At 35.6% G+C, this 288,358-nt stretch overlaps 1 long non-coding RNA gene across 3 annotated transcripts; it reads right to left on the reverse strand.

The window, feature by feature from the left end:
* Nucleotides 1–17,784: 17,784 nt before the first annotated feature.
* Nucleotides 17,785–161,296, reverse strand: LOC117063627. Of its 3 annotated transcripts, XR_004429020.1 has the most exons (4): nt 161,032–161,296; nt 159,841–160,204; nt 26,832–26,996; nt 17,785–17,841 (listed from the first exon to the last, which is right to left on the reverse strand). It is a non-coding gene; the product is annotated as an uncharacterized LOC117063627 (long non-coding RNA). The 3 variants fall into 3 exon arrangements; XR_004429019.1 differs by lacking the exon at nt 161,032–161,296 and having other exon boundaries at nt 159,841–160,296; XR_004429021.1 differs by lacking the exon at nt 161,032–161,296 and having other exon boundaries at nt 26,832–27,013; nt 159,841–160,296.
* Between the last annotated feature and the right edge of the window lie 127,062 nt (nt 161,297–288,358).

Consider the following 288,358-nt stretch of genomic DNA (forward strand, 5'->3'; position numbering starts at 1 on the left):
AGTAAAAACAATACAAGGATAATCAACATAGAGATGGTGACTGAAGAAATGCATATGACCATCAGTTATGAAGGATGTTCCGAGAAGAGGTCTAAGGGCTAAAAACAGGAAAATCTGCAGAAAAACAGAAAAGTCTGCAGGAAAAAAAATGCACACACAAGAGAAATAATATTATAATATAGTTGAAATGTCAAGAGAGGAAACATGGAAAATATCCAGAAAGGAAGAGTGTATGGCATTACCACCATAGAATAATGAAACGTACATAAAACTAAAAAAAAATAGATGAAGAAAAATATTCATTCGGTTAGAATTTGTTAAAGTTTTCTGGTGAATTTGTTTAAATTTGGTAAATGTGTTTACATTTTTAAAGGTCTTTGGTTAAAGTAGAATTTGTTAAAGTTCTTTGGGTAACTCTGTCAATACCAGTTTTAGTAAAATCATGGGGGTGGACACCAGATGTAATAACAACTCTGTTATTGTGACAAACAATTATGAAGAAAGAAATTTGAGGGTAAATTTTAAATTCTATTCACATGAAGTTTGTAGAAGGGAGGAAATAGATAACAATAAGTGGAGTTGTCATGAAGTCAAGAAATATTTTCTAAGATGTAAGATGACAACTTAAGTTTAAATAAACATGTAAAAATAAAGGAGGAACAAAAAAGTTAAAGATAACGAAAAAAGCGTGCTTAACATGGTAAAATATGTTATATTCATTTTACATAAAACATGTCCTATGAGCCAGAAGCATTAGCATCCTCCCAAAACTCATTAGAAATACAAAATTTCAGGTCTTATCCTAAATCAGTATGCTAGGCAAAATCCACCAGTATTTTGTATGGTAATTAAAGTTTCGTAAGGATTATTATCAGTTGTTCTTTAAAACCTGATTGAGGTCACTCATGGAGGCACTGGTTTTGATTAGGAGAAAAGATACTTTTATTTTGCAAGAGGAAAGAAAATGTAGATGTGAATGCTAGTACAAATGCAGATGTGATCAAATATGAAAGAGTTTCCTAGTTAATGGTTTAATTCACCTTGGTCATTTGCTGATGTGAAAAAGCCATACTGGGGGTGTAGTTTTGATAGTGGAGAAACTTTCTAATGCCTGATGGAGTAAATGTGAAAAGATAATAGTGAAACCTCGAGATTTTAGAACAGCTTTGTGGGGTCAGTTAAAATTGGACACTGTGTTTACTAGGAATATTCTGTATGAGTTATTTTCTCTAATAGCACTCAGAGACTTTGCCTTAAGACAAAATTAGTAAAACAAATACAGTGAGTCAGAGGTGGTATTTCTTTATATATAATAGATATAAAAGTTGGACATCTTGACATAAATGTAGTCAAAGATCATAAAAATACTTTAGGGAAAGAAATGAAGATAGATACAGAGATTGAATTGAGATTAATGACTGAGCAGAGGGCTAGAGTTTGAAGAACAGTCTAAGAAACAAAATTAGACTGCTGTAACAATCAGAAATTATAATACAAGGATGAAGAATTTGAAGCTACTGTTTCAAAGTAGAGCATTTCTAAATAAATGCAAGGTATAGGTTAAGACTGTGGGAGTGAGTGCCTGAAGTACCTTGACATTGAATATGACTGGTGTTGAAAATTTCAAGCAAATGACTGGATCAGGCTGCTGAAACTTCATCCACTTGACTACAGAAATCATCATAAATAATGAAGTGTCTCTGATATAAAGGAAGACAGTGAATCAAGTACAAAGTTTACAATCATAAATAAGAACAACAGGTTAGTATGAAATTGCATTATGGCTTTTGTGGGCCCTGAGCATTTTTGTCTTTATGATTTCCTTTCTCCTTTAAAAAAACAAATTATATATATATATATATTTTACAACTGCACCGATGTAAAGACAAGAATATGCACATTATATATTGAGACTTATTTTCACCTAAAAGCTTATTTATTTGTTTTTCTGATTTTAATAGAAATTAAAACATTCATATGGGTATCTAAAATTATTGGAGGCCATAGGCACTGTGCTTAATAGGTAAGTTGTCCCTGAAGATGTAGGTATCTATGAAGTTAATTATTTTATCTGCTAATTTAAAACAATAAGAAGTCAATTTTTTTAGTTATCACAGTTTTACTATTCTTTGTGTTATGATATATGTGTTCATTAGATTTCTTATCAAAAATTAATTGAATCCGAAAGATAATCTAAGGAATTTCTTCCTCCTTCTGAATATATGCTAAAAATTGACAAAATAAATAAAATAATAATTTTCCAAACACGAATGGACAGAAGCAAAAACTGACAACGATCCCTACAAGTTGAGAACACATAGGCTGAGTCATGTGTTTGTTACAGCTAAATACCTTGACAGAGTTTCCAGTTCATCGTTCAGGTTGGAGGAATCCATGCAATGCTGGCAGACTCCTCAAGATGAGAAGTGAAAGCTGAGAGTTTAGGGAGACCAAAAGAGTAAGGAGGGGTATCAAGATGAAAACTTAAGCATACATGCCTGTGTGCACACAACCTACACACACAGACACTAGTGCTAACAGTGACTTGTGCTCACACACTGCCAGAAATAAACTCTGATTCATAGAATGGTAGACAGAGTAGTGGACAGAGAACTGTCTTACCTCAGGAGTAAAAAATACCCCCAAACTGAGCATGGTTTCAGCCATAACTATCAAATAGTAAAAGCAAGAACAGAAATATAAAAATGTTTCCAAGTTACTTTATTAAATTTCAGAAAAATTTTCAAGAATATGCATAAGAATAAGAACTATCCTTCATATAGGAAGGTAATAGTCACAAAGTTTGGCATCCAAAAACAAACAAACAAATAATCAAGAATGCAAAGAAGTAGGAAAAACAACATATAATAGGAGAAATGTGAATCAATTAAATATGATTCCAAACTTAAATTAACAGATGAGGATGACAAACCACTTCTCATAGCTATATCTCATATGCCAAAATATTTCATCAAAATATAGAAGATATATGAAAGAGCTAAATCAAACTTCTCATAATGAAATCTATGGTATGTAAGACTAAACATTCACTCAATGAGCATGACTTCCAGAATGTCAGCATATCCTCTCCCTGAAAAGCGAAATTAAACTGGAGAAAACTGTCAAAAGCAACCACTCCATCACTCTAGAAATTGAATAAAGGCATACAAAGAATTTGCTAATATTAATTTAAGGAACACTACTGAACCTCAATCAGAACAGTTGAATAAAGGCATACAAAGAATTTGTTAATTTTAATGTAAGGAACATTACTGAACCTCAATCAGAACAGTGAGATTACATGACACTTTAGCTAAAATCTGCTGCCTTCCTCCCACTGAGTTTCATGGCAGAGTAGTGATTCCAGAGCTGTGCAGGCCATGACTACCTGCAGTTCTGCTGTTCAAGTGGCTGACCTGATTAAGAGAAGAAGAGAAAATCACCGTGCCCATCGGAATTGTCAAAAATAAGAGATCGTAGTGTAAACATGAGGAAAGACTAACATCCCAGGTGCCTGAAGTTGTGATACTCATTAGGTAAAAATGTTAAAGCATACATTTAGGCAAGCCAGAAAGAGAACAAGGGAATCTAGATAATGAGACAGACACAGCGGGGCCTTGATAAGCCCCCAAAGAGAGATCTATATTGCTTCAAAATTCTGAGCACATGTGTAAAGTAGCGCGCACAAGTTCAGGAGAAATACGAAAGGGATCCAAGTCACTGAACATGGGGCCTTGCATGAGCAGAAAGTAAAAGGACAGGCAGACTGTAAAGTGCCTGAACTGGAATGTATTCCCCAAACCACAGACACAGCCATTACAAAGAATGGAAGTCTTAACTGGCTCAACAGGCTTAAGCACAACTTCTGAACAATCATCAGCCAATCACTGAATTATGCTATTCCAGGATTGACCCTTAGGAAGCCAAGTTTTAAAGTAAAAACAATAATTAAAAAAAAAAAAAAAGACAAGCATTTACATCACTGGCCACAGACTACAGGAAAGAGACTATTGAATTAGTCCATGAAAGCCACTGGAAAAATTAACAGTCAGACAAACAGCAGCACCATCAACAACTTTCAGTGCCATCATCATTCTGGATTGCTTCAACATATTATCTAAAATGTCCAGTTTTCAACAACAACAGAAAAATTATAAGATAGGCAAAGAAACAGGCAAGTGACCCATACAGAGTGATAAAAAGCAATCAGTAAAACTGTCTCTGTAAGTCTAAGATGTTAAACTTAGCTAACAAAGACTTCAAAATAGCTACCATAAATATATTCATACAGCTAAAAAAGTGCTTAGAAAATCAAGTTATAATATTACAACGATAATCAACTAGTATAGATTAGTGTAGACTATCAATAGAGAGGCAGAGATTTTTTAAAAGCATCAAATAGAAATTATAGTTTTTAAATTACAATAGAAGAAATAGGGAAAAAAATCACTAAAAGAGCTCAACACAAGATTTGAGCTGGCAGAAGAAATATGGAACTAATTTGATGATATTTTAATAGAAATATCCAATCTGAAGAACAGAAAGGAAAAGAGAATCAAGAAAAATGCATAAATAAAAAATATGGCAAAAATGTACTAAAGATTTTTTTAAAAGAAGGGATAATTATTTTTTAAGACCTCCCCTCCATATCTTCTATTTGATAGTGTCAATTCCAGTGTGGTACAGGGAACAACCTCACATTTCAGAAAAGCATGCAGCAAATAATTGAAGAATGTTGTTTAATTCATATAAGCAGAAACCTGGGTAAATATCATATAAATGGACTCTCAAAATGTTAGTCCAAGAATAATTTACTATATTGTAGAATGAGTTGACTTTATTTATCTGGGTCTATTTAAATGATTGTGGATTTTAAAAGCTAGCTTACATAGTTGGCAATGACTCTTACCAGTTTAAAACATTAATTGAAACTTGAACTTAAATTGTGTTAGCTTAGATTCAATTAGGTTGAGATACTAAAAATGTCCCAGAGTAATGGAGAGGAGAAAACTCAAAAGGTTTAGGGAAATAGGAATGCTGGGGTATATTTTTCATGTGCTGCTGGCACAACCACCTGCTTGATATATGCTCTTGCAGGTCAAAAGCATACTCACTTCACTTAAGCTTAAGCTGCATTAATGAGACGAGCAACATTATCCTCATAAACTCTGCTGTGGTGAGTGTGTAGACCATAAATTATGTTGGGAAAGACATCCCTAAAATGAATAAAGTGATTTCCATGAGTGTGATTACATCCAGAGCAGCAGAACCAAGATATTAGTACTTAGCAATTAGAGATAAAGTAAGCTTAAATACAATTATAGAAAGCAAGAATAAGATAGTAACTGAAATGCTTTGATCTACAGCTTCTTTGCAGTGATCAGTGAATGATAGATTACTAGCAATAAAATATGGGGTCAATGTACTAAGGTACTATTTCCCATATATTTTAGAAAATGATCTTTAGGTTTACTAAAACCATTATCTGTATTGCCACATGGAGAGTAATAACCTTGCAATGAACTATGGACCTTAGTTAATTCAAAGTTCTGTAATCACTTGATTCAATGTAAAGCTAGATTTCTTCATAGAAAGACCCTTATCACTGACAAATATATGCTATAATTATGTCTCCAATGCTATTCGTAAAGGAACTGAGGTCATTTACAAAGGCGACACAATGCTAGAAATGGATACTATTCAAAACATTTGAGGCTTAATAGATATAATTTTGATTTAATGCTATTTTCCAAGGATCAAAAGCAATACTCTGCCTATAGTCACCTGAAGATGAATGGAGTTTTGGTACAAGTTCATCTCACAATGGTATAAGGGGCTTGTAAGGACACCCTATAATTATTTTGGAAATTCTTAGATGAATAATTGAAATAAGCATAATCTATGGCTTTTAGAATCCTAACAAACATTAGCTCCTGAACCTATGGATTGAGAAATACTTGTATTTACTCTACATTTTTGCCAAACCCAGTTCTCATCTTCTTGTCCAAATAGAATAACTGCATTCCCTTTCACTCAGAAAAGTATTTGGGTATGCATAATAAATTAAATGTTCACCCCAGCTATTATAGTATGAAAAATACTATAAATTACTCTTATCAGGATAATGAAAATATATAATAGCACATATCTTGAGGAAATGCAAAAATTAGTGCCACAATTAAGACTTGGAAGATACAGAGATGAGGATTCTTATTCACATCCTCATGTAACTTGACTGTTTTTCTTTGTGCAAAAGTCAATGAATCTTAACAATAATGTGTGGATGATAATCTTACTCAGAAGCAAATACTTCTCCAGGCATGTTATATCACCTACAGCAATTTTTACCTGACACTTGGTTTAGAGCTATTGATTTGACAAATGCCTCTTCTCCTGTACAACGAATTACATGCAACACCTTGAGTTGTTTGCTATCATCTGACTAGGACAACGGGACAATTTTATGGTCTTGCCTCAGGGCTATGCCAGCTCTCATATTCTTATCCATAATCTCCTCCAGTGCTATCTGACATCTAGTCTCTGGACTTATGTCAGTCTGTAATGAGATAAGTGAAAGTTTACATTAAATGTGTACTTCTCTCATTGTAGGCCAATAAATATGCAGTTTTTGAATCAGTGCCAGACCACAGATCATACTTTGAGTACCACTGATGAAGTTCATCAAGATATTAATTGCTAGCCACAGACAATCACAGTGGTCAATTGAATTCATGACGTTATGCTGATTGGACTGAATAAGAAAAAAAAGTAGCAAGCCTATGAGATGCCTTGGTGTGTTACATATATCCCGGTTAATAGGAAACAAAGCTATTCATCTTAGTAAAATTTATGTTCAGTGGTCTGGCCTTGGAAAAAACAGACCCTTCAAAGTCAAAGACAGTTTATTACATCAGGCATTGACTATGAATGAAAAAGTGGGACACAGTTTTTTGTTGTTTTTTTGAGATGGAGTGTTGCTCTGTCACCCAGGCTGGAGTGCAGTGGTGCGATCTCAGCTCACTGCACCCTCCGCCTTCCAGGTGCAAGCAACTCTCCTGCCTCAGCCTCCCAACTAGCTGGGACTACAGGCGCACACCACCACACCTGACTAATTTTTGTATCTTTAGTAGAGACGGGGTTTCACTATGCTGGTCTTGAACTCCTGACCTTGTGATCCACCTGCCTCAGTCTCCTTTTAATGAAACTTTTTTTTTAACTTGAGGGAATAAAAATTATATATGTATGTTTCTGTGGCTCATTAATGAGTTAACCACAAAGTTGTGGTTTCAAGTTGGGCTCAGAGCAAGAGAAGACCTTGCAGCAATTTTAGGCTACTATAAAAGCTATTCTGATATTTTTGTTTAATAGCCAAGCAGATCTAAATATCTCAGTATCCTTGATGAACAGAATACTGTACAGATCTACCGTAATGCCTTAAATGGAGAATCACTAAAGGAACTTCCAGAGTATTGGAGAAAGGCCAGACTCTTTTTCTCCATTTTTGTGAAACAATTTCTGTCTTATTACCAGAATGTGTCAGAAAATAAATATTGATCATAGAACCAGCAAACTTGTTTATAAATTGGTTTCCATTTGATTCAACATGTTATAAAATTTGTCATGCACAAGTATAAATGATCATCAAGTAGAAATAGCATATACATGACCACACTTGAATATGTCTTTCTGATAAAAATAAATTACAGAGGCATGTGGCTCAGTGTCCCACTGCACTTGAACTTTCTACGTTACCTCTTTTGCTTCATTCCACAGCAATGGACCTGTGGGAAGTTTCTCAACACCAGTGGTTTGAAGAAGAAGAAGAAAAAATAAAGTTTGGTTACAGATAAATTTGCTGGCATCAATGAAAACATTTGGTGTAGCATTAACATTCTAATTGAAAGTGTTCCTGACACACTGGTGAAAGGAATCGTCTCTTTTAAGTTGAACTTTGAGTACTACACCTGGTTTTCTTGTTTTAACTGAAATAACACAGAATCACAAGGGCAATAGCGGTCAAAATTTTGACCAGATGAGCAGAATCTTGGAAACAATGGGATTGGAAGATTTGTGACTAAGAGGTTCGTAAAAGAAATGTGTGGATGAACTTCTCAGAAGGGGTGCAGTGATGAAGATACTTGTATTATGTTTTTATGTTTACAGAATAATAACAACAGCAGGGCCATGTCTTAGTAATCAGGCAGACAAGGTTATATATTCTATGTATTCCATACATTCTCTTTACTATCTTGCTTTCATAATTGCCTATGTACAAAGTTGTCATGACACCAAGGATGGAGGCTGAGTTAAACAATGTGGATATTTGTTTAAGGCTGGTGTGAAGACTATAATTTCTAACAGACAAACCTGCGAAAACTGAGACCATTTCTGAGCCCCTAGTATATTATCCTTCCTCCAGGTGAAAAAGCCACTCACCTGATAGCAGTATATAGCATTGGCTCCTTTTCTCAAGAGGAAAATCATCTACTCTCACTGCAATTTGCCCGTATTCTGGATATGGATTTCCCTTCCTGTTAACACCATCATCTGTAGGTTTCCAGCATGCCTTATCCAGCACCATGGTACCCAAATCCAACATTTTTCTGAAGGAACATTATTTCACAACAAAAGATGTGCAGCAGTATTCTCACGCCCATGTATTACATTGGTTTCATCACACAGCCCACGGCCCAGAAGCATTTGGTCTTTTTGTATGGTAGAATAACCTACCGTAAAGTTGAAGTGCTGTATGTTGAAGAGATGTTTCTAATATTTATGATAAAACAATCGTTCTTGGACTAACAATCGCGTGCCATAATAATTCCGTGTAGCATCTCTCACTATTAAACTATAGTTCTTCTGAAGAATGTTTACCTCCTGTCTTTGCAATTCTGGGCTCTGTTGATATAGAATTCTCAATTCCCAATAGGAAGAATGCCTCCATCAGTTGATACCAAAATAATTACAATACACAAGAAGTTATTTTTAAAAAAAATCTTATTGTGATATTTTACAAATGCTATACTATAGTTAGCATTTAAGTCTTTTCTGTGAACTAGAACCTTGTTTATGCATGTAACATCAAATAATTTTTTACCGAAAATGTTTACATATATGTTCAGTTACCAAAGATGTTCGTTAATAGCATACTAGTACCAGGGGTTCAAACTGATTTGCTTTCCAAAGTGTAAGGTAGTAACTATTTTGTAACACAAGCTTCCATTACACATGTGGTCCCCCTGTGCTTTTTTCTTTTAACTTATCCAGAAGATGACAAGCCCTCTCATGGTAATTAACATTTATTTTACATCTCCTCAATATGTTACACTTGTTACACATGATAAATGTATACTTACCGAATCAGTACATCTAGTTATTAAAAAAAAGTTTTAAGTTTTAATCTTATTGTTTTCACATAGTTGTGTTATCCTCTTACCTAATACTCACTTGTAAGGTCTATTTAGTTTCATTTCATGTGACTTTATATAATACTGATGACAACAAAAACTAACTCCAAGATGAAAAGTATAGTATATATTTAAGAGAAAGTTAAAATCCAACAAAAAATAAGTACATTTGAAATAGTGGTATAAGTTCCAGGTGATATTCCAAAACAAAGATAAATATCTAGATAATTTAAAAGTAGGTATTAAGAAATACCAGGTTTTTATTGTATGTAACATGAATAACATATGCTATACAGAAAAATAAATCCCAAGAGGATTTAAAATATAAAATATTTTAAAATATCAAAAACTGGCCAAGTGCGGTGACTCACACCTGTAATCGCAGCACTTTGGGAAGCCAAGGTGGGCAGATCATCTGAGGTCAGGAGTTTGAGACCAGCCTGTCCAACATGGTTAAACCCTGTCTCTACTAAAAATACAAAAATTTACCAGGCTCGGTGTCAGGCACCTGTAATCCCAGCTACTCGGGAGGGTGAGGCAGGTAGAATTGCTTAAACCAGGGAGATGGAGATTGCAATGAGCTGAGGTAGTGCCACTGCACTCCAAACTGGGCAACAGAGCAAAACTCCATCTGGAAAAAAAAAAAAAAAGAAAAAAAGTCAAATACATCAAAGCTCTTGCAAACATGTTTGTATGACAATATCTTTATGACTTTGGGATGTGGAAATGAAAAGCGTTCTTTTTTTTTTTTTTTTTTTTTGAGACGGAGTCTCGCTCTGTCGCCCAGTCTGGAGTGCAGTGGTGCAATCTCGGCTCACTGCAAGCTCCGCCTCCCGGGTTCACGCCATTCTCCTGCCTCAGCCTCCTGAGTAGCTGGGACTACAGGCGCCTGCCACCGCGCCCGGCTAATTTTTTGTATTTTTAGTAGAGACGGGGTTTCACCATGGTCTCGATCTCCTGACCTTGTGATCCGCCCGTCTCGGCCTCCCAAAGTGCTGGGATTACAGGCGTGAGCCAACACGCCCGGCCGAAAAGCGTTCTTTTTTTTTTTTTTTGAGACGGAGTCTGGGTCTGTCGCCCAGGCTGGAGTGCAGTGGCCGGATCTCAGCTCACTGCAAACTGCGCCTCCCAGGTTCACGCCATTCTCCTGCCTCCGCCTCCCAAGTAGCTGGGACTACAGGCGCCCGCCTCGTCGCCCGGCTAGTTTTTTGTATTCTTTAGTAGAGACGGGGTTTCACCGTATTAGCCAGGATGGTCTCGATCTCCTGACCTTGTGATCCGCCCGTCTCGGCCTCCCAAAGTGCTGGGATTACAGGCTTGAGCCACCGTGCCCGGCCGAAAAGCGTTCTTAAACAACAAACACACACATATATATCAGATAAAAATGTACAAGCACATCATATGGACATGCACACACACATTCATATCCAAATAAATAAATAAAATGAACAAAGTGACAAACTGTGGGATGACATGTGAATTATATATAGCAAGTTATGTCTTTTCAGACTACAATTTCAAAAAGTCAGAACAGGACAAAATATTCAATGAATAAAATCACTTGTATTTTTAAAAGTTCACAAAATGGGAAATACAAATGACCAATGAATATTTTTAAAACATTGTCAATCTCCTTAATAATCAGGATAATGCTAATTAAAGCAATAAGGTGTAATTAGTTACTTGTAAGCTTGGGAAAAATTTAAAGTAATCTAACAAAATCAACTGTTGGTAAGAATGTGAGAAAATGTGCAAGTTTATACCCTGCAGTGGAAATGTAAGTCAATTTTCACAAACTTACTGACTTAAGACCACACATTTATTGTCTCATGGTTTCAGTGGTTTTAGAGTCCAAGCATACCAACACTCAATTGAGTCTTCTGCTCAGGGTCTCACATGGCTGAAATCAAGATGGTAGCTGGGCTGCATTTTCAACTGGATGTATAATTAGGGATAGGTTATTGGCAACATTTTATGTGTGTGTGTGACTGTAGAATATACAGTAAGTTGCTTCCTCAAGGCTAGCAATGAACAGAGTCTCTGCTGGTTCAATTTTCTACCCTTCAGAATCTCAGTTTATCTACAGAAGTTAATGTTTAGGTCAGTTCCAGATACAATTATTTCCTTTTTGATTAAATTCAAGTCAAGTGTTTGGGTGCCTAATTACATCTACAAAATACCCTCATCTTTGCCAAATAACCTTATATCTTGGCAGTGATATTCTAGCACATTTGCCATAATCTTAGGTTAGAAGTTTCAGGTTGTGATCACACCCAAGCAAAGGGAAATAACACAAAGCCTGGATAGCAGGAGGCATGACTCTCTTGGGTCGTCATAGGATTCTGCTTATATAAATGTGAAGGCATTTATGAGAATAATTTTTAGTGCCTAATTAAAGGTATGTGTATACTGCATTTCTGTAACACCATTTCACAGATACATAGCCATGAGTAACTTTCCCACATATGTGCAAGGAATTATGTCAAAGGATAAATGTTTCAGCATTCTATGTGACAGAGAAAAATAGAAATCAATCAATTATTCTGTTAGACTCAATGGCTGGAATACTGTCTGCCAATTAAACAGAATGATTTAAATCTAAGTAGATTTTGATAAAAAATATATTAATTAAAAAACTTCAAAGTAATTAATAATGTACATATTTCATTTTTTTCTTTTCTTTTTTCTTTATTTATTTTTCCTTTTGAGACAGAGTCTAGCTTTGTCTCGCAGGCTGAAGTGTAGTGGTATGATTGTGGCTCACTGCAACCTCCGCCTCCCGGGTTCAAGCAATTCTCCCACTTCAGCCTCCCGAGTAGCTGGGACTACAGGCATCCACCACCACATCCGGCTAATTTTTGTATTTTTAGTAGAGACAGGGTTTCACCATGTTGGCAAGGCTGGTCTCGAACTCCTGACCTTGTGATCCGCCCGCCTCGGCCTCCCAAAGTGCTGGGATTACAGGAGTGAGCCACTGTGCCCAGCCTAGAGCACGTATTTCATGACAATGAAAATATACCTACACAAAGACAATATTACAGATTATTCATGCAGATATATATATAACCGAGTTAAAATGACTTGAAGTATAAATCAGACTGATGTTCATGGCTCCTTTGGGAGACAGCTGTATGAAACTAAGAATGTGACTTACAGGTGACTAATATTTTAATGTTTTAATTATATTTATATATCAAAATATAAAACAAATAATGCAAAAAGGACTCATTATATTGTTGTTAGTATATAAACTTTGAAGCCGAACTGTTTAAAATGCTGATCCAGCCATTTACTAGCTTTGTAAATTTGAGTAAGTTCATTTCTAAAGAGAGATACTAAAGGGGTAATCATACTGGAGATTAAAGCAGCTATTACATGGTTGGAATAAACTTAACTTTTTTTTTTTTATAAAACAAAAAATGGGAAAACTGATTGGATATATTGTAATATAAAGGAACTATGCTAATCGAGTGGTAAGAATTGTTTAAGTTGGTGTTTGATACAAAATAAGGTGGGGAACTAAATAAAATAAAACTGACTTTTGTTGAACCTTAGAGCTAGATAACTCAAAGTCATATTATTTCTTCTAATTGTGAATGTGTGTAAAATTTTTTATAATGAAAAGTTTTTAAAGAATAAAAAGTTAAGTTTTTTGTTACCCAACCATCCCTCAATCATTGTGTTTATTGATATTTTATAACATTCTAATTTGCCATTTTGTTTTAAATTTTAAAAAATTAAAAGGACAAAAAATCAGAATTTCTTTACCAATACTGGGTTAATTAACCCTACTAAACTTAGAACAAAAATAATTTACAAATGTAGTGTTAAATTATTAAAGATTATTTTTAAAAACTTGGCAATGCATGTGGCTTTATGATATTCTTGGTCTTGCAGTTTTGCCGTTATTAACCATATATGCCGCACTGTAAACACAACAATTCAAAAATATCCCCTTATTGTTCTGAATATTCCCCTATCTTGCATCTTGCATGGATAGGAATATATTTAGTGGCAGTGGGAAAAAATCTTGAAAGTATCTCAAACCATGGTGCTTTTATGACTGCCTAATCCATTGGTGCTAAATGATTGAACTTAGAATCAATAAAATATTTCTGACATGTTATGATATCTGAATGATATCAGGTAGTAGATGCGAGCTGTTTTCTTTTTCTTCTGTTTATTTTCAGATGTTTAAAATTGTAGGCAGAGTTGGTGGTACTCAACCTCTTTTCTCCTCTCCTTTCTATCAGTGATAATATATCTTTTCTACAGTGATTCATAAATATTCTGAAAATATTCTTATTACCTGCTAATGTTGTGTGTGTGAGGGAAGGAACATCTATCTCCCTGGGAGACATCTAAAAACATGGCATCCCTAAAACTATTTCTTCTATTATCAAATGTAGCAAGGAATAAAAAGAAATGTAGTGACAACCTACAACTTAAGAGACAATCAAATACAGTGAAATGGGCCTTATTTGAATCCTAAATCTAAACGTGGAAACTGACAAAATATATGATAATATAAAGGAACTATGCTAATAGAGTGGTAATAATTTTTTAAGTTGGTATTTGACACAAAATAGTAATAGAACAAGGAAACAAAATAAATTGACCTTTGTTGATGCTTAAGTCTAGAGGGATCAAAGTCATATTATTTTTCTACCTTTGAATATGTTTGAAGTTTTTCATAATGAAAAGTTTTTAAAGAACAAAAAATTAAGTTTCTTTGTTACCCATCTTACACTAGAAATTTATCATTCTGAATTTCTGATTGACCTTGGAAAAAATATTTTCTGACATCCTTTTAAAACCCGTTATCAGTTTATGTATGTTTTAGAATTGTCAGAGGATATCGTTGCTTTAATATCCGACTCAAAACTTAAGTTTAGACATATTTAAAACCAACTTAAATAAAATAAGGCAGAAAAACTGTTAGAACGTACTAACAGTAATTCTGTCTGGACAGTAACAAGAAAAACCAGAATATTTCCTGCTAACGCTTGAGGGTTTTTCTATCATATACTCTAAGTAATAGTCATTCCATAGAAAAGGCCCCACTCGTTTATTGTTTAAACAAATTATGTTACATTGTTTATAGATGGTATCAGAATTACTGTAAAGGGTTATGAGTGGATTTGCCAGAATGGCACATTAAATACGGCATGATTGATTCTTTGGTTCATTCTCCCAAACATTTTTATCATTGACAGAGCTTCTCGGAATATACTAAATGTTACAGTTAGATCATGACATAAAACACACGTATGCATGCATTTACAATTTTCTGAATGCATTATTGCATACAAAAACTTTATGAACCTAAGCAGGGTTATTGAAATGTTTGTTTTAAAATAATGAAAATATTTCATATTTATATTTTTTTAAAAAAGAAATGGGACACTTCATCATACCATAATCTTCTTTGTAATGACTTCCCTGATATCATTTTAAAAATGACTTTCTTAATTGACTTACAGTAAAAATGTTTACAAAATCATTTTCTCATATCTTTATAAAGATGAGAGTAGTCATCTTGTGTTTCTTCTTTACCTGGACATATTTCTCATTCTGGAAAAGAAAGACATAGCTTATATTTTCTCTTCTTATATAGTACATTAGTCCATTTTCAAACGGCTGTAAAGAAGTACCTGAGACTGGGTAATTTCTAAAGGAAAGAGATTTAATTGACTCACAGTTCCATGTGGCTGGGGAGGCATCAAGAATCTTACAATCATGACACAAGAGGAAGCAAACACGTCCTTCTTCACCAGGTGACAGGAGAGAAAAGTGCAGAGCGAAGGGAGAAGTGCCCATTATAAAACCAACAGATCATGTGAGAACTCACTCACTATCACAAGAACAGCATGGGGTAACCGTCGCCATAATACAATCACCTCCCACGAGGTCCCACCTTCAACGAGAGGGAATTACAATTTGGATTACAATTCAAGATGAGATTTGGGTGGGAACACTGAGCCAGACCGTATCACATAGTTTCTAAAATTCCGATGACATTTGAAATTAAGAATAGTATACTTTCAGGCCGGGCGCGGTGGCTCAAGCCTGTAATCCCAGCACTTTGGGAGGCCGAGACGGGCGGATCACGAGGTCAGGAGATCGAGACCATCCTGGCTAGCACGGTGAAACCCCGCCTCTACTAAAAAAAATACAAAAAATTAGCCGGGCGAGATGGCGGGCGCCTGTAGTCCCAGCTACTCGGGAGGCTGAGGCAGGAGAATGGCGTAAACCCGGAGGCGGAGCTTGCAGTGAGCTGAGATCCGGCCACTGCACTCCAGCCTGGGCGACAGAGCGAGACTCCGTCTCAAAAAAAAAAAAAAAAAAAAAGAATAGTATACTTTCAGCAGGATAACTTTACATAAGCTATAGCTTTTCTTCTTTAAATTAATTTCTATTGATTTCTGGCTCATGCACTTTTTTCTAATAATAAGCAAGATTCTTAGACCAAATTTAGTTGGTTTAAACATGCTTAGGAGACCATCCATGATTTGTGGATATGAATATTTGGCTAAATTTTTCATGAGATCACACCTGTTAAAAAGACCTTGATAATTTTGTGTTAGAAAAATTATTTCATTTTATCTGAACCATAAAAATAAGTAAATTAAAATTTCACCTTTGTCTTGAGCCTTCAAATATGATTTTTATTTCCTTTACCAGTTCTCCTTTGGAACCAGTTGTACCTTTGATAATTCAGGAGCAGGTCTAAGAAAACATGACTGTGATAAAACATAACAATAAATAATTGGATTTGATTAAACAATCAGCATAGTAACATAATAATTTTGTTTATTTCAAATCATGAAGTCAAAATGATTGCTCTGGCAGCCTCTTGCTCATGTAACCCATATATGATCCCCATTCTGCACTTCTTACAATGACTTTTTCCTTAGCGGGCATCGCTTCACCTGTTGGGAATCTCACCTCAGGTTTAATCAAATTCTTTTGTAGTTTTGATTCACATTGCCTTTTTAACATTCTGAGATAAACTGAAATTCTAAGCGTTATTGAAAGTCAAAACTCTTTTAACACTTCACAGGGAGCTGGTTTCTGAGAACTTTATTTAATATGGAGTTCTCCAGCATCTGTTCAACATACACCTTGAAATTTCTGAGTTAAAGCAAATAGATAAATGGTGCATGACCTCTATAAAAAATGTTCCCAGTGGTCTCTTCTTTCTATTTGAATTCATATCAGCTTTTATTTTCCCAGAGTTATCATATGCTGAAATATTTTAGTGTAAAACACAAAATATTAAATTATAAGATATATTCAATAAAATAAAATTCAGTTTACTCTAAGATCTTATAACAAATAAGTATTATGCTTCAGAATCTAAGGCCAAAGGTTTTGTTTTGTTCTGAGAAGCTACAAGATTAGATCACATATGTTGTTTGTATCTTTCAGCTTCTACACAGAATAATCAAAATGTATGTGAATAGCCCTGTCATAAATAATGTTTTCAGGACTTTTGTGCATTCTGATTTATCAAAGCATTTGTGCAACATTAATTTCAAAGCATGATCTCTTTGAGAAACTCCTTAAAACATAACTTCTTTAGTGTCATTTAAGTCTTGTCAATATTATGAAGTACATTACACCTATATTCATAACATTTTAAAAAATGAACAAAAACATAAAATAGGAAATATAGTAAAATTTTAAAGAAATATATGGTAAGTTTTTTACATTCATAATGATTCCATAAAGTCCCTTTGGAGCTATTTTATTAATATGAAAAACATGTTTTCCTTAAATTGAAAGTTGTTTTAACAATAAGAGATATGTTCACAATGTCAGGTTTATTAAAAAAGAAACAAAAGGAAAAGAAAAAGAAAAAGAATTGGAAATTTTATTTGCTGGGTCATAAGCTGAATGTAGAAAATGAGATTTTTGTCATTTCTTGAGTGTTAATGGATAGGGAAAAATCAGTTGAGAACAAAAATAACAATTCTGAGATGCAGAATGTAGGCTGCACAGCTGGGCTGAGCAAAATGCCAAATCATTGGCTTTAACTTACGTAGCATCTTTGACGGTCCATAACACAAATTCATGACCAAGTAATAACAGGTCACTTTGTATCATGAGGTTCAAATCACTTACAAAACTTTTAAACTAAGAATATTAAACTTTTTGGCTGGGCGCAATGACTCATGCCTGTAATCCCAGCACTTCGGGAGCCTAAGGAGGGCAGATCACCTGAGATCAAGAGTTCGAGACCAGACTGGCCAGCATGGTGAATCCTCGTCTCTGTTAAAAATACAGAAACTAGCCAGGCAAGGTGGCAGGCACCTGTAGTCCCAGTTATCCAGGAGGCTGAGGTAGAAGAATCATTTGAACTCAGGAGGCAGAGGTTGCAGTGAGCCAAGATCATGCTGCTGCACTCCAGTCTGGGTGACAGAACCAGACTCTGTCTCAAAAACAAACAAACAAACAACAACAACAAAAAGAACAGTAAACTTGAAAATTCCCAATCATTTGCTATACTTTTGCACTTCAAATTAATTTTAAAAATGGGTAAAACATGAGTTGTCTGATACTTTTCATTGTTTAGAGTGGTATTACCAAACATATCAATAAATATAATCAGTAAAAATATCAATAAAATATATAATCAATAAAAGTAAATCTCTTAGAGGCTTAACACTGCAGAACATTTTTCTTCATTAATTTAATCTAAAATGATTTTCCCTATTTGGAAGAGGGTGATTCAGAGATATAAGATACTTCTATCTCCTGGCTGTGTAGAAGGGAATGTTTATAGGGAAAACTGAGCAGGACTCAAAAGGGTATATAGACCCAACCACATCCTTTTCCCTAATCATATGGCCTCACAGACAAGTAAGTGAGACTGGGGGATTTAATCCAACACTGTAACTAGGACGAAGGGCAAACCAATTTAATTGTCATCCAGAAATCTCTCACACCCAACCTGCAGTACTTTCTGGTTCCGTAAAAATGTGTGGTGGGCCTGTGCAGAGTTGGAGGAGCAATTTTACTGAACAGATCAAGAGTTGGAGACCAGCCTGACCAACATGGTGAAACCCCGTCTCTATTAAAAATACAAAAACTAGCCAGGTAAGGTGACTGAATTTTGACCTAACCTGGTTTGTATTCTTATAAAATCAAATGGCAATAAGATTTAATTAAAAACTTTTAAAACTTGACATTTAACATTTTCAAATAAATGATTCTAAATCAGTAACATCTGCTGTTCTGGAATATATTTCCATCTTGTTTTCTTGTCACATGTCGGAATCTCAAAGATAGGAATGTGTAATAAAATTAGTGAGAATAAGATATATTATACGTGTGTGTGTGTATAGATATATATATGTATTTTCCAACTCCCCACATCAGTAGCTGAATATTCAGTGCTTTGCTCTGTTAATTTGTTAATCTGTGTATTTATATATATATATATACACACACACACACACATATATAGAGAGAGACAGAGAGCATATTATCAAGGGTAATAGATCCTTTACCTCTTAGTCTGTTTTACATAAATAAAGGCTGTAGCTGTGCTTACAGTAACAGTTTCTAGTATCTTCTTAATAAGTGTGTATGCCACCTGTGTTCCCCTTGCTTTCATAGATGGAAACCTATATGTTTGGTTTATTGCTTGTTGTAATTTAAGGGCTACTCAAATTCCAGATTAAATACTCATTTCATCCTGATTAGTTTTAAATTATAAAATTATGCTTAAAGATGACAAAATTGAAAAGGGTGAATATTTGTGAATCAGTATTAAATTACGCTGTAAATCTGACCACCAGTCTCAGTTAAAGACAATGTCTGTGAAGCTAAGAAACTAATAGCACTGAAGAATACATATTGCAAATTCAAGTAACCTTTTAAAGGAAAGCCTTTTCTTTTGGGGGATATTAATTTCCCATCAGATTTAGCATATCTGTATTTCCAACTAAATCTGACCCAGGTTTTTTACAGTTACTAAATAAAAATTGTAAGAATTAATATTGAGGCATGGATCTCCTGATAAGCTAGGCAGGGCAGCTGAAGATGAGCTTAACTCAAAGTTGCTTCTCATGTCATGTCGGTGCATGTGCAAAGCAGGAAAACAGCAAGGATATGTGGTCACTAGTTAATAAGTCTTAACTAAAGTTACATACCATTAATGGCTAGGTATTCTTATCATTATTGTTTTCACCATGTTTAGAGCAAAAATAAAAACAGAAAGCAGTCTAGATGTTTCAATTGAGGGTATGGAAACAGCATATCTGTTGCAAAATCATTAGAAAAAATCTATAGGGCAGGGAAAGAAAGAAACTCTTGCAGGAGGCAGGGCCAAGAGAAATAGAAAGGAGATACCTGTGGGCTAGAGTATGTAAGTCATCACCCACTTTGCAGCTGAAGATAATGTTGCATTTAATTCCTTTTCTGACAAACATGCACCACCTCAAATTAGCCTAGAGTCACAGAAATTGTGCTGACTCTGTCCTACCCACTGAGGACCAGAAGAAAAACTGACTTCTGCCATGAAAGCAACAACTATTGGAATCAGGGCCAGAAGCTTTTCCATATCTTGAAGCCATCTTATTTTTTTTTTTGCTGACCTAGCAGTTTCAGCAACATTGTGACAAATTTCCCACACAGAAGTCTATCCCTCTGAAATAAGGAGAATAGAAACTGTTTTCTTTTTGGTCAGGAGTGTGGGTTTTTTCTCTGTCAATGCATAAGTCTCACAAAGGCATCTAGGATACTTGCTGCATCCAGATCACCAGTTCTAATTAGCATGCCAGCAGCAAAGTGGATGGGCATGATGTTCTATGGGCTGTTGAAAAAATCAAGGCCCATGAGTGATAATTAGGGAAGACAGTCAGAATATTGACAGACTTTGATTTAAGATACTGCATGTGAACTGCTGTTCTGGACATTTGAAAGTGCCTACTTCTGGTGGTCTTTGCTTGTTGATATAAAGAGGGAAAAGAAGGCACAAAGTATTTTTCCAGCTCTCCACATCAGTAGCTGAATATTCAATGCTTTGCTCTGTTAATTTGTTCCAATAGAGAGATCACAGCTTGAATAGCAGCTACAACTGGAGTCACTAACAAATTATTCTCTGTAATGGATCATTCTCTATAATGGATGCCTGTGATGAGCACTCATAGTAGATACTAATGTCATTATATTTATCTTTCTCAACTTCCTTTTGAATAAGCTTCTAAGCATGTTCTTTTTTATTATCCTACATAGCTATTTGGTTCTATTCTATTAAATTGTTCATGAATCAGCATCAACCTGTTCCTCTTACTATATCTCTATTGAGGCACAGTCAACAACCAAATGTACTTCTTGATGTTTTGCCTATTGGCAGAATTTTTCCTCCCTACAATCCTAGGGTGGAGCCCTTTAGGGGACTGTGATGTTTCAGCCGTATACTTCTGGTTCATGAGAACTCACTGCAAAAAATATTTGAAACTCTATACTTTTTTTTTTTTTTTTTTTTTTTTTTTTAGTAACTGGTTCTAGGGAGCATTAAATGCATCATCAGATATGTAAGGAAGGAAATAGAGCAAGATACTGAAGTGCATGTCTCGGGAACCTGAGCCACATATTCTCTTAAGACCAGCCTAGGAAATATAGTGAGACCCTGTGTATTAGTCTGTTTTCACACTACTGATAAAGACATACCTGAGACTGGGAAAAAAAAGAAAGAAAGAAAAAAAGGTTTAATTGGACCTACAGTTCCACATGACTGGGGAGGCCTCAGAATCATGGTGGGAGGCAAAAGGCACTTCTTACATGGTGGCAGCAAAAGAAAATGAGGAAGAAGAATAAGCAGAAATCCCTGATAAACCCATCAGATCTTGTGAGACTTATTCACTATCATGAGAATAGCAGGGGAAAGAGCATCCCCCATGATTCAATTACTTCCCCCTGGGTCCCTCCCACAAGATGTAGGAATTCTGGGGGATACAATTCAAGTTGAGATGTGAGTGGGGACACAGCCGAACAATGTCACCTTGTCTCCACAAAAAAAATTCAAAAATTAGCTGGATGTGGTGGCATGTGCCAACAGTCTTAGTTACTTAGGAGGCTTGGGCAGGAGGATCCCTTAAGCCCAGGAGTCGTAGACTGTTATGAACTATGCTCATGCCACTATACTTCAGCCTAGACTCAAGGATTCCTCCTGCCTCAGCCTCCCTAGTAGCTGGGACTACAGGCATGTGCTACAACTCTGGGCTATATTTTCAGATTTCTTTTAGAAATGGGATCTTGCTATGTTGCCGAGGCTGGTCTTGAATTCCTACTCTCAAGCTATCCTCCTGCCTCAAACTTCCAAATAGCTGGGATTGTAGGTGTGAGCCGCAGGCCTGGTGGCTTTTTAAAAAATCGTCATAAACTGTTTAAATGAAATGTTTTCTGTAGTGTCCTGCTATAAGACTGTCTTATGGACATTAAAGCAAACACAAATACCATTCAGTGAAAGAAATTGTTAATTACATCTTGGATTATGTTAATTGAGTTAACTGAATCAGATGGATTTATATTTCATTATTTATTATACTTTACCTGAATATATTTAAGAAACTGTATACATATGGATTCCCAATTAATACTCTTTAATCTTAGGCTTTTAATAATCAATGTTTGAACTTTTGAAATATATGTGTTTACTTGATTCATGAAAACTATTGTAGACATATATAACTTTAAAAAGTTAATTGTCATATGTGAAATACATGAAAACATAGGTAGGTATAAATGTTTCTAACACCTGTTTTTTTAAAGGGTTGTTAGAAAGATATGGAAGTTAAGCAAAACCATCCTCTGTGCTATTGAAATTGACATTAAATTATTGCTTATTAAAAAATAAGTAAGACTAAGATGTTAGACACATGTGTTTCTTATAGTTCAAACATTCATCTATGGTAATGTCTAACATAATAATTATAATTGTAGTGATTTAAGATATATCTATCAATATATTATTTATAACAATTTCCTTCCATAAATTTGATTGGAGCACAATAGATTTATCTGTTTTTAAATGTTGATCTTTTTGGAAAAATCATATGATTTCTTGAGGAATATCCTTAAGCATCTTAAACAATAACTTTTTTCTTGGACAATCTATGAATGAGAATGTGAAATTTGGCAAAATAAAAAAATTTAAATGTTCATTTAAAATATCTACTTATGAGATTAATAAAACGTCAGAGGTTTTTAAAAATAGGCTGCAAGAGTTAACAGGGTATATTTAAAAGGTAAATTTGAAAACAGACTGTTTCTCAAAGATGTTGATTTAAACAGTCACATTCAAATAATAATGGTTAGTAGTTTTCAAATTAATTTAGTAGTTATACAAAAAAGGTTATTCTTAGATTCTGTTGCTGTTTCTCTAGGTTGACATAGGCCTGAAGTTTTGACCTTAAATAAAATCCTCCTTGTAACACTAGATCAAGAAATGTATAAGTTTATACTACTAGATCCAAGAAAAATGACATCCTGGCCATATTGTTTGATCCCATGTACCAGATCAAACAACTCTACTTCCTGTTGAGGTTATTTATTGAATAATGAATAATGAGATGCAGCTGCACCAGAAAATGGGCATTAGGCATGTAACCTTGAGGATGCTTTTTAATTAGCAAGAGAACACTCAGAAGAGATTCTGAGGGTTTCTCTGAACTGGAAACATCCAAACCCACACAGTCTTATCACTTGTGAATACCCAGAATCCCAGTGTAGAGAAACTGTGAAGTTGTAATGTGTGCCTGTGAGTGCAGTGATCTCTACTTTACTATTGCCATACATGCCATGACTTTGACTCATGTTTCTTCACTCCTCAGGCTAAAGAAACTTGGTATTGGGTGAAGCCCATTTTGTCTAATAAATTGATTTTTAATTCAAACCTCAGGCCACTGCTCCTGGTCAAGTAGAGTGCACACTGTAGTTGTAAATGCAGTCAATTATCCATTGATCATAAAAGTTGTGAGTATTTCCTAAATGATGTGAGACAAGACTAGGCTCTATAAAAACAATGAAGAAACATGACTAATGCTTCAGATAATCACATTCCATCCATTTGATGTGAGACACAATGTAAGACATTTTATAAATTTGATTAGGTAAGTGATATATTAGAACTGGAAAAAGATGTTGAAGGAAAAATGATGGAAAACGGTATTATGAAAAAATACAAAGTGCAGGAAATCTGACAATCGTGAGCAAAATATGTGTCCCTTGCTTTATGGAGCACAAGGCAAATATCACTGAATATAGGATAAATCTGGGGGGATATTTGCAGTTTCTGAAGCTACAACTGCATCCAAGAGGAATCTCTTGACTATGCTAAGGGAGACAAGTTTTATTTAGTCTTCCCATGTTTTTGCTTAACTTCCATATTTTTATTAAAAAAAAAATTTGGTAGAAACTGGGGTTCCATTATGTTGCCCAGGCTGGACTCAAACTCCTGGACTCAAGTGATCCTCCTGCCTCTACCTCCCAAACTGCTGAGATTCCAGATGTGAGCCAACATGGTGGCCTTTGTTTAACATTTATTCATTTATTTATTTTATTTATTTATTTTTGAGACAGAGCCTCCCTCTCTCTCTCAGGCTGGAGTCCAGTGGCATGATCTTGGCTCACTGCAACCTCCACCTCCCAGATTCTAAGCAATTCTCTTGCCTCAGCCTCCAGAGTAGCTGAGATTACAGGCACACACCACCACATTTGACTAATTTTTTTATTTTTAGTAGAGATGGGGTTTCACTATGTTGGCCAGGCTGGTCTCCAACTCCTGACCTCAGGTGATCCACTCAACTCGGCCTCCCAAAGTGCTGAGATTACAGGCATGAGGCACCACGCCTGGGCTGTTTAACTTTCAAAGTGTCACTTAACTGACTCCCCATATACTCATCTGTCTAGAATTTCTAATTACATTTTTATATTATTTTGCTGAATGATAAATAGTATCACTGATACATAAATTTACATTCCTTCTATTACAATTCAGAAAATAATAAGTCGTTTTCTCAAAAGCCACTGCATCATAAATAATCTGATTTCTATATGGCAAAGACTGTGCTAAGTATTAGGAAAATAAAGATGGCTGGGTAATATCTGTTCTTCTCAAATCATTCAGCCTAGAATTCAAATTAGAGTAAATAAGAACCCTGGCCCTTTTCTATTCTCTAATTATTACATTATTTTATTCCACATAATTTAGAGTGGTTTTCCTCTGAATTGATCTGAAAATAGTAAGTTGCATAAGCTCTGGCCTCAGTAATATTTAGTACTTAAGATACTAAATGCATTAAAAACAAAGGGCAGTTAAAAATGTTATGTTAAATGTCATAGTCCCCATCAAATAACCTAAAACAAAATCTTGTTATCACATACATGTGAAAATTATTTGGTTATCTTAAATACAAAAAACTGTATACAATATACATAAAAAAATTATACATGTGAACAAGGACGGCAAAGCAAAATTTCTCAAGCATAAAAACAATATATAAAGTAATATTTCAATTTTTCTACATAATTATATATGGTTTTAATGAAAGAAAATTCATTTTCAAAAGTTAATTCCTGAACCTCTGCCCATGTCTACTTCATAACTAGAGTTAATATTAATTTAACATTAAAAGCAATTAATTATAAATGTAAAAGTATGTTAACATATGAAAGTTTATGGAACCATAGAGTGAATTTTTCAGATGCAAAGGTAATTATAACATTAGCATCAATTTGAACATATAGAGTGGTCTAAAATTTCATATACAGTTCAATATATTTTATAAGAAAATTTATGTCATTGAAATAAATAAATGTATATTATTTTAGAATTGATTTTTAAGCATTCTATGAAGCCATCTGCTTGCTAAGAAAGTAATAAAAGTCAAATGCAAAAGATACCCATAATATATTCATGTCCTTCAGCCCTCAGTAGATAAATCATTTTTATTCAAATGAAATCCTTGAGTTATTTTTTTTTCCTGCTCCTATGTTCAAGAGATATGCTATGGGTATACAATTTTTCAGAGAACACTCTGTCGCTCCATTTTTTTTCCCCCTCTGAGGAAGAAGAATGAAACTAATGGGAAGAATGCAACCTAAAATGAAGCCTCAAAGGGTAATTCATTGAAAAATGATGCAGGACATGGACTATTTGGCAGAGAATTTGCACATATCTTGTTATTTCTAGCCACAAAGTCCTGTGAGATTTTTCTCTTTATCATACAGAATGTTCAATGTACTAACGGTAAACTTAAGGAGGATTGAGACATTTTATAACTCTCCTATTACTGCAGCAATGTTATTTTCCTCTAAATTGGCTTAACGGTGATTGCCCAGGGACCAGTTTGAAGTATCAGAAAAAAAATTAACTAGGGCTGGTATCACCTACAGTATATGGCTAAGGCAGAATTATTCACTGTAAACATGGTGACAAATTAAATGGAAGTCAGGTGAAAGGAGTCAAATGTGCCTTAGCATTATAATGTCAGTACTATTATGATTTTAGAAACAGTGACAAGATTCTTAATAATGAGAAGAATGTGCTTTTTGTGTGTATATATATAAAATGTTAGAATGGATTATCTCCAGAAAAGTAGTCATAAATGTAATTATAATAAAAAATTAGGTTAATCCTCACATTTGTAATGTATATTTGATTTCTAAATTAATAGCATGGAAATTAATAAAGTTCTTTTATTCATTAGAGACTGTAATGAATGGCATTATGACATAAAAGATGAGCCAAAGCAAACATCTTCCCTTTCAGTCTAGAAGCAGATACAAGAGAGGCTCCACTTGCACCTAGTCAATGTCTGAGAAAGCTGCCTTTGCAAGACAAAGGTATTAAAATATATAGATTTCGGCCAGGCGCGGTGGCTCAAGCCTGTAATCCCAGCACTTTGGGAGGCCGAGACGGGCGGATCACGAGGTCAGGAGATCGAGACCATCCTAGCTAACATGGTGAAACCCCGTCTCTACTAAAAAAAATACAAAAACTAGCCGGGCGAGGTGGCGGGCGCCTGTAGTCCCAGCTCCTCGGGAGGCTGAGGCAGGAGAATGGCGTAAACCCGGAAGGCGGAGCTTGCAGTGAGCTGAGATCCAGCCACTGCACTCCAGTCCGGGCGACAGAGCGAGACTCCGCCTCAAAAACAAACAAACAAACAAACAAAAAATATATATATTTCTTCCCCTTTCTATGAGAAGTAGCTGAAATCTCTAAAGAGAAGAAAAATCAGATTGAGGGTGTTCAAAGATGAGATTGCAAGAGGAAAGAAAAAGATTTAATGACATTAATACAATCTTTGACATGTGTCTTTTATATTTGCATTAAAGTCATAATTTTACCTTTTTAAAAATTATACTTCAACAGTTGTGTAACTTATCCCCAAGTCATACATGAGAACTCACCTGATAAAGGCAATAAACTGTGTGCTGGAGAAGTGTTCCTCATGGGCTGCTTAACTCGTACATGTCTTTTCTCAGCTTCTAAGAGTAAATACAAATCGGCTTCTTTTTTTTCTTTTTTCCTTTTTGTATATAAGGTTTCATATTTGAGTATGGTTCTTGTACAATCTGTTCTGACAAGGACACTATTATGGAACACAAACACTTGGTAGGTTAAACCAATGCCCAGACAACTCTCTCAAGGAAACCGGGTTGGCAGCTACTTGGAAGGGATCCTGTCTCTCTGGACAGGCAGGCCAAAGACCTTAGCAAATTTTTGAAACCTCAATAAGGAAAGTATTCACCTATATTCATAGAAACTAAAGGTAAAATTCCATGGCGGGAAGGACTTGAGCTTATTTTCTTTGTGTCAAAATAGAAGGGATAATTGTAGAATCTTTTAAAAGTTCAATCCAAGAGTCTGCGTGAAAATTTACAAATAGAAGTTAGTTATGTAGTCTTAGTTTTCTCAATAACATATGTTTAAAAATAGTCTCTATCGTAATTAATACGCTTGGTGAATCTATAGAAACAAATAGGCCAAACTTAATGAGAACAGCCCTTTTGCGAGTGTGAGTAATCTTTGGAGATTATTTATGACCACACATGGTTTGATTGTCAGGACAATTATCAGAACCTGGGAGTAGGTTAAAGAAACTGATGATTTTCCTTGCAATGATGTACTAGGCTTGCCTCTTTAATTGATTTTATATGTACTGATCCATCTTACTGTTCTGTAGAAAGAAAAGTTAACATAGTAGATATCTGTCTGTTACACATGTAGATAATTTCTGTCCAGCAGGAAAGATAATCCCAAAGGTCATCATTTATTGCACTGTTGTTATTTAAGCAGTTTGTAGTTATATAAAAGAATATTTAGCTAATATTCCTTTTCTAAGATATCTTTATTACATGGCCTATAAATACCTCTTTAAATGCACTTAAAACTAGTGTAGTATCTTGCTGATTCTTTTACCTTTGAAACGCAAAAAATACATTAGCATCCATTGCATAATACATATTTGAAAATAGATAACATAATTTTGAAAAATATACGGTGAAAAGTGTGAACTTCTAAACATAAAAATACATTGAAGGCAGTATAGTTCTGAAATAAAAATAAATGACTCAGAAAAATAGACGAAAATATCCTGAACAAAGTGTGTGAAGTTATTTTTTATTATCAATTTGGTTTTAATTATAAGATAATATATGCAGATTATTTTAGTAAAGATGAGAGGCAATTTTATTACATATTATATGCAAATAGGTACACAATGTATAAATGTTTAGTGTGAGAGAATGATATGTCACTGATAAAATTAAGAAATTTAGATATTTAAATTTCCCTGTATTAAAAGCAAAATTAAAAATATTAAATTACATCAAATATTAAAATCACATGAGAGAAAATATTTTCATTTTAAGAGATTAACTATAATTCAAATCATTACAGAGAAATAACCTACATGAAAAATTGGATAAAAATAAAATTATGAAATCACACAAATACTAAAGTTTTAGGCTCCCATTTAGCTAAATGAATGCAAAGTTAAACAAACATTTTGTAGGATTTTAAAAAATGATTTTTTTTCAAATTGTTGGCAAGAGGGTGGGTTGGATAGCAGTAATAGGCAATGTTGTCTCAACCACTTCTTTTATAAATGAAATGAATTCTGGCCGGGCGTCGTGGCTCACACCTGTATGTAATCCAACACTTTGGGAGGTCAAGGCGGGCGGATCACGATGTCAGGAGATCCAGACCATCCTGGCTAATACAGTGAAACCCCGTCTCTCCTAAAACCACAAAACAATTAGCCGGGCATGGTGGTGGGCACCTGTAGTCCCAGCTACTCTGGAGGCTGAGGCAGGAGAATGGCGTGAACCCGGGAGGAGGAGCTTGCAGTGAGCCGAGATTGCTCACTCTCTGGGCAACAGAGTGAGACTCTGTCTCAAAAAAATAAAACATGGAATGAATTCCAAAACTTCTGCAGAACAATTTGAAAAACCTGAAAAACTGTTTAAGTTATTGACCTATAATGTATTTGGAGAAAACAGAGATGCACATCAATATTAAAATATAAACATGATTTATCACAGCATTCTTTCATAAAAAGAATCAACGTAAAAAAGATTGATTAAACAGATTATGTGAATCATTAATAGTTATATTTATAATCTTACAAAACATTTTATTGTACAGGAATAGACAAATGTATAAATTGTAGAAAGAACAGCGATTATCAATTAGCAAGTGAAGTATTTCAATGTGTCAATATTTGTGTGTTGTATGAATTAGTTTATTCTATATCATACTAACAATTTTACTGGATTGTAATTTTTATTGGTAGAAGGATAAAATTTTCAAATATGTGTATAGAGATATAGATATATATGCAAGGGTAAAAATATCAAAGCTGGAAATCAACACTTTGAAACACTATTTTGTAGTTTCCTAATTCTGTAATTACCTAAGATACATTGTTTCACAATAAAATATGAAAACATCTGGGGAAAAGATTGGCATGTAACAACTTTTGGTTTTTAAAAAGTTATGATTTTGTACTTCAATTTACTTAAATTTAAAAATTGAACTAAATTAAATTAAACAATTTACTTAAATTTAAAAATTGAACTAAATTAAAAATTGAACTATAATTCAGGAACTATGAGGGTATATAATAGTGGACATTATTGTTGAATGTTAAGAGTCATTTTACCTAATACTCTTAACATAGTGGCAATGTAGCTGCTAGTATTTGATTCACAAGTATGATCGAATTATGGCTAAATATTAGCAAAAAGTATCATAAGAAATTAGCTGGAAGTCATGATGCTAATTGCTCCCAACTTCCATGTCAGATATGGGGAAACCTCCATCTTCCCCATCTCTCTCTTTCCTTCCTCCCTCTTTTTTCTTTCATAAAGCATTTAGCCTAATTTGTTTTTCTGCAGCCATCCTACAACCAAGAGATTATAGAACCTATAGAACTGATAAAACATTGTGGATTTCACATTGAGACCCAGAAATACCTGTGTGCTTTGATGACATCATTAAACTGTTGGATCAGCCTGAATACTCTTCCTATTCTGGACTTTATGATAAGTGAGAATATACTTTCTCACCATTTGTGCCACTTTGATTTCAGTGTTACTTTGTTACTGATAAAGATTTTGAGACCAGGAAGTAATGGTATTGCCGTGAACATACAATGGAATGGATTTGTCAAAGCAAAAAGAAATGCACAGTACAAAGTTAAACAGGCAAGGGAAATTTTATTCAAGGAGATCGTAATGGGGAATTGAGGACAGAATTTAGCCTGAACTCAACTCGGCTGAGATAAAAGGCTGGAGGATTTTAAGAGCTGGATGGGAGACTCATAGGCCATCTGTGTTTGCTAATTTGCCTTTATCCAAAGGAAAAGTAAACTTTTTAATACTTTCATAACAGGCAGTAGGTTTATAACTTGGAACAAGGTGGCCACAAAAGTTAAGTTCTTATTCTTTCACAGAAAATAAGAGATAAGGGAACTCTCTTTCTTGATGATAATAGATATAAGAAATGGCTGTCTGTCCTTGAGAAAGACTTTCCTGGATTGTAAAACTAGCAAAAAGACTTTTTAAAGATTTATATCACAAAGGATAGGAGAAATAATTTACAATGACAGTTGTTCCAAGAAAAGAGAGATGATGGACCTAGATTTAGGCTAAGGGGAACAGTAAGGCCTCTTGCTCAGGCTGAATGAAAAAAAGGGCAGAGGGAGGATAGTGAGGACCTCACTGTCCCAAGCCTAGGAGATGTCAGCACTTGTGCTGTTGGGGAAGTAGTATGTAATGTATGACCTGGTGCCTGTTTCTTATTGACTGATGGAGTGGCAATAATCCCTGTTGCTGGTTATCAATAAGCAAACAAGCAAGCAAACAAATAAATGAAAACATTACATTTGGTATTTCTCAGGGCATTTAGTTTGTCACTATGTGTAAGGGGCTTAAAGACAGAGAATAGAGGAAGCGTAGTTATTCCTAAAAAGACTGTTTCACAGAATACAATTAAAATGTGTTGTAAATATGATATCCGACACTCTATATGATTTAAAACTAGACGAATTTTCTTATCCAATAATGAATGTACCAGCATATACAGAGAAGTAAGAAAAATTTAAAAATTATATTAAGAGAAAAACTAAGCATCGTGGATCATCTAAGCATCCTGAGTCTCCTTATGTTACTCTCTTTACAGGAAAAGTAGAGCAAACATACTTATTATTCAGATGCTCCTAGAAGGTCAGTGGGGGCAGTTGCCTCCCGAGTAGTCAAGGGTATACTTTCAAATACCTGAATTAAAAGAACTTTATTAAAATCAGCACAAAAACATTAATAAAGTTGGAGAAACGGGAATTTCAAGAGTCGAAAACCCATTTCTAGAACATTTCTCAGACTCTAGTTTTTAATTTCCTAGAATGGATCTAAACAGCAGGCTCATGCAAATATGGTTCACAGAGTGGTGAGGCCTCCTAAAATGTTTTTAATCAATTTGCTTGTAAATAAATACAGAATGAGAATGACTAGATGACAATCTAGGCAATACCATTCAGGACATAGGCACAGACAAAAATTTCATAATGAAGATGCCAAAAGCAATTGCAACAAAAGCAAAAATTGACAAATGGGATCTAATTAAACTAAAGTGCTTCTGCTCAGCAAAAAAAAAACTATCAACAGAGTAAACAGACAACATACAGGATGGGAGAAAAGAATTGCAACCTATGCGCCTGACAAAGGTGTAATATCGAGCATCTATAAGGAACTTAATAAAATTACCAAGAAAAAACAACCCCATTCAAAAAGTGAGTAAATGACATGAACAGACATTTCTCAAAGGAAGAAATGCATGCAGCCAATAATCATATGAAAAAAAAGCTCAACATGACTGAACATTAGAGAAAAGCAAATCAGAACCACAATGAGATACCATCTCACACTAGTCAGAATGTCTATTATTTTTTTAAAAAGTAACAGGTGCTGGCGAGGTTGTGGAGAAAAAAAAGGAACACTTATACACTGTTGGGGAAAGTGTAAATTAGTTCAACCATTGGGGAAGACAGTGTGGCAATTCCTCAAAGACCTAGAACCAGAAATACCATTTGACTCAGCCATCCCATTATTGGATATATACTCAAAGGAATATAAATCATTCTATTATAATAACACATGCACGTGTATGTTCATTGTAGCACTATTCACAATAGCAAAGTCATGAAATCAACCTAAATGCCCATCAATGATAGATTGGATAAAGAAAATGTGGTGCATATACACTATTAAATACTATGCAGCTATAAAAAAGGATGAGATAATGTCCTTTGTAGGGATGTGGTTAGAGCTGGAGGTCATTATCCCCAGCAAACTAACTCAGAAACAAAAAACCAAATACCACATTTCTCGCTTATAAGTGAGAGCTAAATGATGAGAGCACGAGGACACTTAGAGGGGAACAACACACACACTGGGGTCTTTCAGAGGGTAGAGGGTGGAATGAGGGAGAGGATCAGGACAAATAAATAGTGGGTACTAGACTTAATACCTGGGTGATAAAATAATCTGTACCACAAGCTCCCATGACACAAGTTTACCTGTGTAACAAACCTGCACTTGTACCCCTGAAATTAAAATCAAACTTAAACAAGAAACTTCTGTAATATTGCCTCAGTATCTAATACTCTGTGTTTTTCTTTTCACTTTTCTAGCAATTCACTTTAAATTGAGTTTTTCAAAATTGTATTCTGTTTTGTTTTGTTTTGTTTTTGAGACAGGATCTCACTCCATCACCCAGGCTGGAGTGCTCTGGTGCATCACAGCTCATCACAGCCTTGACCTTCAGTTATCAAGCAATCTTTCCACTTCAGTTTCCACTTCAGCCACCTAAGTATGCCCACCATGCTCAGCTATTGATTGATTGATTAATTGATAGATATGGGGCCTCAAGCAATCCTTCTTCCTTAGCCTCCCAAAGTAAAAACTAAATTTCTATGAGAGATTGGAAAAAAAAAAAAAAAACCTTCACAGATACATTTAGATGCATGAATCTATAACAACTAAGTCATATACCTACTAAATATTTAAGAAAACTACATGGTCAAAGAAATTTCAAATTCCAAATTGATAATGTTAAAGACTTGATTCCTTTCTCAGGCTCCAGACTTACACCAACAGAAAGTTTTCTCATAAGGATGCACAAGAACAGTAGAAGTGGCGAACCCCCATCCCAAATAAAGCAAGAGATGACAATCTTCAAGGCAGAGTAACCCAGAAACTGTCACTAGGTCCTTGGGGTGTTGCTTTTCTGGCCCGAAACTTCTGTGATTGGTGGCATGTTTGCCCTAGTTTTGCCTTGGACTATTGGGTTTGTTCTGCCCACTTGGCCTGGAAGGCTGCCCTTGGCTCATGCTCCCGCCTGGATCCCATGCCTTCCAAGGGCAAGCCAGATGTGGAGGAGCATGAGGTGTGTGAGAGTGTGAGCGTGGGATCTGGCCACTGCCCACAGCCAGGCATGCCAGCTGTGGCAAGGCAGGCAGCTCCAGGCACTGGCACTGTGCACCGGCTCTCTGTGAGGCTGTGGCTGGAGCAGGCATACCACAAACAACTTTCATGGCTGGTACTGGGGAACCTGGTGGTACTTGGAAGCTTGGAGACACCAGGAACTGAAGAGCCCCAAAGAATGAGTCACAGCCCTGTCTCAGGGCGTTCCTAGGTCTAAGCTCCCCAAAGGACTGCAGCTCTTCTTTCCTTCTCCCCTCTCCCCTTCTTGTCACCTGCAACGTGGCAAGCAAGAGACATATTTCAGTCCTGCCATTTGGTGGATCCTGAGTTCTTGTCCTGCATCTTGTCCCACATGTGGACATGTGGAGGGTGAGCAAGGTGAAGAGGTGTTTATTGAGTGACAGAACATCTCAGAAGAGACCCACAGTGGGTAGCTCCTATCCACAGGCAAGTCATTCACATGACTGTCCAGCTCTCAGCAGAGAGGAGACTCACAGCAGGTAGCTCCTCTCTGCAGGCAGGTTGTCCCATCTGCTTAGCTCTCAGCAGAGAGGAGACCCACAGTAGGTAGCTCCTCTCCACAAACAGCTCATCCATTTGTCTGCCTGAGTCTGGCTGAGTCTGGGATTTTTATGAGCCTCAGAGGGGAGGAAATGGGTGCTGATTGGTCCGTGAGTGACCATGGGTGGACCTGGAAAAAGTACCATAAGTTTTCACTCCAGTCCACAGAACTGGCAGCCTGGGGCCAGGCCTCAGGATATCCCTGGCCTGAAGGTAGGGCTTCACCAGGGACTGCCCCTTTCTGTTTAGGAACCTGTCTGGCTCCTGCCTATATTAACCTGCCATCTATAATGCCCACAGTGCCCAGGGTGTTCATGCCAAGTGGTGCCTGCAGGCCTATGCTGAGCTGCCTTTAGCACCTCCTCAGCCTGTCTCCTGTGCTTGTTGGCACCCATATTCCAGAGGGACCCAACATGGCAGGGGGCTGGCATGGTGCTTCCCCAAGTGTATGCATACCTGGCCTAGTCATGACAGCACCTAGGCAAGGCCACAACTTTGCTACAAAATCAGAGTAGGTATCAGGAGTGGGGAGAGGCCAGGTGGTGGAAGTGGGCACTTCTGAGCTTACAGGGGCAGAGGCCTTCCCAGGCCCCTGAGAGTGCAGAGATGTCTGAGTTTGGTGGCTGCAGCTGCACCCAGGAAGGCAGAGCTGCACCCAGGAGGGCAGGGCTCCCACCCCTCAAACTTGGAAGAGGGAAGTGCTTATACCTGTTCCCAGGTCACGCCAGCTCCATGGAGTGTCCAGCCCCAGCTGCGCCTCCCCAACAGCCTCTGGCATCATGGCAGCAGCCACTCCAGATGAGCCACAGCTGCCATCAAAATCAGATCTTTGTGTATTAGTACATTTTCATGCCACTGATAAAGGGAAGAGACTGGGAAGGAAAATAGGTTTAATTGGACTTACATTTCCACATGGCTGGAGGCCCCAGAATCATGGCGGGAAGCAAAAGGTACTTCTCACATAGCAGCAGCAAGAGAAAATGAGGAAGATGCAAAAGCAGAATTCCCTGATAATACCATAAGATCTCGTGAGATTTATTCATTACCACAAGAACAGTATGTGGGAAACTGCCCTGATGATTCAAATGATCTCCCACCAGGTCCCTCCCACAACACATGGCAATTATGAGAGTACAATTTGAGATTTTGGTGGGGACACTGAGTCAGACCATATCATTCTGCCCCAGCCCCTCCAAATCTCATGTACTCACATTTCAAAATCAATAATGCCTTCCCAACAGTTTGGGAACCTCTGCCTACATTGCAATTGGAAAGTCTGGGAGTTTGAAAAGCTACACTTAGATTTCAGAAGATGTATGGAAATGCCTGGATGCTCAGGCAATGTTTACTGCAGGGCCAGGGCACTGGCAGGCTCAACACCATGTGGAAGCTGCCAAGGTTTGGGACTTGCACCCCCTGAGGCCCCAGCCCAAGCTCTACGTTGGCCCCTGTAAGCCAGAGCTGGAGCAGCTGGGGCACAGGGCACCAAGTCCCTAGGCTACACAAAGCACAGGGCCCTGGTCCTGGCTGATGAAACTATTTTCTCCTAGGCCTCTGGGCCTGTGATGGTAGGGGCTGCTGGGAAGACCTCTGCCATACCCTGAAGACATTTTTTTCCCCATTGTCATGGGGATTAACATTCAGCTCCTCATTACTTTGCAAATTTCTGCAGCTGGCTTGACATTCTCCTCAGAAAATGGGTTTTCCTGTTCTACCACATTATCAGGCTGCAAATTTTCCAAACTTTTATACTCTGCTTCACTTATAAAACTGAGTGCCTTTAAAGCAGCCAAGTCACCTCTTGAATGCTTTCTTGCTTATACATTTCTTCCACCAGATACCCTAAATCATCTATGTCAAGTTAAAATTTCCACAGATCTCTAGGGCAGGGGCAAAGTGTCACCAGTTTCTTTGCTAACATATAGCAAGAGTTACCTTTGCTCCAGTTCCCCAAAATTTCCTCATCTTCATATGAGACCACCTCAGCCTCGACCTTATCATCCATATAGCTATCAGCCTTCTGGTCAAAGCCATTCAGCAAGTCTCTAGGAAGTTCCAAACTTTCCCACATTTTCCTGTCTTCTTCTGAGCCCTTGAAACAGTTCCAGACCTCTGCCTATTACCCAGTTCCAAAGTCGCTTCCACATTTTCGGGTATTTTTTCAGCAATACCCCACTCTACGGGTACCAATTTACTATGTTGGTCTGTTTTCACACTGCTGATAGAAACATACCTGAGACTGGGAAGGAAAGGAGGTTTAATTGGACTTACATAAGTTCCACATAGCTGGGGAGGCCTCAGAATCATGGCGAGAGGTGAAAGGCACTTCTTACATGGCAGCGGCAAGAGAAGATGAGGGAGCTGCTAAAGCGGAAACCTCTGATAAAATCATGAGATCTCATGAGACTTATTCACTACCACAAGAACAGTATGGGGGAAACTGCCTTGATGATTCAAATAATCTCCCACCAGCTCTCTTCCACAACACGTGGGAATTAAGGGAGTACAATTCACAATGAGATTTGGGTGGGGACTCAGAACCAAACCATATCACTTGGGAATATCAAATTGTCCGACTGTGTTAATCCTGAACCTCTAAAGGGCAGATGCCTGATGGTATCAAATATGCAAAGATTTTATTAGGGAAAATACCTGCCTCAAAGAAAATGGTGATGTATCTGGAAAACACTGAGAGATCCAAGGACAGTGATACAAGTTTGACCATAAGTGAAGGAGAAAGAAAGACAAGGTTGGGTGGAAGCATGTAGACAGCTTCAAAGTCTAAGGAGGGTTTAACAAAAGCTCCAGGAGTCACTGAGCCTTCAATGGGCTGTTAAAGGACTCCCCAGTTTCCTAGGAACAGATCTTCTTTAGGTTCCCTTTGTGGTCTGTCACTGGCAGGCAGGAGCAAAGAAAACCTTGATGATCCAGGTGTGACTGGATCCCTCTAATTTATCCCGCCATCTTCACATGATCATCTTGTCTTTGTGTATCTCTGTATCTTAATTTCCTCCTTCCTGTAAAGGTACCATATATATCCAATTTACAGCCTACTCTTATCTAGTATGACTTTGTCTTAACTTGATTACATCTGCTAAAATTCTATTTATAAATAAGGTCTCATTCATAGGTTCCATGTGGACATAAATTTTGGGGAGACACTATTTAACCAAGAAAAATGATATTTGTATATACTTTTGAGCAATGAAGAACTAAAACGAAGATCTAAGATTATCAAAATGTCCTCTATATTTCCAAGAAAATAAAATAGCTGGATACTTGCCGAGGAATTTTTATTTTCATTTTAACTGTTTTGAATATTTATTTAGTTAACTTTATATTAGAATCTTGAACTTATGAAAAGATATTTTTAAGTATATGAGAAATATGTGATAAATATTCACTGTGAAGTTATGTAATAAAATATTTTCACTTAGTATTCTACCAAGTAGGCAAAACAGCCACCACGCAATTCCTCCTTAGCTAACTTTACCTGAAATTATATTTTTGCTATATTTATTTGCTTATATTTTTACCTTTTAAAAATTTTGTATGTGCTTGTCTATCTCTCCCACTGATATTTCAGTTCCATTAAGGTAGGAACTTTGCCTTATTAAATAAAGATGAATAAATTAGGGAATAAATCAGAGGATCCTTAAAAAATCATTATCACCTATTTTGAAAGAAAACTACTGAAAGACAAGCAAATGTCAATCAATTGCTCAAGAAGCTTTCAATGCTATAGAGCAATAAATCTCTTATGAGCAAATAAAGTAAATTAAATAAAAATATATATTAACTCCATATTTTATTATGAACTCTTAGTAATAAAATTTAAAAATCATACTTCCTTTCACTCTTTCAATGTAATAAATTGACTTATAAGTCATTTAAATAAATTAAGAAAGTGAAATAAACATTTTGAATCCATTAATGTCTGGCTAAATGAAAACTACCCATAGACATTACATAAAATTTCTTATTCCAGTATACCATGTATAGCATCTGTTGACATCTTAATCCTCACATTCATTTATATTTATTTATAAAAGCAATTTTTAAAGACATTTTGAATTTCTGTATACTACATTTTAAAGATCCCACAATCTCTTTAAGATTTGTTTAATTTTTGTATATTTTATGTAGAGCAGAACTTCTTGCTTAGTCTTAATCATTGAGTCTATATTTTATCTCTTTTTATACCTCTAACACTGTGCTAGGTTCATAATATATAGTATAAAATTTTGGCTGTGTGTGGTGGCTCACATCTATAATTCCAGCACCTTTGGAGGGGGAGACGAGAGGATCCCTTGAGGTCAGGAGTTCAAGATCAGCCTGAGCAACATTGTGAGAACCTGTCTCTATGAAAACAAAACAAAAACCACGTATGGTGGTGCATGCCTGTATTCCCAGATACTTGGTAAGCTGAGGCAGGAGGATCACTTGAGCCCAGGAAGTCGAGGTTATAATAAACTATAATCACACCACCACACTCTAGCAGGTGATAATGTAAGACCTTGTCTCCAAAAAAAGAAAAATAAATAAATTCTTGTAGTGTTGATTTATTCTCCACTTACAGATTTTTTTTCTTGCTCGTTCTTCTAGTGGTAACCAACCCTATTGCAATTCTAAAATTACAAATAATGCAGTCATACAGTCTCAAAATGAATTTATAAATTTGGATTAAACTCTATTAATATTTTCAAAGATATTTTAAAGTTTCATATTGTTATATGATATTAAAATTAAAACTACAGAGTATTAAAATTTTATAATATTAATACATTAAAATATTTATGTAAATTCAAACATACAATAAAATCATACCTAACAAACCTATAATACCTGCAATTTCATCACACATTTTTCTTTTTCCCACTATCAGAATGGAGGAAGTATCTCTCTTAATTTCTAAAGCTAATCATCTGTTCTGAAATCCATGTTTTCTTCCCTCCTCTGACCTCATTTTGTGCTGCTCCTTCACGTGCTGTTGTATAGCTTTGGGTCAGTGTTTTCTGGTTATTGGTATATGTGATCTGATCACTGAGTCCCTTTGTCATGTGCCCACTGCATCATCTGCTTTGCTAAAATGTATGTCTTCATTCTAATACAAGTAACCTGTTTTGGTGAATCAAACACTGTAACGCCGCATAATGCTTCTACATGAGGCTCCGATGAAAAGGCAACCATACTTGGATAACGTTTACAAACTAGTCGAGAAGAATCACTGCCCTTCCATGAATCAACTTGGTAACAATTGGATGGCTTATTTTCTCAAGGTATGGTGCATTATATGAGTGATGGACTTGTGGACTTATTGTGCCAATTCTGACGAAGTTGTGTTGACATCAACTTTTCAAGTTGTCTTATCTACTTCATTGTTAATGGTGGCTGCTTTCTGTTTGGTATTTATACAGGATTCAAAGATGTTCACACTAATGTATACTCCTAAAGTTTCCACTCTCTGCCTCTACACTAAACCTCTTTCTCTCTATCTACTAATCATTTTATTTCTAACCACCTAACCATCCAATCCAAACTAATGACTTCAAATATTCATATTTAGAGTCGTTTTTCTTTCTGGAACTAAAAAAAGGGAGGCATGACAACAGTACCAATGAAATTTCTGCCCATAAGCAGGTTTTCTTTTCTCATCTCTCTTCTGTATTTTAGGGTCATAACTGGATGGACTATAGGGTAATAACTGTTTATTTTGAATTGGTACTTACATGCTGAGCATACAAAGGCTGAGAGAAAGTAGGGATGACAGATTTACAAATGCATCTAGGCTGATGTTCTCACTGCCTTACCTTAAGATTTCACATTTTCCAAATATGAAATATTTGCATGGAAGACTACTCTTTGCGCCTCAACAGCATTCTATAATACTTTTATATGAGTCTGCTCTTTAACAAGTTATCTATTTTTGTCTGAAAATGACTTAATTAGGCTTCTTCATTAAATGATGTTTTAATTGGATAAAGACTTTTAGGATGGCACTTCTTAACTTTCAACATTTTAAAGATAAATATCTTTTGGATTCCATTACTTCTGTTACAAAGTCAACTATTAGTATTATTTTTAGTCCACTGAAGGAGGTACGTGTTTTTGTTTGTTTGTTTGTTTTTAATAAGCCCTCAGGCTGATTTTAAAAATTTTCACTTTGTCTTTCACTGGTTTTTATGTGATGGGCCTAAGTATAGTTTTATTTGAATTTATCCTGTTTGGGGTCTTCATATCTTCTTCAATCCTTATCTTCAGGTCTTTAGTTAGTTTTGGAAAATTCTCAGTTCTTAACATTTTAACTATTTCTTCCTTCTTACGATCTCTTTCCTATTTATCTGGGTTTTGAACTACACATATGTTAGAACTTTTATCACATCCTGTATTTTCTTATGCTTCTGCTACTTAAGAGAACATATAGTTCCTTCTATTTGAGCAGCTAGTAGATAACATGAATCCAATAAGAAATTGAGATAATTCACAGCTGGTTTTTCTTAGTTACCCTTTATTCCCATGGTTTGCCTTCATGTGACCCATTGAAAGTAATGGACTCCAGCTTTCCTCTCATTCCAATTTCTGCCAAAAGTTTTCTCCAACCTCCCAGCTGCCGTAGTTTTGATTCTGCACATACCTCAAAAGTCGAAGGGCCCAAAGTCCTTGGATGTTTTGGGTTTTCTTCTCTCCTGATATATGCCCTGTAATTTCCTGCTACCTTGGTGACATCCCAAAACATCTGAATAGATTTTAAAAATCATCCTGTTCATACTCTCTAGTGGAAGTGCTGGTCAAAATCAATCTAGTCACCATTACAGGAAGCAGATTGCTGGCAAAAAAACAAGCCAGCCCTTCCTATTTGCATGTTATGCAGATGTAGATTCAACCAACCCCTGATCAAGAATATTGGGAAAAAATATATAAAACAACACAAATTTGAAAAATACATTATAACAATTTTGACATAGCATTTACATTGTATTAAGTGTTATACGTAATAGAGAGATGTTTTGAATGAGAAAATGTGCCTAGATTATTTGCAAATACTAACACCATTTTATGTAAGGGACTTGATGGATTTTGGCATCCTAGTGGGGGGTGGCAGGTGGCGGGGGTGGGTTCTGAAACCAATCTTCTGTGAGTACCAAGGGACTGAAACTGAAACGGGAGAGTTGCTTGATTCTCCTTGAAGGACTTGTGACAGAGGTGTGGCTCACCAGTTCGGTTCCCATGCTGCTCAAACCCCTAGCAGGAGGGGGAGCATGCAGAGGGGCAAGCGCGGAGGCCAGGAGGAGCGCTGTGGGCTCCTGCCCCACCGAAGTGTCTAGGGGTCACGGTGCCTGCCACCCCCGTGTTACAAAGCTCTTTCAGCTTTGCTGTCTGCAGATGGCTTGAGTGTTAATCAGCTCAGTGGCCCCTCTGCCTTTTCTCAAGGACAGAGTCAGTGTGACAGCTTTCTGTATGCGGAACTCTTGCCCAGCGTCCTGGAAACATCGGGTCACACACGGGCTTGAAGGATGAATAGGAGGTTTTACTGAGTGGCGGAAGTGTCACTCAGCAGCCTGGATGGGGAGCCAGAAGCAGGGGATGAAGTGGGAAGGTGATCTACCCCTAGGGTCGGGCCATACAGTGACCGGGCTCCTCTCTAATCGCCTGGCGGAACTCCTCTCCGCGTTTAGCTGTCCCTCCTCTTTCGTTCTCTGCCGCATCGTTCTGCCGTACATCTGCTCATCTGCGGGCTTGCTGGTGGGCTTCTGAAGCCTGGGATTCGCGGTTTACGTGGGTGCAGGATAGGAGGCGTGGCGGGCCAAAAGGCAATTTTTTGGGTGTAAAAACAGGAATGCCTGTCCTCATTTAGGGCCGCGGGTCTTCAGGCTTAAGGCTTGAGAGGAGCGTTGGTGGGGTGGTTTCCTGGTAAACCACCCTCTTCTACCCAGTATTTCCCTGTCTCCTGTCGGTATCAGGACTACTATACAGTGCAACATTTAGAGAATGGGTTTGACAACGGGGAATCGTGAAATTGAGCCCTGGCTCTCTTACGTAGAAGCAGCTTTAGCGTTGTATTTAAGAGAATAAGCATTGAAGCCAGAGTGCTTTGGGATTGAATAGGGAGTCCCTTAGATACTTGATGTTTCTTTTTATTTTATATTTATTATTATTTTAATTTTTTGTGACACAAAGTCTCGCTCTGTTTCCCAGGCTGGAGTGCAGTGGCACAGTCATGGCTCACTGCAGCCTCAACCTCCTGGGCTCAAGCAATCTTCCCGCTTCAGCCTCCCAAGTAGCTGGGACTGCAGGTGTGTGCCACCACACCCAGATAACTTTTATTTTTCTGTAGAGAGGAGGTCTCCCTATGTTATGCAGGCTGGTCTTGAGCTCCTGGGTTCAAGCAGTCCTCCCACCTCAGCCTGGGCAAGTTTCCTAAAGTACCTCTGCCTCATACCTTCATCTGTAATAAGGGAATGCTGTTAGGTTCTACCTCTTCTATTATTGTAGGGATTGATATGTTTAAGTAATTATAACAACATCTGACACTAAATAAACAGTTGGTAAACATTAGGTTATTATTGCCCAATATGCTCATTGGTAAAAAGGGGATAATAATGACTTGCTAGTAAGACTGCTTTAAGAAATGGAGGTTTTAAATTGGGTGCAGTATGAATCTGTAATCTCAGCCACCAGGGAGGATGAGGCAGGAGGATCTCTTGAGCCTAAGAATTTTAGTCCAGACTAGGCAACACAGTAAGAACCTATCTCAAGAAAAGTAGAAGCTTTAATATAAAAAAAAAAAAAATCTTTTTTTCTGAAGCTTGGTAAACAGTATATACGATTATATAATATAGAGCATATAATAAATGAATGATGTCAGAAATTGTTTTCCCTTTCATAGTATCCCTGAATTCCTTTATGTTTCAGTAGATTATACCGTCAAATTGAGAGTTAAAGAAGGGCTGATTGATGCTCTGATCCTTATTTTTAAGATGATTACTTGTCATTAAAATCAAATTAGAAATTGGATAGTGTCTCATTGGAAAGCACTTTTTCATAACTGCATGACTGATCATGCACAAGCTAAAGAAAAATTGTATTTACTTTTCAAGTCAGAGGTCAGAGATCTGTAGGCAGTTATAATATTTTTAAAGAAAGTAACTTTAAAAATTTTATGCATTGATAAATTTATTATTTTATTAATAGTTGTAAATGTTCTTTGTAAGTAAAAAGTAGTAAAGTTTCTCATAATAATAGACATTATGAAACAAGAATTACATTATATATACTTTCGTCTAGCCTCATAATTACTATAACTATAGAATACTAAATTACAAATCAGTGTTACCATGAAAAATGATCTTTTCTTGACACTATGTTTTGCAAGAATTTTATTAGTCTTTGAAGAAGCTCATCAAATGTGCAAACAATTAACTTCTGAGAGGATAATAATAGATTTTGTATTAAAAAAACAACAACAAGAACAACAACAAAATGTATGTAATGATGTATTTGTAACTTCTGCATTTAAGGTCAGAGAAAAAACCACAGTAATTTATATATATTGTCCAATAATTAAAAATGCAAAACATAGACCAGAACAGTTGAATTCAGGATGTTAAACATAGAAATTAGAAGACAGGTAGTAGAAAACTGTATATAGATCTTACCTAAATTTATTTGATCTTAAATGTAACCTAAAAATAGAAGGCACAAAATAAGAGGTTAACAAATTATAATTTATTGTAAAATTTCAAAATATAAAAAGGAAAAGAGCAATATAACAACCACCCTATGCCATTACTTAGGTTAAGCAAATTACAAATATATGGATTAAGTATCCTTGTGTGCACCTAAACAAGCTCATTCCTCACTCAAACATCTACCTTTACAGAGCTAGCCAATCTCCTAAATTTGGTATTTTTCATTTACATGCATGTCTTTAAACATTTACTTCACATAATTATATACTTAAACACTACATAGTATTTTTGCATGTAACTTTAATAATGTGTTTTACATTTAATTTATATTTTACGTTCTGGGAAATAATGTTTTTTACATTATACAACTAACCTATTTCAGTCAATAACTATATGCCTTATCCATGCTGATATATGTGGTTTGAGGTAGTTTACTTTCACTGCTATATATTTCATTTTATAGATGTGCCATAATTAATTATTTATTTACTTGTTGATAGTATTTGCTTCCAATATTTTGCTTCCCAAACAGTAGACACCAGCCATGTGTAGTACTGCGTACTTGAACTGTACTCCTGTGGCTGAAGCACTGAATATTTACCTTTATTTAATTTTAATAAATACAAGTATAAATTTAAATAGTCACACATGCCTAGTGACTATGACATAGTACTAAGTACTACACTACAAAGGTACTATACTACTAGAAGTGGTACCACTGGAATAGATGTCTTTGTCACTTGGGCTGCTAAACAAATCACCATAGGTAGAGATTTAACATCAATTCATTTTTCACAGTTCTGGGGGCTGGAAATCAGAGATCATGATACCAGCATATTGAGTTCTGGTGAGAGCCCTCTTCAGGGCTGCAGACTGCTGACTTTTTGTATTCTCATGTGGTAGAAGAAGAGTGAACTAGCTCTACAGTTTCTTCTTATAAGGGCACTAATCCCATTCATGAGGGCTTAACCCTCATGATCTCTTTTTCGCACAAAGACTGCATCTCTAAATACTATTTTATTGGGGATTAGGGTTTCATCATATGGATTTGGAGGGGACACAATCATTCAGTCCACGATAATAGGTATATTTATCTTCAACTTTACTATTTTAAATTGCTTGAAAAGTGTTCAATTTAAATTTTCTCCAGCACATATAAGAATACCTGTTTTATTTTCATATCTTCACCAACTCTTGGTATTATCAGTCAAAATGATGAGTTCAAAATTGTTTACCTTTTAAAATAGATTTTTTTGAGGAGATGTAGCTTCTTTCTAGCAATAAAGTACTATTTCTTATGATTATTAGCTATTTGCTTTTCTTTCCCATAAATTTTCTATTTATATTATTTGCTAATTTTCTTCTTGGTTTATTTTTCTTATTGATTTATGAGAGCTTTAAAATACATTATTAAAATTAATCTCTTTAATTATATTTCAAAGCATGCCTTCACTTTTCTGGCCTGTCATTTTACTATTTCATTATATATTTAGGCTGAGAAGACTACAAATAAGTCATGTAGTTTAATTAATCAAAATTTCATAAGGTTTTGCTTTCAGGGTCTTTTTTAAGAAATATTTTTCTAATTCCGGGTCTTCAAAATCTATTCTCCTATATTTTCTTCTAAAATAATTATATATTATATTTTCTATTTCATGATTTAACTAAATTGGAATTGACTTATGCATACATTATGAAAGATAAATCTAATTTGATTTCAATTTATACAGAAAACATTTGTTTCAACACCTTTTAATTGAGCTTCTACTGTGTTCCCACTGATTTTGCAAAACCGTCTTTCTCATATATCAAATTTTCAGATATTCATTGATTTACTTCTCGTGCTCAGGTCTATTTTTCTCTTTGTGAACAAATATTGGATGGTATTACTTGTTCTACTTTTACAATTATTGATAAAAGGCAAAAAAAAATAGTGCCCTCCATCTTTTCCTTTTTTTTTTTTTTTTTTTTTTTTTTGGGAGGGAGTCTCGCTCTGTCACCCAGGCTGGAGTGCAGTGGCGCGATCTCGACTCACTGCAAGCTCCACCTCCATAGTTCACACCATTCTCCTGCCTCAGCCTCCCGTGTAGCTGGTACTACAGGCACCCGACACCGCACCCAGGTAATTTTTTGTATTTTTAGTAGAAACGGGATTTCACCGTGTTAACCAGGATGGTCTCGATCTCCTGACCTCGTGATCTGCCCGTCTCGGCCTCCTAAAGTGCTAGGATTATAGGTGTGAGCCACCGCGCCCAGCCTACCTTTTCCTTTTTAAAAAAATTGATTTGGCAAATAGGGTAGGACAATCTTAAGATTTATTTAAAACCATTTTGTATATTCCCTTACCCGTGGTGTGTTCTTGGTTCCAAGCATCTTAATGTTACTGGAACTCAGGGTCTATAAACAGGAAGACAGCAGCAGCCCCTAAACAATGACTGTGGAAACACAGATATATGAAAGACCAGAGTCACTGTCTTGAAAGGAAACAATTGTGAGCAGTTAGTTTACTCCAGAACTTTCCTGTGAAACCAGACTAGATCTGTTCGTTATGGTGATTTATCTGAAATCACAGCCTTGCTAAGTTCCCTTTTGTCCTTGCCACATTCCTCTCACCTTGGTAGGGAGTTTCTTCTTTTTTTTTTTTTTTTTTTTATTATACTTTAAGTTCTAGGGTACATGTGCATAACGTGCAGGTTTGTTACATATGTATACTTGTGCCATGTTGGTGTGCTGCACCCATCAACTTGTCAGCATCCATCAAGTCATCATTTATATCATGTATAACTCCCCAATGTAATCCCTCCCCCCTCCCCCCTCCCCATTATAGGCCCCAGTGTGTGATGTTCCCCTTCCCAAGTCCAAGTTTCCTCATTGTTCAGTTCCCATCTATGAGTGAGAACATGCGGTGTTTGGTTTTCTCTTCTTGTGTTAGTTTGCTCAGAATGATGGTTTCCAGCTGCATCCATGTCCCTACAAAGGACGCAAACTCATCCTTTTTATGGCTGCATAGTATTCCATGGTGTATATGTGCCACATTTTCTTAATCCAGTCTGTCACAGATGGACATTTGGGTTGATTCCAAGTCTTTGCTATTGTGAATAGTGCCGCAATAAACATACGTGTGCATGTGTCTTTGTAGTAGAATAATTTATAATCCTTTGGGTATATACCCAGTAGTGGGATGGCTGGGTCATATGGTACATCTAGTTCTAGATCCTTGAGGAATTGCCATACTGTTTTCCATAATGGTTGAAGTAGTTTACAATCCCACCAACAGTGTAAAAGTGTTCCTATTTCTCCACATCCTCTCCAACACCTGTTGTTTCCTGATTTTTTAATGATTGCCATTCTAACTGGTGTGAGATGGTATCTCATTGTGGTTTTGATTTGCATTTCTCTGATGGCCAGTGATGATGAGCATTTTTTCATGTGTCTGTTGGCTGTATGAATGTCTTCTTTTGAAAATGTCTGTTCATATCCTTTCCCCAGTTTTTGATGGGGTTGTTTGTTTTTTTCTTGTATAAAAACCCTAGAAGAAAATCTAGGTAGTACCATTCAGGACATAGGCATGGGCAAGGACTTCATGTCTAAAACACCAAAAGCAACGGCAGCAAAAGCCAAAATTGACAAATGGGATCTCATTAAACTAAAGAGCTTCTGCACAGCAAAAGAAACTACCATCAGAGTGAACAGGCAACCTACAGAATGGGAGAAAATTTTTGCAACCTACTCATCTGACAAAGGGCTAATATCCAGAATCTACAAAGAACTCAAACAAATATACGGGAGTTTCTTCTTGTCACGTTTTTGTTGAAAACACTAGCACAGGAATGCTTATTTTTCAGGCTGCTTCTGAAGAGCTGGATTAAAACAGCAGCTGCAAACCCTTTGTTCCTTAATATATCTACATTCCGCTTGTTTCTCACTCACATGCAAATATGAACCACACACACACCCCCCCCCCCACTAGTGCACACAGATAAATTATTTGGAATTTCTGATGAAAAAAACACTGAATTTATCAAATAATTAATCACATTGCTTCTTTTTCTCCAGGAACCTCTATCTCCACTTTTAATCAGTTCTATTTTAATCATTCAATTAAAAATATCTTTTTATATTAAAAGTCATGCATGTTTTATTGGATTTATTTGTAGGTGCCTTGGACTTTTGTTGCAATTACTGGTGGCATTTTGTTACCAATGTAAAAGAACTGAATTTGCACGAATCTAATATTTACTATCATTGCTAAACTCTCTTACTTGATATCTTTCTTTAGATTCTCTTTGTATTTCTAAGTAAATTAACATAAAATTTGAGAATGATAGTTCATTTTCTCTTAAATTATTGTATTCCTGTAACTTTTCTTACAGTGATAAGATATTAATGAAATTATTGAATAGATTTTGTGATACAAGGTTGAGCACTGTTTATAAGTTTGTGATTTTTAAAAATTTACTGTTTATATTAATCTTTTGTTAAATGTGATTTGTAATTTAACTTGTAGGTGGTGATTTTGCTTTACAGAAAGTCTAATTTTAAATTTATTAGCACTCATTTCTGTCATATATGTTCCATCTTTTTAAGAGATTCAGCCATACACTGATGTAATAAGCATAGTTTCTATAATTTCCTAATATGTTAAAGTTCAACTAAGTGAGGTATTAAGAAAACATAATTATTACACTTATAAAAATCTATTTTTAATTTTGTTTTATATAATGCAATTTATAATAGGTGAAAATAATTTAGAATCCTTGATATTCCTGGTAGATTAAAAACATTTTCATGTTACACACTCTTTATTTGCAGTATTAATTTGTACTCTAATTTTATTTTTTTAGTCACATTCATATGACTATGTAGGTTTCCTTTCTTTCATATTTGCATGAAATTTATTTTGTAATTTGATCTTACGTAAATAACTTATAGTGATTTAAAAAATATTTACTCTTTCAAGTTTGGTCTTTGTATTAGTTTGTTTTCACACTAGTATAAAGAAATACCACCCAAGACTGGGTAATTTACAAAGAAAAGAAGTTTAGTTGACTCACTGTTCCATATGGCTGGGGAGACCTCAAGAAACTTACAATAATGGTGGAAGGGGAAGCAGGCATGTCTTACATGGCAGCAGGTGAGAGAAAGAGAGAGAGAGACAGAAAGAGAGAAAGAAAGGGAAAGAGAAGAGCTCCTTATAAAACCATCAGCTCTCATTAGAACTCACTATCACAAAAACAGCATGGGGAAACCAACCCCATGATCCAGTCACCTCCCACCAGTGCCCTCCCTCAATATGTAGGGATTATGGGAATTACAAATCGAGATTAGAGTTGGGTGGGGACATAGAGTTAAACCATATCAGTCTTTTAACTGTAGAGCCTTTTAAAACTAGATTATTAAAATACTATGCTAATAATATAATTGAAAGTATTTTTAGTTTATTATGTACCCTCTATTTATTTGATTTTTTCTATGAATTTTTCTCTCAATCTCTTTTGTTCCAGTTAATTTTTAAACATACTTTTTCTGCATTACATCTTTAGAAATTATACATTCAACATTTATTTTATTTATTGCCCTTCAAAGCTATGCTTATTTAAAAGAATAAAATTTATTCATATTTTTACACTGCTTATAGATGTTTCAAAGATTTTTGGAGTCATCAACTTCAGTTGCCCATTTGAATTTTAAATGTAATTGATATCCAATAGTAGACTTACACGATTTCCCACTAAATTAATCATTAATATTATTGTTTGCATAGTTGATTAATATTTACATTTTCCACACTTATTCCTATACTTCCCATTGTCTTTCACACCTTAGATTTTAAGTCCAGGCTTAATTTCCTTATTTTAAGAAATGTTATTTAAAAGGACTTTGGATTTGAATGTTTTTCCTAGTTTGTCATTTCATTAAAGTTGAAACTTTTTAAAAGCCTTGGATTTAAAAAGCATCCCAGGTTGTGCTTTCCAGATAATGTGGCCACAGGGCCTTTTTTTCTATTCCTGTTTTAACTATTTACTAAAGCCTGTTTATTTTATAGGTGAGAAAAGCCTTATCTTTATTTTAAAGATAAGAAAACAACACATTCTTCGCTCCTTTTTTCCTCCCTTCCCTTCCCTCCCTCCCTCCCTCCTTCCCTCCCTCCCTCCCTCCCTTCCTTCCTTTCCTGTCTCTATTTCTCTCTCTCTCTCTCTCTCAATACTGAGTGTGTCTTACTTTCTTCTGAGTGTTTTCAGACAATTTTTGAAAATATATTTTATCAGTATTTGGAGGGTTTTTTTTTCAGGGTTTTCAGGATATTTAGTACATCATCTTATTAGAAACAGTAAGTTTTGTCTAACCTATTAGGATTATGTACTTCACACACCTCTGATTATTCATATGTAAATAAATACCTATTCAATTTCTTAATCTGAATGAAAGGTGAATGCTAGTGTTTTTTTCTTAATGTTTAAGGTATTCCAGCCATAAACATCTTTTTGTCACCTTCCTGATAATTTAGCTTCAACATATTCTTGTTCTTTGCATTTGTCATAAAATGAAATATTCTTCTTATAAAGCTACATTGTTTGCATTTAGAGTATTTGTGTTTAGATGGCATTACCGAAAGCCCCAAATCAGAGTTATAGCAAGTGCAATGCTAGTCAAATGGCTGAGGCTAATTGTTGATAGTAACAAGATTTCTTCCTATTGCATTTCTTTTAAAAACTGCATTTATTACTGGACATCAAGATAAAACTGACAACTATAATAAAGAGCTAATAAAAGAGATGTACTGAGGATGCCATTCTGTATCTCTCTGTACACATAATTCAATTCTAAAAATTGAATTGAAGTCTTCCCCTAGCTTTTTCTGAAGCGGAAAACCATACATAAAACCCCAATAATGTCCTTAAATTATAACATATTTTATAGTAATTTGAAGTTAAATTAGCACTTTTACTTCAATGATTTCATGTGATTTGATTCTGATTATCTTTGTAATGTAGACAAATGGAGGCATTATTGTTATTTGTATGATTGAGAGACATGAACTTCAGAAACGAAGATCAAATCCTCAGAGATTCTTACTTCTGTAAACACAATAAGGGAAGAGGTTTTGGGGTCTCTGTCTGCTGCATATTGCAGAACAGCAAATTTTTCAAGTCTACTGTGCTTTTAGGCACATTCTGCAGGGGTTTAATAAGGAGATCTTAATAGAATGTTTCTAACATGCCAAATGCATATTCTTTTAGCATAACGGGGCAACTAATCAATAAGGTAAATGTACTGTTATGCTATCAATTTGAATTTAGTAATCAAATTCAGGATGAGAAATCATGTTGAAAGCCACAATACTTTCTGGACGATCACAGTTAAATGTACCAACTCACAAAACTGAATTTTTAAAATACTTTTGCTTCTATTATGCATTTGAATAAACACTTTCTACTGAAAGTATCAATGTGGCTATTTTATATATAGAGTAACACTAACATTTTTAAAAAACTTTCCTCCATTCTTGATTCCTTGTCATTTTCTAATTTTTAAAAAATCAAACCACATGGCAACAGCAAATAAAATGACTAAAAATGAAATACAGTAACACTCTAATGGCAGTATCAAATTTTGTAAAAAATTTCAGGTATTTGAGAAAATGACAAAGGTATGTGTGAAATCTTGTTTTATTTTTTTATCTGAAGAAATAGTAAAATCATTTAAAATATTAACAAAGAGAAGAAAAGAACCACCGAAAATGTAGAGTTAAAAAAGGGAACAGGGTTAGGCGCAGTGGCTGCTGACCATAATCCCACTACTTTGAGAAGCCAAGGTGGGAGGATGGCTTGAGTACAGGAGTTCGAGAGCAGCCTGGGCAACAAAGTGAGACCTTGCCTCCATAAATAAATAAATAAATAAATAAAAAAAAATTAGTCAGGAGTAGTGGCATACACTTGTAGTCCAAATAATTCAGGAGGCTGAGGTGGGAGGAGGATCATTTGAGCCTGGGAGGCAGAGGTTGCAGTGAACCATGTTCACACTGTAGAACTCCAGCCTGGGTGACAGAGTGAGACCCTATCTCAAAACAAAACAAAAAAAGGAAAAGATTCTTTTATTGAGGATGTGAAATATACCTCCAGGTCTTACATTTTAAAACAAATAGTACCAAAAAATTATAGTTTCCTAGCCTTTCCCTTATTTACAAATATCTTCCCATTTTGCTCCCAGTAAATTAAGTTTTCCATCATTGAAGCCATGTTCTATTGAGAGGAACTAAATAGGTATGTTAATAAGGTGAACATAGTGACATCATAGTCCTTATTTTCACACATCATTAAACACTAAGCCATTGGTTATCATCATTTTTAAATGTGTATTAAATATCTGAATCTCAAATTATAAATCAACTATATATAAAACAGCATACTTTATCTTTCATTGCTTGATGAGATTACTCAATGAAAAATCCTGAAAGTAGATTATAATTATTTTCTCTTTGTTGACATGCAAATGTAAATAAACTGTATGCCAGTTTAGTAAAATCCATGTAAAATTTTATGTAGTATTAATTACAAAAACATATATATGTGTGTGTAGTATGTATGTGTATGACACATAAATGGAAAATACGTCAAATTAGTATTAGATTTCACTTTTTATATCTGTAAAAGTAAAAAATTTTACTGGGAATGTAAAACCCATAGACTGTGAGTGGAAATGCAGGTATCTGCTATATGATCCAGTCATTCCACTGGAACATAATTACCCAAGAGAAATGAATATACATACAAAGATTTTACATGAATATTCATGGCAGTGTTATATATAATAGTCCTACACTGGAAATTACCCAAATGGCTGTCAACAAGTGAATAAATAAGCTAAGTATACTAAATCCATGTGAAAGAATACTACTTACCAGTAAAAGTGAATAAACTATGGATATATGCAACAGCAGGATAAATTTCAAAATAATTTTGCCAAGTGAAAGAAGCAGAGAAAAAAAGAGCAGGTACTATATGTTTCTAAACATCTCAAACTCTGGAAATGTCAATCTAATCTATAATGACAGAAAGCAGATCAGTTGTTACTGGTACTAGAGTAGAAGAAAGAGAGTAAGACAGAGATGGACATGAGAAAGAAATTCCAAAGGAACATGAGATAGCTGTTGGGAAGCTTGGATATATTCATTATTTTGATCCTAGTGACGGTTTCGGTATGCATACTTACGCAAAAATTTACCAAAGTGTATTCTTTATGTATATGCAGTTTACTATGTCAATAACACTTTAATAAAGATGGTATTTAAAAATATATATAGAACAAAGTCAAAATGCCACAGCCTCCACCCACTTCTAAGCTTCTCAGATGGGATTCAAGAGAGCTTATTCAAGAAAGACAACACCTTTATTTAACTGATGTGTAGTCTCCTAACAGTGTAATCTCCTAACAGATGTTGGTGGAAATCTCTCTGACCCATCTCATAGGAGCCTAAAGAGTAAATCTGGTTAGTTACCCACACCGGCTTCTGCTGTTTGTCTTGAGTATTTTTGTTCTACTCCATGAGGACAGCTGCCCTAGTGGGTACTGTGCTGCTTTTGCATGGTAGTGCCCTTCCTCTTACTAGAACTTCCTTCCCCTGGTGACATCTATCACAGATGGGCTGTCTCAGGCAGGATGGGGCTACATGATGGAGAAACCACTTCAGCTATTTTAAGCAGAAAGAAATTTACTACTGAAAGATTAGATTATAATAACTTATTAGAAGGGCTAAAGAAGTAGATTCCAGACTAAATCTCCCAGAAATTAACCTTCAGGGGAAGTTCCTGATGAGGAAGTTGGAATTAGGAGGCTATCATTGGGACTCCTAACATCAATTTCATACTATCATTCAGTATGATCTGAGGATTAGGAAGACACTGCCTCTGTAACCTGAAATGACTCTGAGCATTGTCAAAGCCAGTGATTGTGGACTGGGGAGCTTCTGCAAATTCCTCAATAATCTTATTCCTGCAAATGAGCAGGGAGAACATGAAAGTGTAGCAAGACTGACTCTGTCTTATCTTTGGCCTTTCAGATATGATTGGGGGTATTTTTATTTGGTGGAACCTGATTTACCTTCAAATCTCTTGATATTTCCCAAAGTCTAGAAGTATAGACATATATATATATATATATATATATATTAGACAAATCTTAATGATAAACCCCATGCTGTGCTCTGAATTTTCCAACAATGCAGGCTTTGTCAGTAAGTCACGTTTGTCTCCCTAGCACTCAGCTATTCTAGGGTGAATTCTCATGTTCCATAGAAGTTGACTTGAAAGAGTTTGGCAGAATATGTTTCCTAAAATGGCACAACAATAACTCCCATTCCACATACCCTATTGCAGTGTGACCTTGACATTCCCCAATTAAGAGATGAAGTCTATTTCATCTCTTTTTGAAAATGTGCTGTCCCTGTGATTATTATGACCCATAGAACTCAAAGGAAATGGCATTCTGGGACTTCTAAAACCAAACATTAAGACAGCTTAATAGTGTCCAACTTTGTGTTCTGGGGTAATCATGGCAGCATGTAAGAAGTTGCAAAACCACCATGCTGTGAGAAACCCAAAGGTAGTCACATGGAGAGGTCATGCAGAGACAGAGAGAAAGAAAAGAGAGAGAGAGAGAGAGACAGAGAGGGAGAGAGGATGCCCAACCAGTTCTGAGCTATTCTAGTCATTTCAGCTGAGGCAGAGACATATGAGTAAAGAAGCCATCTTAAAAACTCTAGCCCCAGTGTCAGTCCATACAGGAGAGAAGCCATTCCTAATGAGCACCACCAAAATGTCAGAATAGGAGCAAATAAATGATTGTTGTTTTAAGCACCTTCAATTTTTAGTAAAATTTTTAGTATAATAAAATGTACGTGAAGACTAATCTCTGATTTTTTTTATCGTGCACAAATTCCTACCTAAGGGGTCTAGGGAGTCATGCCCTACAAGCCAAAAATTCTAATCAGATGGTAGTTTTATTTGACTGTATATATTGTGACTCACTTTTCGATCTGACTCTTGCATAACATTACGAGACAAGGAAAAATATTTAACCCCACAATATATTCCCTTGTCATACCTTGAAATTGCCCTGCAAAGTCTCTTGTGGGAAAAATCCACATCCTACAGAGAAGCCCCTTTCCCCCTTTGTTTTCCTTCCTTTCTTTCCAGATCCAGGAGATAATCAACTAAGAGTCAGGCACCCTTTTAGGCCTGATGATTAACATTTTACAACCTGCTCTCTCTCTGAAGTCTGCTATCTGAGAGATTCCTCTGCACAGTGAAACTTGGTCTCCACAATCCTTTATCTTAACCTGAACATTCCTTTCCATTGATCACAGGTCTTCAGATAAACTCAACCAACTGTCAATCAGAAAATGTTTAAATTTGCCAATAACCTTGAAGCCCCCACTTTGAGTTGTCCTGCCTTTCTGAATCAAACAATGTATTTCTTAAATGTATTTGATTGATGTCTCATGCCTCCCTAAAATATATAAAACCAAGCTGTACCCCAACGACCTTGGGCACATGTTCTCAGGACCCCCTGAGGACTGTGTCATGGGCCACGGTCACTCATATTTGGCGCAGCATAAATCTCTTATAATATTTTACAGATTTTGTCTCCTTTCATGGACATGATTATAACATGGTAAATAAGAAACTGATATTTTAAAAACAGTGAGTACATTTTTAGGTATTTTATAAGGTTAGATTAAAATATATTCTATAAGCATTGTATTATGAATTAAAGTATTTCCAACTTTTTTCTTAATGTTCCAGCCTATGATTGGAACTGATATTTCTTTTTTTTTTCTGAGACGGAGTCTCGCTCTGTCGCCCAGGCTGGAGTGCAGTGGCCAGATCTCAGCTCACTGCAAGCTCCGCCTCCCAGGTTTACGCCATTCTCCTGCCTCAGCCTCCCGAGTAGCTGGGACTACAGGCGCCCGCCACCTCGCCTGGCTAATTTTTATTTTTTATTTTTTATTTTTTTTAGTAGAGACGGGGTTTCACCGGGTTAGCCAGGATGGTCTCGATCTCCTGACCTCGTGATCCACCCGTCTCGGCCTCCCAAATTGCTGGGATTACAGGCTTGAGCCACCGCGCCCGGCCGGGACTGATATTTCGTATCCGAACTATTGATTCTTACAAATTCTTGACTTTATAAATTCAGTATCGAATTATATAATTAGGAGTAAAATTTTATTTGCAACTTCTATTACTGCCACTACATAGTTAAGAAAATAGATTATATTTTACCTCAGCTGTATTTTAAGATGAATAAAATTTGCAGTTGATAAGTAGTGTTGACTCCAGTTGCCTAAAATAAAAGAAGAGCTTTAAAAGCTTGATCAATACTAGCTTTCCTTCACCTAGCAGTTCTGAGCAAATGGGAAGTTATGGTCACATGCTTAAAATACAGTTCATGTCAGTGAAGATTCACTTAGTTCTTTGGAAGTGTAATTCATTCAAGGAACAACTGTTTTTAAAGTTAGAAAGTCTGTGCATATTTAAATATTTTAAATTCAATAGAGTAAAATGAATCAATTTTAAATAAATTTAACTGCAGTCCTTTACTGGTAAGAGGTCTATTGAGTCAAAGAAAATGACTGGATCAGTGTAATGACTGGTTCTCTTGAGGCTAATGCAAAAGCTGTAGCTTTCTCTTTTCTTAGGATCATTCACTAAGAAAGCCTGCTTAAGCACAAACTGACTTGTGTTGGCAGCGAATTTCTGAATCCTGACACGACAGGAATGAATATCTTCTTTTAAATCTTCTTTCTTCTGGCATGTCTGAAAAATCCAGCATTAGCCTGAGGAATAAAGTCACCAAACATTGCTGTATTCCCAACAGAAAGAAGCTGCTCTGGGAGAAGTCTGTACCATTTAATTGGAGCAAATTTGACAAGACTCGCTTCCTCTTGTCACAGGCTAATACTCTCACCATGCTCTGAGTGATCTTTGAAAAACATATTAGTGCTCCAGGCCACTCCCTGCCCCTCCCTATAGATAAGGCTGAATAGATTGGAAGTTATCTTTGAAGGACTGAGCTGACAACTTCAGATAAAAGTGTTTCTAATTTACAGGGCTGAACTGGGAGGGGACGGGCTGACTGTGAGGCCAGAAAAAAAAAGCAAAGGTTGAGGGAAATTAGCCAGAAGTTCTGCAGAGGAATTCTCCATTACATCTTTCTTATCTGGTTTCTTAAAAGTTTGTCTAACTCTAGCTAGCAGAATCTAAGAGAAATGTATTGTTAATGTAGCATTTAGAAAGCAACAATAATGAATACATGTGAAAAAGACCCTGTAGATCACAAATTCTGGGAAAATCAAGAAAACAGCTGATGATTGCTGGGACAACTATTGTCTTCCAAGTATTGCTAATTTTGCTGCAATGCAGTTAGGCAAATGCTCTATCTCCTTAATTCTAAAACAGCTCTCACTTTAAGAGACACTTCGTAATGGCTTTACAGGGGATTTGGGAAATCTAGAAATTTATTTATTTACTTATTTATTTTATTTTATTTTTTGAGATGGAGTCTCGCTCTGTCGCTCAGGCTGGAGTGCAGTGACCCCATCTCTGCTCACTGCAAGCTCCGCCTCCCGGGTTCAAGCCATTCTCCTGCCTCAGCCTCCCAATTAGCTGGGACTACAGGCGCCCACCACCACGCCCAGCTAATTTTTTGTAATTTTAGTAGAGATGGGGTTTCACTGCGTTAGCCAGGATGGTCTCGATCTCCTGACCTCGTGAACTGCCCACTTCGGCCTCCCAAGGTGCTGGGATTACAGGCGTGAGCCACTGCGTCCGGCCAGAAAGCTAGAATTCTACCTACAAAGCTTAATAAGCATTTTTCATCTTATTTCAGTTCTGCAGTTTTAAAAGGCATGCTATTGGGATGCATCCTAGTCGCACTGTAAGAGATATATTAAAGTTTTGGATCTTTCATTTAATTGAGCTTAAAACCCATTTCTTTCAGTGGAGAACATCAGCTGAGTCACTACACTTGTTCTGCATTCTTCTTCAGCATGTTTCTACCCCTCTTCCTAGCCAGTGAAGACTGTGCTTAACTCTGAGGATTTTAATTGATTTTTCATGATGTATGCTTAGTGATTTTTACTGATAGAGTCTATGTTTACTATATATGAGTAAAATTTAACACTACTTAAGATATTGTGTGCATTATTTATTTAAATCATTTGTACTAATTTTTTATTCAACACAGAATTCGTATGGGATAGAGTTATATATACACAAGCATAATACTAGCAACAAATTAATGATAATAATAAATGTTTAGAAAGATCTAAAATTCCTGCATAAAGTATAAAACAGAGACTAGCTCTTTATATTTAAAATAAACAATACACTCCATAGTTCCATGTGACCTACATATTACTGAATAGATAGCTTTCATTTAATTAGACCTGTGTATTTACATTGAGTGTAAAATACAGTTTTTTAAGTAGGATATATTAAGCACGCTACTTCTACAATTAAAAATGGAAATTATTTTAATAATAAAACCAGCAAAGATTGAAAGAAGGAACTATTTCAAGTGTTAAATTAAAACAAAATCACCAGAACCCTATCAACAATATAAGTGACAAAATATTGAGACGAAAATACGCATAATGTAGACTGAATCATACTTCGACTGGTTTTCCAAATGTGCCTCCCTTCAAGATCCAGCCCACTTTTTATTCTTTCATCATTGCAGATTAAACCATTAAAGACTTTATTCACCTGTGAGTCTGATAGAATATCTTATAAAAAACATGAACACATCCAGAGACATTTTCATTAAATAACACTTAAGTCAGAATTACTCAGCAGAGGTTTGATGACTTACTTTTCTCAAAGACATTTATGAAGAAACCAGCTCACACGTTTACATTTGTTTTCATAAAGTATATAATTACCTTGGCATCAGGAATTTTAAGTGGTACTTTAAAAATTTTGTGTTATTAACACTACTCTTTAGATAAGTTAGTGTCATACTGACTCTTAATACATAGCTTTACATGCTTAATTGAAAGCTGCTTTATACACTTTTTATTTTGGGGGGGGACGGAGTCTCGCTCTGTCGCCCAGGCTGGAGTGCAGTGGCCGGATCTCAGCTCACTGCAAGCTCCGCCTCCCTGGTTTACGCCATTTTCCTGCCTCAGCCTCCCGAGTAGCTGGGACTACAGGCGCCCGCCACCTCGCCCGGGAGATTTTGTATTTTTTAGTAGAGACGAGGTTTCACCGTGTTAGCCAGGATGGTCTCGATCTCCTGACCTCGTGATCCGCCTGTCTCGGCCTCCTAAAGTGCTGGGATTAGAGGTTTGAGCCACCGTGCCCAGCCTATATTGTTTATATATACCAAATGTAGCAAAAGTTAAATAATATTTAACTAGTTCTAAAAAAAAGTTAAATTGTTTATGTAACATTAATCTCAACAGGTAATCTAATTGGTATACTAACAAATAATAACCACACTCAAAAAGGTTTTTTTAAATATAAACAATCTTGATTTTTAAAAATTTGTCAATTTTTGTAGTGTAAATCCTCACATGATGGCCACTTCCAAGCTGCCATCCTGGCATTATTGAACATTGAGTATGGAAAAGATGAATACTGAGATGGTCTGAGTAGGCTTCAACACAATGCTGGGTAAGTCCTTAAACACAAACTTTGCAAGTAATTACAATCATTCCATACCTGACATGTCTGCTTCTACTGTTATAACTTTCTATAATTATTTATAATTTTATGGTATTTGTACTAATAAACTTTTAAGAGATCATATGAGATAACAATCACATATAAACTAATCAAATAAACTAACCATATAACTAACAAAGTATCAAACCAAATACCATCATCATTTTTAGGTTGCTCTTTATCTTTGCATCTATTTCTCTGCATTTTACTCTTACAAAAATATTTTTTCTGCCATTTATTTAGTTTACAGCAATTAAAATATATCATTTTTAATAACTTGAGAATGTATCTTGAGGCCATTGAAGATTCCTTGATGTGTCAAAGTACCAGATAGGGGTAATTATTCAATATGTAAAGGATTTGGAGCACAAGAACTTTAGTGAGTGACAATAACATTCCATTTGAGGAAAGTTATATTTTTGAAAAATGTAATAGTGGAAAAAACACCTTGAAACATAAATATTCATCATTTTCATAGTTTTACTCATTTGATCTTACAGTATTACCGAAATGTCACTTGAGAGGGAATAGAACAAAGTCTATTAACCTAATTTCATCATAACTAAAGAGTAATACAAATGTAAGTCCAAAAATAGATTAATAGCATTCTTACTTTAATACAACTGCTTTTTATATATTTAAAGTCAAGCCATAGAATAAACCTTTCAAAATTGCACTTTAAATAATATTTATTCCACATTCCATACACATATATTTGTATGTTTTGAGTCCTGTATCTCTCTGGCCTGAGAATAATTTGTGAATTATGCTTTCTTCCAAACTTGTCTCCTTATATCTTCAAATCCATAGTCTGGACTTCATTATAGCACCATCTCATACGTTGTTTTATAACTCTCCAGGTTCAGACATTTTGTAGAGGACTTGTCCTAGACTTAAGTTTTAAAGGTTTAAAATTTGATCTCAACCCAAATGCTTTGACTCATTTTCTATGTTGTAATTCCTTCTGGAGTTAATTCCACTAACTCCAAGACATGCTCAATTCTCTTTACTCCAGTTTTGTTTACTGGCATTATTGTCATTGCTAAACAAATTTAAGAGCAACAAAGTTAAGAAGCTCTGGGAAGTGGGGCCAGGTAGTGGACCTAACACCAATCTCTGGGTACTTATACTAAGGCTTGAAATCCTTCGGATTGGTTTTGTTTCATTGTTGGAAACAAGTATGTGACGTTCTACTGTAGAAAGAATATATATATTACCTATGTATATATGTATTTTATATGTATATATATATATAATGGAGTGACCTTTCTCAAGGTCACTCCATTGACCTTGAAAAAGCTGTACAACACCTATGAATTTCTATTCTACATGAAAAGAAATAGCACAAAAATGACAAGTGCCAAATATCCTCAAATAATAAAATGTGTTTAAAACACTTGAAGTTCTTGCTCCTTTCAGAGTTTGCCAAGATATGTGACTTCATTTTATTATTTGGCAGAAGGCTACCCTTCAGTAATATGCTGAGTGTTAGAAGATACTCCCTGAACAATTTTTTACATTCAAGAATGTCTAGCAGGAATGGAATTTTTTTGACGATTTATGATTTAATGCCCTATTTCTGAGGACTGAGTCAAATTCTTTTAGGGATACAAAAAATAAAACTCCATGTTTATTAAGACCAATTTCATATAAAAATACACAAAATAAAAGATAAATATAAAGATTACAAGAATAATAATTTTAAATCAGAATTTAAAAAAAAAATTTGAAACCTTTGCCTGAAAATTGACACATACATAGAATTATGTTTTCATTCAATAAGTTACTGACAGATTTTTATGAATATAAATAAAGATACTGAATAAAAACATTGTATATTATCATCAACACAATAATAGCAATGTGTTCTTGTTTTGGCATTCAAAATGAATATAAAAATAGAAAAACATACATTTTTATGATCTACAAACTTTATCAGAGACACATATTTATTAATTTCAAAGCCAATAGGTCAGTGAGGAAATTAAAGGAAAATTTAGAAGTTTTTTTAGCAAAGAATGGAAACATACCAAAACTTATGGGATATATTAAAACAATTCAAAGGTAAAAGTTTGTAACAATAAACAACCACATCAAAAGACAAGAAAAATCTCAAATAGAGAACTCAAATGATAGAACTAGAAAAACAAGAATAAATTAATTCCAAATTCAGTAGAAGGAAAGAAATAATAAACATCAGAGCAGAAATAAGTGAAATGGAGACAAGAAAAACAAGAGAAAAGATCAATAAAACTGAAAGCTGGTTTTCAAAAGATAAACAAAATTGGCAAAACTTTAGTTAATACTAAGAAAAAGAGAATATTCAAAATCAGATATGAAAAAGGAGACATTACAATTCAAACAACAGAAATACAAAGGATTATAAGAGATCATTGTGAACAATTATATACCAACAAATTGGGTTACCTAGATGAAATGGACAAATTACTAGACACATACAACCTACTCTGATTTACTTATGAAGAAAGAGAAAATATTAACAGAGCAATAAATGGTAATGAAATTGAATAAAATGTTTTCCATGAAAGAAAAGCCCAGGACCTGATGGCTTTACTACTGAGTTCTACCTGACAGTTCTCACTGCAAGCTCCGCCTCCCAGGTTCACGCCATTCTCCTGCTTCAGCCTCCAGAGTAGCTGGAATTACAGGCGCCCGCCATCACACCTGGCTTATTTTTTGTATTTGTAGTAGACACAGGGTTTCACCCTGTTAGCCAGGATGATTTTGATCTCCTGACCTCATTTTAAAGAGAACTAATGGCATTTCCCCCCAAACTCTTACAGAAAATTAAAGAGGTAGGAATTCTTCCAAACACATTTTATGGAGCCAGCATTATCCTGATACTAAAGAAAGATAAGGACACAGTAAAAAAGAGAACTACAGGCTACCTGATGATATCCTTGATGAAGCTAGATTCAAAAATTCTCAAGAAAATACTAGCAACCTGGGTTCAACAGCACACTAAAAGTATTCATCATGATCAAGTGGATTCATTCTATTGTTACAAGGATGGTTTAACATAAATAAATCAATAAATGTAATACATCACATTAACAAAATGAAGGACAAAACCATATAATAATTTCAGTAAAAGAAGAAAAAACATTTGGCAAAATTAAACATTCTTTGATGATTAAACAACTGAATAAATTAGGTACAGAAGGGATACACTGAACACAGGGCTATACGTGACAAACCCACAGCTAAAATAATGTTCAACTGGAAAAAGTTAAAAGCTTTTTCTCTAAGATCCAGATAAGACATTGATTCTACTCTTGTCACTTAAAAAATCAGGCAGTACATGTGCAGGTCTTTTACATGGACATATTGTGTAATGGTGGAGATTGAACTTCTAGTGTATCCATCATCCAAACAGGAAATATTACACCAATAGGTAATTTTTCAACCCTCATGTGCTTTCCACCCTCTGCCTTTTTGGAGTTCCTGGTGTCTGTTGTTTCCATCTTTATGTCCCTGTGTACCCCTTGTTTAGCTCTGACCTAAAAGAGAGAATATTACTCTTGCCACTTTCTGTTCAACATAGTACTAGAAGTCCTAGCAAGAGCAATTAGGCAAGAAAAAGAAGTAGAAGGCATCCAGGTTGGAAAACAGTAAGTTAAATTTTTCCTATTTGCAGACAGCAATATCATATTTATGAAAAAAAAAATCCTAAAGATACCCCTGAAAATGTACTCACCTAATAAACAAATTCAGTATAATTGTAAGACACAAAATCAACTTACAAAAATCAGTAATGTTTCTATGCACTAAGAGCAGACTATCTAAAATATAAATTAAGAAAATAATTTCATTTACATTAACAAAAAATTGAAATACTTAGAAATAAATTTAGTGAGATATCTCTGCAATAAAAATTATAAAATATTTTTTAAAAATTAAAGACAAAAATAAATGGAAAGATATCCTATATTCATAAGTTGGAGTAATTAACATTATTAAAATGTTTATACTACTCAGAATGATCTACAGATGCAATGTAATCGCTACCAAGTTACCAACAACAGTCTTCACAAAACTAGAAAAAAAATCCTAAAACTCATATGGAACCACAAAACCCAAATGACAAAAACAATCTTGAGAAAAAATAATACAAATAAAAACAAAGCTGCAGGCATCACACTATCTGACTCCTAAATATACTACAAAGGTACAGTAGACAAAAGAGCAAGGAACTGACATAAAAACAAAGGAAAAATATAGACTAATGAAACAGAATAGAAAGCCCAGAAATAAATTCATGTATCTTTAGCCAACTAATTCTTTGGAAGGATCTTAAGATCACACAATTGGAGAGAAAAAAAAAAAAAATGGAAAAGCATCTAATGCTCATGGATCTGAAGTATTAATATTGTGAAAATGATCATACTACGCCAACAAATCTACAAATTCAGTGCAATTCCTATCAAAATACTGATGTCATTTTTTCACAGATACAGAAAAAAAAACTCCTAATACTTATATGGCACCATAAAAAAGACTAAATAACCAAAGTTATCCTGAGCAAAAAGAAAAATGATGTGACATCACACTACCTGACTTCAAAATATATTAGCGGCTATAGTAATCAAACTGGCTTGTTATTGGTATAAGAACAGAAAAACAGAGCAATGGAACAGAATAGAGAACACATAAATAAATTCACTTATTTACAGCCAATTGTAAAATCTGATTTTTGACAAAGGCATTAAGAACATATATAAATAAATGAACCCTTTATAATAAATGGTGTGGGAAAACTGGTTATTCGTATGCCAAATAATAAAACTACACTCTTTATATAGATACAAAAATTAACTAAAATACCTAAACATAAGACCTGAAACTATAAAACGACTAGAAAGAAAACAATGGGGAAATATTATAGGATATTGGTCTAGGCAAAGTTTTTATCACTAAGACACCAGAAGCCAAAGCAAAATAAAAATAGACAAATGAGATTCTCTTCAACTAGAAAGCTTCTGCATAACAAAGAAAACAATCAACAGAGTGAAGAGACAACCTGTTAAGTGGAAGAAAATATTTACAAACTGTTCACATAGACAAGAGGCTAATGTCCAGATTGTATAAGGAACTCAAACAACTCAACAGCAAAATCACTAATAATCCCATTAAAAAGTGGGCAAAGGACATACATAGACATTTTTCAAAGGAACATGCAAATGGCCAACAAGTATATGAAAAAAATGCTCAATATCATAAATTATACAAGAATACAATGCACAATGAGATAACATTTTACCCCAGATAAAAAGGCTACTATGAAAAAGACAAACAATAACAATACTGGCAAGGAGGTGGAGAAAACAAAACTCTTATACGCTGTGGGTAAGAATATAAATTAGTACAGCCATTATGGAAAACAGTATGAAGATTTTTCAAAAAACTAAAAATTGCAACTATCATAAAATTTACTAAACCCACGGATATGATTTGACTGTGTCCCCATCAAAATCTTACCTTGAATTATATCTCCCACAGTTTCCACATGTTGTGTGAGGGACCTAGTAAAAGATAATTGAATCATGGGGGATGGTCTTGTCTGTGCTATTTTCCTAATAGTGAGTAAGTCTCACGAGATATGATGGTTTTAAAAAAGGAGTTTCCCTGCACAAACTCTCTTTGCCTGTTGCCATCCAAGACATGACTTGCTACTCCCTGCCTTCTGCCATGATTGTGAGGCTTCCCCAGCCATGTCGAGCAGTAAGTCCATTAAAACTCTTTTTCTTGTCAGTCTCAGGTATGTCTTTATCAGCAGCATGAAAAGAGACTAATACAGTGAATTGATACTAGTAGAGTGCGGTGTTGCTGAAACGTTACCCCAAAATGTGGAAGTGAATTTGGAACTGGGTAACAGGCAGAGGTTAGAACTTTTTGGACGGCTCAGAAGAAGACAGGGAAATGTAGGAAAGTTTGAAACTTCCTAGAGACTTGTTGAATGGCTTTGCCCAAAATGCTAATAGTGATATGGACAATAAAATCCAGGCTGAGGTGGTCTCAAATGGAAATGAGAAACTTCTTGGGAACTGGAGCCAAGGTGACTCTTGTTATGTTTTAGCAAAGAGACTAGCGTCATTTTGCCCCTACGCTACAGATTTGTGGAACTTTGAACCTGAGAGAGACAATTTAGGGCATCTGGCAGAAGAAACTTCTAAGCAACAAAGCTGCTTCAAAAGGTGACTGGGATGATGTTAAAGGCATTCAATTTTATAACAAAAGCAGAGCATAGAAGTTTGGAAAATGTGTAGCCTGACAATGTGATAAAAACGAAAATCCCATTTTCTGAGGAGAAATTCAATCCAGCTGCAGAAATTTGCATAAGTAACAAGAACCCAAATGTTAATCCCCAAGACGATGGGAAAAATGTCTCTAGGACATGTCAGAGTTCTTCATGGCAGCCCCTCTCATCACAGGCCCAGAGGCCTTGAGGGAAAAGACGGTTTCCTGGGCTGGATCCACAGCCCCCTTGCTGTGTGCAGCCTAGGGACTTGGTGCCCTGTGTCCTAACTGCTGCAACCATCACTAAAGGACTCCAAGGTACAGCTCAGGCTGTGGCTTCAAAGGGTGCAAGCCTCAAGCATTGGAAGCTTCCACATGGTGTTGAGCCTGTGGGTGCACAGGAGTCAAGAATTGCGGTTTGGGAACCTCCACCTAGATTTCAGGGGATGTATATAATGCCTGGATGTCCAGGCAGGAGTTTGCTGCAGGAAAAACCTGCAGTTTGCTCTCAGGGAGAACCTGCAGTTTGCTCTCAGGGAGAACCTCTGCTAAGGCAGTGCAGAAGAGAAATGTGTGCTCCCACATTGAGCCCTACTGGAGCACTGCCTAGTGGAGCTGTGAGAAGACCCCAGAATGGTACATCCACTACTTGCACCCTGCACCTGGAAAAGCCACAGACACTTAATGCCAGCTTGTGAAAGCAGCTGGGAAGGAGACTGTACCCTGCAAAACCACAGAAGTGGGGGTGCCCAAGACCGTGGGAACCCACCTCTTACATCACCATGACCTGGATGTGAAACATGGAGTCAAAGGAGATAATTTTGGAGTTTTAAGATTTGACTTTCTGCTGGATTTTGGACTTGCATGGGGCTTGTAGCCCCTTTATTTTGGCCAATTTCTCCGATTTGGAATGGCTGTATTAACCCAATGCCTGTATTCCCATTGTATCTAGTAAGTAACTAACTTGCTTATGACTTATGATTTTACAGGCTCATAGGTGGAAGGGACCTGCCTTGTCTCAGATGAGACATTGGACTGTGGACTTTTAAGTTAATGTTGAAATGAGTTAAGACTTTGGGGGACTGTTGGGAAGGCACGATTGGTTTTGAAATGTGAGGACATGAGATTTTGGAGGGGCAAGGGTGGAATGGTATGGTTCAGCTATATCCCCACCCAAATCTCATCTTGAATTCTATCTCCCAGAATTCCCATTGTTGTGAGAGGGACTCAGTGGGGGCCTATTTTATTCTGTGCTATTCTCATGATAGTTTATAAGTCTCACAAGCTATGATGGTTTTAAAAAGGAGAGTTTCCCTGTACAAGCTCTCTCTCTCTGCCTGCTTTTATCCATGTAAGATGTGACTTCCTCCTCCTTGCCTTCCACCATGATTGTGAGGCTTCCCTACCTATGTGGAACCATAAGTCCATTAAATCTCTTTTTTTCCCCAAGCTCTGTTATGTCTTTATCAGCAGTGTGAAAATGGACTAATATACTCACTATTAGGTATTTATCCAAAGGAGAGAAAATCAGTACAAAAAAGGAATGCATGCACTTGCTTGTTTATTGTAGCACTATTCATAACAGCAAAGATATGAGATCACCTAAGTTTCCATCAATGAAGGAATAGACTAAAAAAAATGTGGTGTGCATATATATATATATATTATATGTGTATATATATGTGTGCATGTATGTTTGTGTATATATTATACATATACATATCTATATATAGACACACACACACAATGGGATACTACTTAGCTATAAAAAAATGAAGTGCTCTCATTTGCAGCAGCATGGATGGAACTATACATCATTACATTAAGTGAAATGTATCGGGCACAGAAAGACAAATAGGTTTTCACTCATATGTGGGAGCTAAAATAATTGATCCTAATAGAAGGAGAGAATAGAATGATAATTACGAGATGCTAGGAAGGGTGTGTCTGTGTGCAGGATTTGAAGAGAATTAGGCTAAGGTAAACAAACATACCATTAGACAGAAAGTACAAGTTTCAATGTTTGATTGTGGAGTATGGTGACCTACAGTTAACAACAATAAACTGTACAAGTGAAAAACGAAAAGGAAATATGGGGACCCCCACAATTTTCATGCAAAGGGAAAACTTAAGCCTGTGAATTGAATCATGCAACACTGCCATTCTTATTCCCCAATCAGAGAGCTGTAATTTTACAACCCTGTGTCATAGCATTATACATATGCAAGATTTCCACAACAACAAAAGGCCTCCCTCAGAAATTGCTCACAAGGAAATTCCTTGTTACACCCTAACTCTTTCAGGATATACATCACCCTACAAAACAAGCATCTGCCAGATGCAATCTTCGGTCTGCAACCTAAGTTTAACTCCTAACACTAAGTTATTTTTAATATCACACTGACAATGCCAGTAACAGGATTATCTTCCCAGATACACAACAAGGATAAGATAAGATAAATCACTTTTCTGCTTATCCTTAGATGGCTGCATGATTGGCTCTTTCCTCTACTTCCTCTTTTTACAGTTTTACTTTATGTGATATGAATAATAGATTTACTAAGTGCTAATTAGAACCTCACAAGAATGTAATCATTTGCCTCATACCTTACACCCCTCACGTTTTTCTCTCCTGTGTGATATCTCCCCTTAAATACTGAGTTCCCAAAACCCTCTTTGGAAAGCACAGGTCACAGATGCTGCTGTGACTTATGTTTTTTGCTGGCACATTTTCAAACTTTGGCTCAATAAACCTCTACTGATTGAGACACTTGCCTCAGTCACCTCTTCTTTTTTTGTTAACATGTATTTCAAAATTACTAGTAGAGAGGACTTGAAATATTCCTAACAAATTGAAATAATAACTACTCAGGACGATGGATACCCCAAATACCCTGACTTGATCATTACACATTCTATGCATACAACAAATACTCAAAGGTACACCATAAATACATAAAAATGTTATGTATTAATACAACACTTTTTAAAAGAACATACAATGGAAAAGGATTGTCTCTTCAATAAATGATGCAGAGAAAATTGAATATCCATCTGCAGAAGAATGAAAACAGACATTTATCTCAAACCATATACAAAAATAAACTCAAAATGAATGCAAGACATGAAACTATAAAACTGCTAGAGGAAAACATTAGGGGAAAAGCTCCATAAAATTGGTCATGGAAATAATTTTTGATATGACATTAAAGGCACAGCCATCAAATGTAAAAAATAGACAAATGGGATTCTATCAAACAAAAATGCTCTGCACAGCAAAGAAAATAATCAAGAGTGAAGGGACAACTTGCAGAATGGGGGAAAGCATTTACATACTATTCATCTGATGAGGAAGTAATATCTAAAATATGTGAATAATTCAAACAGCTTAATAGGAAGAAAACAAATAACTGATTTAAAAATAAAGAATATGAATAGACATTTATCAAAAGAAGACATATAAATAGCTAGCAGGTATGTATGTATATATGCTAATCATCAATTTCATGAAACATCAGGGAAATGTAAATTAAAACCACACCGAGATACCACCTCACACCTGTTAGAATGGCTATTATCAAAAAGACAAAGATAACACATGGTATCACAGATGTGAAGAAAAGAGAAACCTTATACATCATTGATGAGAATGTAAATTAGCACAGCAATTATGGAAAACAGTATGACAATTCCTCAAAAAACTGATATTAAAACCACTGCACAATCTAGTAATCCCACTACTGGGTATATATCCAAAGACAACAAAATCATAATGTCAAAGAGATGTCTGCACTTCCATGTTTATTGCAGCATTACTCACAGTAGCCAAGATAATTAGTTAACCTAGTTAATCAATGGATGAACTAATAAAGAAATTGTTGCATATTACATAATAAAATACTATTCAGTCACAAAAAAGAACGATGTTCTGCCATTTATGACATCATGGATGAACCCAGAGGACAGTATATTAGGTAAAATAAGCCAGGCACAGAAGACAAATACTGCATGTTCTCACTTGTGTGGAATGTAAAAACTTGATTTAATAGAGCTAGAGAGCAGAATGGTGGGGACCAGGTGCTGGGGTATTTGGTGTGGGGGGACATGTTGGAGTGATGTTGGATAAATGATAAAAAATTTGAGTTAGATTGGAGAAATAAATTTAAGCGATATATTTTATAACATAACTATAGTTAATAACAGTATGTTGTATTCTTTAAAAATAGTAAGAGAGTGGATGTTAAGTGTTTTCATCCCCAAACTGACAATGATATCAAGTAATATGTTAATTAGCTAGATTCATTTATTCACAGTGTAGATATACTTCAAATTGTGTTGTACACAAATATATACAATTATATCTGTCAATTAAAAAATAATACTTTTTTAAAAGAAAAAGTGTAATGTCATAGTTTCTTTTTATATTGTCATAACAAAATACCTGAGACTGGGTAAATTCTAGAGGGAAGAAGATTATTTAACTCACCATTCTGAAGGCTGAGAAGCCCAAGATCAGGTGGCTGCATCAGGTCAGCTTCCGGCAAGAATTGTATGGTTCATTGTATTACGTTGGTGCAAAAGTAATTGCAGTTTTTTGCCATTGAAAGTAATAGCATGGTAGAAAAGCAGAAGGGGAAATGGGCCTATGCCAAGAGACCAAACATGAAGGGCAGTCTTTTTTTATAACTCACTCTAATTAATCCAGTCTCACAAGAGTGAAAACTCATTTCCATGAGTAAGGCACTAATTCCTTTTAATGACCCAATCATCTTATCTAAGTGACATAATCACCTGTTAAAGACCCCAGCTCCAAACACCACCACCTTGGGGAACAAGCCTCATCATGAGTTTTGGTGAGAATCAACCATATTTAAATCACAGCAATACAGAACACTACCATTAACAAAAGAAAAAATAGTGCTCATTTCCAAAGATATAAAATTTTATAAAAAAGATACAAGATAGGATTAGAAAAAGAAATCATCGTGTAAAAGTTTTCTGGCCACTGGAATTGTAATAGATGAAGATTATGGTTTGAAAGATAATAAGTGAGATAAACAAATAAATACATATATAGATAAATAGATCAATGATAGATGATTAATAGTTATGTAAAAATGATAAAATTAGCATGTTATTTCAAAGAATAGACTTAGGAAATAAGATGAAATAATATAAACTCACACAAATACGACATTAAAAAGGTGAACTCTCTTGCTCATTCTCTCTCTCCCCATCTCTAACCCGTAGCGTAGGTCAAAGAATAAATTTTCTATATCTAAATTATTAAAATAAAACTTATATAGCTATTTCTTAAATTTATATTATATACAAGAAATTTCTAAAATATGCAGCAATTTGTACTACATAATCTTTCAAGTTCTTTGTAAATCCAAAAGACTGTCAAATGCAACATGGTTACTACATGGGTATAAACATAAATCACTACACATTCTTTCATAATTATTCAACCCTTTAAAACCTTGAACAAAAGATTGTTCAGGAGGTTAATATTAGACAATAATGAAAAGCAAACCAGGACCTCAAGTTAGTTTTAGAAAAACATCTTCAAATTTGAAAAGTCAGGCAAGGTGTGGTGGCTGATGTATTCTGAGCACTTTGGGAGGCCAAGGCAGGCAGATCACTTGAGGTCAGGAGTTCAAGACCAGCCTGGCCAACATGGTGAAACACCATCTCTACTAAAATACAAAATTCGCTGGGCATGGTGGCACATGCCTGTAATCCCAGCTACTCTGGAGGCTGAGGCAGGTGAGTCCCTTGAACCCAGGAGGTGGAGGTTGCAGTGAGTTGATGCACTCCAGGCTAGGTGACAGAGCAAAAAAAAAAAAAAAAAAAAAATTCAATGCCAGGCAAGTGAAGATGAATTTTGTTTTCAGCAATTTATATAAAAAACCTAATATGAGGTGCATTGGTATAAATTAAATAAAATATGTATTCCATCTTGTAATTTTAGCTTGAATAAGAAAATGTATTCAAATAACAGATGAACTACATTAGAAGACTGTAATCACTAGTCACTGATTTCCTTTTTCCCTCATGAATGCCAGTAATTACCTAATATACTTCTTAGTGTGGCAGTTTTTGTTTTACATCTTTTAAAATTAATATATTTTATGATACAACTTCAGATATTTTGTGTTAATTTTGATCTCTGGCCAATTTTGCTCATACATTTTCTTCTTCTTTGCCTCCAAAATGTTCATCCAAATTAGAGACCTCATTTCTGGCATTAGCCATCACATTAATGTCAAGAAAAGAAACATTATAGAATAAAGCTTGGTTTATTTTCTATTTTCTGTAAATGTGGTGATTTTATTGTTCTCTACATTCTAAAATAATTTGATCATCACTAGACAAACAATTGAAACTCATGAAAATTTATAATGTTGGCTTGAAGATTAAAAAGTATGGATATTTTCAATGATCCTTTAGATTAGGAATCTGCATGGGACAAACCTGGCCAAGACTATTAGTTTATTTTCAGCCTAAGGCTGTTTACCATGCTACACTGGCTGATGTGAGTAGTTGTTGCAAAATAAACTGTATGATCCACAAAGCTGAAAAAATGTATTGAAATAGCTTGCTAACTATAATTTAGAAGGTAGCACTCAGAAAAACCTTTTAGACAATGGTGTCTACAGGGCTATTCTATTAACTTGCTGGATAGACTAGGGTAGACCTAGCCATATTTCCTGTTAACCAAGAATGACAACACTATTGGCATTATGTCCATCATATTTGGATATACATGTTAGTTATAGATGAACATTGGGGCTCCTCAACCTATATTTACATATCTTAGAAAGTGGGTCTTGCAGAAACTCACAGATAATCTCAAATTATATTTTGTAAGGATTTCACTGAATTATAAAAACTCCAAAATCACTATCCCAAGATACTTGTTCTAGGATGTGCAACTCTCCCTTCTACCTCTTCTCTCCCTCAATAGACACGCTCAATGTGCAAAATTAAATAGATGTTCACCAATGTCTAACAACCCTATGCTGTATTTCATTGTTCTATTTGTTAAAGTTCAATTAGGGAAACAGAACACTATGAGTTTCGTGAAATCGTAAATGGCATAAGATTTTATAAGTGGAAATTATACCTCCTGCAATTGAGAAAAGTGCTGGGGAGGTAAAGCTAAGACAGGTACTGAGGAAAGCCCTTATCAGCATGAAGCTTACAAGAGTGTATAGCTGCTGGAATAGAAATGGAAGAAGGACATGATTGAAGTTGTTGGCTCTTTGTTGCTACTCCCTCTGTGAGTTTGCTGCAAAACACTTGGTGATGGGCTTGAATCATCATTGGTCAGCAAGGCCAGCAATTGAGAATTAGAACAAGATGGAAAGAAGCTAAAAACAGAATGAACTGGAGTTCCCAGACTACTCTGCCCTGGTTCATCAAAGCCTCAAGCAAGAGTTAGTTAGTGGAGATTCATGGCTGCTGCTTTACCATGCAGATTTTTCTGATGAGCAAGCCTAACCTGGAATCACACATGCAAGAGAATACTGGAAAACATAGTTAAAATACAACTAAGTTGACACAGTCTTAAATCATTACACTGACTGAAAGAGGAATACAATTTACAAATATTTTTAGTTATATTTGTGTGTGTGTATAATGATTCAATCAAATACATGTTTCAGGCTAATTTAGAAAATCTACTGGTAACAAGATGAAAGGTTTTTATAGTATCCGATCAACTGAGGGGATGTCTAATATAATAAATAGATATTAGATATTTGCCCAAATGCTTGTTTTAATCACAAAAGAGTCAAGATATAGTAATACATAGTTCTAAAGTTCTGATTGCATGTTTTCAAGTCTTTAGGAAAATTGAAAGTACTATCATTAGCTTTCAAGGAGAGATAAAATATAACCAATCATTAGTAATGAAAAAGATATTTCTATGCAATAGTAAAATTTCTTATTTGGTCTAGACTCTTACTTAAAAAATGTGTTTCTCCTCTCCTCAGTGAATGACCAGTATAGTTGATTTCACATACAATATTTGTGTTTCAGAGTAATTGTGTTTCTTAATTTGAAAATAAACATAATTGAAAGAGAGAAAATTGTAGCCATTCTAACGTATGCTTGCATTATGAGTTCAACAAAATTATGGAGATTTTGGAAACAAAACATATTCTTGTACACATGACCTCACCTCTTAATAGACTGGCTGTTTATGCATTTAAGGAATACAGGGAAGACAGAAAACTCCTGATTCTATTATAATTTCTCACTGTATCTGATGACTGATATGCACAATTAGCCATTTATTTATTAACTTTAATATTTTTGCCCTTTGGAAATTTAAATATATTCAGAAATAGAATCAAATAGTATCCATATTCTCAAATGTATTATTCATGCCTTCCATTCATTCATTCATGCAGACATTTATCAAATATGAAAATATCTTAAAAGTGTAGGGGCCAGTTTATGAGGATGCATAGTGAAAAGTAAGGATCAGAAAAAAAGAAATGAAGATAAATTATAAACATTCTACTTTTCATAGCTTGCTTTACCCACAGTTGCTATCTATCAAGCACATCTATATAGAAGAAAATCTGTATGGTAAAAACTACAACTAAGGTGCCTTTATAGGAAACATCCTACTTTTTCTGAGAGTCTTTATGTGAGAAACTTGGCTAAAGAAAAATGATTTGCATAAAGAATGTAGAGTTCTTGTAAATATCTTTCAAATGGTCCACATTGAAATTGTTCACTTCAAGCCAGAACTAATATGTGGCTATATTTTAAATGCCAGAGCTATATGATAATTCTAAAATATTGATTCTATTTCCAGCCTGCAAATACGTGTAAAGTAAATTTACTCAAGGACACTCATTGAACAGAGTATTTGTGGATTTCAATTTTCTCTAACTGGATGTTATTCATTGATCTTTGTACCAGCTTTTCCCCCACTATGCTGCAATGTTGATTAAAGAGAATTGTGATTTGAGATGCAGTATTGCTATTTTCTAAGGAACAGAAAATATCATTGCTATTTATTTTGTAAAGGGACTAAAATGTGTGGAATGACAAAGAATCTGTCCAATTTTCTATTATGGTCAGCAGCTGCACATAAACATTATGTTAAGGGACTTTAACTATAATCAATTGTAATGATATTTCCAAAACAATTTCCAGTGTAGTGCATCACACTACATATCCATCCCTTATTTCTACTATGGACAGAGATGGACTAGGTAAAATAATATTTACAAAGCAGTGGTAAAACAATAGGATAAGTAGAAACATACAAATATATAAAACAAAAATGCAAAAATTAATCCTATGAATTTTAGACTGCTTTTTCAAATTGTTAAATGAAAAACATAAAGCAAATAAAAATTGATTCAATTAATCTTGACCAAATGCATTCTTTACAATAGTCTATTTTAAACTTTATGCTGTTTAATGTAATCTTCTGACTATTAATCTTATTTTTAAATTTACCTTTTATAGTATATATTCTGCTTCTATACTGATTCCCTATTAATGATCAACACATTTATGTAATACCTGCTAGGAAAATCTTCTTTTCTTTTTGTATATTTGCATCTGCATCCTTCATTGAGAATTGTGTTTGCCTATAGAAAAAGCTATCTCACTCAAAGTTACCAGGGGGGCAGCCTGTGGCACATGACTAATGGATAGAAGGATTTAAAGATCCAGCCCCTTTGCTTTAGTTTGAGAGACTTTCGTGGAGCATCCCAGCTATAACTCTTTATAAGACTGGCAGTTTCTAGAGTTGTAACTGTATTTCCAGCCAGCTGCTTCTGCCCAATCTTGCCTACCGTACTCCCTTACAGATTTCTTTCCCAAGTTCTTTCTACAATAAACTTTCTGAACAGAGTTCTGTTACAAGTGTGACGGTTAATTTTGTGTGTCAATATGACTATGCTACGGAGCTCAGTTGTATGGTTAAACATCAGTCTAGATATTGCTGTGGAGGTATTTTTAGATATGATTAATATTTGATCAGCAGCCTTTGAGTAAAACTGATTAACCTCTGTAATGATGGTGGGCTTCATTCAATCAGTTGTAAACCACAGAGAAAAGACTGGAATCACCTGAAAAGAGTTCTGCCTCTGGATTACATTTGGACTAAAAAAACTGCAATATTAACTCTTGCAGGAATTTTGTGACTGCTGACCTGCCTTATAGATTTTTGATTTGCTATTTTGCACAATTTCCTGAGCGAATTCTAAAATCTCTCTCTCTCTCTCTCTCTCTCACACACACACACACAGATACACACACACACACACACACACATGTCCTATTGATTTTGCCTCTAGGGAGAACCTTGACTGATACAAATTTTGGTACCAAGAAAGGTCCCACAGAACAGATTCTTAAGGATGAGGCTTTGTGAATTGTTTTGGGGGTTTCTAGAGTTGGTTTAATATTGCTAATAATTATACTATTAGATTAGAGTTAAAGTTACCAATAATTCTCTTTCAAGTAGTAAAGAGAGCACTTATAATCTATGGCATGATGTGGCAATGGAGATGCACTAAATGTCACCATTGGATGTCATTACTGGAGATGCAGTAAATGTCACCATTGGATGTCACCTTTGGATACTCCTAATCAAATGCTTTTAAGAAGCACAGTTCAGGTAACTAAGTGTTTGATAGCTTTTAACATTTCTGTCAAATTAACAAGTATAATGAGATTGGCTGGTTGTTCCTAATTGCACTAGACAAAGTGAGGAAAGAAAAGAATGAGCTCAGGGATTTAAATTCTCAATTCAAATACTGCATAAATGACTTGAAAATTTCTGTATCTTCCATGTAACAAATTTTTATCTCCTATAGCTACAGAGCTGAGATTGCTGAAGACCAAACCCAGACTTTCATCCTGCAAATGGTGGAATAACAGAATAAATTGTATTTCAAACTTGCAGAGTATTTACTGTTAAATCAAAGGCATTGCGTGGGAAAAATGGTGTTCTAAAAATGCTTTTCTGAAAAGCTTGAGTGGAGGCTCCTCACATATGAACCTCTGTATTTTACTGAATCTTCCCAGTAGAAGCAGCTGTATCATCTCTGTCTAAGGATAAATCATACTTTGTCCAAGGAATCTATAATGGCCTTTTCAGTTGTAGGTGCCTTGAAACACACTACTGATCTCCTCAGGAACCACCTTGACAACTTCTGTTTCCTTGTAGTCACATAACTAGATGTAAACACCAGTAGGTCCTTCAGGTGAGGTATACAATGTGGGCCATGAAGAGTCATACCAAAGTCCAAAACAACTATGTAACAATTTATACAGATTGAAATATGGAGCACATGTCTGGGAATGGATATTAAGGATGGAGGATAATTGTGAAATGGATATAAATTTGGCCACATATATTACTATTTGCTCCCTTAGAAAAAATTCTGAACTTAGTGTTATAGTTCAACACAAGCAGCATAGTGAGTTAGAAAGGACTCAGCAATATGTTTAGTGGATTGGCTAAAACATGGGCCAAAAGGTAGCCTATACAAAATGAAGTTTAAATTCCAGAACTGCCTTGGCATACTATAGAGGAGGAAATCAAAATGCTTAGGGAGAATGGAATTTTACAGTAGCCTTATCACACAAGACCTGCTCATTGATACCAGAAGGGTACAAGGACGCAACTTTCAGTATGACTGTAAGAAATACATTTGTGATGGTCTCGATCTCCTGACCTCGTGATCCGCCCGTCTCGGCCTCCCAAAGTGCTGGGATTACAGGCTTGAGCCACCGCGCCCGGCCATCCTGGCTAACACGGTGTAACTCCGTCTCTACTAAAAATAATACAAAAAACTAGCCGGGCGAGGTGGCGGCGCCTCTAGTCCCAGCTACTCGGGAGGCTGAGGCAGGAGAATGGCGGGAACCCAGGAGGCGGAGCTTGCATTGAGCTGAGATCCGGCCACTACACTCCAGCCTGGGCGACAGAGCGAGACTCCGTCTCAAAAAAAAAAAAAAAAAAAAAAAAAATATATATATATATATATATATATATTTGTGATGGTAGTGGTAGCATTGTTGAAGATTTCTGTAGTTGTTCTTCTTGTAGTCACATAACTAGATGTAAACACCAATAGGTCCTTCAGGTGAGGTATAAAATATGGCCCATGAAGAGTCATACCACAATCCCAAACAACTATGTAACAATTTATACAGAATGAAATATGGAGCACATGTCTGGGAATGGATATTAAGGATGGAGGATATCTTCTTGATATCCAGTGTGAACTTCTAACACTGAATTAAAACACCTAAATGCAATGGAAATAATTGAATCCCTGAGTAGGAGAGGGCAAATGGTGGCATATAATCACCAAAAGTAAGGTGTATTACTGTAATAGACAGCACAGTTAATACACTAATCAGAATAGTATGATGAAAAGAGACCTATGTTGCTTGTTGATGTTCCTAGAAGTGAAATAAGTGGGCATTCACTAAATTCTTATTTAATTTCTACATGCGAAAAGGTCTAGGTCAACTTTAACTTAAATAATATAAACAGTGATTCATGCCCCCTTCAATCAATTCTCGGACTTGAGCCAGTTTACAGATCCCAAACCACCTGAATGGAGAAGGACCAGGTATCTTTGAAGAAGCACGCTGCTATACTGCCAACAATTTATGCTGCTAATATTTCTCCCAGTCCTTCCCCAAAGGAATTTGTAACTTTTTGCCAGGTGATTGTGCATCAGGGAAAAGAAAATAATCAGACTTTGGGGAAATTACTTGACACTGGCTGTGAAATTACACTGACTCAAAAGATCTCAAAAGGTCTCTATAGCCCACTGTTCGGAGTAGGAGCTTATTAAAGTGAGATAATGAAGTTTTAACAGACCCACCTACTTGTAGGTCCAGTGGATGACTGAACGCATCCTGTGGTTATTTTTTCAGTTGTGGAAATCACAATTACGATAGATATACTAAAAACTGGTAGAATGTCCAAATTAGTTCCATGACCGGTTGTGTGAGGACTATCATGGTGAGAAAGGTCAAGTGAAACCTCTGGAACTCCCTCTACCTAAGAAAAAAAAAACAAAAGCAATACTACATTTTCTGGAGGGTTGTCAGTTATTAATACCACTATCGAGTACTTGAAGTATGTAGGGGTAGTGATTCCCACTACATTTATATTCAACATACATATTTGATCATGTTCTTAAAACAGATGGATCTTGGAACATGACAGCAGATTACTGAGATTATTGTAGGCTTAGTTAGGTGATGACTCCAATTTCAGCTGCTGTATCAGATATAGTTTGATTGCTTGAGCAAATTAACATATCTGTTTGTACTTAGTGTATAGTTATTGATCTAGAATATGCTTTTTTCTCAATACCACTTAGTAAAGACCACCGTGAGCAGTTTCCCTTCAGCTGGAAAGGCCAATAATACACATTTTGTTAACTTACCTCAAGGGTATAACAACTCTCCTGACTTAAGTCACAACTTAGTCCAAAGGATCTTTGTAACCTTTCCCTCCACAAGATATCACAATGGCCCATTATATTAGTGACATCATCCTGATTGGACCTGGTGAGTAAGAAGTAGCAACTACTCTACATATATTGGTGAGACTTTTGCATGTCAGAGTATGAGAAAGAAATCTCATAAAAATTTAGGGGTCTTCTAACTCAGTGAAATTTGGGGGGCACAGTAGTATGGGATATTTTGAGATATGCTTTCTAAGGTGAAGGATAAGTTGCTGAATTGAGCCCTTTCTTCTGCCAAAAAAAAAAAAAAAAAAAAGAAGAAGAAGAAAATCACAACTCTTAGTGAGCCTCTTTAGAGTTGAGAAGGCAATATATTTCTCATTCAGATATGCTACTCTGGCTTATTTACTAAGTGACCTAAAAAGTTGTAAATGTTGAGTGAAGTCCAGAACATGAGTAGGTTCTGCAACAGTTTCACACTGCTGTGCAAGCCACTATGCTAATTGGGCCATATGCTCCAGCATATCCAATGGTGCCTGAAGTGTCAATGGCAGATAGGAACGATGCTTGGAGCCTTTGGCTAATCTCTATAGGCAAATTACAGTGCAGGAACTTAGGATATTTGAACAATACCTGCTATCATCTGTACATAACTATTCTTTTTTGGATAAATATCTTTTGGTTTGCTATTGGGCCTTAGTAGAGATTGAATGCTTATTTATGGGATGTCAAGTTATCATGCAAACTTAGCTGCTCTTCATGAACTTGGTATTTTCTGCCCCATCAAGCCATAAAATTGGACATGTATGGCAGTACTCCATCATAAAATGGAAGTGGTTTATTTATAAGATTGGGCTCAAAAGGCCCTGAAGGGGCAAGTAAGTTGTTAATATATGAAGAATAGCCCTAATGCTCATGCTCCCGGCTCCTGCTGAATTACATTTTCTCAGAGTATACCTATGGCTTCATGGAGAGTTTCCTATGATCAACTGATAGAAGAGAACTTGGGCATATCTCACAGATGGTTCTGCATAATATGCAGGTACCATCCAACAGTCAACAGTTTCAGACTAAAGTTCCTGTCTTTATGGGGCATTTCTGAAAGACACTAGTGAAGAAAATTTATCCCAATAGACAGAACTTCAGACAGCTTACCTGGTTGTTACTTTTTCTTGGAAGGATAAATAGAAAACGATGAAAAACTGAAGATATTTGTAGCCTATCTAAATGCTCAATAAAGGGTGTAATCAGCAGGGGAGAATTTTAATCATTAAGTGTTTAGAACAAACCATTTGCGGATGCAACTCAGTCTTTTTCCTCAGCCACTTATGTATTTTTTTCTCAATGGGCTAATGAATAATGTTTATTGTAATGCTTAGGGCAACCACTTAAAAAACCTCAAAATATAAAGTAAAAGAAACAACCAAGCTTGGCTTTAAATTGCTGTGGTAGAAGGTATCTATTTTACACAAAAGAATCTATTAATGAAAAATGTTTTTAATGATAGAAGACATGTAAAATTCACATACCAATAGTAGGTTTAAGTCATTTTAAGCTATAGTTATATTAAAGACATTATGGATTAAACTCCCCAGGGTAAAAACATCAAGAAGATATAACAATATATGCAACTAATAATAGAACCCCAAAATAAATGAAGCAGACTGACAGAGTTGAAAGAAGATATATTCACACAGCAATCATAGTTGGAGGTTTCAACACCCCACTTGAAATAATATTTTCATCAACTAGAGAGAAGTTCCAAAAGACAATAGAAAGCTTGAAAAACAGTATAAACCAAATAGATCCAACAGATATATGTCAAACATTTAACCCCCACAAAAGAGCAGAACACACATTTTTCGAAAGGTAACATGAAACATTCTCCAGGATAGACTATATGTTAGGCTATAAAACAATTAACAATAAATTTAAAACAATTTAAATCATACAGAATATATCTTTAGACCATGATAGAGTGAAATCTAGAAATCAATAACAGAAAGATTAGAAAATTTGTGTGTATATTCAACAGCACACTCTGAAATAATCAATGGGCCATATAAGAAATTAAAAGGGATATTTAAAAATTGAAAACTACTCTGATATTACAAAAACAAAAATGCAACACAACAAAACTAATGGGAATTTTTGACCAACAGTGCTAAGAAGATTTATTGTTCTCAATTTCTAAATAAAAAATAAGGAATGCTCTTAAAACAATAAAATAAGTTTTTATTTTAATTACTACAAAGAAAGCAAACAAAACATAATGCAAGAAGGAAAGAAATAATAATGACTAGTTATAAATAAAATAAGTAATAAAAAATAGAATCAACAAAACCAAAAGTTAGTTCTTCAAAAATTTCAACCAATTGACACTTACATAGACTTATAAAGAATAAAAAAGAAAAAGTCAAATGACTAAAATATTAAATAAAAGACATTACTGATGACCTAAAGTAATAAAACTACTTTTAAAGAGGTACTATACACAATTATATAACAACAAATTATATGATCTAGATGAAATGTACCAATTTTTAGACTCTAACTACCAAAACTGACTCAAAAAGAAATAAAAAATCTGAATAGAACTGCAAGTAAAGAGACTTAATGAATACTCCAAAAAAATTATCCACTTAGAAAACTGAAGTCTCAGCTGAACTAATTGTTGAATTTTATGAAATCTTTAAAAAAGAATGAAAAGCAACCAGTCTTAAACTCCACCAAAAGATACTAAAAAAGAGAACACTTACTAATTTTATAATTTTATAAAGCCAAAATTACCCTGCTATCAATGGTAAACAAAGACTTCATGAGACAAAATAAAACAGAAAACAAGACCAATATCCATTATGAATACAGAGAACTTTTCAACAAAACTCAAATAAATTAAGTCCAATAGCTTATCAATATAATTATACATCATACCCAAGTAAAATTTCTCTGAGGAATGCAAGTCTTGTTCCACATATGAAGCTCTATTAATAAAATACCACATGACAGTAAAATAAAGAAAAACAAGATCATCTCAAATGTAGAAATACCTGATAAAATTCTAACACAATATTTTCATTACAAAAACTCACAACAAATTAGGAAGAGAAAAAACTCCCTGAATATGATAAAGAGCATTTCTGAAAAAAACAGAGGTTGCACAATATTAAAAAATGAAAGACTGAAAGTTTTTCCCCTAAGGTCAGGGAGAAGACAAATATGCTGACTTTGCCACCACTATTCAACACTGCAGTAGAAGTTCTAGCCAGAACTCTTAAGTACGAAAAAGAAATAAAAGCCATCCAAATTGAGAAGGAGGAAGTAAAACTTTTTCTATTTGAAGAGAACACGGTCATGGTATAAAAAACACGCTAAATAATCTACCTTAAAATCTATCAGAGTTAATACACAAGTTCAACAAAATTACAAGATATAAGATAAATACACAAAATTAGTTCTACTTTTTTTAAACTAACACTAAAAAATTCAAAAATTAATGCAACAAAATTTTAAATTTATAATGGCATCAAATATAATAAAATTCTTAGAAATAACCAAAGTAAATAAAAGGCTTGTACACTGAAACTACAAAATAGTGTTAAAATATATTAAGGGAAGAACTAAATGACTGTAAAGAGATTTTTTGTTAATGAATTGGAAGACTTAATGTTACTAAGGTGTCAGTGTTCCTCAAATTGATAGAGATTTGAAATGATCTCTATAAACATTTCAGTTGTCTTTTTTTTGCAAAAATGAACAAGATGCTCTGAAATTTATATGAAATTGCAAGGGACCCAACATGACCATCCTGAAAAAGAAGAACAACATTAGTGGACTCACCCTTTCCAATTTCAAAATGTAATACAAAGCCATAGTAATTAAAATATTGTACTGACATAAGAATCTACATATATATCAATGAAATGTAATTTAAAGTACAGAAGTAAAGACTTATTAAGGTAATGATTTTTTTTTCTTAACAAGGGTGTCATTCAGTGGGAGAAGAATGAGTCTTTTTAGCAAATGATGCTTGGATAACTGGAATTTCACGTGCAAAAGACTACAGTTAGATCCGTTTCTCACAAAATATACAACACAGGTTAAGTATCCCTTATTCAAAATATTTGAAACTAGAAGTGTTTTAGATTTTGGATTTTTGGGGGTATTTGGAATACTTGCATTATACTTAGTGGTTCAGCATTCCAAATCCAAAAATTCAAGACCTGAAATGTTCCAATGAGCATTTTCTTTAAGTTTATTTCTGTGCTCAAAGACTTTCAAATTTTGGAGCATCTGAAGACATTGGGATTCTAGATTTAGAATGTTCAAGCTGTAATTAATACAAAATTTATGAAAGACCCAAGGGTAACTGCAAAAACTACAGAATACTTACAAACGTAAGTGTAAATGTTCATGGTCACTGTTTAGACAACAGTTCTTTAAATATGACAACCAAAGCTCAAGCAACAAAGGAAAAATAAATAAATTGGGCTTGGTCAAAATTGAAAAAAGAAATAAACAGCAAGAAAAAAAGCTTTGATATTTTGAAAGACAGTAGCAAGAATTTGACATTTTTTTTTCTTGTTAAGAGAAAATGTCCCTAGAAATTTGAAAGAAAGTTGGTAGAAAATATTTGCAACTCATTGATATAATGTGGATCTTGTGCTTGGAATATATAAAGAACTCTTAACAACTCAGTAATATAAAGACAAGAGACCCAATGTAAAAAATGAATTTGAATAGATATTTCTCCAAAAAATAAGTACAACTGGCCAACAAGGGCATGAAAACATGCTCAAATTTATTGAACATAAGGGAATCCAAATCAAAACCGCAATGAGATATCACTTCACATTCACTAGCATGGCCACAGTAATAATAATAATATTGATAATAATGAAACAAATAACTAATAATGGTATTAATGTGAAGAGATAGAAACCATCATTTATTTCTGGTGGGAATGTGAAATAGTGCAATGACTTTGGAAAATGGTTTGGCAGTTCTTCAAAATTAAACAGAGTTTAATTAGTTCAATTATTTTTGCACCAACCTTGTGTGTGTTCACACAAACACTTGTACATGAACATTCATAGTGATATTATTCTTAATAGTGATAAAGTGGAAGCAATTCAAATTTTTACCAACTTGAGCATTCAATATGATAAATGCATAAACAAAATGTGGTAAATCTAAAAAATGAATATTATTTAAATAGCTACAAAGTAATTAAGTTCTGATTCAGGAGACAACATGAATGAACCGTGGAAACATTATGCTATGTGAAAAAAACATGACGCAAAGGCCATATGGCCTCTAATTCCACATAGATGAAAGGTCCAGAATGGGAACATGTAAATACAGGGAAAGTAGATTATGGTTCACCAAAGACTGGAGGGAGGAAGCAATGGACACTAATTGCTAATAGATATAGGGTTGCTTTATGGGGTGATAAAACGTTCTAAAACTAGATAATGGTGATGGTTGCACGATTTGTGAATAGACTAAAACTACTAAATTGTAACTTTAAAATAGTTGAAATGGTAATTTTTATTATATGTGAATTATCTGAATAAAGACCATCTCACTTTTATTAATATTTTATTCCATTGGTATTGCCAGTTAGAAGTCCACATTCTTAACATTCCTATGAGATTACTCTAATGTGTCCATATTGTCCATCTGCTATTTTTCCTTATAAAACAATATTACTCTCTGGTCCATGACTGTCTCTTGGCTAAGCAAATCAGTTCTATACTTCCATATTTGACTTTCAAATCCCATTAGCAATTGTCTGTCTCATAATTACTTGAGATTTTATGCACAACAATGAAATAAGGGTGGGCAAGTCATACTAATCTCTTCCCAGCCTATCTTAAGCAAGTTAATGCATATATCTCTGCAGCATATTTTCATTATTACTGAAAATGACTTTCATCCTCATTTGCTTACAGAAATCTGAAATTACAAAACATTTAATAACCTTCAGCTAGTTTTTAAAAACATAAATTAAACCCTCACGTTTGTCTTGTTTTTCTCACATTAAATAACTCATATTTTGCCAACTTATTATTTTCTCTAGTAAGTTAATAAATGACTTAGTACATGGAAAATATGTTTGCAGAAACAGTCATTATAAATCTCTGAGATACCCATAAACTGAGATAAATCTTTAAAAATAAAGATAATACATGTATATAGAGAATTGATATAGCTCTCATGTCAGAAGCTTCCACACATTAGCTACCAGTGCCCCAAATCTAGAATTTTAGTTTTTTAGATCCATACAGAAGACAAAGAACAAACCCATGAACCTGCACAATAATCGTTATTAAATTGCCTCTTCAAATAGCCAAGCATGATAAAATGACACCTTTTGTGTGAACTAGTAGTAGTAGTGATATTAGAAGATGATGATGAAGAAGAAGGAAATGAAGGAGGAGGAGAAGGAATAGATGAAGGAGAAGTAAGAGCCAGTGGCAGCAGCAGCAGCTTTTATGAGCTGAAAATTTTTGTTCTCCCAAAATTCATTAACATAATTAATAATGTGAATATATTAGGAGGTGTAGACTTTGGCATGTAATTAGGTCACAGGCCAGAGCTCTCAAAAATAAGCTTAAGACCCTTGTAAAAGGAATCCCAAACAGCTGCCTTGCCTCTTTTACCATGTGAGGACACAGGTAGAAGGAACTGATATGGTTTAGCTGTGTCCCCACCCAAATCTCCACTTGAATTTTATCTCCCAGAATTCCCATGTGTTGTGGGAGGGACCCAGGGGAAGGTAATTTAATCATGGGGGTCAGTCTTCCCATGCTATTCTCATGATAGTGAATAAGTTTCACATTATCTGATGGTTTTTTCAGGGCTTTGCATTTTTGGTTCTTCCTTTTTCTCTTGCCACTGCCATTTAAGAAGTACTTTTGCCTTCAGCCATGATACTGAGGCCTCCCCAGCCATGTGGAACTGTAAGTCCAAATAAACCTCTTTTTCTTCCCAGTCTCAGGTATATCTTTATCAGCAGCATGACAATGGACGATTACAGTAAATTGATACCAGGAGTGGGGTGTGGCGAAAAGATAACCAAAAATGTGGAAGCGACTTTGGAACTAGAAACAGAAAGAGGTTAGAACAGCTTGGAAGGCTCAACAAAAGACAGGAAAATGTGGGAAAGTTTGGAATTTCATAGAGACTTGAATGGCTTTGCCCAAAATGCTGATAGTGATATGGACAATAATGTCCAGGCTGAGGTGGTCTGAGATGGAGATGAGGAACTTGTTAGGAACTGGAGCAAAGGTGACTTTTGTTATGTTTTAGCAAAGAGACTGATGGCATTTTGCCCCAGCTCTAGAGATTTGTGGAACTTTGAACTTGAGAAAGATAATTTAGCAGAAGAAATTTCTAAACAGCAAATTATTCAAGAGGTGACTTGGATGCAGGTAAAGGCATTTGGTTTTATAAGGAAAGCAGAATATAAAAGTTTGGAAAATTTGCAGGCTGACTGTGAGATAGAAAAGAAAAACCCATTTTCTGGGGAGAAATTCAATCCAGCTGCAGAAATTTGTATAAGTACCAAGAAGCCTAATGTAAATTCCCAAGACCATGGGGAAAATGTCTCCAGGCCATGTCAGAGACCTTTATGGGAGGCCTCTCATCATAGGCTCAGATGCACAGGGAGACAAAATGGATTCATGGGCTAGACCAGGGTCCCTGTGCTGTGTGCAGCCTAGGAACTTGGTGTCCTGTGTCCCAACCACTCCAGCCATGACTGAAAGGGGCAAAAGTACAGCTTGAGCTGTGGTTTCAGATGGTGGAAGCCCTAAGCCTTGGCAGGTCCATGTGGTGTTGAGCCTGTGGGTTCACAGAAGTCAAAAATTGAGATTTGGGAACCTTGGCCTAGATTTCAGAAGATGTATGGAAATGCTGGATGTGCAGGAAGAAATTTGCTACAGGGGTGAGGCCCTCATGGAGAACTTTTGCTAGGGCAGTGCAGAAGAGAAATGTGGGGTTGGAGCACCCACACAGAGTCCCTACTGGGGCATTGCCCATTGAAGCTGTGAGAAGAGGGCCACTATCCTCCAGAACACAGAAAAGTGGATCCACTGACAGCTTGCACCGTGAGCCTGGAAAAGTCACAGACACTTAATGCCAACCTGTGAAAGCAGCCAGGAGGGAGGCTTTACCCTGCAAAGCCATAGGGGTAGAACTACCCAAGACCATGGGAATCTACCTCTCGCATCAGTCTGACCTAGATGTGACCTGGAGTCAAAGGAGATCATTTTGGAGGTTTAAGATTTTACTGACCTGTTGGATGTTGGACTTGCATGGGCCTTGTAATTCCTTTGTTTTGGCCAATTTCTCCCATTTGGAGTGGCTGTATTTACCCAATACCTGTACTCCCACTGTATTTAGGAAGTGACTGGCTTGCTTTTAATTTTGTAGGCTCATAGGTGGAAGGGACTTGCCTTGTCTCAGATGAGACTTTGGACTGTGGAATTTTGGCTTAATGCTGAAATGAGTTAAGACTTTGGGGGACTTTTGGGAAGGCATGATTAGTTTTGAAATGTGAGGCATGAGATTTGGGGAAGGCAAGGTCGCAATGATATGGTTTGGCTGTGTCCCCACCCAAATCTCAACTTGAATTCTATCTGCCAGAATTCCCATGTGTTGTGGGAGGGACCTAGAGGGAGGCAACTGAATCACCGGGGCCTGTCTTTTCTGTGCTAGTCCAGTGATAGTGAGTATGTTTCACAAGAACTGATGGTTTTATTAGGGATTTTTGCTTTTGCTCCTTCCTCAGTTTTCTCTCGCTGCCGCCATGTAAAAAGTGTCTTTTGTGCCCTGCCATGATTCTGAGGTCTTCCCAGCCATGTGAAATTGTAAGTCCAATTAAACATCTTTTTCTTCTTAGTCTTGGGTACGTTTAATCAGCAGCATGAAAATGGATTAATCCAGGAACTGTCTGTAAACTAAAAAGTAGACCTCCAGAACTGTGAGAAATACATTTCTGTTGTTTATAAGCCACCCGGTTTATGGTATTTTGTTATAACAGCCCACACGGACTAAGACAGAAGTTAAAGAATTGTTGGTGTCAGTCTTGGCTTTCGGTGGACAAAGAACAAAAAAAGCATTCTCCTCATCTTTTGACAAACTGCTAGCACAAACTGGTTTCCTATGTAAATCTAAATTCAGAATGTATCATAACTTGTAATCCTTAGAGCCATAGAGAGATAGTTTAGCCTAACCTCACCCAGGGATGCTCTTGTTTTCAGGCACCTAGTAAACATAATGCACAACCGCTCAGGAGAAACTCACATAAAGCTTAACTTATGAACATAATTATTATCATTATTATTTATTATTATTTTTATAGAGACAAGGTTTTGCTATGTTGCCAAAGCAGGTCTCAAACTCCTGGATTCAAGCAATCCTCCCACCTCAGCCTCCCAATTTACAGGGATTACAAGCATGAGCCACCCCACTGCACCTGTCCTTTAAGTATTTTTTTGAGGTCGTATTTGTACACAATAAAAAATAAATACAAGAAGTATAGAATACAAGTTATGTTTACGGAGTGAGAAATAAGAAGAATCTGACTGCATACAAATGAGATATTAAAGGTATAGATAACAGAAAATACGTTTTAAAAAATGTTTTAGTTATGTTAAGCTGTAAGAGCAGGCTAAGACACAAAAGTTGATTGTTCTGAAATTTAAGTGTGTGTGTGTGTGTTTGTGTGCGTATGTAAATATATACATTAAATTGTAATTTCATTTTTGCATAAAACAACAATGCTAATTTACATGTTTAGAAAATGACACTTTAAGCAAAGGAGTTTTCTCTTACTGGGTTATGAACAATGATTAATACCTGAGCTCATCTAAAAGAAGAAAGGCAATAATTCTAAGGAAAAATATAGTTTGATTGATTTGCTTAGAGGCAGTCTGGATTCCAGGAAATTATTGAAAAGAACCCTCTGAAAGTTTTTGATATGTAATTCATAATAACAATCCATAATAAGTACATTTAAAAACAGATGTACTAGATGATTACAGGAAAAAAAGAGGAAGACTAATCAAATATGACAATACCAGGAAAATGTATGTACAATATTTCTAGCATTATTGCATCAGTTACAAGGTGTCACAGTACTGTTAGATGTAGATATACTTATTTTCATGGTCCTCAGAGACCCCTCATAAAATATGTTACAGAATTATAGGAAGTAGGAGAAACACTAACATATAGAACACAGGACAAAAATAGGTTAAATCCTAGCCAGATAAAATAGGAAATGCACATTGTTAATTAAAAGAAGAAAAAAAAATCTCTAGACCAGGAAATAATGTGAAGGAATGATTAATACAGCTACTACATTTTAATCTAACAAACAAGGCAGAATAAAAATGTGACTAGTTTAAAAGAAAATAAATTTTTAAACTTAGTTATGCTTGTCTACAAAGAGCAGAGGAACATGGATCAAAATGGAATACAGAAAGTGTGTGCCACAGCCACAGAAAAAAATATGAGGCAGAAAGAAATCTTTCTACTCTTTCTGGATTAACAAAGATTGCTAAAGGCCCAAAATAGTATTTAAAAAAAATATGGAAAGTCCAAGTAGAAGGAAAGAGCTTTGGCAGAAACAGTGATTCCCACTAGGTTCTTGGGAACCCACGTTGTGTAGGCATCAGTTTTGACAGCAGCTTCATTTTGAGTGCACTAAGAATAAGCCTCATGCTGAATCAAATGTGAATTATCAAGGGAGAAATTTCCTATCATAAATATATTATATACCTGAGAAACTCCACTCAAAAAATACAAGGGAAAAGATACTGTAGCTAGTTAAAAATGCACGGGTCTCCAAAGAAGAAGAAAAACAGAGTCAAATGCAGGATTTGGGATATGTTACAAAGCCACTCTGTGAACAGAAACTTGGCTTCCAAAAATGCAATTTACTGTGCATGGTGGTCTGAGAAAATAATATGTCACCTGAAAGAATTCACACTCAATTTAGCATTGAAGTGACTGAAACAAAAGGCTAAGATTTCCGGAAAATTAGAAGCACTAAATATGCTTAGAGAATTAGAGAATATGGGAGCTACCAGTAATACCAGAGATTACCACTGCTCATCTCACACACACACATACACACACACACACACACACACACACACACACAAATAGCAAGGATTGCTATTCACACCAGTCTTAGGTTGCCAAATGTGATTAAGTGATCTTCCACACTTTCCATACTGATTTCATACTACTCCCAATAGTATTACATTTCCCAGGTCATGGTCTCTAGTAAATTGTCATAGACTATGGAAGCTAAAACTGATTTTTTTTTCGTGAGACAGTCTTGCTCTGTCGCCCAGGCTGCAGTGCAGTGGTGCGACCTCCACTCACTGCACGCTCCACTACCCAGGTTCACGGCATTCTCCTGCCTCAGCCTCCTGAGTAGCTGGGACTAGAGGCGCCCGCCACCACGCCCGGCTAATTTTTTGTATTTTTAGTAGAGATGGGGTTTCACCGTGTTAGCCAGGATGGTCTCGGTCTCCTGACCTCGTGATCCGCCCGCCTTGGCCTCCCAAAGTTCTGGGATTACAGGCGTGAGCCACCGTGCCTGGCCAAAACTGGTATTTTTTAGACTTTTCTGCTTGCTTTATCTATTGCTTATGCCATAGGCCTATGCCTGTGAGTCTCTGCTATCAAATTTTAAAAAGTAACATCTTTTAGGTGGGAGTGGTGGCTCATGCCTGTAATCCCAGCACTTTGGGAGGCCAAGGTGGGTGGATCACGAGGTCAGGAGTTCAAGACCAGCCTAGCTAAGATGGTGAAACCTTGTCTCTACTGAAAAATACAAAAACTAAATGGAAGCGGTGGCAGGTGCCTGAAATCCCAGCTACTTGGGAGGCTGAGGCCGGAAAATCACTTGAACTCGGGGGGCGGAGGTTGCAGTAAGCTGAGATTGTGCCACTGCACTCCAGCCTGGGCAACAGGGTGAGACTCCACCTCAAAAAAAAAAAAAATAGAGTAACGTATTTTTGTATTGTTGTATGCCTTGGTCTGAAACCATCATTTATTAGTGACAATGACCTTCTTTCCCGAGTTTTCTAAATATTGTAGTTGTGGTGTGAGGCAATATTTGATTGTCCTATAAATTCTTTGAAATGTAAAGTGTGAGCTTGTTAAGAGTCAGTATTTAACAACTCCAATTTTGGGTGTTCAATAAACTGCCTCATTCTCTTGGTAAACAATTCAGAATGCAACAACTGTGGACACAAAGCTGATTGAGGATTAAGGCCTTTGGATTTAATTCCTGTTTGCTTTACTTTATAAGTAGCGGAAGCTATAGTATTTGAACTTAATGATGGGGAATATGCTTTATGTTTCAATTTGTATCAATTTGGTCTCTTGCCTGCATATAAAAGAAACTAATGCTGTTAAACACAAGAGGAAAGATCTATTAAAAAAAAAAAAAATCAGGGATGCATGGAATCATGGGAGCAGGAGTCTGGAATCTGGACAGGAATCAGAAAAGAAGAATGAAATAAATGTAACCATCATTTTTTAAACAGATGTCTAGGTTGTATGCTGCTCTCACTACTAGTGGAAAGCATTGATCTGGAAAGCCTGAATGCCGTATCCTATTGCACCTGGCTCTCAATACTGTTTTAGTTACTTTGAATTAATTCATCATTTATTTCTATGTGCAATATCCTCTAGATTGAATTTTATACTCTCTAGAAGCATTCGATCATCTAAACCTAGGCCCTATGTTAGTGCCTTGTCTGTTGAGAGTTGGATGGGAAAAGAGAATGAGGACCTCTTCCCTTTTGATACCTGTTTTATAGAGATTTGTCCCTTCATCCTATGAATATTAAATACAATGAATACTTTTATTTTCACCAAAAGTTTGGGACTTTGATTTTTATCTCTCTATTTGTAATACACACATACACAGGCACACACCTGTACATTTTTAGTTCCTTCAGCTGTCCAGTAACCATACATACTCGCCTTCCAAATCTCAGACTTAAATAATTGTGCCAAATGTATTCTTAAGTACATGCTGAAATTGAGTAGGAGAAGCAAAGTATAAGGGAAGAGCATTTGTCAGAAGCAGTCTTTCTCACAACTTTTATGAAAACAGACAAAAGAGCAGGACTGGACAGGTGGATGCATTAGATCATGGTATCAAACGAAGAAACTCTGCCAGTGTGTTTGGGATCTCTAGAATAAATATTTCAAAGACTACCCCACTGAACAGACATGGCTAACCCCTTGCTTAACCTCCTTGTTAGTAATAACTGGGAGCTGCTTGGACCACTTTAAAGAAAACAGGTGGCTGGGCGCGGTGGCTCACGCCTGCAATCTCACCACTTTGGAAGGCCGAGTTGAGTGGATCATCTGAGGTCAGGAGTTTGAAACCAGCCTGGCCAACATGTCGAAACCCCATCTCTACTAGAAATACAAAAATTAGCTGGGCATAGTGGAGCATGCCTATAGTACCAGCTACTCAGGAGACTGAGGCGGGAAAATTGCGTGAACCCGGGTGGCAGAGGTTGTAGTGAGCTGAGATCGCACCACTGCACTCCAGCCTGGGCAACAGAGCGAGATTCCATCTCAGGAAAAAAAAAAAAAAGGAAAGAAAGAAAAAAGAAATAAAGAAATGCATCAAAAAGAAAGAAAACAGGCAACAGGCAAGAGAGGGGAATCTGTTTGAAAACTGGGGCAGGACCTGAAAAATCTAACAGCTGGAGTGTAAGCTGACTATACCCCTAGCAGATTGTTAGTGTAGCCTTCATTTCAAAGGGATTCTAAGTTTCACATCCCTGTGTGGTTAACAAGCTTCACAATAGCATCATACAATAATCCTCTATACTGGATATTAAATTTATCTTCAAATACAAATGAAAAATAGTTATGGTTGCTCCAAGTTACTTGTTATAAACACTAAGAAACCATGATGTTTTAAAGTATTAGAGTGAAAATAAAAATAATATTTATGAAAAAGAACAGCAAACTAAGACATCCTGAATTTATATTTTGAAATATATATTAATATAACAATATTTACATTAATATCTGGCAGTTTTTTTTCAAACAACAGAATTTTTATGTTCATTGTTAAAGTTTAGCACAGCTGGGTTTTGGAAGTACATGAAGTGAGATACACAAATCAAATTCCAGATGTAAAAAAAAAAATATAAAAAACAATGTAAAGTAAATAACTGATCATTGTGAACATATTCTGAAAGTAGGGAATGCTTTTCTTGTAAGTAGTGAATGTCAATAATCCATTAAAATAAAAGCATGTATTTAGCATGTACAATGTCAATATATCTCAGCCAGATACAAAATTATTATAAAGGACTGGTAAAAGATAGATTTTGGAAAAAAGTATTATGATTGACACAAAATGGTTAACATCGTTAGGAATGATAATGCCATTATAAATAATCAAAAAATCAATTTTTTTACAGTATTTTATATATTTGTTTACAATTTCAACTTTTATTTTAGACTCAGAGGATACATGTGCAGGTTTGTCCTATGGATATATTGTGTGATGCTGAGGTTTGAGGTACAAATGATTCCATCACTCAGATAGGGAGCACAGTATTCAATAGGCAGGTTTTCAGCACTTGCTAAGCTTCCTTTCTCCCCACTGTAGTAGTCCCCATTATCTATTCTTTCCATCTTTATGTCCATGTGTACCCAATGCTCAGCTCCCTCTTATAAGTGAGGCCATGCAGTATTTGGTTTTCTGTTTCTCTGTTAGTTTGCAGGAGGAGGAGAATGCCTCCACTTGCATCCATGTTGCACAAAGTAAATGAATGTATTCTTTTTCATGGCTGCATCATATTCTGTGGTGTATATGTACCACATTTTCTTTACTCAATCTACACATTTCTTAAAGATAATTTTACAAAAGAATAAATTCAAGTGACTAAAAGTACTTTTAAAAACTGTTTACATTTTTAAACTAATATTTTAAAGGAAATGTAACTTAAATTAAAAATAAGTATTTTTATAATCAGCTCTTTGGCAAAAATTGAAAATTGCTGACTTAATTCTAGACATTGGTTAATAATTTTATGAAATCTACCTACAGTATTTGTATGGATATCCATGGTATGTTTTCACACTAAAAATAATTGCAGAGTGCTTCCAGTCCAATAAAAATACATTAAAATGCACATTTATAGGTATTCTTATGTTTCTATGAATCAGTCGTGACTTGCTTCTAATAAATTGAATGTGGTAGAATAATATAGCTTGACTTCTGAGGCTAGGTTAAAAAGGTAATGCTACTTCCACTTTGCTCTCCCTTTTGAGATACTCTTAGGATGTAGCCACCCCTGTGAGAAAGTTCAGGTCACATGGAGAGACTACATGTAGGTTCTCCAGCTTACAACTCAGATATTTTCTCAGTGGATAGCCAGCAACAACTGATAGCCATGTGGGAGAGTGCGCCTTCAGGTAATTCCAGTTCCCAACCTTTGGGCTACTCCAGGTGCTTTTTTCTTTGTTTTTTTTTTTTAGTCTTGTTGTTGCCAGGCTGGAGTGTAGTGGTGTGATCTCAGCTCACTGCAACCTCCGCCTCCTGGGTTCAAGCCATTCCCCTGCGTCGGCCTCCCGAGTAGCTGGGACTACAGGAGTGCCACCATGCTCAGCTAATTTTTTGTATGTTAGTACAGACGGGGTTTAACCATGTTGGCCAGGATGGTCTCAATCTCTTGACCTCGTGATCTACCCGCCTGGGCCTCCCAACCCTTCACAATTGTCCACTGTTGACACTGCTTTACGTGTTTAAATTCTAGGACATTTATTTATTTTGAGACGTGGCTAACTAGAAAACATATGTCCCATAAATAAATGCTACATTGTAAGACATAAACATTTAATTATCCTAATCACTACTACCCTGACTTTCTGAATATGTGAATACATCTCCACACAAACGGTAGGGCAAAAAATGCCATTTCCTCACATTTTCATTAATACGTTTAGAAACAACTTTCTAATATTTTCCTACGTAATGTGGAACGTAATTATTTTAGTTTGCATTTCTCTGATTTCAAATGAAATTAACCATTTCTTTTTGCATATATTAGCTGTTCAATTTTGTAATGCTTTCATGCACAACATTTTTATTCTACTGATTTTCTTTTTCTTGTTTATTTATGGACATTCTTTGCTTTTCTAGTTATCCTGTGTCACATTTAGCTGCTACAGTTATCTTTCCCAGGTCCCTATTCAATGGTTATTTCCATAACTATCTCTTCATTAAGTAAAAATGCATTTGTATATTTTAATATTTCTGTTTCTCTCATTCTCTCTTTCTCTGTTTCTCTGTTTTTATATGATGCTTTTGCTTTGGGAGTACATGTTAAACATTTCTTTCTATTTCAAGTTCATACATGGCTATTCCCCACAATTTCCATTTGCTTTATCTTTTGTATTTATGTTTTCATTTTATGTGATTTCACATTTGTATATTTCATGGTTTTCAATAAGTACATGTATTACTTTAAAATAATTTTTTTAACATCTATAAATTTTAAAAATTAAAAATATATCTCCTATCTTCTCTTTTGATGTAGCTAGAATCACCAAACTCTTTCTTTGAGACATACATATTTGCAGACACGAAGTTCCAGTGGTATAGCTTGAAATAATATATTTATTTTACTTTTTTACACATTTTAAACATAACTTCATTTAATTTATTAAAGAGAGACAGAGAATGTGTTCCTTTGAACACATATTTTTATCCTTTTTGTATTTAATATTAAAGACTTTGATAAAAAGAGTCTTAGAATTACTAAAAATTCAAGTCTTGCTTATTTGGAGAGCACTGTTGCCGTGATCTTGAGTGATTTGATGACAATTCACTGTTGCAATTTGTGATTATAAGTAATATTCAATTTATAGGAATTAAATAAAATATTATACGAAAATTAATTCAAGATGGATTAGAGACTTAAATGTTAGACCTAATACCATAAAAACCTAGAAGAAAACCTAGGTAGTACCATTCAGGACATACGCATGGGCAAGGACTTCATGTCTAAAACACCAAAAGCAACGGCAGCAAAAGCCAAAACTGACAAATGGGATCTAATTAAACTAAAGAGCTTCTGCACAGCAAGAGAAACTACCATCAGAGTGAACAGGCAACCTACAGAATGGGAGAAAATTTTTGCAATCTACTCATCTGACAAGGGCTAATATCCAGAATCTACAAAGAACTCAAACAAATATACAAGAAAAAAACAAACAACCCCTTCAAAAAGTGGGCAAAGGATATGAACAGACATTTCTCAAAAGAAGACATTCATACAGCCAACAGACACATGAAAAAATGCTCATCATCACTGGCCATCAGAGAAATGCAAATCAAAACCACAATGAGATACCATCTCACACCAGTTAGAATGGCAATCATTAAGAAGTCAGGAAACAACAGGTGTTGGAGAGGATGTGGAGAAATAGGAACACTTTTACACTGTTGGTGGGATTGTAAACTAGTTCAACCATTATGGAAAACAGTATGGCGATTCCTCAAGGATCTAGAACTAGATGTACCATATGACCCAGCCATCCCACTACTGGGTATATACCCAAAGGAGTATAAATTACTCTACTACAAAGACACATGCACACGTATGTTTATTGCAGCACTATTCACAATAGCAAAGACTTGGAATCAACCCAAATGTCCATCTGTGACAGACTGGATTAAGAAAATGTGGCACATATACACCACGGAATATTATGCAGCCATAAAAAAGGATGAGTTTGCGTCCTTTGTAGGGACACGGATGCAGCTGGAAACCATCATTCTTAGCAAACTATCACAAGAAGAGAAAACCAAACACTGCATGTTCTCACTCATAGGTGGGAACTGAACAATGACATCATTTGGACTCAGGAAGGGGAACATCACACATCGGGGCCTATCATGGGGAGGGGGGAGGGGGGAGGGATTGCATTGGGAGTTATACCTGATATAAATGACGAATTGATGGGTGCTGACGAGTTGATGGGTGCAGCACACCAACATGGCACAAGTATACATATGTAACAAACCTGCACGTTATGCACATGTACCCTAGAACTTAAAGTATAATAAAAAATTAAATAAATAAATAAATATCTATAAAGTAATTTAAGAACTTTTTTTAGGTAATGTAATATTTGTAAGGAAGCCCTCATAAGTCGGTATTTTCTATTCATTGTTAATGTCCTTCATCATTGAATAAATTAGATTTTTGTTATTATTTTCAAAGTGCATTTATGACATTCACAAACATTTTACGGCTAAAGAAGAATGAGAAAGGAATCTGTGACTTTTCAGAACAAAGGAAAGATCACAATAACTCATAACTGTTTTTGTTTATAATTTACAGAGCATTTCCTAATATATTACGTCATTTTGTCCTCACAACCCTGGGATAAATTTTTATTGTAAATAATTTATTATCATCATTTTATAGCTGACCAAACCAAATTCCAAAAAAGTTGTATTGTTTGTCTACATAGCGAGTTGAAAGCCAAGATGAAAACCTCTGTCAATAGAATGTATATCATCCTGAAAAAGGTCAGGGAATGTAACATTTATGGGAGACTAACAAACAATAAAGATTGGAACAGGGAATGTAAGGTTAATAGACACTTTGAAAGCCAAGGCGGGAGGATGAACTAGGAATTGGCCCTGACCTGTGCAGGAAAAAAATATGTGGTGTTTGATAAAGCACTCACTATACAATGAATCAGAAAACTTTGGTTCATTTCCTAAATATTTCACTATGCTCTTGACCAATCGATATTTAGTTTATCTTGGAAAAGTTTTTATATCTACAAAATTCAAGGTTTTACCAATAAAAATTTCTAAATCATTCACCACTTTACGACTTCATTTTGGAATGGATATGTTGAATAATAAAGCCAATTTTTCAACAATGCAAGGAACATATTTATTCTTCTGTGACAATAGAGTCACCCAAAATACACAACCAAATTTGAGGACTATCAAAATCCATGAAGGTATTTATCTTTATTTCACAGATATGAACATCCATGCATTAGATGTACATATCACTTTAGATACCAAAATGTCTACTAACATACAAATATTTTCAGCATGTGACACTACATTTTGACATTACTATCTATAAACAACTAGTTGGAATAAACCATTTGTGACTCTCAGGCATTGATTTAGCAGGTTCAAGTAAGTTCCGGAAGCTGAGCAGCATTAACCCCCAGCATTCTAGAGATACAGAATGCAAAGTGCTCACCATCAAGTGTTAGACATCTAATTTTCTTAAGAGTCTCAACTTCATTAATTGCCTTTGAAAAATTCTTGGAACATAAAACCAATTACTTTAGTTTCTCTAATTCAAGATTCTAAAAGTTTTCATGCTCAGAGGTTATATATTCACTCTTGAGCCAACAGAAATTTGATTTTATCTTTTTTATTACATTAAAACTACTGTCATTTGATAGCAGATGATTCCCGTACTCTGATAAAGTGATAACACTTGAATTCCATTGTTTTTTGTCTTAACCCAGTATTGTTTTTATTTATTTTTTACTGTTAGTCCCCTGTAGCTTCTGTGATGTACCAGTATCATTGCTGACTAGTCTGTCTCAATTAGAAATGTGTTTCCTTTTCTCTGTTCATCGTCTGCATTTTTATCTTCCTAGGCATTCTTTCCTAGGCCTTCTATGTTTCTTACTTTCCAATAATGACTAAGTTCTACCAGACTCAAAGTCCCATATAAATTATGTATATTTTTATACCTCTTTACTCTCCTGAAATTAAACATGAAATTTTCAGAATGAACCAACCCATAGAAGCAGAAAGTAGATCAATGATTACTACAGAATGAAGTGAGGAGGGATCTGAAGGTGATGGAGATTATTTTTCAGTGATGGAAATATTCTGAAATTAGATACTTGTGTTGACATACAGCCTTGACAACTTCTAAAAACCACTGAATTGCATACTTTAAAATGATTAAAATAAAAAAGTTTATAGTAATTTCATCTAAAAAATCTAAAAAATTTAAACTGTCTCTATATTTAGATAGATAACAGATGTATCTATGTATCTATGTAAATATATAGACAGAGGAAGAGAGAGAGAGAAGTGGGCAATATACTGAGGCCTGAAGAACTTTGAGAATAAGGCTAACTGGAGGCAGAAGGTACAACAAAACAATTGTTATTAAAATTTGGGGGAAAAGTAACCTATACTTTTTGGAGGCAGACATTTCGTAACACTGTGGTCGGTAGCAAAATGGATAACAAAATGTGAGTATAATGAACTCATCATTGAGGCTGAAGATTTTCAGAGAGCCTGTTGAAGGTGCTGTTTGGCATCTTCTAGCGATCTAAAGCAGTATATGAAAAAAGACATAAAATAATTAGAAACTGTCGTTAGATGAATTTATAAATATTTATGGAACCCATATTCCCAGCCAACAAAAAATTTTTAAAAGAGGTATCTTTTAGAAAAAGATGAAAACCAGAGTGCTGCCTGTTATAAAGTGGTCTAAGTTTCAAGATGGCACGGCCTCTTTTTTTTTCTTCCCAATATCTCATCAAGATTTAAGGCATTACTTAATAGATAGTTTTGGTCAAAACAAAACAAAAAGAATAAAATAATCTGAGGGCATGCCTTTTTAATCTTCTTGTTAGAAATAAAATCTTGTAGACATTTTGGAGGGATTTCCTACATAAACATTAATCTCCCCTTTTTTATAGAAGGATGAGCCTATCCTGAAGAGTTATATGGGTGCAGCTTTTTGTCAAACTGAATAGATAATAGTTTGATTCATTCAAAATTTATACAATTTTTAAATAAATTGTGTCTGCTAAGAAATAGAGGCAATTAAAATAAAATGGGCTTCTCAACACCTAACTTCTCACAGGCAACTAGTGGGGTCAAGGACACCCAATGGCAAAAATGGAGCATTTTCATGGAAAAGAAAGAATGACTCAGAGGGCAGAGACGAAGGGAGAAAAACCACTATCAAGAAGCAGAACATTGATGACATATCTGTCTGAATATCAGAATTGCTATGAAATAGTATATCACCCGCTCCCAACCCTTTGAATGCAGGTATTTATTGCAGTTGTTCTGTTTCTTTCTCAACATTATGCTTCATATCTGTGAGTTCAAGGAAATGAACCTGAGACGCTAAGCTCAGTTAGCCCATCTATACCTCAAACTGATTTAAATGATGGATTTTTGAACTTCTAAATAATGGTATAATTGGAAGAGAGGAAAGGAGTGTGTGTAATTTCACAAATGAAAATGCATTATTGTGATGACAGGGTGAACTGTGGTATTTTAAAAAAATAATTAGTGCCCCCAAATTCCTCCCTTATTGAGCATCCCCCTAGATTTGGAATCTTCCTGTAACAATGTGATAAAGAGATAGCGGCAGAAGTGATGTTCAGAGACTTCTGATCCTAGGCCTCCTTAAGGTGATAGGAAGTATCTTTTAATTTTCATTTGGAAAACATTCTCTTGGTATGCTCTGACCACAACCTGTGAAGCAGAAGACTCAGTCAGGTGAGTCTATGCAGAGACTGTGAAAGATAATAAAATAGGTGTTGTTTTAAAGCACTAAGCTTTGGGTGGTTGTTGTGCATCAGTAAATCACTTACATACTTATACTCTACCATAGTGTAACATATAAATAAACCCTTAGTCATTCAATAAAATATGAGTGTGACTAAATGTAACCAAGTTCAACAATATGGAAGAGACTCACAACCATGATGTTAAACAAAAGAAGCCACAGACAAAAAAAAAATTCAGATTGCTTTGTTTCAATAATATATCATTCTGAAGTAGTCAAAAGTAACCTGATGTTAAAAGTTACAATATCAATTTCTTTTGGAAACAGACATGATTAGAAAGATGAACATAGGGGATTCTGGGGACCAAGCAATGTAGCAATGTTCTGTATTTAATTGAGATGCTGGCTACAATTCTGTTTTTAATAAAAATACATCAAGCGTGCACTACACTGTGTATGCTTTTATGTATATTTGATGTAGTTTAATAAACTATAATTGATTAAAACGTTTTGTGGTATACAATTTGATTTCTTACTAGCAACATCAAAAACTTGCTAATGCAAAATCTTAACAAATGTTGCAAAAATAAGAATTTTTGCATTGCTAGAATACATGCAAATTGTCACATTTTACAGAGAAATTTTACAGTACATAACATTTGAAAATGTGCAAAGTCTAGAGCTTCACAATGCTACCTGTACGAATGTGCCTTAGTAAAATCTGTGCATACGTACACCAGGAAACATGTACAATAACATTTACTGAAACATTTTTTAATGGAAGATATTTAGAAAAATGAAACAAATAGGTATTCATCCATAAATAAAAGTGATGACATAAATTGAGTTATAGTTGTAAAATGAATACTCTGTAACTATTAAAATGAAATTAGAACAAAATGTATAAACAGGAACATATCACAAAAACAGTTTAACTAAAAGAGAGGAATATAGGCTGATATAATTTCCAAAATAGTTAAAACGTACAATACTTTGTGTAGTTGTTATGGATTCAAATACATTTAGTAATCGTATGAAAATACTTCGGAGGGTAACTAAAAAAAAATTAAAAACAAAAAACACCACACATTGTTTGGGGAGAAAGGAACACAAGAGAAACGGAATTAAAGCGGGAAACATGTGGGTTTGAAATGACATTTGCAATATTTAATTCCTTAAAGGTATTCTAAAGAAGATATGACACATATTAACATGTGATTTAATTTATATTCCAATAAACAGATAAAAGTAAATTTATAAGCTATAGATTTTAGTATATAGGCTTTCTCACTGATGAACATATATACTTTAATTTAGGCATGTCATTATATATTTAACTTAGGAATCTCAGTTTACGTTTATTACATTATGATTTTGTCTATCTGCAATATTTGGCAATTATAAATCTGATTGACACAAATGAATTTGTGTCAAGATCTCAACTTAAGAAAATGTGAGCGTAAAGTGTTTATAGTCAACTTAAGGATTTTATTTGACACTCCTCTCACCGATTATTTGTTACAAATATTTTGAAGCCATGCCTTTAAGTTACGCTATCCGTACTCAAAAGTGTTTTGTTCCAATGAAATTGATTCTCTTTGGAGAATCCCAAAGGAGATATTTAAAAACTCACCGATACTAATGAAAATGCCATTTTGATTACCAAGTAGTATATAACACCTTTAGGATTGTTATCATGTCCAAAAGATTGTCTTTGAAATTCAGACAGAACACTGAACCCAGACAACACCAAAGTCCTTGCCCATTATTCCCAGTTGGGCGAAATGCCAAAGGAGATCAATGAGTTTTGTGATCTGAACGACCTCTCTGTAGTTTCTATGTTCAAGCAATTTGTTGTGACAGTAAGTATTATTTATTCTCTGCTGGTGGTATACATGCTTCAGTGTATACTCAGATACAGCTTTAATGCTGTATAATTGCTTTGTCTGTAACTGTAACTGCCAGTGGCCACCAATATTTGGTTGCAAAATGAAAATACATTAAAAAATCAGAATCACAAGATATTAAAACATAACTTGTTTTCTTACAGCACAATTTCTTCATCCTTCTGCTTAAATTATACACTAACATCAGTTTCTGAATAAACTTTTGGAGGAACTCTACCCCTAGGAGTTGGAAAACAGGAATTTGAGTATTCACGTAACAGTTTATTGAGTTCTTGTGATATGTTTTGAAGTGCTGTCCTTAAAAAACTTATGGTCTAGTGAAGCATGCAATCGAGTAACAGGTGCATTACTCTGAAGTTAGTGAAGCATAGGATTAGGTAATAAGTGCATTACTGTACAGTGTAATAAGTACTTCCAAACTGATAAGCAAGAGGTCAATGAGCAGTCATACGTAGAGATATTCACAGAAGACTTTAAAGGCTAGTGCTTTCATAAAAAAAGGACAGTAACTGCTCTTTAACTGGATATTTAAAAGAGGTATTTGTGTTAATCATGTTTGAGTTAAGAACTGAAGGAAAAGTGCCCTAGGAAGATAGCATAGTATCATCAAATGATAACAGATGCAACAGAGCAGACCGGGAAGCAGCATGGCGTCCAGCACCAAATGAACAGTCGGTGAATGTGTGAGGAGAACTAAAGGAAAGAGAGGAAAAATAAGGACTAGACCATCACACAATCTCTATGAGGGGTTAGAAATAAGTCATTAGAATTTAAAAATAGAATCAATAGGTCTTGATGATTGACTGAGTCTACTCAATTACCTATCAACCAGTTTTTCAGTAACTCCTCACCTTATGCCCAGATTCTTCAACATGTCATTTTGAAGATGATTGTAGGTGCCTGTCACCATTTAAAAAATAATTATAAACTGGGTGCCATGACTGACACCTGTAATCGCAGCATTTGGGGAGTCTGAGGAAAGAGTATCACTTGAGCCCAAGCATTTGAGACCAGCCTGGGAAACAGAGAGAGACCCTATCTCCAGAAAAAAAAACAGAAAAAATTATCCAGGCATGGTGGTACACACCTGTAGTCCCAGCTACTTGGATGGTTGGGGAGGGAAGATCACCTAAGCCCGCGAGATCATGAGTGCAGTGACCCATGTTCGTACACTGCTCTCCAGCCTGGGCGACAGAGTGAGATTCTGTCTCTAAATAAATAAATAAAAATCAGTCAAAGTTTTAAAAATACTTTGTAACAGAGACAGAAGGCGTTATATAAGAGAATTACGTGGGTGTAAATTCCACAGAAGTGTGTGTAAAGCAGTTTTGTTAAAGGGTCCAATCACTGAAAAAGGAAGTATTTTAGAAAACATTGTTGTATTCTACCTTATTCATTAGAAATGCTAATTGCCTGTAGTGGCTGACTGATATAGAGTGCCAGGGATGTTAGTGTGATCTGCAATGTGCAAATCACTGCAAAGAAATGAAGTGTTTTCTCTAACCTGGAAGAATAATGAAATATTCCGTTGCATATTCATGTAGATTTTAAAAAAGCTTATTTTTTCTAAACAACATTTAAATCTCTAGAGTAAAATTATTTTTGCAAGAGTTTAATATTTACACCAAATTCTACAAATGCAACTACTATGTCAGTTGAAGGAATAAGGCAGTTTGTTTTGTTCAAAATTAGACGAATTTTTATTATGTCAATAAAAGGTGTTTTCTTAATAATGCTATTTGTGAGGTTTAAATATATCACTTACCAATGCAATGATTTTCCAGTTATTCTACGTGTCGGTTTTAGTACAGAATGACTTTGCCATATCTTCTAAGTTAGTCAGGATGCAAATGTAAATAGTGGAATCCATATTATTTAACTACTAATTGCTTTCCTTTTATTTTGATTTTGTGATATATGTTGAAAACCAGAGAGACTATTGAAATTATTCTACTGTGGTTTTGATTAGCATTTTCAAAATAACTAATAATATTGATCACCTTTTCATGTACTAATTGGCCATTTGTACATCATCTTTGGAGAAAGTTCTATTATTTTGTCATTTTCAATTGGGTTATTTGCCATTTTATTGTTCAATTATATGAGTTATATCTGTGTTCTAGATACTAGGTTTTTTATCATATAAACAATTTGCAAACATTGTCTTCCACTTTATTGCTTACATTTTCTCTTTTTGCTGCTATTTGATGCACAAAAGTTTGCTATAACATAGTATGAAATCTTTTTTCACATACAAAATTAGGTTAATGCCTTTTCAAAAGTGAACAATATAGCAAAAACTTTATTGATTTAATCTTATCTGAAAATATGTGGTGGCAGGCGCCTGCAGTCACAGCTACTTGGGAGGCTGAGGCAGGATTATGGCATGAACCTGGGGAGGTGGAGCTTGCAGTGAGCGGCGATTGCGCCACTGCACTCCAGCCTGGGTGACAGAATGAGACTCTGTCTCAATAAATAAATAAATAAATAAATAAAATATCTGAAAATAAATCAATTTTCTCAAATTATAGCCATATTTGACTCTATAGGAAAAAAAGGTATTTGTCTAATTTTCCCCTTTAAAAGAAATGTGTTCCCCTTTAACAAATTAATAATTTTAGTTTTACATAATAGTATATATTTTATATATAGTATATTTTTATTTTATAAAAATGACTAAACAAGTTCTTTTATATTAAAATAAATATACATTTTAAGATAAAAGAAAAATTCCTTAATGGAAAGTAAGATCAATACAAACCAATCTTAATACTTACAGGCCAAGTTTGTAATTGTGAACATGTACTTCTATCCAGGGGCAGGAAGAAGGAAGAGTGGAGAACAAAAACAAAATACTATCCTCTCCATCAAAAGACCGTGCAAAGTCTTCAAAATAAGCCAGTGTGAGGACAAAATATTTCTACAGCTATATTCATCTAATCTTATACACTGCCATACTGGCAAGCCAACTTTATACCTACACTTCATATGGGCCATGCATTGTGTGAAATTATTTTTTCAAACTCATAATATTGGAAAAAAACTCCTCTCCCAGGTTTTTTTCCTTTTTTTTAGATTTGAAGGCTCTGTGTACTTTATTTTGCAGTAACAAAAAAAAAGACTTTGAAGATACATGCATTACTCCCAATATTATATAACTGTGCTATGTATTATGTGGCCATTAGCCACATTTGGCTATTTAAATTTATATTTTAATTAATTCAAATATAATTTTAATTAAAATAAAAATTTTAATTAATTAAAATATAATGAAATAAAAATATTCTCCCTCAGTCACAGTAGCCACATTTCAAATATTTACTAGCTACATGTGGCTGGTGAATACTGTAATGGACAGTGGAGTTAAGTTTTGCCATAACTGAAGAAAGTTCTGAATAGCACAGTCAAGGTCATCACAGTTTTTATATGCATTAGTTTAATGAACCTAAATTTTGCCTTTTTATATGAGGAATTAATTAGAAATTACTAAGAAATAGGCCGGGCACGGCGGCTCACGCCTGTATTCCCAGCACTTTCGGAGGCCGAGGCGGGCGGATCACAAGGTCAGGAGATCGAGACCACCCTGGCTAACACTGAAATCTCGTTTCTACTAAAAATACAAAAAATTAGCCAGGCGTGGTGGCAGGCGCCTATAGTCCCAGCTACTCTGGAGGCTGAGGCAGGAGAATGGCGTGAACCCAGGAGGCGGAGCTTGCAGTGAGCCGAGATCGCGCCACTGCACTCCAACCTGGGCGACAGAGCAAGACTCCGTCTCAAAAAAATGGGTAAATAAAATAAAACAAGAAATTACTAAGAAATTAAGTATATAAACATTTATTCATAGTCTTTACTGGGAAATATTTGAAAACACTGGAAAAATGTATCAGTTAAATTTTTTCACATGCATATATTCTCATGTACTCTATAGCCCACTCTTTTTAAAAGCATTGCACATGCAAGGCTGCTTTTTATATTCAATAAGATTGAATCTAATTAATGATATTTGAAATTACTTTTTTACTACTTGCCCAAAATTATACACACACATGCACCAGCACACACATTATATATATAAATATATATAACATTTCTCAAAATAAGTTAACTTACATACCATTTACTAATTCTGGAAAATGAAATGTAAATCTGAGTTTAGGCATAATTTTGTGAAAGAATCCACAATATCTAAATTTACTTGTCTCTTCCCAGCTGTTGCTTTTCAAATGTATCAGGGTTCAAATTGAAAGAAAAACAAAATCAAACAGAAAATAGAACATTAACATCTATTAACATCTCTCTTTTTTTATGGCACAAACCTTTCAGTGCATTTTAAAAATAGAAGATCTCATGGGATAGTTTTCAGGATCCAAATCTTGAATATATAACCAACTAACCATGAGAGAATTTGTTAAATTTGCATTAAATTGTTTAAGCCAGTAGGGTGCACACATTATGCATTCTAAAAGTACCTAAATATAGTTTTCAATAATGAATAATGTACTGCATTAATCATTTAATCTTATATAAAATGTATAGGCTGTATAGCTTTAAAGAAGGTACCTAGCTTAACACAGACACAGATACACACATACATTTAATATTTTCTGAATATACCCTTTGTCCACTAGTAGGAGGATTTCCATTTCATTTTCTAGAATTACTCATAGTAAGAAAAGTTCATTTTTGTTTTTACTTTATTTCCCTATATTTACAAGTAGTTTTGCTCATAATAAGTCTTGTAGAAAAATAACCATTGATCTATATAGTGGCTTGAGGACTGTCAGTTTGAGAAGTTTGTGACCTAATTGATCTGTGGAGTTAACTTTGCTGATTTGAGTTACTGAGTGGATTCTCCATTTTCTCTACTGGCTTATATCAGACAGACCCACAGGTGCATTTATTGCACAAGTTTGAGGAGCTCCTTAATGTATCTGAAAAATGTCTCACATTCTGCCTTTAAGGAATATATTTTTCAACTCCACTCCAGGATGAAATAGTTTGTGAGCTCTCTCCAACGAAACTAGGTTGCTGGGAGCAAGTATAGTTAGAAGCATAGACTAGAGAGATTAGTCTAAAACATGGAATATTGCCTTAGGAGGGCATGTCAGAAAAGGGTCAGAAAATAGGGAGCTCTGAGTAGTGAGATAGTAAACAGTAAAGAAAATAGAGGCAAAAGAAAAGTAGGACAAGATAACTGAAAAAGAAAAGTTAGCATTTTCTAACAAGTAGTATCACTAACTTTACGCTTTACTTTTTAGAATCAGATTACACATTTTTAATGATCTTATTTTGTATTTTAAATCTACGAAATTTAATAAAGTTAAATTTTTCTCTTATGACAATTTTTAGTGTATACATCTCTCATTTAGCATGTTACATTACATAAGACTTAATGAAGGTTATAAGTAATTTGAATTCTTTCTGATTCACTCTTTCCTCATATACACAATATAATTAATGTTATTATACATATCACCTGGTAAGAATTCTGTTTCAATTACAGCAATTAATTCTGGAATGTGTTTTAATAATTATTGCATCTTCCATCATTAATCATAAACTGTACATTTCCTAGTTCTTTGTACAGTGTATATAAAATACTCTTTCAAAATGATTATTCTTTTATTAATATTTGATAAGTATTTATTGAATGTTTAGGATGAGTTATGTGCTCGATGTACAAAGATGGGTATTAGTTCTGACCTCCAATGTTTCACATTCCATTTGGTTTTAACCAAAAGGAAGTATTTTAAATAATTTTACTTTTTGCAATGTGATTTTCTAGTAAAGAATCTCATTGGTCACAGAACAATGGCATCAATTTTTACATTTTCTGTTTTAAATAATCACATTGAACTTAACTGCCATACAGCTAACAGGGCTTCATGGATAATACTACACTCATGTTTATACTCACTGAAATGCTTTCAGATATACATAATATAAACACATGATACAAAGGAACTTTAAAAGTAAGAAAATTATTTTATTTCACATAAGAACTACTAAGGTGGGTGTTTCCAGGGCTCTTAACTCAGCTACTCAATGATGGCATCAAGCTTTACTTTCTTTCCATCTGCTCTGTCAACAGCTTTGTTGCTGTGATCTTCTAAAGATGGTTACTGTGGCTTCAGGCAAATGTTCATATGGAATAAAAAGGGAGAATAATCTTCCAAAGTGCTTGTACCTTGTTTTCAGTGAGAAGAAGCTTTTTGAAGTTTGTCAATAGTGTTTGTCCTATATTACAGGTGAGAATAATGTGATAGTTCCATTCTTTAATCAATTTGTGATGCAAGAAATGGATTATCATACTTGGCTGAAACAAAATATTTTTATTTCAAGGAGTGAGTCCTAGTTTGCTGGATGGTTGTAGCTACACAGAGGAGGTTCAATTATTCAGAAACAAACAAAAACAAATACGAATAAACAAAGACTCTGGTTTGCCTATGGTGAAGAAAGATGAGAGGAGATATTTTACACTGTAGGCAGGCAACAACAGCGTCTTGTACCCTCTAATCCCTCACACCTTCTCTATCTGGCAGGTGCTACTAAACCATTTCTTTTGTTCTTTTAAGGTGCTGAGAGGGTCCACTTACCTTGCCTAAAATTATAGATAAAAAATATCTACTCATTCTGTCACCAATAAGTTTATTTTTCTAGGTACCAGCATTTCAATCATATAGTCTTTCTAATAAAATAGTCCTAAAATATCTTTCCAAATCTCCCACAAATGTAGAGCAAAGATAAACATAGCCTTTCCCAATCTGCACAGATTGTAACAGAAATTACTGCTATTTTGTAATCTACTTTAAAGTTATAGTTAAAATTTAATTCTGATTCGTTGGTGAAGGTTTTTGAGACTCAGGCATTATAGTAATTTATCTAACAGATTTCTTCCTCTATTAAAATAATTTTTTTTGGTTTTGCTGTTTGCATGGCAAGGAAATATTTTAGGACAAATGATCTAGTAAATAACAAAAGCTGCAGTTACTGTGTTAAAGATGGTTATAATCATATCTAAAATTTGAACCCAGGATTTTGCTATCAAATTCTATGCTCCCCCAGAACATTATAGAGGAAAATCGTAACCTGAGATTCATGGGCTGATCATCTTTACTAACATTATCTTGAGTCAATTAGGAAATTTTTAGTTAACATATAGAAATCATAGGCTATAGACAGCTACAAGAGGCCATTACTTGCATCCTAAGTTTCATAAGCTACAAAAGCATTGCTTTTTCTTTTTCACTAGTGAGAAAGCTGAAGACATAAAAGAAGTCAAAAGGAACTAATTACTGGAAGTGAGAAGATCTGTATAAGAAAGACAAAGATGACTTACCTTACAAGAGCAGTGATAGAATCAATGAACTGAATATAATAAGAAACCAGAGAATGTTCTGTTATGCTTTTAATGGTTGCATGTGGTTCCAAAAAATACTAAGGTTCTCAGCCAAAGACTGAGTTACAACTTGGCAATAATTTCCTAGAATCTTCACTAAAGTAATTGGGGACAGTATGCCAAGAGATGGGGCTCAGGAGAAAATATCTCAGAGATCTTCTCTGAGGCAATTGCAGCGTCCTTAAGTGTGAAGTAGTCTCCCAGGAATGCAAGAGAGAAAGCGTGAGTAAAATCAATGCTAAGTCCTGTGGAATTACAGAAGACAAAAGGAAGCATAAGAAAGCAGAGTGTATTAGTTCATTTTCATACTACTATGAAGAAATACCGAGACTGGGTAATTTATGAAGAAAAATAGGTTCAACATACTCACAGTTCCACGTGGCTAGGGAGACCTCAAAACCATGGTAGAAGGTGGAGGAGGAGCAAGGGCACATTTTACATGACGGCAGGCAAGACAGCATGTTTGGGGGAACTGTCCTTTATAAAGCCATCAATGTTGTGAGACTTATTCACTCTCACCAAAACAGGATGGGAAAACCCATATCCATGATTCAATTACCTCCCAGTGTCCCTCCCATGACACATGGGGATTATGGGAGCTACAGTTCAAGATGAGATGTGAGTGGGAACACAGCCAAAGCACATGATTGTGACCCTGGGCCTCCCAAATCTGATGTCCTCACATGTCAAAACTATTATGCATTTCCAACAGTTCCCTAAAGTTTTAACTCATTTTAGCATTAACTCAAAAGTTCATGGTCCCAAGTCTCATCTGAGACAAGGCAAGTCCCCTATGCCTATGAGAGTGTAAAATCAAAAACAAGTTAATTACTTCATAGATACAATGGGGGTACAGGCATTGATTTGTTCCAAATGGGAGAAATTGGCCAAAACGAAGGGCCTAAAGGGCGCATGCAAGTTCAAAATCCAGCAGGATAGTCAAATCTTAAAGTTCCAAAATGATCTCCTTTGACTCCATGTCTCACATCTAGGTCATGCTGATGCATGAGGTAGGGTCCCATGGTCTTGGACAGCTCCACCTCAGTGGCTTTTCAGGAGATAGCTGCCCTCCTGATTGCTTTCATGAACTGGCATTGAGTGTCTGCAGCTTCTCCAGGTGCATGGTGCAAGCTGTCTGTGAATCTACCATTCTAGGGTCTGGAGGATGGTGGCCCTCTTCTCATAGACCTACTAGGAAGTGTCCAAGTGGGGACTCTGTGTGGGGGCGCTCATCCCACATTTCCATTCCGCACTGCCCTAGAAGAGGTTCTCCACGAGGGTTCCATATCCAGGCATTCTATATATCCTGTGAAATCTAGGTGGAATTCGCCCAACCTCAATTTTTGACTTCTGTGTACCTGCAGACCCAAAGCACATGCAAGCTGCCTTGGGGTTTGCATCTTCTGAAGCAACGGCTTGAGCTGTACATTGGCTCCTTTTAGTCACAGCTGGGATGCAGGGTACCAAGTCTCAAGACTGCAAAAAGCAGCCAGGTCTTGGGTCCAACCCACAAATCTATTCTTTCCTCCTACACCTCCTAGCTTGTGATGGGAGGGGCTGCTGTAAAGACCTCCAACATGCCCAGGAGGCATTTTTTCCCACTGTCTTGGTGATTACCAGTTGGCTCCTTATTACTTATGCAAATTTCTACAGATGGCTTGAATTTCTCCACAGAAGATGGGTTTCTCTTTTCTATGGCATCATCAGGCTACAAATTTTTCAAACTTTTATGCTCTGCTTTCCTTTGAAATATAATTTGTAATTTCAGACCATATCTTTGTGAATACATAAAACTGAATGCTTTCAACAGCACCCATATCACATCTTGAACTCTTTGCTGCTTAGAAATTTCTTCTGCCATATACCCTAAATTACCTCTCACAAGTTCAAAGTTCCACAGATCTCTAGGAGAGGGGAAAAATGCCACCAGTCTCTTTGCTAAAACATAGCAAGGGTCACCTTTTTTCCAGGTCCCAACAAGTTTCTCATCTCCATCTGAAACCACCTCAGTATGGACTTCATTATCTGTATCACTATCAGCATTTTGGGCAAAGCCATTCAACAAGTCTCTAGAAAGTTCCAAACTTTCCCCCAGCTTCCTGTCTTCTGAGCCCTCCAAGTCTCTAGGATGTTCCAAATTTTCCCAAATTTTCCTGTCTTCTTCTGAGCCCCCCAAACTGTTCCAACCTCTGCTTGTTATTCTGCTCCAAAGTCAGTTCTACATTTTGAGGTATCCTCATAGCAGTATTCCACTCTATGGGTACCAATTTATTGTATTAGTCGATTTTCATACTGCTATGATGAAATACCTGAGATGCGGTAATTTATAAAGAAAAAGAGGTTTAATGGAGTCACAGTTCCACATGACAGGGGAAGCCTTGCAATCATGGTAGAAGGTCAAGGAGGAGCAAAGGCAACACTTACATGGCAGCAGGCAAGAGAGCATTTGCAAACGAACAGCCCCTTTATAATACCATCAAATCTCATGAGACTTACTATCACAAAAACGGCATGGGATAATGGGCCCTCATGATTCAATTACCTCCCACTGGTCCCCTCCCATGAGATGCAGGCATTATGAGAACTACAATTCACGATGAGATTTGAGAGAGGACACAGTCAAACCATATCAAGGCATTCTAACCTGACATAGTGTTCCTAAGTGCAGAAATTTGAATGCTAGACTGGAAAGCAAAGATGGCTGCAGTCAGACTTGCAGAGAGAGAGATTTCCCAAGTTCAGAATACTGGCATTGGCAGCTTTGCTCTTGTATTTGTCATGGTTCTCAAGAAGAATAGAAACAAAAGGGAATGTACATGCGTGCACATACAGAAACACACATATATAAATAGCGGGGAATGTATTATGATTGCTTTATAGGAGTATAAAGACTGAGATGTCACACAATCTCTACAAGCTTGTAGTTCCAGGAATGTTAGTGATACAGTTCCAGCCTAAATCCAAAGGTTTGAGAATCAAGGGAGTCAATGGTGTAACTCTTGGTCCAGGACTGAGAGCCTGAGAACAAAGCGTGCTTATGTCTGAGAACAGGAGAAGACAGATGTTCCATTTCAAGTAGAGAGCAAATTCACCCCTCCTCCATCTTTTCTTCTTATTTTCTTCTGTTGCTTTTTTTTTATTAGACCCTTAATAGTTTGGATGAGATCTACCTTTATTGGAGAGGGTGATATCTTTTATTCAGTCCCCCAGTTCAAATGCTAATATATTTGGGAAACACATTCACAGATACATGAAAAAATATTTACCAGGTAACAATCTCTTAGTCCAGTCAAACTGACTTCTACAATTAACCATCATAGCTGTATAGAGCAAATATAGGAAATACAATTGCCTATATCAGGAATGAAAAAGGTAACTTCACTATAGATTCTACAGATAGTAAAGGATAGTTAAATACAACAATATAAATGACTTCATTGCAACGTATTTGACAACTTGGGTGAAATAGACAAAACTTGCTAAAAAGTGACACAAGAAGAAAAAAAATACTAACCTCCTATCTAGTGATTCAATAGAATGCCTATTCAAAAACTCACAGGAAAAGTTTCTAGACAAAAAGCCTTCATCAGTTAATTTCATCTATCGACAGAAATGATTTCAGAGAATAGATCAAGGTATAATTTCCAGCTCATTCAACAAGGCCAGCAAAACTCTGATATCAAAACTTAACAGAAACAGTATTAAGAAAAAAAATTAGGGATCAGTATCCCTCATGAAAATAAACATGAACTTGCTTCACAAACTATCGGCAAATTAATTCTTCAAAACACACACACAGAAGTAAATATATCATGATCATGGGTGTTTAACATTTAATAATCTACCAGTATAAACTATCACAATAAAAAAATGAATTACACATAATTCCAATACATGGCAAAAAATTTTTTACAAAATTCAACAGTTATTTATTATAAAATACATTGAATCCCCTCCCTTCAAAATTTGAAGCCTAATTTCCAATCACTTTAATATAGGTCAGATTCATTTTCATCTAAACAAATGGGAAAGGTGACCAATATGACTAATTAGAGGCAGCTGTAGTCCACAGCATTCATAGAGAGGAACAAAAGGGGCAAGTGAATACAGCACCTTCAGCTGAAATATTGAAACTGATTAGGGAAACAACTCAAACCATGGAGAACAAAGAAAAGCAGGGCAGGGCAATAGCCCACTGGGAGCAACACAAAGCCAAGAGAATCCCCTGCCAAGGGGAGCAGTGAGTGATTGTGCGACCCTAGAAACCCATGCTTCTCCCATGGATCTTTACAACTTGTGGATTAGGAGATCCCCTTGTAAGCCCAGGCCATAGGACCTTGGTTCTGTGATCAGCTCCATACTGAGCTGTGTGGAGTCTCGACAGAGCAGCTGCTTAGGCACACATAAAGACCCAGTAGCTTTACATACTCTGGCCCTGGCATCCCCAACAAATGTCTCTGAAACCCAGGCAATGTGGGAAGTCCATACATACCCCTAGGAAGGGGGCTGAATCCAGGAGTCAAGCAGCATCATTCTGTGGGTTCCACTTCCATGGCATCTTATAAGATAAGATCCACTGGCTTGAAATTCCAGTCAGTCACCAGCAACAGGGTGGAGCCTGCCTGAGACTAGACAGAACCCCTGGGGAGAGGGGTGGGCCACTATCTCTGCTGTTTGGTCAACCCAGGCATTGCAGCTTGGGGGCTTTGGACAGTCCAAATGGTCTGGACAAGGAAGTGTCCTCCCAGCAGTGCAACACAGTTGCTTTGCCAGGTAGAGGTCAGAGGGATTCTTTAAGTGGGACCCCTATCCATTCCTTCTGACTGGGCAGAACCTCCCAGTTAGGCCATCCAGACACCCCTGTGCACACATATTCTACAAACAGAGCTCAGCTCTCTCCCTAAGACAGAGTGGCCAGGGGAAGGGGAGGGCCACCACCTTCACTGTTTGGACAACTCAGACATTCCAACTGGGTTTTGGAGATTTTCAGATGACAGGGGCAGAGGTGGTTCACTAGCACCACATGGCTATCTTGTCAAGGTGCGGCCAGACTGCTTCTTTAAGCAGGACCCCAATCTACTCATCTTCATGGGGTAGGTCCTCCAAGCCAGGTCTTCCAGCCACCCCCACTAGCGTTCTGTAGCTGACAGAGCTCTAATTCCTCCCTGGGGAGGAGTGCTGGGGGTGGGGCAGGCTGCCACCTTAGCTGACGGGGCTTCTCAGCCAGTCCAGCCTATGGGCCATGGACAGCCCAAACTTATCAGGGGCTGAAAGGATTTCCAACACAACACAGCTGCTCTACCAAAAAGCAGCCAGACTGCTTCTTTAAGAGGGTCCTTGATCCCATTCCTCCTGACTAGGTGAGACCTCCTCACTGGGTTCTCCAGTGAGGAGAACTACAGGCAAGTTCAGGTCAGCAACAGGTCAGTACCCACCTGGGATAGAGCTTCCAGAAGAAGGGGCAGGCTGCCATCTTTGCTCTTTCATAGCCCAACCTTCACTGGTGATACTTCCATGTGTGGGAAAAACCAAGTCAATTAAGGTCTGACCACCAGCAAACCACAGACCATCAGACCACCAGCAAATCACACCAGCCCTATGCAAGAGTGGCCAGACTCTTAAAATAAAAACAAACAAACAAACAGAAGACCAAAACAGCAACTACATCAACAACAAAAGATAACTCACAGAAACCCCATTCCAGGATTAGCAAACTCAAAGATTAAAGGTAGATAAGCCTAAAAAGATGAGAAAGAATCAACACAACACTGAAAGCTCAACAAGCAAAAGTGCCCCTTTTCCTCCAAATGACCAGAACACCTCCCAGCAAGCGCTCAGGACTGGGCTTAGGCTGAGATGGCTGAAATGACAAAAATAGATTTCAGAATGTGGATTAAAAACAAACTTCCCTGAGCTAAAGAAGCATGTTGTAACACAATGCAAAGAAACTGAGAATCATGATGAAACAATGCAGGAGCTCACAGACAAAATTGCCAGTTTAGAGAGGGACATAACCGACCTGACAGAGCTGAAAAACACACTACAAGAACTTCACAGTGCAATCACTAGTATTAATACCAGAATAGAGAGAGCAGAGGAAAGAATCTCAGAACTTGAAGACTGTCGTTCTAAAATAGGACAGGCAGACAAGAATAGAAAAGAATGAAAAAGAATGAACAAAACCTTTGAGAAATATAGGATTATGTAAAGAGACCAAATCTACAACTGATTGGGATTCCTGAAAGAGATGGGGAGAATAGAACCAACTTGGAAAACATTCTTCAGTCCCTCTCCATGTATAGCCCTCCACAGAAATGCTTGCGTGCCCTTATAACATTGCTGTGGAATTTCCCTAAAACAATTTCCTAAAACAATGTTATCATCCAGGAGAACATTATCAACATAATAAGACAGGCCGACATTCAAATTCAGGAAACTCAGAAGCCCCAGTAAGATACTCCATGAGAAGATCACTCCCAAGACCCATAATCATCAGATTCTCCAAAGTCAAAATGAAAAAAAAAAAAAAAATGTTAAGTGCCACCAGAGCAAAGGGAAGTATATCAGACTAACAGCAGACCTCCCAGTGGAAACTGTACAAACCAGAAGAGATTCTTAAAACAAAGAATTTATAACCCAGAATTTCATATCTGGCCCAACTAAACTTTATAAGCAAAAGAGAAATAAGATTATTTTCAGAGAAGTAAATGCTGAAAGAATTTGTTACCACCAGACCTGCCTTACAAGAGCTCCTAAAGGAAGCACTAAATATGAAAAGGGAAAACCATTACCAGCCACTACAAACACACACTGAACTACACAGACAAGTGCTACTGAAAAGCAGCCACATAAACAAGTCTGCAAAATAACCAGCTAACATCATGATGACTGGATCAAATCCACACATAACAATATTAAGCGTAAATGTAAATGGGATACATGCCTCAGTTAAAAGATACAGAATGGAAAGCCACATTGGCTCAAAATAAAGGGGTGGAGGAAAATTTACCAAGCAAATGGAAAACAAAAAAAAGCAGAGATTGCAATCCTAGTTTCTGACAAAGCAAACATTAAACCAACAAAGATCAAAAAGGACAAAGAAGGGAATTACAAAATGGTAAAGGGTTCAACAAGAAGAGCTAACTATCCTAAATATATATACACCCCAAACAGAAGCACCCAGATTCATAAAGCAGTTTCTTAAACACCTTCAAAGAGGCTTAGACTCCCACACAATAATAGTGGGAGATTTTAACACCCCACTGACAATATTAGACAGATCATTGAGACAGAAAATTTAAAAAGATATTCAGGACCTGAACTTAGCTCTGGATTAAGTGGACCTGATAGATATCTACAGAACTCTCCACCCAAAAACAACAAAATATACATTCTTCTCATGGCCACACAGTTCTTACTCTAAAACTGATCACATAATCAAAAGTAAAACACTTCTCAGCAAGTGCAAAAGAACTGAAATCACAACAAACAGTCTCTCAGATCACAGCACAATCAAATTAGAACTCAAGATTAAGAGATTCACTGAAAGCCACACAACTATATGGAAATTTAACCTGCTCTTAAATGACTCTTGGGTAAATAATAAAATTAAGACAGTAATCCTGAAGTTCTTTGAAACTAATGAGAACAAATGTACAATGTACCAGAGCCTCTGGGATGCAGCTAAAGCAGTGTTAAGAGAACAATTTATAGCACTAAATATTCACATCAAAAATCTAGGAAGATCTCAAGTTAGCAACTTGAGCTTAACACCAAGGTGATGGAATGATCTGTGCAGCAAACTACTGTGGAACATGTTTACCTATTTAACAAACCTGTACATCCTGCAATGTACCCCTGAACTTACAATTTGGAAATAAGATAAAATAAACAAAAGGGATAGCTACAAGTTTACACTCTTAGTCTCTCTCTCTCTCCCCCCCCCCCCGCCATGACACCCCCCACCCACCTCTGTCTTCCTCTCTTTTTCTAATTGTTTTAGGGAAATTCCACAGCAATGTTATAAGGATGCTCAAGCATTTCTGTGGAGGGCTATACATGGAGAGGGACTGAGATTTCCTATTGATCACGTAAACGAACCACCTATAAAAGAGAATATAAGACTGGCTAATAAATGTACAGAAAGTACTTACTGTCATTAATAATGAAGACATGCAAATTAATACCTCCATAAGATAGCAATTAAACTCACTAGAATGTCTGAAATTTTAAAAAGCTGGCATGACAAATATTGGTGAGATGTAATAAAACTCAAAATTTCTTAAATGACTCTTCAACTACTTTTGAGAACTGCATGATATTTTTTAAAAGCTACACTTACAGTACTGAATGATCCAGCAATTACACTTGTAAATATTTACTGATAATAATTGAACACGAAGTCTTATGCAATAATGCTTGTAAAAATCATTCAAAATGAACTCTGAACTGCAAATAACCAAATTGCCATCAACAGTGAAATGTAGTTAACGACCTGTCCATATTGTCAAAGATCTGAAAAAATACATGATTGGAAAATTGGCAACAAAGGTATTTGGACAGATCTGCCTGATAAGCAACAGTATATAAAGATATTTATATCCTATGCCAATACTCACTGAAGAATTACCCTGCTAGAAAAGATTTTTAAAAATGAAGTGAAAAGAATGACAATTTTGTGAATGCTAGGCAGACACTTTTCCCAGGAATGTATGTTATGGCTGACCATTCTCCTGAATAAAGCGGCCATGATTATAGGAATTGAGGTTAATCAACATGGACTTCCACTCACTAAAGGTGATCTGGTTCTCACCACTGCTGAGTGTCAAATCTGCCAACCTCAGAAATCAAGAATTATTCCTCAGTATGGCAGAAATTAGACCTTCCAACATGGAAGAAGTAGTTTTGTTTGTAGTGTAATAGTTATGCACTCTAGGTATAAGTTTAAATCTGTCTCCTCTGTCTGCAATGCTTCTCCCACAATCCATGAACTTACATATTGCTTTATCTATTATCAGATTGGTGCAAAAGTAAATGTGGTTTTTGCCATTAAAAGTAATTGCAAATTTTGCCACTTTTGGTTTTTGCCATCAACAGTAATTGCCATTACATTTTAGTGGCAAAAACCATGATTACTTTTGCACCAATCTAGTATTACAAATGCCGTCACGCGTGATCAAGGCACTGTACAGAAAGACATTATAAAACATATTAAGTGGAGCAAGATGGCCGAATAGGAGCAGCTCCAGTCTCCAACTCCCAGCGCGAGCGACACAGAAGACCGGTGATTTCTGCGTTTTCAACTGAGGTACTGGGGTCATCTCGCTAGGGAGTGCCGGACAATCGGTGCTGGTCAGCTGCTGCAGCCTGACCAGCGTGAGCTGAAGCAGGGCGAGGCATCGCCTCACCTGGAAGTGCAAGGGGGAAGGAAATCCGTTTTCCTAGCCAGGGGAACTGAGACACACAACACCTGGAAAATCGGGTAACTCCCACCCCAATACTGCGCTTTAAGGAAATAGGCACACCAGGAGAATATATCCCACACCTGGCCGGGAGGGTCCCACGCCCACGGAGCCTCCCTCACTGCTAACACAGCCTCTGCAGCGATCTACCCGCAAGGCAGCAGCGAGGCTGGGGGAGGGGCGCCCGCCATTGCTGAGGCTTAAGTAGGTAAACAAACCGCTGGGAAGCTCGAACTGGGTGGAGCTCACAGCAGCTCAAGGAAGCCTGCCTGTCTCTGTAGACTCTACCTCTGCGGACAGCGCACAGCTGCAGTCCATTAGGGGAAAGAGCGGGGGCGGTGCAGACGCGAACGACTCTGTCTGACAGCTTTGGGGAGAGCCGTGGATCTCCTAACGCGGAGGTTGAGATCCGAGAACGGACAGACTGCCTGCTCAGGTGGGTCCCTGACCCCTGAGTAGCCCAGCTGGGAGACATCCCCCACTAGGGGCAGTCTGACACCCCACACCTCACAGGGTGGCGTCACCCCTGAGAGGAAACTTCCAAAGAAAGAATCAGACAGGTACACTCGCTGTTCAGCAATATTCTATCTTCGGCAACCTCTGCTGCTGATACCCAGGCAAACAGGGTCTGGAGTGGACCTCAAGCAATCTCCAACAGACCAACAGACAGTCCTTCTGACTGTCAGACGGAAAACTATCAAACAGGAAGGACACCTATACCAAAACCCCATCAGTACGTCACCATCATCAAAGTCCAGAGACAGATAAAACCACAAAGATGGGGAAGAAGCAGGGCAGAAAAGCTGGAAATTCAAAAAATAAGAGTGCATCTCCCCCTGCAAAGGAGCACAGCCCATCGCCAGCAACGGATCAAAGCTGGTCAGAGAATGACTTTGACGAGATGAGAGAAGAAGGCTTCAGTCCATCAAACCTCTCAGAGCTAAAGGAGGAATTACGTACCCAGCGCAAAGAAACTAAAAATCTTGAAAAAAAAGTGGAAGAATTGACAGCTAGATTAATTAATGCAGAGAAGATCATAAACGAAATGACAGAGATGAAAACCATGACACGAGAAATACGTGACAAATGCACAAGCTTCAGTAACCGACTCGATCAACTGGAAGAAAGAGTATCAGCGATTGAGGATCAAATGAATGAAATGAAGCGAGAAGAGAAACCAAAAGAAAAAAGAAGAAAAAGAAATGAACAAAGCCTGCAAGAAGTATGGGATTATGTAAAAAGACCAAATCTACGTCTGATTGGGGTGCCTGAAAGTGAGGGGGAAAATGGAACCAAGTTGGAAAACACTCTTCAGGATATCATCCAGGAGAACTTCCCCAACCTAGTAGGGCAGGCCAACATTCAAATTCAGGAAATACAGAGAACGCCACAAAGATACTCCTCCAGAAGAGCAACTCCAAGACACATAATTGCCAGATTCACCAAAGTTGAAATGAAGGAAAAAATCTTAAGGGCAGCCAGAGAGAAAGGTCGGGTTACCCACAAAGGGAAGCCCATCAGAATAACAGCAGACCTCTCGGCAGAAACTCTACAAGCCAGAAGAGAGTGGGGGCCAATATTCAACGTTCTTAAAGAAAAGAATTTCAACCCAGAATTTCATATCCAGCCAAACTAAGCTTCATCAGTGAAGGAGAAATAAAATCCTTTACAGATAAGCAAATGCTTAGAGATTTTGTCACCACCAGGCCTGCCTTACAAGAGACCCTGAAGGAAGCCCTAAACATGGAAAGGAACAAGCGGTACCAGCCATTGCAAAAACATGCCAAAATGTAAAGACCATCGAGGCTAGGAAGAAACTGCATCAACTAACGAGCAAAATAACCAGTTAATATCATAATGACAGGATCAAGTTCACACATAACAATATTAACCTTAAATGTCAATGGACTAAATGCTCCAATTAAAAGACACAGACTGGCAAACTGGATCAAGAGTCAAGACCCATCAGTCTGCTGTATTCAGGAGACCCATCTCACATGCAGAGACATACATAGGCTCAAAATAAAGGGATGGAGGAAGATCTACCAAGCAAATGGAGAACAAAAAAAGCAGGGGTTGCAATCCTAGTCTCTGATAAAACAGACTTTAACCATCAAAGATCAAAAGAGACAAAGAAGCCATTACATCATGGTAAAGGGATCAATTCAACAGGAAGAGCTAACTCTCCTAAATATCTATGCACCCAATACAGGAGCACCCAGATTCATAAAGCAAGTCCTTAGAGACCTACAAAGAGACTTAGACTCCCATACAATAATAATGGGAGACTTCAACACTCCACTGTCAACATTAGACAGATCAACGAGACAGAAAGTTAACAAGGATATCCAGGAATTGAACTCATCTCTGCACCAAGCGGACCTAATAGACATCTATAGAACTCTCCACCCCAAATCAACAGAATATACATTCTTCTCAGCACCACATCGCACTTATTCCAAAATTGACCACATAATTGGAAGTAAAGCACTCCTCAGCAAATGTACAAGAACAGAAATTATAACAAACTGTCTCTCAGACCACAGTGCAATCAAACTAGAACTCAGGACTAAGAAACTCAATCAAAACCACTCAACTACATGGAAACTGAACAACCTGCTCCTGAATGACTACTGGGTACATAACGAAATGAAAGCAGAAATAAAGATGTTCTTTGAAACCAATGAGAACAAAGATACAACATACCAGAATCTCTGGGACACATTTAAAGCAGTGTGTAGAGGGAAATTTATAGCACTAAATGCCCACAAGAGAAAGCAGGAGAGATCTAAAATTGACACTCTAACATCACAATTAAAAGAACTAGAGAGGCAAGAGCAAACACATTCAAAAGCTAGCAGAAGGCAAGAAATAACTAAGATCAGAGCAGAACTGAAGGAGATAGAGACACAAAAAACCCTCCAAAAAATCAATGAATCCAGGAGTTGGTTTTTTGAAAAGATCAACAAAATTGACAGACCGCTAGCTAGACTAATAAAGAAGAAAAGAGAGAGGAATCAAATAGACGCAATAAAAAATGATAAAGGGGATATCACCACCGACCCCACAGAAATACAAACAACCATCAGAGAATACTATAAATGCCTCTACGCAATCAACTAGAAAATCTAGAAGAAATGGATAATTTCCTGGACACTTACACTCTCCCAAGACTAAACCAGAAGAAGTTGAATCCCTGAATAGACCAATAGCAGGCTCTGAAATTGAGGCAACAATTAATAGCCTACCCACCAAAAAAAGTCCAGGACCAGATGGATTCACAGCTGAATTCTACCAGAGGTACAAGGAGGAGCTGGTACCATTCCTTCTGAAACTATTCCAATCAATAGAAAAAGAGGGAATCCTCCCTAACTCTTTTTATGAGGCCAACATCATCCTGATACCAAAGCCTGGCAGAGACACAACAAAAAGAGAATTTTAGACCAATATCCCTGATGAACATCGATGCAAAAATCCTCAATAAAATACTGGCAAACTGGATTCAGCAGCACATCAAAAAACTTATCCACCATGATCAAGTGGGCTTCATCCCTGGGATGCAAGGCTGGTTCAACATTCGCAAATCAATAAACGTAATCCAGCATATAAACAGAACCAAAGACAAGAACCACATGATTATCTCAATAGATGCAGAAAAGGCTTTTGACAAAATTCAACAGCCCTTTATGCTAAAAACGCTCAATAAATTGGTATTGATGGAACGTACCTCAAAATAATAAGAGCTATTTATGACAAACCCACAGCTAATATCATACTGAATGGGCAAAAACTGGAAAAATTCCCTTTGAAAACTGGCACAAGACAGGGATGCCCTCTCTCACCACTCCTATTCAACATAGTGTTGGAAGTTCTGGCTAGGGCAATCAGGCAAGAGAAAGAAATCAAGGGTATCCAGTTAGGAAAAGAAGAAGTCAAATTGTCCCTGTTTGCAGATGACATGATTGTATATTTAGAAAACCCCATTGTCTCAGCCCAAAATCTGCTTAAGCTGATAAGCAACTTCAGCAAAGTCTCAGGATACAAAATTAATGTGCAAAAATCACAAGCATTCTTATACACCAGTAACAGACAAGCAGAGAGCCAAATCAGAATCAACTTCCATTCACAATTGCTTCAAAGAGAATCAAATACCTAGGAATCCAGCTTACAAGGGATGTCAAGGACCTCTTCAGGAGAACTACAAACCACTGCTCAGTGAAATCAAAGAGGACACAAACAATGGAAGAACATACCATGCTCATGGATAGGAAGAATCAATATCGTGAAAATGGCCATACTGCCCAAGGTTATTTATAGATTCAATGCCATCCCCATCAAGCTACCAATGACTTTCTTCACAGAATTGGAAAAAACGGCTTTAAAGTTCATATGGAACCAAAAAAGAGCCCGCATTGCCAAGACAATCCTAAGTCAAAAGGACAAAGCTGGAGGTGTCACACTACCTGACTTCAAACTATACTACAAGGCTACAGTAACCAAAACAGCATGGTACTGGTACCACAACAGAGATATAGACCAATGGAACAGAACAGAGTCCTCAGAATAATACCACACATCTACAGCCATCTGATCTTTGACAAACCTGAGAGAAACAAGAAATGGGGAAAGGATTCCCTATTTAATAAATGGTGCTGGGAAAATTGGCTAGCCATAAGTAGAAAGCTGAAACTGGATCCTTTCCTTACCCCTTATACAAAGATTAATTCAAGATGGATTAGAGACTTAAATGTTAGACCTAATACCATAAAAACCCTAGAAGAAAATCTAGGTAGTACCATTCAGGACCTAGGCATGGGCAAGGACTTCATGTCTAAAACACCAAAAGCAACGGCAGCAAAAGCAAAAATTGACACATGGGATCTAATTAAACTAAAGAGCTTTTGCACAGCTAAAGAAACTACCATCAGAGTGAACAGGCAACCTACAGAATGGGAAAAAATTTTTGCAACCTACTCATCTGACAAAGGGCTAATATCCAGAATCTACAAAGAACTCAAACAAATATACAAGAAAAAAACAAACAACCCCATCAAAAAGTGGGGAAAGGATATGAACAGACATTTCTCAAAAGAAGATATCCATACAGCCAACAGACACATGAAAAAATGCTCATCATCACTGGCCATCAGAGAAATGCAAATCAAAACCACAATGAGATACCATCTCACACCAGTTAGAATGGCAATCATTAAGAAGTCAGGAAACAACAGGTGTTGGAGAGGATGTGGAGAAATAGGAACACTTTTACACTGTTGGTGGGATTGTAACTAGTTCAACCATTATGGAAAACAGTATGGCGATTCCTCAAGGATCTAGAACTAGATGTCCCATATGACCCAGCCATCCCACTACTGGGTATATACCCAAAGGATTATAAATTACTCTACTACAAAGACACATGCACACGTATGTTTATTGCGGCACTATTCACAATAGCAAAGACTTGGAATCAACCCAAATGTCCATCTGTGACAGACTGGATAAGAAAATGTGGCACATATACACCATGGAATACTATGCAGCCATAAAAAAGGATGAGTTTGCGTCCTTTGTAGGGACATGGATGCAGCTGGAAACCATCATTCTTAGCAAACTATCACAAGAACAGAAAACCAAACACCGCATGTTCTCACTCATAGGTGGGAACTGAACAATGAGATCACTTGGACTCGGGAAGGGGAACATCACACACTGGGGCCTATCATGGGAGGGGGGAGGAGGGAGGGATTGCATTGGGGAGTTATACATGATATAAACGTCATGCACATGTACCCTAGAACTTAAAGTATAATAAAAAAAAAAAAAAAAGAAAAAAAAAACATATTAAGTATTCCAAAGACCCACTCTCAGGAAATGTACTGGTTTTTGTCATATGCTCTGGTATTCTGAAGCCAATGACTTGACAGAGTAGCAGATAATCTTTTGAAGACTTAGACTCACATGCAGGCAAATGTCTTCTGGGGCACAGTAAGTGTTCTCAATTAGCAATGAATATATTGCCTTGTTTTACCCATAACCAGGATTTATTGGTGTGGTAATTAAGAGGTTGAGACAAGAGGAGCTCTATTCACTATCTTTCTTAATTATCTTCTAGCAAAATGTTGGCATCTTGTTCCCAGAATTTTAATCTCTACTGATCTAAAGGTCTTAGTTCCACAGTGAGGAATGCTTCCACAGGAGAATATAACAGATTTCATTGAACTGGAAGTTGAGACTGGCACATGGAGGTGATGGGCTTTCTATAGCAACAAATCAACAAGCAAAAAAATATTTCACTATGTGTTCTTTGTTATGGATTTTGACTATTAGGAGAAAATTTCATTCTTACTATACAAGGGAGGTAAAAAGGCATACGTCTATACTGCAAAATATCCTGTGCATATAATTTTTGTACTCACATACACTGTGATTAAAGTAGTTGGAAACCTAGACAAATCAACTTAGGCAGAACTAATCTCTCTGATTCTTCAGAAACTTACGTTAATATTATATTGAGATGTTACCTCACAATTGTTAGAATGACTGTTACAAAAAAAGAAGATAACAACTTTTGATGAGGATGTGGAGGAAAGTAGAATCCTTGTACACTGCTGGTGGGGATGCAAATTAGTACATTCATTATGGAAAACTGTGGCGATTCCTAAAAAAACCAACTAATCTCTTAATAAGCCTAAAGTACTTTAGTAAACAGGTATATTTGGAGAATGTGAGTTCAGAAGCATCTGCATTAACTCCAAAAATAGCTCCATTTCAGCTTGTATTAATCTGAAATGTTTACATATTAAAGTCATGTTACTGGTCAAACATTAAAAAAACCATATTATCTCATATAAGTTGACTCATTAAATAGTACACAACAAAGTGTTTTAATTAAATAGAACATCTTAGAACGATAGAAAATGAATACAATTTTGTTTAAAAGGAAGAAATAGTGAAACCATGAAGGAAACTGGTCTTCCAGGAGACACCAAAAAAGCCCTAAGCTCAATTGAGAAGGTAGTTCTTCAAACTTTAATGTGTATTAGCCACTAAGGTATTCAAAGCTTTAGAATCACTTTAAAATAATTTTCCATCTTCTAAATGTTGTTTTGAAACAACTGCTTACAATTTTTATTAATATTCTGTATTCGGTAACTCACATGAGAATGTGTACCTAAAGAAAGAAAGAAAGACTATTATTAATTTAAGTGTTGCGGGATGAAAGAGTGAGGGTCATGATCAACTCAGTATGCCAATGGAGGCTACATGAGTAAACAGCAAACTGTTCTCATGAAAGCAGGTTGTTGGCAAACAAACTGTGTCTGCCACCCAGAAGGAATGCTGAGGGCAGTCACACCCCAGGCGCAAGTGTTTCTTGTAATTAGACACATCTAAAGCCTGTGAGCAATAATGTGAACCTGTGCTCAATTAAGCAGCTGAACAATCATTACCTACTGCTTCCTGCTCTTTCTGCCCAATAAATACGAAGCTCTGTAGAGGCCAGGGGGCTGCCTTTGCTCATTAGAAACAGGGAGCCCTCTTCTTCTCCATGTTACCCTTCCTTTAAAATACCTACTTTTGTTTTCATTTCTGCATTTGCCCCCCTTCGTTCAATCCCATAGTAACCGTGGCAAACCATGGCACTTGTGTGTGTGTGTGTGTTTATATATAATTATTATTTTTGAGACAGAGCCTCCCTCTGTCACCCGGGCTGGAGTGGAGTGGCACGATCTTGGCTCACTGCAAGCTCTGCCTCCCGGGTTCACGCCATTCTCCTGCCTCAGCCTCTCGAGTAGCTGGGACTACAGGCGCCCGCCACCACGCCCAGCTAATTTTTTGTATTTTTAGTAGGGACGGGGTTTCACTGTGTTAGCCAGGATGGTCTCGATCCCCTGACCTCGTGATCTGCCCGCCTTGGCCTCCCTAAGTGCTGGGATTAGAAGCGTGAGCCAATGCTCCTGGCCGTATATGTTAATTTATACATTTATTTTATCCAAGCTAATGTTAAGTATAATCAGTTACCAAATATGTGCTATATGCCAGGTATTGTGTTACCTGGTTTACAAAAATTATATTATAAAACTGGTATAGTAATGACAATAATTCAACTAAGATTTATATTATGTAATCATAATGTAATATATTCTGTAAATATTATGTAAATCAGATTTATATCATGTAATTGTAATAAATCTTCATACAGGTTTCTTTTGAATGTGTGATCAGTGCTTTTCTATAAAGAATGGAACTGTATACCTTTAAATAAAACTGAAAGCATCTTGTTGCTTTTAGAAGCAGTATTTCCATTTTGATTTATTCAAATAGCAAAAGTGATTAAAATGTTAAAACACATGCTGGCAATATAAAGAGGCCACCGTAACAACTATTTGGTTCAGAATATTCACCTTCTTTTTTCCCTTTTCTTTTAAAAGTAAGCGATTACCATGCCATCAGTAGTTAAATTACTTCAGGAATTCTTGATGGTCTTAATCAATTTGATGCAGTAGGAATTAGAAATGCGATTAAACAAGTAGAACTAAAGTAAAGTAGAGATAGCAAGGATAAGAAAAATACAACTGAGGCCGGGCGCGGTGGCTCAAGCCTGTAATCCTAGCACTTTGGGAGGCCGAGACGGGCGGATCACGAGGTCAGGAGATCGAGACCATCCTGACTAACACGGTGAAACCCCGTCTCTACTAAAAACTACAAAAAACTAGCCGGGCGAGGTGGCGGCGCCTGTAGTCCCAGCTACTCGGGAGGCTGAGGCAGGAGAATGGCGTGAACCCGGGAGGCGGAGCTTGCAGTGAGCTGAGATCCGGCCACAGCACTCCAGCCTGGGTAACAGCGGGAGACTCCGTCTCAAAAAAAAAAAAAAAGAAAAATACAACGGAAAACTATTTTGTGTGTTATCACTTGCTTCTCGTAATTGTATAGTATGTGATACACTATTTCTTAAATTCATCACTCTACAATATAAGCTGCAAATGATATTCATGTTAGTGAAGGTTAATTCTTGGCTCATTAAAAAACTGAATTTAAAATGCCTTCAGCAAAAAAAAAAAAAAAAAAAAAATAGAAAGAACTAAAAAGAAGATAAATTTATTAAAACGATGTAAGTAAAGGATGCAACAGTATTTTATGCAACACAAGGGCAGACAGTACATTTAGGCCTCCTGAGGGCTGAGAAACAGGATGCAGAAACCCATCAAGGATCAAAGTTTCCAAATCATCAGTCTTTCCCTCTCCCCCTGCAGCCACATGACCTCTCATCTCTGCACTGCTTTGTATGTCTGTTTCATTCTTATCCCTGTAGACTGGCTTTCTCTCTTCCTCAGCAGATGAACATAGCTCTGCAATTTACATTACCTCAAGTCCTGACACAAATGGAAATATTCTAGAATCACTGAAATCACTTTTAAGTTCCTGAGACTATAATTGGCTTAATAAAGATGCAACACTACCATGCTTGATAAACAAGATATTATACTTTATACCCATTAATTTGGAAACAGGAAGTTAAGAAACAGCACTCTAATCATTAGACTAATAGATTCAAATGCATCCAAACATTTTTGACATATGTGCTTTAAGGAACAGTGTTAGCAAAACCTTCAGTGTTAAGTAAGCATTAGATACCATCAGTCCTTAACTTTACATACAGAGGTCTTTCTGAAAAATTTGTGAGAATAAAGAAATTGATGATACATAAAAATGAAAAGATTTTTGGATTTCAGAGGGCAAAGGTGTGACAGGTATAAAATACACACCTAAATCTATAAATCTAGAGTACTTCGTAAGTCTGTATTCTTGACTTCAGTGAAAAGAATTATCTTACTTACAGGACAGAAGCGAAGGAGAAATAAAATAGTAAGATAAATGAATTTCCTTGAGAAGAGTTTTTTGTGAGAAAATATCCTGAAGACTGAGCATCATAGAAAGTCATGTTAGAGAGATGATAATACCAAGACAAGCAGTGAATCATATGTCTCCCTTATGAAAGAAAAAAAAAGATTTAGCCAGTTTCTTCACAATCCTCAAATAAATAAATTGAGCAGAAGTTGAACCATGGTGTTCAGAATACTAAGAACTCTCTCTCTATATATAATATATATGAAGATACAAGATACCTGGGATAAAACTTTTCTTCATAATTTAAGACACTTGTCTCATTTAGACATTGGAAACAAAAATTGATTACAATTAAACCCAAAACCTTTTTTTAAGAAAAAGATACTCCTATAATTCAATAAAAAATGATGCATGATCAGAAGAATGTGTTCACCAAGCAAATTAAAAGAGTAAAATGATGATTTAAAGTTCTATAGAGAAATACCAAGCTTTGTAAAAAGACTGATCAGAATACAAACAAATTTTAATATTTTTAGCCAGACAGCAGGAGGACATAAAATGGGAACTAACAAATACTTAGAAAGCAATTAGAAAAACATATTCTTTTATTTTCAGAAGAAAAACTAAATTCAAAGAAAGCTAAGAACAAATACGTATCATCAAAGACAAAATACAAGCAAAGTAAAAACATTTGAAAATTGACATTTGGCAATTCTTCAGAAATAATTATTTCAGGAACAACAAGTAATAATTGAAATTTTTGAATGACTCCTTGATAGAAAATTAAAAAAAAAAAAAAGAAGCTCTTGTCTTCTGAACCACAATTGAATCTTAGCTTCTCTAAAAATGGGCAATAGGATATTTTGTTTCCTTATGTAAAACAATATGAATCTCAGAGAATATCTATAAAGTGTTCATTTCAAATTTGTTAAAATAAACTCCAGATGTACCTTCAATTTTCAACAAATGCAGGGAATATGGAAATTAACTAAGTGATTTTATAAGACAATTAACAAAAACAGCCAGAATGTGGGGCATTCCAAAAGAAAGTAGTTTTGCAAATAAAAACGAAATTAAAAAAAGAATTGTTCTGGCCTGGCTTAGGGCATATTGCAACTACATGCAGTATGTGAACTTTGCTTAAAATCTCATCCAAAAAATAAATTCTAAATAATTTGGAGAAAATCAGAAATATTCAGGAAAATAGTATAACAGAATAGCATCATAGTTACATGTGAAAATACCTGTACCATGAAAAACAAATATTGCAGTATATGTCAACAAAATACCTTCAGCCATGGAAAATTTGTTTGAACTTATTTAGAGAAAAAACGACAAGTAAATCAAATGAAGAAAATTGAAATATTTTGAACCTCAGTATCATGCACATACGGGGTTTAGTTTACTATTTTATTCTACTTCTATATTTGACCATTATTGTAGAAAACAATGAATATTAAATAAAAAATCTTGTGAGTTATAATCCAAGCAGTTCTCAAATACAATATTGTGTTTCAAAGTATAGTTCTTAAGAAAAAAGTAAAAAATAAATAAAACTTTAAATGAATCTGAGAAAATATAAAATAAAATAAAAAATAAAAAATTTTTAAAAATAAGATAATTTAGAAATGTAAACCAACTAAAATACTAGAGTTATTAATTAAAACGTAGATTGGCTTTTTGACAACACAAAAATGTATGCATAGCCTCAGTAATGTAAGAAAAATATTTAATATGTACACATAAATACATAATTTATAAGATGTATATTTTAAATTTGAGATAGGGTAATACTTGTACTCAAATACTTTTTTGCTATATATCATGTGGATTATTTTCTCCAAAGTTATAACTTGCAATAAGCTTAAACAAAATAAAGAGACAAAATAAAAATTAGATTAAGAAAAAGGAAAGGTAGCACAAGATCAAATCTAAAAATATGTGAGATCAATGTGGATTATTTATTAATTCATTTTGCAAAGTTAGACTAACATGAGAATTAAACAAAAGCCATATATTAAGAAAAAATTTAAAATGACACTTAGAAATGAGTGGATTTACAAAAGTAGTAAATTATGTACAAATACGAATAACTTCAAAATTTCAAGGGTTTTTTTTCATAAAATATTAATTTTAATTTAAAAATTGCAGGTTGACACCTCCACTAAAAGGAAGACAAAAAGCAAGAAAGGGAAGACCATAAAACAACTTGAAAACAAATTAACAAAATGGGAGAAGTAAGTTCTTACCAGTCAATAACAACACTGAATATAAACAGAATAGACTCTCCAACAAAAACCATAGAATGGGCAGGGTGCAGTGCCTCACTTCTGTAATCCCAGTGGCACTTTAGGAGGCCTAGGTGGGCAGATCACCTGAGGCTGGGAGTTCAAGAACAGCCTGGCCAACATGGCAAGATCCTGTCTCTACTAAAAATACAAAAAATTGGCCAGCATGGTAGCAGGAGCCAGTAATTCCAGCTACTTGGGAGGCTGAGGCAGGAGAATCACTTGAACCTGGGAGGCAGAGGCTGCAGTGTGCCATTGCACTCCAGCCTGAACAACAAGAGTAAAACTTCGTGTCGGAGAAAAAAAAAAATACACACACACATACACACACACACACACACACATATATATAACAAAACAAAAGCATGGAGTGGCTGAATGATAAGAAAACAAAACTCAATCATCGGATCATCAGTTACCTACAATTCACCTATGAAGATACACATAGACTGAAAATAGGAATGGAAAAAAAATATTCCATGACAAAGGAAACCAAAAAAAGAGCAAGAATAGCTATACATATATCAGATAAAATAGATTTCAAGACAAAAACTGTAAAATACAAAGTCCATTATGTAATGATAAAGCAGTCAATTCAGCAAGAATAATTTTAAATATATATACATCGAGTGCTGGAGTACCCAGATATATAAATAAAATATTATTGGAACTAAAAGAGAGACCTTGATATTGTTTGACTGTATCCCCACCCAAATGTCATCTCGAATTGTAGCTCCCATAATTCCCACATGTTGTGGGAAGGACCTGGTGGGTGATAATTGAATCATGGGAGTGGATCCCCCATACTGTTCTCATGGTAGTGAATAAATCTCATGAGATCTGATGGTTTTATAAGGGATTTTCCCTTTCACTTGGCTTTCATTGTCTCTTGCCTGTTGCCATGTAAGACATGACTTGCTTCCCCTTTGCTTTCCACCACAATTTTGAGGCCTCCCCAGCCACGTGGAATTGTGAGTCAACTAAACCTCATTCATTTATAAATTACCCAGTCTCAGGTATGTCTTTATTAGCAGCATGACAACAGACTAATACAGAACTCAGTATAATAATAGTTGGAGACTTCAACAGCCCACTTTCATCACTGGACAGATCTTCTGGCCAGAAAATCAACATAGAAATATCAGATTTAACCTGCACTGCAGAACAAATGGATCTAATAGATATTTACAGAGCATTTCATTCAACAGATGTAGAATACATATTCTTCTCCTCAGCACATGAATTATTCTTGAGGATACACCATATTTTAGGTCACAAAACAAGTCTTAAAACATTCAAAAAAACTGAAGTCAAATCAAGCATCTTCTCTGACCACAATGGAATAAAACTAGAAATCAATAAAGAGGAATTTTGGAAACTATGCAAACTCATGGAAATTAAACAATATGCTCTGAAATAACCAGTGGGTCAATGAATAAATTAAGCAGAAAATTGAAACATTTTTTGGAACACATGATAATGGAAAAAAAATATACCAAGGCCTATAGGATACACTGAAAACAGACTAAGAAGTAAATTTATAGCTAAAAATGTCCACAAAAAAGAAAAAAAATCTCAAATAGATAACCTAATGATGCATCTTAAAGAGCAAGAGCAGACCAAACCCCAAATTGGTAGAAGGAAATAAATAATGAAGAGCAGAGCAGAAATAAATATGTGAATTTAAAATGACGGAAACAATACAAAAGACCAACGAAAGTAGTTTGTTGTTTGAAAAGATAAACAAAACTGACAAACCTTTAGTCAGACCAGCGAAGAACAAGAAGACCCAAATAAAATCACAGATGAAAAAAAGAGGCATTACAACTGATACTGAAGAAATTCAAAGGATCATTGAATAATATGAGCAAGTATACGCCAATAAATCAGAAAATCTAGAAGAAATGGAATAATTCCTAGACACATCTCACCTACCAAGATTGAACCATGAATAAATTCAAAACCTGAACAAATAACAAGTAACAAGATCAAAACTGTAATTGAAATGTCTCCCAATAAAGAAAAATCTGGGACCTGATAGCTTCACTGTTGAATTCTACCAACCAGATAAAGAACAAATACCAACCCTATTCAAACTATTCTGCAAGTAGAGGAGAAAGGAATACATTCAAAGTCAATCTGTGAGGCCACAATTATTCTGATACCAACACTAGACAAAGATACCTCAAAAAAAAAAAAAAGAAAGAAAAGAAAGAAAACTGTAGGACAATATCTCTGATGAATATTGATGCAAAATTCCTCAACAAAATACTAACAAAGTACATTGGAAACGTCATTCATCATGATCAAGTAGGATTTATCCTAGGGATGCAAGGATAGTTAGGCATATGCAAATAAATCAATGTCATACATCGTATCAATAGAATGAAGTACAAAAACTATCTTTATTTCACTTAGTGCTGAAAAAGCATTTGATAAATTTCAACACCTCTTCATGATTAAAAACCCTAAAAATACTGTGTATAGAAGGAACATACCTAAAAACAGTAAAAGCCATATATAACAGGCCCACAGGCCCATATATGGCAGCTAGTATTGTTGTGGCTTTTTCACCCATAGTTCAGCAAGTGAAAGGAAGTGGAGCCCAGTGACCACTTTCCTCCTGTTGTTTGGTGAGGAAGAGGAAGTGTTACAGCTCTTTTACTCCCATCACCTGCAGCTTGGTGAGCAGGAGAATTACAACTTTTTCACTCCTACAATTCAACAATTTCCAAATTTGTGTCCTGCGACCAAGAGGAATAAGGTATACAGACACCGGACAGTGAGTAAGGCAGAGCATAATTTTATTGAGCAACAAAAAGAAAGCTCACAGCTGCAAAAGGGACCTGAAAGTGAGTAGCCATCTCCTGTGAGGCTGAGTCTGGGGTTGTAATAAGCTTACAAATAAGTGCATGCTGATGGGCCCATGGGTGGGCTTGGGAAAAAAAAAATACAGCATTTGATTCATTAACAGGCATCATTCAGAAGGAACCAATCAAGAGAGAGTGGGTAAGACAGGGATGGAAGTTCTCACTATAGTTGTAGACTCTATCCACAACTGGCAACTCTGTCTACAGGTTTTAAACTGTTCTTGGCTTGATGGTCAGATTTCACCAGGGACCTTTCCCTGTCTGCCCAGAAATCTGTCTGTCTTCTGTCCCTATTAACCCCCTCTCTGAGTACATCTCACTGCCATTAGGTTAGGATGATGACTGCTTTAACTGCTTCATGCTAACAGGAGGTGGTGTTTTGGGAAAATGGCAGTCAGATCTCTCTTAGAGGCCTAAGAGACCCCAGTTAAACGGAAACAAATTTTACAAGGAGGTTAAGTATGCATGCAACTAATGTGGGTATTATACAAAGAGGGACTAAAAGGGAAAAAGCTAGTGCCAGAGATAACAGAAATAAGAAGTAAAATATACTAATCATTCTGCAAACAAAGTTGTGGCCAGAGCTGTTTCACCCTTGTGAAAGAAATTAAATTTTGTATGGGGGAGACACCTTATAGTGAAGAACAAGAGAGACAAGGATGTCACATATAATCAAGAGTATAAAGAAGATATCCATGGAAGGTTAATTATTCACACATATCTTTTATGATCTCTGGCTTGAGGCGTCCGATTTTTTCACATTTTGCTTCAATCTTCTGGGTGAACAGAGGTAATTCTGTCAGTTCCCAAGCCCTTGAGTATAATGAATCCAAAAACCTATTCCAGTGACTTTCACTACAAAAGTTATAGAGAGAAGTAGAGTCTAAGCTTTCTCCCAATCCAGTTCTAGAAAGGAGAAAGAGAATGAAGAGCCTTTATTAGTACTAAGTCCCCTGGGTTGAATAGAGGTAGTCCTAGTTCATAAGGCTGGGCCTCAGAGTTCAGTTCCTGTTGGAAATGGGCCAAAAAAGTTACATGTTTAATCAAATCAGAGGTTTCTTTGTCTAACAAGAAATCATTGGTGAGAAAAGGTCATCTACACATCATGTGGAAAGGAATTAAACCTAACTTCGAAGGGGTGTTTCTAAAATATAGAAGGGCCATGGGAGAAGAGTAATCCAGGGGACATAAGTCTCTTGAGACAGTTTTCTCAGATGCCTTTTGATAATATTATCTGTCTTTCCTACTTTTCCTGAGGATTGTGGTTTCTAAGCACAATGATGATTTGTATGCCGAGTGCCTTTGAGACCCCTGGGTGACAGCTGCCTTGAACGAGGAGCCATTATTGCACTGGAGGTGCTTAGGAAGTCCAAAGCAATGAATTATCTCATTCATTAGTACTTTTATTACTTCATAGGCTTTCTCTGTCCAACATGGAAATGCTTTTACCCAGTTAGTGAAGGTTTTACCCATCTCAGGAGGTACAGGATGTCCCTTATCTTTGGCATATGAGTGAAATCCATCTGCCAGTTCTCCTCTGGGTAGCATCCCATTCTTTGGGTTCTAGGGAGAAGAATTTGTTGATTTGGGATTATTTTTGAGGCAAATCTCACAAGCATTAATGGCCTGTTTGACCATTTTTAGCAGATTTTTACCTGAGAACCACCATTGGGCCAATTGATAGGCTTTATTCTTTCCTAGGTGGAAGGCTTGGTGATTTTAAAATCTTCACATTGGCCAGAAGCTGGTAGATAAAGTTCGCAATCCTGATTGTAGCCATCCCTTCCTACCTCTGACTTTAAGGGATTTTGTCTCTGGTTAAAGGAGGAGGTGGGATCCTTAAGCACATGTGGACCAGTATGGCAGTTGTGGCTCAACCAATTTTCCCTTTATTTGCCTAAACTTCTGGATTAATATTGGTCTCCAACAGAGCGAGACAAAGAAGTCTGTCTTGGAGCCATAAGAAGGGTAGTTTTCATAAAAGCTCTCTCTTCACGGCATAGGAGTTGGACTTTTAGGCATGATCAAAATAGCATGAGGAAACCAGAGGTCTCTTCAGTTATAATAAGGGGTTGCAAAAATTATTCAGTTAAGGCTTTCCTGAAATGCCCCCTCAGGGTGATGCTAGAGAAGAAGGGGAGGCATAGATTGGAGGGAATAGAAATGGCTGCTCTAGTACACAGGAGGAAGCCCACCTTCTTCTTTTCGACCTCCAGAATCACCCAGGTTCCTGGATGGTGATGGCGGTCTGAGCCATTGGGGCTAGGGAGAGCAGCCCTGGGACCATCAGTCCTGCTGAACCATTTGGGAGAGTGGCTCTGGAGTTGGTGACCTGCTTCTCTTGGGACTGTCCATCCTCCAGTTGTCCACTCCACAGATTGTACAGGGTCAAAGTGTGTAGGAAGTTCTTCTAAAAGTGTCTTTTGTAGCAGTTAACAGGTGCCTCTTGGGGATTCTAGGGTTTGTAAGCCCAAAAGGTGGCCATTAGATCTGCTGCCTTTTTCTTGTGTCTCCTCTCTTGAGCCTCCTTCTGATTCCCATTGTAAAAGATCAAGGTGGCCACTTTCAACAGGTTCTCTAAAGTACTGCCTGGTCCTGTAGCCTGTTTCTGCAGCTTCCTCCTGATACCAGGGGGTTACTGAGTAATAAACTTATCCTTTAAAATTACTTATCTTTCAACTAAGTCAGGATAGATAGGGTGTGCTTTACCAAGGTCTCTCAGCCATTCCAGGAAGGCAGCGGGATTCTTCTGATCCCTGGTCTATCATGGATAGTTTGGAGTGATTGAGAGGTTCAGTTCTAGTCCTTTGTTAAGCCCTCCAATAGGCACATCTGAAAGTGTTTCCTCCTCCAATCTACCTTGTCATCATCAGGGTCCCATTTAGGGCTCTCCAATGGTACTGCTGCTTTTCCAACTGGATAAGGCTCTTCCTCTTCCTTGGCACTATATGAGATAAAAGCTCATCCCAACTTCTCTGCCACTTGCAGGGCTGTCTGCTTCTCAGCAGCAGACAGTGTTTGATTAAAAACGAACATAACACCCTTCCAGGAGAGTTTAAATACTTGGATTAAATTCTGGAAAGCCTCTATATAACTGCCAGGGTCGTGTAAAAGGTTTTCAAGATCTCCCTCAATTTGTCTTCAGTCCTATAGAGAAAAGGGGATCATATTCATGAGGCATCACTTGTAGGGGCATAAGTGAGGCTGGGACCCACCTAAAAGAAGAATTTTTAGGACTGGATAAGCTAGAAAAAGAACCTGAAGAGGAAGGACATTATAAACCAGGAGGAGCAAGAACAAGGGGAGCGGACTTGCTCGCTGAAGGCACCACTGGGGTTTGCTTCCATAATTTCTTTGGATTGCCTTTTGTAGCTGTTCCTGAGATGACCTCCAGGAGGTCTAAATCAATCCTACAATGTTGGCAAAGTTCAGATTATCCTGCAAGGCAAAGAAAGCCTGCACATATGGGACCTTGGACCATTTACCCTCATTTTTACAGAAAATGTCCAGCTGCAGAATAGTATTAAAATTAATACTTCCCTCCAGAGGCCAAACTTCTCTGTCCTACAGTTTATAATCTAGCCAAGTCCATGTGCAAGGGAACACAAGGCATTTTTTTTTTCCAGCGTCTGAGGTTCAAAAGAGTTCCAGTGATTCAGGGTGCCCTTGAGTGGAGTGCAGGCTGAAGATGGCTTGTTACCTATCTGGAAAGAGAGGGAGAAAGTCATCCCTTAGTTTCTGTTTTCCTGATAAATCCCAAGGTATGTGAGGGAGAGGAAAAAAAAGTTCCTCTTTCTTCTCTCCATATTTATCCGAGTCATTGTGGCCATCACAGGCATCACCAATGGATGCAAGTGTGATCTCCAACCATGGAGCAAGAGGGTCCACAAGTACGGATCGTCACACTTACCTATCCACACCTTGATCTTCTCCTGTTAGTAACCTGTGGGTTCCCTATACCTCATCTATGTCATGGACCAAGCAAGTCCTCCACCCATGGAACAGGAAGGCCTGGTCAGCAGGGATAGTTATGCTTACCTGTGCTGTGCCCTAGCTTTCCGCTATTGACTGGCTCTGGGTCCCACATACCTAGTTTTCCTTTTAAGGATCCAAACTGAACCTTGGAAAATACACTGGAGTAATGCTAAGGTGAAGTTGTGGAACCATATCCTCCTCAAAAAAAGAAAAAAAAAAAAAAAGGAGTCTTGGGAATTGGGGACTTAGTCTAATAAGATGCCTCCCAAAAAGAAAAAATGAATCCCTCACATAGAAAAGCTCCTTGTATTCACAAGATATGTTGACTCCTGATATGGTGAAAACAAACAAACAAATAAAAAACCCTAAAATACAGAGGAAGGAAGAGGCCTGGAGGAAATAGCCTCTTGCCTTATGCTTTTTTTTTTTTTAAACAGGGAAAAGAAAACTCTCCTAATCATGTCATCCTCCTTTTTCTAAGAATAAACAAACAGTGTTGTTCTGGAATACACTCCTTATGACTAAGCCAAGTGGTCATTCTACTCAAGTAATATTATTTATTTGGGTTGCAAGAAAACCCGTAACATTGAATATAAAGATGGAATAGCAGCCCCAACAGTATCCAAAGAAAGAAAACGATATAGGAAAGACTGGAAGTCTTTATTTCAACACCTAAATGGACTGTCAGGAATTGGAGTCAATCTAGGGGCCTCAGGTCACACCAAGTTCTGGCCCTGGCCACATGCTTTCAGTTGCCCCCCTCACATTGTTCTATTCCCAAGTGATGGCTACACTTTCAAGAAGGGACACTGGATTGGAACACAGCCAACATTCCCAACAACCAAGGTTGAAAGGGAATTGACAAAGTCCTCCGCAACAAGCTGGTCCTCTTGTAGTCTTGTAGACTGGCAGCCATGCTATCCAGTCTTAACTGGCTGACAGAGGCCTGGTGTTTTATCTGCCTTGAGGAAAATATCTGAAGACAAGAAGCCTCAGAATGAAAGTAGAGTCATAAGTCCTTTCTTACTCACCCTTCTGAAGATCCTGGACAAGCCCCCAGGTATGTTACGGCTTTTTTACTCCCAAAGTTTGGCAAGCAGGAGGGGGTGGCATCCAGTGGTTACTTCTCTCCTGTCGTTCAGTGTGCAGGAGGAAGTATTACAGCTTTTTTACTCCCACAGATCACAGCTCAGCAATTAGGAGCATTACAGCTCTTTTGTTCCCACAGTTCGGTGAGTTCTGGGTTCTTGTCACCTGACCGAGAAGAATAAGGTATGTGGACAATGGAGAGCAAGTAAGGCAGGGTAGAATTTTATTGAGTGACAGAAAGAAAGCTCTCAGCTTCAATAGGGGACCTGAAAATGAATAGCGGTCTGTGAGCCTGAGTTTGGGGGTTTTGTGTGCTTAGAATAGGGGAGTGCATGCTGATGGGTCCATGGGTGGGCTTGGAAAAAACACCATTTGATTGGTTAACAAGCATCATTCAGAAGAAACCAATCGAGAGAGTATGATGGGGATGGAAGTTCTCACTCTGATTGTGGACTCTATCCAGAAATGGCAGTTCAGTTTTCAGGTTTTAAACTGTCCATGGTTTGAAGATTGACTTACACCTGTGAGCCATCCCTGTCTCCTAGGAATCTGTTTTCTGTTGCTGTCAGTATCATACTTAATCGGGAATAGCTAAAAGCTTTTCCTCTAAGATCTGGAACATGACAAGGATGCCCATGTTCACCACTGTTACTCAACATCATACTACAGTTCCCAGCTAGAGCAATGAGATAAGAGAAAGAAATAAAGAACATTAAAATTGGGATGGTAGAAGTCAAATTATTCTTGTTTGCAAATAATATGGTCTTATATTTGGAAAAACCTGAAAACTACACCAAATTATACTAGAATAAACAAATTTAGTAAAGTGTAGACTACAACATCAACATACAAAAATCTGCATTTCTCTATGCCAACAGAGAACAATCTAAGTCAATAAAACTAATCCAATTCACAATAGCCACAAATAGAATTAAATACCTAGTAATCAAACCAAAGAAGTAAAAACTCTCTACAATGAAAATTATAAAACACTGAAAAAAGAAGCTGAATAGAATACACAAAAAATGGAAAGATATTACATGCCTATGAATTGGAAGAATATTGTTAAAATGTCCATGCTACCCAAAGCAATCTACAGACTCAATGCAACCCCTATCAAAATACCAATGACATTACTCACAGAAACAGAAGAAAAAATTCTAAAATGTATATGAAACCACAAAAGACCCAGAATAGCTAAAGCTATCCTGAGAAAGCACAAAACTGGAGGAATCACATTACTTGAGTTTAAATTATACTGCAGAACTATAGTAACCAAAAGAGCAGGATACTGGGTTAAAAACAGACATATAGACAAGTGGAATGGCATAGACCTCAGAAACAAATCTACATACCTACAGTGAATTCCTTTTTGGTAAAGATACCAAGATCACACATTGAGGAAAAAAGTTTCTTCAATAAAGAGGCCTGGGAGAATTGGGTATCTACACACAGAAGAGTGAAACTAGACTCCCATCTCTGTTCATGTACAAAATCAAACTTGATTATTTAAATCTAAGACTTCAAATTATGAAACTTACTACAATAAAACACCGGGGAACATCCCAAGGACATTGGTCTTAGGTGAAAATTTTAGATATACCCCACAAACATAGGCAACCAAAGCAAAAGTAGACAAGTGGGATGACATGAAGTCAAAAACCTTCTACACAGCAAAGGAAAGAACCAACAAAATGAAAGGACAATCCACAGAATGAGAGAAAATATTTGCAAACTACCTGACAACGGATTAATAATGAAAATATATAAGGAACTTAAACGACTCTATAGAAAATTATCTAATAATCTGATTTTTAAATGGCAAGATATTTCAACAGATTTTTCTCAAAAAAATACATACAAATAGCAAACAGGCATAATAAAAGGTGCTCAACATCATTGCTCATCAGATAAATGAAAATCAAAACTACAATTTGGTATCATCTCAAGAGTTAAATGGCTTTTACCCAAAAGTTAGGCAACAACAAATGCTGGTGACATTGTGGAGATAAGAGAATCCTCATACATTGTTGATGGGACTGTAAATTAGTACAACAACAACAACAACAAACACCTAAAAATAGAGCTACCATGCAATCCAGAAATCTCACTATGGCTATATATCCAAAAGAAATGAAATCAGTGTATCGAAGAGACATCTGTACTCCCACATTTTCATTGTAGCACTGTTCACAATAGCCACGATCTGGAACCAACATGAGTACCCATCAACAGATGAAGTGATAAACAAAATGTACATATATGTAATCAGTACTATTCAGCCATAAAATGAATGAGATCCTGTAATTTGTAACAACATGGATGAAAAAGGTTAAGTAAAATAAGCAAGGTATAGAAAGACAAACATCACATGCTCTCACTTATTTGTGGAGTCTAATAAAAATCAAAACAATTGAACTCATGGAGACAGAGTAGAAGGATGGTTACCAGAGGCTGGCAAAGCTAGTGGGGGAGTGGGGGGTCATGGGTATGGCTAATGGTGCAAAAAAAATAGAAAGAATGAATAAGACCTAGTATTTGGTAGTACCAAAAGGTAACTATAGTCCATAATAACTTAACTGTACATATAAATAATAACTGAAATAGTACAACTGGATTTTTTTGTAACACAGAGAGTGAATGCTTGAGGGGATGGATATCCCATTTTCCATGATATGATTATTATATATCGCATGACTGTATCAAAGCATCTCAGGTATTCTATACATTTATACACCTAGTGTGTACCCACAAAAATTAAAAATTAAAAAATGAAAATTGAGAACTTGCTGAAATGTGTTATCCACACAAATACCTCATGAAATGAAACAAAAAGATGCACTAAAGTAAAATATGTGCTACAAGTATGAATGCTTATATATACACTCTAAGTCAATTAAAGAAATTTTCTGTGTAACAGAAGCTGTTAAATATATTTAGAAGAGGAAAACCAACAAAAAGATAGAGCGGCAAAGCGAAGTCTTCACCAGGGAGGCCTGAATGCTAACACCTCTGCTCTCAGCCTGGTCAGTCATCCGCACAGGAAGCCATAAGCCGAGCTGGATCTGGCTTTGCCAGAGAGATATGTGTTCTAAAAGTGCTCATATTTAAAAAAAAGTCAATTGGTCTTATAAAGCATTTACAAACATTGTATGAAGATTTCCGAAGTTAAAATATAATTTTAAAAACTCAGAAGATTGCCAATTAAATTAGGGCTCTAATGATTAGTGAATATGAGTTCCAAAAGTATAAAGTAAACAAAAGAAAACAAAACAAAAAGAAACAAAACACAAACTGGAGTGCCTGAAGCATTGATGGTCATTCCAAAAATCGAAAAGGACAAATACTTTTCCCTTTGAAAAGGAGAGTTTAAGAAATCCTCATAATTATTGTTCTAATAAGAATTTTTAAATAATTGATATGAAAGTTATTTTTGAGTTTCTGGAATAAGTGTACCAGAGTATTCTAGATTATTTTTAAAAGAAAAAAAATAAAAATTTTGTCTTACCAAATAACAAAAAAATTTATAAAATATATTATCACAATAATATAATTATCATAATAGAACGAAGGCTTGGTGGAGAAAATTTGGAAACTTTATAAATACATATTAATTAAACAGTGCAAAATAAATCCAGAGAAAGCATTTTTAATAATAATGCAGCAATGGCCATTTATTTGGAAAAGTGTAGGCTACAAAAACATGTTGGCTACAAAAATGGCAACTGGTTTAAATGAGTTAAACAAAAACTACAGAACTGTTAATTGAATATATAAGAAGAAGCTATCAATTAATACCTTTTGCATTAGATGTCTATTGCTGCTGTAACAATTACTTCACCAATTTGATGACAAACACACATTTATCCTTTTATCATTTTATTGGTCAAAGTTCAAAGTGGGTTCTATTAGTCTGAAATCAAGGTACCTGCAAGGGCTTCACTCTTTTCTCAGGCTCTAGGAAATAATCTGTTTCCTTGCCTTTCGTAGCTTCTATAGCAGCATTTCTTGTCTCATGGCACCTTTCTCCACTTTTGTCTTAGTCCATTTGGACTGCTATGATAAAATACCATAAACTGAGTAACTTATGAACAACAAAAATTTATTTCTCACAGTTCTGGAAATTGAGAAGTCCAAGATCAAGGCATGAAAATATTGCAGTATCTGGCAGGGGCCTACATTCTGGTTCATAATATTGCCTTTTAGCCACGGCTTCTTTTGGTGGAAAAAGCAAGGCATCTCTCTGGGGTCTAAAAGGGTGCTGTTCTATTCATGAGGGCCCCACCCTCATCATCTAATGACCTCCCAAAGGTCCTACTTCCTAATACATTGCATTGGATACATTTTGAGAAAGACACAACCATTAAGACCACAACAATCTTTTTTAAAGTCATCAGTGCAGCATCTTAAAATCTCTCTATGCTATGTTTTCAGAATGTCTTCTCTCTTATAAAGACCCTTGTCATTACATAGGACCATAATTCAGTATATCTTTACAATTCAAGATCCTTAATTTAGTCAAATCTGCAAAATCCCTTTTGCCAATTAAATTAACATATTAGGATATGGAGATCTTGGACATTATTAGTCAGCATATCACAGACATCTTCTTTCTCAAGATAGTGTAAAAAATACATAAAAACAAGTACTGCTAGATTTCATGACATTAATAGTTAAACACCCATAAGGCAAAGGATAGTGCCATAAAGTTACATATCAAGAGGCAGATTGGAAGAAATTAGCTATGTTTAAAACAAGTATTTACACAACATATTAAAAATTTAACAAAAATTAAAAATTAAAAAAATTAATAGATGCATAGTCAAACCAAATATAAATGAGTAAAATCTGAAAAAATGATTTGCATCATGGGTCAGAAAAATAATGTTTCAAGTTATTACTTTTTACCATCAAAATTCAAAATAAAACCAGATTGAACATGTAATCATTAGTATGTATTGGGTAAACATTATGATAGAAAAGTCAGTATTTTTTCAAATAAAATATGCCTGAATTTTGACACAAGACTTCCCTTTTTGATATTTACTCTTGAAAGATGTTTGTCCATACACCCAAAGGAACATATGAAAGTATATACTGTCAAATTTTTCTTCATGTGTGATTGCACAATATCTGAAAAATCAAGATGGTTTTCAGTAATCTTCAAATAGAGTTATGTAAATGCTACAGCACGCTATATAATAAATGAGGCAAAATGATATCAATATGAAATTATCTCTATCATTAATTTGAAAAGACAAGGATGCTGTATTTTGTTTATGATATATATATACACACACACATTTATCAATTTCTTCAGAAACTAGAGTAAGGTTGCAGATTGAGCAAATATTTCAACACAGTTAAATTTGGATTTTAGATAAACCGTTAACTATTCGAAATAATATATTTGACTTTTTTTGCCTCAGTTATACAATTTTAAGCTGGATTTAACAATTTCAACATCTAGAAGTTTCAAGAATCAATGCGTTTTGTCAATATTTCATTAATAAAAATGTAAAAACTTGTAATAACAGCTTACAGTAGATTATACACAAATATACTGCTTTCATAATTAATACAGCATTACAAGTAGTGCAATGTTCAATGCCTAATATTTTTAAAGATCTCTGACAGTAAATCTGGAGTGTTTATTGGATTTCTAAATTATTTTGTACTACAAATTTTTTATGTCACCATAAGAACATGTTTTTTTTTCTCAACTATATTGCAAGAGTCTCAAAGACAGGGCATTTATTTAATTTTCCCTCTAAGTACATCATGTATAATACAATATATTTAGTAGACTTAAAAATTTTGCTGACTTTCTGACAAGTATTATAAATTTTCACACAAACTTTAAGGCTGAGATTTATCACAATTTCTGAAAGTGTTTTGAAATGTGATTTTTACTTTTATTTGGAGTGTTATTTTCTTTGAATTCTAAAATAGCAACTTTATTAAGATTATATGATTTTTGATTACATAATGGTGAATTTTAAGTTATTTTAAAAATTTATTCAGGTGAAATAATTTCTTTTATGAATACTGACTGAACTTGCAAGTTCAGTTAAAAGGAATTAAAGTAAAAAAGCATGTGGATAGATAGCTATCATGTTTTACCATTGCCAAGTGTCAACTGAAATTGCAGAATCTTTGAATTCTGTAGGCTTTCAGCTTTAATTCTTTTAACCAAAGATTGCTTACACTATCTCTTGGATCTTTTTATTCTGTCTTTGATTTTTGTTCACATATATTAAGCTGGTTGCATTTGTGTGTGCCTGTAGTTTCAGCAACTCAGGAGGCTGAGGCAGGAAGACTGCTTTGGCCCAGGAGTTTGAGTGCAGTCTGACCAGCATAGTATCTCAAAAAAAAGAAAGAAAAAAGAAAAGGAGAAAGCAAAATTTGTCAAGAAGCCTTCTTGAACCCTATTCAGTGAAAATCTATGGTAGGTGAGCCCTATATATTATTTCTGGAAAGCATTTACCATTGAAATGGCAGATCAATGCTTAAACACTATCAAGTTATAAAAGAATATAGTTAAGACAGTGAAAACACAATCTTTATTGATATAAACACAGTATATCTTGTGGAAACTCAATGCTTTCTACTGTGGTAGCATTCCCAATCCAGAAAGAAGTTGCAGAGCTCTCAAAGACACACTATGTGACAAATTTTTATGTGTGTGTGTATATACATATAATTTTTTTAAATTTAAAAATTTGCCAGTAGTTCATGGTATACTCATAAAGAATAATGCAAATAAGGAATAAATATTTGTCATGTACTATGAAACTAAGGAAACATCACTCAAGGCCTTTCTCCTTTCCTCTAAATTTTCTTCTATCACACTCTGTCTTGAATCTGGTGAAATGGAAGACAGAAGAATTATTTGGGATCCAGCGGAGAGAAAGGTGATTTGAAAATGGACAATTTTTTATAACAACTTACAAAAATGTTTTTATACATCAACTACAGAATAAGAATTAATGACTTCTAGCTTGGAAGCATATAGGTTGAGTAACTTCTTTTGCCAAATATAAACTTAGGTTTATATTTTAAAAATAAGAGAAATTTGAGGTAAATGTAATTGGCATATAAAACAAATCGATATAAATTTATAACATAGCATAACTTTTTTGATATTAAGAAGCAAATTCTAACATTTTCAGATTACAGCAAAAGCAGAAATTAAGAGAAAAACAACAAAATAAATTATCACTTTGACTTTTAGATAATTCATAAAAATGATGAATTAGAAAATATATCAAAAATTGAAATCCATGAAAATTTGGCATTAAAATATTGAAATTTTAAAAATTAATATTAAAATATATTTTAACAGTAAGGATATAAAAATCAAAATGCTTAATATAGTTATCTAAAGTGTGTTTTGAATTTGTTGCTCAAGAGTACACAAAAAAGCAAAATATACTATATGTGTGAAAAAAATGATGTCTTCTAGTATTTGATACCAACAATAATTCTCTATATTTGCAATATTTCACTAATACAATCTGTAAATCTGATAGCTTTTATAAAACACCATAAATAATAAATTTTGATATACCATGCTAGAATAAATTTAAAATTTTCTCTTTAGAGTCTTAAATGATACAGTATAGTTCCCATATAAAATGCTGATTATTAGTATAAAGCCAAAATTATCATTACAATTAGCAGCACATGATGAATTAAAGTAATAAAATTATATTAAAAGTTTTGTTAAATGTTTATTATAATAATTTTACATTTTCTTAAAATAAATCCCTTAATGATATTAATAGGGCTTTGTCACATGTCCATGTGTAACCACTATAGGCATACTTTGGAGAGATTGTGTGTTTGATTTTAGACCATTATAATAAAGCCAATATTACAATAAAGCAAGTCACACAAATAGTTTGTTTTCCCAGTGCTTCTAAAAGTTATGTTTACACTATACTATAGTCTATTAAATGTGCAATAGCATTGTATCTAAAAAACTGTACATACCTTAATTTGAAAATACTTTATTGATACAACATGCTAACAATCATGTGATTTTCAATTTATTTTGCCCATGTCCATCATGGAATCACTATTTATGGCAGCTACAGCCTTTTGAAAATTATTTCTCAAATAATAACACCTGAAGATCAGAACTACTCCTTGAGCCATGGGCTGTAGAATGAATGTTCTGTTAGTGGGCATGAAAACAGCATTAATCTTTTTGTACATTTCCTTCAGAGCTTTTGGGCAACCAGGTACAATGTTGTTTCTGAGCAGTAGGTCTCAACATGGGCTTAAAATACTCAGCAAACCATGCTATAAACTAATATGCTATCATCCAGGCTTTGTTGATTCATTTATAGGGCATAGGCAGAGTAGACTTAGCATAATTTTTAATGTCTCTAGGATTTTCAGAATGATATATGAGCCTTGTCTTCAACTTAAAGTCACCAGCTGCATTAGTCACTAACAAGAGGTCAGCCTGATCTTTGAAGTTTCTAAAGCCAGGCATTGATTTCTCCCTATGTAGGAAACTCTTAGATGACATTTTTTTTTTTCCAATAAAAGGCTTCGTTCTACATTGAAAATTGGTTGTCTAACTCCAGGATGTCGGTCTTTGCAAAGATTTTCTGAGTAAGATCTCAAAAGCACAAGCAACCAAAGCAAAAATGGACAAATGGGATCACATTTAGCTGAAAAGTTTCCGTATAGCAAGGAAACAATCAATAAAGCGAAAATACCACCCACCTAATGGGAGAAAATATTTGCAAACTACCCATTTGACAAGGAATTAATAACTAGCATATATAAGGTGCTCAAACAACTCTATAGAAAATAATCTGATTAAAAATGGGCAAAAGATGTGAATATAAGATATACAAATGACCAAGTATATAACAAATGCTCAATATCACTAATAATCAGAGAAATGGAAATAAAAATTATTACTACACAATGAGATATCATCGCACCCCAGTTAAAATGGCTTTTGTCCAAAACATGGAAAATAACCAGTGCTAACAAGGATGTGGAGAATGGGGAGTCCTCTTCTTGTGGAAAAGAGGTTGTTGGTGGGAGTATAAATTAGTATGGCCACCTTGGAGAACAGTATGGAGGTTCCTCAAAGAACTAAAAATTAGAACTACTACATGATCCAGCAATTCTACTATGGGGTACATACCCAAAAGAAAGGAAATCAGTGTATTGTAGAGATATCTTCAGTCCCATGTTGATTTCAGCACTGTTTACAATAACCAAGATTTGAAATCAACCTAAGTGTTCATCAATGGTAAAAGAGAAAAAGAAAATATGATCCAGATACACAATAGAATATTATTCACCATAAAAAATTAAATTCTCTCATTTGTAATAACATGGATGGAACTGGAGGACATTATGTTATATGAAAGAAGACAGGCACAGACAGACAAATATCATGTGTTTTCACTCATATGTGAGAAGTAGAAAAAAAAACTCATAGAAATTGGAAGTACAATGATGATTATGAGAGGCTGGAAAGAATAGTAGGAAGGATGGGATAAAGTGGGGATGGTTAATGAGTAGAAAAGTAGAGTTAGGTAGAGTCAATTAAATCTAGTATTCAGTAGTACAACACGGTGGCGATAGTTAATAGAAATTTATTGCATATTTAAAAATATCTGAAAGAGTAGAATTGGAATGTTCCTAACACAAGGAAATGATAAATTTTTGAAGTGATAGACTTCAGTTACCGTGATTCAATCATTACATTGTATGCCCATACCAAAACATCACATGTGCCCTATAAACATATAAAACTGTCATATATGTATCATAATGAAATTATTTAAAATTCCAAAAAAAGTGTTTAGTGCATCACCTTTATCAATGATCTGTTAGATATTCTGAATAACTTGCTGCTTCACCTTGCACTGTTATGTTATGGAAATGGCTTCTTTCCTTAAACCTCATGAACCAACTCTGCTAGCTTCTGACTTTTCTTCTGCAGCTTCCTCATCTCTTTCTGCCCTCATAGAATTGAGGGGGATCGATTCTATGATAATTCATAGAATTGAGGAGGATACAACTGAGGATTTTGCTTTGGCATAAAGGCATGGTGTGGCTGGTTTGATCTTCTGTCCAGACCACTAAAACTTTCCCTTTACTATCAGTAAGACTTTTTTGCTTTCTTATAATTCATGGGTTCACTAGAACAAGACTTTTAATTTTCTTCAAGAATCTTTTATTCCCATTCACAACTTGGCCAACTGGTTCAAGAGGCTTAGTTTTAGCTTCTGACATGACTTTCTCACAATGTTTAATAATTTCTAGCTTTTGGTTTAAAGTGAGAACCTTTCACGTGAACACTTACAGACTACCGCAGAGTTATTGATTGGCTTAATTTCAGTATCATTGTGTCTCAGGGAATAAAGAGGTCCAATAAAAAGGAGAGAGATTAGTGACTGGCCAGTGGAGCAGTTGGAATACACATATTTTTCTATTAAGTTTGCTTTTTTATATGGGCTGGATTCATGTCTCCCTGAAACAATCATAATCATAACACCCAATATCACTGATCCCACATTACCATAATAGATATAATAATGAAAAAGTTCAAAATATTGTGAAAATTACCAAAGTGCATCAGAGAGAAAGCGAATATATGCTATAGAAAAAACGGTGTCAATAGACTTGTACAGTGCAGGGTTGCCACCAACCTTCAATTTGCAGAAAACACAGTATCTGCAAAGCACAATAAAGTGAAGCACAACAAAATGAAGTATTGCTGTATTTGTTACTTGAATGAGACAGTACTCGCCAATTTTATTCCTACATTCTTTTTTTTTTTTAGGTAGATGCCAAGAAAATGTGATCACAAAAACAGATGGTAATGGAAGCTGTTTTATTATGGCAAGGTTTCTCGGCTCTTTGCACTTCTTAATAGTTATATGCCCCAAATTACATAGCTATCTATCTTCAAAATTATTTTTAATAATCTGTCATCTGACAACTGTATTAGGTTTTCCCTTCATTGTGTTGAAAGTAAATAATGGGAAACCTGAACAAAAGGATTTATTACCCAGCCATTAATGCCATTCACTTTTGCAATACCAATTTTAGCACTTCTATTTCTCTCTGAGGTTGTCTCAGGGTTGCTTTCCAGGGCAAAGCACCGTAGTTAGAATGACTATTATACTTTATCATCCAAATAAGGAATACACATAGGCAGTATTAATAAGTAAGCAAGAAAAACAAGCATAGTCCGTACTCTCATTAGCAAATCAGCACATAACTATCACCCTATTGGTTAAAAAAAATAAAAATGGGCAAGAGACAAGCCATTGTTTGTACAATTAGACAGGAAAATTTGCAGAGAAGTGAAAAGTGGCAGATCTCCCTTTCATGGCAATTATATTTTAAAATAGGTATGTTTTACCCTTAGAAAACTACATATTTAGAAGTTGAGGATCTTAATATTTCCAGACATTTATTCCTGGAAACATTAAGGCATTGCAATGTGTTAGAACATTAGACAGTGGCAGAACATGCAGGTCTTTGCTGCAGGAACCTTTGACATGATGTTAGTTTATTTGGAATTTATTCTTTCAGTAATGTGAAATTATGTTCTAAGGCTACTGAGATCCCTGCCTCCAACACTATATATCTTGAACTAGGCTAATCTGTATTATTAAATTGTTTGACAGGATCGGATTGACAGAGGACACGTCCCAGTGTAACGAAATAAGTTAATGCCCCCACTCACCTTTAACTCACAGAGAACAATTTGCCCAGGTAGCTTATGTGGTCAAAGGTAGTTGAAATACTTTCCCAGTTTACTCACTCCCAACACTAACTAGTAATATTCATTACCACATGGCAAAGTTGTAGAATGGGGCTGGTGTAGAGGGAGATATAGAAAAATAAGCTAGAGGAGAAAGCTCCCAGCTGCGAATTTTAATTTTTCCTGAAAGTGGTTTGTATTATGTTTGGGATATTTGTCTCATCATTTGGTATTTTTATATAGGTAATGAGAAAATTTGTTACCCCATGTCAAACCTTAGAAGTCTAAATACTTAGTCTAAATACCTAAAATCTAAATACATTCTCTAGAATCAAAATATATATGCTCCAATATCCTGACCCATATGTAACCTGCTTAACCAGTGTCTAAATAAATTTCACATCCAGACATTACCAGAAGTCTTCAAATTCAGTTTTCTAACGAGTAACATGGAAGTAAAAAATATGAATATGAAAATCTGAACATTTAAACCACGCAGCATAAAACATCAGTCCTGTTCCCTTCCTCCTTTCTGTCTTCTCAAGGACTTAGTCTGTTGGATCTTATGTTTATTTTCCCTTTCCTGTAACACTTCTTAGTGTTCTCCATGTGAGATGAGAAATAAATTTCCCTTGACCTCATATTTCTGATCTACAGCTACACTTTTCTAGAAAAGTATACTGAAGCATTTTGAAATCTCTCGTATTTCAACGGTGTCTCCATTACCTGACTATACATTCTTTTTTCGTCTACTGTTTACAAAAAGCATATCCCTAATCTGCAAATTCAATCTTCACTTGTGTTCTTCTTTAGTAGTATTCCCAGATACTGTGGTCACACTCCCTTGCAAAAAAACAAACAAACAAAAAAACCTCAACTGATGTGTTTTCTTATTGTTTTTTATTTGTTTGATGGCTATATATTTGTTTTTGCTTTTTAAAAATTGTTTATTTTCTTTTGTTGCCTTACTAATATAAATCCCTTGAAGTCAGAACCTTTTAAAACATTCATGGATGCAAAGAAAGTACCAAATAAATAGTGAATGACTAAGAAAAAGTTACTCTTTTGGAAAGTTTTATTGTATATATGGTATCTAGGGATCTGCAGCCGATGCAACGACCACTAGCTTAATCAATAAAGATAAGCTGATTTTAGTGATTGCTTCAAAAAAACAAATTCATCTCTCTTCATGTTATCAGTTATTAAGTATCTTAGCTCTTTTATTGATCTCTGATCTATTATTCCCTCCTAGTTTGTTCTACTTCTATTTTTTTTCTAGCTTTGTTCTATTTTCAAATAGATGCATTTAAGGCTACACATTTCTTTTTATGCTCTGATATACCTACATCTATAATAGTATCTCTCATGTGTCATATTTTTACTATTTCAAGATGTTTTGTACAGCTTTGTGTATTTCCTCTTAAAAAACAAGTTATTTAGAAGTATATGAGTAATGTTCAAACATTGAGATTTTATAGGTGTCTTTTTAAAATAATTTATTTGCAATTTAATTTATCCCTAGTCAAAGAACACACCAGAGGTTGATTTTCATAATTTAGTTTAAATAAGAAAAAAAAAGCCGGCCGGGCGCGGTGGCTCAAGCCTGTAATCCCAGCACTTTGGGAGGCCGAGACGGGCGGATCACGAGGTCAGGAGATCGAGACCATCCTGGCTAACATGGTGAAACCCCGTCTCTACTAAAAAATACAAAAAACTAGCCGGGCGACATGGCGGGCGCCTGTAGTCCCAGCTGCTTGGGAGGCTGAGGCAGGAGAATGGCGTAAACCCAGGAGGCGGAGCTTGCAGTGAGCTGAGACCCGGCCACTGCACTCCAGCCTGGGCGGCAGAGCGAGACTCCGTCTCAAAAAAAAAAAAAAAAAAAAAAAAAAAGGGCTTCATTTGTACATTAGGTATCACCTTTGTGTAACCTCGAGTCAGCAACTAGAAGTTTTTTTTGTTACAATGCCTGCCTTTAACATCACCCTTTTACTGCCTCCAAATTGCTGCTTTTAATTTTCTGTGTGCTGGGAAATCAGATAAGCAAGCACTTTTTTTTTTAAAATGGTGTCTAAAATAAGAGTTTGTAAGACCTGAGGGACTCTTCTATGAAGACAGCGCTTGGTTTTTGGCTCACAATCTATGTCACATTTATTTTTATTGAGGCCACTAAGAGACATGTGTTTGTTGATTTTCAGGCTCATGCCTCTGTGTGATCTGATTAGTTGAAGTTTATCAAATTTATAGTGAGTGCCCACTAAACAGCAGGGACTTGACCTGAACTGCATTTACAATTGTGAATAACGCAGTATTCACCCTCAAGGCTCTTTGAGTTCAGTAGGGGAGAAAGTCACTCACAGAAAATGTGCATGTACCACAACAATTTCAATTAAAAATGCTCAAAGATTGTGAGAACACACACAACTAGGCACCTAACCCAGACTGGTGGGCATGCATGCTTGGAGGGATGTTCACAGAGGAGATATAGAAAAGTATTATGAGTATTAAAGAATTAATAGATATTAGAAAGAGTAAAAATAAAGCCATTCCAAACAGAAGGAAAAACATCAAAGGTACAGAAACAAGCAAACAAAGAGCAGAATGTATGTGGGTTACAATATGTAGGACACTATTGGTAAACAAAACACATGTCGAGAGAAATAGTTGAAAAAAGTGATCATTGCTCTTCTTGAGTTTTCATCTGTGGCTAAAATGTTTTGATATATACTAAAGAGGACAAGAGAGTTACTGATAGATATGACTACATTATTTAAATCATTCTGTAAAAATTAAAACCAAATACATACTTCTAAGCACTTTTGTTCACCAGTTTATTTATTAAATCTCAACACTCTTGTGTTTTGCATGTGGTATCTATTCACAATAAAAAAATTTACCTAAAATATTATGAACATTAGATGATAATGAACTGTTATATGAACACATTTACATTCTCACATTTGTATTTTTGAATCGGAGGAAAAGCAAAATTAATCATCGATATATATAATCCTCAGTCTGTCTCACTTGAGCAAAAGCATATGATTATTCCTTAAGAAATTTTGAGCCAGGTGAATCAGAATTCATTCACTTAACAAGTATTTGTGGAATCCTTTCCATGTGTCTGATCCTGTTCCGGACAGAGAGGGTAAAATGGTGAACAGATACTGGCATATTTCTGACACTTAAAATCATCGGGTCTAGTGGACAAGGCAGACATCCATCAAGTAATCACAGAAAAATAAATGTTAACAATGTTGTAAGAGTTACATGACACATACAGAGATGGTAACAGGAAGATTCGACTTAATCTGGAGTATTGTTTCTCACAGGCTATAAAGAAAGCAAAAAAGTTAACTGATCTAAATATTAATCAAAATTAACTAGATAATGAGAGCCAGAGTAAAGGGGATTAGAAAGGGTATTTCAATCAGCCTGGTCAATATGTGCAATTTTCACTAGGATGACAGTGCACAGGCTCTGTCTCTGGAACGAAATGAAGGCTGAAGAATGTGTTATGGGGAAAGGACGGAGAGGAAGTGTGGTGTGATGGCACCGAGAAAGGACATGAGCAAGTCTGGGTAACAATTCTAGGTGCCAGACAAAATAGAACCTTGTACTTAGTTCAACAATTTTTTATCTAAATGGTTTTTGTTTACCTAACTTTTAAAAATTTGAAAATAATTTCAAACTCCCAAAAAGCTGCACAAATTAGTTCAAGGAAGAGCCTTATACACTTTACCAATTCACTTGTCATAACTTACCGTTTGCTTATTGTACTCATTCTCTCTCCCTTTCTCTTTCTCGTGTGTGTGTGTGTGTGTGTGTGTGTTCCTGAACCAGTATGTGTAGTCTGACTGTCCGTGTTTTAGCCCTGAAAGTCCCATGTCCCAGGAAACTTGTCAGTTCAAGATTAAACAGAACAGTTAATCACTCTAATAGGATCCAGCCTATGATGGAATATTAGACTTAGCTATCAGGTCTCTCATGATTTCCTTTAATGTGAGGTTTCATATATTTTTAATTAAAGTTGTACATTTTTCTCAGGATATCAAATCTAGACATAAAATTTGAACAGCTATGTATTAATGTTCCTCCTCTTATGTATTAGTATTTTATGGTCCAAACAAGGTGTTATCTGCAATACTTTAGAAAAAAACAATAAACTGTGTAATAATGAGTCAAGAAAAGGAAACTTAAGTTGGATTCAGAGCTCTGATAGATCAGTCACAAATAAAATATAAAAAAGTTTTCATTGTTCATAAAGTTGTTAAATTAAATATTACAGTCAATACACACTGTAAAGTTACTATAAATTTATCAATGCTAAAGCAATACTTTAAGAACCTCTCAAAAATTAAGTTTCATCGACTAATTAAACATCTGTAGTTCTCTTGTAATGCCATGTGTTTATCTTGTCCATATAATCAAATGCAATGACCAAACTCAATTTTTTTTCCTAGATTTGTATTATTGCTGAAACACATTACCAAAAAACAGTTGCTTAAAACAATACAAATATATTAATTTACAGATCTGGAAACTGGAAGTCCAAAATTAGTCTTGTGGGAATAAAATCAAGGTGTCCACAAGCTAGTTCCTTCTGAAAGCTCCAGGGAGAATCTCTTCCTGTCTTTCTTTTTTTTTTTTTTTTTTTTTTTTTTTTTTTTTTTTTTTTTTTTTTTTTTTTTTTGAGACGGAGTCTCGCTCTGTCACCCAGGATGGAGTGCAGTGGCCGGATCTCAGCTCACTGCAAGCTCCGCCTCCCAGGTTCCCACCATTCTCCTGCCTCAGCCTCCCGAGTAGCTGGGACCACAGGCGCCCGCCACCTCGCCCGGCTAGTTTTTTGTATTTTTTAGTAGAGACGGGGTTTCACGGTGTTCGCCAGGATGGTCTCGATCTCCTGACCTCGTGATCCGCCCGTCTCGGCCTCCCAAAGTGCTGGGAGTAGCATCATCATTTTTTGGCTTGTGTTCCTATCATTCCAATCTCTGCCATTGTCATCACATTGCCTTTCTTCTAATCTCTGATACCTGTGTCCTTTTAAAGATCCCCATGATTGCACTGGGCACACCCAGATAATCCAACATATCACAACTCAGTATCTTCAACTTAATCACTTATACAATGTCTTTTTGCAATGTAAGACAACATATTCACAGGATCTGGGTCATGGACATTTTTGGGGTGCCATTATTCAATTTACCATAGCTCCCAAATTCTGTATTGAGTTCAGATCATATATGTAGCTCCTAAACATACAAGTACCATAAAGGCTACCTGCCTGAAACTCAGCTCACTTGTGCCTAACAAGTCCTCTAATTTATGTATCTCCATTTGAACTTTCTTCGTTTTTAAATAAGCTTTCCCGACTAAAATTCATCACATCCAGAAATATGTTACTCATTTAAGGCACTCTTTCTTCCCTACTTCTCACACATATCCAGGGATTAAATCTCATCTGTCCTTCCTCCTCTGTATTTCTACTGGTGTAATCTCAATTCTGGAAGTCACAAAGTACACTGAGATGGTGACTGAGGTGTCATTCCTAAACACAATGTCCATTTTTCAGTCTGGATACTTTCAGCTCTTTTTTTGGTAGCTCATTAAATTTCATCAGTATTTAAGTACTTGCAATTTCCCCAATGTGTTTTCTTATATTTTTTTACAGCTATGGAAACTACAGTTCATCGCATATAAAGCTATAACTATTTGGAATGACTTCATACTAGTCTTATACGCACATATTTAAAAAATAAATGTTACTGTCATGCATAAAAATTACTGTGTAACTTCAAATGTTTTTGCCACAGCCTGGTACAAGACTTCTTGATGGGGAGGACAATCTGAACTGTCAGTTCAGCTTCCAATGTGCTCCTTTGGAGTGAGCCAGCTCTGCATCACTGACTCTTTTCCCCAAACTATGTTTTATGGAACTCTGGGCCAAAGTATTAGAGCTACAAAAACAGTAGGATGTCAGTGATTGAACAATTTTAGTAACGGAGTTAACATACTAAACTGGGTTTCTTAATTGCAGGAATTTTCAGTGACTTCAGTATTTTAATAATATTGTGATTTATCATGTAGGTATACATGTACTGTGTAGAATTATTCAAAGTGTTTTAAAACCAATTCTCCATTTATTTTCTCAGAAAACCAGCTATTGAACAACTATTTCACAAAACACAACTCAAGCTACTATTTTACTTTACCCCTGTACTAGCTTCTTGTGGCTGTGGCTGTCACAACTATCACAAATTTTGTAGTTAAACTTATTCTTTCATAGTTCTAGAGACCAGATACCTGAAATTTGTATCACTTAGGCTGAATCAAGGTGTTGTGAGAGCTGTGCTGCTTGTGGAAACTCTGAGAAGCTACACCTTGCTGTTTTGAGCTGCTAGTGGCTGCCTTCATTTCTTGGCTTGTGGCCTCATCATTCCAACCTCTGTCTTCATATCACCCTTTCTTCTGTGTGAGAAAAGTCTCCATCTGTGTCTTCCTTATGAGGACAGATATGATTGCATTTGGATCCACGCTAACCCAGATAATTCACCTACCTTAAAGATGAATTATTTTTAAATATAATAATCTTAAAATATTAACTTAAGAGCATACCTAAAAATACCCTTTTCTCCAAATAAGACCTTGCAGGTTGGGGTCAGCAGGTTATGCTCAATTTGCTCTCTCTTCGAAATTGTCAACTTTTTTCTTAGTTGCCATATGTGAAACACCTCCATTATACACAAATAGGATGCATAATCAAACAGTGATTGACAGTGTAACATCACTAGGTCTGAACTCTTAGGCAACCTGGGTGCTTACACTGTGTACCCTACAGTATTATTTAAACTATCCCTATATACCCAAGCTGCATTAACTGCAATTCCTTTTTTGATACAGGTTTTCTCTGTTGCCCAGGCTGGAGTACAGTAGCGTGATCATAGCTTACTGCATCTTCGACTCCCTGGGCTGAAGCAATCCTCCCACCTCGGTCTGTTAAGAGTTGGGATTATAGGCAAGAGGCACCACACCCATCCCATAACTGCAATATTGTTGGGCTAGATTGAATTCTTTATCCTTTTTTTTTTTTTTAAATGAGTTCCATTTTTAATATAGCAGGATAAACTATCCATTTGTGAGCACCTGTTAGAACATGAGCTCCACAAGGACAGAGCGCAATATTTCACTCACACTGGCATGTAGTAGACAGTGAATAGGCATAAAATAAACATAAAAAGTTACGTCTTTTGTAAGAGAATGTAGTAAAATTTAAATGTTGTGTATGTCTATACAACAAATAGTGTGCACTAACAACTGATTTCATGAGAGGCAAATTATCAAATAACCACTCATTATTTCTGTGGTTAAAAGACTACTTTTCTCTAAATTTAGTTACCTAAAACTTGGTGATAAAAGTAGGAGTTGAAAAATAGTTCATGCTCAAGTGAAGGACGGTCAGTTAGAACTTGGCTGCTCAATTATTTAAGTAAAAAAAAAAAAGTACGCCAATAAAGATTTAGCAAAAGATGTAACTATCACTCCATTCAAGAGAACAGCTTACAACATTTCTTCTGCATAAGATTTTCCACCCTCTATCTTGCCATTTATTCTCCAGCTCTGAGATTTAGACAAGGTGTTCGATACAACAGGGCAGAGACTGAAGACATCAGAAGGCATGAAGGAAATATTGTTTATACCCAAGTAATCAACAGTGCAATGGAGGTGAGGACTATTATAAAGCGTCTGGAAACCTCTTTGTGAACAGACCAAAAAGAAGCTGCCAAAAGAGTGTGTGACAGGTATATGAGCTATTCATTGCTAGTGGTCTTGGACTTTCCCTACTCTCTCCCTCCCTTCCTTCCACTTGGGCAACTCAATTTCCCCCAGGCTTTTGCTACACAGAACCTGGAAAAGCATAAGGGAAAGGAGCCATAATCCTTTTTTTACGTAAAAAAAGAAAAAATAGCAGAAAACAAAGACCTTAGAAACTAAACGCAGGAGTTCTTGTAGACAAGACTGAGGATGCAAACACACAGCAATAAGTGTTTTGAGGTTCAAGGAGAACAAGAGGGTCTGAAGAAGCTATAAAAACAAGAGATGATGCTATCGTTAAATTATGCACTATTCCTCAGCATACAGAAATGGTTAGGAGTGAAGTTAGAAGTGAAGGAGAAGGGAAATTTTTCACTTTATATCTCACTTTTAAAATTTTTATATAATGATCAGTTATGTCTTTTGTAAGAAAAGCCAGAAAGAGTGAAAGAAGGTGATGGGTAGGAAAAAGAGAGAAAAGGAGAATAACCAGTGAGGCAGGAAGAGTTACACACAAATCTATGCATCTCTCGTGGATTTACTATAACCAATCGGTAGCTTCAGAAATAATAATTTATCTAAAACAGATTACAAAAATCAAAAATTTTTTTCAGTTATCTCCTAAGCTAGTCCCCAAAAACCAGAACAAGTACACTCATCAATTACACAAAAATGACTGAAGAATGCCTGGTGATTTACATAATACTGTTGCAGTCAGCTTAGCTCTTACCTTAGTTCAGCTAGGACCAAGTTCTTGCAGTATTCTGTCCGGAGTCGATGGGTTCTTGATCTCGCTAACTAAGAATAAAGCCACGGACCCTCGCAGTAAGCGTTACAGTTCTTACAAATGGTATGTCTGGAGTTTATTTTTTCAGATGTGTTCGTGGTTTTTTACTTCTGGTTGGTTTGTAGTATTGTTGACTTTAAGAGTGAAGTTGCAAACCTTCACCGCAAGCCTCACAGCTTTTAAAGGCGGCACTTCCCGAAGTGGAAGTGTTCATCCTTCGCTGCTGCTCGTTGTCTCACTGGCTTCAGGAACGAAACTGCTAGACCTTCGCAGTTAGCGTTAACAGCTCACAACTACTCACCAAAAGCTAAAAGGACCCAAGTATTCAGCAATACCTAATTAATCACAAAAAGCAAAACAACCAAACCTTCCACAAAGTGGAACGGGACCACAGCCTGCTTTTATTCCCTTATCTGACCCCACCCACATCCTGCTGATTGGTCCATTTTACAGAGAGCGGTTTGGTCTATTTTACAGAGAGTTGATTGGTCCGTTTCACAGATAGCTGATTGGCCCATTTTGACAGAGTGCTGATTGGTGCGTTTACAATCCCTGAGCTAGACACAGAGTGCTGATTGGTACGTTTACAGTCCTTTAGCTAGACATAAAAGTTATCCAACTCCCCACTAGGTTAGCTATATACAGAGTACTGATTGGTGTATTTATAAACCTTGAGCTAGACACAGAGTGCTGATTGGTTTATTTACAATCCCTTAGGTAGACATAAAGGTTCTCCAACTCCCCAATAGACTCAGGAGCCCAGCTGCTTCACATAATAGTTTCTGCACTACAGCCCAAGCCAAGCTGCCCGCTAGTCCCGCAGGGGTGTACCCGCACTCCTCAGCCTTTGCGTGGTCCATGGGACCAGGCGCCTTGGCGCAGAGGGCGGCACTCGTCCAGGAGGCTCCGGCCTCGCTGCAGCCCACCGCCAGGCGAGGGCGGGGGCTGGAGCAAGGCGGGCTGCAGCTCCCAAGCCCTGTCCCGCGGGGAGGCGGTCGAGGCCCGGCAAGAATTCGAGAGTGCGGGCGGAGCGGCTGGCCTGGGTGCTTAAGCGCTTCATTGCCCTTGGCTTGTGGAGCCGGCCGGCTGCCGGAACTCGCGCTGGCTCGCTCGCGCCCCTCTCTCAACACCTACCTGCAAGCAGAGGGAGCCGGCTCCGGCCTCGGCCAGCCCTGAAAGGGTCTCCCACAGTGCAGTGGCGAGCTAAAGGGCTCCTCAAGCGCTGCCAGAGTGGACGCCGAGGCTGAGACGCCGAGAGCGAGGCTGCTAGCCAAGAAGAATGAGGTACGTGGATACTGGAGAGTGAGTAGAGTAGGATTATATTAAGCAAAAGGAAAGCTCTCAGCAAAGAGAGAGGGCCTGACAGCAAGTTTTGCAGAAATGGGGTGGAGTTCTGGGTTTTCTATGTGGCAGAAGCCTGAAAGCCTTCTGTGGGTTTTGCCCACATGGGAGGAGTAAGCTTTACTTCTGGGCTGTTGCATCTGCGCATACCTGGGCTTGGCCAGAGTGACTTCCCCTTGGTTATTACCTGTGAGTGCCTAAGTGAAACCTATGGGTCAGGGGATAAAACCACAATGCTAATGTCATGTTAATGACATTATAATGAGCTGGGTTAGGTTAAGGACATTTAGGTTGATTGATTGCACCTGCGCCTAATTTGGGACCGTTCCTTCTGAGCAACGTCCTGGCACAAGAAGTTCTTAACCACATTTCTTCCTGTTAGCTGCAGAGGTGGTGTAGGTGCTGTCTTGTGGTTGTTCTTGTGAACGCTGCCCTTCTCTGTCCAGCCCCTTACTGCATCCTCTCTCAATACTTTCTTCTTCATCCAGAATCTCCTCTTTATTTTATTTATTTTTTTTATTGTACTTTAAGTTCTAGGGTACATGTGCACAACGTGTAGGTTTGTTACATATGTATACTTGTGCCATGTTGGTGTGCTGCACCCATCAACTCGTGAGCACCCATCAACTCGTCATTTACATCAGATATAACTCCCAATGCCTCTCCTCTTTTAATTAATCAGCGTTTGCTGATTTTTTGAGACGGAAGACTCAACTTGGCTGTGATATTCTACCGTAAGAATATCCAGGTCTAATCCATACACAATTAAATCCTTGCATTTACTTTTCCTAACAATATTTTGTTCTGGAATCGTCTGTGAAATATTTTCCCTTGCCATAGAAATCAGTAAGACTCATTTTGCTTTATTCATAGATTTATTTACCGCAGATGGAAACTTTCTAAATTAGTAATTAACCAGCTACAGACTATATTTCTATAAGCAGATATTTTACATGTGAGAAAATTTTAGAACTTGCCTAAAGGCATTTATAATAAGAGTTTCAAGAAAATGTAAGGTTTCAGTTAAAGTTTCTATAGCATGGCTGAAATGTGATTAAGACAGTGTGAGCTGAGGCTGGCCCCTGACAAATGAGAAGAGATGGGAAGTACGTTAGGAAAAACCAAATACAATATTTTTAATAACACACATGGATCTATGTTTTTTTCCAGAATATATCCTAAAACAAGAACTTCAAAAAACCCAGCTTGTGCTTTTGAAGAGTAAGGTTCTGTAACTCAAGTTTCTAATCAATACTTTTAGATAGGCAGGAATAAAAAATTCTCTTTATGAGTACAATATTAGGTTCCAAGTTCCTCTAGAGAGGAATTTTACCCCACATATATAAAACCTATGAAAGCAGAAGCATACTTTATAAACTCTGATGTTTTATTAGGAAGAATTTTGTGCTGACTCAACTAATATCAGTAAATCAGTTACTTGATATTTCAGGATTATGAGTTTGTTTACTTATTTTTTTTCTGTGGGAAAATGCTCAAGAAAAGAATATATTTTATTATTTGGGGAGAAGAAAAGAGATATTAAGTGACTTGAAGTTAGCTTTCTGCTAAGGGTGAGCTACAATCGCTGTTAAAGAAGTGCGCATGAGACAAATGTTCTTTTAAAAATCACAGGGTGACATTCAAATTGATGTAAATATCTTGAGAAATTTGTATGTTACTTAGGTGCTTTTTGTTGCTGATAATTCAACAGCCATTTCTTTTTGAGTGAAAAATGACATAAGTATTTAAAGAACTTCCCTTGCGTAAAGGTGGGCTTGATATCATGAAAACACTTTTAAAAAATTTAGAAAACATAATTAGGAATTCGTTGCCTGAAGAGATTTAGCTGGTACAAATAAGGGGACAAGTAGTTGGTGTCGGTTCTAGCTACTGTTGTTGTATGATAATCCATACTAATTTTGAGGTATAGAAGAGTTATTTTATTGTACTCAGAAATCCTGAGGCCTAGAATTTCAAGAATGAAGCAGTAATGGCTTGCTCTACTCATTCATGTCTTAGGCTTCAGCAGGAAGATATTAGGTAATACAGGACTTAACTGATAGGAGCTGGAATCATCTGGAAACATCTTATTTCTTGTATCTGGCAATTGATGATGGCAGTCAGTGGAACCTCTACAGTCCATCAGCTGAAATGTGGCCTCTCCATGTGATTTCTTCATGTAGGTTAGTTTGGACTTCTTCACAAGGTGGCTTCAGGTGGATTCTAAAAACAAGTGTCTGCAGAGAGTAAGAAAAGTATGTGCTATTTTGAATACCTAGCCTCAGAAGATATATAGTGATACTTCTAGCATACTCTTGTGTTTGAGGCAGTTAGGATAGTTCATGTGGTTCAAGGGAGACGACACTTCGAAGGAATGTCAAAATTAAATCCTTAGAAGAACTTGTGAGATGGGAGATACTGATGCTAACCTTTAGAAAATACAATTACCACAAGGCTTTTATTTATTCTAACAATCTTTAAGGATCCATATTTGTGCCAAAATCAAAAGGCTCTTTCAGCATATGTGAGATGAGCACCCACAGCTTGCCCATCTAAAGGGTCGTTAATATGTAGATGTCATAGACAGAGCTCTGAGTCAACACAGGGTAGTCTACAGATAACAACGAAGCCTGAGGAGTGGCTATGAATACAATTCTGGCAGCAAGTGTGTATTTTTAAATGATTTTTAATTCTGTCCTTTAGCTTCAACTAAGAGGGTACTCCATAAAACTGTGTATCATACATAGGCATCTAATAAGGCAATAAAGTTATTCAGATTGAATTCATCTTGTACTACCCTATTTTTCTACCTTTTCTTTGATATTCCTTCAAGCAGCTAAGTATGCAATTGTGTTAATGATCTGTTTACATAAAAGCTTTATATAATTGTTACGAAATTTTGAAATTTGTCATGTGTACCTACCACCTCAGGATGAAAAAGTTTTTTTTTTTAATCTTTGTGTTTTATCTTCTATTTAATTTTATAATAAGATAGGTTGTTCATCAGATTTTACCTTTTTTTCTTGGAACTATTTGTGAAATTTCTATTTTTTGCATGCTAGTGTCTCTGTGGTAATACACTACAGACTTAAATGTGACTTAAAGGTTTTTAACAGTTGGAAGACCAGTACTCAATATTTATCCTGAAGTTGCCATGGCTACTAATGCAGACAAAGTTTGCTGATCAAGTTCAAGATAGAGATAGCCAGAAAAGCACAAGGGGTCTCATTAATGGTATCAACGATTAACCACAGTGAAAACAGTGACTGAATGTTCTGTCTTGATTTCCTATTCTGTTGTTCTCACTGAAGATAAAGTGAGACTATTTAGGAAAACATCTACCTAAGTAAATATAGTTTGGTAAGTGTCATTCATACTGTTGATAAGATGACAGCAAAAATTACTCTAATTTTACTCCATTATCACCTGAAAACACTAATGTAAATAATTTCTGACTTATACTTCACCTAATATCAGAGGCCAATAAGCCTCTGCTATTGACTAAATAGTTGTATTATACTTTGAATGCATTAAATATTACTAAAAACCTGTAACATTAGGAAAACATATAATTGTGTGTATATGTTTGTGTGTGTGTGTGTGTGTGTATATGCGTGTGTGTGTATCCAATATAGTGTTATGCAGAATGAAAAGAGGATTTCTCAGGATTAACCCATCTTAGTTTGTTTTTGCCATTTAAATATTATACTTGTTTATACTTTAAATTCTAAATTATCAGTAAGCCTGCATGTGGTCCTGTTTAAAGTTGATTGATCTTCAAGAATATGGTTATAATGGTAAATTCATTTTCAATGTCATTCAAAGGTTGTTGCTAATTAGATCTATAATGATTTTAGCATAGAACGATTTTATGCCGTTAGAATGCGCTCAGCTACTAATAGAATATCCACATACTTTTTGACTTAAGAAATAGAACACCTAAGAAACAGCCTGAGGTATTTGGATCTAGAGCCTGGGCACTGAATAATTTGATTTATTGAAGATTTACTGAATCTAAATTTTTCCCAGTCAGTACACTGTTGATTACCCTGTCCATAATTTGGAAGATTACAGTCATAGCCTTGAATATCACATCCTTGCTATTTATCAATATACAAAATTGCCTTCAAATCCGTCATCTTTCTTAATATACTACTGAATTATTAAGTTTCACTGGGGGAGGGTAGTAATCTCATTTTGCTACTCCTAAAACTTGTTTATTCTGATAAATTGTCTTCTGCCTTCTATCACGATGCTTAGCATTCTTTAACACCTCTTATCTACTCATAAACATGGAATAATCATTGTTCGTTCTTGCATTAAATTTACACTCGCTACTTCAGCCCCAGTATTATGTATGTGAACAGTTGCTCAAAATCCAAATAATATAGGACAATCTGGAAAACAATGTTAAACTCCAGCTGGTCCCTGCTCATTGGGTTGGATAATATAGTTTTGAAAGTCATTTTATCTAATCCTAATGCACCTATATTTGTAAACCACCAGTGCTTATGCAGAAAGCTCAGGATGTTTGATTAATATCGTTCCAATAATGTGACTTTTCCAAATGCAGAGTCTGACATCAACACTAAATGTGAAATATCTCTATTTCCTGCAAAAATGTTATTTTTTAATTATTGTTTCTTGGTGTCTAAAAGTATGCAGGCTTTTTAAATGGTTTACTATACAGTGTTGGACAGGTCATTGTTTGGGACAGGAAATTTTAAAATATAAATCTGTTCATAATTCATCATTAATATCTCTGGTAGATATCAGTGCAACTGCAGATCTTTTTCTGCATTTACTGGCTGAGTGAATTTGAACATTTTTCCTGACCTTTCTGATACCATGTTTTCTCTTCTATAAAATGTATATTCTTTTTGAAAAATTACTCATCACTGAACTAAGTACCATAAAACCAAAAGTGAATCAACTGTCATGGCTCTCTCAGAATTCTAGTCTGTAGGGGGAAAAAAGACACAACTCTTCATAAAAGCAGAATGAAAGACAACTTACATAGTATTACTACAAGAATGTTCTACAATTGTGAAGGACCATTAATGTTTAAGGGAAGACGGAGGATTCTTGAAGGAGAAAATATCAAAAGGAGTCTTATAGTTTGAGTAGTATGTGCTAGTAGTAAAAGAAGGCTATTAAGACAATCTAGGAAGAAGTATCTATATAGAATCCAGAGCTTTGACAGTGCAAGTAGGCTAACCAACTATTCCCAATGGCCTGGGACCAAAGAATTTCTCAGGATTCAGTATTTTAGTGCTAAAAATTGGGCAGTCACAGTCAAACCAGGACCATTTTTCAATATAAAAGTTAATTGTAAATTACAAAAATTCAATATAAAAGTGAATTGTAAATTAAAAGGTAAGGACGCTAAACATAAGATCTACCTTTTTAGTACATTTTAAGTATATAATACAGTATTTATAAACTTAGGAACTCTATCTCCAGAACTTCTTATCTTGCATAACTGAAAGTTCATACCCTTTGACACTATCTCCCCATTGCTCCCACCCCAGCTCCTGTTGTCCACCATTCTACTCTCTGCTTCTGTGGCTTTGACTTTAATAATAAAGGGATGGGAGTAAACTGTAGAAGGTAATAGACACGTGTATGATCTTGATGGAGGAGATGGTTTCACAGGTGGATATTTATCCTCAAACTCATCTAGTTGTATACGTTAAATACAGCTTTTACCTGTCAATCACACCTTAGTAAATTGATTTAAAAATAAAGTCAATCATGGTGTGGTGGGCAGCTTCTAAATGTGTCCCCAATAGTACCTCTGAGGAATCCTCACCCTCGAGTGTGAGCTGAACCTGGTGATTTGCTTTTAAAATCTGAACACAGTAAAAGTGATGGAATGTTTCTTCTGAGATTAGGTTATTAAAGATCTCTGGTTTCCTTCTCACTTGCTCTCATTAACTCTTACTCTGAGGGAGGCCAGCCACCACATTGTGAGATGCCCTATATCAAGGCAAAACAAACGAGCAAACAACAACATAAAGTAGACCTCCAGCCAATAGTCAGCAAGGTATTAAAGCATTCCCACAATTTCATGTAATCTTGGCATTAATCCTCCCTCAGTCAAAGCTTCATCTGAGACCATGCCTCAGACATCTTAGTTTCAACCTCATGAGAGAAGCTAAGGCAGAGTTACCCAGCTAGGCCACATTCAGATTTCTGACTCATAGAATATGTGAGATAATAAATATTATTTATAAAGTCTCTAATTGTTAGGTAATTTGTTACTTGGTAATAGATAACCAATATATATATAGTATGGTTGAAGCAGAGTGTGATCAGCTGGAGCATGGAGCATGATAGAATGTATGTGGTGGAAATGTGGTTTTAGGCAAGATTTTAGAATGATTTCATATCCATATGTAAAGGCATCTCTTTCTCTACCTTCTTATTAATGATGCATTTTTCTCTCAGTAATACTACCTTTTTTCTCCTGATTTCCTGCTTCCACTTTTCTTACCCTATGCAATAATTATCTAAAAGTACAAAAAAAGATTTAAAATAAAAAATATGTTAATCTCTTTTTCATACATTGTAAAGGAAGTCATTCATAGTATCATTATTATTACTCCTTTGTAGGATTGACATTTATGAGGAATCATTTATCTGTATATTTTCTTTCAAATTGCCTCTCTATATAACTGTTTCTGTTTGATTTCATCACGTGTGACAGCTGTCCTATGCCTGTCACAAAGTGTTTTATAAAATTTTGTTTACATGACTGATTTAATATTTACATATACATTCTGAAAAACCTAAGCTTCTCTAGGAAGACTACATAAAGGAGTTCATGTCATATTAGGATATTCCATGAACTTACTCATCCTTTGGAAGAGAGTAGACAGTTTATATATATATATATATATAAAATATATATGTATGTGTGTGTGCATGTATACACAGATAATACATAGAAAATACAAATTATTGATAATAAAAAGGCAGTTAATTTAGAGAAAGGAAGAATATCTCTTCTAGTTTCTCCTCTATTATGGAGAATATTTTGTCCCAATCCCAGTACAATTGTCATAAAAGTAAGTGAAGAGAATATATATTAAATAAAAATATGTAGACTGAGATTAAGTATGATAGATTGAAACATGCACAATGCATCTTAAGATAATGAAATTTTTATATCTCTATAAAGAAGTTCTAGTTTAATTTCTGTAAGGAAGATAATTTCTAAAACAGACTAGATACCTAACAAACACTATGATTTTCTGGTCTATTCCCTTCTTTTCTTTCATTCTTCATTCATGTATTCATTATAACACAAGAGTTTATTTCTAACATTTTTTGTACCATATTCTGAGATAATTTGCTATAGATAGTACAATAAATGTCCGCAGACCATGTCCTAAAAATTGCAATGATACATTGCAAGAGTAATCGTATGTCATTGGTCCATCCAAACATCCACAAGTGGGCATCATATCTATTAGCTTCCCCATGAGTGATCTTCTCGTATGCCCTTCAAAAAGTTTACCATAACTTTCCAAAGTCCAAAGTTTGATTCATATGAATGTTAATATTGTCAAGTGAATCTAGAAAATAGCACTGCCAAATTGTAAAGGTTTCTGGCCATTCTAACATCTATCTTAAACTTGCATTTTGAACTACTTGATATATAACGGAGAAAGATACAAAGGTCTCATAGATGTCAAAGTGTGACCTCTTATATTATGAAACTTTCTTTTCTCCCTCAAAAATGTACACTTAAAGCAAATTTCATCAAAGGAAATTTAGCTTTTAATTGATTTCCACTAGTAAACAAGTTGTATCTTCCTAAGTGTTGGAGGTCTAAAACAAACATGATGAAGGATCCTCAGTTTCCCTTTTGTTTCCTACCATTGTCTCCCTTCTTCCTACATCTCTTTCTGGTGAAGCTTGAAAAAACAACTGCTAAGCTTGCAAAAAGGGTTCTCAGAAGGTTCTGTTTTGATTATTATTAGGATCATACCAATGCACTAATGTAGTGTGAGAATGACCTTTGATGGGAGGTTTCACTTAGAGACAGAAACTATTGCCTCAGCCAAAAATTACAAGAACACATTATAAAAGACAACTTATAAACCTTACAGACACCTTATAAAATCCCCAAACCTATTTTAATCATGGGGCCATCTGGTCTCTGGTGCTCCCTTATAGGCTGATAGGTGCAAGATGAATAAAGCTTTACCTGAAATTTGAATGTTTTATACATTTTTGAACATAGGAATGCAATCACCAACTGAAATACAACATTTTGACAATAAATAATTTGTGATGAGAAGCGCATTCTGACTTGTATAAGCCTATATCATCTAACAATTTATAATTATATTTATTAGAAAGTCTTTTAAGCTGTCTTCAAAATATATTACAAAAGTCTATGGTAACGAGAACAGCATGACATTGGTATAAAAACAGTCATTCATAGATCATGAAATACAATAGGGGACCCAGAAATAAATCCACAGTTAGAGCCTATGGATTTATTTTACAGAGATTCCAAGAACATACATTGCTGAAAGGAAAGGCCACCCTCTTTAATAAATGGTTTTGGGAAAATTGAATATTCATATGCAGATAAATGAAACTGGATCGCATCTCTCACCATATATAAAAATCAACTCAAGATGGATTAAGCAGTTACGTGTAACACCTGAATCTGTAAAAAATACTGAAAGAAAACATAGGAAGACTATTTCAGGACATTGGTCTAGGCAAAGGTTTTATGACTAAGACAACAAAAGCATAGACCACAAAAAGAAAAATAGAGAAATAGGACTATATTAAAGTAAAAACCATCGGCATAACAAAGGAAATAATCAACAAAGTGAAGACACAACCTACTGAATGGGAGAAGATATTTGCAAATTATTTATCCAACTAATAGCCAGAATATACAAGGAACTCAAACAGTAAAAATAACCCCCACAAATAATCCTGTTAAAAAGTGGGCAAATAACTTGAATGTATATTTCTCAAAAGAAGACTTACAAATAGCAAACATGTATATGAAAACATGTTTAATATCAGAGAAATGTTAATCAAACCACAGTGAGACATCTTACCCAGATGGAATGGCTATTATTAAAATGGCGAAGAATAACAGATATTGGTAAGGATGTAGGAAAAGGAAACACACACTGTTACTTGGAATGTTAATACAGCTAATATGGAAAACCATACGAGGACAAAAATTAACTCAAGATAAAGTAGAGACTTAAACGTAAGACCTAAAACCATAAAAATCCTAAAAGAAAACCTAGTCAATACTATTCAGGACATAGACATGGGCAGAGGCTTAATGTCTAACACACCAAAAGCAATGGCAACAAAAACAACAAATGGGATCTAATTAAACTAAAGAGCTTCTGCACAGCAAAAGAAACTATCAGTAGATTGAACAGGCAACCTACAGAATGGGAGAAAATTTTTGAAATCTACCGATCTGACAAAGGGCTAATATCCAGAATCTACAAAGAACTTAAACAAATATAGAAGAAAAAATAAATACAACTCCATCAAAAAGTGGACAAAGGATATGAACAGACACTTTTCAAGAGAAGACATTTATGCAGCCAACAAACATATGAAAAAAAGCTCATTGTCACTGGTCATTAGAGAAATGCAAATCAAAACCACAAGGAGATACCAACTCATGCTGGTTTGAAATGGTGATCATTAAAAAGTCAGGAAACAACAGATGCTGGAGAGGCTGTGGAGAAATAGGAATACTTTTCCACTGTTGATGGGAGTGTGAATTAGTTCAACTATTGTGGGAGACAGTTCCTCAAGGATCTAGAACAAGAGGTCTGTGGCAATTCCTCAAAGATCTAGAACTAGAAATACCATTTGAACCAGCAATCCCATTACTATCTACCCAAAGGATTATAAATGATTCTACTATAAAGACACATGCACACGTATGTTTATTGTGTCACTATTCACAATAGCAAAGACTTGGAACCAACCTAAATGTCCATCAGTGATAGACTGGATAAAGAAAATGTGGCACATACACACCATGAAATACTATGCAGCCATAAAAGGGATGAGTTCATGTCCTTTGCAGGGACATGGATGAAGCTGGAAACCATCATTCTCAGCAAAGTAACACACGAACAGAAAACCGAACACTGCATGTTCTTACCCATAAGTGAGAGTTGAACAATAGGAACACATGGACACAGGGAGGGGAACATCACACATTGGGGCCTGATGAGAGGTGAGGGACTAGGGAGGGGATAGCATTAGGAGAAATACCTAATGTAGGTGACAAGGGTTGATGGGTGCAGCAAACCACCATGGCACGTGTATACCTATGTAACAAAACTGCACGTTCTGCACATGTACCCAGGAACTTACAGTATAATTTTAAAAGACTAAATAAACACACAAAAAAACCTAAAACTAGAGCCACACAATTCAGTAATCTTGCTCTTAGGTATTTGTTTAAAGAGAAATAAGTGAGTGTATAAAAGGGATACCTGCACTCACAAATGTATTGCAGCACTATTCATGATAGCAAAGATATGGAATCAACCTAAAAGTCCATTAATGGAAGAATGGATAAAGAAAATATAGTATATATACACACTGGAAAATTATTTAATCATTAAAAAGAATAAATTCATCTTGTTTTGCAATTGGAGCATGCATGAATGAAACTGGAGACCATTGTGTTAAGTGAAAAAAGTCAGGCTCAAAAAGACAAGTATACATCGTCTTAATTGTATGTGGGAATTTAAAAAGTTGATCTCGTGGAGATAGTAGAAGGATGGACACCAGAGAATGCAAAGTGTATTTGGAACAGGAGGATAAAAAGAGATTGATTAATGGGTACAAATATACAGTTAGAAGGAATAAGTTTTCATGTTTGTAGAATAGCATGATAATAATTAACATCATTGGTTTGTATATTTCAGAAAAGCTAATAGGACTTGAAATGCTCCCAACACATACAAATGATACTCAAGGTAATTGATACCCTAGACAGTCTTACTTGATCATTACACATACTATGCATATCACAAAGTATCACATGTACCCCATAAATATGTATAAATATTATGTATCAATAAAAAATAGTGTGGTGCCAAAAAAGCACTTGAAAAATAAATGTTAAAAGTCATTCACATTAAAAGATTTTATAGTATTTTCTATTGTGGATTTGAGGCGTTAGTCAAACTAGAATATATACTGACCACTATGGAATAAATATTGCTGCAATATTTTGATACTGTTTGCTATTTTTATCAATAATTTTCTCTAAATTACTGAACCTAGGGTAGAGTGACAGCAAATTGAAAGATAAATCTGTAATTCAAAGTGACAATAATGGTATCCATTATGTCCTAGATTCTGAGATGTTTGTTAGAAATCATTAAATGATAAACATATATATATTCCATGTGCCCATATTTGGAAAGGCCTGTAACTTTGTTCAATATATAAATGACCCAACCATTTAACATGTCACAAATTTTGTGACTTTGTTTAATCTATTCTTTTGTTAATGTTTTTAGTCATATTCATCATTCTGAATAGAATGAGATGAAGAGTTTATTAGAGTACTCAGTGTTTCCATAGGCAATGGAAACCTCTTCAATTTAGCTAGCAGTAATGTGAAATCATTTTTGGAAGTTACTCAATATATGCACAGATAATTTATGTTATGTCCTAACGTAGCCTTTAAAAAAAAACATTCAATATATTGCCACATTTTATCTACTTCAAATCAAAAAGTCAAAAAGTATTTAATTGTTAAAGATATTTGAGTATGATTTGCAGTACTCAAGATACTGCAACAAAATCATTTATTCAACTAATAAATCTCGAGTAATGTTTCTTGGTAATTGAATAGCACTTTAACATTCACAATTTTACACTTTTTTAAAAGGCTGATTTATTAACCATAATCTATGTAATTATCATTAAATAAATATTGGGGGAGGATGGGTATTTGACAGATTTTCAGCAATATTATTCTGTGGCTAATAAGTTATAAAACTGTGATTTCATCTTCCTGTTCATTTTTTGGTAATTGACCCACATTTTCATTTTGGAAATTTATAATTAAAAAATTGGTGTTTGAACAACTAATTCCTAAATAAAAATATGAAAGCATGATCAAAATTTTTATCTGTGTCTTCAGAAATATAAAAGGCAAACCATGCAAAGAAAGACAGGCTGTATGTTTGGCATTAGTACTTCTTGAAAACTTTAAACAGATTTCTTTGTTTTATGTGTTCAAACCAAATAATAAACGACATAATAATTACATTTAAATTGCAATTTATATTCAGAAGATATTCAACAATAAATGGATTTCAACGGTGGTCTGTGATTCAAAAGACCAAGCAAAAAGCAAAGTAGAAATACATGTTTAAGACAAAAGAATATGAGATGTTATTATGTCATTTTAATTACATATGTTAATATATTATATTTTAAAGTCATTACATCTTATGCATTACACTAGATGTAATTAATGATATTTGGGACTATAACAATTATGGTGGTCCTTTTTTCAGTTTATTTTATGTATAAACAAATCTCTCTCTAAATAAAAACAGGACAATCTGTTTTCAAGGATTAAGATATTCCCACTGGCTCACTCCTGTTTCAGGTTTTGATTATACTCCAAGTAAAAATCATATTATATGTATCTGTGGTGGTCAAAGTTGTGTGTGAAGGTCCTTTTTTCCTAAATCGAAAATGATATCTTGGTATTAATAAATAAGATACAGTGATCCTTTTAATTTTCCACATAACAGCAAATATTACAAGAAGTGAAAGTGCTACTTTAGTGGAAAACTGAAAACAATAATCCAGAGTGGAGTAAGATACCATTTAGTTGTAAATATTGTAGCAACAGAACAAAATGTGAGATCATGGCAATATTTTTTTATTTCCAGTTGGGAAATTCAACAATTAGAACATTAAACCTCAAGTAAACATTTTTGGCAAAATGGTTTTTAAGTTGTGTTGAATGATTGGAATAATCATAATTCATATCTGTGAATCTAGCAATCAACACTTAAAATCAATAAATAGAAATAATTTCTTTATTCTGAATATGTTGCTATCAATTTCTTATATACTTTTGGAAAACATTGCTTTTTAATAATATAATAAAATCTTTATAGCTCAAACTGTGGAAGATTATATTTGTCTTTTAAATATATGTTACTTAAATGACTATGTAAATTAGTGACTCTTTTAAAGTAGATATTTACTGATTATTAGCATTATTACTTAACAGCATGAATATGTTATCAAAACAAGCTTTGCAAATTAACAAACCTAAAGAAATTAAAACCTTAATAAATTATTTTGATATCTTTAATTATGTAGCCATTGATTTTATTTGCATTACATAAATTAAATTAAAACTTTAGAAATCAGGGGTTAGACTAAGATTTAAAAGGTCAGCGTTGTGAGGGCAACTGTGATTATGGTAGATAATAATATGCCTGAATTCTTTGATTTTAATTTAGACATAGGGTCTGGCATTGTGGAAAATGTATTATTGAAACATTCAGTATAAAGTTACTGAAACAATATAAAGTTCAATGAAAACTCAGTGAATGTTCTTTTTTAATTAATTTTGTATGCCTTTGCTTTTGAAAGTCTAGATGGTTAAAAAGCTAGATGATATTTCTGGTTTTGGAACACTATGCTCAAAACAGCAGCAAATAATAACAATGATAAAAATATCCAGAAAAAAATGAGAGAACAAAATTAATGAGAATTAATAATGGGAAACAATGAGGAAAAAGGAAAGTCTGAAACTGTATGTGCTAATACAAATGAAAGAACATTGTAAAAACCCAATTCTTTACTGATTTTTACTTTATAAAGAAGCACATGTTGGCCAGGTGTGATGACTCACTCTTGTAACCCCAGAAGATCACAAGTGGCCAAGGTGGGAGGATTGCTTGAGCCCAGGAGTTGAGGACCAGTCTGGGCAAAGTGGCACGGCCCCATCTCTACTAAGAATAAAAATTTAGCCAGGTGTGGTGGTATTCACTGTGGTGAGAGTTTGAGGCAGGAGGATCACTTGGGTCCAGGGGAGGACAGAAGTTGTAGTGAGCTGACATCATGCCACTGTACTCCAGACTGGATGATAGAAACAGACCTCATCTTTAAATAAATAAATAAGAAAATTAATTATGGAAAATGTACTAAATAACGTAAAAATTTGAAAATAAACAAATGATTGTGTTTTCCAGAGTAACAATGATGACTAACACAATTGTTTATTTCATTTGTTTTAATGTATATTTTTATAGAGATAAAAATCATAGAAGCCATGTAAATCTTGGTATTTATGTTTTTCACCATTTTCCATTTTATTAATTTTTATATAATCATAACTCTTACTATTACACTATTAAGTGGATGTACTGTGATACAGTTATATTTCTATTTTTTCTTTTATGCTTTGGATATTCTTCCCTAACATGTTGTTGTTTTATTATGTCTATATTAATACATTGACCATTCATTTTATCTGTATTTCTAGTTTTATTATGTGCTACATTGTGAAATTCCAGATCATATTAAGACATTATATTGCTCTAATTAGTGTCATGGCATTTTTATTATGTTACAAACCTCTGTCAACCATATTTTGGTTTATTTTTCTACTAATTTCTTCCCAGAGAAAAATCTAGCATATTTTGTTAAACTGCATGGCTACACTCCTATAAAATGGGGATTCAATTTTATTTAAATATCTACTGATATTTAACAAAAGCTGACATATTTTCCATATTTAGTTTTCAAGAGTCAGAAGGCATGCATAAAAGATGAATAATATACATAACAAGTAAAAAATAATAACAGTTACAACCAAAATTTCTGGACCACTTAATGACAGATATAAAAACTAAATTCCAGGAGGTGTAGTGGCTCACACAATTTGCAACGCTGGCTGAGGTGGGCAGATTGCTTTAGCCCAGTAATTGGAGACCAGCCTGGGCAACGTGGCAAGACCCTGTATTTACAAAAAAATTAGCCGGGCCTAGTGGTACATACAGATTGTCCCAACTACTGAGCAGGCTGAGGCAGGAGGATTGTTTGATCCCAGGAGTTCAAGACCAGCCTGGACAATGTGGCAAAACCCCATGTCTACAAAAATTTAGCTGAGAGTGGGCACTTACCTCTGATCCCAGCTACTTGGGAGGCTAAGGTATGAAGATCACTTGAATCTGGGAGGTGAAGACTGCAGTGAGCTGTAATCACGCCACTGTACTCCAGCTTGGGTGACAGAGTGAAACCCTATCTGGAAAAAAAAAAAGAAAAAGAAAAAAATTAAATTCCACTATGACAGATGAGGCCGCGCTGAGGAAATTCTACACAAAAGTTAGAAACTCCTTGAGAACCAATATTTTATAACTTTCTATTTTACTGGTTTTCATTTTTCCAAATAGATAATTTTAGGACCTACTAGAAATCTAGATGGCCTTTTCTCTCTCAAGGCTCTAGTTTTAAATTGCAGCAAGATTTACTATTAATTTTATTACAAGGGTCACCAGAATCATGATTATTTTTAATACATTTATGACACTCTGTTCAACACTATAAAGAGGAGAAAAATTGAAAACTAAGAAGATAAAGATTGGACAAGAACAAATAAAAATGTGATTATAGCTTATATTATCTATTCCCCCTCCAAAGCAGAATCAAACTCAGAATAAGAATCTTTTGCATTTTTGCCAACCTTAAAAATCAGATTCAACAAATAATAATATGAAACATACTAAATTAAGATACCACTCACAAGAGCCTATCATATAAATTGTGATATAAAGTGCATATTTTCTTATGCATTGAAAAATTGTCCTACTGCTTTGGAAATTTGGATTGGCTTCCAGTGTTTTACCTTTGCACTTCAAATGTCTTGGAGTACTTCAGAGTAAGTTTATTGTGAAAATTTTGGCTGACATCACTCCTTCTGGAACAAATTCATCCTATTTGTCAAACTACTTTTCTCATTTATGCCAATAAATCCACCTTCATCAAATTCCTCTGGTTGTATATCCAGTGTCTTTCCAACAGCAACAGTGTCAACATTCCCAGGGTCAGCTATTTCTTCTCTAATTCCATTTACATTTGGTTCACTTCCAGCATTATCATGTTTATTTTCTTCTTTTTATTTTTTTGCTGCACCTTCATTTTCTGTGGGTCAGTTTCTCATTTGTTTATCCATTTTTAAATAAAGTCTCATGAATATAGCGTTAGAACACAAGGAGAGAACACAATTAAATGCTTGGCTGTCTGTGTGTGAACTGAGAAAGAGAAGCACAGTGACCCTTCATCAACAGACATTGAGAGAAGAGCCATGGTTAGTCTCTGAGCATGAGGTACACCTCTTAGTCGAATGTGATTAACATGAGAGGAGAGCTAGCAGTGAAGCTTGTGCTTTGTGAAATTACTCAGTTAATGGACCTTGGTAACTAAATTTTGATTTGTGTTGTGGAGAGATTGGTAACATTTTAATGAAGAGAGGAGAGAGAGCTCAGGGACAGCCTCAAGTAAAGACAAATCAGTAGAGGCTGGAGCATTTCTTCAGTAAATGAAATTAGAAAATGGGTTTCCTCCTTGGAGAAACATAGAACTGGATATTTCTTGTAACAGAAAAAAGAGGAAATTTTAAAAGTCTATGTTTTTAAAATATTTAAAGCAGGCTATAAAATTAACAAAAAAAGTATATAATACCTTTCTGAATGTAGGTAAGAGAAATAATTATTTTCTTTTAAATATCCATTTTTTCTTATCCATTTTATTTCATTAATTTTTTTAAAAGCATTTTTGATTAATAAAATTGTATATACTCAGTGTGCAACATGTTTTATATATGTATAGATTGTGAAAATGCTAAATCAAGGTAATTAACATATGTACTACTTCACATACTTACCATTTTTTGCTATGAGAACACATAATTCAGTCTCAACAATTTTCAAGTATACCTACCATACCATATAATTATTATTAACTATAGTCACCAAAATGTAAAATAGATCTCTTCAACTTATTCCTCCTTTTAAACTAAAATTTTATATCCTTTGACCAATATCTCTCCAGTCTTCCAATCCCCAGCCTCTGCTAACCACCATTCTACTTTCTACTTTTATGAGTATAACTCTTTTAGATGCCACATATAAGTGAGATCAGGTGGTATTTGTCTTTCTTTGCCTGATTATTTCACTTAACACAATGTCCTGAAGGCTTATTCACATTACAATTTTTATTTTTGAGGAGGTAGAATGTTAACATGGCTCTAAAATCCAGTTTATACAAACAGGTATTCTCAGAGAATGTCCCTCTGCACATCCTTCCTACTCCATGCCATCATTCCTCTCCTTCTCACATTTTTGTTCTGCATAAATATTAAAGGAATTTTAAAGCATATCATAAACTGAGACAGAACATGCAGAATATATGTGATTGAAATACATTAAAAACTTTTAGAAGTAGATAAGACCAAGTCAATGAATTACTAGAAAAATTGGCATTTATCTGAAGAATAAAAATAAAATATTCAATAACCATATAAAAAGGAGTGGATTATCCTAAATAATATTTATTTATATAAATCACATACTGTATCATATCTCTGCCACATCTTTTAAAAGTGAATGACAATATTTTTTGTGAGTATGTGGAACAATTGGGACACACACACTTTTTTGTTGTGTAAATGTATGAATCACCTTGGAAGTCATCTTCCACCTCCTATTATCTGCTAAAGCTGAAAATGTGCATACAGCATTAAGCAGAAATTCCATTCTCATGAAGAATGATAAACATAAAATCCAGAAGTATGTTTACCCCTGAAGCAGGAGAGAAAGGATGAAATGGGTGATCCGTTAAAGTTAAGAGAAAGGATTTGTTTCATAAACCGATGAGTAGCTGCGCTGGTGTTCATCATATCATTAATTGTAGAAGGTAGAATGATTCCCCAAAGATGCCTACCACCTAATCCCTGGAAATTGTGAATAAGTTACAGTACATGATGAAAAGGCCTTACAAAAGTCATTGAGGTTAAGGATTTCAAAACAGGTAGATTATCCTGCATTATCTGGTTGAGCCAAATCTAATAACATGAACCCTTGAAAACAAAGATTTTTGTTTTCTTTTTCTATTCTTTTTTTTTTTTTTTCTCAAGGTAGAATCAAATAGATGTGGCAGGAGGAGAGATTAGGGAGTTTCCAAGCACGAGTGGAATGATACCTATCATTGCTGGAGGTGGGGGTAGGATGGATGTAGAAAACATGGGAAGCGATGCAAGCAGTTGCTGGGAACAAAGCCTCCAGGCCCATGGCTGACAGCCTGCAAGGGAATGGAGATTTCAACCCTACATGTGCGAGGAACTACATATGGCCAGCAACCTGAGTGAGTTTGGCAGCAAATTCATCCACAGAATCTCCAGAAAAAGAGTACAACTTTGCTAATATCACCATTTTGACATTGTGAGACTTTAAGCAGAAGACCCAACTGGGTTATACTATACTTGGACTTCTGACCTATAGAACTATGAGATAATAAATGAATGTTGTTTTAAGCCATTAAATGTATGATAATTTGTTAAGGCGGCAATGAAAAAAATGCACTAGTATGTGTACCTTACACTTACATGTACACAATTGCTGTAATTTATTGATTTGTATAATAAAAATTTACCCCAAATTAATAAAAACTAAACTTGTAAAACCTTAATTTTCATATATTACTAAGCTCAAAAGTTAGAATACCAATTTTATATTAAGACATTAAAAAACAAGGGCATTAAATATTAATATTAAAAACAAGACAAATTTTTACTCAATGAAAATCCAGTCCTCATGGCTTCCAGAATTAAATATGGTTTGCTACATAGTGGAGAATTCTATATTTCAAATTCACAAAGTTGATAAACAAGTTTCAGGTTCTTGCCACTTCATTTGTGCTGTCTATCTATGCTTTTCTGTTACAAAAGACAAAGTGAGTGCATACAGGTAACTAGTTTTATTTCTCAGTCATCTCAAATTTACTTTGACCCTTACTTTCCACATTTACTGGCAAGAAAAGTTTTCTGTTTTGTATGTTTTCAATGAATGTGTAATAAAATAGTTTAAGGCACGAGTCAGCAAACTGTGACCAAAGAGCCAAATATGGAGTGCCACCTGTTCTTGTAAATAAAGCTGTATTGGAACACAACATCCACTTGTTTACTCATTGTATATGGATGCTTGCATGCTACAATGACCCTATGTGACAGAAACCATAGGGTCTACGAGTCTTAAGTGATTTACTATTTGGCTCTTTACATGACAGATTTTAAACCTTGATTTAAGAGAACATATAAAAGAAATGTTTCTAATATCTTCATGGTATAAAAATTTATCAAAGACAAATTAGTGATAATTAATTTTAAAAACAAACATCTATGATCTTACAATATTTGAAAAATGAATAAATATATCTTCAAAATTGTTTATAAAAATAATTATTTCAATTAAAAGAGATTCCCTGTCAAAAAAAGAACATGAAATAAAAAGATGGAAATTCATGTCTGAAGGTATACAAGTATTCAGCATTATATTCTATAAAGCTCAGCATGCCCTGCAATTTTCTGTCTGTTTATTTCCCCTTTATAAGGGAAATAAGCATTCCCTTTTGCTTTTTCTGTTTTTGTTTTTTTTAGAAACAAATTTCTGGTCCTTGATTTTTATCATTACAAGATGTTTCAATCATATATAATGATGGCTACTTTTCTTCCACAAAATAAGGTCAAAAAGTGAAACAATTAAAATTTAATAAATATGTATCTTTTTTTCTTTATGGTATAAAAGAAAAAATAATTTTGCAGCTCACTGTTTTGTTCATAGAATTGCTAGAATGAGAAATTATGAACTGATTTCTCTGCAGTGGATAAAACTGAAGGTTGAAATTGGACTATATTCTACGAGAAGTATAATTAGATAAAGTTAATGTTCCAAGCAGGATCTATATGTTCTGTTTCTAATTTCCAATCTTCACAGAGCTTCTAAATCTTTTCTGACTCTTGGCATAGATTTAATCATCACTTTCACTGAAAGTGATTTAAAATGATTTCATTCTGTGATTTATTTATATAATAATTGAGCAAGACTCCAAGACTATTCATGGTCTAAAACAAATAGAGAAGAAAATATAAATAAGCAACAGTCAGCGTATAGTATGCATAATTAAATTTTATTTGCACATTTTTTCATAAGTCACCAGCATTTGGAGAAATAGATTTTAATAAAATAGTTATGTATTGTTATGACCTCCTGAGTTTTTATCTCTTTTCTTTGCTAAAAATGGATGACTATATGGAACAATTGGATTTTCTCTTCTAAGAAGGAAGACTGAGCTGTAATACTGTCTTTAAATATTCACTTCTGAAATACATCCTAAATTCTCCATTGGACAGTCCTATGAGGGGGGAACAGGGATATATAACCAGGAATCTTTTTGCTGGTATGATCAAAGTAGTGGCTTGTAGAGTCTGTGATGGATGCAGAAAGTGGTTTGGTGAAAGAGGAAGATTAGAATGTTTTGTTCTGGAAAACTTGAAGGTTAAATTTAATTACTTCCTTTGTTCTTAATGTAATGAGTTAGTGTTCTCTTCTTACATGGAGTTCAGATAGGAATGGTTCTATGTTCAGAAGCAAAGTGTACTTGGAAAAGCTAATTTAAAAAGGAGTAAGTTAAGGATTAGAAAGGAGCAGTAAACATTCTATTATTTATTCAACGTACACTAAACCCTTATTAAGATGTGGAGAAATATCATTTCTCAGAATGGGTGATCTGGAACACTACATAGTGTACAATTTATAACTTATGATTTGAGCCACCTGAGGCACACAAGTCTGCATGGACTCATAGCAGTTTAGCAATTTGTATTCATTGCTGGACAAATGTTATAATTTTTTGGAAAATAATTCTTAAATAGACAATTTTGCGTACATACCTGGGATAATTGAATCAAATAAAACAATGCAACCTATCTGAATATAAATGTCTTAATCTGTAAAATGAAGGAGATATTTGGTATTTCAAGAAACTGAGGATGAAGTGACAGTGTTTCAATTACCGGCCTCTTGAATGCTCCTAAAACCTATCTAAATAGTCCGTTTCTTTGGAATTTATACATTGGGCATCTACCTTAATGCCATTAGAACAGTTTATCTATATGTAAATGTGATTAAATCGCAATTCCTCTTAATATCCAAGCAATGCCTACCTCTTCATGACTATGATTTTAATTGTTGTGAAATAAAACATTAAAACATTTATGAGCTGGCCCTGTCTTCCCTTTTATGTTATTCTTATAAAACACTAAACTCCTTTATTTTCTAAGTAGACAACAAATGTTCCACTTACACTGTGTGTTTACTCATTTTGTCACATATGTGGGAAGGTAAGAGTAGGGGGTTTCTATCCCTAGTCATTAATTATCTAATTATTCTAATTCTTTAAGAGACCTTAGATTTCACACTCTTGGTAAATGTCCCCTAATATAACAAACCAACATCAATCCCCCTCCACCAAAGACATAAATGGTTAGATGTTGTGTTCATCTTCTGGAATACTAATCCAAGCTCTATAATAGCACTTATTACATATAAATTACATTATATTTTTAATATTTCTGTATTTTCATGGTTATAGTAAAATATTTGAGGGCAAGAAGAACAATTTATTCATATTTATAAACTTAGGTAATAGTGACTAGCCTAATAAATCCACATAGAACAAAACAGAAAACACATAGTATTCTGAGTAGCCAATAGTAATAAATATATGTGAGTTAAATATCAGTATTTTACTTTATTTTATTTTTAAAAACACTGACATTTATTATCTCACAGTTCTAGGGTCAAAAGTCCGAAATTAGTATCAAGGCTGAAATCAATGTAGCAGGATGGCCACACACTGTCCAGAGGTGTTAGAAAAGAGTCTATTTCCCATCTCTTCCATTCTTTCACAGGCTGTCAGCATTCTTTGGTTTGCAGCCACATCACTTCAATAGCTGCCTCCATGGTTATCACCTACATTTCTGGATGGGTAAAATTTCTCTCTACCTATCTGTTACAATGACATTTATAATTGCATGCATGACTCACTCAGATAATGCAGGATAATTTTCAAATGTCAAGATCTTCAACTTAATATCTGCAAAGATAATTTTCTTAAACTTTTATTTTAGATTCGGGGAGTACATGTGCAGATTTATTACCTGGGTATATTGCCTGATGCTGAGATTTGGGTTACAAATGATCCCATCAACTAGGTACTGAGCATAGTACCCAAGTGTTAATTTTTGAAATCTTGCCCTCTTCTCTCCCTCTCCCTTCTGGTAGTCCCCAGTTTCTACTGTTGCCATTTGTTGCCATCTATATGTCCATGAGTACTCAATGTTTAGCTTTCCTAAGCCAGAAAATGCACTATTTGGTTTTCTGTTCTAAATTAATTGGCTTAGGATAATGACCTAAGCATCCATGTGGCTGCTAAGGACATAATTTCATTCTTTTTTATTGCAGCATAGTATTGCATGGCATATAGGTACCACATTTTTTTATTATCCAATACACTATTCATGGCACCTAGGTTGATTCCATGTCTTTGCTGTTGTGAACTGCGCTGCAATGAACATACAAATACATGTGTCTTTTTCTAAGAAAAAAATGGTTTTTTGGATATATACCCAGTGATAAGATTGCTGTGTCAAATTGCATTTCTGTTTTAAGTTATTTTAGAAATCTCTAAACTGCTTTCCACAGTGGCTAAATTAATTTACATTCTCACCAAAAGTGTATAAGCATTCACTTTTCTCCACAGCCTTACCAGCATCTGTTGTTTTTTGATTTTTTAAGTAATAGCTATTTTGACTGGTGTGCAATAATATCCCATTGAGGTTTTGATTTGCATTTCTCTGATGATTTGTGATGCTGAGCATTTTTTCATGTTTTCTGGCCACTTGTCTGTCTTCTTTTATGTCTTTGGCCCACTTTTTAAAGAAGTTATTTTTCTTTCTTGAATTATTTAATTTCCTTAGTTTTTCAGATATTAGACCTTTTTTAGATATTTAGTTTGCAAATATTTTCTCCCATTCTCTAGATTTTCTATCTACTCTATTGATAGCTTTTTTTCTTCTGTGCAGATGCTCTTTAATTTAATTAGGTCCTACTTGTCAATTTTTATTTGTGTTGCAATTGCTTTTGAGGCCTTAGTCATAAATTCTTTCTCAAGTATGATGTCCAGGATGAGCCGAAGGTTTTCATCTGTGATTCTTGTAATTTGAGGTTTTTCATTTAAATCTGTAATCCATCCTGAGTTAATTTTTGCATATGGTGAAAGATAGGGGCCGGGCGTGGTGGCTCAAGCCTGTAATCCCAGCACTTTGGGAGGCCGAGGCGGGCGGATCACAAGGTCAGGAGATCGAGACCATCCTGGCTAACACGGTGAAACCCCGTCTCTACTAAAAAGTACAAAAAAAAAACGAGCCGGGCAAGGTGGCGGGCGCCTGTAGTCCCAGCTACTTGGGAGGCTGAGGCAGGAGAATGGCGTGAACCTGGGAGGCGGAGCTTGCAGTGAGCTGAGATCTGGCCACTGCACTCCAGCTTGGGCGACAGAGCGAGACTCTGTCTCAGAAAAAAAAAAAAAAGAAAGGAGTACAGTTACATTCTTCTGCATATAGCTAGCCAGCTATCTCAGCACAATTTATTAAATAGGAAGTCCTTTCTCCATTGCTTATTTTTGTCAATTCTGTCAAAGATCAGATGGTAATTGGTGTGCAGCTTTATTTCTGGGTTCTCTATTCTATTTCATTGATCTCTGTGTTTGTGATAGCAGCAGTGGCCTATCTGGAATGGCCTCTGTGAAAATGCCTGCTGCAGCAGGGGAGGTACAGCTGGGGTTGCATGTTTCACAAGCCAACAGGAGCCAGAAACAAGCAGAAGCCTCATTCCCTTCCAAGTTGACAGGGTAGGGAGCCCTGCCCTTCAAGGCACAGCTGAAGCCACCCATCTGTGGCTGCAGACCCAGGCATTCCTACACTCTCCAGAGCCTGGGAAGTCCCCCTGCCTCCACAGGCTCAGAAATGCCTGCTCCTCCTGCCTGGCCTCTCCCTGCTCCCAGTACCCACGCTGATTTCAGAGCAAAGTTGAAGTAGGTGGTGTTGTGACCTGGTCAGGTCTGTGCACACTCAGGGCAGTGCTGACACACTGGGCCCCTGCTACCTTGGCCCTCTTTCTGGACTTTGGGCACCAAAGAGCATGTGGGTTGAGGGAAGCTCAGCATGGGCCTGCAGGTGTCCCTCAGCATGAACTGCCTGGGCTCTGTGGGTGGTGTAGATAGCAGGTTGATAGTGGCAGAAGGCAGATAGGTTTCTGAGCAGAAAGGGGTTGGTCTTGGTGATGCTCCAACCATCAAACCAGGAAGGGCCCGAAGCATGGGGGCTGGGCTGCCAGTTCCATGGACAGGAGTGAGAAATTATGGTGCTTTTTCCCAGCCTGCCCATGGCTGCCCATGGACCAATCAGCACAAACTTTCTCCTCTTGAAGCCCATAAAACCCCAGATTCAACCAGACTCATGCAGATGATGGGATGACTTGCCTGCAGATAGGAGCTACTTACTCTGGGTCTCCTCTTCACCTTTGGCTACACAGACACTGGGACAACCTGCTTACAGATAGGAGCTACCCACTCTGGGTCTCCTCCACCAAGAGCTGCACTTGTCAGGACAACCTGCTTATGGAAAAGAGCTAACCATTTTGGGTCTCCTGTGAGCTGTACTCAATAAAGCACCTCTCTACCTTGCTCACCCTCCAGTTGTCTGCATACCTCATTCTTCCTTGATGTTGGACAAGAATTTGGAATCCACCAAATGTCAGGACTGAAAGAGCTGTAACCCGAACAGGGTTGAAACACACCCCCTCACTCACCATGTTATAAGCGATGAGAAGGGGACAAGAGCTATGGCTCTTTGAGAATCCCAAACCTAGGAGCTCGCCAATCCAGGGTGGTGACATCCTTTTTGGGGTGTTGCATTTCCTGGCATCTCCAAGCTTCTAGGTGCCACCCTTTTCCCTGGTGCTCACAGTGGAAGCTGCTTGCAGTATGCCTGGTCCAGCCACAACCGCACAGAGCTGACACCCATGCCGGCAGCTGGAGCTACCCACCCCGCCATAGCCAGCTTGCCTGGCTGTGAGAAGTGGCCAGGCCTCCCACACACTTGCTCACACACCCCTTGCTGCTCTACAAGTGGTTTGCCTTTGGCAGGCATGGGATCCGGCTGGTAGCATGAGCCAAGTGCAGCCTCTGCCAGGCCAAGTGGGCTGAACAAGACCAGCAGGCCCGACCTAAAAATGGGCAAAGGTACCACCAGCCACAGAGGTTTTTGGCTAGGAAAGCAACACCCAAGGATCCTGTGACCTTTGTATTTGTAGCACTACCATGCTCTTTTGATTACTGTAACCTTATAATATAATTTGAGGTCAGGACATGTGATGCCTCTGGCTTTGTTCTTTGCTTAAGATTGCTTTGGCTATTGGGGCTTTTCTTTGGTTCAATATGAATTTTAAAATAGACTTTTCTAATTCTGAGAAGAATGTCATTAGTAATTTGATAGGAATAGTTTTGAATCTGTAGATTGCTTTGGGCAGTGGGGCTATTTTGACAATAGTGATTCTTCCAATCTGTGAGCATAGAATTTTTTTTTTTTTTCATTTGTGTCATCTGCAATTTCTTAACAGCAGTGTTTTGTAAAGATTTTTTTTTTACCTTGTTTGATAGGTGTACTCTACCTAGATATTTTATTTTTGTGTGTGGTTATCCTAAATAGAATTGTCTCTTGATTTGGTTCTCAGCTTGAACTTTATAAATGTGTAGAAATGTCACTAATTTTATTTCCTGAAACTCTACTGAAGTCACTTACAAGTTCCAGGAGCCTTTTGGCAGTCTAGGGAGTTTTACTGGTATACAGTCATGTTGCCTATGAAGAGAAATAGTTTGACTTCTTTTCCTATATGGATGCCTTTTATTTATTTCTCTTGCCTGATTGCTCTGGCTAGTACTTACAATACTATGTTGAATGGGAGTGGTAAGAGTGAGCATCCTTTACTTTTTCCAGTTCTCAGAATGCTTCCCATTTTTGCCCATTTAGTAAAATATTGGCTGTTGGTTTGTCATAGATGGTGTATTAGTCGATTCTCACACTGCTATAGAGAACTACTTGAGACTGAGTAATTTGTGAAGAAAAGAGGTTTAATTGACTCACAATTCTGCATGGCTGTGGAGGCCTGGGGAAACTTACACTTATGGCAGCAGTCAAAGGAGAAGCAAGGCACGTCTTACATGGTGGTAGGAGAGAGAGAGAGAAGTGGGAAGTGCCACATACTTATCAAACAACTCTATCACAAGTGAGATAGTGAGAATTCTATCACAAGAACAGCAAAAGAAAAGTTTACCACCATGACTAAATCACCTCTCACCAGGTCACTCCCCCAACATTTGGAGATGACAATATGAGATGAGATTTGGGTGGAAACACAGAGCCGGACCCTATCTTATTTTATCCCTTACCTCTCTGAAATCTCATGTCTCTTTCACATTTCAAAATCAATCATGTCTTCCCAACAGTCCCTTAATGTCATAACTCATTCTAGCATTAACTCAAAAGTCCAAGTCGAAAGTCTCATCTGAGACAAGGCAAGTCCCTTCCAACTATGTGCCTGTAAAGTCAAAAATGATTTAGTTACTTCCAAGATACAATGGAGGGACAGGCATTGAGTAAATGCTCCCATTAGAAATGAGACAATTTGGCCAAAACCAAGAGGCTACAGAAACCATGCAAGTCTGAAACTAAGCAGAAACAGCTATTAAATCTTAAAGTTCCAAAATCTCCTTTGACTCCATGTCTCACATCCAAGACACACTGATGCAAGGTGTGGGTTCCCAAGCCCTTGAGCAGCTCTGCTTCTGAGGCTCTGTAGGGTACAGCCCCTATGGCTGCTTTCTTAGGCTTTTAGTTTTGAGTGCCTGCAGCTTTTCCAGGCACATGGTGCAAGCGGTTGGTAGATCTACCGTTATGGGTTCTGGAGGATGATGGCCCTCTTCTGACAGCTCCACTAGGCAGTGCCCCAGTGGGGACTCTGTGTGGAGGCTCTAACCCCACATTTTCCCTCTGCAGCATCTTAGTAGAAGTTGTCCATGAGGGTTCTGCCCCAGCAGCAAACTTGCGTCTGAACATCTAGGTGTTTCCATACATCCTCTGAAATCTAGATCAAAGCTGTCTTGCCTCAACTCTTGACATCTGTGCACCTCCAGACCCAGAATCACGTGGAAGCAGCCAAGGCTTGGAGTTGGCACCTTCTGAAGCAATGTTCTGTTGGCACCTTCTGTTCCTTGACCCCTTTTAGCCATGGCTGGAGCTGGAACAGCTGGGACACAGGACTCCAAGTTCTGAGGCTTCACAGAGCAGCAGGACTCTGGGCTCAGCCCACAAAACAATTTTTACCTCCTAAGCCTCTGGGCCTGCGATGGGAGGGGCTGCAGTGAAGCTCTCCAAAATGCCCTAAAGGTATTTTGTTATTGGCTACTAACAGTTGGCTCTTTGTTACTTACCCAAGTTTCTGTAACTGGCTTGAATCTCTCTCCAAAAAATGGGTTTTTCTTTTGTACCTCATGGTCAGACTGCAGATTTTCCAAATGTTTATGCTCTGCATCCCTTTTAAACCTAAGTTACAATTTCAGACCATCTTTTTCTTCACGAGTATGAATGTACACTTTTAGAAAAAGCCAGATACCTTCTTTAATGCTTTGCTGCTTAGAAATTTCTTCTGCCAGATACCCTAAATCATCTCTCTCAAGTTCAAAGTTCCACAGATTTCTAGGACAGGGGCAAAATGTTGCCATTTTGTTTGCTAAAGCACAGCAAGAGTGACCTTTGCTCCAGTTCCCAATAAGTTCCTCATCTCCATCCGAGACCACCTCGGCCTGGACTTCATTGTCCATATCACTATCCGCATTTTGGTCATGACCATTCAACAAGTCTACAGGAAGTTCCAAACTTGCACTCAGCTTCTTGTATTTTTCTGAGCCCTCCAAGCTGTTCCAAGCTCTGCCTGTTACCCAGTTTCAAAGTCACTTTCACATTTTCAGGTACCTTTATAGCAGAGCCCCACTACCAGTACCTTTTTGTATGTGTGTTATTAGTCTGTTTTCATGCTGCTTGAAGAACTACCTGAGAGTGGGAAATTTATGAAGAAAAGAGGTTTAATTGACTTTCAGTTCTGCATGCCTGGGGAGACCTCAGGAAACTTAAAATCATTGCAGAAGGCAAAGAGGAAACAAGGCAGGTCTTATATGAAGCAGGAGAGAGACAGAGAGAAGGGGGAAACACTACAAACTTACAAAACAACCAGATCCCCTGAGAATTCTATCAACGACAACATCAAGAGCGATGTCTGGCCCCTTGAATCAATTACTTCCCAACAGGCCACTCCTCTAACACATGGGGATTACAGCTTGAGATAAGATTTTGGTGGGGACTCAGAGGCAAACCATATCAGTTTGCTCTTATTATTTTGAGGTAGTTTCCTTATGTTCCTTTGATGATGGGTTTCTTGAGATCATTTATCATGAAGTTATGTTGAATTTTATTGAAAGCCTTTTCTGTTTCCATTGAGATGATCCTATGGTTTTTGTATGTCATTCTGTTTATGTGGTAAATGGCATTTATTGATTTGCCCATATTGAATCATCCTTGCATCCCAGCTATGAAGCTAACTTGATCATGGTGAATTAACATTTTGATATATTGCTGGATTCAGGTTGCTAGTATTAGTTGAGGATTTTTGCATCTGTGTTTATTTGGAATATTGCCCTGTAGTTTTCTTTTTTTTTTTTTCTCATTGTGTCTTTCCCAGGTTTGGTATCAGGGTGATGCCAACTTCATCAAATGAGTTATGGAGTAGTATCCCCTGGAATTTTTTCAATAGTTTCAGTAGAATTTTTATCACCTTTTTTTTTTCTATGTCTGGTGGAATTCACCTATGAATCTATCTGGTCCAGGGTTTATGTGATTGGTAGATTTTTTAATTACTGATTCAATTTTGGAAATCAATGTTAATCTGTTCTGAACTTTACATTTTTCCTGATTCAGTCTTGGGAGCTTGTGTGCGTCCAGGAATTTATCTGTTTTTCTTTAAGTTTTCTAGTTTGTGTGAATAAAGGTATTCATATTCATAATAGTCTCTGAGGATCTTTTGCATTTCTGTGGAGTTGGTTGTAATCCAGCCAGTTGTCTATCAACCTTGTTTGCGATTTCATAGAGCCAACATTTGTTAATTCTTTGTATACATTTTTTAGTCTGACTTTTATTCTGTTCTCTGATTTTAGTTCCTTCCTTTTGGTAGCTTTATGGTTAGTTTGTTCTTGATTTCCTAGTTCCTGTGGGTGTGATTTTAGATTGTTATTTTGAGATCTTTCTAACTTTTTAAGGTAGGCATTTTGAGCTATAAACTGTCCTCTTAACACTAACTTAGCTGCATCACAGAGATTTTTGTATGTTGTGTCACCATTTCATGTATTTAAAAGATTTTTTTTTATGTCTGCCCTAATTTTGTTGTTTACTCAAAAGTCATTCAGGAGACAGTTGTTTAATTGCAATGTAATTGTATGCTTTTGAAATATCTTATTTGTGTTGATTTCTATTTTTATTACACTGTGGTCTGAGAGTATGGTTGATATGATTTCTATTTTTTTGAATTTATTAAGACTTGCTTTATTGCCATATGGTAAATTTTGCAGTGTTGTCCATGTGCAGATGAGAAGAATGTGTATTCTATATTTGATAGATGGAGTATACTGTAGATGTCTTTTAGGTCCAATTGGTGAAGTTTTAAGTCCAGAATTTCTTCATTAGTTTTTTGCCTTGATTATCTGTCTCATGTTGTCATTGGATGTTAAAGTTCTTCCCTAATATTGTGTGGCTAAGTCTTTTTGTATGTCAAAAAGTACTTGTTTTATGAATCTGCATTCTCCAATGTTGGGAGCGTACATATTTGAAATAGTTGAGTCTTACTGTTGAACACTTTATCATTATGTGATGTCCTCTGTGTCCCTTTTTACTGCTATTGGTTTAAAGTCTGTTTTATCTGATATAAAACTTGTTCTTTCTTTTTCTCTTTGTGTGTTAGGTCTTTCTCAAACTCTTTACTTTGAGCTTATGGGTGTTGTCATGTGTGAGATGAGTCTCTTATAGATAGCAGACTGATGGGTCTTGTGTTTTTTAATTCAATTAAATCCAATTTAATTTGTGCCTTTTAAGTGGGGTGTTTAGACAATTTACTTTCAAGGTTAATATTGATATGTGAGGTTTTTATCCTACTGTTAAGTTGATATCTGGATGCTTTGTCGTTTCTATTGCATGGTTGCTTTACAGGTTCTGTGAGCTATGAACTTTGGTGTGTTTTTGTGGTAGCAGATATCATTGTTTCATTTCCTTGCTTAGAAATCCCATTCTTTCATTTTCTTGTTTAGAAATCTTGTAATACTGATTTAGTGATAACAAATTTCCTTACTACTTTCTTGTCTGGAAAATATTGTATTTATCTTTCACTCATGAAGCTTAGTTTGGTGGGATATAAAATTCTTGGTTGGAATACTAGCAAACCTAATTCAGCTGCACATCAAAAAGTTAATTCACCATGTTCAAATAGGCTTCACAAGTGGGATGGAAAGATGGTTTAACATATGTAAATTAATAAATGTGATTCACCACATAAGCAGAATTACCTGTGAAAACCATATAATTACCTCAATAGATACAAAAAACCTTTCAAGACAATTCAACATAACTTCATGATAAAAAATCTCAAGAAACTAGGCATCAAAGGAACACACCTCAAAATAATAAAAGCCATCTATGACAAACAAATAGCTAATATTATACTAAATGGGCAAAAATGGGAGGCATTCTCCTTGAGAACTGGCACAAGACAAGGATGCTGAGTCTTACTTCTCCTGTATAACATAGTATTGGAAGTCATAGCCAGAGTAACAAAAGGCTGATAATAGGCTCCCACTATCTCCTGTTTTGTGAAATTTCTGCTGAGAATCACATTGTTAGCCTTATGGGGGTCCCTTTGTATGTGATTGTACCCTCTTCTCTAGCTGTTCTTGTATTTTCTTTAGCATTGACCATGGAGAGTCTGATTATATGCATTAGTGATGTTCATTTTGTATAGTGTCTTACAGGTTGACATGGTTTGGCTCTGTGTCCTTACCCAAATCTTATGTGGAATTGTAATCTGCAGTGTTGGAGGAAGGGACTAGTGGGAAGTGAGTGACTCTCCCTTGCTGTTCTCATGATAGTGAGTAAGTTCCCAAAAGAGCTGGTTGTTTAAAAGTGTGTAGCACTTCCCCTTTAACTTTCTCTTACTCCTGCTCCTGCCATGTAAGATGTGATTTATTTCCCTTCATCTTCTGCCATAATTGTCAGTTTTCTGGTGCCTCCCAGCCATGCTTTCTGTACAACCTGCAGAACTGTAAGTCCATTAAACTTCTTTTCTTTATAAATTACCCAGTCTCAGGTAGTTTTTTTATAACAATGTGAAAACAGACTAATACACAGGTGATTCTCTGGATTTCTTATATCTGGATGTCTCCCTCCCTAGCACAGTCAGGGAAACTTTCTTGAAATATTTTATTTTCTCCAATGTTCCCCAGGTTTTTTAACTTTTTCTCTTTCTCCCTCAGAAATTTCAATAATTTGCATGTTGATGAGCTTTATATAATTCCCTATTTCTTGAAGACTTTGTTCATTATTATTATTATTACTTTTTTATCTGACTGGATTAGCTCAAAAGATCAGTCTTCAAGCTCTGAAATTCCTTATTTTGCTTGGTCCAAACTTTTGATAAAGCTTTCACTTGTATTTTGAAATTCCTTGAGTGAACTTTTCCATTCCAGATTCTCTGACTGATTCCTTTTTAAGATATTTATCTCTTCATTCATATTGTGAATTGCTTGAGAAGTTTCTTTGTGTTGATTTTCAACCCTGTCTTTGTTCTTTTTGAGCTTCCCCACAATTCATAGTTTGAATTTTTTATCAGTCATTTCTGAGTACGTTATTTCTTATTTCTTTATCTGTCATTTCTGTCATATCTGAGTTTTAATTTTGGTTAGGGACCATGCTAGAGAGCTAGTGCAATCCATTTATGATGTCACTACATTCAGATTTTTCATGGTGCCAATTATTTTCTCCTGTTTCTTCTCCTCTGTAGATGTTGGCATCTGTAATTTTTAAAATTGTTTTATCCAAGTAGGATTTTTATTTTTGTCTCCATTATATTATTTTTTTCTCTTTCCTTTCCCTTAGCCTGCTCCCTATGGAGTGCAACTGTAGAGAATTCTTATTAGAGTCTTTTTGCTTTTCTACTATAGCCCTATGCACTTCTTTCTGCAGGTTTTATACTTGGCTATAGCCTGTGATCTACAAGCAAGTAGACTGCACTCATAGGTGACAACCATCTGCAACCAACATGGCTAGCTATATATTTGATCCTTGTTTACTGGCAGAAGCTCTCTGTTGCCTCAGGCAATGAGATAATTAATGACGTGTACAGTGGTCTGTGCTTGCTGCTCAGCACTGGAGGTGTGAGTCCATGATTGGTAGCCATGTACTAAGCAGGTCATCCTATACATCTCCTGATGACTGGCACAGGCATCAGTGTCAATAAATAATCTAGTGGGTGGCCCCCAAGTGCCCAGAGGTATGCCTGTGTTTGGAGCTGGGAAACGTTATTGGCCTAATTTTCTCTACATGCGAATCAAAGGCAGCCTAAGCTCCTATACCAGGAGAGTGAGCATTACAGATATCTGGAGATCTGCCTGGTTTGGAGCAGAGAAGAGCCTTCTGCAACAAGATTTCTGCCCAGGAGATGTTGGACAACTGAAGCTGCTGAACCAGGCAAGCAGATTCTCTGAAAGCCTGAAGATCTGCCTGGGCATAGAGTGGAGAGGCCCTTGCTGCACTACAATCGATGCCCAGAAAGTGTGTGGTGACTCATGCTGCTGAACCAGGCAAATGGGTTCTCTGAATGTCTGGAAATCTGCTTGGGCATGAAGTGCAGAGGGTCCCACTGCACCACAGTCTATGTCCATGAGGGGTGAGGAATCTCAGGCTGCTGAGTGAGGCAGGTGGGTGCTCCCAATGCCTGAATTTCTGCCTGTAGGTGGAGCAGAGAGGAATCCACTTCACCACAATCACAGGGGAGCAGGCTGGGGCACCCGGTAATGACACACACAAACCAGTTCCAGGTACCAAAACTGACCTTGGCTGTAAGTCTCACCACCCACAGTAAATTGCAGCTGTAGCAGTTTTTCTCCCACCCCAGGTTTGCAATGGGTAAAAACACAACTTGAGCACCTACTGCTGAGGTGCTTTCCACAATTCTAGCTGCGAAGGATCCTACCCTGATCCAGAACAGGCACTCCAATCTCTGTCCCAAGACTGAAATGCCTGTGTGGCCATGCTGCTGGCCCACTAAAGAATGGTTGACTTTGTATGCACCTGGATTAAAAATAATGTTCTGCTCTCAGTCCTAGGTCTTGGAAAATGTCTGCAACTTTTTCTAGTATCTTTTCCTCATAATATCTTCAAGGCTCTTCCCAAGTCAGCTCTAGGGTTTAGGAAAAATGAAGTACTCTCCTGCAAGTTAGGTTACTTGGATCTTCAGTGGAAAAGTGAGTCACAGAAGGAGGCTTTCTACGTCTCTCACATACTAGGACTTCACTAAGTTTTATCAGCTGGATGCTAGTTGACTGTGATCTCTCCTGGGGATCTGGAGTGTCCTTCACAATTCTGGTGGATTCTTGTTTTTCTTCTTAAGGCTAATAGAGTTGATCTTTATGCACTATTTTGCAATTTCCACATGTCTACTTTTTTCAGCCATGGTAAAAACCTATACTCTACTATCTTGGAGGAAAAATCTATCAGCATTTTATGGATAACAGAAAAGGGGTGCAAAACAACATTAATTTAAAAATTACCTTTATGTATTCAAACTTACATAATTTATGTAATTTGTTTTATTTCTATGAAAAATGAATGAGGGGACACAAATAACATTGCTGTGTAGAATTTACCATCATTATCATTCTTTACTAATGTCTATTATCTTGTGGGATTTTATTGACCTAGGCTTTCTTTGATTCTCAAAATACGAGTTAACTCAATGCCAAGTTTGAGAAAAATATAAAAGTTGTGTTTAAGTGTCCTCTATATCTTAAATTTCTAGAATGTTGGAGATATATTTATTTACTTAAGCCTTTCAACATTTTTGTAAATGTTGCTTTCTATGTAAATACTCTATGGCCTTGGAAAAACATGTTTTCATTAGAAACTGCCTTTAACATGGAGAAAAAATATTTGCTTCAACTTAATGTTTAATGAGGTTTAATAATGAACATAAATAAATTTAACTTATGTTTTATTGCATTCACACACCTAATATTTTTAAGTCATATTGTTATAACTCTAACACCAATTGTTTACTTATCGTTTATTTATTTTAGTAGGAACTATTGGATAGTGGTAAGGTAGATGATGCAACATTTGTTTTTTATGGGTTTTATTTTTGAATTTGTGTGGCAGCAAAATATATTTGAGCTTTATTTTATATCATTCTGAAAAAGATTTTGTCAGCTCTTTGTGCTGGGGAAGTTAAATGGTATTCTTACCTAGTTGAATTACACTCATTTATATCCTGTGATTCTTTTGAAGTGAATTGTATAACATAATGAATGTGGAAAATCAATAGCTTTTATACATAATTGTATAAGGCATATAAATTTAACATATCACTGTACAGTGATAAAACTCATAATATTTAGTTTTATACTCTATATGATATATTTGGTAATGGAATCCAAATATAGAAATTAAAGTTAAAACTTAATAAAAATGTCATTTTCCCACTGTTATAATTATCTACTCATTCATTCTACACATAGACATTGTGAAACTTTTTTTGTGAGGCACTCTCACAGACAATGAGAACATGTTATACGTAAGACAGCAAAGAAAGTCTCTTTATACAAGAAGCTACTTTTTCCAAAGTGGTTTGAAAGATACTTGAAAATGATTAGATAGACAACATAATTTCAGAGATAGAGCAATGTTAATGGGGAAGAGAGTAGGATGAAATAACTATAGAGATAAAAGGTACTTTAGATACAGTGGTCAGAATATGCTTCATGAAAAAATTTGCTAAAATTCTGAAAACAAAAACCAGTCAAGTTAATATGATGGTGAAATAAACCAGAAGGAATGCAAAGCAAGTTAATGAAAGAATGTACATTTTATCTTTATAGAAGTGAAAAACAATCCGTGGAGGTTGAATAGAGTGTGTAATATAAAGATGGAAAAATGTCACCTCAAAAAGAAAGGTAGAGTATCTGCAGAACCATGCTGTCAAGATGTGTATACATATATAAAGTGTCATTCATTTCTATTCAGTATATTCATTGTATATTTCTAGTTTGTGTGTATATATATATCTTATATATGGATATAAATACAGATATTCTGTTGAAACAAATAGATACAAGGAAGCAGATACAAGGATTTCAGTTGTTAAGCTATGATAGCATTGTAGCAGCCTGGTTAACTGCATGTACTCCTAGACATTGTCTTCTACACTAAAACAGAATCTCTGCACTTACACGAGTATTTTTTAATTAATTGATTTGCAAATATTTATTAAGATTATGCTTCCTCAAAAATATACTAGGCATTGAGAATACAAAAATGAATTAGGTATTATCTCCAAATTGGATGCACAACACTTAACATTATGGAATACATCCAATATATAATAAATCCAAAGTATATAAATGTGGATTAAGGCCTAAAACTATGTAAGAAAGAAAAGATCTGTAGCTGACTGTGACCAGGTGGGTTTCATGAATAATTTTCAGAATGGCAAACCTAATGTTGAGTTTAGTAAATTAATATCATGTCATTATTTCTGAATGTCACCAGTTGCTGTCTCCAGATTAGCAGAAGTAGAATCTACTAAAAGTAAAGGAAGATTCTAGTTCTATAAAAAAATATAACTTGTTTAGTTACACAGCAGACTTCTGACATTCTACTTGAGAAGAATCGTCTTGAGCATGAGTGTACAATAAAAGATGAATTTTCCATAAAGCTGATGTATCATCTCCAATGAGGAGATGATACATGTCTCCTCATTGCATAAGCCCCTTCACAGGCCTTTAGCAAGGTGTTCACTATGATTTTTATGTCTTTAAAAACTTTTTTTAATGAAGATGGTGTCTATTTTTACTCTTCCATTCGCTCTCTATGAGACTTAGCTTACTGTCCATTAGCATAAATGTGGATGCAGGTGCTTTTGGAATAAGGTTATGATTAAGAAGAGTAAGGAATACATTTGGTTTCACTTTTGTGGCATATATTCAAATGGTTATAGTCAGGTCCACCTATAGTTAAGTAATTGTTAGAGCTCTCAGTTTGAAAATGACTTCTAAGAATCAGGATGGAGTATTTTCCAGTTACGTTCATCCATGAACTTTTAAATTTATTCAATATAATTTACTGAGCACCTATCATATGTCAGGAACTATGCCAGGAATTAGGAATAGAATGGTGAACAATAAGATACTTAGCCAACTACTGATGTTTCTGACTTCATTTCTTACTGAATGTATCCTTGCTCACTTTGCTGGACACTTATGACTTTTTTCTTCCTATTCTTATTCCAGGTGCATGTGCCCACTTTCTTGGCATCATGACCTTAGTCTAGGTACGGAAGATGTGTCCACTATTTGCATAGATTCTATAGGAGGTAGCAATTGGATTACATAGATTTTGAAGGGGAAAGGACTGTTCACCAGACTGAATTATCTTTACTTAAGAAATATCTCAAATTATTTTTATAACCAGAGGTGATCAGTATTTACCTAAATGATACAGAAAAAAATTTTTATAGAAGTGTCAATGAGTAAATTACAAAGAGTATAATGATATTTTTCTGGATTTTGTGATATATAATTTAAAATATGTAATAGTATATATATTATAAAATAAATAATTATTTTATTAGCTTTGTAACTGGCTATAATTTTACTCAAATAAATATTCATATGCATAAAAATTATTACTTATTATTTGTATCCTTTATTTCATATTGTATAAGCTTCGAAGTCCACAAAACCTGAATCTACCCATGGCTATATTCATGTAGGAATTTATTGTTTATGTAGTATTTTATATACAGTTTCTCAATTAGTGTCCCTTCAAATATGTATTTGGCATCTGCATTTTGCATTAGAAAAAGATGTTAAGGTTCTGAGAGTTTAAAGATTTTTATTCCCCAAGGTCATACAAGTGAATTATGACTCAGACATATATTTTCCCATCCCAAGCCTGGTACTCTCCCATATACAAAATTTTTTCCTATTTGCATTGTGATAAAAAGCAGATGAATTTGCAAATTTTGGTAAAGCAAGGCTATTTATGTTTCTAAACACATTTTAGATAATAGTAGAAATGTTCTTAGATGTTATTTCCTTGACACAACAACATATTTCCAACAGGGTTCATAATGCATATCCATAGTGTATTTGATGAATTGGCTAAGGTCATTTATATGTGCAATTTTGACTAGAATATTGGTGCACTTAAAACAATCATGAAGATAATATTTTTTGTTTTTTCTTTTTTTTTTTTGAGATGGAGTTTTGCTCTTGTCACCCAGGCTGGAGTGCAGTGGTGTGATCTCGGCTCACTACAACCTCTGTCTCCCGGGTTCAAGTGATTCTCCTGCCTCAGCCTCCTGAGTAGCTGGGATCACAGGCGTACGCCACCACGTGCAGCTAATTTTTGGTATTTTTAGTAGAGACAGGGTTTCATCATGTTGGTCAGGCTGGTCTCGAACTCCTGACCTCAGATGATCCACCTGCCTCGGCCTCCCAAATTCCTGGGATTTACAGGCTTGAGCCACTGCGCCCGGCTGAAGATAATTGTTTCACAAGATAATCATACACTCCCTGAGAAACAAACAAACGACAACAACAACAAAACAAGAATCTATACCAGAAGAATTCTCAAGCTTTTGTGAGGGTGTAAGTGGAATTTACCCACAAAACTGCAGTGAATCATTTTATAATAATTTATGACACTGTATTTTTGTGTTTCTAATGTAAGGTTTTAAGGTTTTAACCACAGAGGGAGTAAAGATTAAGCCAGTGAATTGGAAAATCAGAAAGCTCATAGTGTATTCCATAATATTTCCTAGACAAATGTTTTATGAGCAGCTTGTTCCAGTACAATCCAAAGTAAGCTGATAGTGTACTTGTGAAAAATATTAAACATTCAATAGCTCAAGAAAGCTGTAATCTAATGTAATTTTAGGTAGAATAGTGAATAATAAAATAAGGTAAATTTAAAATTACATGTATTAAATATAGAGAATTTATGTTTTTAAAATATAAAAATCTTGTAGCCTAAGATGTTTTGTTAATCAAACAAATACTAGATAAATTCTATTTGATATGAAATGCAAATTCTAGAGGGAAAAAATGATGCAAGTGAATAATTTATTGAGAAAGAAAGTACAAATTATCCCAAGCCTGTTTTTAGTACAAGAACTTAGTTATAATTATTAACATATACCAAACTTTAGTCCCATAATACACTATTCTAAAATTAGATAACATTTATATTTTATGCTTTCTGATATTATATGCAATTTTTATATAAACTTAGCACAAATAAATTTAACTCAGAATTTCAATTAATTTCAAGAACCTAAAAGTCTGGTCTTAGGATCACCTTTTGAGTCTTTTTTCAAACTCCACATATCATTCATTCCTAACACAGAGGTCTCCACCACCAACAAACATGCTGAGTCATAGGTGTTAAGAAGCAGGGAAAGATTACCATATTATTTGATAATTATAGTTATTTTAAATTCCATGTCTAATAATTACAACATCTGTATCATATCTGAGTTTAGTTCTTATTATTGACATTTAACCCTGGAGTGTATTTTTCCTTCCCTTTTCTTACATCTCATTTGCTGTTTTTAAAAGACAGATGCCTTTGTCGGAAGGTAGTCCCTGAGGTAAATATGGTTTTTGTTTGCTGATGGTCATGATTTTCCTTCTGATAGGCCTTGAATGTTGGATTTGTGTTTTGGAATTTAGTATAGTGTTTTTTTTATGGTTACCGTAAGTATACCAGAAGCTTTCAGTCTCTGTTTAGTTGTGTTGGTGATTTACTGGAGGTTAATTTTTTAACATCTGTTTCCTTTGCCTTTGGGTCTTTCCTTTGCACTGTGGCATGGAGAGACTCTGTCTCTTGTAACTCTCTAAGTTGTATTCCACTGTTACTTTTACTCAGTGCCTGTGAACCTGTTGTGGAGGAAGTGGCCAGAGAATGTTTTCTGTTTTCATTAAGCGTCAGTCTTAGGTAGGCACTGTATTCTAGGATCTCATGTGTGACTTTTCAAAATTTTTCGCCCTCATCCACCCAGAGAGCTAAACATAGTATGTCTATTCATCCATTTTCTCGCTGCTGATAAAGACATACTGGATAGGGTCAATTTATAAAGAAAAGCAGGTTTAATGGACTAACAGTTCTACGTGGCTAGGGAGGCCTCATAATCATCACAGAAAGTGAGAGGCACGTCTTACATGGTGGCAGACAAGATAGAATGAGATCCAAGTAAAAGGAGAAAACCATTATAAAACCATCAGATCTCATTAGACTTACTACCAAGAGAACAGTATGGAGGAAAGTGCACCAATTATTCAATTATGTGTCACTGGGTCCCTCCCACAACATGTGGGAATTATGGGAGCTACAATTCAAGATGAGATTAGGGTGCAGACAAAAGCTTGCAATAGGGTACAAACCCCTATGCTGATCACTAGCACGCTCATGCTAACTCGTGCTCAGCCTTTAGCAGTTGATTAAATATTTTAATCTGAACTTTCCTTTATGTTGCAACCCATGGCCTCTGCCTTATAGAAGTAAATATTAAAGCATTTTTTTTTATTCAGGTGTCTTTTTTGCCTGGGTTTTGGGTCAGTTGTTTGCCTTGAGACCTCAGTTCTAAGACGGGGTCCAGAAAAATTATTAATTTGTAGTCTGTCTGACTTTTGCCTTATAAGTTTGGGAGTGATGTCATTTCAAACCCTCTTCACTGAAGTAAAACTACCTTGAGTTGAATTATTATTAACATAAAGATTATTAGCTTTATTTCTGGTAAAAATGCCATTATATATTATGCATTTTATTTACTTTATATATTTAGAATAACATATTTATACATCTAACTCATATTTAAAGTATATACATATATATACTCATAGGTTTATGAATTCACTCTCATTCACATGTAATTATAAAGAGAAATAAATGAAAAACAATCATGGATAGAATCTTTTTGATGCTGATTTTAAAATAAAATGTGGCTTAATATTTGATACATTATGTGTCATTTCTCCTTTCCTAACCAGTCTTTTTCTTAGGGTGGTATCCAGTAAAATATTCCAATGACTATGTATTGCATCCTAATTGGAAGCTAAGTTTTCAGGAGAGTGGGTGCTGACAGAGACTCTCACTTTATTAAAGCTGCCTATTCTCTTTCATGCCCAGAAGAACATATTTTGTGTAACAAACTTCATCTCATTTTACATAATACTTTCTCCAGTGTATCTCGTCAATTCAGCTTTTCCATCTTTATAAACAGATTCAAAATTTCAAAATCAAAATAACTTTTTTTCTTTCCATCCCTCCCTTGTCCTCCACCTCACAACATGCAGAGACTCTAGCATGCGGTTTTCCAAAGTCCTATAGCCTAACTTAATTCATTTCTTTGTACTGGCATCCTACATTTTTACAATTTTTACAGAGATTACAACAAATTCTGGTTGTGTTTTACGTTATACATTTTCATGGTAGATATTACTATTTTAGAGACATTGATAGTATGATCCCAAAGTACTTGATTTTATTTTTCTAATACTCTTACACTTGACTTCTTTGGGAGAAAAACACCTGCATATATAAAATATTAAAATAACTATATCCGATATAACCAACCAAACTGATAATTTCTCTTTCTCTCTACATATGTCCACTTGTTTTCTTGTTTAAAATTTATGCATTAAAATATAAAGCAGAATAATCAATTAATGTAGGTAATTATATTCTAATGTGAGAAATATTTTGAACTCAGAGGCATTTAACTCTAAAGGAAAAATGGAATAGGTTCTTGATTAGCAAATATTCAAAATTGATTGAAAGTGGTATGGAAATAATCAATATGAGAAATATATATCTTCCTGCCTGAAAAATGTAGTAACAATCATGCATGTGCTGCACTACACTTCTTATCAATACCTAGATGCAAGTGAATGATAGTTTTTGCTTCTCTAGTTTCCATTATCTGTACCTCTAATTCTTCTGTTGTACATATTTTATTATGTTTCACATTTTTCCAGTTTATCACAATATATCACTAGTTTTTTTGTTTGTTTGTTTTCAATTATTTCTTTACAGATTGTCTAAGGTAAGTTTCTTTGTCTTACTTCTTGCTAATAACTATTTAGAAATTAGTTTTGGATTCTCAAATCTGTCCTTAATTGCCATGTGTTCTAGCTAAAATATATTTTAATGTATCAAATTTGTTTAAAATGCTACATGCAAGTTTCCACCGAAAAATTTAAAAAGAAAAAACTAGATAATTTGTCACTGGAAAAATGGGGTGGGAGGGATTTGAAGTGAAAGTTCTACTCATATACTGATACTGCTAGATGTCACAGTTGTCGTTTTTTGGGAGCATAGTGGGAGACTCTAAAATTACTTAAATAGACACACTTTATTTTAAATTCAATTTCCAAGACTTTATCTTGGGTAGAAAATCACAGACATACACACAAAGTTTCCATGAAAATGTTCAGACATTTTAAATTTCACTGATTTGGGAATTTTAACACCTCAATGTACATCAACAGGGAATTTATAAATTAAACCATGGTTTATTCTTGAAATTCAATTTGTAAAGCTAACTAAAATAACATTCCCCCAAAAATGAATTCCCTTTATAATATCTCCACCTACATATTTATCCTGTGGCAGCGCTCACATTTCCTTCTACTCTTTTACTGATGCCATATATTGACTGAAAATGTGAATATTTTATTTATATATTCATACAATGTTCAATATAACCATCATACTTTGGTCACTATCATTGGATGATAATTAACCAGATTGAAATAGGAAAAATTTTCACTCTTCATGTTGGTGCAAATCCAAAAGTTTTAAAACTTGGTAAATTTAAGGCATACATTTAAAGTGGAGAAATTCAAGTTGAAAGTGTAAATGAGCTGGCTATAATTTGCTAAAAATATATTACTATATATGTGTATGTGTACACATTTCATATATCGTTAATACAAGGAAACATTAAAAATAAGAACACAATAAGAGTGGTAGATGGCAGAAGCATATTTAAATTTTCTTTGACTTATCTATTTTTGATGAGTTTCCATCAGAGCTGAGAAACACAAGCATACTACAGTCATGTACTACTACTCCACAAACATACCTGTCTCCTGTGCATATGTTTACTCTGGCTTTTGGCTAGATGACAAACTCTAGGACATAAAATAAGTCCTGCTACCTGGACTGCTTTTATCTCCAGTAGAAGACTATATTCTAAAAGAGAGCTTAGACTACTGATAGCACATTCTGCTTGATAATATTAAAATTTGGTTTTGAAGTATGAGCCATCAACAACCAATATTAGGTCAGGGTTCTTCTCAATAGGAGTCTGTAATACACCTGAGCAATATTTACAGAGAATTCCCTAACCAAGGTAAGACAATCGTGAAGCTCCTTTCTTCTGATAGGGGCAGAAGAGTGGCAGTATCCAGGGTGTTGCCATACCAAGTAGTGATGTAAGAAGGAGAGAGTAATAACATCTCATAAGAGGTAAATCAGCTGGCTGAAATGTGTTGTGTGTTCTCAATCAGTAACAATGTTTCTACTTCATGAAGATCACGAGGTGAAATGGGGAGCCTAGAACTACTTCAGCAGAATCATAGAATTTTTCTTTGGCAGCTATTGTCCTAACATAAGAGAAATAAGCCTTTGTAATCAGATCAAAGGTAAGGCTATCATAAGTAAGGGGTATCTGATGGTTGCCCTGAAGTTAAGTTAAAATTCCAAGAGCTTGTCCAGATTGCTCATGCACACATAGATGAAATGGCAATTTGTGCTTATGGTTGTCTAGAGAAAGAGGCTGTTGAAACATCTTCCTTACAGTACAAACGTTTGAGCCTGTTCACATTTGAGCTTACAGAATAGAGCATAATGTACAGAAGACTTAGTCAATTCATAAAGAGGTGTAGTGGTCTCAGAAAAAAATGGCACACATTCACAGCCACACTCAAATAGAGAAAATTTTTCAGTTGTACTGTGAGGAGTATAGATAAATAGTTATTGGATAACTATTTTTCTATCAGGAGAGAATTCTTTTCTCTCTTCAGATAGGTCATTCCCTAAATAACTAACTGTGTTCTGTCAAAATTGTAATTTAACTTTTGAAACTTTATATAGTTTTTCTGCAAGGCTGAGAGCAAATAAATGAAATTATTTTTACAGGTTTCTTTGTTTTCTGAACAAAGTAGCAGATAATACATATTACATAAGTATTGAGTCACAAGGGAAATTTAGGTATATTAAGTCTTCGATTTGGGAAAAGTAGGAGGAAATTGTAATGATCCTTGGGGCAGACTGTTCAGGAATACTGTTGTCCTTCTCAGGTAAAGGCAAAGAAACAAACTCAACGGGGCTACGAGTACATTGAAAAAGGTAGAACATAGATCCATTGAAGTGAAGTGGCTTCAGGAGAAATTGATGACAGGATGGTATTTGGTTTAGGTACTATCAGAAAACAAGACATAGCAGTTCTGCTGCTGGTCTTGAGGTTTTAAGCACATTGGTATCATTGATATCTTTGTTAATTTGGTTTCCTTACTGGCAGGCTGAGAGTTAAAAAGACTCACTTTTTACAAAGTGCAGGACACAAGATGATATTTGGGTATACAGTTTCAACTACAAAATTGAGACTTTCTTTTGATTTTGTTTAAAGACTATCCAGATATTTTGGTATGATTTATATTTTATAGCTCCTGCGCTGATTATTTTGCCTATGTCAACAGAACTTTTAACCCATAGAAAGGTACAGGGACAAGATCCTTGTCCAGGGTGTATATTAAATGTAATGAGGAAAGGAAAAAATAACTAGAGTAGACCTAACTTACTCATGAATACAAGAGTCTCTTCGACCTCAAGAAAAAGCCCTTTTGGTATGCATTTAATATTGAATTCAATTTGTCTGTATTGCTAAATTTGAAGGAGTTAGGTATCACAGAGCAAGAAAAACTGTTTTGCAGTCAAGGGCACCAGATTTATGGTTAAGTGTTAGGAGAAAAATCTGTCGGTTATTTGAAACATGTACCACCTGTATTGTGTGTGTATTCCACAAAGAGGTTGAACAAAGGTAGTGGAGTTTAATGTGGCCAGGGTAGTAACCATATGTACCAGAAATTCATGAGGATGACCATCTATAGTTATAGTTAATTTACTTTGAGTGTTTGAGAGTATGACAGGATGTTAGATGATTTTTCCTTTTTCAGAGCACCTCCTTTTATCTAAATTGAGGGATATTTAAAATCTTGGTTTTTCTTTTGTAAAATGAGACCGTCTTTTTTCGGTGTCCAGTCTGTTTACAATATCTACCAGTGTCCTTGTCAGTAAGCGTCCAATTGGGAGATGAGCCACCAAACAATTTCATGTATAGGACTAAAACTTTATATTGGTTATGTCTCATATTTATTCCAAATCGATTTTAAAATGTGCTGCAGAATATTGTAGTTCAGGTAAAGGGATTATTTCCCTTTTTTTCTTTTTAATTCGGTCTCCAATTTCAGGTTTCACTTTATTGACAAAGTGAGATCAAAGGGCTACTAATGTATTAGCACATTACTTAACTCACAAGTATTTTCATAAGGTATTCTCTATTCTATCCTGAAAATATCCTATTCTTTCATCTTCTGTTTGTTTGCATAATTAAATGATATATTAAATTTTTATTAGTCATTTTTCAGGTACGACTTTTAGGAGACTTTCATCTACTTATCTGGCCTTTTAATTGCCTTCAAGTTATCTGTGGAAAGAAAGATCCTCTAGATTCCTTTCCAGGAGTGACAAATCAGCTCTTTCTATCAAACATTTAGCGTCCAAGGTTCTGACTGACATTTGTACAAGTTGATACTGGTCAAATAATCCTGGGTGATATGAAACCAAAGTAACTCTAAATTCGCTCATGAATATTGGTTTGTCTTACTTGGGTTGAGGTAAATTTTTGTTTTGCACTCTTATTTCAAGTTCGACATTTAATTATATAATTGCCTACATTTGTAGTTCATGAGAAGGATGGATATTTACAGACCACTGGCATATTGGGATTTTAGGAGAGTTGTTGGGAAAATTGTAGGGTTTTCTGTTCAAGGATGGAGGAGTTGACAGGAGTGCTAAAAGAGGGAGCTCAAAAGGAAAAGAGAGAAAATATGAGTATAAGAAAGGAACTGGAGCTTAAGGAGAGAGGAATTACTAGGGAAATAGATTTAGTTTGTCGTTGCTTAAGTTTATTGAATTGCTCATGGCCTTTGGGCCAAATATGTTCTAGTAAAGCAAATTTTAAATTAGAATTATATTTGGAGGAATTTGAATATCAATCAAAATATGCTATCCATTAGATCTGAGAAATATTCCCTTTATTTTCTAAGACACTTCTCAAGTGAACAATTTTATTTAAATCTGGCAGCCACCACAGTGGCTATACAAGACTCAAATCAGCCTTGGTGCAGTTATGAGTTAGAAAGATAGGTACAAGTAGTAGAATTGTAATGAGAGTACATAGAAGAAACAGGAATTCTTTTCCTGAAAGAGGAGAGGATTCATACTTGTAAAACCCCCATTAGAGCTGTCAGTGACAATGAGGAATACAATTCTAGTATTCCTTTTGTCTTGGGCTCCCAATCTGACAATTGGTCATCTTTGAACACAAACTGAATTATCTATGCCCCATGGCAGGTGAAAAACCAGAAAGAATGCTCACCCTGAATCAAAGCTGACTTCTCAGGACAATAAAAATGAGATGGAAGAACTTCATTTGGATATATTGATCACTCACAGTTTGTTCAATTGAATGTGGTTTCAGTCAGAATTACAAACTCACCATCCTTGAAGCTGGTTTGAAAAACATGCTTATAGGATGTGAAGAAATAGGAACACTTTTACACTGTTGGTGGGACTGTAAACTAGTTCAACCATTGTGGAAGACAGTGTGGCGATTCCTCAAGGATCTAGAACTAGAAATACCATTTGACTCAGCCATCCCATCACTGGGTATATACCCAAAGGATTATAAATCATGCTGCTGTAAAGAAACATGCACATGTATGTTTATTGCAGCACTATTCACAATAGCAAAGACTTGGAACCAACCCAAATGTCCATCAGTGACAGACTGGATTAAGAAAATGTGGCACATATACACCATGGAATACTATGCAGCCATAAAAAAAGGATGAGTTCGTGTCCTTTGTAGGAACATGGATGCAGCTGGAAACCATCATTCTGAGCAAACTATCACAAGAACAGAAAACCAAATACCTCATGTTCTCACTCATAGGTGAGAATTGAACAATGAGAACACTTGGACACAGGAAGGTGAACATCACACACTGGGGCCTGTTGTGGGGTGGGGGGATGGGGGAGGGATAGCATTAGGAGATATGCCTAATGTAAATGACATGTTAATGGGTGCAGCACACCAACGTGGCACATGTATGCATAGGTACCAAACTGCACATTGTGCACATACACCCTAGAACATAAAGTATAATTAAAAAAGAAGAAAAGAAAAACATGCTTATAAGGCCTATGCCTATATTCTACTCTGGGTTTCTTCTTCTTACAAGAAGCAACACTTCTAGACAGCACAACATTAAATAGTAACACACAAGTCAGCAAAAATAGATGAAAATAAATAGTATGAATCCATCAAGGATGTCAAAAAATATATATCTTATAACAAAACCTAAGTACCAAACATTGAATAAATAACAATGAAATCTACCACAGAGTCAAGTTCAGATCCAGTCCTGACACTACCTTATTGAAAATTCAACCTGTGAGCAGCAAGTCACAAGCAACTTTTCTGGGTTATACACCTGGTTGAAGATTTGGGGCCACAGCATCAGACAGTTCAGAGCACATCTCAATAGAACCTTCACAATACCTGTGGAAATAAATGAAGGTCACCCAAATAAGAACAAGTAAAGGCTATTTATTCAGAGTTTGCTGTAGCAAGAGAGTTGGGAACCACCAATTGTGTTTTGGAAAACACTCGAAGGAAGGTGGAGGAGTAAGAAAGCTTTATGATGAACAAAAGGGGAAAATTCTAGTGTGCCTTGGTTGGAACTGTTGGCATGGAAAGGCTGCAGGCAAGCTCCCTAGAAGCAGGGCATCCTATGTAATTGGTTAGCAGCGCACATTTAGCATTTTGTATTTGAGACTAAGTTGGAAGTTGAGGCAAAAAAATAGGAAATCTTTTAGTTATTAATTAGGTTCTACTCGTTTTTGACTATTACAGGGATTATTATTTGGTTTACTGAAATGGTTCCTAATGATAGTAGTTTGACTTCCTGACTGGGTACTAGATAGATGTAGATAATGACTTGGCTTACTGGATTAATTGCTATGGTTGTGAGTCAGAGTTTTATTTTTATATGTGATCTGGACATTATCCATTTGTATATTCAGCTTCTCAATTACTCATCACTCTGCAAAGGATTTTACATGTAGTAAATTATCCTGGTGTAAGTCCTATGATACAGATATTGCTATTATCTTTATTCTATACACAGAGAAGCTGAAGCCTAGAAAAGTTAAAAAGCATCTCTAAGTTACTCAGAAATTATAATACAATTTAAACAGTCTATTGTGTTGCTCTTAATCTACATAGACGTGCTGGCTAATAGAACTTCCTAATAAGAAAATATTTATTATATGTGATGTCTAATATGACTAGTAACATTCACATGTGACTACTGAGCACTTGAAATGTGGCTAGTATGACTTAACATATATTTTAATTATACTTAGTTTTAATTTAAATATTAGTTCAAATAGTCACATGTGGCTTTTTGTTTCTGCATGAAAGAACATAGCTCTATATAATTCTATGAAAACAAGTTTTCAGGGAAGTAAATTTTTTTTAAACCTAACTAATTTGAAAAGAAAAAATATGAAACTGCATACAGGAGACTAGCATGAAGCATAATAGCTTTATATCATATATATGTATATATGCATATATGTGTATTATATATATTCTATGTGTGCATATATTACACATTCTATATTTACTAGTAAATATGTTGAATATAAAATGAGTAACAACATTTATAGCTATAAGTATGATATACTTAATAGGATATCTTGATATATTAGTAGTAGCAACAACAACAGTAACAAGGAATTAAGCTGAGCCACTATAATGAAGATTAAGAATTCTTGCTGTTGATGGAGCAAAGAGATAACTGAATGAAATACATTGGATATTTGTACCTCAAATATCTTGTTGAAATGTAATCTGCAACATTGGAGGCAGGACCTGGTGGGAAGTGATTGGGTCATAAAGGAGGATCCCTCATGGCTTGCTGCTGTTTTCGTGATAGTGAGTTCTTACATGATCCGGTTGTTTAAAAGTCTGTGGTACCTCCCTCCAACTGTTTCTGTCACTTCTGCCATTTGAGAAGCCTGTTCTCCTTTCACCTTCTTCCATGATTGCAAGCTTCCTGAGGCTTCCTCAGAAACTGAACTGATACCAGCATCATGCTTCCTGTACAAACTGCAGAATCAGGAGCCAATTAAACCTGTTTTCTTTATAAATTACCCAGCCTCAGGTATTTCTTAAGAGTGATTCAAGAATGGCCTAATACAGAAAATTGGTACCATGAAATGGGGCATTGCTATAAAAATACTTGAACATATGGATTTGGAATTGGGTAACAAGCAGAGGTTGGAAGAGTTTGGAGGGCTCAGAGGAAGACAGGAAGATGGAGGAAAGTTTGAAACTTCTTAAAAACTGGTTAAATGGTTATGACCAAAATGATCATAGTGACATGGACACCAAATTCCAGGATGATGAGGTCTCAGATGGAAATGAGGAACTTATTGGGAAATGGAGCAAAGGTCAAATGTGTTTTGCCTTAGCAAAGAATTGGCTATATTCTCTTCATGCCCCAGGGATCTATGGATGTTTTAACTTCAAAGTGATGATTTACGGTATCTGGGGAAAGCAATTTCTAAGCATCAAAGCATTAAAGAAGTGGCCTGGCCTCTTCTAGCAACCAAACTCAGATGCAGTAGCAAAGAAATGACTTAAAGTTGGAATTTATTTGTGAAAGGAAAGGAGAGTGTAAACATATGGAAAAGTTGCAGCCTGGTCATTTGGCAGAAAAAAAAAAAAAATAACTTTTTTCAGGAGATAAATTAAGGCAGGGTATGGAGCAATCATTTGCTAGAAAGATTTGTATAACTAAGAAGGAGCCAGATGCAGATAGTCATGACAATGGGAAAAGGTAGGCCTTCCCATCACAGGCCCTAAGGTCTAGTCTGTGCAGTCTAGGGACACTGCTCCTCACATCCCAGCTGCTCTGGCTCTAGCCTTAGGTCAAAGGGCCCCAGATATAGCTTGGGCCACTGCTTCAGAGGGTGCAAGCCATAAGCTTTGGTGGCTTTCATGTGGTGCTAAGCCTGTAGATGCAAATAATGTGACACTGAAGGAGACTTGGCAGCCTCTGCCTGGATTTCAGAGGACATACAAGAATGCCTTTGTACCAAGGCAGAAGCCTGTCACAGGGTTGGAGGCCTGCAAGAGACTCTCTACTAAGGCAGTGCAGAGAAGAAACGAGGGGCTATAGGCCCCAAACAGAGTTCCCACTGGGGCACTGCCTAGTGGAGCTGTGGGTATGGGGCCACCGTCCTCCACACTCCAGAATGGTAGATCCACTAACATCTTGGCACCCTGCACCTGGAAAAGCCACAGGCACTCAACGCCAGCCCATGAAAGCAGCGCCGGGGGCTGTACTCTGCAGAGTCACATGGATGAAGCTGCTCAAGTCCTTGGAAGCCCACCATTGAATCAGTGTACCCTGGATGTGAGACAGAGAGGCAAAGATTATTTTGGAGGGTTAAGATTTGATGACTGCCCTGCTGAGGTTTGAAGATTCATGGAGCTTGTACCCCCATTCTTTTGGTCAGTTTCTCCCTTTTGGAATGAAAATATTATCCCAATGCCTATGCCCCGCCCCCATCTTAGGAGTAAATAACTTGTTTTATTTTATAGGCTCATAGGTAGAAGGAACTTATTTTCAGATGAGAGTTTGGACTTGGACTTGGGACTTTTGAGTTAATGCTGAAATGAGTTAGGCTTTGAGAAACTAATGAGAAGGGATCATTGTGTTTTGACATATGAGAAGTACATGAGATTTGTGGGGCCGGGGTGAAATGATGTGGTTTGGATATTTGTGCCCCCAAATTTCATGTGGAAGTATATAATCCCCAGTGTTGGAGGTGAGGCCTCATGGGAGGTGATTGGGTCATGGGCATGGATTCCTCATGGCTTGGTGCTGTCCTCAAGATAGTGAGTGAGTTCTCACAAGTTGTGGCCATTTAAAAGTGTGTGGCACCTTCTTGTCCCCATTCTTGCTGTCACTATGTGAAATGCCTGCTCCCCCTTTGTGTTCCACCATCATTGTAAGCTTCCTGAGGCCTCACCACAAGCTGTGCAAATGCCAGTACCATGCTTTCTGTACAGCTTGCAGAATCTTTAGCCAATTAACCCTCCTTTCTTTGTAACATACCCAGTCTCAGGTATTTCTTTATAGCAATGCAAAAGCAGACTTCTACACTGAGTCACCAAAGATCTTTCTGTCCCAACTGTGCTGTAGTCTCTGTAGGAACAGCTGTCACTGAGTTTATACAGCATTTTATGATCTTACTACTATACCCCATTAGTTGAGATTACCTGACATTTTCAGTTTCTAAGAACCAAATGAATCAAATACATTACACTTAATGCATATAATTTTTCATTGAATTAAACACTAATTTCCTCTTTAATATAGTATGCTTTGTATGACACACTGCACTTTAGATGTTGAGACTTAGACATTCTTTCTCCCTATATAGGCATTCAGTATATGAGAAATAATAATAATATACATAAAACAAACATATAAATGTAATGCTGCAGAAATAAGGACGTGAAGTTGTTATATCTGATGTACTTTCTACTAAGATAATATTATACACTTCCATTCAACCCTGACATATTCTTAGTGAAATATGTATTCTCCTGTTATTGACAAATGCCAAACAGCAACTTCTCCTTTTTAAGTATTTTGCATAATGGTAGATATCTTCCAGTTCAAATTATAGTCAAAAGTATATTGCTTAGAAGATACCATTTCTTATACCTCTATAATGGCAAATCATACTTTTGAAGCCACTCTATAAGAGCAATCAACTTTGATCATTACCTCTAATGCTGCTCCTAGAATTATCTGTTTTCCTTTTTGAAAAGGAGCACTTTAAATTCTTCAAAAACCAGTTGTAAATTCTATTCCTCAGAATACGTAAGATTCTGGCACATGTTTAAAGACAGAAAATCTTAATGTTTTTTACTTTTTCCATCACTTTGACTCAACCAACAATGAATGATTATTTTTACCATGCATTAAGATAACTGTAATTTCAATCCTCATGTTAGTTTCTAGGTTTTGATAAAATAGACAATTAAGTGAATGTTCTTCAATATAATATATTCATTATATTGAAGGACAATGATAGCTTTATGTACAGAATGCTTTAGAAATGCAAACATACTTTGGGAGGCCGAGACGGGCGGATCATGAGGTAATGAGATCAAGACCATCCTGGCTAACACGGTGAAACCCCGTCTCTACTAAAAAACACAAAAAAAACTAGCCAGGCGAGGTGGCGGGCGCCTGTAGTCCCAGCTACTCAGGAGGCTGAGGCAGGAGAATGGTGTAAACCCGGGAGGCGGAGCTTGCAGTGAGCTGAGATCCAGCCACTGCACTCCAGCTCGGGCTACAGAGCAAGACTCTGTCTCAAAAAAAAAAAAAGAAATGCAAACATAGATCACTTAAATAGCTTTTAAAGTTTATTGAAAGCATCCTCAGCAAGTACTATCATACAATAAAGCTAATAATAAAAGAAATTATAATATTAACAGCAAATGAAATAAAACAACATTATTTTTATTCACCCTTTCATGTTCCTTCTCAGGTATTGTGAGTACAGAAATCATGAGACATTATTCAAAGAATATAGTTTCATATTTTGTTCCATCATTGATAGTTCTCTTTGAACGTTTTGAAGCATTGACATGCATTTTTTCCCTTAATATGGTTTTGATGATGAATAATCAATCCAGATTTACATTTTTGACAGCTTAAAAACACAATATAGCCAAATAAATTAAATTGGAATCAAGACATGAAAAATTACTTGTGAATAATCTCATTTCAGCATTTTCAAATGTAGTTTTCTTGTCAATTCATAAATAATAAAAGTAAATTGATTACTGTCTGTTTTCCTAGGTGGAGACTCTAGATTATCACACTAAGATAAAATTACACTTTAAAAATATTAAATAACCCAATACAACAAGAATATATTAAGTACGAAATTGACTAACAGGTTTAGAACTCATTAATGAATTTCCATAACAACTATTTACTGAGCACCCTCTACATATGAGGCAGTGTTCTAAGTGCTGTGGTCCTGACAGTTAAAATAAAAAACAAAGCAAAACAGAAAAAAAAATCTGTCCTCCTTTAGCTTACATGCTAACAGTGATCACCATTTGGTTTGAAAACTTTATTTTAACATTTAAATTTTTATTGGCCACTTTTGTTTTTCTAATTTCTATGGAAGATATTCAATTATAATACTATCTTCAGGCTTCATTTAAAATTTTGCAGGCTATTGATAACTTTATTTTTTTATTTTATTTTTTTATTTTTTTATTTTTTTTGAGACGGAGTCTTGCTCTGCCACCCAGGCTGGAGTGCAGTGACCGGCTCTCAGCTCACTGCAAGCTCCGCCTCCCGGGTTCACGCCATTCTCCTGTCTCAGCCTCCCGAGTAGCTGGGACTATAGGCGCCCGCCTCGTCGCCCGGCTAGTTTTTTGTATTTTTTAGTAGAGACGGGGTTTCACCGTATTAGCCAGGATGGTCTCGATCTCCTGACCTCGTGATCCGCCCGTCTCGGCCTCCCAAAGTGCTGGGATTACAGGCTTGAGCCACCGCGCCCGGCCCTATTGATAACTTTAACAAGGGCTAAGCTAGTATTCAGATACACAGGTCCAGAAATTGTGACTTATTCACTAACACTAAGAGATGATGTTCAGCTTGTAGAGTTTGTCTGCATAGAAGGAACTAATTGAAGATAGGTTGTTTGAGAAATTTAAAGTAAGATATTGGCTATTATTTGTGGTTATTTTCATAGCACTTTTATGAGTAGTTATAAATAACTCTGCAGACATTTCTTTAAAGTTCAAAACTTTAAATATACTTAACTCTGCAGACATTTCTTTAAAGTTCAAAAATTTAAATATACTTAATAAGGATAAAAATATACTTAATTTTTTTATTATTTTTGATTTTTAAATCATTTTCTTAGAGACAGGGTCTCACTCTATCACCCAGGCGGTGATGCGATCATAACTCACTGCAGTCTCAACCTCCAGGGCTCAAGCATTCTGCTTGCCTCAGCCTCTTGCATAGATAGGACTACAGGTGCATACCACCACATATTGCTTTTTTTTTTTTTTTTTTTTAATGACACAGGGTCTCACTATGTTGCCCAGACTTGTCTCAAAATGCTGGTCTCTAGCAATCCTTCCACCTCACCTTCCCAAAGTGCTAGGATTTAAGGTATAAATAACTGTGCTGGACCATGAAACCTTCTTGATTTTTTATTTTTCCTTTATTTAGATATCACATAGACTACAGTATAGTGATCCCAGTAGGTTACAACACTATTGAGAAGATTATAACTCATGCAATTTGGGTCATCATTTGTGAGGCCTGAACTTTGAAGATATTATTTTGCCTTAGCAAAATGTAGGCTGATGTAAATGTAAGAAAAACAAGGATTCTTCACACAGACATCTGTAAATAATTATTTTGGCTTCATTTTAATTGCTAATATATTTTATTTTAGGGTTACTTTCATATGGTTTGGATGTTTGTTCTCTCCCAATCTCATGTTGAAATGTCATTCCCAAAGTTGGAGGTGAGACCTTGTGGGAGGTGATTGGATCCTGAAGGCAGATCTCTCATGAATAGTTTAGCACTTTCCTCTTTGTAATAAGTGAGTTCTCACTCAGTTTATGCACAATCTGGTCGATTACAAGAGTCTGGGACCTCCTCCTTTCTCTCTTGTTCCTGCTTTTGCCATGTGATGTGCTTACTCCTGCTTTGCCTTCTGCCATGAGTAAAAGTCTCCCTGAGGCCTCACCCAGAAGCAAAGCGGGTGCCAGTGCAATGTTTCTTGTAAAGCCCACTGAACTGTGAACCAAATAAACCTCCTTTCTTTTATCTAGTTTCAGGTATTCTTTTATAGCAACACAAAATAAACTCACACACACTTATTTGACTTCAGTTTTAGAGACAGGATTTTCTTCCTTTGTCTTTAGTTTTTAGTGACCAACTACAAATGATTATCTTGAATTTGTTAGACAGAAGTAAAAGTAATAAGGAAAATAAATTTTAAAATGTTGTGGTAGAGTAATATTTCTTCTCTTTCCAAATTCTAGTCTCAGATCATAGAGAAAAGAGTATCAGTGAATAGTTTTAGATTCTTAAAGGTAGAGATAAAAAGGAGCTCTACTTTCCTGGCAACTTCAATTTGTTGCTCCCTAAACACTGGAATGGGAAATTCATTGGTCATTCTTACAATCAGGGTTTCTGGTATTTTTCCTCAAAAGCGAGATATAGGCTCCTCTACCACTAAACTCAGGACACTCTTAGATGGGTGATGGGTGTGTTTTCTGTTTTCTTGGGACAAATTGACTTTGCTTCATTATTTCCTATTTGGGGTGGGGAACCAGGGGTGAGTCAGCTCACATTTCTGCCCAGTTGCTCTTCAAATCAAGGAATAGGGGATTGAAGCCACACATTTTGGTCTTAGGGGCAAGTTTCATTTCTTGACTTAGACTACTAACAAATTGCACAAATGCATTACTTATGTCTTCAATGGTTTGGTAACGGTCTTTGGTATTGATTTTTCTAATCAGATTAGGTCTAGTAGAAGTGAGGCTAGGTTTTGACTTGTGACTATTATAAGGCCTAGTTGGTGTGATGGTAGGGTCTTGTTAACATAAACCCATTATATAATTTTCCAAAAAATCATCAGATTTTTAGTGATACTGTGATTCTACACTGTGACCTTCACAAATGTTTCTTCTCGTATAACCTCCCTTCTTTAGTTTAACCAGGGAGGCTAAAGCACCTGGAGTTAGAGGAATTCCTTTTCTCTCATCTTTGGTACGAGGTTCTGGTACTGTCTTTACCCCGAAGAGTAGATATTTGTTATCAGGAAGCTTCTATATGAATTTCATATGCATTATACTTTCTCCTAGCCAGAGCCAGATAAGTATCATTATCAGATCTTCAATGTGAGAACTTAGTGGAATTCTGGAAGTTAAACCCTTGAAAGTGTGAGGAGGCTTCCACTAAGACAGTTGACCAAGGAGATTTTTACTCTCACTTCAGCCCATATTTAGCTTCCAACAATTCATCAAAATTACAGTTCAGTGACCCAACCAGTTTATGGGTACAATGGTTTCTGCTCCAATTTAGCAGATTCTAACTGGGGCTCTGGAGTCATCTGTCTCTCAGGATTTTGGTGTGGCTATTTTCTCTGCAAATAATTTCTTTGATAGGTTCAAGAAAAGTCATTGGTTTCACTTTGTCTAGATTTTTCTTGTTATTACAATGGGCATGACCCTTTTCAACCTCTTTAAATGGTGGTACTGAAAATGGAAGTTAGTAAAATATTACCTCTTTAATCACAGTTTGGGGCAGTGACTCTTTTCCTTAATTCTTTTGAAATGTTAGAATATTATGGGAGAAGGCATAAATATTAGTTCTTTTTTCTTGCCTCCAACCCCAGAATAATGGAGTGTGCATGAATAAGAGTTATTAAAATAGGCTGACTTTCGGAACAAAGTAGCAGATTATGAAAATCATGGAATTGTTTAATGATTAAAACTAATAGAGGCCTTATAAGTTAGATATTCAATATTCAGAATAAAAAATCTATTTTGGCTCAGCAGGCTACAAACCCCCTAAAGAATGGAAGTGTGCCTGGTTTTAGCAAAATGGTAGAACAGAAATAATGTGAAGGATGAATTGTGGTCAGGAGAAGCTCCTTTGGAGAATTTTGACTGAAATTGCTTCTTACTTCCATATAAATTGTTATGGCAAATGATGATCAGACAATAGGACTAAGGTAAATTAAAATCTGAAGATTATTATATAGCCAAGCTAAGCAAGCTAAAGTAAATTTAAGCTAATATTTTGATAAATTTTAATAGTTACACTGTATTTTAGGCATTATTAGAGTTAGACAATGAGGGCGTTGGAGACAACAGGAGTTTTCCATGTCCCCTTCCCATTAACATGATCTCATGTCAGACTGTTATTTGTTTTAAGCTTTAATGACAGTTACAGATTTTAGAAGTGTAAACACTGGATTCTATACAAGTGGAGAATTTTATCAATTGATAACATGAGATAAGTGCCCTTTAGATACAGATAATAGTTAATATTCTTGGTTGACATAAAGGAAATAGTTACTTGAATCATCACTATTCCAAAGGTTAATACTGGAACATTCTGCATCTAGGAAAATTAGAAGAGATAAAATGGGATGAATTAAAACAACAACAAAAGGAAATCAACTTTAGTGTGCCAAAAGACCAAGAGCAGTAAGAAGTGAAAGAAAAATAAAGAAGAATGAAATAATTGAGCTAAAGTTAGAAATTATTTTAAGAGAAGCCAGAGGCTAAATTTTAGAACTAGCAACCAGCAAAATAGATATTCTGAACCCTTAAAGATGGTCCTGAAAGAGGTATTTATTTTAGCTATTAGGAGATTAGGAAACTATAAAAGAATATATGGTGTTCAGAAATCGCCAAGAAAAAATAAATGTAAGATCTCAGAACAGATATAATTCATCTAGAAGACGGAACCTAGAATCAGAAAATTATTTTAAAGTAGCCAACAGTGTGGACTAGAGATGTTGGCATGTAAGATCTAGGAATGTTATTAAGAAATATTTTCCAGGCCGGGCGCGGTGGCTGAAGCCTGTAATCCCAGCACTTTGGGAGGCCGAGATGGGCGGATCACGAGGTCAGGAGATCGAGACCATCCTGGCTAACACGGTGAAACCCCGTCTCTACTAAAAAATACAAAAAGCTAGCCGGTCGAGGTGGTGGGCGCCTGTAGTCCCAGCTACTCAGGGGGCTGAGGCGGGAGAATGGCGTAAACCCGGGAGGCGGAGCTTGCAGTGAGCTGAGATCTGGCCACTGCACTCCAGCCTGGGCGACAGAGCGAGACTCCGTCTCAAAAAAAAAAAAAAAAAAAAAAAAATATTTTCCAGAGTAATTTAGAATACTTAAAGCAGTATTAGTTAGATGTTAAAACATGTATGAGAGATAAGGAAAGAAAACGTACTAAACCAAATTTAAGAGCAAACCTGTTTACACACTCAAAATCTCATGGAAAGTAACAGAAATAATAAATCCCACAAAAAGATGCCAAGAAGAAAAACAATTAACTAGATTTACTATTTTACTATTTTTTTTAAAGACAGAGTCTCACTCTGTCTCCCAGACTGCAGTGCAGTAGAGTGATCTTGGCTCACTGAAACCCCTGCCTCCTGGGCTCAAGCGATTCACCTATCTCAGCCTCCCGAGTAGCCGGGATTACAAGTGTACACCACCATGCCAGGCTAATTCTTATATTTTTAGTAGAGACAGGGTTTCACCATGTTGCCCAGGTTGGATTCAAACTCCTGACCTCAGGTTATCTGCCTGCCTTGGCCTCCCAAAGTGCTGGGATTATAGGCGTGAGCCACTGCACCCAGCATTGGATTTACATTTGTTCAACAATGAATAATAGAAAAGACATGTTATGGATACTATTCCTAGTGAGGGAGAAATTAAGTGAGCAGAGATTTTTTGAGAACGTCATTTTTTAAATAAACAATAAATTCAATGAGTTCAGGGCCTTCATTTTGCATGAGGCCACAAAGTGAAAAGACAATAAGAAAAGCACAATAGAAAGACCTGCTTTGAGGCTCAGAGAAAAAGAACAAAAAGAAAATTCCTATAATGTGGGAACAGTGATAGCATTATATATGGTTAAGGAGAAAAGCAGTCAAGCTAAGAAGGTTAAACGTGTTTTAATGCCATTTCCAACTGTTTTCAAGTCATGGGAAAAAACTGAGAATCGAAAATCTAGAGGTGTAAGATCATTTGAAAGATGAAAAGAAAAATTAAATGGGGAATGGTGAGGCTTCAGAACAAAATAGGACACTACTTATTGGCCTTTATGAGAAATACGAGGATTCAGGCTTTATAGAAGCACTAAAATACTAAAGACTAAAGTTTATCTAAGAGCTATTGTTAGTTCGTTTGCTTGTTTTTTGTATTTTTTTGACCTCCACGCCTGTTTTTATACAGAAATACTTTTAATGTTTTATTTTGTTTTCACAATTGTTATTTAAAATATAAGGTTATAAGTTCAAAATTGTTATTTGGAGCCCTTGATGTTTATTAAATGTTAAGTTGATCTTGCAAAATAATCTCATTGATTGCCCTAAAATAATCTTGCCAATCATTTCTAGGATTCTCAGAATAATTTTTTTGTGTCACAGACTAAAATATTTTTAAGCCATTTTTAATATTTTAAATACATTTAATAGATAAGTACTCTCTTTTGTAAAATCGTTCAATAATCTGATTTAATAGACAAAATAATTCTAAATACCAAATAACTATTACATTCAACAGATTAAAATGGCCATTCATAGAAATTTATAACTTAGCCTAAAACATTCACAAGTTTTAATGAATTGTTCAGTGCATTCTACACTTGAGTTGTAAGGCTGTTACTGTAATAGCTTGTGTTCTTATATTTTTTAATACATAAACCACCTAATAGTCACAGAACCTTTATTAATACCATGAATTAAAACCATGCTTGTTATGTTCTTAAGCTTCCCCTTGGATTATAGAGTAGAGGAAAGCCACCATTGAAAGGTATGAAATACGGTTTTTGGTTTGGTTTTGTTTATGGTGCCTCTCTTGTCCCAAGCTTGCACAGTGCCACACACGGATAATTCCCCTGAACCCACTGTTTCTATACTGAAAAAAGTGAGTTGGAGGCAGACTTTCAGTTTTGCCACCATTTTGGGAACCTTCACAAGAGGTTCACTCTTGTTTTCTTCCACAGTGAACACTGGAACCGCCGGCAGGGCTAGGCCACCTGGGATCAATTAGAAACAGGTGGATTTTAGTGGTTGTTCTGCATTCTGGCCAAAAAAGACACTACACATCATGGTGCCTTCAAGTAGGCAACATCATGCTGCAGGAAACACTGCCCATGTGTTTCTCAGGCTTGAATCCCTAGTCAGCTAGTCAGCTTCCCCACACAACCCCTGTGCTTTTGATAGTTCTTCCCCAGGTCAAGAGACAACTATAGGTCGGCAGTTACCCATAGAGAGAACATCTTCTGCCCAAGACTGCTGGCAAATACGTGTTCCATCTAAGCTCCAGTGCTCAGGTTACATCTTCCATGAGTCAAAAAGCAATGGCAGGTCAGCAGTTACCCAAGGAGGGCCTAAATAATACCCGCAATCTCTTTTCCTTATTGTATTCTCTTCCTTTTCTTTCCTCTTCCCCCGTCCCCTACCCTCCCCTCTCCTTCTCCCTTCTCCCTCCCCTTCCCTCCCTTCCCCTCCTACCCTCCCCACAACCCTCCCACCCTCCCCCCTCCCCCCCCCTCTCTCCTCCCTCCCCTCCCCTTTCCCTTTCCATTTTCTCTTCATTTTTTCTTCCCTTTCATTAACTTTCTTCTCTCCCTCTCCTTTTTTTCTTTCCTTTTTAAAACAGTCAAACACGGGGGGTATTCAATTTACTGAAAAATGTGTTGTGCCATGAATGATTTATATAAAGCATCTGAGAATCTATTCTGCAACAAATCCATTAAAATTAATTATGTTCACCAATTGTTGACAAGTTAAAGTTTTACAGAGTCATTGCTAACAGAATGGATAAAATTTTCATTTGTCTAGAAGAATGATGAACATTCTCTGCTCTCATCTCAAAACACTGTTCTGTCAGGGTATTAGAAGAACAGAGATTTCCACAGAGAATAGAGATGCAATAGGCTCAGTATAAAAAAGAAAAAAACATTTGAAATTTGAAGGCTGTTTCAAGTAATAAGCAACATCTTTATACAAATAAACTTCACTCGAGGTAAATGAAATAAAATAAAGATGCAGAAATAATCACATGTGACCTGAAGGCTAAAGAAGTAATTGTATTACAAACTAGCACATGGAAAAAATAAATCTTTTAAAAACCGAGATACAAGAGGACATGGTTAGTAAAAACACCAAGTTCTAGCCACATTGGATGAGAATAAGATAACTTCCTTGGAGAGGTAGAACTGGATACTTTAACAACACATTGAATATCCAATATAATGTTTAGAAAAAGTCAATATATACTTTATACAATTATTATTATATGAACAGGATTAATCATCTTTATAATTTCTAGTGATGAAGAAGCCCAATGGGTGTTTGTATATATAGTTAAGAATATTAATATAAAATTAGCTATTTTAACAAAAGCGTTAATTGTAAAATAGGAAAAACCAGGAAAGCTAATTACTGTCGGATTTCATCTGTGTAAATTCTGTCAGTCAGTCTTAGTCTATAACACATTTTCTCTCCTATTTATCTAAATATAATTACTTTTTATGGGGTCTGGAAAGTATTTTCAATGATTTTTTTACGAATTCCTCCTATTTCAAGATAGACTGGGCTTGTGATATTAAGCAGGTGCCAGCATTTTTTGAATTAAATTGTGGAGCTTACTGAAGAAGTGAGATACCTGACCTTTTGATTTGAGTCAAGCATGGACTGCTTGCTACTCACCAAACCTTTTTGGGTTTTGTTTATTTTTAGTGATAAAAATTCTGAAACAACTTCAGAGGGCTGATTTTCAATGTTGTTTTAGCTCTCAACAAATTGATTTCATACAAGTTTCACTAACTCTTTCATCACTGTTTTCTAGATTGTCTGAATTTTATGCTGCAGATCTTGAAGGACTCTCTGTGAGGTGTCTGTTATTTAGTTATCTAGTTACCACAGACTCTCTTACTTTCTGTCTTCTCTAAACCAGTTCACAGACTGTAAAGGGAATACCAAAACTTGGTATGAGTAGTGACTAAGTAGCATAGCCTTTATTCTCAGTCTCCCTTTGTAAGTATCTGATAACAAACTTTTTCCCCGAATTTATTTGTAATTAGATTCCCCAATTCTATGAACACTCTTTTACAGATGTTAGATATCTGGTATTTTACAATCAGGGCATTAAAACCACTGGCAATGCTGAAAATTCAGTAGCTGATTTTGGCAACATGAATGTTTTAGTCTCTCCCTGGATTGCAGAAATCTTAGATGACTAAGTAACAAAAGACAGGATATTCACATCTGAGGGATACATTCACTGTACTTGCCCATGTCTCTTTCCATGAAAGATAGTATGAACATTTGCTGTTTTGTTTTACATTCTTTAAAACTACTACCTGTCTTCTGATATACACATATTTGGCTGTAAATTTTCTAAAGTCAGTGGAAGTTTTCCAGAGTCAGTGGGCATGTGAATTAATATTCAAGGTATAAGCAATAATCACACCAGCTGTGGGATTTTATAATGCTATACATTCTACCATCTTCTCATGCTGCAATGGAGGAATCCTAACTTCCAGCTCCCATGAAATGATAATATAGTCAATAAGAATCTATTGCTAGTAAATATCCTTCAAAGCATTACTATATATTTTAGGCAGGATTGCTTTTAAAAGAGAAACTCATTTCAAATTAGCTCAAAAGGCAAGTTATTTTTATTCATGTGTGTATATATGTGTATATAAATATATACAATGGATGTATACCTAATAAATGGTATTAATACAGTTAAATTACTTTTAGCTGATTTAACAAAAACTATCTTATTTCTCACAAAACCATGTTTCTGTGCTCATTTTACAGTTGTGCTGAGAGCCAGAGATTTAAGTAATTTTCTTGTAACAGCCAAAAACTAGTTGGCAGAAGTGTGTGTGTGCCTATAATCACAATGCATTTGGAGAATGCCATAGAATAAGATTACAATAAATATACTTTATCTCCACTGGAAGAAGTTTATCACCAAGCAGCTCATCTTTTGAGAATCTCATGGTCACATCTGCTTCTATGCTCTTGTCTCTACTCTCTTTGTTCCTCTCTCCCAAATCTATCATCTCTGTTTCATTCTACCTTTCCTAAATTCCTCTCGGTGGACAAGCTTCCCTTGGTAAAAAAAAAAAAAAAAAAAAAAAAAATTCTGCAATTTGACTTTTGTCTGTGTCTGACTTTATTAAACTAGCTTGTATATCTCATTTGCAAATTACTAAAATATAGCTTAATCATTTGAATTAGGTTCAGAGGGTGGTTGCTTACATATGTGAATTTTTGGTTCTATGAAAGTGTTGAAGAGGTCAATTTAAAAGCTTTTGTTAAGCTTTGAGTTTTGACATAGCTTTTCATATATTTTTGACCTGTAATATAGCGAAAACCTTAAATGAAATAGTCAAATATCTTTATCTAAACAATTTGTATCAAATGTTTTAAAATGTTATAAATCTCATATTTTCTCTATCAATTATCTCTAAACATTTATAGGCAGACAATGGTAAATGCTATATTTATTTTATTTCTCACTGTAGTATTATTAGTCATCTCATGCTAATGTTTCTCTTCCAACTTCCCTAGAAACACTATTATTTTTCTTCAAAGTATATCAGTATCTATACTTCCTTCATCTATCCTGTGTAGTGTTTGAAATGGAATAGGTATTACGTTGACACCCTTGTCTGTTCTGCTATATTCAATTTTGCAGTAGTCAGAAATTTCTTAGAAAAATCTGTCATTACTCTGAATTTATTTCACATAAAAACTCAAGAAAAGTTCAAACTGTTTATTTCAAAGACAGACACTCTAAATTAGGACTGGGATATACATGTTCTCTTTTATTCAATATTCTGCTGGCATATGCTATGACAAGTAAATTTCCATTTTGAGGTTGATATTAAGCAGCTTCTAAGCAAGTAGCAGTAGTATTAACAGCATAAGGAAAATGCAATGATCCCATTATCAGTCACTGTGCTTCCAGTTTATTCTCTACCAAAATCAATCATTTTAACTGTTGCTATATAATCTTCCAAAATTTCCCTTTCACCATGTCATAGTACTGGCCAAAACACTTCAGTTTTCAAAATTCATTTTCTCAAAGAAAAATAATAATTTGCTTTGTAGGTTTTTCACTGTCAGTTTTCAAACTACCATTTCAACTTCATATATTAATATTCTAATATAAATGTTTTCAATACTAACTAAAGTGTTCTACTTGAAAACCTCACACTGATTTTTTCTGACTTTACACCACTCCCTGAAATAATATCACTTGAGATGGTTTTCTGAAAGTCAAATCTTTTCTATTTCCAGATGGGAATGTCAGGAAATTTCAGAACACTTGTCTTTTTCTAAGTTCTCCTCTCCTGAGAAATCTGAAGCTGATTTTGTCATAAATTATAAAACCTCTATTAACTTGTATGTTAAATAATGATACTGTTCAACATCTTTGTCTTAAAATGTCTCTTGTTTATGATGTAGGATTTGTGTGATTTAGTGTATATGCTGCTAAATTATTAATGTTAAATATTTGAGGACACTCAAGCTTCAGTAAATCCATTGAAACCCAATTATGCTGCAGTTATTAATGAGGTTACAACAGGTCAAAAACTCAGAAGATACAAATTAAGGGGCTAAACAGGTAATTGTAAATTTTTTCAAAATATTTTTCTTTTTAGTGTATTTCTCATCCTATATTATATACATACACTTATTGTATATGTAATACAATTTATTATACACAATAGGTATTAGGTATACACTTAATACTTACTATATGTTACACACTTATTGTGGTTTTTTAAATACAGAAAATAAAATTAATAAAATTTAATTATTTTGCTTGAGAAAATATTGATTGTGACCAACACTAGTTTGGCAAAGAAAGAAAAAAGAAATGCACAGGTTTTAGCCATCAATAGGCACAGACTTTGATATCATTCAGGTTTCATGAAAATAACACATTATTTTAGGTCAAGTTGCTTATTGTCTATTTTTCAAGCATCACAGAACACCAGTGAAGCATGACTTTCAGGCAGTGCTCTGGCAGCTATACTAACGTCACGCTAGGTCAATCTACAATCCTACTTCATCTGTCAAAATTACCTTGACCTTTTCCCAATAAAATGTCATGATCTTTCAATCTAAAATACTTCTTAATCTACTTATAGTGTAATGTAATACATATATAATGTGTTGTGTGTATATATACATACATTATATCTATATCTATATCTATATCTATATCTATATATAGACTGAGTTTCACTCTTGTCATCCAGGCTGGAGTGCAGTGGTGTGACCTTGGCTCACTGCGATCTCCGCCTCCCAGGTTCAAGCTATTCTCCTGCCTCAACCTCCCTAGTAGCTGAGATTACAAGCGTGTGCCACCACACCCGGCTAATTTTTGCATTTTTAGTAGAAATGGGGTTTCACCACATTGGCCAGGTTGGTCTCAAACTCCTGACCTCAGGTGATCTGCCCGCCTCAGCCTCCCGTAGTGCTGGGATTACAGGTGTGAGCCATCGTGCCCCACCAATATGTATATATTTTTTATTTCTACATATATATTATACTTTGAAGATTGGCATCTTGCCAAGAGTTGGTACGAGAAGAGTTTGGAATCTCTCTTTTACTGACTACAGTATTAGAAAATTATTCTGTATTTCTCTTCTTTTCTCCCAAATATAAAAGTGTAGGATTTAACATTTTGCTTTTTGTTTTCTCCAACTTTTAAGTTCAGGACTGTATGCACAGGTTTGTTATATAGGTAAATGTGTTCCATGGTGGTTTGCTGCACAGATCATCCCATTTCCTAGGTATTAATCCCAGCTTCCATGAGCTATTCTTCCTGGTGTTTTCTCTCCCTGCCCCCACTTCCAATATGTACTAGTTGTACTTCTATATGAGGCATAATGAATACACGTGTGGGAAAGGCAGGGTTTCTACCTTAAAGGTCTTAAACTCTAATAAAAGAATCCAATGGTTAATCAAAAACCTCAGTGTCTTATATGCAACTAGAAAACAAAATATAAAACCATAGATTTTTGTGCCACTCAGTCTCATAAGTTTGCAGTTGGAGGTTGGGTGTGTGTGCAAATAAAAACAGCGAAAAATAATGGTAATTAGCCTTCATTGCATATTTACTATAGGACAGAGTACATTATTCAATTTGATCCACAAAACAAAATGTTAGGTAAATTGGCATTATAATTCAGTTATTGAAGGCTTAGACAACTTCAAATATTTGGTTTAGAGCTTGTTATGTTTAGCTATTACAGTATGTCCTATCCCACCAAAGTTATAAATTATCTTTAAGCTGAGGTCAGAAGGATAAATCCAAGATAGGAAAAACAAAAGATGGAGCAGGAGAAGACCCTATGCAAAAATAATGTTATGCTCAAAGACCAGAAGTAAGGGTAACATAATACATTCCAAACGTGTTTCAGGATCAGCTGTATGAAGATTAGAGTGAGAAATAGCCTAGTTCTTAGGCATCACATTATAACATTTTAATTTTCAATACAAAATTTTAAAAGCAGTGACATTCATAAGGAGCTATTAAAGGTTTTAAGACAAGTTTGTATTATATGGTTTGTGTATAGAATGATCATTCTACTGGCAATGTGAAAAATATATTTCAGAAACTTCCAATTCTAATGACAGTAGCTCACATTACTTAGATCAAACCTGAAGTTTTAAAAAAAAGTATTCCTGAGAAATTTTAAAACAAAATAGCCTAAAATATTGAAGAGATCTAAACGATTGGAAATATTCATACAAAGCTATGGATAAAAGCCTGAATTCACGAAGTTAAGTAGAATATTAAGGCATCACATTTTTTTTTTTAATTGAATGGCATCTTTATGTTACCATACACTAAGAGTTAAGATTCAAAAAGTTTCAGAGTTAGGAGGAAAAAGTCAAAACCAGAAAACTTCCCCAAATAGGGAGTCTATAGCCATATTATGCAGATATCTCAAATCTCTACACACCCCCTGGATAATAGCAAAGCAGAAATCATCCTACCCTACCCACAATCAAATTGAGTTGCTGCTGATTAGAACAGAACAACCATAACAAATTTAAAAATGGGAGAAACTTCTCATAAAGTATTACTACATATTACGAAAGTACAAATTCCTACTCTTGATACACAAGACCTGCGTTGATCAGGGAATCTCAAGCAAGAAATTTGCATTATATTGGTTTCTGTCTGGGGTGCAAAAGTACGCAAAGCAACTTGACATCATGGTGTTGAGACAATAGTCCTACCCACACTTTGTAATATTTGCGTTATGAAATTATGTAGTAACATAAAAATAAAACAAACTATGGGCAATTATAATAACCATTATGAGGCTTTATTGAGAGATTTTTAAGAAGACTAATAGGAATGTACACTATGGTTATGAATTAGAAGAATCAATATGTAAATCTATAATTATATGCACAATTATTAATACATTCATTACAGTGTTAATAAAAATTTCAGCATTTTTTCTTATAAATAAATAAAGTAAAATGTATTTAAAAACATGAAGAAAACCCAAGACATTCTTGATGATAAAGAACACTGTGGAAAAAGAAATTATTCTACCAGATAAAGAGATTTACTATAAAACAAAATGAGTAATACTCTGTTGTTTGGGCAGAAACATAGATAAATAAATGCATGGAAGAGAAGAGTCTCAAAACAAACCTGTGACATATGGTAATTTTATGTATAACAGGCATGTTATTCCAAATCAATGTAGGAAACAGAGGCTTTTTTCTGTAGTGGAGCTTATTGCTACTACAGTGGCATAACAATTTTATAGATAAAATAAATACCTAATGGCTTTCGGTAGCATATTAACAAATATAATAGTTGAGAGGAAGATAAATGTACAAAGAAAACTCAAAAACATATTCAAGAAACTAAAAGAAAGTAAGGAAAGTAAAGTATGACCCTTATGAAACCAAAGCCTAAAAAAAAAATCAAGTATTTAGGAATGGTTAACACTGCCCAAAATTAAAAAAAAAAAAAAAAAAAACTTTTGGGAACACTAATAAAATATAATCAAACATAATATTGATGAAATCTTTCTCGGTGTAATGGTGAACTTTTTACGGATTTGAGGAAATAACTTATTGTGAAGAAAGGCTAGGGACAAAATATTCAACAAATATTTTGATGGGCTTGGTGTTAAGTATGAGGTCTGGACAGAAAGAGCTTTGAAGTGGGCTTTATTTTATCTGTTGCAATGCTTTGAGAAAACTATTATGTCAGTGTGAGATGAATATCATAACAGATTGTCACATCGAAGGTAGAGTAAAGAGCTGATAGCAACAGCATCCCCACCTTCCATTATGCACTAAGAACAAACAAGGAGAATACTTAATGAAACAGGTAAAGATGGTTTTCCTGAGGTTCAGAATTTTCTAAAAAGAAAATTTATTATCTGGGTAGCTAAACTCAACCATGGTACTCTGGCCTCTACCATGGAGAATACTTTCCCTACTCCAAACTCTACAAATACCAAGCATTAAGCCTTGCTTCTTCTACCTTGAATACCTTACAAGCTAAATATTTGGTACCTTCAGGAATAAACAAGTTGAAAAATAAACATAATAGGCCAGTCGCGGTGGCTCACGCCTGTAATCCCAGCACTTTGGGAGGCTGAGGCGGGCAGATCACCTGAACCTGAGGTCAGGTGTTTGAGACTAGCCCGACCAACATGGAGAAACCCTGTCTCTACTAAAAATACAAAATCAACCGGGTGTGGTGGCACATGCCTGTAATCCAAACTACTAGGGAGGCTGAGGCAGGAGAATCACTTGAACCTGGGAGGCAGAAGTTGCAGTGAGCCAAAATTGTGCTGTTGCACTCCAGCCTGGGCAACAAGAGCAAACCTCCATCTCAAAAAATAAATAAATAAATAAAAATAAATAAATAAATAAATAAATATAAACATAATAGCATCATAAATAAGAAGAATATATAAAAGTGAGTATCTGTAGCAGATTAACCAGGGCACTGTGACAGTGCAAATATATGAAAATATTAACTATAACACCTCAAATGGATGATACGGCGTGATTACATCATGAAGCAGGAAGAACTAGTAATAAAGAAGACTGGAAATATTGAAACTGGCCCACTTCTCCTGTAGAATTGATGTTCATGATTTCTTTGGAATAAACGTGGAAATTGACCCTCTCAGTCTTTAGACTTGTGAAAGTTATGATTGTCTTATCTGAGTTACTTTCTCAGGAAAGTAACCTTCAGTCCTCCCAAATAGTATCACAGACCTAAAGTACACCAGATTACTGCATCTGGGTAATGAAAAACCAGACCCCTCACCAGTCATGATTGTCTAACCCACCACCGGCTTCCTGTTTACCAATACCTTTTCCTTATCCCTCCCTAATTCCTGTTTTCCTACATGTGGCTACATTTTTTCCTGCTATATAAACCCCTGATTCTACTCAGAGAGGTGGATTTGAGACTGGTCTCCCATCTCCTCAACTGCAGCACCCCATTAAAGCCTGCTTCCCTGGCAAAACTTATTGTCCCAGTGGCTGGCTTTCTGCGTGGCAAGCAGTAGGACCTAGACTGAATCTCTGACACTTGGCTAACAATATTAGGTTAAAAAAAAAATAGTGAAGTAAATAAATAATTCAATAGATGAGGGAATAACAAAACTAATATTTTTTAATAATATGAACTGTACTCAAAATTTATTAAAGAAACTCTTGTAGAAAGCACATGACAAAGGGATGGCATGAAATAAAATTATTAGATATAAAGATGTATTGTTAAGAAAGTCTAGGTGTATAAGAAGAACAGAGAAAATCAAATACTAATATGGAGAATTGCAAAGAATAATAGAAACATAAAAGACTTCTGGTTGAAAGGAATCCCAAAATTTCAAACAGAATAGTTAAAATAAAATTCACACATAGTACTATAATAATGTCAGCAAAGAAATAGTTCTTTACAAAAGTTATTGAAGTTTATAATGGATTCTTACAAGGTAAACAATGTCCAATTAAGATAAATAGTCAAAGAACTGACAAGAAGACTAAAAATAAGCACTATTTTCCAAGTTTTGATAAAAAATAATTTTGAATTACAAATGCATGTCTTACCAATTTATTATTAAAATATGAACACCAAATGCATATGTTCTCCAGCATAAAGTTTTAAAAAGTTTACTAAAGTCTGTCTTTGTAAAGATTTCTGGTAGAAATACCAAAAATACAAAAAGAAAAACAAAAATAAACTCTTGAAAGAGAAGACTATGTATTTAAATGAGAAATAAAAATAAGTAAATATTTAGTAAAAAGACTGTAATGTTGGATAAACCTCTTAAGAAACAATTAAGTAATGAAGGAAAAATAGTCAGCTAAACAAAGTAGAATTTAAAAGACAAAAAGTCCAGGCACAGAAGAGATTAAAATGAAAAGGAATGTTTAGAAGAGTTATACATTAAATTTGGATCTGAATTAGTTAGAGATAACTACTTGAAAAAAAATAAAAATAAAAATCATGATTTTTAAACTCTAGTAGATAGACTTTAAATGGTCATTGTGATCCTTTCCTCTGGTGTTCAAATGTATCTGAAATCTCTACCCTTGGGTGTGTCCGGGCCCTTTGACGTGCTTCTGACAAACAAAATAAGGCAAACGTGATGGGATGCCATGCCCATGATTACATCATGTTGTTTAAGACTTTGTCTTGCTAGGAAACTCACTCTAGAGATTCTCCTTGCAGGCTGTATGTTTTAGACTGAATATTTTTGATCCCCTAGAATTTGTATGTGGAATTCCTAACCACCAGTGTGGCTGTATTTGGAGATGAACTGCCTTGCAGAGCTGTGCGGAAGACTCTGCTACCCCTGTGGTCCTTGAGGACAGCAAATCAAAATATTTATATTTATAAAATAAAATTTAGATGAGACCTTAGACTTTAAAGTTGGAAAGTTAATACTAAAATGTGTTGAGACTTGTGGGACTATTTGGATGAAATAAATGTATTTTACATGTAAGAGAAACATAATTTTGGGAGAGTGAGGGGTGTAATGTTATGAACTGAATATATATATCCCTCCAAAATGTATATATTGAAGCTTTATTAAGCCCTAGTGTGGCTATATTTAGAGGTGAGGGCTCTAGGAAGTAATTAAGATTGAATGAGGTAAAAGGGCATGACCCTAATCTGATAGGACTAATGTTTTCATAAGAAGAGACATCAAAGAACTCTTTCTGTCTCCCCAGTGCAACGCTTCCTTGTGCACGTTCAACAAGGAAAGACCAAGTGAGTACACTGAGAGAAAGCAACCATCTTCATGTCAGGAAGTGAGTCCTCACCCTGCCAGATATTGATCTGGGATCTCTACCCTCCAAAGCTTACACACACATATATATTTTTTTCTGTTGTTTAAGCCATGCAGTCTATAATATTTTGTTATGGTGGTCCCAATAGATTAATAAACTGAATGAAAAAGATAAAAAAGACTAGGTATTCTGAGCAAAGCCCACATGGCAAGGAACTGAAGACAACTTCCAGGAGGTGACAGCAGTTTAATCCAACAGTCAGAAAGAAGCAAGGGCCCACAGTTTTACTACTGCTAGAAAATGAATTGCACTAGTGAACTAGATGGTTTTGGAAGAAGATTCTTTCTTCATCAAACCTCCAGTTGAAAATACAATTTGGTCGTCACTTGGATTACAGTTTTGAGAGATAGTGTCAGAAGACCCAGCAAAGCCATGCCAAAGCATCTGGCCCACAGCAACTAAGAAACAATAATGTGACTTGCAGTAAATGATAATTTTGTGATAATTTATTACATAAGAATTGATAATACTATAATAAAATCTAATTTATTCATGTAATTTAACTCATAAAAATAAATAATTCATGAATGGTAAATAGAAAATGCAAGCATATTTCTAGAAATAAGTATTAATATGTGACTTAATTACTCTGTGTGTGCTAAATTTACCAGTATAAAAGCATTCCCAAATTAAACTTAAATATATCTACAAAATATACAGTTATATTACATTTAAAATATAACACCAAAACTAGAGACATGAAAGAATGATGTTAGTGAAAATGGTAGAATAGATAGCTCTAAGGTCTTTTCCCTTCAAAGAATAATCCAAAAGTGAGTCTAAAAGTGTCAGAATAAAGTTTTTTATAATTGTGAAGAACAGTCAAAAATTTACAGCAACCAAATGAATGCTAAATCAAGAAAAAGCTTAATATGGAAGAAAAACTTAGGCATTTTACCTGCTTTTTCTCCACCTTCTTCTTTTGCTCAGCAATTACCTTGAAGATGATGACAGCATGTTTCCATTGTGGAATGCCAGTCCCTGGTTCTGTACAGCAGAACTTTACTGAAAGAATTGCATTTGTCTGTTCTAGCGTGCCTGGCGACTTCTTGAAGGACTATCGCAAGACAGTCATCTTTGATTATCCTAACTCAGTATTCACTCCAATTATAAAAGTGGCAGGCATTACTTGAAAACATTTTAAGGCAAGCTAATCAACTGCTGTTGCCTGGGGCAAAATATTATAGTTGAGGTAAAAAAAAATAGTGCACCTAAAGTATAGGAAGAAATCCTAGAAACAAAGAGTTTTTTTGGGAAACTAGCATTCAAAAGTTTGTATGCATACTGGGGAATCTAGAAAGTCACATGCTTGCCCAGGGTAGGAGCTATGATTAGAATATGCATACAAATACTTACGTTTCATTTCCGGCTGTTACATAGATTCAGTGCAAGCAGAAAATAAAGATAAGATATGAAGATACAATTAATAGTCTGGATAAGTGTTAAAGAAATGCCCAGCACAGAATTAATCAGCAAAGACTGGAAGATTTTGTTTACTTCTTTCCTTTTCCTTTTTTCTCTCTCTTTTTTTTCTTTCTTTGGTTCCTGGCAGAGATTCAAGAAAATCTCTGTCAAAACATTAGCTGAACACAAGCTAAAGGAGCATAAATTTCTGGGACCAAACATGAAGGAAAACACTACAAAAAGAGTTTATAAAGGTCACTAAACAAACAAAAAGCTACAGCCCACAGCAAAGATGGGCAATAATATAATATCCAAATTATCACATTATACTATTCAAAATCTCCAGTTTTTAATAAAAAATGCAAAGCATGAGAATAAACAAGAACATATGACCCAGTTAGAGAAAAAATTAATAGAGAATGTACCTTCAAAAAGCAGTTGTTGAACTTTCTAGACAAAGACATTAAATCTGTTATCTTAAATAGGTTTGAGAGTTAAATAAAACCAGAAGATAGTATTAGAAGAAAAGAAAATATAAACGAAATTATGATAAATACATAAAAAGGGACAACATAAAAATTTTGGAATTAAAAAGAATAATAACTAAAATGAAAAACTCACTGGACAGGTTCAACAGCAAATTTGAGCAGGACATAAAACATAGCAGTAAATTTGAAAATAGGTAAATTGAAGTTATGCACCATGAGAAAAGTAAAAAAGTGAATGAAGGAAAAAGAACAGAGATAAAAGAGATAACAGATATCACCAAGTACAACAACATATGCATAGTGGAATTCCAGAGGGCAGGAAGAAAGAAAGGAGCAGGAAAAAAAAAAAAAAAAATTTGAAGAAATGACAATAAAAAAACTTCCCAAATCTGACAAAAGAAAAATATCTACACTTTGAGAAAATTATTCAAAGTGTAAATTCAAAGCAATCCACACTGAGACACATTATAGTCTAATTGTCAAAAAACAAAGATAAAAGTTATTGAAAGAAGCAAGAGAAAAAATTCACTCTATTCAAAGGACACACAACAAGATTCATAAGTAATCTGAGAAGCAGATTTTTCATCAGAAACCATGGAGGCCATAGGGAGTAGGATGACTTTTTTTTTTAATGGGCCAATAGAGATAACTGTCAACCAAGAATTCTACATCCTCCAAAAATAGCCTTCAAAAATAAATGAAACATTAAAGCATTACCATCCAGGTCCAAGTCTGCTCTGCCCATATACAGTAAATCAACTACTGTGACATGGGTTTTGCAAAAGAGAGATTTATTCACAAAACCACTGAGTGAGGAGGCAGGAAAACAGCTCTCAAATCCACCCCAAGAAGATGAGACTTAGGGATGCCTATGTGGTAGGCAAGTGGTGTGGGGAAAGATGATTGGCAGCGAAGAAAAATAAAGTAACAGGTTTGTTCTACCCAAGCATAGTCAGAGTTCATGACATTTCAAAGGAAATATTTCCAGGAAATAGCAACATTAGCATGATCTTAAGGTGAAGTTTTTGGCCCTCCAATGTCAAAAGGCCACCTGTGCAAACCCAGTGGAAAGGTGCATGGTCTCAACCAGTTTGAACTGGCCAGAAGTTGGACCAAGTTCCTGAAAGACAACTGACAACATGGTGACCTATGACTGTTATCTATAAAGTGACCAGTGAAATTTAAGTTTCAGTTTTAAACAGTGAAAGCTTCAGCTACTTTAGTCTTCGGCATCATGGAAAAAAGAAAAAAGTAATAACAACAAGCAAGCAATCTAAAGCAAGAAGGGCAGGCAGACTTGATCAAATTAACCCTTCAGTTTCCAAAGCATTCCCCATTAAAAAAAAAAAAAAAAAAAACTGAAAGATTTAACATTGGTAGACCTACACTGCAGAAATGCTAAAATATTTTAGGCTGCAATAAAAGGACACTATGTAATAACTCAAGCAACATAAAAAACATAAAGAGCTCCACTGTACACAGGTAAAAGTAAAAGCCAGTATTATTGTATTTTTTATTGTAACTTCTTTTTTTATTTCCTATATAATTTAAAAGTCAAAAGGATAAAATAATAATTATTAATTCAGTAATGGTCATACAATGTACAGTTGACCCCTAAATAATATAGTTTTGGACTGTATGGGTCCACTTATACATACATTTGTTTCAATACATTTATGGGAAAATGTTTCAGAGATATGCAACAATTTGAAAAAAAAATTGTGCATTTAAAAATTGTAGCTACTTATTCTTACGACTTCGTATTTTTGGGAATTGTATCTATAGAAATCTTTTGAGACATGTTGACTGAGCATTTCTTCTGGAAGGAATTGTGTTTGCTTCTGTCAGTTGCCTCACAATATTTAGACCTATTCTCATGTTGTTTCAAAAAGCATGTGGTCTGAGATAACTTGAGATTCAATAATCAAATCATGTGAGACTCTTGACAGTAGTAATATATTCTCAAAGGAGGCATTTTTTAAATACCCAAAGCTAGAGATGAAGCAGAACATTTCTCTGACTGTTCAGCCTTTATGGTGGAATTTCTTTTTCCTAATTCATTCTTTTCCCGAGAGGTAAGATTGCTTTGGAAATCAATATACATAACATCATCTTGAACCTAGTTCCCACTTGACATAGACCGTGGTACTAAATTTCTAGACCATCATCATCTATTTATGTCCCTTAGTATCTAAAAGCTTCGGAATTTATTTTATTCTTTGGACTTAAAGAGCTTTGCTCCTTTCTTTAGTGGATTTGCATATTGTCTTTAGGCTCTCTAACAACATATAAAATCATAACTATTATACTTGTGTATAAGATAGCAGAAGAATATGAGCATCTCCCTCATCTTAGTGAAAGCAGAGGCTGATAGTAGTCTATATAAGTAAAAACTGATTAAAATAAAATATGCATTATATTTTATCATGAATATGTCCATCACCACTCAAATATTCAGTTGGTGAACAACTGAATTCTGTATTTTGCATTGGCGTTCATACAATAGAATATGCTGTATATAGTATGTGTTTTATAGTAACTGTTAAATGGACTTCAAAAATTAGTATAGTTCTATGGAATTTCATTGGGAATGTAGTTTGACTTGGCCAATTGATCAACAATGCTTCTTGTAAGATATGTTTCTGCATGAGGTTCATGTTCTTTTGTGAAAATTAGCATGTCTTATTAAATAGATATATGACAAATGGCTAATATTAATCTCTCTGAAATGTACACATAGTTGTAGCATAATTACCATAGGATGTATATAACATCTTGTTCTAAAATGTGTAAATTGTCAAAACAGGAATATGCAATAAAATTCTATGATCCAACATGTCTTTAAAGCACATGTCATTTCCCAAATGTATTCTTCTACATCTGCTTCTACAAAGCAGAAAATATCTTCTGCTTTCTTAATAGAACATCAGTAAGCAATTGTATCAAATAATAATCCAAATGTAAACAATGCTATGATATTGTCTAAATATTATTACTGGTGAATAAATTTAAATATCAGTGATATATAATATAAATATAATCATAAATATGTAAATATATTTATATTAAATAAGTAGTTTATTTTTAGATAAAGTGAGATTTTATTTAGAAGTTTATTTTAAACTTGGTATAACATACCAACAAATTTCAATGCTTCATATAACTAAATTACTATTAACAGTTAAAACAGTTTTTTCTTCCACTGAATCTCATAATGAGGTGTATTTTTGACTGTTAGGTATATTTTTAAAAGTACATTTTTGTATTCATTTTCCTAAATTATATAATGTTGTTTTATACCTGAAAATCATCTGTAATATCCATTTCACAATTGGATAATGAAGACCATCTTCCAACATACTGTGCAGACTCCAATTTTGATTATATCTTTTGATTTATGAGCATTTATTAAACAAGCATTTTATTTATTTCTCTATAATTTTTATTCTCTCTTTTGTGATTTTGTTTTGTAATTTTCAGAATTATTTCATAATTTTCTTTTTCTTCAATTATGAGTATTACCAGTTTTATTATTATTTCCTCAAAACTTTGTTTTATTATTGAAACTACTTCAAATTTTAGAATATTTGCCTCTGTAGCTCAGAGGGCTTTTTGTTAGTTTTACTTCTTGTTAATATTACTAGATAATAATATTTTAACTTTAGATGCAACAAGTTGTTAACACTTTTGTCTTTAAACATAACTAGTGGAGCTTAACTGAGTTATAGTTTAACTCACCCATGAATATGTTCTTTTTTTTTTCTATATTTTAAACATGTTCTAGACTTATGCTGCCATAGGTATTGCAATAGTTATTATTCCAGATTTATCTTTGTTCATTATATATTTAAGGTATTATAAAATTATCAACTTTTGTCCTGAGCTTATTCACTCAACATGTTTATTGACTGGTAATGTGCCAGGCACTGTTAAAAGGACTGAGGCTATCTTGAAGAATAATCAAGGTGTAGATATGAGCAGTGACTTAAGAATACAGTTACTGGGGTGTTCAAAGGAAACCAAATGCTTAAGTGCAAACATAAATCTAAGAAAATTCTTGATTTACTTTTATTTTAATTTAGAAAGCATCAATTTCCTCCAAGTATAGTGACATGATTTTAATAAACTGATACAGAAATAGTTTGGTTAGTTTAGTTAGGTTGAATAAAATGTTAAAAGCACTGCACCTCAGTTTTGCTGCCTCATAGCATGAGATAACTTTTGCGATATTTCCTAAATTATTCCATAACATGATATTTAACATTTAGATATCCAAGAGGACTATCATCTCTATCTTTGAGCTTCCAGTCCTTTTTTATGTTCAAAAATATTAGACGGGTTACAGCAGTCTATGTGGTTGAAGAGTGAAAGTTTACGTACCATTTGCTGCTAATGACACCAGACAAGTCAGACGTTTTCCAGTTTTATTTGCATGGAAAAATTAACACTAGAATGTAGAATAATAAACACATATACCCCTTGAGATTGCATTTTTAAATTACTATGAAGTTCCTTATATATAAATCAATAAACAATATTTTCAGGAATGTATAATATATTTAACTATGAGCCATCTGAAGATTAAAAACATTATTTTAAATACATCAATGTATATGCTCCATTGTTGCTTTATTCAGGGTAAAATTAAGAAATCTTCTGTGGGGTAGTGTATTTACAAACTGAAGAACTTTTTTTTTTTTTAAATCAGTCATTTAGAACTAAATATAGTCATTAAAAAGGAAAACAAAAGTAATGTAGTCAATATATTCATGCCTATTCTATTTAAATGAGCAATTACTTCAGATTTTCATTGTAGTGTAGTTTTTACATAGGATCATCTAACTCATCAATATTAAAAATAAATATAGCTACTTCAATAATATTTAAGTAACTAATAAAAAAACTAAGTTATTCTAAAAATGGAAATCATATCTGCAATTCCAATGTAGTGTGAATAACACCCAATTTGTGCAGTAGAATTCAAATAACCACTTTAAGGACTTTAAAATTTTATGATGCAGAAAAACTATTTGAATAAATATTTCATTTTTCTAATACGTTCCTTTAATAACATGTAGGCATTAGATAAGAAACATTCCTATTCTTGTTTGGTCTGAATTTAACACTACTTTAAATTTCTTTGCATTGGATTAGCAGTGATTATGAAATTATATAACCAACTTTTCCTGCTACAGGACTTACATATAATTTAATGTCAATCATTTGAAGCACAGCACGTAACTATACCTTAATGAGTCTTATTGTTGAATATTTAAATATTTTACAACTAAACAAAATACCAATCTCTCTTTTAAAATTCTTAGTATAATGTAAACAAATTTGGACATATTATATTTACTCAGACAGGAAGTACACCTTCAAAAAGCATAAAATATGGATCACCTTTCTCTTAAGATTTGAGTAGAATTTTTACGAAGATTGAGTCGTTCTATATGTTGATTTTTTTGCAGAAAATAAATTCAAATTGGTCTCTGTAATCCTCTATTTACTGGGGATGCTTTCTTTTTTAAAAGATTAGTATTCTGAATGCCAAATAATAACACTACTGATGTTTGGGGAAGTTTTATAAAGAATATTTATGTCTTCACTTAGCAAAATACTTACCATTCAATCTACATTTTAGCCTACTCTGGAGACAAGAATCATGGAATTTTGTTTCTCTTATACTCAACATCAAGAAATCTGGCCATTACATATACGATGTAATTATGTTATATCACATCATATCAGCATATCATATCCAGAGCACACGTGTTAATTTCCTGGGGATGTCAAAACCAAGTACCACAAACCAGGTTGTTTAAAACAAAACAAATTAATTATCTCAACATTCTGGATTTTAGAAGTTTTCTATCATATTTCGACTGGGCCATAATCTCTCTGAAGTCTCTGGGAAGAGATCCTTCCTTGATTCTTGCTAACTTGTGGGAATGGCTCACAATCCTAGGTGTTCCTTGGCTTCAACTGGTATCATTCTAATCTCTGCCTTTATTGTCACAGGGATCTCATTCTTCTCTGTCTCCTTCCTCTGTATCTCTACGTTTCTATCTTTCTCTCTAGTCACTCTCTCTTTATAAGGACTTTAGGTGCTGAATTTAGGGCCCACTCTAATTCAATATTATATCATCTTAACTTTGTTACATCTGCAAAGACCCTATTTTCAAAGAGTCATATTCACAAACTCCCACTGAACAAGATTTTTTGGAGGACGCTATTCAACCCAGTAGATCACTTCATATCATATCATATTATATCTTTATCATTTTATGTCATATGATATTAAAGAGAATTTTAAGCAATTCTTGCTTTATTAAAGTGATGAGCAGGTAAAAGATAAGGAACAGGGGTAGGGTTACCTATATGTCAGTATTTCAACCTCAGCATTAGGGGCATTTTGCATTGGATGATCCTCCATTGTGCAGAGGTATTTTGTGTTTTGGAGGATGTTTGGCCATATCCCCTTGCCTCTAGACACTATAATCAAGTACCCACTGGTGAGTTATGACAATCAAAAATATCTCCGGATATTGCTAAATGTACCCTGAAGGTAAGATCACCTGTAGTGGAGAACTCGGATTAAAAAACCTTAGATCGTTTCCTCATTTTGCTTATTGGAACCCATTTTACTATTAACTCTTATTTTGACCATTATTCCACAGGAAATCTAGTTTATTTTCTTCCTCTGGGCTTCTTGTTACTTTGGCATAATCTCTCAACTATTTAAACCAGGCCCAAAGAACATTACTTCTTAAAAGTTTACTATGCCTCCATAAATTAAGATTTCCTATGTTACCTGCTATATCAAGGCATTTGTGATACATAAGGCAACTAAACTGAAAAGAAAAAGTTCAGAAGAATAATACGTGAAGCTAAAACAAAAATATTATTAATATAAATGAGAAATACAACTATATACGCCACATGACCATGTTATTCTGGCTGCAAATTATTTTATTTCATCCCGGCTCCTTGAGGAGACAAATGGTCAAGGGTTTGATTATAATGAGTAGAGTCAGAAAAATGAACTTAGGAAATTTGAATTTCTACCAGTCTTGCCTTTAGTGATGTGCCTGGCCTTGAAAGCCCAATTTGACAAGACAGAGCACCTGTTTCTCTGGAGTTGGATGAACATGTCAATTGTCTTTATGTGTTTAACTATTCTTAAAATCTTTTTCACTTTTTGGTTTTTTTCTAATTTTATCACCAACCATTTCATACAACTGCTGCATCTTTCATTTAGGTATAGTACTGTTTTCATCTTATTTGAAACAGTAACATCTTTCTATAACCAAATGACTTGAGGGAAATATTTAACATCTTATGATGCTTACTATGGTCTTAATTTTTTGTGTCTCTACGAAATTTATATGTCGAAATCCAGGATTTCAACAAATGAATGGGTTTCATTCATATGAATTTCAAACTTCATATGTTATTAGGAGGTGAGGCCTTTTGGGATATGATTAGTTCATGAGACTAATAGCACCATGAATGGCGTTAATATCCTTATAAAATAGGCCAAAGGGAGCTCATTTGCCCTTTTTACCATAAGAAGACACATTAAGAAGGTGCCATCTATGAACTACAAAGTGGCCCCTCACCAGACTCCCGATCTGTAAGTGATCTTAGACTTCCCAGCCTCCAGAACTGTTATCAATAAATTTCTGTTGTTTATAAACTACCCAGTCCAGTTAATGGAATTGTTATAGCAGACCAAACAAGCCAAGGCAATGCTTCATGGTCCATTTGTATTCACTGAGTGGTTTGTATGATTTATAGTTTTAAAAGGCTGTCTAAATTATAATTTACTAAAAGCAGTTCTCTGAAAAACATCCAAAGTCCTCTTTCCCTAGCCATCAACAACCTAGAACTATGCATTTCCCATAGAAAGAATTAATCTTAAGGCCTGTATTAGCATGAATTAACAATTGAAGAAATGTTCAATATTCTTTATTTGCTAGGCCACAGATACAAAGGTGTCTAACAAAGACAACCTTTTAGACATTTATCCCATTATAATTTTCCATCCACAATACCTAAACTGTTTTTGTTTATGTCACAGCGTTAGTTCAATCTGCTGTAACAGCATAGAATAGACTAAATGCCTTAAACAACAAAAATAGACTAAATGCCATAAAGAACAAAAATACTCACAGTTCTGGAGGCTAGGAGTCTGAGATCCGTGTGGCAACCTGAGTGGATCCTTGGTGAAGGTCAACTTCTTAGTTTACAAACATCCATCTACTCACTGCATCCTCATATAGTGAAGAAAGATCTCTTGTCTCTTCCCTGTTTTTAAGGACTTTAATCCCATAATGAGGGCTTTAGCTTTCAAAAGCCCCGCCTACAAATGCCGGCATACTGGGGGTTAGAACTTGAACATGTAAATTTTGGAGGGATACAAACATGGAATCAATAGCAGTTACACATGAGCAGTTGCTGTATTTGACCCAACAAAACTTGTCACTCATTCTCTGAAACAGGTTTTATGTTTTGCTCTTCTTCTTCCACTATTCACAGTGCTTCAGACCCAGTTTGTAGTACCTTTCTTGGTCTAGGCTCATTCCCTTGGTGATTTCTTCTTGTATTATTGCTTTAAATAAATGACAAAAAAACCCAAATCATATCTCTATATCAGAGATCTCTTATAAATTTCATCCTCATACCTACAATTGCCTACCTGACACCTTTGCTTGAATGTCTCATGCACATCTCCAACATGACACTAAAGCTCTGCCTATCCCCGCTCAGTGCTGCACCATCTTTGGTATTAATTGTGTTACTCCCATTATTCATAAAATACTTGTAGTTATTCTTGACATGTTTTTTGTTGTACATCCTACATTCTGTAGGTCAGCAAATCCTGTTGACCAGATTTCAAGAATACACATATTTGAATCACTTTTTATGACATACGAATAACACCCTGGTCTGAGTCATCATCATCCCTCTCATTCATTAGTAAAATGGCCTCTGATTTAATGTCTCTGTATCTATTATTACATCTTCAATCCATTCTTCAGACATAATCCAAAGGGATATGTGATGAAATATGTTTCAGAACTTGCTCTTTCTCTGTTTAAAGCCCTGACGTGGCTTCCTTATGTGGTCCTACATAGAGTTACCACGATCTTATCTGAGCTTCAGTTACATCTTAAAAAATTGCCTTTGCCTTTTGTATCTTCAAGATATGATCAGAGTTTGTTTCTCCAAGTCATCAAGTGGCACTAACAATGTGAGAACACTTAACTTATATTCTCTACATAAGGTTTTTGGGGTACCATATTTGTCCTGTGGATTGAAATCTTAAATCTAAATGAGTATAAGCGTATGGTTCAAATATTCAAGTGAGCTTTTTTTTTCCCTTGTTCTATCTTTTGCCAAGATAGAGACAGCTAAGTTTCCTTGCTATAACTTTCTGTTTTTTCACCTTTACTTTGAGATGGAAAATTACAAGTATTTTTACATTCTTATTTAATTGTGCTTTTTGAGATTTTGCTTGTTAATATTAAACAAAATAAAGGCACATGTTGAATTTGGTGAAATTTAATGTGACACACACAAACACACATTCTAAAACTCTGCTCATAGGAAATGCAGTCATTGCTTAGCACACCTTATAAAACCTTTTGCACATTCTCACATATTTCATTTTTCAAAAGTAAAGGGATACATGTAACATTCTGTGTTTCATTAACATCCTATTTATACTAGAGACTCCTTAGTTAAGAATGGATCTGGGAAGGCTTTATTTTTGTGATTATATTTTACTATATTTTAGGGGAGTTTGGCAACGACTAAGTTTTCTTTTTAATCAACAAATGATCTAATTAAATGATGTTAAAGATATTTTTAAAGGCACACATACTTAGAGTCAGTTGTTTTCAAGTGGACTGCTCAGAAGGTTCAAATTAATTAGCTAATTACAAACAATATTCTCCCATCTACTTGGGCTGGCGAAGATAACCAGGCAAGAAGTTTCCTGAACTGGGTAGAAAACCTACATTACAAAGTTTTGATCCTGGATTCGGTATTATGGTGTGCAATATTCAGTTGTATCAAAGCCCTGGATTTCTTGTGCCAAATAAAATAATCATCTAGGTGGCAAATTTATTTGCCGTTTATGTCTAATTAATATTGAAAATAATTAGATGGTATGTTTTATGCTATCTGCTCTTTTAGGCCTGTGTGTAACTTCACTCATTATTCTATAAATACATAAGATTTAATGAAGGAGAAGTCAATTACAAATATTCCACTGTGTACTGAAGAGAAAGCTGCAAATGAATCACCAACAGGTGAATTGGGAGCTGAGTCTCAATAGTGTTAACCTTTGTCAGTGAGTTGTCAAGGATTGATAGGCATGAAAGAATAAATAATTAATATTAGTCCAAAATCTGGGTTTCAGTAACTGACACCTGTATTAACTCTTTTGGAAGCAAAAAAGCTTCAGTAAGCCAGGGAACATTCCAGAGGTCGGCAGATAGCAAGATCCTTCAGTCTCTGGTGAATAAAGAATAAATCAATGTGTTTCAGATTAGCCATCTCTTTTAGGAGTAACCTAGTTCTAGTAGTTATTCTTGATATTTGTTTCTTAATGTACGTTTTATAAATTCTAGGAGCACCAATGAAAGATACATATACACATTCATTCTTGCAGAAACTCTTAAAAGACTCAAAGACATTTTGAAATCTTCTCATGGCCTCCTAATTGTCCATAGGCTCTAGAATAAGAACTTCTGCCTGAAAAGATTCTTGAAATCTACCTTGCTGATGTACATCTTGCAATGCTGAAATTAGGGGCTTTTTTTCAGTAGAAATCTTCCTAAGATATTGCTCACATACATAATGACAGTGCAAATAGGCAATACAGATAGTACTTCATTCATGAATATCACAATTGTTTATAAAACTTAATTAAAATTAGCACAAAAGAGATCAAATTACAAAAGAGTGTCATATTTTTAAAAGTAGAAATCTGGTGTTATGTAAGGAAGCTATTGAGAAATAGATATATGGGTGTATATATATATGCACACCCACAATTTTTGAGTGTATATCATATACTGCAATTAGATATTGAATTTTTATTTTTATATCTAATCTTTCATATATTTGTCTTATTATGTCACCCTGTACTGTCTTACTTACCTCATATAATTTCTTTATTTTTAAAAAATAAGTAGTAGATAATCACTTCTAAAAGTAGGCAGAAGACAGGCTTTTATTAAGTGGTCTTAGAAGTTAAGGAGAAATGATATATTTGAGAAAAATAGTTCAGGCCTAACAAATAGAAAATAACATAGGAAGAACAAGCAATTGGTAACTAGAGAGTCAGGTTTTTCAAGATCAGTATGAGTACTTATTCCATCATGCAGTATATTAAAATTAATATCCAAAGGACGATCACCTATGATGGCCCTCATTCATTTATTTGACACAAAACATCTTAAATTTTCCTTGAAATTCTTGTATAATAGTATGTCAGTTTACCATTCTTGATCCATTACCCCATGTTTTTCTTTGCATATCTGGCTTTCTGCCACATGGTCAGGTTAAACTAATGCTTCTTAGCTGTATACTTCTCTTTGGGGAACTTACTTAACCTCTCTATGCCTCAGTATTTTCATCCGTCCAAAGGTGGCAATCTGAAATTATATTTAGTAAGATTGATGGGAAGTAACAAAGATAAAACATGTAAAATTGCTTGCATCATCAGTTCATGATACATAATAAGCACTGAAAAAATATATCAGTTGGCATTATTCTCTCACACTTGATGCTTTTTATTTGTTGTCACTCCATGTATGTCCCCTTATATCATATATCTCTCTTATTAAATTTACTAGTCTGTTCGTAATTTAAAATATTATGTAGTATGGTATCTAATTTAGCACCTAACACACTGTACATGAAGGAAGAAATTAATTACCAGATTTAAAATGTACATATCTTTACTGGTAGATGCGCACCATATGACTCTGATCTTGTGAAATGTATAGTTTCATGATTATTTCAAAGCCTGTGTTAATAAATTTAACATGATTATATAAGGCATGTTACCAAACTTATTATATGGTATACACAATAACAAGATACCATACTTAAGCAATATATAGCCAAAGGCAATCTTATTTCTTACTTTAATGCACATTATCCTTGGATTGTAGGCAAAAACAATTTCAAAATTTGCTCTCTCTGGTTATAATATAAAAAAACTACTAGTTGAATTAGGTTAAATATGCTTTAAAAATAATGCCAGTAACATCAAAACATATTCATAATTGTATGTAATAGAGACAGAAATCAAATAAAAATTTGAGTCACATCCATGTGAAAATCTGACAATAAAAATTATGCTTATGGAAAATTATGTTTATTTTTGTGTCTCTTTGAGTCTTTTCCTTAGTCAATTTTCTGTTACTTATAACAAAAACCTCGTAATTGGTGAGTTTATAAAGAATAAAATGTATTTCTTATAGTATGGAGATGAGCATTTCAAGGTTGAGGGTCCATATCTGGTGAGCGTCTCCTTGCTGGTGGCGACTCTCTGTAGAGTCTCAAGGTAGTGAAGGGCATCTCATGGTGAAGGGGAGGAGTGTGCTAGCTCAGGTCTCTCTTTCTCTTCTTATGAAACCACTAATATCTCTCCCATGACAACTCATTAATCCATTAATCCATTAATTGATAAATTTCTTCATCAGGGCGATGATCCAATTACCTCTTGAAGGCCTCACCTCTCGATACTGTCACATTGGGGACAAGACTCATGCAACATGAATTTCAGAGGGAACAAACTTTCATGCCATAGCGTTCTGCCCTTGGAGCTTCAAAACGTATGTCTTTCTCACAACTTTAAATACATATACGTTTTTTTCCACCCTCATAACCCTGAAGACTTAACTCCTTTCAGCATCAGCATCAGCTCAAAAGTCCAAATTCCAGAGTCTTACTTGTAAACCTCTGAAATTGAGGCAAGTTATCTACTTTCAAGATAAAATGGTGTTACAGGTATGGGACAGACATTCCCATTCCAAAAGGGAGAAAAAATCAAAAATAAGAGTTAAAAGCCCCAAGCAAGTCCAAAACCCAGCAGGGCAAACATTTAGCCTTAAAGGTGGAGAATAATCTCTTTTGATTCTATGTAAAACATTCTAGAACACACTGGGACTGGGGTTGGGTCCCTCAAAGCCTCAGGAAGCTCTGCTCCTGTGGTTCTGCTGGGTGCAGCTCATATAACTACCAACATGGGTTGGAGCCTGTGGCCTGAAACTTTCCTAGGTGGGTTTTGCATGCTGCTGGTGACTCCACAGTTCTGTAGTCTTGTTCCCATGGCTCCAGTAGTAATTGCCCTGTGAGAATGCACCGCAGTAGCTTCAACCCCATGTTTCTACTCGGCACTGCTTTCCTGGGGGCCTGCTGCAGTGGCCCTGCACAGCTACAAACCTGTGACTGTGATCACAGACTTTTGAAGACATCCTTTGAAACGTATGTGGAGGCTGCCAAGCCTCTAGCTTTCTTGATTTCTGCTAGGCAGCAAAATCAGCACCTTATGGACACTGCCAAGGCTTATGACTTGTACCTTCCAGAGCTGTGGCATGAGCCCCACCTGGAGCTGCATCAGCCTCAGCTAGGTTGGCCAGGGAGCACTGTGCTGAGGTATGGGGAGTAGAATCCTAAGATGGCCCTGAGCTGCAAGCCCGGGAAGAGCAGTTGAGGTCTGTCCCTTGGAATCATTCTGCCTTCCTAGGCTTCTGGGCCTGTGATTGGAGGGGAAACCTTAAAGATATCTGAAATGCTTTCAGTATCTTACTTTCATTCCCTTCTATCCATGTTAATCTCATTAGCAACCAGTCCTTGGGCTACGACCTTTGTTTCCTCTCCAGAACATACTTTTTCACTTTTTATGTGGCCAGGCTGAGAATTTCCTAAATCTTTCTGTTATGCTTTCCTTTTAATTATAAATTCTGTCTTTAAATTATTTATTTGCTTAGAATCTTAGTGTGAGTGGCCAAAAGTAACCGTGCATCTTCTTTTATATTTTGCTTAGAAATTTCTTCTGCCAGATATCCTACTTTATCCTTCAAAAGTTTGACTTTCCATAAAGCTCCTGAGCAGTGGCACAGTTCAGGCAAATTCTTTGCCAGTTGATAACAAGGATGGCATTTACTCTAGTTTACAATAACGTATTCCTTAGTTCCATTTGAAACCTCATGAGAATAGTGTTTACTGTCCATGTTGTTATCAGTGCTCTGCTTATGACCACTTAACCAATCGCTAAGGATTTCCAAACTTTTCCTAGTCTTCTTGTCTTCTAAGACCTCACTGGAACTTAGGCATTTTCTAGTCTGCTCCTCTAAATTCTTCCAGTCTCTGCCCATGACCCATTTCTAAAGTTGCTTCCACATTTTTAGATATTTGTTATCATCAGCACCTTACTCCTCAGCACCAATTTTCTGTCTTAGTCCATTTTTTGTTGCTTATAAGAGAACACCTGAAACTGGGTGATTTATAAAATAAGAGAAATTTATTTCCTATAGTATAAAGGCTGAGTTCAATGTCAAGGGGCTACATCTGGTGAGTGCTTTCTTGTTGGTGGGGACTTGGGAATTCTGAAGTGGCACAGGACATCACATGGCGAGGGGGCTGAGTGTACCTGCTCAGGTCTCTTTTTCTCTTCTTATAAAGCCCTAATGCCACTCCCATGATAATCCATTAATTCATTAATCCATTAATCCAATAATTCATGAATAGTTTAATCCACTCATGAAAGCAGAGACCTCTTGAATCAATTACTTCTTAAAAGCCCCACCTCTCAGTAGTGGCACATTGAGGATTAATTTTCAGCATGAGTTTTGAAGGTGAAAACATTCAATTCCCAGTACTCTCTTTCTCTTGCTCTACATACAAAAACAGACAGATACACATGTTTATACACATAAAGGGAACTGGATGAAAGTAATGTGCAGAATATATTAAACAATGACAATAATTTGAAATGAAGAATTCCAAAAATTGGGTATAATAGTGTTATAAAAACAGAATGAATATTATTTTCACGTTAATGATATTTTTATTTTAACCTTTATTCAAAGCATTTTTAAGGAAATAGAATATACTAGAAGAGTGTATCAACTGTAGAGAGTACTTTAACAAATGAAATAATATCTTAGTTTATATTCTAGTTGAGCTAAGACATTGGATCCCTTGCTAATATTATAAATAGCTCATTTTTTATTTCTTATAATTCTCATCTCATAGGTTCTATTCTATATATTTTTCATACAAATATGTTTACCTATACTTAATTTTATAAAATAAAATATGATAATACATATATTATAAAAATATTCTCTAGGGAGCTATCAGTGTATCACTTCTAGAGGCATTAAGCTATCATTGCTTGACCCAGACATATTTTATGTGTACCATTGAGAAGACCTGCAATAGAAATTACAATAAGAATTTCTTAAATGGATTTTTTTACCTTCTCTTTTTTCTCTGTGGCTGTTCATGATTGAGCATTAATTAAATGCAAACATATTTCTGTTGCCTGATTTGGGATATAAATAAGTAGTGACAATTACTAATGTTAAGAATTAATTCATCTTTATTTTTTGTTTTTATTTCAGTACGTTTTTGAGGATCAGGTGGTGGTGTTTACATGAATAAGTTCTTTAGTGGTGATTTGTGAGATTTTGGTGTACCCATCACCCGAGCAGTGTACACTGTACTCAATGTGTAGTCTTTTATCCCTTGTTACCCCGACCCTTTCCCCTGAGCCCCCAAAGTTCAGTGTATCATTCTTACGCCCTGTGTCCTCATAGCTTAGCTCCTGTATATGAGTAAGAACATATGATGTTTGATTTTTCTATTCCGGAGTTACTTCACCTAAAAATTATAATAAATAAAGACATTGGCATAGATGCAGTCAAGATATAGAACATATCTATCATCACAAAAAAAGAATTATTTAAACATTTAGAAATTTTATACATTAATAATTTGATTAAATATCTTGTTTAAAATAAAGCAAAAGTAGATTTAAAAGTATAAAGTCCAGGAAATATAGAGAAAATACATTGTGTTATAAGATTTGCTTTTACATCCTGGATGTATTTTCATGTCTATATATAGAAATTTTATAGTTAGTTTAAAAAACTTTTTCTAACTAATCATAATTTTATTTCTTGACCATCTCACAAACATGTACATAGATAAGAGGCAAATATGGTGCAATATAGGATATCCAATAATGCCAAATTCAGTTGATTATCTTGTGCCCTGCAGATGTGAATTGTGATTATGAAATCATGAACTGACCGTGACAATTCCCGCTACAAACAAAAGGAGGGGATCACATTCAGGTGAACTAGTCTATCAATGTGCTAAAATTACATGACATTTTTCAGGAGGAAAATAGTTCATTCAGGGATTGTGAATTACAGGTGAACTGTCTTCTATGGCTTATTACCCTCTTTCTTACCTTCTCAATCTGGTGTTATACATATGCTTTATTAGTTTAGCTTTTAGTGGTCCTTACAAAACTACTGTTGGCTAATTTAGTTGAATACTTTAGGAACTATCTACTGGTGAAACATTTTTTGGTTTATTTAAAAAATAAACACTCAAAGCTTATATGTGCAATTAATAGTAATGTCAATTTAATAGTAATAAAATTTAAAAAGTAGTAAAAATACTCAAAGCTTATATTTTGCAAAATTGCAAAATTCCTCTTAGGAACTGGGCCACATAGCAGGAGGTAAGTGGTGGGCCTGCGAGCATTACCATCTGAGTTCTGCCTCCTGTCAGATCAAATGCACCATTAGATTCTCGTCGGAGTGTGAATCCTATTGTGAACTGCACATGCAAGGGATCTAGTTTGTACAGTCCTTATGAGAATCTAATGCCTAATGATCTGAGGTGGAATAGTTACATCCCAAAACCATGTGTCTTCTCTGTGAAAAAATTGTCTTCCACAAAACTAGTCCCTGGTGCCAAAAAGGTGGGAGACTCTTGCTTAATAGCATATAATACTTTTGACGTTGTGATCATTTTATGTATTAACATGATTAGGCCACAGGTTTCTTAGATATTTAGTCAGGCACTATTACGGTTGTATCTGTGAGGCTGTTTGTTGAGATTAACATATATGGTAGACTGAATAAAACAGACTGTCTTCCTTTATGTGGGTGTTAATCATCCAAATCATTTGAAAGTGGGAATAGAACAAAACATGTTGACTCTCCTCTGAACAACAGGGAACTCCTTTTGCTGAATGGATGAGCTGGAATGTGGGTCTTTTCTAGCGTCTGGACTGAAATGGAAACACCAGCACTTGCTGGGTGTCCAGTGTTCTGGCTTTCAGACTGGAATTTGTACCATTGTCTCTCCTGGTGCTTGCTGGACTGGACTAGAACTACTTCTGATAGGTCTTCAGCTTTGCAATTGCAGATCTTGGGACTTGTCAGCTTCCATAATCATGTGAGCAATCCCTCATAATAAATTTCTTTCTCTCTTTGTATTTACATTGTATTGGCTCTGTTTTCTAGAGAGCCTTAATTTAATGCCAGTCTCTCGCATGCTTGCTTCCATTTGGTCAGTGTGAGGCACCAGAGGAAATGGGAGGGTCTAAGGAATGTTCCCCTTTAGGACTAGTGGTTATAAAAATTCTCCACTGTTCCCATGACTTAATTTACAATATTAATTTTCAAAATGTGAAATGCATTATTGTGATATGATTTTTATCCATGAATACAAATAAAATGTCATTCACTTAAAAATTATAAATCTGGCCAGACTCAGTGGCTCACGCCTGTAATCCCAGCACTTTGGGAGGCCAAAGCAGGCAGATCACGAGTTCAAGAGATTGAGACCATCCTGGCCAACATAGTGAAACCCCATTGCGACTTAAAATATAAAAATTAGCCTGGTGTGGTAGTGGAAACCAGTAATCCCAGCTACTTAAGAGGCTGAAGCAGGAAAATTGCTTGAACCCTGGAGGTGGAGGTTGCAGTGAGCCAAGATTGCACCACTGCAATATATATACATATATATATATACATATGTGTGTGTGTGTGTGTGTGTTTGTATGTATACATCTTTTCTTGGCTCAGGGAACTTCTCTGCTTCTGTTCCAAATACTAAGAAATATTCTTTCTAACCACATTGAAGACGAATTTTACAATGACAGCTCCTGCGTTTTATTTCTGCTATGCTTTTGTGATTGATTGCATTTTTATGCTTCATTTCCTTTGAAATATCTTTTTCCCCAAGTTGAGGAATCAATATAGATGTTACAGTTATATATAGTTTAATAGGAATAGTAATTTAAAATATTAACCCATCATAATTTTTTTTTTCTTAAATGCATTTCTTATGTATCCTTTCACTAACTAACTTGAGTCATGAGGGTTCTCACCACAGCGTAAGTAGTTTGGTGGTAGCTGATTACAGTAGGAAAGATGGAGATATTTGAATTGTTCTTTGCCGGTCCAAAAACAAACACCACAAAGAGAGGCATATTAAATAGTGTGAGGACAGGAAGGAAAATAGTATTGAGGCAGCTGTGTTTGGAGGCAAGAAAAAAGCTTGTATAAATACTCTGCAATTGTCTTGGCACCAATGTAGCACTGAATGGATCCAAAGTTCTTCAATACACCAGCACAAGATAGTAAATATCAGCAAGTGTCATACTGGGGTGATTATATAAGAGATTATTTAGGCAGAAGAAAGTGACCAGGTACTTGAGGGCTTTGTGGCAGTTGGTTCTGGCAAGGAATAAATTTGTGTCTAGCCATGTTTCAGAACATGCCAAAAAAAAATAAAGTATGGCCAAGTCATTAGTGGAGGACCATAATGTACAAGCAACCCCAAAGAAGAGACCATATGTTCTCCAAATACTAGAATCAATAACAGATGCCGGCAGAAATTCAACACCCAGTAGAATAGGAACCATTGCCCCTGTGACCAGTATAGTCAACACATTGCTCAACTCCAGGATGCCTAGAATGTATCACAATGTAAAACAGTACAATGCAGAGTATCTAGAGGTTTACAGACCCTTTCTCCTTGATACAAGCACGTGACATAAGTTCTTTAACCCACCATCAACATATATACATCAAAATTCCACAGGGAATAAAAAGAAATCTCAGAGACAGAGATGCCCCTTCATTTCCCATAAAACTTAAATTGATGGAACTCAAAATTGATTCGAAATTGATGGAATTCAAATGTTCATGTGTAATGAGATTTTACACATTTTATCTTTGAAAATGTCTTTTCATGCAGAGGGGCACTGCCAAATGCTGATTTAAATGCACAAGTATATTACTTTAATAAGCATATTTATTAATTACAAGGTATTTATAGAGTTCAATTCTTTTTTCTTTCTTTCTTTTTTCCTTTTTTTAAGAGACAAAGTCTCCCTCTGTTGTTTAGGCTGGAGAGCAGTGGCATGATCATAAGGAGACTATTATACTTATGAAGAATACTGCTAAATCTAAATGTTATTTTCATTTGATAAATTAATATGAAATATTCAGACAGCTCTATGGTAGGTGTTGAATCCTTTCAATGAATGAAACTGTGAAAGTTCTGGTGATTTGAAAATGTGTCTTTATACATATTTATCATATGATTCATGTGACAGAGTACACATGAACTATGACAGAGTACACAATTCATAGCTCCTTTGCTAAGTTTTGGACATCTATAAATTAAATGTTTGGTGAATTTAGAAATGAGACAAATTCCTCTTTACAATATTCCTAAAGGTGTGTTCAGTAATACTGATTTCTTGTCATCATTTTGAGGTAATATTTCTGTAAAATGTCTTGTTCATAATTGTGATTATTCTTTGGGCTGCCCCAGATGCCTGTTGCTGAAGTTAAATAATGAGTATATGTGGCTGAGAATTGGAGGCTTTCTATTTATTTTCTGGCCCCACTAATAGGACAAGGTTCTCTCATTGGCATAACACCACATGGCATACTGATACCAGGATCCTAATTAACCTTCTACTAACTTGTGGTTCCACACTAAGATAGGTCAAGTGTGACCTGAGCTGCTGCTATGTGTTGAGGGAAAAATATTGCAGTAAATGTCCATATTATGAAAACAAGACAAATCTCAAATCTATAATTTAACCTCGCCCTTAGGACATTGGGACAAAAGAAAAACAAATTAAACTTGAAAGAACTGGAAAAAAGAAATTATAAATACAAGAGCAGAAATGAATTAAATAAAGAATAAACAACAATGAAAAGAAATAAAAAGATGTCCTTTGAAAAGTTTAAGAAAATTGACAAATCCTTAATTGGACTGACCAATTGAAAGAAAGAAGACTCAATCTATTAAAATCAGAAGTTTAAAAAACGGTAAAATACTGCCAATTTTGCTGAAATTTGAAAATAAGTAAAGATAAAGGAATACTGTGAACAATTGTGTACCAGTAGATTAGACAACTCAAATAAAATGGAAAATTCCTAGTAAGACAAAAATTATCAAAATTGACTGAAGAAGAAATAAACAATCCTTATAGACTCACAATATATAAATAGACTAATTAGTCAAAATAATTATAATACCCAAAAAGAAACTTCCAGACCAACATTGCTTTGCTGTAACATTTTACCAAACATTTGAAAAATTAAATGTTTTATTAATTTTTCACAAACCATTACAAAAAATAGGAAGAAACCCTTTCCAACTCTTTCTATAGCATGACTGTAACCTTGATATTAATGTCAGAAAAATACATCAGAAGAAAAGAAACTACAAATCAATACATTCTATAAATATGGAAATAAAGACCCTCAACATAATACTAACAAACTGAATCCAGTAACATTGAAAAAATAATTATATAACATGACTAATTTGGAATTCTCACAGGAATGCAAGGTTGGTTTAACACCCAAAAGTCTTTCAGCATAATAGATCATATAAATACAATTAAAAAGAGGCATGGTAATATCAATAGACCAAGAAAAAGCATTTAGCAAATATAAAATTCTCTTATAATAAAAACAAACTCAACAAGAATTTAAAAAGGCTTTCCTAAACCTAATAAAAACATTTATAAAAAACTCAAAGCTAATATGTTAGTTAACACTGAAAGATAGGGTGCTTTACATATAGCTTTGAAACAAAACCAAGATGTCTGTTTGGCCCATTTTATTTAGCATTGTACTAGAATTCTACCAGAGCAATGGCATGAAAAAAAAATAGAAGTATCCAGAATGGTAGGGAAGAAACAAACATATCTGCATTAAAAAATGGCATGATTACACCTATAAAATCTTAAGAAATACATTTAAAATAGTTTAAATTAATAAGTGAGTTGATCAAGGTTACAGGATGCAAGATCAATACACAAAAATTAGTTATATTTTATACACTTGCATTGAACAATACAGAAAGGAAATAAAGAAAACAATTCCATTTTATGTAGCATAAAAATAATAAAATATTCATAAATAATTTAACCAAAAAGTAAAAAATATATGGCTTGAAAACTATAAAACCTTGTTGAAACTAATTAATTATGATCCAAAAATATAAAAAATCATTCCATGTTCATGGATTTGGAGATTTCATACTGTCATGGTGACAATACTCCCTAAATTGACCTACAAGTTCAATATATTCTTAATAGAGTTTCAGCTACTTTTTTTCTATAAATTGATAAACGGATTTTAAAACTTACAGTGAATTTCATGGGGCCCTTAATAGCCAAAACAACATTGAAGAAAAGCGTATAAGTGGAGGACACACACTTCGTGATTTGAAACTTACTACAAATCAATAGTTATCAAGTTAATATAGTACTGGCATAAGAGAAGTCATATATATAAATGGAATAGAATTGAGAATTCTGAACTATATCTATGTCTCCGTGGTCAACTGATTTCTGAGAAGGATCAATAAGACTAAAAGGAAATGCATAATATTTTCATAAATAATGCAAGGACACCAGGATAGCCACATGCAAAACAATGAAGCTGGACTTTTACTCCAGGGCATATCCAAAACAGATCAATGCCTTAAATATAAGAACAAAAACAATATCATGTTTAGGAGAAACTATGAAGCTATATAGTTATTATCTTGAATTGGGCAATGGATTCATAGGTATGATGCCAAAAACACAAGCAATGCAGGAAATAATAGATAAGTTAAACTTATAAAAAATAAAAATACTTTTCTTTTAAAGGATACAATCAAAAGATGAAAAGATAATTCACAGAATGGGAAGAAATGTTTGTGTGTTACATATCTAATAAAAAATGTGTATGTAGAATATATAAAGAACATATACAACTTAATAATAAAAAGACAAATAACTCAATTGAGAAATGGGCAGAGGACCTAAATAGACATTTCTCCAACGAATATATACAACTAGTTGATAAGCATACAAAAAGATGCTCAGTATCATCAGTCACGGGAAAATGAAAATAAAACCTGTGAGATATCACTTCACACACACTAGGATGGGTTAATGAGAAATCAGATGACAATAAGTGTTGGTCAGGATGTGGATAAATTAAAACTCTCATATACTGCTGCTGGAAATGTAAAGTGATTCGATTACTTTAAAAAAGTCTGGCAGTTTCTTAAGTGGTCAAGCACCTTAAACATTGAGTTAATATATGACCCAACTTTTTCACTTATAGGTGTATATCCAGAAATAATGAATATATATGTCCTCAAAAAAAACTTGTACATGGATGTTTTTAGCAACATTATTCGTTATAGCCACAAACACCCATCAATAGATGAATAGATAAACAAAATGTTGTATATCCATAAATGAACTATTATTTGGCCATGAAGAATCAAGTACTGACATGTGCTACATGATCAATGAACCTTGAAAACACTGTGCTAATTGTTAAAAGCCAATCACAAAAGACCATGGGTTATACGTTTCCGTTTATATAAAACGTCCACAATAGGCAAATGTATTTCGACAGACGAGATGTAGATTAATCATCCCATAGGGCTGGAGGAATTGAGGAATTGAGGAATAGTGGGATGAGAGCAGAAAGTGTACAGAGTTTTTTTTTTTAAGTTGTCAAACTGTTCTAAAATTCACTGTGTTGATGGTTGTACTTTTCTGTGAATGTTAAAAACCACTGAATTGTACATATTAAATGCTTGCATTATGTGGTTTGTGAATTGTATCTCAATAAAGTTGTTACAAAAAAATTACAGTAAGTATAAAAATGACTGTGAAGTTTGTCCCAATAAAATTCAGTGCATAAATTCACATATAAATTGTGTTATATGCATATGGGCACATGTGTGTTTCTGAATATTTATACAGACATACACGTGTCCATACACATATAACACAAACTTAGTATTTAGAACTCAAATGAAAAATATTTTTCCACTGATACATGCAAATTTTTATATTTATGTATGTGCTCATGCTTGCTTTGTATATTTCAAAATGGCATAAAAGCAGTTTTACAAAATGAATAGTCATAGAGTATTCACATGCTTAGAGGTTAAACAACAAAGCATTTCACATATTCATTTCAAAATATGCTAAATAAAAATAAAATATAACATTAAATCTTTTTGTTTCCTCTGTCTGTATTCTTTATTTTCTCTACAATCGTGAACAACTCTGATATAATTCATCAAAACTTAATTATAATCTCCAATGCATTAAAATTTCATTAGTTTATAATTGCAGAATTAACTCATTTTGGCAAATGACTGTCATGTTACAATTTTGGGACAATTAACTAATTTGAACTTTTAAAATTACGTTTTGATTTTAAACATAACAAGAATAAAAAATAATAATGTAAGTTAAAAGATTATGGTACGTATCATGGTGCTGTTGCTACTTGAGTTTGCATTGTCTGTTTAGGTCCAACGTTTTCTCCATCTACAAATCTGTTACAAATTAGCTTTATGAAATCTCATTTACGTATTTGCTGAATCTATTAGTAAATCACATTGTTATCTGTTTTTTCAGTAGGATTAAATTATTTTGTTTTGCTTTTTTCTTAAGAAAACAAATTTAACTGCATTTATTCACCATTACATAATGTATTAATTGGTTATATTAGAGAAGATAATACAAATTAAGGGATGCATCTTTGATTTATGCACAACACCTTAGGAAAAATTAAAATTTAGGTTTTAGAGTAATTTTCAGAAATGAAAATACTCTTATATTTTCAGAATCTGACCAAATTGTAGTTTAGTGAGATACTTAATTATTCTTAATTGAGATAAAGCTAAAATATTTGTAAGCAATTTTCTCCTACTGGTTTTGCCTGGCATTGTCATTTGCATGAATGTAGTATCAATAGACTTTATACTTACTCAAACTAGAAAAATAGAAAGGATATGGTTAAATGATAGCTGATACAATTGGGAATCTATTCCTAATGAACAAAGAGGTAGCTTATCCTTTGGGTTTTGAATTTCCTTATTATCACCGGATTCTTTTATTTTTTTTCTTTTTTGAGACACTGCTACCATTGTACACATATAAACAGGACTCTAGGTAGAGAATGTTTACATACATATTTTGCTAAAAGTGCCTGAAAGCTTCTTTGCTGTTTTCTGGAGTAAGTTATGCTTGCTTAGCTGTCAGAATTAGATTTTGAACTCTCTGCCACAGGAGTATCCCTTTAATAGAAACAGATGTGTATCACTGAAAAAATATATTTTTAAAAAACCCTTCCTTAAGAAAACAACCGTACAGATTTAAAAATATATATTTTCAAATTGTTTCTAATAATAGTATTATATTTTGTACTTCCAAATTGATTTACCTTGGTCTTTGTTCCTGTCAAAACATAAAGATCTGGTAGGAATAACTTTTAGATGCAATGAGTTCTGGCCACAATAATTTATTCTATAAGCTTATCTTTTGAGTTACATTAATTAAAAGCAGCTTTTGAGCAGAATGTGCACAGTGAGGTAAATAGCGGCAGATATTGTTACACACATTGAGAGGTACAAAAACTTTCAGGTAGAGTGAGGAAGTGAGGCTGAAAATGGGCTCATGTCAAGAAGAATCTTTTCTGATCTAACTATTATATTCTGAGTCAATCTTCATTATCCATTACTGGAAAACGATAAAGCCTAAGACATTTATCCTTTCCCTATCTTATCTGCCTCTTTTGGAACATACCAATTATTTTATTTGATCTAAAATGCTACAGATATTCTTAGAATCAGTGAGTGATTACTCCCTAAAATGGAGAAGAGATAAGTTTATCACTAAAGCATAATTTATTAACATTGGTTAGGAGATTAAAAGGAGGAATTTAAGTCTTAGTCACTTGGGAAATGGCATATATTTAACATGGCAAATGCTTTGAGAGAAAGCTAGATGAAACTCTAAATAGAAGGAAAATAGTAGTAAAAAACAGAAAATGTCAAGCATTTTAAATATGAAAGTAAACATGTAATGCAAAAAAATTAAGAAAAATATGTAATTATTAGAATGGTAATGGAGGTGGAAATTATCTAGTAACCTGGATGTGATTTTTAGTATCTTTAGCATAAGTATGAATAAGAATTGTAGGGGGAAAATAAGGAATGAATTTCTACTCAATGACACACAGAACATAGAAACCATTAGAATAAATGTAAAACTATAAAAATACATATTTTATATGGTATTTTATCCTCTAAGATTTATAAGCAATAAATTCAATAGCAAGCCAATAAAGTGAGATTGGTGGGCCAGTAAAGGAGAATGTGTGTCCTGTTAATATCGTTCTCCACCTTGCTGAAGCAGACCATGTGTGTGTGATTTCCTGACCTTCACATACCTCAAATCTCCGAGGCAGGAGCAGAATCTGCTGGAGGCAAGAGTTAGTGCATGAAATAATGTGTACAACTGATAGAGTCAGCAGCCACACAAGTGAGGAATTTTAGATCAGATGTTCCTAGAAAATATTTTGAAATGTATGTAAAAAAACTTTTATTTCTAGAGAATTGATGGTGAATTCACAATTACCCATTAAAGAAAACAGAATCTTGGAACCCCAAACTTGCTATTTCAAATGGAGAGTTAAAATTGGGACCTGAGCCACACAAAACTGCCTTCCCATTGTTCTCAAACAGACAGCTGTAATTTTACAAGCGTGTGTCATAACCTCATACATTAGCCAGGTTCCCACAGTGGTAGAAGGCCACAGGTCTTCCCAGATGGCCTGTCTTACAAATCTTGGACAAGAAAATTCCTTGTGGTCCCCAAATTGTTTACAATACATTCTCCCCCCTGAAAGTAGCCCTGAAACCAAGTTCTGTTAAATCTTGTCTCGACAATGTCAATTACCAGCTTATCTTCACAGGTACAGACAAGGACAAAATTAGAATTCATCCCTCTTCCCACCCTGAGATGAATGCATCATTGATTTTTTTCCTCTATTCTCTGCTCTTTCACATGTAAAATGTAGATTCACTGAGCACTAATTCGAGCCTCATGAGAACGTAACCACTTGCTTCGTTGCTCACCCTCCCCTCTTTTTTCGTTCTTCTTCTGCTTGCTCTGTCCCCTTTAAATACTGAGGTTCTCAAAAGCCTCTTTGGAAAATGTGCAGGTTACAGATGCTCCCGTGATTTGTGTTTCTCCTGGGCACATTCTCTACCGTGGCAAAATAAACCTCTAATCAATTGATTCCTGCCTCAGTCACATTTTCATTTATATACTCTACTCTTTCTTTTTTGTGATAAAGAAGACAACACATAATTCATTAAATAGCCCTGAAAAATATAATATTTTGTTTTTGAAAGTTAGAGTTTTACAAATTTAAAATTTAAATAAAATTTTGACTTTGATTTCCAACGCCATTATTTAAAAACATCAAAAGAAGGAAATTAGAAAATTATCCCCAATAGATACTGAAGCACAATTTCATTATAAAGGTGGCTTACTGTAAAAGTGCACATGTATAGGATGCATATATATACGTGTGTCTGTAGATGTAATTATACATACAATTATGTGATATTAAATACTATATATATTCTTACATGTAATTTCCATCAGTAAAAAAAAAAAAAAATCTGTGAAGATTAGAAGTTATTTCAAAACCAGAATATAAAGATGCATTAGGATTCTCCAAAAGGAGATTTAAGATCCTCTATCTATATCTGTATCGACATTTAAATCTAAATATATCTATTTACTTATCTATCTGGAGAGAAAGAGGGAGAGAGAGGGAGAGAAGAGATTTATTATGGGAGATTTCTTACAAAATTATGGAGGTTGAGAAATCCATGATATTCCCCCTATGAACTGCAGAACTAGAAAAGCTGATGGTGTAACTCAGTCCCAGTCTGAAAGCCTGAGAACAAGGAACTCCTAAGTCTGAGAGAAGGAAAAGCTGGATATCTCAGAGAAAGATCTATAATTCACCCCTTCTTCAACTTTTTATTCTATTTGGGGCTCTCAATAGCTTGGATGAGTGTATAAGTTTTCTCACACTGCTATAGAGAACTGCCTGAGACTGGGTAATATAAAGGAAAGAGGCTTAATTGAGTCACAGTTTCAAGTGGCTGGGAAGGCCTCAGGAAACTTACACTTATGGTGGAAGCGGAAGCAAATAGGTCCTTCTTCACATGATGGTGGGAAGGAGCATACAGTGAAGTGGGGGTAAGTCCCTTATAAAACCATCAGATCTCGTGAGAACTCACTCACTGTCATGAGAACGGCATAACCACTCCCATGATTTAATTACTTCCCACTAGGTCTCTCCCATGACACTTGGGGATTATGGGAACTATAATTCAAGATGAGATTTGGGTGGGGACACAGCCAAACCATATCAATAAGCTACACCCTAATAGGTGAGGGCAACTCTTCTTTACTCAGTCTAGTGGTTCAAATCCTAATCTTCCCCCAGAAACACCTTCACAGACACAACTAAAAACATGATTTTATCAGTGATCTGGTTATCCCTTGGCCCAGTCAACTTGACACAGAAAATTTACCATCACCACAGTGTTTTTGGAGTGAGAGAATCCTGAAAGTAGAACAGTAAATAGAATAGTGTACTGGAAGTTAGAAAGAAAAGGATGGAATAATTATCACAGATTTAGAATTATTAACTTGATCCTAAACACAAGACTGAAGGGGGCAGTGGATATCTGTGCTCTGCTAGTGCAAGTTTGTCTTCACTTACTGAGCTCACATAATGGCCTGGTTATACTCGCTTTAAAGTTACGTATGAGCAAGTCTAGGCTTGAGTGTGTATTACAAAAATACTCAAAAAGCATTTTTGTAAAAATGATAGAAGGCTATTTCTTGTGAATTGTCAAACAAGTATAGGAATCATGAATCCAAGGCTTTTAATCCACTTGATGGTGAGACGGATTAGTTACTCTCAATCATAGTCCTGTACTTTCTTTAGTTTCTGTTCCCAGATTTACCTCTTAGTACTAGATTATAGCTGAAGATTCAGCAGTTATACTTGGCATTTCAAACAGCAAGAGTAAAAGAAAATAGATATAGGTCTCTTCTCTATAAGAATACTTCTAAGAACTATTCTGGAGTGCCAACCCTATGAATTTAATCACATTACCAAAACTGTCTAAAAAGTCTGTAGTATATTCAGTCTGTACTTTGTACATATGCATCCAACTAGATTTTCATTAGTGAGAAAGAATGATTATGCACATAAACATTTCATAAACATATAGAGGGACTTCTAACATCAATATTGGGTTGTAAATCAGTATAACCTTGAGTTAATAATAACATGTCAACATTGGTTTATAGATTATGAAAAATGCACCATACGAATCTAAGATGAGCATGCTCAGTGTTTCACATATTTCTAGGTGGAGTGTTGGAGATGCCATCTTGTTTCATCTGAATGCCTATAGTAAAATTAAGAAGGAGAGACAAGAGGTTAAAACTGAATAAATATTTTTTAAGAATTGAAGCAAAAATTAAAATAATATTAATAAGATAATAAGCTGTCTGGGTTTAAAATTTAAATTATTTTTTACTCTCTTCTATATAGATTTCTCAGAAGGGGCTTCAGAAGTTAAATTCAGTATGTAAATATAATATCATTGGCAAGGACCACAGAAAAATCCAAATTAATGCCTTAAAAATATTCATTTAGACAAAATATTCATTAATTATTAGTCAGCATGCCTCATACTTTTCACTGAAGTGCATCTGAAAATATTAAGAAAAGTGTCCTAATCACCCTTACAGGAAACCTAAAGAAGAGAAAGTCTTTTGTTGGAGATTTTTAATATGTCTTTTATCTAATGGAGTGAATAACCAATTAATTCATAAGACCCACAAAAATGTTATCTAGAGCGATTTAAGCTTGAACTAGAAGGAACACAAACAGTGCAAAATTAAAGGGGATCTTTGGACCTTCAGGCTTCTAAAGGCCAACAGCAGGCTCATGAAACGATTTCACTGGCCATCTCTGCACAACTATGTTTCAGAATTGCTATGAATGTTTGTATCTTCTAGATGTCTGCCGTTCCTCTACCACTTTTGAGTGGGAGTGGCTATAGTGATTATTCAATTTCTGTTCCACCATTGTATTTGGGTTGTGAGGGATACCTTGTCTTGTGGGTTCTTTATTCTTTAATTGAGATAAACTAAATGTGCAATGTTTTACTAAAGGAAACATTTCTGAGGAACCCTCCTGATGCATGGGCCAGATTATCATGTGCAGACCTTGAACCTCAGGAATGAACTTGTCGCAGTAGATCAGAAGTCAGCAAACCATGGGCAGCACAAATGTGACTCCACATTTCCCTCTTGTACTGCCCTAACAGAGATTCTCCATGAGTGTCCTACCCCTGCAGCAAACTTATGCCTGAACATCCAGGCATTTCCCTACATCCTGAAATCTACAAGTCCTTTTTACCAAAGGAAACATTTCTGAGGAAGTCTACTGATACATGGGCCAGATTCTCACTTGTAGATGTTGAACCTCAGCAAGAACTTGTTGCAGTAGATCAGAGGTCAGCAAACTGTGGGCAGCAGGGCAATTCTGACCCACATGTCTGTAAATGAGGTATTACTGAAACACAGCCATATACATTCATCTACATATTGTCTGTTGCTACTTTCAAGCTATAATGGTAGAGCTAAATAGTTTGGACAGAGATTGTATACACAGTTCTAAAAATATTTACTGTTTCATATATGATTCTTTGAAAATGGATCTTAGAAAGTGGGATATATATTTTTTATATGCAAATGGTGTAAATATCATGTGGCCAGAGGTCAACAAAAAGGTCTGCACATATTTTGGTTATTTTGGTCAATTCTCCAAACTATATTTGAGTATACTTTTTTCTCCTCAAATGTAGGGTCACCTTAATTTCTAATTTCTAATGTGTACACTGCAATGAAGTAATATTTTCTAAAGCAAGGTACTAAAAAATATTGCAGCTCTTGCTGTCCTTACTTTTTCTCAGGGCACACACTCTTGGATCCCAACAACTATGCTATAAGAAAGCCCAAATTAGTTTACAGGGAGAGAAACAGAGAGAAGTCCAAGTAGAGAAAAGTTGACAGCCCAGTAGAAAGTCAGCAACAACCACCAGATGGAAGTGGGAAGAAGTTTCAGATGATTTTAGCAACCTGACAAATAAGATATGAATGTACAATCTTGAGACTTATTGGTGGTGGTAGATATCTCGCTATTTAGAAGTAGCCAACCTAGTAAAATGAAGAATGCCTTATAAATCCGAGTTAATTTGCCAGCCTGGAAACAAGACCCTGTAGTGTTGGGATGCTTTTCTCTAGGATGCAGTATATGAACTGAAATATAGTGCTGTGTCCCAAACTACTAGAATTTGTGACTTTAGGAATAATATTGCCCCAGCTCTTTGTAAGTCCTTGTGACTCACCTGTAGAATTTTTTTAAATCCTCACAACTTTTGGCTCTGCAAATTTGAGATACTGATTTTGAAATAGGAATATGAATACACATCTAATAAACCAAGTTGTAAGAATTTCACTAAACTTAAAACTATGAATAACAGTTGGTCATTTAGGACTCCTCATTACCTCATTAAAGATAAAAAAAGACTGTATGAATACTTATTATAAGTTTAAGATTTTCTGTGGTTAACTATTTGATAATTTTTGTATACATTACAAAGACTTACAAAAATATATGTTCTGGGTTTGAAAGATTTAAAGCTCTATTGTACTGTTTTGTCTGTTTTTACTTTTTATTTTTTTATTTGTGATACACTAAAATTGATAAATCTGAAGGAGATTTTATTTATGTATCCCATTATAACTATATTTATGCTTTCTCAAATTATTTCTGCTTTTCTTACAGTTTTTGGCTAAAAAAGTATGTGACTAAGCTCACTTGGAATCTGTATTAGTCTGTTCTTATGTAGCTGATAAATACCTGAGTCTGGGTAATTTATAAAGAAAAAGAAGTTTAATGGACTCACAGTTACATGTGGCTGGGGAAGTCTCATAATCATGGCAGAAGGCAAAAGCATGTCTTACATGGTGGCAGATAAGAGAGACAATGAGATCCAGGTGAAAGGGTTTTCCCCTTATCAAACAATCAGATCTTGTGAGACCTATTCACTACCACAAAACAGTGTGAAGGAAACTGCTCCCACAATTCAATTATCTTCCAGTGGGTTTCTCCTACAACACATGGCAATTATGGCAGCTATAATGCAGAATGAGATTTGGGTGGGGAAAGAGCAAAACCATATTATTCTGCCCCAGCTGCTCCCAAATCTCATGTCCTCACATTTCAAAACCAATCATGTCTTCCCAGCAGTCCCCCAAAGTCTTAAGTCATTTCAGCATTAACTCAAAAGTCCACAGTCCAAAGTCTCATCTGAGACAAGGCAAGTCCAGTCCACCTACGAGCCTGTAAAATCAAAAGCAAGTTAGTTACTCCCTAGATACAATGGGGATACAGGCATTTGGTAAATCCAGCCATTCCAAATGGGAGAAAATGGCCTAAATCAAGGGGCTACAGGTCCCATGCAAGTCTGAAATCCAGTGGGGCTGTTAAATCTTAAAGCTCCAAGATGATCTCCTTGGACCCCAGGTCTCACATCCAAGTCATGCTGATATAAGAGGTGGGTCCCCATGATCTTGGGCAGCTCCATCCCTGTGTCTTGCAGGGTACAGTCTCCCTCCCAGTTGCTTTCAAGGGCTGGGTTTGAGTGTCTGCAGCTTTTCCAATCACACAGTGCCATCTGTTGGTGGATCTATCATTCTGGAGTCTAGAGGACAGTGGCCCTCTTCTCACAGCTCCACTAGGCAGTGCCCCAGTGGGGAGCCTCCGTGCACCCACAGCCTCAACACCACAAAAAAGTTGCCAAGACTTGGGACTTGAACCCTCTGAAGCCATGGTCAGAGCTTAATTGTGACTCTTTTTATTTATTTATTTTTTTGAGATTCAGTCTCTGTCACCCAGGCTGGAGTGCAGTGGTGCAATCTCGGCTCACTGCAAGCTCGGCCTCCTGGGTTCATGCCATTCTGCTGCCTCAGCCTCCTGAGTAGCAGGGACTACAGGCACTCGCCACCACACCTGGCTAATTTTTTTGTATTTTTAGTACAGACGGGACTTCACCGTGTTAGCCAGGATGGTCTCGATCTCATGACCTTGTGATTCACCCGTCTCGGCCTCCCAAAGTGCTGGGATTACAAGCGTGAGCCACTGCCCCCGGCCACCTTGGCCCTTTTTAGTTGTGATTGGAGTGGCTGGGATGCAGGGCACCAAGTCTCTAGGCAGCAAACAGCAGAGGGACCCTGAGACCTACCCAGGAAACCTTTTTTTTTTCTCCTAGGCCTCTGGGTTTCTGATGGGAGGGGCTGCTGCAAAGTTCTCTGACATGCCCTGGAGACATTTTTCCCCATTGTCTTGGTGATTAACATTGGGTTCCATCTTACTTATGCAGATTTCTGCAGCTGACTTGAATTTCTCCTCAGAAAATGGGATTGTATTTTTTTTCTTTTTCTTTTTTTTTTTTTTTAATTATACTTTAAGTTCTAGGGTACATGTGCATAACGTGCAGGTTTGTTACATATGTATACTGGCGCCATGTTGGTGTGCTGCACCCATCAACTCTTCAGCACCCCTCAATTCATCATTTATATCAGGTATAACTCCCAATGCAATCCCTCCCCCCTCTCCCCCACATGATAGGCCCCGGTGTGTGATGTTCCCCTTCCGGAGTCTAAGTGATCTCATTGTTCAGTTCCCACCTATGAGTGAGAACATGCGGTGTTTGGTTTTCTGTTCTTGTGATAGTTTGCTAAGAATGATGGTTTCCAGCTGCATCCATGTCCCTACAAAGGACGCAAACTCATCCTTTTTTATGGCTGCATAGTATTCCATGGTGTATATGTGCCACATTTTCTTAATCCAGTCTGTCACAGATGGACATTTGGGTTGATTCCAAGTCTTTGCTATTGTGAATAGTGCCGCAATAAACATACGTGTGCATGTGTCTTTATAGCAGCATGATTTATAATCCTTTGGGTACATACTCAGTAGTGGGATGACTGGGTCATATGGTACATCTAGTTCTAGATCCTTGAGGAATTGCCACACTGTTTTCCATAATGGTTGAACTAGTTTACAATCCCACCAACACTGTAAAAGTGTTCCTATTTCTCTACATCCTCTTCAATACCTGTTGTTTCCTGACTTTTTAATGATTGCCATTCTAACTGGTGTGAGATGGTATCTCATTGTGGTTTTGATTTGCATCTCTCTGATGGCGAGTGATGATGAGCATTTTTTCATGTGTCTGTTGGCTGTATGAATGTCTTCTTTTGAGAAATGTCTGTTCATATCCTTTGCCCACTTTTTGATGGGGTTGTTTGTTTTTTTCTTGTATATTTGTTTGAGTTCTTTGTAGATTCTGGATATTAGCCCTTTGTCAGATGAGTAGGTTGCAAAAATTTTCTCCCATTCTGTAGGTTGCCTGTTCACTCTGATGGTAGTTTCTTTTGCTGTGCAGAAGCTCTTTAGTTTAATCATATCCCATTTGTCAATTTTGGCTTTTGCTGACATGAAGTCCTTGCCCATGCCTATGTCCTGAATGGTACTACCTAGGTTTTCTTCTAGGGTTTTTATGGTATTAGGTCTAACATTTAAGTCTCTAATCCATCTTGAATTAATTTTCGTATAAGGAGTAAGGAAAGGATCCAGTTTCAGCTTTCTACTTATGGCTAGCCAATTTTCCCAGCACCATTTATTAAATAGGGAGTACTTTCCCCATTTCTTGTTTCTCTCAGGTTTGTCAAAGATCAGATGGCTGTAGATGTGTGGTATTATTTCTGAGGACTCTGTTCTGTTCCATTGGTCTATATCTCTGTTTTGGTACCAGCACCATGCTGTTTTGGTTACTGTGGCCTTGTAGTATAGTTTGAAGTCAGGTAGCGTGATGCCTCCAGCTTTGTTCTTTTGACTTAGAATTGTCTTGGCAATGCGGGCTCTTTTTTGGTTCCATATGAACTTTAAAGCAGTTTTTTCCAATTCTGTGAAGAAACTCATTGGTAGCTTGATGGGGATGGCATTGAATCTATAAATAACCTTGGGCAGTATGGCCATTTTCACGATATTGATTCTTCCTATCGCAATCAGGCAAGAGAAAGAAATAAAGGGTATTCAGTTAGGAAAGGAAGAAGTCAAATTGTCCCTGTTTGCAGATGACATGATTGTATATTTAGAAAACCCCATTGTCTCAGCCCAAAATCTCCTTAAGCTGATAAGCAACTTCAGCAAAGTCTCAGGATACAAAATTAATGTGCAAAAATCATATGCATTCTTATACACCAGTAACAGACAAACAGAGAGCCAAATCAGGAATGAACTTCCATTCACAATTGCTTCAAAGAGAATAAAATACCTAGGAATCCAACTTACAAGGGATGTAAAGGACCTCTTCAAGGAGAACTACATACCACTGCTCAGTGAAATAAAAGAGGACACAAACAAATGGAAGAACATACCATGCTCATGGATAGGGATTGTATTTTCTATTGCATTGTCAGGCTGCAGATTTTACAAACCATTATGCTTTGTTTCCCTTTTAAAATAATGCCTTTAACAGCACACAAGTCACCTCTTGAATGCTTTGATGCTTAGAAATTATGTCTGCCAGATACCCTAAATCATCTCTCTGAAGTTCAAAGTTTCACTAAACTCTACGGCAGGGGCACAATGCTGCCAGTTTCTTTATTAAAACATAAAAAAGAGTCATCTTTGCTCCAGTTCCCAACAAGTTCCTCATCTCCATCTGAAACCACTTCCCCCTGGATTTCATTGCCCATATCATTATAGGCATCTTGTTCAAAGCCATTTAACAAGTCTCTGGGATGTCCCAAACTTTTCCATATTTTCCTGTCTTCTTCTGAGCCCTCCAAACTGTGTCAACCTCTGTCTGTTACCCAGTTCCAAAGTCACTTCCACATTTTCAGGTAACTTTTTAGCAGAGCTCTATTCCTGGTACCAATTTACTGCATTAGTCTCTTTTTACACTTCTGATAAAGACATACATGAGATGGAATAATTTATGAAGAAAAAGAAGTTTAATGAACTCACAGTTCCACGTGACTGGGGAGGCCTCACAATCATGGCAAAAGGTGAAAGGCACAACTTACATGGCAGCAGGCAGGAGAGAGATTGAGATCCAAGTGAAAGGGGTTTCCCCTTATAAAACCATCAGATCTTGTGAGACTTTCTCATTCGCTACCACGAGAACAGAATGGGGGAAACAACTCCCAAGATTTAATTATCTCCCACTGGCTCCCTCCCACAACATGTGGGAATTATGGAGCTACAATTCAAGATAAGATTTGGGTGAGGACACAGTCAAACCATATCAGACCCCTATAACCAGGAAGGACTAAGGTAACTTCTGCATGTTTGTGGTAGACAGCAGGATGTTTGGAAACCATATCTGAACTTTGTGTCAGAATTTTTTAACATATTCTTCTCTAGCCTTTTCATTGAGTGTATTACCACAGTAGTCACAAAGTCAGATACATCACATTAGCAGAAAACAAAAAACTGAACATAAAAAATGCACACTATGATTTTTAAATACTAAATATAAAAATGCCTTCACTTTGAAAGCTATAAAATGAGCATTTAAAAATATTCTTGCAAATAAGTTGAAGCAGAGATAACATTTAAAATGATGCAACTACTATATTTTTTATTTCCTATAATTTTACACATTGGTACAAATGTCAAATCTTTCCTTCTCTTGTCACATACTTTCTCTTTGTTCTAGCTTTGTGCCACATAGCCTCCTCCTTTCCTCCAGGAAGGGTCTATATATTAAGCTAGGAACATTTGTTTATTTCCAGAACAAGTTGGTAAAGGAGCAAAAAAAAAAAAAAAAAGATGTAAAATCAGAATTGAATCATATTTCCAAATTTGACACAGAAAGTTGAAAACATTGGCCAAAAGCCATATCTAATTCTGAACATCCATTCATCTCTTCGATTTAAAATATATTGTCAAAGATATTTGATTTGCTTTGTATTTGAAATTAATTTTCTAGACAATTTTTTAAGTATAATAATTTCCCTTGGTATAACCTTTTGTTTCACTATCACTGCAATTCTCCTGAACAAAATTAATCTCTATTCTCTTCAGATTACTTTGCTGGTTGATAGCAAAGTGCTGATTTTCAGCAGGATAATATTTACAATATTAACTGATTATTTTCTTTTGAACATCCTTTTCATTTCCTCTTCCATGTTCAGTTTGCTCCTATCTTTTTTCTCTCTCAATATAACAGTGAATGAATAGCATGATAGAATACAAAACTGCTTTTCCTTGACTTTTTGCTGAGAAAAGAGTTCGGAAAAACAAATATTTTTTTCAATATTGAAACCAACATACTGAAGTGAAAATAAATAATGTTTATACCAGATATTAGAAACGGAGAATAACATAGACTATGAGGAAATAAAAGTAATGTCTTGGTGGGAAATTGTGGTAAGCTACTGACAAAGAGAGCTAAATTTCGTCCATTCATCCTTCCCACCTCCACTTGCTCCTAGAGTAATGACTACAGCATGCAGAAAGGAGTAGGGGAAAATATAAATCAAAAAAACATGAAACAAAAAGTTTTAGGAAAATGTATATCAGAATAGGACAGTTCTGTACTTCTGGTAGAATTTGGGGAAGCAGCAAAGCTGTGCACTCATCATGACTCAGAAATAGCAGAAGCAGGAGATTTGAGATGGCAGACATGTCCTCAGATGAGAGTAACTATTTCCCACATATCAATGAGAGATGGGCTAAACAGCCGGGAAAGAACTTTTAGTGTGGAAGGTATACTGCAGTCTAAAATAAAGATTTGTCACAAATATCATTAGATGACGAACAAGGACAAAGATTCTCCCCTGTTTAAAAACAAAACAAACATATTACTTTATTTTCCTTAAGGGCTTTACAGATTATTCTGTCCTATCCAGAATGAGATGATGAGAAACTCTAAAATGTATTTATCGAGACTAAATTTGACAGACTGGGGGAAAAAAGATTCTAAGTAAAATTCAGACTCATTGAAATAAAAAATATAATTTCTTCCATATCCATATTTATGAAATGAGATTTTTTAATTGCTATATGCAGAAATTTAGGCAATTAAACACTAATACTGTTGATTAAAAATGTTAATATTGAAAAATATACTTTGATGTAATGTATCTGACTAGTACATGAGCATGGTGTTATGTGTAAGGCACAAAATTCAGTGTTTAAGAGGGATTTACTTATTTCGAAGAGTAATAATTATAAGTCACATAAAGAAACAAGTAAAAAAATGTTCTTTTTTGTTGTTGTTTTGTTGTTGTTGTTGTTTTTTGATATGGAGTCTCGCTCTCTCACCCAGCCTGGAGTACAGTGGTGTGATCTTGGCTCAGTGCAACCTCTGCCTCCCAGGTTCAAGTGATTCTCATGCCTCAGCCCCCAAGAAGCTGAGATTACAGGTGTGCATTACCATATACAGCTAATTTTTTTTTTTTTTTAATAGTAGAGACATGATTTCCCCAAGTTGGCCAGGCTGGTCTTGAACTCCTGACCTGAAGTGGTCTACATGCCTCAGCCTCCCAAAGTGCTGGGATTACAAGTGTGAGCCACCACTCCCGTCCAGAAGTCACAAAATATTCTCTATGTGATTAGTTATTTTTAAAATTACAAGAGAAATCAAAAATATTTTTAAAAATTAAAATTAGCTAAAATTTATTATATTAATCTGCTTAGGCTGTGATAAAATATCACAGACTGTGTGGATTAAACAACAGATATTTATTTTCCCATAGTTTTGAAGTCTAGAACTTCCAGATCAAGGTCTGGCAGGGATGATTTCTGTTTAAAGCCCTCTTTCTGGCTCACAGACAACCACTCTTACTACATCCTCACATGGCCTGGCTGAATTTACATACATAGATCGAGAGAAAATTTTCTGGTCTGTGTTTTCTATGGATATTAATTGATATAGTGTGGATATTTTTTCCTTCCAAATCATATGAGTTGCAATTCCTAGTGTTGCAAGTGGGGCCTGGTGGGAGGTGATAGGATCATGTATGCAGATCCCTCATGAATGGCTTAGTACCATCCCCTTGGTGACAAGTGAGTTCTTACTCTGATTTCATGCAATATTTTTTTTGGTTAAAAAGAACATGGTATTTCCCCACTCTCTTTTACTCTCATTCTCACTGTGTGGTATACCAGCTCCCCTTTCTATCATAACTGTAAGCTTCCTGAGGCCTTTGCCAGAATTAGATATTTCTGTATAGCCTGCAGAACCATAGGCCCATACTTCCTGTGAGCCTGCAGAACTGTGGATCAAGGAAGCTTCTATTTCTTTGTAAATTACCCAGTCTTAGGTATTTCTTTATAACAACATAGACAGCCTAACACAAAAAATTGGTACTCGAAATGAAACATTGCTAAAAAGATACCTGAGCATGTGAAAGCAGCTTTGGCACTGGGTAATGGGCAGAGGTTGGAAGAGTTTGGTGGACTCAGAAGAAGACAGGAAGAAAAACTTTAGAACTTCTTAGAGACTGCTAAGGTGATTGGGACCAAAATGCTGATAAAATATGGTCAGTGATGGCTAGGCTGATGAAGTCTCAGATGGAAAAAAAAGGAAGTTATAGGGAATTGGAGTAAAGGTCACCCATGTTACATCCTTGCAAAGAGCTTGGCTGCATTGTGTCCACATCCTAGGAATCTGTGTAAGTCTGAACTTAAAAATTATGACTTAAGTTATTTGGTGGAAGAAACTTCAAACCAACAAAGCATTCAAGAAGCACTGTGGCTGCTTCTAACAACGTACAATCATAGATGGGGGCAAAATATGTTAGAACTTATATATAACAGGGAAGGAAAGCATAAAAACTTGGAAAATGTGCAGCCTGGCCATTTGATAGGAAAGGAATAGGCATTTTTCAGGAGAGAAATACAAGTGGGCTGCAGGGCAGCCACTTGCTAGAGAGAGTAGCATGACTAAAAGAGAGCAACGTGCTAATATACAAGACAATCAGAAAAATGCCTCAAAGGAATTTCAGGGATACTCAAGGAAGCACCTCTCATGACAGGTCTAGAGGCCTAGAATAAAAAAAAAAAAAAAGCCTTCAGGGGCCAGGCCCATGTCCCCATTTCCCTGCACAGCCTCAGGAAACTGCTCCCATCATCTCAACTGCTGTAGCTCTAGCAGTGGCTCAAAGGTCCCCAGATACACTGTGGACCAGCACTCCAGAAGGTACAAGCCATAAGCCTTGGCAGCTTCCACATTTTATTAAGTCTGCAGGCACACAGCATGCAAGCATGAAGGTGGCTTGGAAGCATCCCCTAGGTTTCAGAGAATGTATAAGTAGCCTGGGTTCCCAGGCAGAAGCCTGCCACAGAGGCAGAACCCTCACATAGAACCTCTACTAGGACAGGGTGAAGGAGAAATGTGGGGTTCAAGCCCCTACACAGGGTCCCCACCAGTGTACTTCCTAGTGGAGCTGAGGGAAGCCCTTCAGATTCCAGAATGGTAGAGCCTCAAGAAGCTTGTATTCCTGCCTAGAAAACCACAGGTACTCAATTCCAACCTGTAAGAGCAGCCATGGACTGCACCCTGCAATGCCAGAGGAGGGGAGCTACCCAAGGCCTCAGGAACCCACCCTTTGCACTGGTGTGCCCTGTATTTGGGATGTGGAGTCAAATGAGATTGTTTTGTAGCTTTAATGACTGCTCTGCTGAATTTCAGACTTGTGTAGGGCCTGCAGTCACTTTCTTAAGTCCAATTTCTCCCTTTTGGAGAGGGAATCTTTACCCAATGCCTGTACCACCATTGTATCTTGAAATTAAATGATTTGTTTTGAATTTTCAGGTTCAGAGGAGGAAGAAAATTGGCCTTGAGTTGCAGATGAGACTTTGGACTTTTGATTTAGTTGATGCTGAAATGAATTAGGACTTTGGAAGACTATTGGGAAGGGATGACTGTATTTTGAAACTTGAGAAGGACTTGAGATTTGTATGGCAAGGGTTAAATAATATAGTTTGGATGTTTGTCCTCTCCATGTCTCATGTTGAGATGTGATTCCCAGTGTTGGAAGTGGGGCCTACTGGAAGGTAATTGGATCATGGGGATGAATCCCTCATGAATGGCTTAGCACCATCCCCTTTGTGATATGTGAGTTCTCACTTTGAGTTCATACAAGATTTGATTGTTTAAAAGAATGTGGCACCTCCCCTTTGTGATATGTGAGTTCTCACTTTGAGTTCATACAACATTTGATTGTTTTAAAGAGTGTGGCACCTCCCCTTATTTCTTGCTCCTGCTCTCACCATGTGATACAACAACTCCCCTTTCACCTTTTGCCATGATTCTATGCTTCCTGAGGTCCTCACCAGAAACAGATGCTGGCACCATGTTTTCTGTACAGCCTGTGGAATTGTAAGCCAATTAAACCTCTTTTCTTTATAAATTACCCAGTCTCAGATATTCCTCAATAGGGACACAAATTGCCTAGCACACTAATCTTATCAAATCAGGGCCCCACTCTTGTGACTGCATTTAATCATAATTATGTCCTTACTCTAAATATAGCCACATGAAGGTTATAACTTCAGCATATGAATTCTGGCAAAACACAATGTTCAGTCCATAACAGCCACCATCCTGAGATGAATACAATAAACATAATTTTTTCATGAATTTTATAACATAGCTTATGTTATATTACACCTTAATTTTTTTGTGTTTTTGTTTTGTTTTGTTTTGAACTTGGGCACATATATTTACTGAAATGTATAAGGGCATTTTTTATTGACTCAGTTCTGAATGGCAGGGGAAACCTCGGGAAATTTACAATCTTGGTGGAAAGCACCTCTTCACAGGGTGGCAGGAGAGAGAATGAGTGCCAGTAGGGGAAATGTCAGTTATTTATAAAAACCATCCCCATGAGAACTCACTCATTATCATGAGAATAGCATAGGGAAAACTATCCCCATGATTCAATTACCTCCCACTGGCTACCGCCCGTGATACATGGGGATTATAGGGATTAAAATCTGAGATGAGATTTGGTTGAGACAGGCAAACCATTATCATTCCATGCCTGGCTCCTCCCAAATCTCATGTCCTTATATTTCAGAACACAATCATGCCTTCCCAATGGTCCCCCAAAGTCTTAACTCATTACAACATTAAACCAAAGTCCAAGTCTGAAGTCTTATCTGAGACGAGGCAAGTCCCTTCTGCCTATGGGCATGTAAAATGAAAACCAAGTTAGTTACCTCCTAGATACAATGGGAATACAGGCATTGGGTAAATACACCCATCCCAAGTGAGAAATTGACCAAAACAAAGGGGCTACAAGGCCCCATGCAGGTCTGAAATCTAATACAGCAGTCATTAAACCTTAAAGTTCTGAAATAATCTTCTCTATGTCTCATATCCAAGTCACACTGATATAAGAGGTGAGCTCCTATGGCCTTGGGCAACTCCATCCCTGTGGCTTTGAAGGGTACTGCCCACTTCCTGGCTGCTTTCACAGGTGTCATTGAGTGTCTGCAGGTTTTCCAGGCACGTGGTGTAAGCTGTCAGTGGATCTACCATTCTGGGGTCTGGAGGATGGTGACCCTCTTCTTACAGCTCCACTAGGCAGTAGCCCAGTGGAGATTCTGTGTGGGGGCTTTAACCCAGGTTTTCCTTCTGCACTGCCACAGCAGAGGGTTTCCATGAGGACACTATCACTGCAGAAGACTTCTGCCTGGACATCCAGGCACTTCCACATATCCTCTGAAATCTAAGTGGAGGTTTTCAAACCTCAATTGTTGTCTTCTGTGCACCTGAAGGACCAACACCGTGTGAAAGCTGCCAAGCCTTTGGGCTTGCATCCTCTGAAGCAATGGCCTGAGCTGTACCATGCCCCCGTTTAGCCACAGCTGGAGCAATTGAGACACAGGGCACCAGGTCCCAAGGCTGCACATAGCAGGGAAACACTAGACTAAGCCCTGGAAACTATATTTTCCTCCTAGGCCTCCATGCCTCTGATGGAAAGGGCTGCCATGAATGTCTGCAACATGCCCTGGAAACATTTTCCCCATTGCCTTGGCAATTAGCATTTGACTTCTTGTTACTTATGCAAATTTCTGCAGCTGGCTTGAATTTCTTCCCAGACAATGAATTTTTCTATTCGACTGCATTGTCAGGCTGCAAATTTTCTGCACTTTTATGCTCTGTCACCTCTTGAATGCTTTGCTGCATAGAAATTTCTTCCTCCAGACACCATACATCATCTTTCTCAAGTTCAAAGTTCCACATATCTCTGGGGCAGGGATAAAATGCCACCAATCTCTTTGTTAAAGCATAGCAATAGTCAATTATTTTCCATTTCCCAATAAGTTCCTCATCTCACTATCAGCATTTTGGTCAAAGCTATTCAACAAGTCTCTAGGAAGTTCTAAACTTTCCCACATCTTTCTGTCTTCTTCTGAACCCTCCAAAATGTTCCAATCTCTGCCCATTACCTAGTTCCAAAGTTGCTTCCACATTTTTGGGTATCTTTATAGCAGCACCCCCTACCTTGGTACCAATTTAGTGTATTAGTTTGTTCTCCCACTATTATGAAGAAATACCTGAGAGATGGGAATTTCTAAAGAAAATAGGTTTAATTGACTCACAGTTCCACATGGCTGAGGAGCCCTCAGGACACTTACAATCATGGCTAAAGGCACCTTTTCACAGGACAGGAGGAAGAGAGAATGAGTATCAGCAGGGGAAATGCTAGACGCTTATAAAACCATCAGATTTTGTGACAAGTCACTCACTATCACAAGAGCAGCACAGGGGAAACTGCCCCCATGATTCACTTACCTCCCACTGGGTACCTCTCATGACATGTGGGGATTACAATTCAAGATGAGATTTGGGTGGGGGCACAGCCGAACCATATCAAATAGATAAGCCACTAGTTAGACTAATGAAGAAGAAAAGAGAGAAAATTCAAATAAACAGAAATGACAAGGGGAATATTAACACTAACCCCACAAAAATACAACCATCAGAGAATATTATGAACACCTCTATGCACATAAGCTAGAAAATGTAGAAAAAATGGATAAATTCCTATACACAGGCCAGGAAGAAACTGGTCCCTAAACAGATGAATAATGAGCTCTGAAATGGAGGCAGTAATAAATAGCCTACAAACAAACAAACAACAACAACAGCAACAAAAAAGCCCAGGACCGGATGAATTTACAGCTGAATTCTATCAGATAAACAAAAAAGATACCATTCCTGAAACTATTCAAAAAAAATTGAGGATGAGCCACTCCTCTTTAAATCATTTTATTGTATGAAGCCAGCCTCATCCTGATAACAAATTCTGACAGAGATACAACAAAAAAAGAAAACTTCAGACTAATATCCTAGATGATCATCAATGCAAAACTCCTCAAACAAAATAGCGACATACCAAATCTAGCAGAATATCAAAAAGCTTATCTACTACTATCAAGTGGCTTTATCCCTGGGATGTGATGTTCTTTCAATGCACACAAATTAATAAATATGATTTATGAGGTAAACAGAACTAAAGACAAAAAGCACATGATTATCTCAACAGATACAGAAAAGACTTTTGATAAAATTCAACATCTATTTGTGCTAAAAACTCTTCATAAACCAGTTATTGAAGGAACATACCTGAAAATAATAACAGACATCTATGACAAACCCATGGCCAACATCATACTGAATGGCCAATAGCAGGGAGAATTCCCCTTGAAAACTGGCCCAAGACAATGATGCCCTCTCTGACCACTCCTATCCAGCATTGTATTGGAAGTCCTGGCCAGGGCAATCAGGCAAGCAAAGGAAATAAAGAGCATCCAAATAGGAAGAGAGGAAGTAAAACTATCCATTTGCAGACAACATTATTCTATATCTATAAAACCCTGTAGTCCTACCAAGTGCTTCTTAAGCAGATAAACAACTTCAGCAAAATCTCAGGATACAATGAAAAAATATTCCATGATCATGGATAGGAAGAATAAATATCTTGAAGATGGCCAAATTGCCCAAAGCAATTTATCAATTCAGTGGTATTCCTTTTATACTGCCATTGAGATTCTTCATAGAGTCAGAAAAATCTATTTTAAAATTCATATGGAACATGAAAAGAGCCATATAATCAGGGCAATTCTATGCAAAAAGAACAAAGCTAGAGTCATCATGCTACCCCACTTCAAACCATAATACAGGGTTACAGCAACCAAAACAGTAACCAAAATAGTATGACATTGGTACAAGAACAGAAACACAGACCAATAGAACAGAATAGAGAACCTAGAAATAAGACTGTGCACCTATGACAGTGTCTTTTCTACTAGCATATGCATTATATACTATTTTTTTCATTAATTTTCAAGTTAATATTTATATATTGACAACATTTTAAGCCCTAAAATAGTTAATTATTAATTTGTATCATGTTCTTTGATTCTATAATGAAAGAACAGTATTTGGACCTTTATTTTATCATATCTGCCATGCATGCTTTCAATTATAATCATTCATCATTTTAAACTGCCTTTTACCTTTTCTTCAACAAAGCTGACAAAGACAAGCAATGGGGAAATGATTCTCTATTCAGTAAATGGTGCTGGAATAACGGTCTAGCCATATGAAGATGATTAAAACTGGACCCCTTCCTTACACCATATACAAGAATTAACTAAAGAGGGATTAAAGACTTAAATGTAAAACCCAAAACTATGAAAACCTGGAAGACAACCCAGGCAATACCATTGAGGACATAGTCATGGTCAAAGATTTCATGACAAAGATGCCAAAAGCAATAGCAAGAAGAGCAAAAACTGACAACTTGAATCTAATTGAACTAAAGAGTTTCTGTACAGCAAAAGAAATTACCAACAAAGTAAACATATGACCTACAGAATGGAAAAAATTTTTTTGCAAACCATGCATCCAATAAAGGTCTAATATCCAGCATCTATAAAAATCTTAAACAAATTTACAAGAAAACAAAAACAACCCCATAAAATAGTTTCCAGGCCAGGCGTGGTGGCCCACGCCTGCAATCCTAGCACTTTGGGAGGCCAAGGTGGGTGGATTACCTGAGGTCAGGTGTTCAAGACCAGCCTGACCAACATAGAGAAACTCCATCTCTACTAAAAATATAATAAAAAAAAAATTAGCCGAGTGTGGTGGTTCATGCCTGTAATTCCAGATACTTGGGAGGCTGAGGCAGGAGAATCACTTGAACCTGAGAGGCGGAGGTTGCAGTGAGCCAAGATCACACCATTGCACTCCAGCCTAGGCAACAAGAGCGAAACTCCATTTCAAAGAAAAAACAAAACAAAAAAAACCTTTCAAAAGAAATGATTTGACACTTTTCAAAAGAAGATATACATGACCCCAACAGTCACTAGAAAAAAAGCTTAAACATTACTGATATTAGAGAAATGAAAATCTAAACCACAATGAGATACCATCTAACACTAGTCAGAATGGCTATTATTAAACAGCTAAAAAATTATAGATGCTGGTGCAGTTGTGGAGAAAAAGGAACACTTATACATCTGCTAGTGGAAGTGTAAATTAGTTCAACTGTTGTGGAAGTCACTGTGGCAATTTTTTAAAGACCTAAAGACGGAAATACCATTCATCCAAGCAATCTCATTAGTGGGTATATACCCAAAGGAATATAAATTGTTCTACTATAAAGACACATGCATGTGTATATTCACTTCAGCACTATTCACAATAGCAAAGACAGTGGAATCTATCCAAACACCCATCAATCATAGACTGGATAAAGAAAATGTGTGCATGTGGAATTTATACACCATGGAATACTATGCAGCTTAGAAAAGAATGAGATTGTGTCCTTTGCAGGTACATGAATGGAGCTGCAGGCCATTAGCCTTAGCAAACTAAGGCAGAAAGAGAAAAACAAATACTGCATGTTCTCACTTATAAGTGGGAGCTAAATGGTGAGAACACATGGATACATAGAGGGGAACAACACACACTGGGGCCTATTGGAGGGTAGGGGGTGGGAGGAGGGAGAGGATCAGAAAAAGTAACCAGTACATACTGAGCTTACTACCTGGGTGATTAAGTAATCTGTACAACAAACCCCCATTACACAAATCTATGTAACAAGCCTGCACATATACCCCTGAACTTAAAATAAAAGTTAAAAACAAACTTCGCATTACATACAGCTCTATAAACTCATGGCTAATCTTAGACAATATTCTTGTTATATTCGGTAAGATTATTATCTGTGAATTCTCACATTTTCACTGTTGATTTTATCCCAAAATTAGTACACATAACTCTTGTGTGTGCTATTAAAATCTGTACATCATTTTGCTTCATCTCTAAAATTTTAGTAGTATGAAGGTATTTGGAGGAAATGTTATTTTTCTTTGTAAATAGTTAAAGTTACTCTGGTTTTTAAGCATCAGGTCCTCTTTCAATTAAAATATCTTTTTTTGGGAAAGCAGCTAAACATAGATATTAATAGCATCCTCTCTGCACTCAGATTACACAGGTGCAAATCATCACTGTGGGGAGAATTACTTAACATTTCTATTTCTTAGTTGCTTTCTCTCTAAACTGGTAACACTAACATTATTGACTTCATAGCATTGTAAAGATTAAATGATGGATATTAGAATGTTGTTTGGCACGTGGTAAGGAATGAAAATGAAAGTCAGGCTTTGGTTTGAGTTTGTGCTAGTGAAATTCCTGCCCAGTGTAACAACTATAAACTTTGCTTTTATAAATTTGTTTCTGCTTTGAAATATATCTGAAAAGTAATCACACTGGGTAAATACGACGTCTTTATAGCTGCATATGCATTTTTGGAAAAGAAAATAAAATCCATCATCCAATCGCCCTTGTGATGCCTATTTATGTATAAGATGTGCCAGAATTTCAGCACTGTAAGTTGTACTCTCAGGGTATAAATTAGTCATGTTTAGGAGCTAATGTAACACTCTGATACTTTCAAAACTTAGTATTTCAGTGAAATTTTAGTTCTTGTGTGCATGTGGAATTTGCTTGTTGTACAGTGTCTTTTCTACTAGCATATGCATTAGAGACCTAAAGCCATTCTTTCATTATTTTCAGGTTAATATTTATATTTTGACCATGTTTTAAACCCTAAAATAGTTAAGGATTAATTTGTATCATATTCTTTGATTCCATAATGAAAGAATAGTATTTGGACCTTTGTTTTATCATATCTGTCATGCATGTTTTCAATGATAATCGTTCATCATTTTACCTTTTCTTAAGATCCATTCCAAAGTAATCTTTATAGCAGAGCTAACTGCTCTTTCGTATCCTCACCTCAGTATGTGGATTGGTAAACTCTACCCTATCTTGCACATGTGAGCTGCATAACAGATTCTTTAATTCATATAAAAATCTGATGGGAGTATTGTGCAAATTTTATCTACCAGGGATGATTAATGAGGTTTTGACGGACAACAATTAAAGAAAAAAACTAAGACTCATTGGTTTAAGTACAGGGTCTATCAAAAGTGAATTGTAGGCCACTAAATTTAACACTAATGAGCATGTTATTAGAGTTTCTAAAAAATCAGAATTCCAAGTTTTCATAAAAAAGAAATGATTACTGAATTCTAAGTACTAATACAGCCTATAAATATGGGTGGTATAAACATGTACTTAACTGTGATGTATTTAAAACTAGTCAAAAATAAATTTATCATGAGTTACTACAAATCACACTCATATTTATTACAAGTTATTTATAAAATACTGATCCACAAATAAATGGTTTCTATATTGTGTATGCCTGTGCATATAAAATATCTATCCATTAAAAAATGGTGATGAAGAGGTGCTACGCAGAAGTTACCTCTTTTCAATGCTGTACCACGATTCAGAGAGTGAGAAACCAGCGCTCACGCTCTCTCTCTCTTTCTCTGTGTGTGTGTGTGTGTGAGTTGGCTTATCCCTTCGATTTCATCAAATACAAGCTTTGTATTCCCGCAACTGAATTTAATAACATATATTAGTTTGGTGCAAAAGTAATTGCAGTTTTTCCATTAAAAGCAATGGCAAAAACCGCAATCACCAAGGATTCCCCCCACCTTCTTTTTTTTTTTGGAAATGGAGTCTCGCTCTGTCGCCCAGACTGGAGTGCAGTGGCGCGATCTTGGCTCACTGCAAGCTCGGTCTCCCGACTCACGCCATTCTCCTGCCTCAGCCTCCAGAGAAGCTGGGACTACAAGCGCCCACCACCTCGCCTGGCTAATTTTTTGTATTTTTAGTAGAGACAGGGTTTCACCGTGTTAGCCAGGATGGTCTCGATCTCCTGACCTTGTGACCCGCCCGCCTTGGCCTCCCAAAGTGTTGGGATTACAGGCATGAGCCACCTCTCCCGGCCCCGCCTTTTGTTTTGTTTTGTTTTTTTTTTCTTCTTTTTTTAGAGAGAGAGTCTGGCTCCTTCGCCCTGGCTGGAGTGCCGTGACGCGATCTTGGCTCACTGCAAACTCTGCCTCCCAGGTTCAAGCGATTTTTATTCCTTGGCCTCTGGAATAGTAGCTGGAATTACAGACGTGCACCGCCATGCCCAGCTATCCAATACATATAACTTAGTGTCAGTCATAGATTAGACAGGTGAAAAGTACTGGTTGATTGACTTAAAATATTTCTTAGTAACACAAAAAGTACTTTATTGGAATATAGCAAGATAAAAAAGGGAACTCTTTATAAAACAGTGAATTTAAATTTGATAGTGTCTTTTTGCCAATTTTTAATATAGACCTGGCTAGCGATTAAGCACCACATGGTCATTCTTCATGTTTCTTTATTTTCTCTACTTACTTTGGATGACAGTTCTGACAGTCATGCAAAAGCAGCTGTAAAATACAAACTCCATTTTTTAAAAAAACCTGACAAGATCCTCAGAAAAATTAAATAAATTGTGTACATGTGTGATACACATACACAAAGTGCTTTTCTTAACTAATTTTCACTTATGAATGGTACTATTACTGTCTATTCAAGAATGAACTATTAGAATTGATATCTGGCTATTAGTGCATATTATCTACCAACATTATAGAATATGATATTGAAAATTTTAATCAAATGTCCTTTTGCAACATATATTTATCTCTCTAAATTTTACTACAGACTACATGAAGTTCAATTTCCAATGTGTAAAATTAGAATTTGCATATGATTTTATGCAAATAAAATTATCCAAAAAATCAAATCCCATATTCTTAGCATTTCATATAAATAAAAGTTGTAATTTAATAATATATTACTCTTCCATTGACATGTGAAAGAATAATGTAACAGTGTAAATTTCTGACATTCAAACGTATTGAGGTGTAAGTAAATATATTATGGAACATTTTAGTGTGCAGTGGAGCTATGTCATTTGGATTTAAGTTAAAAATAATGACTACTAAAATGCAGTGAAGCAAATAAATTTTTTTATAAATTACAAATATGAATTACAAATCATTGTATATTCACTTGATCAAAATTTACACTTATACATTTGAACGTTAAATTGATATTTGATAAGACATTTTAATTAATTTTTTAAAGTGTGCTAATGATATTGTGTTTGTGTTTTTTAAATCAAACTGTATCTTTTAGTGGTGCTTACTAAATTTTTAGGAATGTAATGGGGCTGGAGAAGAAGTGATTATTTATGTAAAACAAGATAGGCCATAAGTTGAGAGCTTTTTAAAGTCAAGTGATTTACGCCTGCATTTTTTTTTTGAATTTTTCTACCTACTGTTACATACATTTAAAATGTTTTTCTTAATAAAATATCTTAAAGACAAAAAAAATTGAAACAGAGTAAATTGCTTATATTTTAAATCAAAGCTATCTTAAATAATTTTATATAAGAAAATAAAATATTATATAATATATTACAGTGCTTATATAAGAAAGCACTGTAATCCTGACATTTTTACTTTAGGGATGTGTGTTACCAATTGCTTGCCTCTATACCTAACAGAATTCATCTTCCCTTAAAGTTATTGTCAATCTGTTGTGATACAACTGGAACACACAGCTCTGCCAGGAGAAGTAGAATGCAAAAATTATTCTATAAACATGTTTAAGGAATTGTAGGCAGCAGGGACATACACTTGTGCCTAAACGTGAATCAAGCATATCTGGGCATAAATGATGTAATGCAGATTCATCCCATAAGTAGTAAATTTTCAAATGTTGTTTTAAATGCTGTTTCTTTGTTTTTGTTTTTGTTTTAAAGGAAGAGTTCAAAAATATCTTCAGGGGAGCAAGTAATATGATACTCATCTTGGGATTATTTTCAGGACTCGCTTCTTGACTTAGATCAGAGCCCAAACTTTGTTGACCTAAGTTTTAGGGCTTCTTTTGCAACATAATATATGAGATAAGGAAAAAAAATACTCTTAAATGGCAAAATTTAGACTTATGGTGAAACATGTTAACCACTTCTGGTTGAAACTCAGCCTGGTTTGGCTGAGGGCTCCATTGCAACTTGGACAACTAGGCCGTCTGCAGCTTGCATCCTTGGCAGAGATGTAGCTTTTTCACTGACAGCTCCAAGTTCAGAGTCAGGGTGCACTTAACTTCAAGGGAAATAAGCACTGTGAACTGGAAATCTGTGCACTAGATATCAATAAGGGTGAATGAAGACTATATGTGAGGTCATGTTTGATGGAAAAACCCAACAACTGAATGAGACTTTTGAACAGGGCTACAATAACCTCTGAATTATGAAGTTGGAAGCATGGTTCAAGAAATGTCATCTACTCCTATAAATGTGACCATATTAGAACAATCATCTGATCTTGGAGAATTCTATTAAATGTACTCCATAAAGTACAAAAACATCTCAAGTCCACTATGCTAATGCAGGTCAAATCTACACAAAACATCATTTTGTTTTGTTTTGTTTTTGTTTTTGGACAGGGTCTGGCTCTGGCTCTGTCACTAAGACTAGAGTGCAGTGATGTGATCTTAACTCACCGCAACCTTTGTCTCCCAGGCTCAAGGGATTCTCCCACCTCAGCCTGCCCAGTAGCCGGAACTACAGGTACGTGCCAACACACCTGGCTAATCTTTTATATTTTTTTGTAGAGACAGGGTTTTGCCAAGTTGCCCAGGCTGACTTTGAACTCCTGAGGTCAAGACTTAGACCCAATTTGGCCCCTCAAAGTGCTGTGATTACAGGCATGAGCCACCACAACCAGCCCATGCTTTTTTTGAAAAAAAGTGATATTAATGATGGTTCAGAGGAAAAGGAAAAATAAATATTTTGTAATTGGAATATCGTGTATGTCATTGGTATACTTTTACAAACACAGATTATGTATTTGTATAATATAAATAATAGATTCAAATTTAAAAATAAATATATATTTTAAAAATAAAGTTATAATGTAATATTAATAGAATGAATATCTAGGACATACGTCTTCCCTTACCAACCTTACTACCTCCCTAGTCCCCAGATGGTTGTTTCAATCTCTCTTAAGAACGAGGGCTGACTTATATCATGGTCACCACTATACCTGTTATATTGGCAGCTCACCAACTTCAGCATCCACGTCCAGCTCAGTTGGAACCATGCAGACCCTGACTTTTCCAGTGAATGCCAGACAGGGCAAATTAATACACGTCAAAAATGTGGGGGTGTTCAACCCCATGAGGCAAATTGTAACAATAAAATACAGGTGACATAAAGGAGTAGCCAGATAAACAGCTTGATTCACTTTCTCTAATACCTAAATGGACAATTCCAGACGGAGTAACTCCAAACATCCTGTTAAGAGATGCCTTTGCAACTCAGCAAGCCCTGTATTCCTTGTGAATTGATGGATGGTTATTCACTAACATTTCTTCCTCTCCTTCCTTCCCACATTCCTCATATTTGTTCCCTCAGTCTTGTTGTCCTGGTAATGCAGCAATCCTTCTACCACCTCTCACCCCTAAATACATATATATGTATTTAGCATATATATATGCTATATATATATATATCATATGTATACATATGCTATACTTCTGCATAGATTTTCAAAATAATCTGTGATAAGATAATAGGTTACATCCAGTGGTCCTACAAATAAATCCCCAGAATGAGATTTTAGCCTTGTGCTTATCATTGATCTGAAGTCAATAGAGAGATATTTCTGTGGGTAATTAGGGTGAGTAATAATCCCTGGAATTTGCTGGTATCATATTTACTAAGGCTTTCAGCAGTGATTAATCAGGAAGAAGTTCAGATGCAATGTAAGAAGTTAGAAGGTGACTAAACTTGTTTTGTATAGAGGAATGATAATCTTAAGAAATGTCATATGGGGTGTCTGTTTTGACAAATTTGGAGACCTTGAAAAAAACACGCGCACACACACACACACACACACACACACACACAGAGAGAGAGAGAGAGAGACAGAGACAGAGAGAGACAGAGAGAGAGCGCGCACTCAGGACAGATTTTTCTTCAACCTTAAGCATGCTATAAATATCTCAAGAATTCCTTGGTAGTATTAAAAGCAATTCTTAACTACTGTAGCCACTAGAAAGATTAGGCTGAAAATCAGTCTGAAGATATGGTTACAAGTTTGGAAACCCTGCAGTGAAGACTCAACACTCAGTCTTGGTATGTCTTGACCTTTAAAATGAAAGAATGAGACTCTGACACAAAAAAAGGGCAATATTTGAGATAAAGGGATTGAAAATATTGAAAACCTAAATTTTCCTGAACTCTGCTGGTTGGGAGGCCTCATGAAATGACCTGGTCTATAGCACGTGTCTTAAAAGATGATGATTTTCTTTTCAATATCTGCTGACTCTGTATGTTAGCTTCCAGATTTAAAAGAATCAGTTCTGAGCATAGAGTGCGGAAGCACAAACCCTGGTCGGAAAAAAAAAAAAGAAAAAGACAAAACAAACAAACCAACCCAACAGCCTACACACCATGGGGGTGTGGAACATTTCACCTGAAGGCATGGGGTGGAATATAAAAGAGTTGAGGCTCAGGTTGCTGTACAAGTTGCCTTACAACTGCATCATGTAACACAAAGTATTTGATGGTCCTCTAATTATCCATGGAGGATGGGAATGCTAAATAATGTCTTTGGAAGGCCCAGCAGAAGGTGAAGGCTCCCAAGGTTCTATATGAAAGCCAAGCATTGTAATGTTTTTTTCCTAGGGAATGAAAAATAAGACATAGTCTACATGTGACTTATTGTTTCCTGTTGATTAAATTAATTAAGCATTATTTTATTGTCTTTCGTAACTATTCAGTTTATTAAAAGACATGTGTAGCCAATCCTTTTTTTTTCCTCAATAATTATTTAAGGAAGCCTATTAGTCACAATTATTTTACAATGGAGATATTACTGATAACAGGTTAAGTCACAACAAGTACATCTTTTGAGTCTTTAGATGAATGTTATAAATCAATGAACATTTGGGTTAAATTAGAATTTTACAAGCTGACTTTCAACCTAGAGAATAC

The sequence above is a fragment of the Trachypithecus francoisi genome, unplaced genomic scaffold (assembly GCF_009764315.1).
Source record: "Trachypithecus francoisi isolate TF-2019V2 unplaced genomic scaffold, Tfra_2.0 Lachesis_group18, whole genome shotgun sequence".
Classification (NCBI taxonomy): domain Eukaryota; kingdom Metazoa; phylum Chordata; class Mammalia; order Primates; family Cercopithecidae; genus Trachypithecus; species Trachypithecus francoisi.